Genomic DNA, 224,095 nt, shown 5'->3' on the forward strand with positions numbered 1-224,095 from the left:
AAGATTTTGTTTTCAGTGTTGGGGGGCGCGCTCGGCTTCGCCTCGCGCGTGTCCGTATCTCCTACTTTTGCTACGCGAGTACCAGTGTTGTGCGTAACGATATTTTTTTTCGTTCCGTTATTTCGTTACGTTACAAAATTAGCATTTTTTTCGTTACGTTTTTTCGTTACAGTACTTGTAACGAAAAAAATGCTGTAACGGTATTTTTCGTTACACCGGTACTTGAACTTTTTCGTTACGTTCTTTTCGTTATTTCCGTTACGATTTTTTCGTTACAGAAACGTTTTTTCAACGTAGAATTGATGATATTTTCAAAGAAAAATGCATTTGTAACGAAAAATTGTAACAGAAATGGCTAAAATAACGGAACCAAAAGGTTTAAATACCAGTGTAACGAAAAAAATACCGTTACATTTTTTCGTTACGGATATAATCATGATACAATTACGTTTATTAAAAAGGGAATTTTTGAAAAAGTCAAGCTTGGAAGGTAAAAAATCTCATTTTTTGACTCAACTTGAAAATATTGTAACTAAAAAAATAACAAAAAAGGTAACAGAATTTTTTCGTTTTTCGTTACGTTACATCAAGAAAAATATCGTTATGTTACGTTTCAGTTACACAACATCACATGATCAAAATAACGTTTTCGTTACAGTTCCGTTACCTGTAACGAAAAAAATTTCGTTATTTTCGTTTTTCGTTACAGTTACTGTTACGGGACGCCAACACTGGCGAGTACTCCTCGTGAATCGGGCGCTTCGCGCCCTCGCGGCCCCTCAAGGGCCGCACTCGGAGCAAGAGCTCGCTTCGCTCACTCTGCACTTATTCGGTCGGGCGCTTCGCGCCCTCCCTCAATATTAACATATCAGCATTTAACCTAACCTTAACCTAACCTCTCTTTAATAATTACAAAATCATACCGAATAGGACCATGCTGCTTTCATAATTTTTTTTTTTGCAAAGTGTCGTGTCACACATGAGCAGGGATGCGGAGCGGAACTGAACCGGAACGAACCGGAACGCTAAACCCCTAACTTTTGGGAGAATTTTGGCGGAGCGGAACGGAACCTGGAGCAACTTTCAAAAAATATGCAGGAGCGAAACCGGAACCGAACCGGAATAAAAATTTGGGTTTTTAAAGCTCCGACCTAACAAAATTTTTTGACCTTTAATGAACGATTTTCAAGATTATAGTGTGAACAAAAGGTGTTTTTGCTGAAATTTTACCTCAATAAACTAGAAAATTGTAAAAAGACCAGTGTTGTGCGTAACGATATTTTTTTTCGTTCCGTTATTTCGTTACGTTACAAAATTAGCATTTTTTTCGTTACGTTTTTTCGTTACAGTACTTGTAACGAAAAAAATGCTGTAACGGTATTTTTCGTTACACCGGTACTTGAACTTTTTCGTTACGTTCTTTTCGTTATTTCCGTTACGATTTTTTCGTTACAGAAACGTTTTTTCAACGTAGAATTGATGATATTTTCAAAGAAAAATGCATTTGTAACGAAAAATTGTAACAGAAATGGCTAAAATAACGGAACCAAAAGGTTTAAATACCAGTGTAACGAAAAAAATACCGTTACATTTTTTCGTTACGGATATAATCATGATACAATTACGTTTATTAAAAAGGGAATTTTTGAAAAAGTCAAGCTTGGAAGGTAAAAAATCTCATTTTTTGACTCAACTTGAAAATATTGTAACTAAAAAAATAACAAAAAAGGTAACAGAATTTTTTCGTTTTTCGTTACGTTACATCAAGAAAAATATCGTTATGTTACGTTTCAGTTACACAACATCACATGATCAAAATAACGTTTTCGTTACAGTTCCGTTACCTGTAACGAAAAAAATTTCGTTATTTTCGTTTTTCGTTACAGTTACTGTTACGGGACGCCAACACTGAAAAAGACATGGTAAATGACATGAAAAAGACCATTTATACAACGTACTTTTGGAACAAAGCTGCAATTTTCAGCGATCAAAATTCAAATTTCTCATGTGAGCAGTGAGGTGGACTTTAAATTTCATTCAGTGTTGGTGTACTGTAATGGAAACTGTAACGAAAAACGAAAATAACGAAATTTTTTTCGTTCCAGGTAACGGAACTGTAACAAAAACGTTATTTTGATCATGTGATATTGTGTAACTGAAACGTAACGTAACGATATTTTTCTTGATGTAACGTAACGAAAAACGAAAAAATTCTGTTACCTTTTTTGTTATTTTTTTAGTTACAATATTTTCAAGTTGAGTCAAAAAATGAGATTTTTTACCTTCCAAGCTTGACTTTTTCAAAAATTCCCTTTTTAATAAACGTAATTGACTAATTGTATCATGATTATATCTGTAACAAAAAAATGTAACGGTATTTTTTTCGTTACACTGGTATTTAAACCTTTTGGTTCCATTATTTTAGCTATTTCTGTTACAATTTTTTGTTACAAATGCATTTTTCTTTGAAAATATCATCAATTCTACGTTGAAAAAACGTTTCTGTAACGAAAAAATCGTAATGGAAATAACGAAAATAACGTAACGAAAAAGTTCAAGTACCAGTGTAACGAAAAATACCGTTACAGCATTTTTTTCGTTACAAAGTACTGTAACGAAAAAACGTAACGAAAAAAATGCTAATTTTGTAACGTAACGAAATAACGGAACGAAAAAAAATATCGTTACGCACAACACTGATTTCATTAAAACGCGCCTAATTCAACCATTTTTTTAAAATTTCGGGTATTTCAACATTTTCAACTTCAATTTTTGCTCAGAACATGAAAATTCTGATGTACTTTGAATGCAACCTTCTCTAAAACAAAAAAGAAAAATCGGAGCGGAACGGAACGCTAAACCGGAACGGAACGATATTTTTAATCGGAGCGGAACGATACAGGAAACCGGAACAGAATTATTTTTTATGTCGGAGCTGAACCCTGAACCCGGAACGAAATTCATTCCGCTCCGCATCCCTGCACATGAGGTATCAACGGCATCACCAACGAAATTCACTTTCTTTGCTTGAATTTTTTCTGTCATTTATAATTGTATCATAAATGGTACCTATTATACACGAAGTCAACACCAACTACCAAGTACCTATATCATTCGATTCAAAAAGGAATGTTAACATGCATGTTTATTCAGGAGTAAACCCCGACGAAAAATAATTCCAAGGAATGTTACCATGTTTACATGTTTACTTAGGAGTAAACCCTCATGAAAACTTCAAGGAATGTTAGGATGCATGTTTACTTCGGAGTAAACCCCGACGAATCGATCACTTGATTTCAAGGAATGTTACGATGCATGTTTACTCGAGAGTAAACCCTGATGAAAAGAAATACCTATAATGAAATCAAGGCGAAGATTTACCAAAGGTAAACCTAAAAATGAACTTTCCTTGAAGTACACTTCATTCTCTCCCAGGATAAGGGTAAACCTTGTTTTGGTAAACCAGTGTTCTTACATTCTCTCCAATTCGACTTCTCACACCTGACAGTACTGACAGCGCAGTCTCACTAGTCTCACTCAGTGCTGCCAGCCCAATAACCTCAAAAATCCGTATTTTTCATGAAAAAGGAAATCCGTACATTTCCGTACGCTAAAAAAACCCAAAAATATCATGTTTCTTGATTTTGAACTCGTGCGAAACTGACCTTTTAGACATGAAAAATTGAAATCAGACATAATTGTTTGAAAACCTTTCGTTATGTGTGATTATTTCAAAAGAAGGAAGGTAAAATTACTGCTCGAGCGAAGCGAGAGCGAAAATTTTTTGAAAATATGGTTCCAAAAACCAAAAAAACGTCCATTTTTGCATGTTTTAAAGGGTAAAAATCGAGAAATCCGTACATTTCCGTATTTTTTGGCAAATCCGTACGTTTTTCCGTACATGCAATCCGTACATCTCAAAATTCCGTACAAATCCGGACTTTTCCGTACGTCTGGCAGCACTGGTCTCACTGCAACTATGTAGCACAAACTGACAAACCACGTGCATTGGCAACACCACCTATAGTAAAAGGCCTGGGCGCAGAAAAAGTTCTCGAAGGTGGCAACGTCGCAAGGAGGCTGAGACTTACATGGTGTACTATGGGAAAAGCACCATTTTCTTGTTTTTCGCGAATTTTTCAAAATTTTGAATGGGCACATGGGTGCTTAAGGCATGAAAAATGATCTATTTTTTACGCTCTACAATGTCATCTTTCATTTGAAGCTCTAGCACTCATCAATCAAAAGATATAAAAGCTCAAAGCTCAAAAATCACAAATACCAAACTTTTGAATGAATGTTTCTCAAAATTTTGATCGAGCACATGGGTGTTTGAAACATGAAAAATAATCTACGTTTCACGCTCTACAATTTGGTTTTTTCCCGAAAGCTCTAGCATCAATAGAACAAAAGTTAGAAAAAAGCTCAACTTTGAACTTACACAACTTTTGATCTATTGATGCTAGAGCTTTCGGGAAAAAACCAAATTGTAGAGCGTGAAACGTAGATTATTTTTCATGTTTCAAACACCCATGTGCTCGATCAAAATTTTGAGAAACATTCATTCAAAAGTTCGGTATTTGTGATTTTTGAGCTTTGAGCTTTTATATCTTTTGATTGATGAGTGCTAGAGCTTCAAATGAAAGATGACATTGTAGAGCGTAAAAAATAGATCATTTTTCATGCCTTAAGCACCCATGTGCCCATTCAAAATTTTGAAAAATTCGCGAAAAACAAGAAAACGGTGCTTTTTCCATAAGACACCATGTAAGTCTCAGCCACCTTGCGACGTTGCCCTTTTTGTGCGCCCAGGCCTTTTACTATAGGTGGTGTTGGCATTGGTGATGGTTTGGTTACGAAAACTTGTTTTTCATTTTCGATTTTCCTTTTCTAATATATTCATTTTCCAATTTCCAGGGACGGTTTTAAGGGGGGGTATGGGGGTGTGACATCCCTCCAAAGTTCAGAATCGTCGACAAAAATGGCAATATGGTAAACTGTCGGAAAATAGGAGAAAATTTGAAAAATTTGAAAATGTCTGCAGTGAAAAACAGGAAAGCAGACTTTTCACATCAAAATTACTGCTGTTTTGCTTCTTGAAATTTTTTTTTAGTAGACTTTAGCCCTCGCTTCGCTCGGGTCAATGTGGTTCTCTTCTTCACACTCAAAAATTTAGAAACAAATATTCCAATACCTAATTTGTACATACAATAGGTATTAGACGACATTTCTTACGCGGTTATTGGCCTATGTTGTACCTATTTTTCATCATTATTTTCCACATTTATACACTACTACACTTTTGTACTGTCAATGAAAAATATTGTACTGATGGACTTTGAGGTTTTAATTTATAATACGAAAGCAGTTGAAAAATTAACGAACGGTTAATTTATACTTCGGAAGATGTTGGCGAATTTTGATATTAACTATAATGTCTGTCTGAAGAATATTATACAAAATCATCAATAGGTAGGTAGGTACTAGCAAAGCAACATGAAAAATTTAAAAAAAAATGAAATTAATCAATGAGCTATGAAAAATTTTTGCCGACTTGATTGTTGATTTCTGAAACAACCATTAGCTACACTAAGAAAATTCGTAACGATTTTAATTCACATCTTCTAAATTTATTTATCGATTCTGGATTCTCCATTTTGCAATGACATGATTTAATTCTCCATTAATCGATCGAATTTTGCTACAGTTAGGTTAGGTTAGCAGACAATCGATCGGATTTTGCTGTAGTTAGGTTAGGTTAGACTTCGTGTATTTCCGTTAGGTTAGCCTTCGGGCAATTCCGTTAGGTTAGGTTAGCGTTCGTGCAACTCCGTTAGGTTAGCCTTCGGCTGTATTCGAGTACTTTGAATAGATTCGTTCATATCAACTTTCAGAGCTTCTCTACTTTATTCGATTTAAGAAAAGTTCAAATCTGTGTAAGTGTGTAATGAAGAGATGGGAACAAAAATGAAATTCTGACGAAGAGATAAAATCTGAGGATTTACAATTGTGACCAATGAAACTGAATGAATGAATGAAGTGGCGGATAAATTCGATTTTCAACAACCTTCAGTTCTTCAGTGGTCACTTAAAACATCTTTCACCGAATTTCTTCTCATATTAAAAATGATTTAGTTTCTATTTTTCTCTATTTCCTTCTTCGTAGCGAACATAACTTAAAATTTCCGTAATTTATTTGATGAACAAGAACTCGTAAAATTTCAAAAAGTTGAGATCAGAAAGATCGAATTTTCACATTAAAATTGATGTCGTTTCACTTTTCAAATCACAAGTTTTCCAAAACATTTTCCCTCGCTTCGCTCGGGCTAATTTGGTTCTCTTCTGCAGAGTTATAATTTCAATAAACCTTTGATTGAATTTGAAAAATGTTGAGATCAGAAAATTTGAGAAATGTTGAGATTGGAAAAACCGAATTCTCACATTGATGTTTGTTTACTTTTCAAATCAAAAGTTTTCCAAAACTTTTGTTCTCGCTTCGCTCGGGCCATTCAACATACTGCTTTCCGAAGTAAAAAGAATTACATTTATGTAGTATGAAAACTGAACAGAAAAATTCTAGAAATAGCATGAAAAATGAAAATTTTTATTTTTTCTGAACAGATTCACAACCTTTTCAAAATTTTTTGACGCAGCACGTTCAAATTTCAATTATTGTCGGAAAAATTACAATTTTTTGTCTGCAAAATGACGTGATACACCCCTCCAAATAGTATGACTTCAAACCGTCTCTGCATGATCATGTTAAACGATTTGTTAAATTAAATCGATAAATGAAAATCACAACACAGCAGGAACTAATTTCTTACAATCATTTATTCAGGAAAATATTCCATCAAATAAGAAATTAAAAACGATACTACATGCACATTAATGCTATTGCTCAACATTTTATATTTTTGCTTTTCAGTGATATGAGACGGAAAACTAAATTGTTCAGGGAAAGTCATCAACCGAGCAACTTCCTTCTGTGTAAAATATCTTAAATGTAACAGTTTAAAAAAATCAAGCGTATTATTTTCAGAATTTTCTCTATCACGATAAACGTCATCATTACAAAATTTCAATTGAAATTGAACTAATTCATTCTTAGTCAGTTTTGTCAACAGTGAACCAGTGCCCTTCAAGTAACGAGTATAACCTCCAGTAAAACAGCACGAATTTTCATCTTCAGCGGTGATGATGTCCACAGCGGAGTAATATTTATTAACATTTTTGGAAGTCACTAAAAATGAATCCCATTCGGCACATGTGTTTTTATATTGTAGTATTTCTTCAATCTTCGAGGGAACGTGAGAATTAAGTCTCATTTTCAAATCGTTTTCGTATTCTTTCGGTACATCGAGTATTACATCATTAGGTGCATCTTCGTATGTCTGAAATTAATACGAGTTTCATAACACGAGAGCGTGCGAACATAAACGTTGAAAAATTATTAGTTTGAAATCTGTTCTGTTACCCGAGATGTTCGTTTCGCTAAAAGGTAATATCGCAAACGACTGTTACATATTGCGAACTGGCGAGGATTTAACAAAAATTCTTTGTACGTAAATTTAGCTTTACGAAGCGCAGCTACTAATTTTTTGCGGGTCTCTGATTCCTCAAATCCTTTAACATTTTCTAGTAGTATATAGGTAAGAGAAACCAGATTTGGAAGTAATTCGATGAACTGCAACAAAGAAATATTTCTGTTATCTTCCAAGTCTTTCTGTTTGCCTTGCCTACAAAAAAGAACCAAAGAAAAACACATGAAAACGTGAAAAAAAATATGTAAAATAACTAACACAAGAAATACCGAGTGAATGGTTGACAAGGTGGGCTCATTAAAATCATATTTGGACCCAATTTATTAATTTCAGTGGCACTCAGCGAGCATACGTTCCTATTTACTACCATCGTTTTCGGAAAGTTATGCTGATAAACTTCATTACACGCTGTATTCATTTCAACTGCCATAATAACTTCACTTTGATTACCAATAGTACTTCCTGAAAAAACAAAATCGGTCAATATAATAAATATTTTTTTCATAAGTAAGTATAGCAATTTTATAATATACCTTTGAGCGCATAGTGCATCCCACCTATTCCACTGTATAATTCTAAAACTTTCATGCTTTTTCAATGGTTGATTGATTGTCACCTGAAAAAAATGAAAATGCAATTCAAAAAATAAATTCATTACAAAACTGAACAACAGAGCACTAAACAGCCTTACTTTTATCAATCACGAAAGAGGATCCGTAACGATGATCCAGTTTCAAGTTGACCATAGGAGCAATTGAACTGAGCCAAGTGACCAGTGGATTAATTTTCGAATTCTCAATATTGTTCATGAACTCTGCAGTGCGGCAAGGATGGAGCATGAAACAGGGACTACGAGTAAAAGGATGTTCTTGCTGAGTCAACAAATTCCATTTATTCTGAATAAATTGTTCTTTAAAATTAATATCGATGAATAGTTCTAAATCGTCTAAAGATAATAATTTTCCGGTATCGTAGCAAGCATTGAAATAGAGAACTGGAACGTTGTAGCTGCAACTGTATAATATATTGTACTCAAACATTACTCGATTAGCGAGTTCATTGCAGTTTGAAAATACTATTTTCCTCAGATAAAGTATTTTAGAATCGCGTTCGGCTATGTGATCTATTTTCCAACCATCTGATAATGTTTGAGAGAGCTGTTCGAAATGTGAAGCAAAACTTACAAATTCTTCATAGGTCATAGACATTCCAGTACAATTTTTTCGTGATCTTCGAGTAACAATAACACTTTCACTTACCTTAAAAGAATAGTAAAAAGAATTAATACATTCGAATAGAGCCTCAAACTTACCTCAAACTCAAAATTTTCAAATAATTACACTCAAATCAACCGCGAGACCGCGACCCATGACGGCCATGAGTGAAGTCCGCAGTTGTGATAAAAAAATGAAAACATAAACATGTCTGGTGGGCAAAAATCAAAAATTCGAGGAATCTGGTAAATACTTTTTCATTTACCAGAAATTACGGTAAAAACGAGTAATTACAATTAGATACAATCTGCTTGTTTAGCACGAAAGCCCATAAAGATTGCTTTTTCAAATTTTGAATTTTTTGATAAAAACTTGAAATGCGAAAAATCATGAATTTTTTTCAAAATTACCTAATTTGATGCTTGAAACTTCGAATATTTTTCTTGTATGGATGATTTTTCAACAATTTTGTATTTCTATATATAAGATCTAGTGTTCATTGTGTTTTCCCACATTATAATTTTTCAATGGCTGGAATTATAAAGGTTGCTAGTGACGCAAAATCCAAGTCCGGATCAAATGAAGAAGTGATTTTCAACACATTTCAAACCCTTCGAGATGAACAACGACAAATTGTTACCAAACTTGGAGATATTGACTTAGAAGAAAGTGAACTAAAGTAACCACTTTTATTCAGATTAATGTTTCAAGTAATTAAGAAGGTCTGTAATCAAGTTTCTCAATGTTTCTCTTACAGAGTTGTGATAAATACGCTTGAAAAAGTCGATGGAGATCGAAAATGCTATAGATTAATCGGTGGAATTCTATGCGAAAAAACAGTAAAAGATGTTTTACCCGTCCTTCAGCAGAAACGAGAAGACGTACGTGCATTACATACCTACTCGATAAAACATAATGTTGTTAGCTGTGCATGTATCGGCGAGGAATGAGTTACCTTGTGAATTTTTTTAAAATGTTTCTATTGTCTTTGTTAATAGTTATCAAAATTGCAAGTCAAATTGAAAGAAGACTTGATGAAAAAAGGCTCAGAAATAAACGAATTTAAAGAAAAACACAATATCAGAATACAAGGACACGATGACTCTGCTACACCGGCTGGCGACACAGATGTCTCAAGTAGTACAAAAACTTCAGCAATCGCAAGTAAATCTTGAAAACATGATCCTATAAAGCAACATTATTCTGTATTAATATTTAAAAAAATTAATCATATTACTTTCAAATGTATAATATTACTATTTTCTCTAACTCTTGCTACACGTTGCTATTTACGGTTCTAAGTTTTGTTGTACTTTAATTTTTTATTGAATTAAAAAATAATAACGAACAATAGTTGAACGAATCAAATGCTGCTCAAAAAATTGCTCTGTACATAATTCTTCATTTCGTTTTTTTCAATCTTTTTTCTAATTACATATTTTTTCGATTCGTACAGTTGTTGACATTGTTTGCCTTAGATATAATCTGATGTAAAGATTTTCCACTTTGGTATAATATTCCTTTTTTTCAAATAGCGATAGGGTCTCATGATTCCTTTAGGTACGTGATATTATCATTTTATCTGGTTTGATGTCGATTATACGTACGTACACGTAGATTGACTTATAGAGTAGCAACATATGTAAATTTTTACCGAGCATACGCATTCATGGTGGTCTTTCAGGGAAAAAATCGTGAAGTAGACGTTAAAGGTGGTTTCTGTCAAAATATTTTTCTTTGACGCCGAATGTTATGATAACTGAAAGTACCTACACGTTGGCGCCACTTCCTTACTGGCTGGAGTGTCAGCTTTCCTCGAGTGACATCTGAAATATCTTACATCTGGATCTGGCAAACGATGGGGTGGCGAAATCGTAACATCACCTACCTGAATTTCGATACAAAAATTATGGAAAAATTTTCCTTTTTCAAGTACCCTTAAGAGGAAATACAATCATTGTTACCATCAGCTTAAATTAAAACTACGTACACTCAATTCAGGAATTTATTATCCATGCATCGTGCGTGGGTCATTAGAGCATGGGTTTTCAGTCTTCCTTCAATACATCGAATAGGCAACTTATTATACATTTTTGCTCGAATAATAGTACGCTAGTACCTACCTTTGCACGTTGGAAATGGGTATTTCAAAGGTTACCTACAAAGCGAAGATTGTTTCTCACACGATGGAAAACAAGATTGGTTTTTCGTAGCTGTGAAATGGACTACCGTACTTGAACTTTCTTTCAAAATAAAATTATTCTTCATTCTGTTTTTATTTCCTAAAAAACGAGGGTGGTGTAAAATTGAATTTAACGCGTAACTTTGGTTTTTGTTTTTAAAGGAAGGAGAAAACAAGATAAGTCAGCAGTCCGAGACCACCTTGCGTGAAATATAAAAATTGAAATAGGAAATTTAGGACACGATATGTGAACGATAAAATTAAATTGTTTCGACATGGATAAAACGCGAAATAGAGCAGTACAACCCTCGTGAAAGTTTGAACGTTTCCCAATGATAGCCAAACATTGTATTTTTAAAAACCTTATTCTTGAATCGATGAAATGACCGATTGTGATATTAACTTGAATCATTGTGAAAAGTATCGCAGGTAAAATTATTATACTTACAATTTTTTTCTTGCATCAACAATATTCAACATGTTCTCGTGAATCTGCCACAGTGATAATGAGAAGTTGATTTACTTACTTATACAAAGCGGTGCACTTTGGGATGCACTATTCCTGCGTTCCAGAATCTAAAAAAGTTCTTTTTTACTTCGGAAAAGAAAAGTTATATAGAAAATCGTACTCGTATTATTGAATTTTATCGCAGTTATTTCTCCTGGGGAAATCAAATTTGTTTGCAGATAGAGCTTTGTTTATTGCGATATAACTTTTACGTTATAACCTAAAAGTTAAAAAACTATTACAATGAAGAAAGTGGTTTTTTTCTTAACGAGTTATTTGTTGAGAACTTCGGCCAAATTAGCGAGGAATTTGTTCGATGCAACGAGGTACACACATTTTAATGTTTATTTGATCAAATTTATCGCAGTCGTAGTGATAGCCCACATACATATCTAGATGTTTTTACATCGAAAACCGCGACGAAAACATTTTAAAAACAAAATAAACAGTAAGGCTATAGCTACTTATGTGCATTATAGGCTATGGGTCCTATAAAATTTAGGAAGAGTTTTCTATTGTTCTTTCTTTAAAAATTTCCCTAAAATCATTTCGTGATTTATATGGAATTTGATACTATCAAGTATGGATACAAAGTAGGAAGATACGTACAATACCTACATTTTCATTTGCTGTTGATAAATACATACATATCTATCCATATCCAGCTCAAGAGTCAAGTCTTCAGTTAAAAGTATCCCATAACATGCATTCTTCATTCTTTAATACAATTTAAGTTACTACCACTTTCAAGGTGATGACATCTTTGTTGTAGGTACCCATATGTTGTGAGCACTTTGTTGAAACTATATAAGCAACACAGATGTAATAATGGTGAAAAACCGAACAATATTAAATTATATTAGCGGTAGTTAACGACCATTGAAATAATACTCAATAGAAGGCGGTGGCTTTGAAGAAGTAATTTTTTGGAGTCTCGTTGCATTATTTATTACTGCTGTAAAAATAAATAAAATTGCAGAAGCGCGAAATGAATAACGGTGACAAAGATTTATACCGACCGCATTTATTACCTTTTAGCATTTTGTAATTATTTACAAATTTTAGATACCTAGGTATAGGTGTATTGAGTCATAAAATACTTTAGGTATCTAAGTAGGTATACTTTTATTTATTTTGAGAAACTTCTCATAGTACTTACTTTGAAGATTTTTTAGGAACAGGGAGGTCTTTTCTATCACTCTCAATTATTCATTCAGTACAGTAAATCTCTATGTCTAAATGCCCTTCTTTTTTTTATTTGTTGGAACCACTTTTTCAAAAAATCACCCTAATTTTAGGACACCTGGCTCAGTCTTCTGTCGCCTAGGGCACCCAAAATCATTTATGAGTAAGTGAGTAGCCTACCCGCTAAAAGCAAGCCAAACATCCTCACCAATTTTTGTCAAAATCCAGAATCAAGAATGGATATTTTTTTTTTACTCTGCCGTACCTACTGCTCAGTGCTCATGCCTGTCTCTTTACCTTTTGAATATTATCCTACGATGTAAGAATGAGAATAAATCGAAAAAATGATCGTATATAGTATATACTTACCTATCTATTCGTATTAATTACCATACATTTTTTTAAATGAAAAATATCACGATTTAGAAGAAAAGTTTAAATATTAAAACGTTGGTCTTTTCAAAACATCGGTTTAAATACTTAATCAAAAATTCCTAATTTTAACCACATTTTTCAAGAGTGGGTGCAATGTATTTTTCGGAAAATGTAAAATTTTAACTCCTCTCAGCAGAAACTCACTTCTTGAGACTGAGAGAGCGATATAGAAACAACTTTACATACTTATTTACTCATGAGTATGATGAGTGGGAACAATTTTTCTGATGAAAAAATCACCGATGTGAAACTTGTAAGCATCGGTACCTACTTGATTTTCACTTTTTTACCCACTCTAATAATGTTTATTGAAAACTTACTTTTTGAAATTCAAAAAAACTCGATGGCTGTAAAATGGAAAGACAATTTACTTGGCAATTCTTCAAATTTCGAATCATTTTGCATCCAAGTTGGAAATGTGGCATCCTATTTTTTGATCGTACGTAGGTAAGGTAAGTGTCAAATTAAAAAAAAAAAAAAAAAATGTGACGGAAAAATCATCGTAAAACTTGTATAGGTACTTAATTTTCATTTTTTTACCCCCTCTAATAATGTTGTATTTATTCCTGCTCAAGCTCATAAGTTATAGGTTCATATTAGGCACCTGCTCCTATATGCCTAAATATATGTATGTACCAGAAGCATTCTAAGATGTCAATAAAAGTAGGAACTTCTGTCTATCGCCAATGCACATACATACATTTTACAAACATAGGTATACCTGTACTAAGCCTATAGGTAGGTACATCTTGTTTTCCTCTCATAAACTCAATTTCGCTCCCCGTATATCAGGCTATTTCATAAATCCGCTGAATATGTAACGTAGTCGCTCCGGTAATCGGATACTGCAAAAAGTGTACCCAATGATCGGCATACTTCTAATTTGGAAAATAAAATTTGTTGCATCAGCCACAGCATTGTGAGGAATATTGTAACTGAATCTACAACCTTTTTTTCATCAAATAAAACAAGCATGGATGATCCAGGATATGGGCAAGTCTTTCAAAATTACACTTTTTAATGGCTAGTGATGAAATATGATTTTGCTATGTGATTTCATGAGATTAGAAAATTTGATGCCCGCGCATTTTGAAGTTTTTAATTGGAAGTAAATTCATTTTCTAGCTGGAACTATGTTTTTACCTAATTATCATACCTTTTTCGACATATTTTACACTTGACGTATCATCATTAACACTTCATTTATTATTAATAATCGAAAAATGAAAAGCCGATTACTACCCGATTCGCGCAAATGGCAAAATATTTTGCCAATGCCACTAGGTGTACTAATGGCAAAAAAAAGGCAATATAATGGCAAAGCTCCAACCAATGAGAAGACAGCATTTTAACTTTGCCAATGTGGCAAAAGATTAAATTTTGCCAATAAGATTGCCACTGGTGGCAATCTCATTGGTAAATGTTTTGCCACCGTTTTGCCACTAGTGACAATTTAATTGGCAATTATTTTGCCTCTGTTTTACCACTGCTGGCAATCTCATTGGCAATTATTTTGCCAATGATTTTGCCACTCAGTGGCAATCCTATGGCAATTGATGTAGGTACCTGTAAAGAACACATTTGAAATTTGAAAATCGTTTATTTTAACGGTCAAAGTTGCAGGGAATGATGCAATTAATGTCTGAAGTCGAAAATCAATCTGTACCTAATTATATGTACCTGTATACATTCATTGTAGCATTAGTACCATATGCTTTGTTTTATCTTGTTGTAAGTAGGTACACGCATATTATGTAATTTGGTTTTCAAGTGATTCAGACGTTGTTACAGTATTGTTTTCATTAGACTATCATTATGGAAACTGCATAATCTAAAGACTTGGCTGGTACATGGTGAGCATAAATACACCCAAGTTATGATACCTACCAGATGATGTGATTTCCTCAACGATCACTGTAACATAACGTCTGAATCACTTGCAATCAATTCGCAAAATACATACGTGCATAGGTATAGGAAGTTACAAATACCCACACCAAGATAAAACAAAAGTCATGGTACCTATCCCATGATAGATGTATACAGATGTATGGTACTTACCGATTCATCTTCGACTTCCAGACGACATTTTCACGCATCAATTATAACCAAATTTCTGTACAACGTGTTCACTACTTCACCATCAACTGAAAACTGAACCAAAGTATGAAGTAACCAACGAGGCAGAGTAGAACATGCGCTCGACTCTGCCTAATCTCATCTTATCTTCCCCACTTCTGCGAATAGATTATTTTTTGAAATTTAACGGACAAAGTTTTGTCACTATTGGCAAAATATTGTAAACGTTGGCAAAATTTTGTCAAAACTAGCATAAGCAGAGTGTAATCTGTATTGTAGCAAGTTTTCAAAATTGCCATCACTGGCATTTTCGTCTGGTTTTCATTTCAATTTGAGCTTTACCACTCTTTTGCCAAGAATGGCAAAAAAAAGTGCCAATCAAATTGCCACTGCGCGAATCGGGTAGTACTTGAAACGAAATGCTTGGCCCAATGATCGGAATACTGCCGATTATTGGAGCATTGTTTTCATAATAGAAATTCATTTAATCGGAGTTAATTAAATGTTTTTCCAATGCTGTAAATTTAAAATGATTTGTATTTATGAGATGAAATAGTATACCAGTGATCGGCACAAATTTACTCAACACTTACAATAATAAAGTTGATTAAATTTTTGCCGATGACTGGTACGCCGATTACTGGAACAGTAGTTTACATTGAAATTTGAAAAAAATGAAAAAAAAACTGCCTTCACAAGCCACTTCCAAAGAGTGGATTTTGTACAATAAAAAAAAAGAAGAATCAAAATTTTAAAAGCTCAAGAAATTGAAAATAATAACAGGACAGAATTGAGGCTAAAAAAAAAACACGGAAATAAAAAAAAAGATTAAAAAAAAAGGTGCTAATAAGCTGGAAGCAAAGAAGAAAAAATTAGAGGAAAACCTCAAATCGAAAGAAAATGTTGAACAAACAAAAAAAGCTAAAAAGGACACTCAGCTAATATCCCCCAGAAGTCTCAAAAGTTGCTCAAAAACTTCTTGAACATAAAATTCCCATGTCCGATTACTGGAGCAATTTTGCCGATCATAGGAACATTTTTGTCGATTATAGGTACAAGCACAATTTTTAGAAATGGAAAATAAAAATTCAATTATTCAATAGTTATTATCACAAAAACGTATTGGAATTTTTTTTTAGGAAACAGAAATGGTTACTCTACACAAAAAAAAATTCAAATTGTTAAAATATATTGTTCATTCTACATAATCTGCTGCCAAAGTCTGATTTTTACATTTCAAAGATTGCACTATGCCGATTATTGGGGCGACTACGTTAACAATATTATTAAACTTTTCTCTCTCTTTCTCGTTGTTGTTGCGTATACTTTTTGCTTTTAATCCGCCCATTATTGAATAAATCACGCAACTCGCAACGAATCTCAGTACAAATGTAAACCATATAGGAATATTCCATTTAGTTGTTACCTCATCTTTTATACTTGAATTTCTCCCTTACTTTATATTCTCGGCAAGCATGGATTTTTTCCATCAATGATTATACCTAACCATGCTACCCCCTTTTGATTTCGACCTCACGCCTCTATACCTGCGGTGTTTTTTAGCGGATAATCGGCTTAATCTGTATTAGCCTTCTGATTCAACCTTTTTTGAAGAATTGTTTGTTATAAATTTAATTGGCTTAAGGTATGAGATACATTCATCTCACCTATAGATGTAACATTGTTGAAAACGTCAGGTTTACATATGTATTAAAAATTTCCTAAGTTGAATGCATAAACATATTATGTGATACCTACCAACTTCATTAAAACAATTTTTGCGTTTGAAAAATTGGAATCACGCGTTTGAGGTCCGAATAAAAACATGTGTACTTAATACATATTATCACATGCAAATACTTTTTCTTATATTTATAGGTACATATATTGTCGCAGGAATCAGGGACCAAGTTAACTATACGTATTAGGTAAGTATTCACTAAGAAAATCTCATGTCCGAAAGTGAAAACTTGAGATTTCGTAAATATTCGAATGAAGGCGCCCTCTCCTTACTCTCTAAATCTGTGAAACAGTCAAATTTTACTGTTTCAAGAAGGCAAAATGCCGTCACTGGGATAAACAGTGAAAAAGTGCTGCTAAAATCAGTTCTTTATAATTTTTTTGACTACTGCCCATAGTAGTTTTTGATTGATAGGTATAGATACAGTAAATAATTCATTTTTGACTGATCAGTTCAGTAAATTATATACTGAAAATTCAGTCAAAAACTACTGTTTTTAAGAAGTCAGAATATCGCAGCTAGCTAAGCAGTGAAATTTGACTGTTTCAAATTCGGAGAGTGCAGCACAAGGCACATGAAAATAAAGGTTCATAGGTATAAACGGAATTTACTTAGGTACTTCAAATGGAAAACAAATCAACGAAATGGAATAAACTACAACATTGGATTCGAAAGTATATATAGGCACCGGCACGAAAATAAAATTAATTTAAAATGCATACCTATTATAATTTTTTAAAGGTTTTAGAATACATAGTTTTTTGCCACAATAAAACCATTTTTGGAGGAGAGATGAGTAGGTAGCTTTGAAAATACTTAGTCCTTGAAGTTTTTGAAAGTTATGTACCACTTCAAAAAAGTCTGAAAAATTGTTGTATTTTGATTTTTTGGATAAGGGGAGGGGAGGAGTATTCGACAAAAAATTGTTGGGAGACCTCAAAAATTTGAGGAAAAATTTTGGATTCTTGATTTGAACCATCACTTTTCTACCGGAGTTTTAAAATCTATAATTTACATCGAAAATTCAAACGATAGTTCTTTCGAAATTTTTGTTTCATTTTTAGGTTATTTACACAACATTTGATTGGGTTCAAAATCGTAATTACCTACCTACATATTTTAATAAATTGTGCATCATGTAAAACTCCTCGAAAGCTGAAAAAAAAAAATCAAAAACGATTTTCTTACTTCTAATGCAAGTAAATGTACCTAACTGTGATCAATTAGATATCACAAAAAAAATTCAAAAAAACATTTTTTTTTTAAATTTTAAATGAGAATTTTGACATTTGAAACTTCTTTCGTAGAAAAATGATGGGTTTAGCCAGAATCAACATTTTTCCTGCAGTCTTTTCAAGTCCCCTTCCCATACAAATTTTTATCAAATCCCCTCCAATTTTTTTTCCAAGTCCAAGTCAAAGACGGTCCATCTTATTGGTAACCCACGTGCTCGTATAATAGGGCTCTTCGGCCTTGAGCTAATGTTCTTAAGATTCGTATTATTCTCGAATTCCCGTTTATTTTGGTGTTGTACTCGTATTATGAAAATTCAAATCACAGTAGGGATGGCAATTTGAAATATAAAACTTTTGGCTTCAGCTTTTAGCTTCTAAAAAATATATAAAACTTCAGCGTTAGCTTTAGGCTTTTTAAATTCGGCCGTTGGCCTTTCAAAAATCCTTGGCTTTTAGCTCTCTATACTTAACTTTCAAATTTTCGTATGTTTTTCATGAAAAAAATGAGAGAAGCCTATTGCGATACTTAGGTACCTACTAATCATTTTTTAACAAAAATTTGACTTGAAACAAAAAAATAAAAAAATTGAAATTGAGACCGAACCAGATTAATAATACCAGAAAGCTCAAAGAAAGTTAAAAAGTAAAGCTTTTGGCCAATTTTTAGCTTTTCAATCGCACAGCTTGACAAAGCTTTTGGCTTTCAAAAATCCTTAAAAATCATCAGCTTTCGGCTTTTAGCTTTCGGCTAGGCTTCCATCTCCAGAAAATTGTCGTCCATTACTCTGTTTCTTTGCGGTTTTTTACTTTTCATAGCTAACGTGAGTATAATTATATGTTCCTACCTACCTACCTACCTACTTCATTCTTAATTTTGATTACTAGGTAAGTAAATAAATTTTGGATCTTGTAGACATATCCAGTTAAGTAAGTATACAAACAAAAATCGAAATTTAAAATTCACAAAATCTAGTGTTGTCTTTCAAAATTTGTTGAAAAGGTTTTTGCCATAAATTTTTTTTTACATTTCATGAAAATGAAGACTGCGTTTGGAAAAATGTTGAATATACTTACTTAGGTACTAATTTACGCTGTAAAATACCCCTGGCAAAATGGGGACTCAGAACATCATGCTCCTCAACGAAGCCCCCGCCTCCCCTCAATGGCATCGGTTTTTAATAATGGAAATGCGAAGATAGATAGCATGCAATGACAGTAAGAAAACAGTGTTATAGGTACCTACTCGCAAGTGTTTTTTTCGTATTGACATTGAATGTAATAAATGAAGTTCTTTTCAACCCCAAAGCTTCATGAGCTGGTCCATATAGTCTGTAGGTAGTATACCTATTGATTAATTCCACACAGCTAGGAACCATTCCCTGAAGTCGAAATCCTATTCATCATAGTAAGCACCTATTAGTTAGATTGTTATTCAATCTGAAATAATTTCGGTAATGTCTATACCTATTTTTCTTGGAAAAATCCCTGATTACCAGCCTACTCGTGCGATGTGTATAATGCCTAATTGCCTGAAACGAAATTAGGCAACTCAAGTATATAGGCATGTTTCTCGATACTAAATGAAAATAGTATAGGTACGTAAATGTACCGCAATCTCGGCAACACCCGCCACAATTCAATCAGAAATTTGACGTATACGTGCTTGCTTACCATGCTACACATATTGTACCTACCCACATCGTGAAAAGCTGATTTGAAGAGGGTACGCGTGCCAAACACTACACGCCGAACATGGCAACTCTTCGCTAATTACATGCCATTAAGAATCATTCCAACAGGGTAAACGTTCTGTTTTTCGTCGAGGATGCAAATACTGAGTAAGTATCGGATTCGGATAGTACGCGGATGGTGGAAAGGAAAGGGTCAACATCTATAAACTGAAAGAGGTTACATCAAAACCGTTTTACGTGAAAAAACGGGGCGACACCGTCTCTCTTGCCGTACCAGGCGTATGACGTCACTTGGAAGCAGATCCCGTCTTGGTAAAATGACGATAGAATGATATTTTACGGGTTTTCAATTTTTTGCCAAAACAAAGGGGTTTAGGTAAAATTTTATCAGAACATAATTTAAAGGTGTTGTGATTTACTATAGATTGGTATTAATTTCATCAGATTTTGCGCAGTAATGACGATTTTACAAATATTTTTATTTTTGGATTCATGGATGCGAAGTTTAAAGTGAAATTAGGTATCTACTCAGAATTTCCAGTGAACACATAGATAGGTATTTTAAAAAATCAAAATGTTCAGCGTCTTGTGCTCTTTAATTTAATATGATTTTTTTATTCTTGCAAGACGTTTTCCCCAATGACAAAATCCCAATTTTTTTCATCCCGAACCCATTTACCCGAAAGATACACCCAAAAATTGAAAGAATTTTTTTTTACAAATTGTATATTTTTTAATGTTATAGAGACTTGAAAAAACCATCATTCGAATTCTAAAATTTTTAAAGTCAAAAAATAAACTAAGTACATACTCGTCCTCATATAAAAAAAACTCGTTTTCATGCCTCTTGAATTATACAAATTTTCAGACGCTTTCATCCTCGCTTCGCTCGAGCCTGCTCTCATTTCTTTTTCAAAACTTCTTCAAAAAAACATCATTCCAATTCTAAAATTTAAAAAACCAAAAAATAAACTTCTTGGTTGTATATTAAAATTTTAAAAAAATTTCAATAGCTCTCGCTCTCACTTTGCTTGGGCCAATTTGTTTCTCATCTTAGAAAAAAAATTCATATTTGTGATTTGAGGCCTCCAAAAATCCAAAAAAGACAAAAAAATTTCATAAGTTACCAACTTATATGAATATTGTAACAATTATTGGTAAAATCGATGTTTTCTACCACATCAATCCACAAATTTTCATTCGACTACCATCCCCCTCTCAAATACCTCAAAGAAGCTTCTACTTTAGAAATGGGGCCCAACGTGGTTTAAGATATACAAGAGTAGGCATTCCGGATGTTGGTGTTTGGGTTAGAGGTTCGGGGGTTCGGGTACATGAATTCGGGCTAAACAAAATCGGGATTTTGTCATTCGGGAAAGTGGATTCGGGAAAATGTCTGGTAATCCAAGTTCAAAAGTTCTTGTGCTTACAAGGGAGTTGCCCCAGGTGAGATTCACCGATTTCAACGATTCTTGCATCATTGGATAGAGGACATCGAACATAGCCTAACCCCGAATTTTCAGCTGCTGAAGTTGATCGATATTTCAGCCTTCCAGGGTAATTTTTCGATTTTCATATTGTAATTTTGAAAAAAATCGAAAAATTACCCTGGAAGCCTGAAATATTAACTTCAGCAGCTGAAAATTTCACCGTGGGCTAGTCTTATCATATGTATTGAAATTCCCAAATAACATGGAAGGTTTCGGTATGCGACCTCCGCCGACCATTTTTGCCCAATTTTTCAAAATTTCCATATGAAAATCAAAAAATCACACTGGACGGCTGAAATATCAACTTCAGCAGCTGAAAATTTCATCGTGTGCTAGTCTTATCATATGTATGGAAATGCCCAAACAATATGGACGGTTTTGGTATGCGACCTCCGTCGACTATTTTTGGCCAATTTTTCAAAATTTCTATATGAAAATCAAAAAATCACCCTGGAAGCTTGAAATATCAACTTCAACAGTTGAAAATTTCAACATGGGCTAGTCTCATCATATGTATTGAAATGCCCAAATAATATGGAAGGTTTTGGTATGCGACCATCGCCGACCATTTTGCCCAATTTTCAAAATTGCCATGTGAAAATCGAAAAATCACCCTGGAAGGCTGAAATATCAACTTCAGCAGCTGAAAATTTTGTGGTTGACTATGTTCGATGTCCTCTATCCAATGGTGCAAGAATCATTGAAATCGGTGCATGTCACCATGGGGCACCTCCCTTGTTAGATGTAGGTAAGTAGTTCAAAGTTGTATAACATGCTATACACGCAGGTAGGTATACTTATGGTATTAAATGCCACTTGACTTGAAATTTACTCAAAATTTTTAGTGAGCATGCACATCAGTGAATGTCAACCACTATGTATTTATTGCCCAAAATTCAATGAAATGTACATTAAGATATGCCGCAATCGATACCTAGTAAATTTTAATATCTTTAAATTATGTTCTAATAAAATTTCACCCAAACCCCTTCGTTTTGCCAAAAAAATTGAAAAACGCAAATTCTGTAATATGCAATAAGTGTTGCAGAAATGCAGACATAGCTTAAAGCTTACCCAACTTTCCAGTTTCTTCCAGATGACGTCACATCATCCGATAGATGATTTCAAAAAATAGCTATGTAGAATGTAATGTACCTATCTTCTTTTTGCTGGTGTAACCTCTTTCAGTAAGGCTACTATAAACTTCATTGCCCATCCAAGAAATGGATAAACATGTTATCTTATCATAGTATGCATACAATTATGCATGTATAAAATGCAACTTTTTCGATTGTTCGCGGGTTCGGATGAACTTTCATGTGGTCTCAAATTAAAGACGATGAAATTCCCTATCGATTGGTGTTAAATTTTTATCATTTCGCGTAAAAATGACGATTTTATGAATACTTTTATTTTACTGATTTTTGCATACTACGTACGTCATCTTTAAACTGAAAATACTCGAAATTTTCAGTGGACACATAGGTATTTGAGTACAGCAAAATGTTCGTGATTTTATCCTCTTTAAAATGAGCTATTACCGAAAGCTCTACATGCAACCGTTCAAAAGTTTTCGAAGTTTTAAGTTGCGAAAACAAGCTGCGGATGGTAAGTATTGAACTTTGAACTAACATTATACTCGAAATTTTCAGTGGACACATAGGTATTTTAATACATCAAAATGTTCGTCATTTTATCCTCTTTAAAATGGCTGTTTACCGAAAGCTCTACCTTCAACCGTTCAAAAGTTTTTGAACTTCAAAGTTGCGAAAAGTGGTTACTGGTCAAAACTATAACTTACTGATAACACATGATAACCATAATAACACAATTTGACCACTTTCCGCAACTTTGAAGTTCAAAAACTTTTGAACGGTTGAAGGTAGAGCTTTCGGTAAACAGCCATTTTAAAGAGGATAAAATGACGAACATTTTGATGTATTAAAATACCTATGTGTCCACTGAAAATTTCGAGTAATGTTAGTTCAAAGTTCAATACTTACCATCCGCAGCTTGTTTTCGCAACTTAAAACTTCGAAAACTTTTGAACGGTTGCATGTAGAGCTTTCGGTAATAGCTCATTTTAAAGAGGATAAAATCACGAACATTTTGCTGTACTCAAATACCTATGTGTCCACTGAAAATTTCGAGTATTTTCAGTTTAAAGATGACGTACGTAGTATGCAAAAATCAGTAAAATAAAAGTATTCATAAAATCGTCATTTTTACGCGAAATGATAAAAATTTAACACCAATCGATAGGGAATTTCATCGTCTTTAATGTGAGACCACATGAAAGTTCACCCGAACTCGCGAACAATCAAAAAAATTACATTTTTTATATGGAAAGTTATATGCATACAGAACAGATGCATTCTAATGTTGTTGTGTTCAAGGTTGGATGGAAGATGTCGGCTGTCCTTACCTCTTTCAGTTCATAGACGTTGGGAAAGGGTACGTGGCATCGGCGGCGTAGTTGGCTAGAGCGGTATAGTGGCTTAGTGTTTTGCAGGGACAGTGGGGTGAATATCGTTGTTTATCTATCCCCACTGCTGGCGACGATGCGAATCTCAGTTTACTTGCAGGTTGTGGATATCAGCACCTATGAAATGTATACCCTTACTCTGTAATATCTGGCCCGTGATTGGCGGTAGCCATAGTAACCGAGACGATCAGCCAATCGAGGCGTGTCTCGTTTATGATGATCCGGGTAGCGGTAACAGACGGATATTATAAGCAGTATTGTTTTGTTATGTATCCGACAGTGATCTGTTCTCCTCGTCCGTACCTACCTCGTATTTCGGATATTGCTTTGAAAATCGGCGCTAGTATCGCAAATTTTCGCTCCCTTTTTTCGCAAGAAAATTTATAGCAGCCTAGTTAACATATACGACCAAAGTCTCCAGCTCGGAGTTTTATGTCTTGAGAGGAAATTTTTCACACCTTTTTTTTGGGGCGCTTAGTGATTTTGTATCTCGCGTGTAATGCAGCGTTTTACGATGACTTCGAAATTCGTATCGAATTAAGTTTTCAAGTGCGTCGTGTTGTACATAAAATTTTCGAACCAATGGCTCTGGGCCTAGGGCCAGCGATCAGTTCAATGCCGGTTAAATGTGAATCAGTGATAGTGGACAGTGCATCGCCACCACCGGTTAATGTCAAACAACCCCCTAGAATTGTACCCCCTGTGATGCCTAGTCCGGTTTTCGCGTTACCCACATTGAATTTCACCGTTTCCCAAGTGGCTGCCGTATGCGAAACCCTCGAAGAAAGCGGAGATATCGAAAGATTAGCCAGGTTTTTGTGGTCTTTACCCGTAGCTCATCCAAATATTAGTGAATTAAATAAAAGCGAAGCTGTCTTAAGAGCTAGAGCCATAGTTTCCTTCCATAGTGGACAATTTCGAGAAATGTACAATATTCTGGAGCACAATAAATTTACAAAAGATTCTCACGGTAAATTGCAGGCTATGTGGTTAGAAGCTCATTATCAAGAAGCAGAAAAATTACGCGGAAGACCACTGGGACCAGTTGATAAATACAGGGTTAGAAAGAAATTTCCACTGCCGAGGACCATTTGGGATGGAGAACAAAAAACACACTGTTTTAAAGAACGAACCAGAAGTTTACTTAGAGAGTGGTATTTACAAGATCCTTATCCAAATCCTACAAAGAAAAGAGAACTAGCTCAAGCTACAGGACTTACTCCTACACAAGTTGGAAATTGGTTCAAGAATAGAAGACAACGTGATAGAGCAGCCGCCGCTAAAAACAGGTTGGTAGAAATTTTGAGTTCATCTAGCTTAGAAAAAGTTTACAGACCTTTGCAATGGGCCAGTTCTGTTTCTTCATTCTTGTGCATCACAAATTTAAGTTTTCAACTCATTTTGAAAGTAATTCATACTGAGAAGGTAGGTACCTGCACTATACCTTACAGTGATATGTGAATGTGCTGTATCAATTTGTTTCTTTCTTTTGGCTCCTGAAGTACTCGTAGTTTTATTTAAAGTTCTTCATTTCTTCAGTTTTTCGGATTATTATAACTAGGTAGATATGCATTAAATGTACCTACAACAATGATGTACATACTTACTTACTTGACTACCTTATACCTATTTATTGAAAATATTTGAAAATTGAGTTGAGAAATTGAAAATTTTCAAAATAACTAATCCATCTGTAGATATAAGACTCTTGTTCCACAAGAACCAACCTTTCAACTGTTATCAACCTATAGTTACCTATAGGTAGGTACATTTTCTATACTTATACTTATTTCTTCGAATTACTTTGAATCACCAATCTGCAGAATCTTTTGATGCGAATTACAAATCGCTAATTGTGTCAATTTTTCGAATCGCATTTTTAAAAAAATTACTGCTTTTGTACTTTAGTTTCTTTTTTTTGTGATTGTTTCCGAAGATAGGTAAATTTATTAAATTGTAAATTAACTTAATTGAAATTGAGGTTGGACACGGTATTAAAAACACCATTCTTATTGAACATGAAAAGTTGAAAAATTGAATTGAAAGGGGGGGGGGTGATATCCCTTCAATTTGGCGATTTGTGTCATTTCGAATCATTAAATGCTCGATTTGAATCGTGCCCACTCCTACTAAGCGTCTATATGTATACACTGAAAGAAATGATTTTCGAAACGCTTTATTCAGTCCTGAAATTGATGCAATGGTTACTGCACAGTACAGTAATTTTCGAATTACCTCATTTTGATGTAATGATTACATAGGTTAAATCAGAGAATGCATCAAGTGATGGAATGAGTACATCGCCAGGATGGATTTATTGCATCACTTTTGAAAATTCATTCCTACGTTCTCATTACATTTCTTTGGGGACTCAGTCCTGCAGACATGGTATTCAAAACATCATTTGGTGGGTAATAAGTGCATTGTATAGTAAGCAATGATTACATTCCTTAAACATGACTGAGAACCATGTAATGATTTACTGAATACAGTAAACGATGCACTGAGTACATCGCCATACTGCAATGAAATCATTTTTTTTGAAACAGTGAAAACCCTATAAATACTTCGAGGGCCTGAATCAAATATTCTACTCGCGGCCATGTCGTTAAGTGTAGGTAGTTAGGAACAAAAGGTCCCAGGTTCGAATCCCGGTTAGGTCGGAAAATTTTCGTAGGGAAATAAGTTCTTGAAAAATTCGTTGGAGTGAGAATTACTTATAGATGTGCGGAGAAACGTGAAATTGATAATACCAATCCCCACTTTTTAAATATTGTCGAATAAAAGCGATGGAATGGTTACCGCACTTTCTGTGTAATAGCTACTTCTCTAAATATGTACTGATTAATGCGTTTCATTCCTATACCAAAATTACCGCGTTTTAATGCACTGAGTGCATCGTTTCAATGCAACTATTACTGTTTATTTCTTTCAGTGTAGATCATCTGCTGCTGATCTTCAAATCATAGGTAAGTATAGGTAGGTCACAAGTCAGGTACCTAATAGCAAATCTACAGGTATCAAATTAGGTTGACTGCTGCAGAAAATTCAAAATTCTCTGAAATTGGGTTGGCTATCTACTTTGGTATGAAATTTTCAATTGAAACTGAAAGGAAATTCCTCTGAAAAAGAGAAAAATTCGTAATTTTTGTCGTTACCTCAGAAAAATTGTAGAGAGATTCAGTAGGTACCTACACCTAGGTATTTTTGCACGTTTTATTTTTCAATTTTTGTTCTCTTCAGTTGTCATTTTGGGCATAATTCTACTGGATTTTCCTGATGTAAGAAAATTAGAGGAATAGATAGGTATCTTGTACCTATAGTATATGTAGTTACACCAATATTCATAAGGTATGTAATTGAGTCTGTCAACACTCAATACCCACCTGATCCATTTTTTCAGAAAATATGACACAGAGAGGGAAACGGAAAGCTATCTTACTTACCTACCTCATAAAATGTAGCTCTAGCAGATGGAACTATCATAAAATATCATTCCAAAATATTGTACCTACCTACTTGCATTCACGTGGAAAATTTTTTATTAAGGGCTATAGCTACCTATTCAAAGGAATTTTTAAAGCTGCACAAATTGAAAATTTTTGCCCTTCCCTCTTCGCGTCATACAGCCTCTCATTCTGCTCCCCCGCCCCCATTCAAAAAATGAAATTTTTGTTTTATGCAAAAACATTGCAAGAAAGCTTGTCATTCAGACCAAAACCAAAATCATCAATAATTCATTTGCACCCCCGTTCTATGTTTAGAAGCATATAGGTATAATTTATAGAATCCGAAAATTTATTCTTTCCATGAACTACCTACAATAAACCAAATTGAACTGAGCAATCACATTGTGATATTTGAAAAAAATTAATTAAATTTGAATGGTTACTCATTTCCTTCAATTTTCTCCAAAAGATTAGGCTTGTTTCCAAAGCCAAATTTACACACTCACACGGAGATAAAAAGCCCAATTTGAGAAAAATTTGCTGTAAAATTTCATGAGCTGAAATTTTTTTGATTGTTCATCTGAATTTTTTCATGAGACCCGCGAAGAAAAAATGTACTTAATGCTCCAAAACATACTCAACTTACGTAAAATTGTAATCCCTTTTTTCCACGTCTTTGACACCTCACAAAGAAGAATGTTTATATACCTACATCGCAATAAAATTGTAATAAAATAATGTAAAACAATCTCAGGAATTTTTAATTTTTATTAAATTTTATTTTAAAACTTTAAAAAAAGGTAAAAATTAGGATTTATTGAAAATCTTTGAGAATTGTACAAAAGTTTTATAAGTATTTCTGAATTTTGAAAAATTTCTGCTGTGAATAAAACAATATTTTGTACTAGAAGGAAAAACGCAAAGATTTTGAAAATTAGTTGAAATTTCATTTTGGAATTTGAAGAAGAAATCGAGACGAAATTAGTAAATTCGAAAAAATCAAAATCCCAAAACGAAATAATCACAAAAAAGATCGAAAATTCAAATTTATATCATTTTCCATACAAGTCCAGGAGTCTTCTGAAATGAAAATCTTTTCTGTTGAAAAATTCTAATACCACATACTTACTTACCTACCTATAAGTACGTAGTACGTACTTAGTATAACTCTTTACTTGCATAGAAATATGTATACCATCATTCTACTCAACTTGATTCCAGTTTTGTTAAGCGATGTAGGTAAAAATGTTTCCTTGTGAGCTGTCGAAATTATTGAAAAAAATAATAGATAAGGGGAATGCAGTTGTGTGTTTTAAAGCATTATAAAGTTTTTCTTTGAGGGGTTTATGAAAAAATCAAGATGACTAAGTCTGTAGATTTGGCATCGGAAATGAATGTAGGTATGTTTTGAAGGTAATAAAATGAGTGATCACTCAAACCAATTTTTTTCCCAAATACCTACTCGTACTTACCTATCACAATGCGAATTGTTCTGTTCAACTCCTCTCATCAAAATTCTCGAAATTTATCAGCTGAGCTTTTTCTGTGTTCCATACCTACGTTGAAGGGCTGGAAAAAGTTTTCAAAAATTGAGTGTTGCTAAAAAAAAAAAATGCACTTAAATGGTCATTCAAGAAATCTGACTTTCTTGGAACTGCACAACTTTTTTACAACTGCTCATCAGTTTTTTGGCGCTGCACAATTGTAATGTGTCACACCACAGTGTCCGCATAGAAGAGGGATGCAAATAATTATGTAGATTATTGATTTTGGTCTAAATGGCAAACTTTCTTAATGCCTTCAAAATCATCCTAACTATGAAATTGAACCTCTCCTTACACCAGATGTAGCTAATGTGACGAGCCGTTTAAAAAGAAAAAAATTCTTTGAATTAATTTAGAAATTCAAACAATCAATTCTATACTTTAGATATTTTCTTATTAAGAGTAAAAGCATTAAATGTATGGAGAAAAAATTGTAGATATGTAAGTATAAAACAAAAATTTAATTTTTTGAAAGGGGGGAAGGAGAAAGAGAGACTGTTAAAACGAAGAGGAAAAGGCAAAAATCGTTCAACTCATTGAGAAATCCGTTTAAATGGAAATAGTTCCAAAATTATGAAATTTCGTAGGTAGGTGACTACTTACTTATAGGTAACTGAATTAACAAAGTACCTATATTTATACCTATAAAATACTTGAAAAACTCGCTTTGACGGTTTAAGACAAATTTTCGTAATAGGTGCAGCTCTGCAGCAACTGCATTTTCAACACCCTACTTATGCATTTTTTCTTTTTTTTTTAATCGAATGAAATATGGCTTAAAATAGGTATTAGGTGACCTTATCACAAGTCATGACTTTTGAAATTTTAAAACTGATGTCTCAAAACCCACCTATAGTTTCGCAATGACATGAAAAATCATCTTCTCAAATGCCTTGCGCATTTCAAATCGAATTTTGAAAATCTCACTTAATATGTGTTTTGAAACCAGGTAAACGATGTGTTTGAGCAACGATAAAATTTCCTTGTAAAGGGTAACAGATGTAAGTTTAAAAGACTATAATAATCATATGAGCACAATAAGCCTCAGGCTTGTCGTTTGTAATACGCTTGTTTCAATAACTGGGTGGTTAAAAATCTTTAGTCGTGTGGATTTGTTTTCATTCGTGCTTCACTTTACTTGCATTATGTTTGAAATGGATAGCCTAAATTATATGTACGATTTGCAAATTATATCGAGCATGTGTATTGTTTGAAGAAGAAGTACATACATAAAACACACCTAAATAAGTTTAATTATTTATCTGTAAATATTTAATAACGAAAGATGGACTGATTATTAAGTAATAGGTATCATTCCAATAATCGAGATGGCCTCCCTGTATAACATTTTCAGTTAGGTAAAGACATCCTGATGCCGAAAGTTTTGGATTTGGAATTCTGAGGGGGAAAGACATTATAGGTATCTATTCGCGCGAAACAGTAAAATATTCTCATCATTGTAAAAAAGACAGAACTAAAAAGATAAATTAGGTACGAAAAAATGCAAAATATTGAAATAATACGAACGATTACGAGTAAGCTGTGGTGATCTTTTTGAAACTCCCTGTATACAAATGAGCAAGTAATAAGCGTACGTCATTTAGAAAAGGTATAGAGAAAGGGAGCTTCAGTGGGTAGTTTGCTGGCAGCGTTTTGCGATTTTGTAATTTGATTCTGCGAGCATACAGCGTGCAATGCTGTACAATCGATATTTACATTAGATTTACGCAGTATTTTCTCTCTTTTACTCGTATTATAAAGGAACTATATATACACGCGACGTAAAATCTATACCTCGCTCGATAAAAATCTCCATCGAATATTGCGGCTGTTTCTTCAATAAAATGAGTTCGATAAGATAGCCTGCACGTGGATTCTGTTCTGCTCTAGATTGAGATTTCAAAATTGGTACTGTTGGGTAGGTGATTGTGACAAAGGGGAAGAAAAACTGTATACTTACCTATTTATAACGGTCAGAGGCAGCGAGGTTGATTTTTCTGGCCGGTCACAACATTTTTAATCAGCGAAAAAAAAGTCAACCTAATACTTATACCATTATTATGACGTACTTACTACTTAAGCATAATAGGTAGGTATAGGTAATTAGGCAGGTATACATGTACTTACATGCAGGGGCAGAGTGGTAGAAATTTGTGATTTTTTTCATCCATCTTTTCAACTTCTGAAAAAGAATTCAACATTATCACGCCTTTTTCTTGCCCCTTTCCTATAAAAATGCAAACAATTTCGTTTATTGACATGGACAAAACTTAACGCGTTTTTCATACTTTTTTCGTTCCTCTCAATGGCATAGGTATAAAAAAATGATTACAATATCCCTTTCCCCCGTCAAACGATGATCGGGGTGCCAAATGATTTTAAATATTTTTGTTACACATGGTATCGCGTCTGGTAGAAAACCATGATAGACTGCCTGGCACAGGCAGTAGAGAAATTCGTTGCTATGAGTCATCCGTATTTTCTCAAGTCCATACACAGCTTGTAAGACACAGGAAATTGAAAAAAATTATGATGTTATACCTAGATATCTATAAGTATGTGTATCAAGAGGACGTTCGTCTTAGACCCATTTACGTATGGTTTCTCAATCACTTTTCTAAAAAAAAAAAATAACCTAACCTTTTGTTTAACGTAATAAGTTTATGGGCAGGGAGGTATCTTTATTCCGCCTGTCCTCCTTTTTCTCAGATTATTATCTACCTACTTATACGAATTGGATTCAAAAAACTTGAAACAGAAATGGTGTCTTTATTCTTTTTTTATTTTTTTGTTTTGAGAAAATTACAAATAAATTTTATGTATAAAAAGTAACGATTTCTAAAAGTTACAATTGAAGTTGTCAATGTTTTTTTTGGGGGGGGGAGGGGCTTTGAGATGCACAACTCATCGTTTTCAAAGTTACATTGATCTCAGTGCGTCTGAATGCAATGTATGCGCATGAAGAATAAAGGGATGTCTATATTTAAGCTAGGTATTAGGTACTCGTACCTATACCTTCTTTTAAATTTTTAAACTTAATCATTTCCCTATACCCAGTTAAAAATTGAGGTGGTAAAACAAAACAAGAAATTAATTAAAATCAAGTAGGTACACACAAACATATAGGTAAGTATTTACTTGCTTCTGCGAACTCGCAGCATGACACCCATTTCTCAACTCACTGTAATGTACACATTTCAATCGAACAATGAAGCGAATTTTAAAATTCATACCAATATAATACACTGCGGTGCAAATAGTATAGGTACATAAGTTATAATACCCTTATTTCTGGGCATTATTGGGATGTTACAGTGACCTGTTTTGTCACACTGTATCGCTACATCTCGTTATAAGAGGGGACTGCGTGAAAGATATACGTGGAAGAAACGATGGAACGAAAATAATAGATTCGTACCTAGTCATTTGTCCGTTTGACACCGCGTGGTAATTGAAACATTCTGCAAAAAAATATCCCGCTGTTTCTTTTTTTACCTCAATGACCGACGACGTGGAGAAATTTCACCCATGTTTCCAACACCAGTAGCATGTAAAGCTGCATGTGTGTGCGTTTTAGGTACCTATTGTGAACGTGTGGTATTGATGACAGTAAATAGAATTTTAGCACCTATTTCTTTCTATGCTCTGTTTGAAGTGTGAGCGGTGTGTACTATATCGCACAAAGAGAATATTTTATAGGATAAAGGAGAGACCATTTATTGACTAGGACTTGAGTAAACTCGAGTATTTGTTAATGAACGATGATCCGAGACGCTCGAGTGGATGCGTGCGTTTAAAAAGCTTGCTGAAGAAAATTTGCAATTGAGTCTAGAACTCGACGTTTTCGGCAAGTAAATCCGATTGCATTGCATGACTGGTGGCACACGATTTGTCAATTGTTTACTTTACGCAGAATAAAGCACTCGATCAAACTTTTGTAAGCGCTTGTTGGTTGTACTACTTACCCATTTTATATATACCTAACCTTTTAGTTTACTTACGCTGTACAGTCCTATGTAGTAGGTAGTATCGCGTGAGAAATGAAATAAACGCGTTGTCCGATTTAATTTGGAAAAACGCCTACAGCTTTTGGAATTTCTTGATTAATAGATACATTATAGTTTTATTGTTCAGGTAACGAATGCGATAAAAATTCAATTCCGTCGAAATTTGTTGTACGATATGGACATATTGCAGTAATATTTTACATTTTTTGGCCTTTCGAGAGCTGTTGGGAAGAGAGTCAGTTGGGAAGTAGATATTTCGGATTCCAAATAAGTTTGATGAATATTATCATCTGTATATCTATACCTACTTACCTACACTTCAATGACTGATGAAAATAAGTTTCTTGAACACGTAAACTTGATGTACTTAGGTATGGTGGACGGGTAGAGGTACTTCCTTACTCACTTTATTCGAATCTATCCGAACACTTTTGATACCGAGTCGATTTTAGACGGTTTCAAGCCGTTTTGAAGGCTTCGGCGAATTTTTGGTAATTCTAGTTTTCAATTTTTCTGGATAAAAATATGGCCCCGAACTGGTAGACGTCAATTTTGGAAAAATGGTATATACCTAATCGGTCAAGAGGGTCACTAACATAACAAGCACCAACCGCGAACATTCGCGCTGAAATTAACTGGGATCGATCTAGGGCCTATGGCATTTTTTGAGATACTGGAATTTCCAAAATGCTGCTTGAGCCTTCAAAACAGTTCGAAACCACCGCCAGTTGACTCAGCTCTTCCATCTTAATTTTACGAAATTTAATGAAAATTTCGAGTTCCAACAATCCCTACTGGAGACTCCAGAAAGGCTCAAAACGGCTGGAAACCGTTTCCAATCGACCCGGTGGGTCCTAAATATAAAGTATACATACCAATTGTTTCAGCTTTCTAGGTTAATTTGGTGAAATTTTTATTTTATTCTGTTTTGGGCTCAAATTTGATTTTCAAAATTTCACCAGTCGAAAAATTCACCTTATAGCACCTTGAGTTTTGGTATGGTGATATATCTTTGCATTCTCTTGCTATAATCTCTGTTCGTTCAAAAAATTTTCTGTCTGTTGCAACACCTCCCTTGTAAGCCGATTTTCTTGCTATATTTTCAAAAAAAAATCCTTTGAAAGAGTGACTTCTTATCAAAAAGTCAAAAAAACGACTCAAATTAATTATCTAAGTACCTAACACTTATCATTGTGATAGTTTGTTGAATGTTATCTGCTGTAAGTGAGCATATCTAATAAGTATGCTTTGTTTTTGCTTGATAGGAGGAAGAAGGAATTTAAAATTATTATCGCGAAAATTAACTTCGAGATTAATTAGAGAAGTTCTCTATAGAATTTTTAACGAAAATTTCACTTCTCAAAACTGAAAAATCATGTTGAATCATTTCTAGTCATTCTTAAACACAAATCTAAGTACCTACCTACCTAGGTAGGTGTAATAGTTATAGATACAAAATTTAAATTTAGCACTTTTTTGATGTTTAAAACTAAACTAACCGAAGCTATAGGTGGCCAAAAAATTTTTTTATCATCTATAGGGTGAAAAACGGTGTTTTTAAATTTTATTTCAATTTTTTAATATCGCACCTCGGGAGTAGTTACATCTCAAAAAAGTGAAATTTTACAGGAGAGTGATTTTCTTTCTTTTTAAAACTTGATTCATTATTTTTATCAACTTGTAATTAATTGTGAGGAATGAATAGCACCTCATTTTAAAGATCTAGTATCCTACCTTCATTTAGCATAAGAACACGTTGAAAAATAAAATCTTAAAGAGGAAATATTTCAATGTTGGGAAAACATTTTGAGTTATAACCTTTCATTAAAGTTGATGTGGAGGCGAAAGGAAGCGTCCAAAAAAATTTCATGTCAACAAAGTTGTAGAGAATTAAATTTCCAATCGACGTAACGTCGTTAGTTTTTTTCTAGAGTGCTTAGTTTTTGAGTTTTTCTCAAAAAACTAAAATGTCATTATATGTGCAAATTCATTTTTCTGAAAAGTGATCAATTTAAAAATTTTTTCCATTTGGTACAATCCAATAAAAAATGCACTCCTTGTGACTATTTCTAACTGACAAACATTCAAAACAATCACAACTGTTTGTCAACACTTTGTATGTACGAAATTTGCTCAAAAAAGGTGGAGTTTTTTGAGATGTACCCTTAGGTATGTACATAACTCCAAACAACTTGCAATGTTGTTGGGATTTTGAGTTAGGCCATTTGCGTTTTTTACAAGATCTAGTTAATGTACCCAACTCAAAGTGTTATTTTTGGTTGAGGGGGGTCATATAAACCCCAAAAATGTAAAAACGTCAAAATCATTTTTTTTTGAGATGTAACCTTATTACTCCTGAAGTGCGATATGATGGGTACTAACTGAAATTTGAATAGTGGGCCATTTTTAGCCAAATGATTATTTACCTAATAACTCAGGCGTTCAAAAAACTTACGACTGGATTCAAGTATGCAGCAGGGAAAAGACAATCTTAAAACATTTTTCATGTGCAGTATCACACCAACGATTGCAGCCTGTATTTACATGTGAGTTTGTAAACGTACAGTACACGTGCTCGCCTTCTCTTCTTCAATGAAATTTGTTATGTACCATCTGGCTATAAACAATTTGCACATAGTAGGTACACATAACTTTTACATTATACTTGATCGTTATATTTGGTCGAGTGCTTGAAGCCTACCTACGCAACTTTTGAAAAGAGTATATAGATAAATACGCTGGTATACGCAAGACATTTTCAAACTGTAAAGATTCACTCGATGAAATCTTGGACGAAGTGCGTGGAAATCATTGAAAAGATAAAATGTATCAGAAAATGGAGACGTTTGCCGTTTCGAAAGAACAATTAAAAGCGGATAACCATTCAACGATGATTATGTTTACATGCCCCTCAACCTATAACTTGAAATGGTCTTCGTGTTTTGGAGCACGTCAAACTGTAAATAATAAACGACACGACAAGAAGTTCCCTTGAACTATGCTGGCTGAAGGACCGAGTCTACAGCATTTTAATGGAATTACTTTACAAATCACGAACACTAGATGGGTTTTGTTTATTTACGCCAAATTCTGATATGTACCTGGATTGCGGCGCTCTGAATAAAAGCTATATAGCATTGTGTTTACTCGAGCATTAATAGCGTATACATTTTTTATACGCCGCGATCGCGTATTACGTTTTGACTTTTGGTAACTTCTCAACTTTTACGTAGGTAGGTACTAGGTATAGTTACGTATGGGGTGGCTGATTCGACGACTCGCGTACGCCCTCGCGAAAATTAAAAATTTAATGTTTCGGCAAATAACGTTACGATCGTTTTCTTTTCACTGGTTCGGCGAAATATCAACGAGTAGCAAACACCGAAGGGTGTCGATTGCTGGAATTCAATTTATGTAAATGTTATTCAATTATTAGTTAGAAAACAGACGCTTACAATCGGCGGTAATCGTCGCTTTAAAGCGAGAAAGTCGATCTGCAAGGGAGGTAAACCGTCGAATTATCGTCCTTTGTGTGATAAGGGTTGAAAATTACTTTCTTTGCCGAGTAAAGATTGCCCTTGGAAGACTGCGTAAGGCCGTCGTCGTCACAGTGCGCCGCGCACCCCGCCCTTTAAACATCAAAAGATTACGAAGTGAGAAAAGTTCAGGCGTTTGTGTTGCAAAAAGCGTTCACTTTGAAATAATAAGTTTTAGCTTAATACTGTATGAGCTATTCGGAGTCGCTGGGGAGTCGCAACATAATAATTGAGTATGCTTACGATATATAACATATAGGCGATCGCAGATACCCGGACTCATCTAGGTTTACTGCTGGACAGCGATCCTCGAGCTTAAAGATTGAAATTTGAGCCTGTAGATCAGTTGGTAAGCTATTTAATCTCTACAAATTCCTTCCTCAGACAAAGTGAACTGGTGTATTATTCGGTATATAAAAATTATTTTGCCTCTGGTGTGTTTTTGCCTGCCTAAATATTTGATCAACGGTTTTCTAGCGATGAGCTTTTGAATTTGAATGGAAACAAGCTATTAAAATTTGATTCATTTTTGAACCAAAGGAAGTAGGTACGGACAGACACAAAGTTAGTCTGATAAAGACCATCGCAATTTGCAGGGTTTGAAAAGCGAAATTTGGAAGGATGTGAATCTCTATGTATCCAGTTTGAAATGTCTTTTTTTTCACCTTGAAATGTACCCAACATTCAGAAGAACCTTTTCATGGTGCATGAAGCAGTCGGAACAGAACAAAGATGTACAGAGTGTCCTACTCCTGCCACCTATATAAATGTGTAATTACCACATTTCACCTGTAAGCTAACACAGGCAAACATCCTGAATTCATGTATGGTTATTTGCCTATTGCTAGAAATTGAAGGGGCTTAAATTAAGCTTGCACCACTTAAGAACTCTGATAGGCAGAGCTGGCTTTGCGGTCCCAAATACTATAGGTTCCATCTGGAATTTTTCGTTGGGGGGCTTATCATTGTTCCAGTTGATCAAGAAGCATTTTTAAAAAAACCGAAATATCCTAAAAAAAAAGTAATGATTTTCGCCATTAGATAGGCTACCTTTTTTTTTGAAAATACCAAAAAAAAACGTAAGTAGGTACTTACCTATTTTTTATTTAGTTTAATTACGAATTAGCTTACTGCTAATAAAATTTTTTGAAGAAAAAAGTTTGCACTTTCGTACTATGCAACATTGCAACGTCCAATTGATATTTCAATTTGCTTCTATGTCAATATGTAGAATCATTTCTGTATTTTCTAAAGATCTGCGCATTCAAAAAAAACTAGTCCATTGAAAATCTTTTTGTATACGTAGAAACTCTTTAATAATTTGATACCACTTACAAATAATGAAATATTATTCTTTAGGATTGAAAATAAAAATAATTGAAATTAAATGTGTATTTAAAAAAAAAACTTTACTTCTCCGTATTTGAAAAATCTGATCTTCTTATAATTATAATTTGAAATCTGTACAAAGATAAGTCTTTCCTGTAATACCAAAGCGATATACTTACGTTTGTAACCAAAGTGTAGGCCTAAGTAGGTACTTATTCAACAAAGTACATAATTTCGACTTCAGAATCAAGGGGTATAAAAGAGACAAGCATAGATAATACAGTACATGGAAAAGACAAATGACGAGATTGGAGAATATAAAAGATACATAATAAGCACAACCAAACGTTAACAGGAAAATGCTCACGCGGATATTAAACGACCGCTTTAATAAAGTCGTAATCCGAACGTTAATTGTTAACTTTTTTTTTTTCAATCTGAGAAAACAAGGAACCGGTATCAGCCAACATTTCCTTTCCGTCAAGTAGTTGCTCGTGCTTTAGGACCAAGTTATCAACGAATTCAGAATCTACATCATCTACATGTAATATCTGATTACATAGACTGTTCAATGAATCATGATTCCTATCGAATGCGCCGCCTTTTATACACTACTTTATAGACTATAAATGGAGAAGAGTGCAACTGGAAATTAAAAACCGTTTTAAACTTCTAAAATGAACACTTAATGGTGAATGGTGGTAGGTTAGGAGAGTGTCAGGTGGCAAACGCTGTTAACACCGCGCTAAAGGATGTCAGTCATCGATCACTATATACTTTTCAGTGCTCTAGAATATCTTTACAGGATGTTCCAAAAGCAACCAAAAAAATCATTATGCCATAAAAAAATGATCTGACTAAACTTAATATGTACCTAGACGTATCTACGATATATTACTTACTTAGGTAGGTACTTATAACTTTCAATTTTTTTGTCAATTTGAAGAGTTCACGCTCTCGTTCTTATAGTATATACGTATGATTGGATGCATTTCAACACGCTCTCCATACCCATCCTGTATCGTACCCACCTATACCTATACGTTTTGAAAACAATTGTCAACTTTTATCGATATCATTAAACGACAATTGAAAGTCACGAATTTCAGCCTTATATAGAGTATTCGTAGCAGACACGCCTTTTTTTTTATCCTTTAACAGATCCAATTGACACGCCTATTCTAACCTGTATACCTATAGTTTTTTTAGTCACTTACTCTTTCGAATATAGATATATTCAATGAACGAGTTAAGTGCTTCTTAATAATTTATCTGGTTCTTTAAATCAATGAGTATACCCTTTATGCATTCTACAGCTTCTGAAATTATATCCATTAGTTTCAGTTTACATTTGAGATAAAAAACCCCACACCGCTGCATCCGAATAAGTGATTGCTTAAGAAGAGAACAAAAACTCTTTCCGTCCGTTATTAATAGTAGCTGATTGATGATTTTGTAAAGATGTATAAGTATAAAGATAGATACGTTTGAATGATTTTATTCAATCCGCCGCCGTCATATAAAATAAACCCGTCGCACACTCCATTTAATACAATTTTTTTTTTTTTTTTTTTTTTTTGAATTTAACGCAACGATATGATGTATTATATCTAGGTAGGTTAGGTTAAGCACGCCTCTGTGTTTAGGAATGAAATTATTCTCACCTAACGACGTCGTTGGATAGGTAATTTGGACGATTGTCTGCTGACTCAGTCTTTTCTCAAATGTCGTTCAAAGTTTTCACAAAAGGAAACTCTAATTTCATGATACGTGTGTAATGGTTTGTTACACGAGTGTGTACAGGGTGAAATAGGATGTTGAATAAAGGGCGTATAATTATTTTAAAGAAAGGGTGTAACATAGCTTTTAGCTTTTGATACATGAGTAAGATATACAAGGTAAACGCTTTTAGAGTAAGTATGTACCAATGTTTTCAAACATGAAAGAAATCACCTTGAAGTTTTAGCAAACTGTTTTGTAATTAATCATTTTCGCGATGTTAAATAAGTATACAGCGAACGTGTATAGGTCTGCAGGCTGGAAGTAAAACAATTTCTTTCGAAATACGATATCACACGGTGAGAAATGAAAAGGATGGAGGGAGAATTATCTTACTCCTACATGATAGTACACGCATCTGTAGTAGTAGTGGACACGGTATTATTTATTTATGTTGGATCTCATTTGTAAATTTTCTCAATAGGTAGCCTAGTTAGATACTTGAAGATGCTCATCAAAGGATCAATCGAAAAGAAAAATGTAGGTATGTATTTATGAACTAAAAAATTGAAAATTATGGGCTGTTGACTTCAATTTTCTTATAATCAATTCAGAATTCGTTTCATTTTTTCCAAATTTCAACTATCATAATGAACTTTATCCATCCAATTTTTTTCGATTTTATGTGCTAATTTTTTCAATTAAGTACCTATTCTTCTATCTAAACCTTTAAAAATTTGCAAATTACTGAGGATCAATTTAATTGATGGAGGGGGTCGTCGCTTCCTATCCCCTCCTCATCTGTCGGCATGTCAGAACGAAATCAGCACAAATATAATTTTTCCTCGCTCTGCACGAAAAATCAGCTCATAAATTTTGAATCAATTTGTTTCTTTACTTGAAAAATTTATAATTTCATCAATTCACCAGATTGATTATTATTCAAGGCTCTTCATTTTATCAACCCTTCAAGAGACCAGAGACGGAGGCAAATTCCCTCTTCCGCATTACCACCCCTACTGAAGGTTCGTCTTCTTTTGCTGGCTTCATTTTAAAGCTAGAGCTGAAACTTGTCAATTTTTTTCATCTTCAGAAATCCGAAAGCAAACCTTTTTGAGATTATGGCGGGAAAACATATTTACAAATATACCTATAGAAGAGTTGATTTGTGTCATTGATTTCAGCTTTTTTAAAATTAAATTTCAAGTTGAAATACTTGGTTTGAGCTAAATAACATTAGTTCTCTAATTGGTCTCAAAAAAGTTACAGCCTCAACTTTTTTCATTTAGTTTGCTAAATTTTTTGATTAAATTGAATCAGCTGAGTACTGACTTTAAACTTGAGAAGTCGTGCAGAGAAATTATTCAAGTTGAGCAAGATTTTGCACACATTGTCTGAAAATTCAGTAACTTTTCTTGTACATAAATAATTTAAAAATCTGTAATTGACAGCCTTTATTATAGGATATAAATAACATTACAAAATTAAAACATTGAAAGTGAAGAAAAATTAATTAAGTACATACCTACATAAATAATTAAAACGATAATGAAAACCCTTTCACCTGATGAAATGAACTTATCACAAAAAAATCAAAATTCAAAAGAATTAAAATTTTGATTTTTTTGTGAGAGTTCATTTCATCGAGTGAAAGGGTTTTTTTTTTACTTTTTCAACGAAAAAAAGTGGCATTACTGATTTTTATGATATCACCAAAAAGCCTTTCAAAACCCCTATAACTATTGGAAAAGGTTTCATTTTGGTAGGTACCTATCGCGGTTATCGAGTAATCCACTGCTGAAATGAATGATATTTTAAGTTCACTGAAAACTTTGACACCCCCTAGCAAGCTTTAAAAAAGGGCTATAGAGGGCTGCGATTTGCACCATTGGTCATCTCTTCGGAAGGTCTTTCCACAGGGAAAATTTCAGAAAAATCGCCGACCCCCCCCCCCCCCCCTCCTTACCACTTCTTGGTCGAATTGACGTGAAATGACCCTTGGTTCTGAATAGGTACCTACCTATAATTATTATGTTGCTAACAAGTAATTTGACTTTCTCAGACTTACCTACTTACCTATATTAAAACTACCCTAGAAATCGTTAGGAATGTACACCCTATAGAGAATAATTTTAATCCTTGAGGAGTTATAAGAGGAAGATAGTGTGCCTTAAAAGTTTCACGACACGACTTGAGTTTGATTTAAATGCTCCTAAATTTTTTTAAAATTCATCTTCCTAGCTATAACGAACTACCAACTCCTCACCTAAGTATATAAGTATTCGGCAAAAGCAAACTATAAACTACCTACTGGAAACTTATACCCCAGACGAGATGTATAATAACTCGATGAAATAAACGCACCTAATCTCAATCGGATCGTAATGCGGTATTGTCAAAAATTGTCGGCCCAGCAGCGTTACACAGAAAGAAACCGAGAACCGCATTGCTGAAGTAAACGAAATTGTCGTATTCGATGCCATTGGCGGCGGCGGTTAAGATTGTGGTTCATAACATTCATATCTGGAATCATCTTCATTGACGGAAAATTGGAAAACAACGGAACTGCCCATGTGGAATACTGTGCCCGTCGTCTTCGTGTTTAGGCTAATCTTTATAGATAACATTGCGTGCAGACAAGACGTCGAGCTGCAGACGGTACCTCCACCTATATCCATACCTACCTCAACCTATGGATATGTACCACAGTACGGAACGTATCACATTACAATTTCAACTGGTTTTTCGTGTGTCTCGTGTACCTACCATATAGCCGCCAATATTTCTTTTAATGCTAAATCAACCGTGAGTTTAACAATTTTTTAATTTTAATTCCATCTTTTTTCATATTTGTGATACCGATGATGTATAAACTATATCGGAAGCTCTTTTTTCCCTCCATTTGGAACCTCATGCGAATGAAAAGGTCCTTTTATACATGTACTTTGGTGACGCTATGAGTACCTCGGCCTACTCTAGACTAGACTAAATATACTTACGATAAAGTAAAATGGATTTAGTCTCCTCAACGAAGGCAGTAGACAGACTTTAGGTAGATACCTTATATTTTTTAATCAATGAGTCCTATTGAAGAGTAGAGATGTCTTCGTTCAGATAGTATCTTTCAATTTCATGTAAACTTGAGTATCGAGAACCCATTTTTACCGGAGTCAATCCTGTGATTGGGGGCTTACGTTACGTATAAGTAGGTATCGATTCCTTCGGTCATTTTTTCTTTCTAAAAACCGAAAATCATACAGAATGTATATGAAATTGGCAAGGTCAACGACTATTAGATAGAATACTCATTCAGTCATATCTATTTGTATCAAGATGATAAAGTGGTCAAAACAAAACTCGGTCTTAGCAAAGCAATGAATCTGTATCTGTTGGAAAACAGGTTAGATACTTACATCAAACGAATCCCACTCCACAGATTGTCGGTAACCGCACGGAAAAGTAATTAATATCAAAGCGGTTCATCATCTGTTAATAAATTAGACTTGTGCGATTGAAATTCGATCTTTGAATGGAAATTTTTCCCATTTTATGTAGATATTTATCTGAATAGCGGTAGCGGGCACAATCAAGCTCTCATATCGCTCGATTGTCTTCATAGATAGCTATTAGATCATTTTGTTAAATTCAAATTCAAAGAAATTATACCTATGGTACTTTGGTCTTTGATTCAAATTCTTTTGAAGCGTTAAAATCCCAATGGACGTGTGTCTATGTAAATGCTAATTAATTGGAGAGATTTAAAATTTGCGAAATAATCTTGTCAAATATAGGTATGCCGATCTTATACTTATTTTTTTATTAAGAATTCTTTCTACAGAATTCAGAACAAACTTGATGATCATTATGAATACAGTTGTTGGTATGTTATGGTGCAATATTTTAACCAAGTATATAGGTACTTGACAAGTTCATTCCAATAGACTCGATAATTATTACAAAATATCGAATTCGGATCTATAGATATGCTATTAGGTAGGTACTTACTCAAGGAGAAAAATCTTCAGATTATCTTTTGGAACTTTATGGTTTAACTTGACCATGAATAAACATAGGTGATTGTGTGTACAATATTGTATATCTATACACAGGTACCAAACCAGTACCTATCTGTGTAGATAGTTATGCACTTCATTGAAAACTACAATCATTGAAAACCTGAGAAGAACACTTATGAAATAAGCGCTAGTAGACCACCAATGTACCAAGTGACCGTAATCTTCTAAGGATAGTTCAACTCGAATCTTCACTTAACATTGTCTATGGAGTGGAAACTTTGCCTATGTAAAGGTAGACGCAAATATACTTACTCGTGTTGATTTATTTGTCTACTAGTTTGTTTATTTGTACTATTGCCAGTTTTTGTTTATCCATTTCAATACCCGTTAAAGAAGCTAGAATGCATTCTCAAAAGTAACATTCAAACGTTCCAACTGTAATTGATTGTTATTTTAGTGAACTGTGTTGTTAAGAGTAGTTTATGTTTGAGATTTAAAACATACGAATAACTACACAGTGATTGTGTGTTTCGTTAGTGGTGGCCGATCAATTTGTACCTAGGTAGTAGGTACTCATTTATTTTGAATATATGTACAATGTATTTACAAACGCCATAGGTTGCTACCATCTGTACCCATGCACCTATTTGGAATTTTTTGGGTATCTACTCGTATTTTTTGCATTTTGTATAAATGCAGATTGTTAGATAGACTATAAGTATGGAATGTTCCTTCAATTGAAATCGTATGTTGAAAATTGTGCATAAATTGAAAAGAATTCCAATTTAAGGAAATACTGCTATAAATTTTCAAAACCCAGAGGTTTTCTTGTCGTGAAAAGTGAAAGAGCGTTCGTTAGAGGAATTTTTGACCAAATTCAGCGGAGTCCTTCCTTTTGAGGTGAAAATTACTTACTCGGAAAAATTTTTAGCTTGGAAGGCGTCCCTGGAACGAAAGATTGGGGAAGTACTCGTATTTTGGAACGCAGTGCTGCCAATTTCTTGGTCATCTATCATCTATTTAAAAAAAATTATCTAAGAAAAATGGCCAAAAACTTGTATGTTTTCTGTTTTGGTAATCTAAAACAGATTGGCTATAAGGGCTAAAATGAAAAAAAAAAAATATAGTGTTTTCTCGAAAATGCCCCTTCTTTGAGGACCCATATCTTCCCTACAGGAACATCTCGGAACTAAAAGCTTTTTTGGGTAACTTTCAACTCAAAATAAAGGTCTTCTTTGAATTTGGTCAAAATTTTCCATCATTTTTTTTTTGCGATTCATCCTACTGTTCATAGGTACATAAGTATATGAGTACCTATTTCATTTATATGCTTATCTAAGGAGCTTAATCTTTATTTTTGGAACCTTTTTTTTTGCTTTTGGGAGGGGTTTCAACCCTTCAAACCTGTATTTGGAGTATTACACACAAGCTTGGCGAAGGTTTAGTACCTAGTGAAAGGGAACCCCTGAGACCAATGATGCATCTGCATGGAGTATAGATCAATTCCGAATCCGCGCCAATTCTACTCTCGTTCATCCCCTCTGCTTCCGTTTCACTCGAGCATAATATACTTACGCGAAAGTTCATGAGGTGTAAATAATCATCCTTGCAATGTGTATTGAAGTATACACCTAGGTCTGTTTAATGATATGTACCTATTCGAATTTGGATATAATCATAGGTACCTACACGAAAAACGCAGAATTTAGAACAAATATTAAGACAGTGTCTACTGTCTATCACAGCATTTGAAGGGGCAGCAGCCGTTAAGAAAAAAATCGAGAAAGAAAGAGTATTTTTTGGAACTTGAATTAGGTAGGTACGCATTCCATATTGAAAGCTTTTGCACTCACTAGTTCCCTAATTTTGAATTTTTGCATCAAGAACATATCAACTGTTTTTACTTTTGAATAAGTATATCAAAGGCAAAAAAATTGACCTATTCCTATCAAAAAAAGTAATAGGTAATTCATTTCTCAATAAATAAAATTTTCGAAAACTTCTGCCCTCGCTTTGTTCGGGTCTTTCTGTCTTTCTTTTTTAAAATTGAATTTTCAAAATTCCTATTCATAAAAAATATTTAAACCAATAATAAACTCCTCTTATAAAAAAATATTTTATCCCCTCGAAACACAAATTTTTGGAAGCTTTTTTCTAAAATTTCAAAGCCCTCCTAAAAAAAGTTTCTCGCTTAAAAAACATTGTCTTACACATTGTTTTTCCCCTCTTCAAAATATAAATTTTCGAAAGATTTGGCCCACACACCGATCGAGCCTGTTTATACGAGTACTTTCTTTTTGAGAATTGAAATTTCTAAAAAAAATCATCATTAAAGCTTCCGAAATTTCAAAAAAAAAAAATAGATAAGAATTTTTAAAAGTGGAAAAAGTGAGAACTTTTAAACCTAAAAGATGATATATTTTTTATCGCTAAGGTATTTCACTTCAAAAATTCGCGTATTTCACAAAATCAGTTATTATTCCCTCTCCTCTTCCTACACTCCCTCTCAAAAAAAAATCAACTTGAGAACATTTTAGTCAACTGGAGGCTAGATGAGAAGTTCACGATACTTACAAGGGAGGTGCCCCAGGTGACATGCACCGATTTCAATGACTCTTGCACCATTGGATAGAGGACATCGAACATAGTCTACCACAAAATTTTCAGCTGCTGAAGTTGATATTTCGATTTTTCAGAGCGATTTTTCGATTTTCACGCGCAATTTTGAAAAATTGGCCAAAAATAGTCGGCGCAGGTCGCATACCGAAACCTTCTATATTATTTGGGCATTTTAATACATATGATGAGACTAGCCCATGGTGAAATTTTTAGCTGCTAAAGTTGATATTTCAGGCTGCCAGAGTGATTTTTCGATTTTCTTATAGAAATTTTGAAAAATTGGGTAAAAATAGTCGGCGGAGGTCGCATACCGAAACCTTTCATATTATTTGAGCACTCTAATACATATGACGAGACTAGCCCACGGTGAAATTTTTAGCTGCTGAAGTTGATATTTCAGCATTCCAGGGCGATTTTTCGATTTTTTCAAAATTGCAATGTGAAAATCGAATAATCGCTCTGAAAAATCGAAATATCAACTTCAGCAGCTGAAAATTTTGAGGTAGACTATGTTCGATGTCCTCTATCCAATGGTGCAAGAATCATTGAAATCGGTGCATGTCACCTGCATGGGGCACCTCCCTTGTTAGTTGAGAATTTCTGGTCCTCTACCCCTTCCTACCCTAATAAGGAAGCATTCGCTGCGACTCTGAGTGATAAATAAAATCCAAAAACCGTTCCTAGAAGGAACTATACCTACACCTACTGAATTTTAAATAAACCATGTTTAATCTGCTCATTATTATTTTTCTTGTATACTTAGTACCTACAAATTTTTAAAAAATTCAACAGTAATGACTCATGAACAACTAATTTTAAGATTTTCCATATAAAATAGATATACAATGTGCCTACAAATTTCAGCTATTTTAGGGGGCCAGCTTGGTTTTCAAGGGAGAGGTTTAAAATCGGCATGTGAGTTTATTTTACTCAAAAGGGACTTTTTAGTGATAATAAAACTTTAAATTTTTAAATTTTACAGTTAATTTGTATTTTTTAAAATTGAAAAGGCCCACCCCAGCCCGAATTTTTCGAAAATGGAAAAATTTAAAAGTAGGGAATTATTTTCTTACCAGAGGTCACCGCTTTGGGGCTTGGGAGGGGAAAATCCCAAATTTGAAAATAAGGACCAGTGGACCACCCTGTCCAATCACCTGAGGTTTCTTCAGTGGAGTCAACGCTACTGGTATAAGTTTTTTCCTTAAAATTTTCAAAACCACTATCCTTTCATATGTTAAGATGTCAAGATAGGTATCCCGTCCACTTATAAAAGTCATTGTTTCACGTTCTTGGTTACACCCAAACTGAAGCATGGCAGACGTTTGCTTTTTTTAGGGCATGAACAGGGACACCCTGTGTATAATCGTCGACACGACTGGTAAAAATTCACGACGCATAAGTGACATGAAGTGAACTACATCTGTTGTTCTATCTAAAGCAGTAGATCAGGGCTGTTGAAAAGTTTCAGATACTAGGTACCCTAGACAATGTGATCATGGTATGGCACACTGTATACGCGATACCCCTATTACATGGTGTCTGTTACAGTAAGTTCGTACGATGGGTAACACGATACATGTCTTTTGAATGTGCACAACGTTATGATTAGCGATTATCGTGTTAGTAAGTTTTCATGAGCCAGTAATTAAGATCAAAAAAAGCACGTAATGGCGTAATTGAGTCGGCGATTAACAAAAAAAAAAAAATGAAATTTTGGCTTCGCGCGTGTTAACCGGCGCGGCGCCATTGTTGAGGCGAAGAATAACAACAAATGATAACCAGAGACGGAGCAATAGGCACCCTTGTAACGGTAGCCTACACCATAAGTGGAAGTTATTCGAGAAATGTATATAGTAATAGGCGAAGCAGTATTCAAGTGGCTTTTTAGGCGCCAGCATCAATTCTTTCGTCATTCGCGTACGAGTGTTTTAAAAACGCGGAAAATCGTACCCTTAAAAGATATTTGTATTTGTATAGATTAATGTAAACGTAAGAATCGTGGGAACGGTCTTTAATAGATATTTTTTTTGTTGCCTTTTTTTCTTCTGAAGGGAGGACTAACTCTTTTGACTTTGTATACTCGAAAGCGTATGGATGACGTATTAAATTACTGCGTTTATTAGGTACGATGACGCGGGTCAAAAGTATAATCAATTATACACCCTCGTTGTGTACGCGAATTAGCCCTTTTTCGTTTATCATTTTAAAGGGATTTGGAAAATTTCATTTGACGTAATTGCGTACAAATTGACGATATAAATGGTTAATCGTGTGTCGTTCGTTTTCATGTCATTTTTTTACACAAAAAAATAAGATGTTTACATGCTGCATTTGGCCTTTTATGGATGATACGTAATTTGGAAAATTAATTGTTCTTATTAAGATGAGCATGAGCAATCATAAATAGGTAAGCGGAATGTGTTTCTTTTTTACACATTTTCCTGAACCTACTTACCTATATCTTGTACGTAGTTACCTACCTTGACGTATGGCTTATGAAATCAAACGTGAAAAACACGTTTCTGAATTTATTCTGCTTCATTATTTTGGGAATTAACCCTACTGAAATTTGAATCTAACAAGAGAACCTCTTGAGGTGTCACCCTCCGATTTGAACGGGTCCGCGATTTTTGGAAAGAGCATGGTCTAAAACCACCAAAACTACATTTTCAGCTGCCCAACTTCATTTTTCGATTTTTGGCGAACGTTTTGAAAATTCAAAATTGACTGTTTTTGGCGATTTAAGTATGCGTTAAAAAAAAAGTACATACATGATCAGTAAAAACGATAAAAATGAATCCTAAAACTGATATCAATTCCCTAAATCCAAATTTCACCATTTCCAGCTATTCTGGAGCCTCCAGCACGATTTTTAAATTTCTCCAGAATTTTGAAATAGCTCCAGAAAGCGTGAATATGAAGTTGGGCTGCTAAAAATCGAGTCGTGTGTTATACTGGACACGTTTAACGAGTTTATCCACATTCGAGCCGATTTTAGCAGTGACGTCCAAAGAATGGTTTTTTGACTATAGGTATAGCTTTTTTCTAATAAAATATCCAAAAGATCAAAAATTTGCCGTATGCGAGAAAATTTGTAAAATTTGCGCGAATCGCTGTATTTTGTCCAGAACTACCCCCCCCCCCCCAGGGCGAATTTTGCCATTTCCAGCCATTCTGGAGCCAGCGTTATTTTCAATTTCTCTAGAATTTTGAATTTGCTCCAGAAGGTGTGAATATGATATGAAGTTTGCACTCATTGACTAGATAGACTGCCTGCGGATATGCTAATAGGTACCTTCACATATGCATATAGGTGTATATAAAGGTACGTCTATTGTAGGCATACCTACCTCTGTACCTATTTGTACCTATACTGTACAACTGTGACTCGTCAAATATTATATTGTAACATCTAGAACGTCAAAACTTTATACACAGAAGGTTCATTGCAGCATTTCTATTCTAGTACGATTTTGAAAAGGTAAAAGACATTTAAATATTCTTGTAAAATACCTACTTATACCTATTATTCCAAAAAAGCGGAAATGGAAAATAATAAAAATCATTTTTATAGCGACCGTGATAATATTTGGGAAGTTTAAGTAATACCTATACATATATTATACTATATACCTAGATACAGGCAATTTGGAATAAATTTTCTGAAAATCAAACGTGGCTGAAAAAATGATTGAATTGTAGAGTAGGTTAGGTTATAGGTAAAGTATACGTACCTATACATAACCGATGGTCGTCATATATAATAAATATTCTAACGTTAGGGAAGTAATTTGATATCAGGTTCTTGGAAACAATGTACCGTGCTTTTGAATAAACTGATGAGGGCTTGATATGCCTACCTTTAAGATTTTAGTCTGGTTTACCTTTATAGAAATGTAATCGACACCGTCTTCTGCTAGGGAAAAGGTTTGCGAAAAACCCTGCTGTGTTTACTATCGCTTGAAAGATGCATTGTTCCATTTTGTTTTATTTGTACAGCTGAATACTATATACATGTAGTTGCGATACGGTCTACTGTAAAAACTTAAAATAGAAAAAAAAAAATAATATTGAGCTGAAATATTACTCCTACTACCTGTCTCGGTTTACTAAAATCATTCAGGGTGGTTTGGACTGACCAGAAGGATGGAGGCATTATTAGGTTAGTTTAACTAATTAACTTGTAATCCTAATCATTGTGGAAGAGGTTCGTATAGGGTTCAATACATCGTTAAACCGTTTGTTATTAGATTAAGATTTTTTAAATTTTGTTGAATCTGTGTAAGGACCCGGCTGACATTTGATACAGAGGTATCTTAGTTTTTTAAAGGAGATGCCATACCTAATACTGATAATAGCCTCGAGTAATGACCATCCAAAATGGAAATAGGTATTTCTTTAAGGGCTGGGATCGGAGATCTTTCGTTATTTGCCTGGAGTACTTAATTACTCTTTCGTATCCAACATACCTACTGGAATATTTCCCTCTTTACGAAAAAGAAGGCATTTATTGAACCCATATTAACTGGAAAATTATTTTTAAAATGGATGAACCCATTTTCATGGAGTGGAGGAAAGAGAGAATCTTCTTTTTTTTACGGAGCTTCAGAATATCTCTATTGCCCGGAAACATGCCACACTTTTCAACTTATATAACACGGAAACCACTCCAACCCTTTGCTTTGAATTTTGAAAATTCGTCTGAAAGGAACCTGATGTTGCGTTGAGAGCTCCAAAACGACAAACAATGTTGAAAATGGGTTCGAATCGTCAATTATTATTTTGTAAACGAAATTTCAGTAACTTTTGTGGAATCAGGTTTATTTTATTGAATTTTTCAAATTTCTCTATGGTAGTTCAACTATGCAAAATGGGTTGAAAAAACGAACTGAATCCTCCCCCATTCGACATTTTTTGTAAACCCTCATTTTACGATTGAACTGGAACGTATCGAAATTTTATGTAGCTGTCTAACTAAGTCCAATTATCTAGTCGTTTTAGAGAAACAATTTCGGATTTTTTTGATATGTTCTTTCTAAATATTCAAAAATTTTATTTTTAATTGTTTAAGATAATGATCATTTATTCTGAACCTGTGAAAAATCATCAACAATGAGAAACAACTGATAGCTACCTATCTTGTGATGACATAAAAAAAAATTAGAGAAACTTGGTGAAAAATCAACGAAATTGACTTTCAACAGAATTCTGAGTTTTCCGTATTTTCCAATGTTTTTTACCCACAAGATTAGGGTTACCTATACTCAGTTCTTCTCCTTCTGAGCTCTGAAATCTTTGTGAGCTTTTTTCCAACCTGGACTGAATTGAATTTTGAGTTTTTTTTTGAAAATGAATCTGGAAGTGTAAAATGTGTGATGAGTGGTTGTGTTAATCAGTCGAAAATCATGGAATTGTGATATAATTTTTCAAGAGATGCTGTTGTAGATGATAGATACTGCTTTTATTTCTTGGACACTCTCAAAAATGATACATATCTCGGGGGAAAGTAGCTCATTTTGCTCCTTTCTCTCAACGACTCCGTTATCTAGCTGGTGAAATTACCTACCTACTTCGTTGCGACTTTATTAAGGCTATAATTGAACAAATGAACCACTTGAACTATTCAACTTCGATTTCAATGAAAATTAGATTTTCAGAAAGTAGTGGCGTGTATCCGAGATAAAATCATGGACGATTTTATATTTCATATTTGTGATGGATGGGGGAAAAGGAAATTGAATACCTGCGAACTGTTTGACTACGTATAGTTTCTTAAAATAGGTAAAATTACTGCTCAAGTGAAGCAAAAGCGAGAATTTTTCGAAAAAATTGATCCAAAAAACGAAAAAATGACTATTTTTGTATGATTTTTTTTTACATTTTCAACAGCAATGGGACGGAGGGAGGTTGAACCCGAAACCCCCTTAGATAATGTAGAATGTAAATATGCCACTGTCAGAAAGAGCATGTTTCAAAATCTCTGTGATTGCTGTAGCTGTCTAGATTTTTTTTTTCATTCTTATATGTATTGTTAAAAAATTTCTGAAAATTCAAAAATTGCTATATATTTCTCATTTGAAAATCACAAATGTAGTTATTTTCGCAGTAAAATGAATGAAAATTCGGGTTCCCGTATGTTGATGTTGATATCCCAAAACCAAATTTCATCATTTCTCGACTTTGTCCAAAGCCTCCAAAACCACAATCTTTGGACTTTCTGAGCATACCCTATTCAAAAACCCTCCGTTTCACGAGATGGTGTGAATGACAGGGGACGGGAGGAAGAATCAGACAGACGAATTTCTATGTTCAGTATGAGGGAGAAAATTTGTGAGTAGGCCAGCGTATGCCGTACAGAAAATAATTCCTTGAAATATCAAACATGCTTATATATAGGCTACGTAACTCTCGTGCTTTCAATTTGATAGGTATAGGTATATGAGATCTATTAGAACAGCAACAGTGTGTATTTGACATCAAGAAAAGAACCAGAGTCACAATGTCGTTTCCTGATTTATCATAACAAATTACTACGTTAATGAGAAGTTTCATTAAAACGAGCACATACTCGTATTACAAGTCCACGGTCCCCCATTACGATAGGAAATACGCGATGAGCCTAAGTATAAAAACACAATTAAATTTCGGTTATTGTTTCACCACAACCGCAAGAATTCATCTACCGAAAATAAACGCGACTGCTGCGTGTATACTTAACACACGATGATGACACTCCAAGTACTACCTTACCCATACCTATAGCAATAGGGCAGGTAAATTAGCACAGAGAGCTGATTTCTTCGCGGTAAAAAGTACCTTCTGTGCGGTGTTATTCACTAGCATGTCCAACAAAATACAAACAAATTTTAAAAGCTGTCTGCTGGCAACAGGGTAGCATTATGATAGACATATCCGATCCGCCTACACCGCAAACAAATACGACAAATGGAACAACGATGACGATGTCGACGGCGGTGGAGCGTGCAGGAGGACATTATTTTGTAAAACCAGGCTACTCCTCGATGTAGCGACGACGACATTTACTAGGCGGAATATGTTAGCTGGAATTACAAGAGTGCGAGGCGGAGTGGACCATGTATATTTACTCGGTAGCTGTGAGCTAAATTAAGGTAGAGTTGAGGAGTGTTGAATTGTTATTGGCTTCTATCAGACTGTAACTTTTTTTCATAGCGTCGATTTAGTAGTTTTAACTTGTGTATGCTATAAACGCCCATCTAGCAACAGTCAACAGCTCTCTACTATAGGTACACATTTATAGACGGCGCGCCGCGTTTGTTTGACATTATAATCTTTATAATAATAATGTTGTCATTCTGTTTAATATAACCAGTCATAATTATGATCTGTCTACATTTTTTCCCTTTACTTTGGAATAAAGTCGCGGTCGCGATGATAAAATTATAGCAGCGGGATTTCAAAAGCCTACACGTTTAGAAATTAATTAATCCTGGTGAATTTACTTGGAATTCGATTCACAAAACATGCCTATGATGTGGTAGCTTTAGTGGCCGAATTTTCGCAATTCAATATCAAAAAGCTATTGCGAATGGTTTAGGGGCACTAATAATTGAAGAAGAAGTTGATGGTAGGGAGTATAGGGAGTAAACCATGCGTAGACCAACAGTGCCAAAAACGGCACGGAACAATAAGAAGCTTTAGATATCATTTTTTTTTCATGAATTCCATATTTTGCTTCCTTTTTCGATCATCCTCACTTATTCAAGCATCCTGAAGGCTGAATAATTGCAGAATACCCCACAGCTGAAGCTGAACTGGGTCGTATGAAAACTTTTGCATCAACGGTGTGTTGTCTGCATTGCAATGACTTCAAATGGGAGAATTATTTGAGCATTCGCATAGTGTGGCCTCATTCCAATAGATAGTATTGTATGTGAGACAGCAAAACTCATCACATCGCTAGCCCCATGTCTACCTATAAGAATTATGAATTCAGTGATCAGTTCCCTCATAAGTTATTACCTTCAATGAGAATTCTTACTCAAGTTTTGAAAACTACCTACCTTCTTATTTTAATGTGAGCTTTACCTATACTTTTGGCCTAAACAGCCTTAAAAATACATCTAACCTTGGTGAATTTTTTTGTTTCAGACTGCAACAGCAACAGTTAGCAGCTCAATTAGCACATTCTCGACATCAGCCACATGGCAGCAATAGTAAATTATCAAGTCCTAGAAGAAGTAGCGAAACATCGCATAGTCCAGCACACAGTGACGACGACTCAGATTCTGATATAAGTTTAGGAGGTCCTTCACCAGGTCCACATAGTCTAACTTTAGGACCACCTTCACCAACGCCTAATAGTCTACCACTAGGCCCTCCAACTCCACCATCATCGATGAGTGGGATATTACCACCTTATGCTAATGTTACATCTTCGACGTTACCTTTAGCTCTGCATAGGCCATTCTCATCTCCTAGATTATCATGATATTCAGCAATTCACCCGCTCGTACCAGGCTGGTGAATTGATTCTGTTTGATTATGGTATAATTATATAAATTGTTGATGTTTATTCTGTCATTAATGATAAAGAAAAAAATTAAATGAATACGTCGTTTAAAACGCATTTAGTAGTTCAGTTCACGAAATCGTATTTCTATAAGTGTTTCTCCTTTTTTTGTTGTGCAATTTACGTTGTTGTGATTTATTATTTTATAAGACCGTATGTAAATTTTAGTCTATAGTGTATGTTTCTATTTAATTTAAAATTGCATATATGAATACCCCCATATACCTGTTATATATGCTTTGTGTTAATTTTTCAACATACGCTGTCGTAGTAGTTCCTTCGAAAGACTTCTCGAGTTCCTATATTATCGCACATTACTTTTAATGCTATATGAGTAATCAAAGTCCAGAGCTCGAGCAAATTAAAATTCTTTTCATTCACGAGATACTATATTGGTGCTTGATGTACGCAAATTGTACGGAAGCTAGGGTGTCCTTACTATTGACTACCCTTACTTCATACCCATATTGATAGGTAATAACAAAAATTACAACCTACCTTCTATTCGAGTTTTATAATTTAAAAACATTCTATAGTGATGTTCTGTGGAATAAATTCAAAATTTCGGATAAAGATAGTCTTTCGGTGATACTTTTACTCGAATATTTAACAACAGAATTTTAAGAAATGAGATTTAGGTAGGTACCTACTTATTCATCACGTATAGCCAGGTATCTACTTCAAATAATATTTCACTGTATTTTTTCTAAAATATTTCAAAGGATTATTATTTGCACAATCCAAATAATTTTTTTTTCTTTGACGTTTCAATCATGCATTGAGCAATTTTTCGTTATAGGTACTTTTAAGACTATTTTGTCAGATTTCAATCGATGATTTTGTGCAATATTTAAAATTTGTACACGGCGCATTTAAATTAAGTACAACTTGAAAAGCCTTATGTGGCATTAGTTTGTCGTGACTGAATTATACCAATTTGTACAGTCATGAAAATTCATGTACCTATATAATACTTGCGAAAAGGTTTGTCTTATAGGCCTACAGACTTTTAATTTATACTCGGTGTTATATATTATTATATGTAATATCTAAATGTATTTATTTACTTGATAAATATATAATATTCTTAAAACTAGAGTGTTGAATTGAAAATTTACTTGATTTACGCACCTACATTATATCCTGTTTAGTAAAATTTCAAGTGAATATCGTAGGTGCAAGTACCAGAAATTGAAATTTCATTCCGCAATTTTTCAATTTTTTTACTCCTTTTAAAAATTCTTGAAAAATTATGCGGATCATCTGTGAAAATTGGAGCGAAGAATTAAATTACCTACCCATAGTACCCAATTCGGCATAAGGGTACGCGTCCCCTCGAGGGGTGTTACGTCACGATGGAGATATTGGTGTTGGTGATTGACGAGTTTATAAAATCTTCATTTTTTCATGAAGTTATAATTTTTACCTCCTTATTGTTCAAAGTTTTATTTTCTTACATTTGGATATGTCATACCTATCATTTCACCAGCTTAAAATTTTTTTAGTTACTTGTGTCACTTAGGTACGTTACGTTGTTCAATCTGTGGATTAGGTAGGTACTCTTAATCCTCACATCCCTATAGGTACCTAACTTACCTACCTCTCGATCTGCTTTTCCTCAGAATGTTGCTCGAAATTTCTTTCAAGTTCATACATAATATCCTTGGAGAGCGAAACTCCTAAAAATTAGAAACTGAAAAATGTGAAAAAGATCACTGGGATGGATAATAATTGCGCTTATGACGAGTTCTCTATGAAAAAAATTCTATTTAGAATTGCTGTTCAAATGTAATTTAGGTAGGTATCAGGACACTTTATTTACTTTTTAGATACATCAACCATTAACTCAGCTGCCTAGTTAGTTATATGCTTCGAGGATTAATCCGGGAATTAACCTGAGCTTAGGTAAGAAAAGTAAAACTCGTTTGGAAAAAAAATCAAGTTTTCTCCACTTTTTACGTGTTTTAATTTGTAACTTGCTTGTACTTAATACTTGGGTAGATACTCATTTATTTTATCACTTTTTTTTTTCATTTTTGTAGACACTAGATTTTTTATCAAGGTACATAATTACAACATGTAAGTAAGTAGATGTATTTGATACTGTACAAATTATTTAAATGAGATATACCTATACGTATAGGTGGGTATATGTACAATCGATGAAATATTTTATAACTAAACAGATTAGCTAGACCCTACCTAATTTTAGAATAAGTTTACGATTCTAACAGTTCCATCCCTACATATACAGGCTTGCTACAGCTTATACAGGCCCATTTCTGGAAGTGACATCGACTATCCGAGGCCCGACGCGACGTTCCGAGGCCCGTTAGCGGGTCTCGGAACGTTTTCCTATTAAAAACTATATTTTCATGATGTACACACTTCAGGGATGCTATAGACAAATTTTTGTCTGGGACTCACAAAGTAGGTATCATACCTACAGTATATACAGCTTACCTTACTTCACCCCACACAGAAACTTCATACTCGCGTCATTCCTGTATAAATCACTGCTTGGAGATCGCACCAACGGTTCTAGACCAGGCTTGATAGCCGCTAGCAAGGCGCATGCGCGAACGAATTTACCAGGCACTCTTTAAAATTTTTCTAAGTGTCAAAGACGCGGGCCTCGGATCGTCAGTACGATGTACTGGGTCTCGGATAGTAAGCAAGTTCCATATAGATACATACACTGAACTCTCATTCAACAACAACCTCAACCTCAATGTCTTTACTTAATTCATATTCACAGTAGCATTTTTAAGGATACAAAAATATCAACCAAAGTGTAAGTATTCATATCTACCTACGTGTATAGATTTTTATGTATATAATTATAATCGCACGACAATGCAGCAGACAGGTAAATCATTACATTTTGTATTTCAAATTAAGACGTATTTCTGATTCACTTCATTAAATACCTATACATATTTAATAGAACAACATTCTTCCAGTTTTCACGTATTTTAATAAAGAACCGAAGATTTTTTTCGGTTTCATTTATCGTATCACGAGGCTAAAGAAGTATCATAATCCTTTTTGATAGGTGGACGACGAACGAGTAAAGACAACCAGGGATTTGTTTTTGTAAGTATAAAAAGCACGATGTTGAGTACGCTTTTAACAAGTGTCAGCGAGTTAGAAGGTGCCCCGTCACAGTAGGTAATAGGTATATTCCTGTGTACATGACATTCGGTATTACTAATATGAATGCAAAGATAGTTGGAATACGAGAACATCAGCAGGTAGCTGTTTAAGTTCATATTAAATGATGACGGTACATTAACTACCATACACCGATCTTACTAAGTACCTACCTACTGTATATGCTGCTGAAATGATTAGTCGTGATTAAGTATAGGTGTTTGAAATAACAAACATATAGGCTACGAGAGATTTTGAACAACAATAAACATTCTTTCATTTCATTTCACTTTGACTTTGATTTTTTCTCTTCTTTTCGTGTTTTTGAATGAATCTTTTTAGATAGATAGGTAGGCTTAATTTTTAACGATAAAATCAATAATTTGTAACTCCATCTTAGTTTATCCTCATTATTTTTAAACAAAATGCAAATCACTTATACTTACCTAATACCTATGCACTAGAATAATCAACTGTATACCAACAATTTGAAATCAAAAAAGTCCTCTCTCAAGAAATTTTCAAGACCAGAAAGTTAATCGAATTAATAAAATTATAATAGGTACCTACTACCTACCTAGACCTACATACGTTCGAGGTGGGATTGAACTAGGTATATATAAAAACTGTCGCTGAAACCGTTATCTACATACCTACTTAATTTTCAAAATTCAACAAGAATACAATATTATAAATACGTTTAAGGTTGCTTATTTTCAGATTTTTGAACACGTTTTTAACCCGAAGTGGTTTCTTTTCATTTGAATAGGTACCTTAGGCAGGTAGGTAGGTACTAGGTACTTATATCTAATGTAACATTTTAATCGCGACTCATTTATTTTATGTTTTATTTTTTTAAATTGAAAATTTTATCTAAGGGAAGTTGAAAGAATCAGATCACTTTCATTTGTACAAATATTTTTATATGTACAATACGCCTTCATTAAAACAAATATGCTATTTATTTCACAAATTTTCAAAGTCAGTAAAATAATAATAATCATTAATCAAGATGAAAACGCTATAAAAAAACTTCAGCCCTTGAGCAGTAAATATAAGCTACGATCATGTTCATAAAAATAACGCACACCGCACCAACTTACCACAGATTTCGAAACCCCTTCAAATGCAAGTTAATACGCACGTTTCGACAGCTCACGACGAGAGAATCATCTCCATGTTCATTCTTGAAAGAAAAGAATTCAGAGAGGGTTTCTACATAAATGGCTCGTATTAATTCATAAAAAGTTTTTAATGCAAAATAGTGGACATTCAGTAAAGGAAACGACATATTAAAGCATGCGAATGGTATCTCATCCGCTGTATTATGTACTATTGTTGCAGAGGATGGTATTAATTACTTTACATCTAATCGTCGTAACTTCGTGGGGTGAAATGAAGAGGTTTAAAACTGGAAGCGTAATTCCTATTTAATAAGTTTCTTATTCATATGATTTTGGAAAATTTTTCATTTAAATAAACGATTAGCTTTTTTCATCGCAAAAATTTAAAACACGAATGTCGACGCGATGCGATGAAAAGTTATTAGCGTTAGGGAAACGTCGACAGTGGGAGAAAGAATTTCACTCCGCATACCATAGGTATACATATGATGATTAGAGAAAAAAATTCGTTCAGTTTTACACGGCGAAAAAAGGTCATTTTTATTCTAAGGTAATTTTGATTTTTCTTATACATATTTTCCAAGTCTAAATTATTCTTTCAGAGATTTGTTGAATGTTTTGTTTTACTTCTGTTTTTGTTCTCACCTTTTGTTATGTTCAATAAAAAATTTTATTTATTATTTCAAAATAATAATACAAAATGCTTAAGATAGTATACACGATGAAAATTATTTTCATTTCTTTTAAAATATGTACTAGAAAAATAGCTTTATACGTTCAAATTAAGTACATATGTGTTTTGAAAATTGAAATCGAGCAAGATTTAAAATTGTATAGGTAATTATTTTAATAATTGTAAAAAAAAAAAGCGTTGAAGTGTGTTGACATGATAGGTTGACAAAGATTTCAATTTCTAATTTCTATCAAATTACTACCAAAAACATAGGCTACCCTTTATTGCAAAAAAAAAACCAAACGTATGCATGCATCCATTCGCGATAACATTTCGCAAAAAAAAAAACTTACTTACCTACCAACACGAAAGTTACATTCTAATGTGAAAAAGATATAATAACAATCTGTGAAAATGAGATGTAAAAGCGCAACCGAAACACTAATAAAGTAACAAAAACCGAAAATGAGAAGGAGGTACACAAATTTCGTGTAATACTGCCTCATGTTACAACCACTAATGATGATGAAAGAAGTTTAAATTGAAATGTAAAAGCTACTATGTATTTATCTGCTGTGATGGAAAGCGATTTTCCCGTTCAACGAACATTTTCTTTAGGGAAGGCTTTCCGAATTCAGAGTCAAATTTCAACCCTGTGGACAGATTTACATCCCTTCTAATGATAATATCGGGGAACTTTTACTCCTTTCTTCATTCCAATCTAACATTTCATTAATTCTTTTACTAATGCCAATTTTACATCGGCCGCGTTTAATTTGCATTTAGCTTCGAAGTTAATTCTCAAGATTTCGGAAATAGAATTGCTAAACATTCGTAGTAACTTTTTTCGATCGCCATTCGCAGACGTCAAATAGCAAAAATAGGGTAGTTACCTACTTAGATTTTTTTGTCAACAACCGAAATCGTTTAAACTTTAACGCTGTATGCGGTTACCCGCGACATTCACCATTAAAATCTTCCATGTTTTGTCGTTTGTTTCCTCCCCTTAAATGTTCCAAACGAGGATTAATTCTCACTCTGATAGCTGCAAAATGCTTTTGTTACTATTGTGACAAACCTGAATATTTTAAAGCAAGCTGTTCCGATGTCTTTTTGGTGTATCGTATATGAATATGTACAGTTTTCTCGGGTAAAATGCCCTAATAATTGACTCATCAAAGTGATAGGTAGGTATGGAAAATTTTAGAGTGATTGTGAAAATTGCATTTAAAATTTCCGTGTTTCAGTTTTACTTTTTTTTTTCCCCCCCAGTTGGAACGAATATTTTAATAGAAGAATAGTGGTTTGCCTATTCCAGGTAAGAGGTGTGTAACTTAGCAAATTCCGATCAGGAATCTGCAATGGAAAAATCTCAATAAAGATCTACTTGACTTACTGAGCCTATTTAGGGATAAGTTGCTTATTCTACGTAGAGTCTTTACATTTTGAAAGAAATAGTGGTGCTAATACGGTTACCTATAGGGTTTACCTATCTTCGACGAACTCAAAATTTCGCAAGCATACTTAGTACTCGCTCAATGAAAATTTGAATTTTATAAATTTGTGCCGATGCATATGCATTAACCGTTTGAAGGTTTACTCACTCACAGTTATAATCTGTCATCTGAGAAGATTATATGTAGTAGTCGCGCTGTTAGTGGTTTAACGGATAAGCAGAAATAAATACATTTAAGTCCCTATGAAAAAAAAAAAAAAAAAAAAAAAATAGCTGGGTATTATAAACAAGGATTAACGAAGAAACAGTTGGGTTATTTTTACATTTAGGTTCTGGTATTCCATTCAAACTGAGGAACGATCCGTATGCCACATATGTTATGGAAAATGTTCGCGGCTATTGATCGGGGCGAGAAAGCATCGATCATAATGGGGGTGTCGTTGATAATCCGGATTAGTGGTGGTTGTTGTTGCTTTTACCAGAATGGACTTGTCCATTCCTATCTTCTTAACGTTAATATTAACGTTTTATTAACTGATACTCCTGAACTTGATTAGGGTTCGGATGGAAAGAAGCTTATAGGGATTTGAATGCTGAGTGGTGCGAGAATCTGTACGAGATAGTGATTTGTTAATGGCCCGCAATTCCTACCGTATTTATTTGATAAAATTTGAAGTAGAAAATTTTCAAACTACCTAGGTACCGTAAACTGGGGTAACATTGAAGGATTTTTCAGTATTTTTTATGTTTAGAGGTATGAATGGCGGAGGTAGGGGAAATGTGTGTGGTGCTTTTGATAAAGCTATGTCAGCACTATGTTTTGGCGGTTACAGAAGTTGCCTACCTTTTTCCTGTCAAGCGCAAGAGCCAAAAGAAGTGCCCTTCAAAGTTACCCAGCGTTTGGGGTAACTTTGAAGGCCCCTTGAAATGCGCTTCGCTCAAGGTCAAAAATGATCAAAAACATGAATATTCACTTCTTGGTCACTTTATACGCATCAAGCACTTACGAAATGATCAATATTCACAATTGAATTAATGAAAGAGTGCTCCAAAATGATAATTCGAAATTTTTCTAGTTTTCAGGCGTTTTTCATGCATTTTGGCCAATTTGACCAAATTTTATGATTTTTCAATGATTTAAGAGCTGTTTTTCTAGTTTTCAAATCGTTTTTAACAAGTTTTCAAGCATTTTCATGCATTTTTGGCCAATTTTACTGAAATTTCATGATTTTTGTATAGCCTTCAAAGTTACCCCAGTTTGAATATTATTTTTTTACTCCTCGGGAAAGAAGTTTGGCACATGAACAAATGCGCTAATTCATAGTCGGGAGGTGTACCAACACATCTATAATGTCACTTGACTCGTTATTTGAAAATTCAAAATTCCAGACACCAAGCTTTTCATGTTAATTAAAATTGATAAAAACAGCACTTTTTTTCGCTTGCTTTTTCACTGGTGTTGGAACCACTAGTTGAAAATGATAAAATAGGAAAAATCATCGCCAAAGTGTACTCTATCCATTCCCGGTGTCAGAATTGTTCCATACTTCATAGTTCCACCGCCATGGAGCATAACGTGATGAAAAACCGCATCCTTCAATGTTACCCCGCGATTTCAATGTTACCCCAGTTTACGGTACCTACATTCTTAAATTTGGTTTGACCGGTAGGTACCTACTCGTATTTATAGTTCGTCAAAATAAATGATTTGAATTAATGCTATTGATAGGTATTCTAAGGCAATAGAGAAAAAGATCACGCAATCCTATTAATTTTGTCTATTTCAGTTCAAAGTTAATAAACTTTATATTAATGAACTTATACAAATGAAAACAAATTTTAAAAAACACATGATTTTGCTATAACTATGAGTCTCTTCCAAATTTCATGGCTCGAAAATACTCTTTGGAAGGGGCAAATTATATCCTTCTTCAAATGTAAAATAGAGAAACGTGCAATCAATCAGCATTTTGACGGATCACTTTTAAAGTGTGTTTGTCAAACAATATTAATTTAGGCTAGAAACCGTTTGAAAACGAGCCAAAATTAATAGTAAGCGCGGTAGGCCGCATATAGGTATATTGAACACGAGCGATCTTAAACATTGATGGACATACTTGAGCCACGTTTAAAATAATTATAAAAATGATGGATCTTTGAGATGATGCTATAAGTAAATGATAATTTTTTAGATCTTGGATAGGCTGTGTGAGATAAGTAGGTACCTATCTACATAATTTAAAAATTTTTACTGTTCAACAACCAGGAAGTGTCTACGACCAAGTAGGTAAGTAGGTACTCAAAAGAACCGTCAAAATGAAGGTTCAATTTGTGCACTTGAACCAGACTTGAAAAGCTGCGATAATTCAAGTTCAATTGCATAATTATTGCATTGTTCCGAGAACAATTTAAAATTTTTGGAATAGAACTTTTCAAAAAATTTAGCTACCTAGGTATATGTACGAGTATACTCCATTTTTTTCAATCAAAAAGTAGGTAAATAAAAAATATGTGCATGAAAAAATAATTATACCTGCGAAAATCAAGCATGTAAGTTATCGTATTTTTTGTTAATTGTACTCGACACAATTCCTGATTTTTGCGAAATAAAATTTCACTATACAACAATTCCCATCTTCTTTCATCTTTTGTAACCTGCGGCAACGGCCGTGTAGATAGGTAAACCTTGTATGTATAGCTACTCGTACGACTGAAGCAGATAATAGAGCAGGAGGCCAAGTAGAACATAATTTAATAAAAATCAAAACTTGGAAAATTCGCCATATTAAACAAATATAGGTAGTACCTATAGCTGCTGAACTAAATAGATATCTCGAGTATACACGTTGAAGTTTCCATCCCCGTTTTGTTATTGATCCACCTTCGAAATAGCGGCGCAAAAAGCTTGAAAGCACTGCGACAAAACGAAGCTTATCAATCTTACACCTCAAACAGTAAATAAACCACTGAGGGCGGTCGAAAGCGCAGACACGCCTACTTGAGATATGAGCTTTATTACATTTATATAAACAGATACCATATTCCGTAATTATCGATTTGAAATGATTCAGCAGCATCCGTTTGTTGCGAATAAAATTCAAGTTTTGAGCAGTAAACAGATTGGATACGTTCGTAATGTACCTACCTATTGCACATGGGTAAAAGTTTTCAATTGTTGTAAAAGCAGATAGGTTCGTCGAGATATAGGTAGGTGCTAGGAACATGCAAAGATGCTGCATATAATTTCCTTGAATTGCGTAGATACGATTTGGCCACTTTTGATGAACCCATTTTTAAAAATTTATGTTAGTTTTTTTTCTACTCGTATACAGGGATGTTTAATAAAGCGCGGACAATAATTTTGAGTAGATGAACAAGGAACAAAAAACGTTATTATGATAAGTTGCCTATCTTGTAAAATGAAGGCGCTACGTGCTCCGAAAAACTGGAAATTTACCAATTTTGAAAAATTCATCAAAAATTAGAATACGTTTGAATCATTTAGGTGATGCCCCTAACCAATCTCGAGTGGACGAACAGACAGGTTATTATGAATTGCCTATCTTCAAAATTGAAGGGGCAAACCTGATTCAAAAGTTCCAAATTTCGAGTGCCTCAAGGCTCAAATTTGAATTTTGAAATTGTGCTTGCCCCTTCAATTTTAAAGATAGGCAATTGGTCATAATAACTTTTTTTGTTCGTCCACTCGAGTACTATGGGTTAGGGACATCATTTGAATGATTCAATCAAACATCTTATGATCTTATTTTTGATGAATTTTTCAAAAGTGGTGAATTTTACTTCAAAAATGGGGTAATTTCTTCAATACGCAGACGGTAAGAAAATGTTTGAATCATTCATAGATTCCGGTTTCAGTTCAGGAAAATCAACTTCGGTACCTATCATTTTATTTCTTAATAGCATTTTTTTTTTCAGATTGTTAAGATATGCAACAAAACAAATTTTTCAAGTCCAAGAACTAAGAAGTATTACTAGGTATTATGAAGATTGAAAAAATTAAAAATTGAAAAATTAAAATCAAAACAAAAGTAGGTAAGTTACAAATAATCACCAATTAACACCAATGACCAAACCAAACGGGCATTGATTTTAAAATTTTAAATCAATGCAAACGGCCAACGGGTACCTATTTGGTATTTTACAATACAAAATACAAATACAAGGTGCCCAGAAATATTGTGAACCCCTAAAAAAGTTTTCAGCTAAATGTTTCGGTTGGTCACAGTGAATGATAATAATGATAGCACATGATTGGTTGTTGGACTGGAGAGATAACATTCCACCAATCATATGCATCTATTTCACGTTGCCAACCTATATTTTTAATGAAAAACTTTCTTTGGGGTTCACGATATTTCTGGGCACTCTGTATTGCACCCCATCCGCCTGCGAGCTGATAAAATAAGGTGTAGTATCGTCAAGGTCATCTTCAAGTTGATTGAACCGTCAATCCGTCTGTCTTATCAGTACCCAAGAAAATTAGATCAATCTTCATTCTTTTCCTACAAGTTCGTATTTTTCGTTAGTTTGGTGATTTTGCACCAGGGCCAGGAAAAAGAATTTCACGAACTTGATCTAGTATTGCCCATTGACAATATTTTATTCTAACATCTTTCATTTGAGATGGAATTTTAGATCAGATACATCCGAACCATGTGCTTTTCATCGTGTTATTTTTGCTTTCAAATCGCCGGTCGTGTATCGTTCGTGGTTGTGTTTTTCCATAATTTTTCAATAGTTGATGCACTTGATTGAATTGAAACGTTCTTCGAAATTATCCGTGTAAAGTTTTATCAGTAAGTAATGTTTTCTAGCGGGTACACACTGTTGAATTTGAATATTTCAGACTTGAGGGTTGCATTATACGAAGTAAGTTGATGATCAGCACTTCTCCATCGAATCGAAATGAATAAACATTGAAAAAAATTGTGAATGAATTCAGTTCTAATCAATTTTGTAATTTGTGTTCTTACTTTTTTAGATGACTTCTTGTCAAGTGCTATGTACTGTACTCGTACACTGCAAAGAGGTACATAGATATCTATGCTGTATCGGAGCAAAAACAAAAATGAAGTAGGTATCTAAATCGTAGCAATCAATGGAAATCATAAGTCCATTACCAGGTACTCGATGTATAAGTAGTAAGTATGGATATTTGGTATTCTTAATTCTTATCTGCATAAGTCTTGTACAGTACGTAATCATCATTTCATCTTTCACTATCTTACAGCGCAGCGTATTAGTAGTACCCAAAGGATATGCTTGAAAATGCGATCGAATGTTGGAACGTTCTCCCTTGTTCGCGAGGAAATCGTGAGTAAGTAAGTACAAAGGTATATGTATTGTTGAATAAGAAACTCGATTTGTTGATAGTCTAGAAAAACGATAGCGGACCTTTTGTATTTCGTTCGTTTACAAAATACGAGAGTAAACTTTCAGCTTTGCACTGCGAACGCGAAGAAATGGCAAAAGATACAATCTCGAGTATAAACTGCAACACGGAGACGACTTCACTAAAATAGGGAGATTTGGTACAATTGATTTATAATTCTCGACCTCAGCAGCAACTTGACGGAATGCCAAAGTGTACCCTTTATTATCAAAATGCAACTTGATTATTATACAGTTTTCAAGTGTTTTTATGCGTAGAACCTCTTGAAGTCTCGAAAGCATTGTAGTGCAGAGCAATTGTGTGCGATCAATTATGAGCCATATGTGTCGTTTGGGACTCGAGCTCGGGAGTAGGTCTAGGTACCCATTAAAACTGGAGTACAATGCACACCTATGTCTTCGCTGGTTTATCTATAAGTTATTTAAAAATATTTATCTCGACCGTGTTGTTTATCGTTTCTTTTCATCGATAGTGCGGTATTGTTACCGGGTGTGAAAACCGGGTGCATCCTTTTTATCTGCATTTGATCTTGAATAATCTGTGTGTATATACAGGTATACAAGGTAACAGAAGCGAGAAGAAATAACACGACATCGTTCGTACCGTGTCTCATCCTCATCACTTTCCAAAAGTGTCTTATTGAAGCGATAGCCCGTATAAATCGCATCATCTGCTTCTGGTGATGTGCGTTCGTCTATACTTACTTAAATGAGTGGTTAATATAAATATTTCAAAAGGAAACTTATCCGCTAGTAGCGTTTTCCCTACCTATTTCGAGTGTTTCGCCTACGCAAATTCTACGCTTACCTAGGTATATATTCTACCACTATTCCGATATTAAGGATTATCTGGAATTCGTGTAAAGTGAATTATACGTACTTTGGTGATTCTGAAACTTGAAACGACTCCGTATAAGAAACACCATCGTGCTTATACCACTGTGTTCGATGCTCGCTATTCACCCCTTTTTCAGCGCCTAGATAGTTTGTCGTTCTCTCGTTAAATTCACGCGACATTTAGAAAATAATTCTCGACGAAAAAAAATCGTACCCGATTATTTAAGGCGGAAAATGGTAGAGATTTTTTAAAATGTTAATGATTTGAAAGAAAATTAAGTAAAAACTTTCGCTGTTCTGTTAATAAGAACCGTCATTTTTATCCTAATCTTTTTCTTTTTGTTTTCTTTGCATCCCTTTTCGTTTTTACTTCATTTTCTTTCTTTTTTTTATGAGTTTTCGTTTAAATTCTTTATTTTAACATTTCTCTTTTTTTAAAAGGAAGCCCAAATATTCAGCATTTTAATTAACTGCATTGTCTACGCTGCTAATTATAATATTTTTCAATTTCACTTGCGTAAAGAATTTCAACTTTTTTCTTGTTTTTTCTTTTTGAAAAAAAAAAAAAAAAAAAGTTCCCTAAATGAACATAAAACGAAAGATTAACTCGTTTGCGTACTTTGATTTTCACTTTTTGTGTCATGTACAATAATACAAAATATTTTTAACAGAAAAAAGGTTAAATTTTGTGTTTAATTGTTGGTAATTTTTGACATTACCCTTTCAAATTAATTGTTTCAACTGTACCTGTTAAGTTATCTCGTTGATGTTCAATTAAAATAGAATGTATCTTTTTACACCTAGGTATTCCTGTAATGTACCTCTTCGTGTAGAAATAGCGTTCCGTTTCTTTTGTATTTCGCCGATTGTTCATTAATTGTAAATGGGGTATAAGTGAGTAATTTTCGGTCACCAAGAAACCTATAAGAGGGCTTTTGTTTGATAAATGAACGATGTTAAATTAAAAAACGAACAGCAACACTGAGGTATCTAATCCTAAAAGTGGGTTTTTTATGAATTAAATTGAGGGTGTGAAGGATTTGATTGATGCCTTACAACGCTTCTGTAATTTAATATAACGTCCTGTTCATTAACCGAGTGTGTATCCGAAATGTCTTAATTTTGTGATCAAATGCAGCTGTTATATAAATTATATTCCATATGTTTCGTTCGTAAAACAAATTTTTTCTTCGGAATGAAAAAAATTGTTATACTAGAAGGAGGAAGAAAAAAACGAGGGAATGACTATGTGTAGAGTGTAGACATACTACAAATACTTACTTAATTCTAAAAAAAAAAATACACAACACTTTTTTAATGCGGTAAGAGCACCCTGATGTAGATAAAATAACACACTTTTCAATCCTCTTACTTACAATTCCCGCAGGATCATCTTTTTCCTCTGTAGGATAGAGGGAGGAAATATCTATGCGTTAATACGGCGGCTTACCACTTTACATTTAGGCATCAATACTTATACTCTAAAATGTCTGCTATTAACTGCAAAGAATAAGTACTTGGTTCGAATGCTGAAATGAGCCGCTGTTTATATGTATGGTACCGCTTCCACGTATTCTTTACCATCTGTCGTATTTAATGTGAAGGATTTTCATTTCGCGTGTTGTAAATATATGAATTATTAGCTTTCGTCTGACCACCGGTATAAATTCTGTATGATGGTCATTTCTATCTGCTACGTGTAGGTCTATAGCTTTGGAAGTTGGTACAGAAGTTGTGGAAATAATTCGTGGTCGCGGGTAGCTATAATGTATCTCATTAATGACGATGGCCGAGATATTTAGAGCACTTGGACTGTTTTGTTCTGATGGCTGAAATTTTGACCATAAAAAAAGCCGAACATTACCATATGTGGAATTCATGGAATACTCGTATATTGTAATAAATCGGTTGTGCTCAGACAAATTGTGAATGCAATTTCATATTTTTCAGCACAGGAGATGATCGATTTTGTTTGGAAAATAGGAGGCCTCACGAACAGTGAAGATCGAGAAGCGAAATTTGTGGAGCATGAAATTTTCTATTAGGACAAGAAGAGTGTGATTCATTTTTTCCGATGCTTTGTTTTTGAAATTGTTTCAAATGAACTTGAAAAATTAAACGTGAAATTGACTGTTTATGACCAATTATTTTGTTTTTGTTTTTCCATCATGAAAAATATATTTTTGAAAAAAACTGAAGGAATTACAAAAAAAAAAGAAAAAAAATGAAAGAAGCAAAATTGCAGAGCTTTAACTTCCCATCGTGAGTATTCGTTTTTTTTTCATAGAGAAACTTCGTTTTTGAGATATTTTCAGCAAAAATTTGTGAGCACAACTTGATTCAACCATTTTTTAATCTGAACGATTGCAAAATGATGTTCTCTAAAATTTTTACGCCTAGGTAGAAGAAGAAGATCTTTCCTCCTGTTTCCTACATCGATGTTCTACAGTTTATTTACATACAGGAAGAAAATTGAAAAAAAGAAAGAACATATTGTATTTTTAGATTTTGTGTGAAAGGAAGCGTTTAGATATAATTTTTAAAATATGTACTCATTTTTGTTAGTATGTACCTAAGTATTTGCCGTGATCGAAAAAATGCCTACATTTTCATAAAAACGCATTTTTTCGTGAATATTTTACCTCTAAAATGATTGCTGAATTTGGTAGGTATTAAAAAAATTTTCGTTCGAGATAGTTATTTTGTTTTAAATAATTATGTTTTCCAGTCTTTGCTGTTAGAAAGTTCAACTCCAATTTTTTATGAGGTACCTAGGTAATGCTATTTGAAAAAAAAATTTATTTTGTTTGAAATTTATTTTGGTTTCACTCTTTGACATACCTACATAAAAAATTGACCCACAGAATTTCATTGGGGTGTCTTTTCCTTTCATCTCGAAAATCAAAATTGAATAATTCCTCTATAAATTTGATAGATAATGCGTATTTCTTGCTTATTTTTGATTTCACCCTGAGCCCAAAAGTGCATTCTCAACATTATTAATCTTCACTTCTTTCACATTTTAGGCTCAAATTGTTTTTTCCTATACTTATTTGCTGTATTTTTTTCATTTTGAGTACTTAAGTACGTGTACCTAATTTGAAGTGTTTTTTTTTCTTTTAAGAATTGTTTTCCGATTTGAAATCGTAGGCGCTAATTAAATTATGTTTATTTCTTGTGTTTTAGGAGAATACGAAATCAATACAATATGGTGTGCTTAAATCTATCTTCGTGAGATATTCGTATGTATTATGGTGAAGAAATTTCATCTGAACTGAATAGAACATTTTACGTAAGTTCGACTCATTGATTAAAATTACGTGGTACATACCAGCCTTGGTGTGGTTAAGTAGGCCTAATCTGTATTTGCATGTTGTATATTCCTTTATTTTTGCAAGAATGCTTCAGAAAATGTTGATTTATTAATCAACAAAAAAAAACAATAATTATTCAAGGAACTCTTAAATCAAACTAGCAGAAATGTTTTTTATGTACGACAAAAATAAAATAAAACGAGGTAAGTATGTATAACAACTCAGAGGGGGAGGGAAATCGATTTTGAAAAATTCATTTTTAAAACTAGGTTGAAATATGCAAAAGTTGCTTAAAGTTGCATTAGAGTAACTTGAAGTTATCAGAATTTGAAGAAAGTAATGTGGTTGAGTGAAAATCAAGCCTTAATGTTGCGCAGGTACACAGAATTTTTTAAATGTGTCATACTTTACTTTTAGTTTTAGTAATTCAATTCGTGTTTTAAAATCTACATCACTTCTATTTCTTCCAAAATGTTGATTTTTCCAACTCAAAAATGAGATTTATTGATTTTTGAAAAATACAGTTTTTAACTACATAAATTGTTTTGAATTTTAAATTCCTTTTCTGTATCAAAAATGCCAGATTTTTTAAAATTTTTGCATGAAGTTTATTTCCGTTGACATTTTTCTGAGAAGTCCTCTTCAAAAGATTTGTTGACCAAGTCAGGGGCTAAGTCATCAAAGAAAATTCTCTTCATACATTATTTTAATTTTTACATCCTGAAAATCTCAAGATACGCATTGACCGTTTCTACTTTAGACATTAATATTGATGCTATAAAAATTCCTCAGATACCATAGGTACTAGATATGTTCAATTTGCTTTTGAAATTCGGTTGACGAAAGTCGATACACCTTGTAACAATGGAACTGCTACTCTAGTAGCTGCTTTAGAAAGCAATCCATTAACCCTTATTTACCATATTCACACGATGTTTCCGTATAAAGCTCTATTCTACTTTTCCCCTTTGTTTTTAATGTAAAGTTATTAGGCTTATAACTTCGACTTGAATGTTTGATCAAAAAACAACAACATTCGCGCCTTCAATGTATTCGCCCATGTGCTTGATCGGGGGTATAAAGTTAAACCGCCATTGATGTGGGAAATACTACAGCACTTCGTATTACAGAGGGTCGTTCAGAATTCTTCTAATCCAACAAGCTAAGTGCGTAAGTCACGTCGATAAAGTAATGCTATTTTTTTATAGTGGTATTCGATTTGTGGTAAAATTACACTTGTTCTGCCAAAGTTACATGTGGGTGGGTATGTTTGCTGTTGGGATACGGTTTTGTTTTTTTGTAAGGGCTTTTTTCTCTTTTACACTCTCATCGGGTGAGTTTGATGGGAGTATGTGAACAAACTAAGCAGTGAATTGGTCATTAGGTATCTGTGTTGATTTTTTATCAGTTTTTTCGTGTGGATTATTGTCATCAATTTCTTGCCCTCGTATAGATCTGGAAGCGGGTAGGGAAAATTGCCTCGGAAGGAAAAGGTGGTTTTATTTTGGAATATTGTAATATTCTTTTTTTTGACGGAATAAATCTACTGGAAAATTACCAACAACGCAGGCGTGTAAAACGTTTGAGAAAAATATTGGTACTTTTATGGATAAGTAAGCTTATCATTGGAAAACAATCCAACCGACTTTGTTTAGCAGACGTATAGAAGATTTAATATGATAAATTTAGGGATCGTGTTGGCTAGACGAGGGAATGAGAGGGGCGTAGAAAAAAGAGTAATAATAAAAAGTTACCACGAGTGGTGATTGCCAGCAAGAGAAGCAGCAACGAGATAAAATGGTTAACAAACAATAAATGAACGTTAGCTTTCGTTAGCGAAGAGCGACTCTATATACACGACGAAGTCACGAGAGCGAGCAAGCTTTCGTTTAGGAAGGAGAAGGACCGAAGGGGTGAGGGATTCGTTTATTCGCAAATGGGTAAAACGTTACCGCATGGTATTTTGGTATTTGAAAATTTGCGGAACAAACTCGACGACGCTCATTTTATATTCTAAACATTCACCGTAACGGACCCCATCATGCTCACCCAATTACCTCCACCTCAGTTTCAGACTTTAAATCTGCGGTTTTGGACCCCACACAGCAGTCCGTTTTGAATTAATGTCTTCGTCGTTTCGTTTCCCCAACACGAATGCATTATTTCGGTATTTATTTATGCTATTTAACAACATACATAGTCAGCCATTGTTTTAAAAGTAGCTCGGTACGCCGCATTAATTTTCATCCAGCAAATGGTTTTCGGGTTTAGAATCGAGTTACTATAACCTACCTACGGTATTTCACAACCAAACTATAATTTTTAGTGATTTACTTATGGTACTCGACTCGTGTATTTACTCGAATTTCGCACGTTTGAGTGAAAAAAATTACATGTAATCGTTAAGTAGCGTAGCTCGTGTATATTTTCATCTCAACGTACCCCTACAAATCATCGAGCAGGCAACTTAATATGTTCGATTGAAATATTGATTGCTGATTTAAGTATGCACTAAACTACTCGCCTATGGTAGTATTTTTTTATAAGTAGATACCTACTTCTTGTGATTGGTAAAGACTTTTGCTACCATTTTCTCGCTTCAGTTGGAAATTGTTCTATTTTGATTCGTCCAATGAATGATGGAAATTTCATTTCTTCGTGGGAGAGTAAAAACTGAAATGGGAAAAATGCTTGTTAAGTGTTTTTCGAGTTCATTGACGAAAATGTTTTTCTCTTCAAACGGTTTTCTTTTTTTCTTTTTTATTGTAAATATTTCGAACAAACGATGGTGTAATTTTTGAATGTTTTTCGTAAGTGAGAAAACTCGTCGATGTAGACTTGTTACATTTAAATTATTGAATCGACGTTGTTGAATACATGTATATTATTGTATATAGGTTGCACAATGAGCTCTTATTAATTTAGGTTCCCATATCAATCGAGGTTTTAATGCTGTGCAGAGTACCTATAACAGCATACCTGAATCGTACGTTTCGTGTTTTGGAATTCATTTTTTCCTATCTAAAAAATACAGATTGAGAAAATCGTTTATAGAAAAATTTTAAGAAAAAAAATTAATGATTGACAAGTTTTTGCCCCCCCCCCCCCTCCTGGTCATGAGAGGAAGCATCAAAGGGAAATTGATATTGAGTGGATCAGGAGAAATGAGAACAGGATCGCCAGATTAAAAAGTAAGGTAATTCTAAAATTACTGGTTTTTCATTCGCGAACATGCTCTCAAGTTTTCAACTGGTTAGGAGCAAGTGGAAGCAAAGCAGTAACAAAATACCGTTCAGAAGGATGGGAAAAAGGAGAGAGAAATTTAAAAAAATTATGTTTTTTCTGTGACAGGAATTGAATTTATATTGTCCCGACGACGCTAGGATGAAAACTTCTGCAGAAAAAAAAAACGATTGACATCTTTTCATAAATAGCAGCAGTGTGAGTAAAAATTCCAAGAAAGGTGCGGAAACCGGAAAGTTCTCGAAAGGTTGGAAAATGTATCAATGTGGGGGGGGGGTCTTCTCTTGAAGCTCTCGATGAGAGCTTTTTCAGGGTCCATTATAATCTGAAGTTTCGAGGGGGTTCTGAGTGAGACTTGGCAGTGGTATGGTTTAATAGACGTTGAAAAAATATTCCTACACTGGATAGGTAGGTACTACATATTTATGTAGGTACATTGTACATACAAAAGCATTTCAAAAAAAGCAACAACAACAATTCGAAGGTATACATTTCAAATTGTTGAATGAACAACAAACAGTGTTGCATACTACAAACCAAACGTGCGTATTCATTATTTCCAGTTCAAAACTTCTGAATTGTTCGCTAATTAAAATGAAGACATGATCGATAACATACAGAAGTTTTGAAAATACAGCGGTCGTTCTCTTTAACATAGTCATAATATTGAAACTAACAGCCGCGTGGTTAATATTCTACCAAATCTAATAACTACCGGGTGTTCAAAAAATTTGAAATTAATTATTTTTCAACGGTGTCGTGATTCAGTTTGACCAGTGTGGTCAAAAGTGGAATGAGGAACTTTATTTGAGCTTGATCAAGAAAATTTTGAAAGTACTTTGGGAGGCAGTTTTCTTGATCATGTATTTGGTATGAGACACACTGGTATACTTACTGTCATCTTTTAGTTTCTAGGTCTTATAGTGATTTCTTATTTCTCTCAAACGTCAAAATAATGTGTTTAGTGGTTCGGCTTATAAATTTTAAAATGCTGCCGGACTGGGCTACTGTAGTACAATAGACGATTCATTTTTGCAAAACGATTTTGCGCAGATACAGATAAATTGATGTTCTAGGAAATCCCTTAAATTTTTTATCATTAGCATTTTTCAAAGTTCTGTTCAAATGAGGGAAAGCATATACTCCCTTAAAAACTTCATCTCAACGTGAAAAAAAAATTAAGACGTAATGCGAAATTTTTTCACCATCCTACACAGGTCCAAGCATACAACCGGTTCTAAAAAGAAGTTGTTATTTTAGGCCGAAATGACAGCTGGGAAATATACACTAGCTGCTAGTCGTGATCATTTCTTTAAATGACTCATCATGATACGAGAGGAAGAAGTTAGAGCTCTCTGTCACGACCAATGACGTTGCTACCTTCGTTTTTCCTCTTCTTGGCGTACCCCGGCAACGAAGAGCATTTCCATCGTCTTGGAGCGGATATGAGTCCGCATTATTTTTCATTATATATTATTTATTATCGTAATCGTTATCATTAACAAACACAGTGAAGAGTTAACGAAATACGTCTTTCTTGAAATTAAACAACTACCTTTTGCGTTTTGGTAGGTATTTTGTTTTACCTCTTTTGTGTAATTTTATTCGATGAAGATTTTACGCGATGCGACGATTCAAACCGACTTAGAAGATGGGAGAAATGTCGAAACATTACGATTGTTTTGTAAACTATGTAATACGATTGCTATTAATTTTACATTTTCTCTTTTCAACTCGCTCAAGATGAGAATGATTTTAATTAGTAAAATTTCTAGACACTTTTTGGTCTGGTTTACCTACTTCTTTCACTTATAAATACAATACGAGATAAATTCTGAAGTTTGTTGATACCTAATACCAACCTGATACTAATCCGCATGCTGTAGTAATTTGAGTGTTGAATGCCTCATAAATTGCTCATAAAATCGCATTTTGATAGTCTCCTACTAGATGAAGTAAAGAAGCGAGCGACGTTGCCAGGTAATACGAAGTCAATTTTTTGTTGGGGGGGAGGGCAGAGTAAAGGATAGAAACAGTGACTGAGTGACATTTTGATTTAAATTCTTCATGATAATAGGTAGTTGAATGTGAAAAATCAGTTTTGAGAAGTCTATTTATAACGAACTTTTATTGATTAGAATTTAGATTTTTTGAATTATTAGTACTCGTATATAGAAAAATAACGAGCGAGGAGTGATACCCTTTAATTTGAACGAGACTAAACTATAACAATAGGACATGTTCTAAAGCCCCATAGTCAAAATGCTGGTTACATTTGTTCATTTTTAAATTTTGGACAAATTTTTGAAAATTAAAAACGTTTGAGAAAACTTTTGCGATGATAAATTTTTAATTCTTCCTGTTAATTTTTTTCTAACAAAATGAACTCGATGAATGCAAGTCACTTCATTTCAACCGTTTGGCTCAAAAACGACAATTTTCAAGCCATTTTTTTGGTGCCTTTGAAGGGAATTTTCAAAAATTCTCCAGAGATTCTGCGTTGCTCACTTCGAAGAACCAAGAATGCGAAGTGACTTAGTTTGCTGCTTATTGGAAATCTTCTCGATCGTTTCAAATTTTTACCGCGTAATTCCAGTTGTGTTAATTCAAAAGTAAATTTTTGACCAGCGAGTAAGTAAATTGTTGTAGAAAAGATACAAAAAATAGAATTTTTGAAAACGACCATTAGTCCTTCGTTTTCCTTTTTCCTCCATATTTTTAATATCAGAAAACACTTGAGTATCAATTTTCCGAATTATATTGTTCGTTCATTATTTCAGTGGTATATATCCTATCCATCTAGGCAGGTATGCAATTGTACTAGGTATACCTAGTTGATATTACTCAAGTGTGGAGTCTTTATGGTGTACATAAAATATGAATTTAGCTCGTAAAGGTTTTGTTTATCGAAAAAAAGAGTGAACTACCTATATGAGTAAAAGAAAGGAGTGTTCTGCAGAATCAGATGTGTGCGCTGACCTTTTACTATATTCACTAGTGTCACTTTTGGTATTATGATAAAGCCGTTAAAATCTTTCTCTTTATATTGAATACATAGTCGCATCGTATCGGAACATTTTATGTGTACATATTTCCCGTTACTCATAATACGATTTTCTTTTAAAAATAATCCTTTCATGTGACACTATGGATAAATATCTTAAAAGACAATACACGTTCAGCAGGATAAATAAACAGGATAAAGGAAATATACAGTTAGTTCTTTTAACTTCGGACCTGTACGGTTTAGTGTTAGATACCTGTCTTTAATTTGACACTAATTCTCTTTTTCATCGGTATAGTACTTACTTTACCCATATTATTGATTCATGTTGTAAGGCTTTCGTATGCGTATATATGTAGACTTACTTCTTTTCAAGATTCGAGAAAAAATTCCTGTAATGTTTTAATTGTTGTCTAAATTCATTATAAAATTATATGTAGTAGAGGTACGATACCGCGTGTATGGTATAATTACATCATTACGGGTCTAGGTTTCATAGTAGAGAAAAAACACGCGTGGTGGGCTGAAGCTGAAAGCCACCAGCAATGAGGTATACCATAAGACGTCATGCGTTCCATACTCTTGCTCACACTATTTCGTGAAACAATCATAAATCATCGACGAGTAGGTTCTCCGGTACCTGTAAGATAATCATAATCTAAGGTGTTCCTTACTTCATTAAAACTTTAGTTAGCGCATTAGCGAGTATATTAAACCATTAATAATCGCGGGTTTGGTTTGTGATATTTATTGTTAATAGCTCCACATGCGGCATAATGTATAATAATGACATTTGACACCGGACTTTGTGGTTCGTATCGGGTGACGATACTTTCTTTTCCTCGGATGTTTTGATCTGAGCGATGATGAATAAAAATTACGATAAATTATTACCGATTAATACGAAATTAATTGGTTATACGTATTTATTGGTGGTACGGTGCAGAATGGCGAGATAGACTGTCTTGCGAATTAGTTTCGGAAATTTTAGAATTATTTACGGTTTGTCGTAAATGTCGTATGATTTTTGCTGCGATGATGCTTGTCAATATCTGTGTCGGGGCTTTCATAGGAGATGATTTGTACTGGAATTTAGGTGCTTGTATTGTTGAAGTTGGATTTTTTCAGTTCATTATTGTATAGCCTTTGATCTTCTTCACGATAAGTTTATCTGCTGGTAGGTAATTGGTATGTCCTTATTTCTCAGACTAGAATTAGAATTTTAACTGTAATACGTACGGATTTCTTTAAACAATATCTCATTTACCAAACAGAATGAGGTGGAGGGAGAGTATATGGGAGAAATTTAAAATCAACTTTTAGTTACTTTTTCTAAATTTTGGTTAGGTACTCAAGTTTCTTTAGGTGGGTATTTACTTTTTTTTTAATTGTCAAAAATTCAATGTTTTATAGCCTATCCTGGCTCTAGGTACTTTTTGAATAAAAAAAGTAAAATTGTTGATATTTTGTTATAGGAATTTACTTTTTCAATATTTTCATCAGTAGCATAACTTGACACCCCTTCTGGGTGGGGGGGGGGTTGAAATCAAGATACAAAATATCGTACAAAAAAAGTATATTTTTAATTTTTTCAGGGTTTCAGGGGGGGTTGCTCCACCGTGTTATTTCTTACCAAAAATTTCTAATTGCTATAAATTGTCGCTTGTTTGCAAAACAAATTTTTCACTTTTTCCCCAAAAATTGTCCAAAAGTCTCTCGCTTTGTTTTTGAAAATTACCAAAAAGCCTCGCTTTTTTACTATAATTATCTTGAGTCTCACTTTCTGCCAACATTTTCCAAAACAAAACTCAAAATCAGTTCTTACCAAAAAGTCGCAAATTTTCACTTTTTTGACAAAAATTGCAAAAAGGTATCGTTAGGTATTTTGCCAGTAATTTCCAAAAAGTCGTGCTTTTTACTAAATTTCTGCAAAATTTTGCTTTTTTCTGCTGAAAATTACGAAAAAGGTTCGCTTTTTGGCCACAAATTTCTCAAAAGTTTCATTTTTTTAAATCAGAAATTGTCAAAAAAAACCCTGCGTCTTATTAAAATTGTTGGAATCTTGCTTTTCCATCCTGAAATTGCGAAAAACCGCAATTTTATGTCAAAAGTTGTCAAAAAATTTTGCTTTGTTATTAAAGTTGCGAAATAGTTTCACTTTTCTGACATGACAAAACTTTGGCAACTGTGTTATTTTTTTGCCAGTAAATTATTGCCAAAACGTTTTGCTTCTTACTAAAATATAAACATCTCAGTAGAATTTCTCTGTTATATTTTAATTGGAAGGTTTATTGTTTCGTAATTTTTTTTTACATTTTCAATTGAAATTTTCTGGCTTTTTTGTATTTTTTTTTTTTTTTTGAAATTGAAATGTTTTGCTCATTTTGTACAACTTTTTTGGTTACTTCCCCCCTTTTAGATGATTCTAGAGTTTGCACGTACCTAAGTTTTGATTCGAAAACTGGAGGATCTGAAAATCTACTGAAGGCTCCAGAACGGTTCGAATTGAAAATAGTGTACAAAACAAATTTCAGTTTTTCTAGGTAAATTTGGTAAAATTTTGATTTTCCTCCATTTTTGGCTCAAATTTGAATTTTTAAAAATACATCTGAAATTCTGGCTGATTGTGTATTTTGGGGTAACTCTGTTAATTCCCTTCTATCCGGTCCAAATAGTTTGGTGTCAGTGTCGGTTGGGATACTTTTCTTGTTAGTCTAATTAACACTATAACTTTTTGACTGCTGAATGCGTAGCAAAGGTTAAAATGGTCCACAGCGTCCACAATGAAAGAAGTTTCAGATTGTAAACATTACTTTTTGAGCGACTTTTAGAACGTTACCAAGATGGTAAATTATCTGTTCGAAGAATATTTTCTGTAGTTGCACACGTATTTTTTGTCCATGTTTTGAATTAGTACATTAACCACGACGATGGACAAAAAATCCACTTCACCTCAATCCTTGAATTTCTAGTGACATTTCCAAAAGTTGAGACGAAATATTCAAAATGATGCTTTAAAACATTTCATATAAATCTGAAACACCACTCGTGCGCCAATTATGATGGACATTTGAGCTGTCGAAAAAGCCAGAAGAGCGGATTCCTACCCTTCCTCCTCTGCCCAAATAGTCACCTTAATACTTTCTTCTACATACTTATAGCTCAGAAAGTTTACTTAGGGTTGTAAATTCAATTCGAAAGATTACGATGCTTCAATTGACATTTTCTTTAAAATGAAAGCTCATCATTATGTGAACTTGTATCAGTTGTAGTGTAGATCCTTATCACGTACCTCCCTGAGCTTAGGTACGTACGTATAATGTACATTCACGAATCATATACCATTCCTACATTTTAATTGATCGCTGCACGCGGCTGTCTATAGAACGTCCTTTTATCAACTGTAAACAATCAATACGAGAGAAACTTTTATTATAAAAAACACCCGCCTATGTAGCATGTACGAATAGTTACGTCTGTATCGAAGCACATTATGCAAATGCGTCGACTCGAGTCGAAAAAAAAAATATTTTTTCGAATTCATCGATACAGTTTTTGCGAGAAACCGCAGCGGCAGCCCGGTCACTGGTCAGTGCTCATTGCTCGTACGTGTATACAAAATTCATCATTCGTAATCTGTTTAGTATATTTCGGTTTCATTAGCATAACAATGGTGACCAGTTATCTATTTCGAAAACTCGGCCAGTGATAATAAAACCAACAATAACAATCATATAATAACGCCAAATGATGTTTTCATAACGAATCGTACGCCAGCTAGGTGTATTATGTATACCTACATTGGTTCAGAAATTGAAAATATAAAAAAACAGTTTACCGAAAACGGGTTCAAATGGATTGCAGCTAGTTATCCGCGTTAAATAAACATTTCATTCAACTCGACGTATAATTGGCATCTTTATACGGTTTATTTTTCCTAATAGCTTTATTTATTAATCCTTTGAAACGTTTTGTATTGATTACGAATTTTATACAATCGTTGTACGCGAAAAATAAATAAATTCGGTCTATAATAAATAATAATAAATTATACTCATCTTTTGATAAATCGATATTGATGAATTACAAAACGAAAGCCCACTACAGAAGAAGAGAGGAAAAAGATACAAGTCGAATTTTTCGTATAGATGTTACTTTTTTAAAGCTAGGCCACTGGCCATGCAGCGTTGGAAAACATGCGCGTTTACGACGTATGATTGATAGATTTTAATGAAACATTTATTTGACGATCTTGGTGAAATGGTTATTTTTTATGATAAATCGGACCTCGTCACGTAGATCCGTAAATTTCATCGAGAATAAATTAATGAAAAGAAAATTAAACTGGTGATAAGAGCGCGCCACTATGATACAATGAATGAAAATGCAGTAGCTACTAGCTAGGTATACGGTACAACATCAATGGAGAATTTGACAGTAGCATCCTTAACTTTGGAATACAATAACCAATAGCGGCTTTGTTGGGTGCCTTCATCGGTCGTTTCTTATCGTTAATACATGACTAAGTAAAAAAACGCAGTTTGTATTGTTAAATAAAGAGATTGGTATCAGAAATGTCTTAAGTAAACTTCAAATAATGAGCATATAAGTATACGCAAACCGATTCAATGGAGGTAACGAGGATGTACTGTGATACTCATACCAACCTATAAGTTTTTATCTCATTTACCTATGCGGTTTGTAGTCTTGATGTATTTGTTTTATGTGCATAAAACATGTACATGGAGATTATCGTGTGATATTGAATGTACGCGCTACGCGAGGATGTCCGCTTGAAAAGTGATATGGGTATATGTGGATCACAGTAGAAGGTGTATAGGTTAAAAAAAATAATCTGTGGCATGTGTCTATATAAAATCTACCGACAAGCTATTGTACAGTGACTGTTTTTGTTATCGTTTGTTAAGAAATGAAAATATCCCTTTTGGATCCGGAGATGAACCGAAGCATAAAATTCTGTTGAAGTTTCCTCGTATTCTTAACGCGAATTTCATGCCTGCTTCTTGAAATTGTCAAGTGAGAGAAGTGAATTTGACCTGGAGCAAAGGCGTACGTATTGTAAAAGTGAGGCGAAATGAATAATTTTGGCGAATGAGGAAATGAGCGGATGAGCTATTGAATTACTTCAGTGTATGTAAGTAGGTGAAAATATTCTCACATCACAGTGAAGAGTTCATCTCTCACGAGGGATGAGGGAACGGTCGGAAGTTATTTTCAGACTGACTGATAACGAAACCATGTATACTTACTTCGTAATTAGTGTACGAAAGATGATAGGTACCTACCTATTTAATTTTTCTAAAATGATTGCCAATTGTTTAAGAATTTAGAAGAATGAAAATTTACGGTGCATGTGGCTGCCAATTCAACTTCTGAAGGCAAAAAATAAGTGATAATCTATTTTCAAAATTGAAGAAGCTATATTTATTTAGGATTTTAGGCTCATATTTTAATAACTTTACTGGCTGTAACTTCGTTAATTTTGAAGAATAGGCCATTTTTGATTTTTACAGTAAGTACCTACCTGTACCTGCTATTGCTCTCCATCAAAATTCACGCCAGAATTGATGTTCATAACCAACCAAATTTGTTGAAGATATCTGTAATTCTTTCATTTTTAGATACAAGTCATTTCAGTAGGGAACTTTTTTCTGTGAGTCTGCAAAAGCCATGCCATGGTTCAGTTCATGCTTGAAATTTTCATTTTTGAATGCACCTTCGATTTCCCATTAGGCAATTTAAGAAAACTCGAATATAGGATGGCACACGACACGTTATGTTACCCCTTTAAGTAAAATTTAATGCACTGGACAAAGTTTTGTTCTGATCGGTGATGATTACTTCTTGGCATTTCCTTGTCAGGTGAAATTTCTTCGAAGAAAAATAATTATATTCGTATGTATGTTGAAAAAAATCATCTCAGGTTTCTTCTTAAGGAAAGAATTTTATTGACATTTCAACGAAATAGCCAACATGGGACTGCTTTCTGAATTTTCGTCAGACATTTAAAAACTTGAAGAAATGAACACTTCATGAAATTTTCATTTACGTTATAAAGTAGACTTTTAGGCATAAAATTTGCTTTTTAAATATGTACCTACTTGCAAAAATTAATGAATTGATAAAATTATGTCAAACTTTCAAAAATGTCTTTTTAATATTTTTTCAGATTTTTTTTAAAAATTGGAATTCTTAACATTGAGTTAACTTGAGCGAAAAATATATTCATCTTCGTTTTTTTCATTTTTTGATCGAGGACGTCGAGAAAACAGGCAAAATATAGGCAATTCGACTTGGGCTTCGGTTTCTGAAGGAGCTGAAAAATGATGGACCTCACTGACCTCAGATGAGCTAATTTTAGAGAGTCAAAATGACATTTGCTTCAGGAATATTTTAGCTCTCCATGGAAAACAAGTTACCTATGTCAATTTTTTCATTTACCCCATATTTTCAGGAAGTTTATTGTTAAACTTTTAAGATTACCTTTAAATCCAAATTTTTATTTGTCTCAGTGTCACCTTACCATGTATGTACTTCAAACTCTTTTCTTCATTTTGTCATTTTATTTTGCAATATGACCTTTTTTTTTTTCATTGAAAGTTCAGTTTTTCAATTTCAGTTATGTAAACCAAGTCCATGGTTCTCACAACACATCGAATTTGAAAGGGCTTCAAGTTTTTGTGATTGTCATTCGATCTAGAGAATTTCAAAAGGATAAGAGAACGTTATTTTGTGAAAATGACTTTTTTTAAATTCCAAAAATTGAATTAAAAATCGTGAAAATTTGTACCAAGAATACCAAGATCCAAGTACATTTACCTATATCGCTCTTGATAAGTATCTTCATTCTTCAATATATACCTGGTATACGATTCAAGATCGGTAGTATGAATGTTGCCTGGTTGGATTGAATTGTAATCTAGACGAATAACGAAGAGTACGAGTTAGGCGAGGAAGTAGCATTTTAAAGATATAATTTGTTATACCGTTGATGGACAGCCTTCTTATATTTCAAAGCTGGATGTGATCAGGCCTAATTATATTTTCGGTTCGTTTTGTTCCCTCTGGTCGAATGTATTAAACAGAATAAAAAGTTTAATATTATATACGGAATCACTTTATACCAAGTATGAGATGGAGCTCTAGTGCGTCTAAGTATACGAAGAAGAGATGAAAAAAAAAGGTAGAGGAAAAAGTTCAACAGCACCTGTTGAAGCTGTCAGTTGTAAAATAGTCGAAAAAGCTATGGTATCAATTTGTCGAGTAATTGGATCGTAGGTAGGTACACGGCAGCGAGAAAGATTTAAATTGCTCGTGAATTGAAAAACGTATGGATAAAATTAATGATCGTATTGTGGCCTAGTCGTTGATTTTCGTTTCCACTGATGTCGCAAAATTGTATGAAAAATTAAATACCTACCTACATAGAAACATCCTAATAAAATTTCACTGTCATCATCGGTATTAATTGGGCCAACCTTGGGGCATATCCCAATGGCAAGGGTAAATGTTTAAAGGTGCAAGCAGCGTGTAATTAGCACGCATATGATACAAACAGAATAATGTATCTACACGTATATAAATAGGGCCGGACAATACGGTTTTAAAGCGCTGGGCTCTATTGAAATATAGCTTCTAAAAATTTATCATTCAATTAATATTTCTCTCTTCTTATTATTAATAAAAAGCACGCGCCAAATCTACACCTTTTTCACGGCGGAATAGTCGTACCGCTTGTCACGATCTTAAACTCCATTACCACAAGTCAGTAGCTACTTCTCCTAGTCCTAATCCCATATGGTTTGTAGCACATTTTGTATAAACTGAGCGTACATTGACGTGCGCTCTGTTAATGGAAAGCATTATGTTAGCGCAATACTCTACTCCGTTACTTCAAAGATGGTCTCTGTATTTTAAAAAGATACCAAAACGACGGTCAGTTTGAATTATTATCTCGTTTGGGATTGCTGCAGTGGGTTTCAAATATAGGATCTTACTTAATTTTTCAACATTGGCTATTAAAATTTTGAACTCAGGTATGGTCTGTTTTGACAGCGGAAATATATTAGGCATATACCTATTTGTTGCATGCGCAGATAGGTACTTTTGTGTCTTTCTTTTATGAATGTATTTAGCTGAATTTTTCCTGTTTGTTTGTGTGTATGGGTATTTGTAGGACTTCTGTAAAAAAATTTTTTGAATTTTAAAATTCAGTATTAGTTATTGTTCTTTATTTGAGAATCTAACCCTCTTCATTATTTGAAAATGATGAAATTCATTGACAAGTTTGATTTCATGACTTTATAAATTCAGAATTCACATTTTAAGATACTATTGATACTCTTAGGTTTGTTATAACTCAAAAGAGCTTACTTACAAGGGAACCCTCCCATATTATAATCTCCGATTTGAATGAAACTTATACTAGTGGAAAGAGGACCTCAAAAAACTCCCATCCCCCAATTTCCAGCTGCTGAAGTTGATTTTTCTATTTTTGGCGTTCAGTCAGAAAATATAATTTTTTACTGTTTTTTCTCATGTTTTCTGTGAATACAAAAAATGGCCGTTCCTCCCTACCCCATGAATTTCAGCAGCTGAAATTTTGGCCCAAGGGTCTATGCTTGATACGTACTTAATTGACTTATAGTACCGTCGTCGGCCAGATCTGGAATTATCATCAGCGAAATCGAATTTTCGACGGTATAGAGTGATTTTCAAGCACTTGGGATTCAAAATTCATTTCTGTGGATGGTCTTTAATTGGTACGAGTAAGTAAAAATTTGGCCGATGGCCGATTTTGAACAATTTTTCAATTTCTTTTAAAATCATAATAGAATTGAAATGAGCTTTCAATTTCGATTTTTTTTTTTGTTGAAATTTTGTATTAATTTCTGGATAGTTCATGAGTGACCCAACATTTCGAATTGATTTCCACACAGTAATGGGATGAGTTGCTAATTTTGAATCCATTTCTGAATGGTTTTGATCTAAGTTCTAGACAATTGATTGAGATGAGGATAATTTTTTCATTTTGAAATTGATATCAAGGCCATGTTTGAATTATTTTCCAAGTTTAATCTGATTTCGGGATGTATTGAAATGTATTTCCAATTTAGCAATTTTGATTCTTTTCGATGATTTCAGCATAAATATCATTTTCTATGTTTCCAGTGAAGTAATTTTAAATATATTTTCGAAGGGGTTCAATCGATTTTTTAATACCCAAATTCTGGAATAGATTCAAGATTTTGATTTGAATTGATTTTAAAATAATTTTGCATAATTTCTCTTTTTAAATCAATTTTTAGAGGATGTCGATTTTCCATCAGTAAAGGTATTCATGCTGGAAGTCAAAATTGTAAGTAGGTATGTGACTCCAAAATTTATTTTGAGAAATTCGCGTTGCCGCCTGAATTATAAATGTAGGCTGCCTATTTTCATCAAACTCCAAAATCAAAGATTGTTGATGTTGCCAGATTTTGTATACTTAAATAAACAAGAACTTTCAATTTCTGCCGCATTTCAACAAAAAGTCAACAAAACTGTACTATTATGGGACGAATGATAAAATGTGAAAAGATGGTATTACTCAACCTGATGTTTGAATGTGATGAATGAGCTGGAAATAAGCGAAGTTTGAAAAAATTCCTTTTACATGTTTTGAAGTTTATCTAGCACTAATGTACCTAATTATTAAAATTCAAAATCAGTGAAAAGTTCGAAAAAAATACATATAAGCGATTCTAGGATGATTTTCAGCTTTTTATTGATCATTTCAGGGTGAACTTGTGATTTTCCGAAGAATTGCCATTTTGGTCTGCTTGTGTATTTTGTGAAAATTCAATGTTTCTTGTTTCAAGTACGATTTCAAGACAAGATTTCCCACTAGAAAAACACGAATTTCGTTTTCCTTGATAAAATTTGTTCTATGTGATTTCAGAGACTTGCCTCTATGGTCTCTCTCTCTTCTCTACTTGCAACTATGCCTATGTCAATAGAAAAAAGTTCAAATACTCAGTTAGCCCTTACGACGCTGAAAAGCTGCGATCATGTTTAACGAATACATACGATTCGATGGTCAATAAATGAGGTACATATTTACGATAACCGAATACTTTGTATCTTGTACAGAGTACAGAGATGACCATAGCTTTTTGGAACCACTTTTTCGAAGCTCTGTTATCTTTCACTAATGATCTACTTACTAACCGCCTTTAAAGAAAGACCTCACTATTGTATTGTCTTTTTATAGCACGTTTTTGAATTATTCGGTACGCGAGCGATGGTTATATTATAGGTACTAGTTATTCGTCCGTTTATATTGAATGGTATACCTATAGGTACTATGGTGAGGTACTGGAGAGATATTACGAGAAACAGTGGCGTGTATATCATGTAAAACTTTCGCAGGTGATAACTTAATAAACGAATGAACATAATTAAAGTAGCATTTCAAATACTTAGATGGCAAAAGATTCGAGTTTAATTAATCATCTTATATAGCATCTCGCACGGTACCTACATTGAATGAGAAAACTGTAGAATGGTATCTAACGATGATTTATTAGGAGGAGGATTTGTTTACAAAAATATAAGAAAAGAGGTACGTAGGGCTAGGCAAAAAATACCCGCAATTAGTCGACATTCCACGTGTTTATGGTGCGCGAACATTGATATGAGGAGGTGGATAGCAAAACGCAATAACTCCATTTTTGGTTTTTTTGGGAAATTAGGAAAAATTGTCAGGAGGGGAAGGGTGGGGGGTCGAGTTCCGAAATTGGTGTCAAATGAAAGGGGAAGGTGCCACAAATAAAATTTCCACTCAATTTCAAAATTTCGGTCACCTGGGTAAGCACAGTGAGGAAAAGAAAAAAAAGTTATTGCGTTTTGAACGCAAAATTTTTTTTTGGTGTTTTTCTGCAAAAAAACGTATTTTTTATTTGAAAAAATTGATGTTTAATCGAGAATTTTCGATAATAAACAATTAAAAAACTGGAATGTGAAATTCAAACAATTCCTGTGTGTGATATGGCATTCAGAGAGTGGCAACGAAAGCACCATTTTTTTAAGTAACTCTTACCCAACGATTTTCAGTACCCACCCGATGAAAAAAAACAGTGTTACCACATCTGCGCAACCGAAATGTATAAAAAGTAGTGGAGTTATTGCGTTTTGCAAACAAAATCTCATTTTTCAGTGCATTTAGCTCTAAAATCAGACTTGTTTTCCTCGATTGCACTATGATATTCAACTGATGGACAAAATCTGACACCGGGAATGGATTCACCGTTGAATTTTACATAAGGATAGATATCAAACTCAATTTTCGTAATTTTGGAGTTATTGCGTTTTGCTATCCACCTCCTCATATACAATTCGCGTGTAAATCACTTAACAATTTTAGAAGATTTAGTTTCTTGCTTGATTTAAGATTATTTAATCTTTACGGATCATTTAGAAGGATTAGTGAGGTAAAGTAAAAGAGATAAGGGTGAGTCCGCAATAATTTTGATGCGACACCCTAAAGCACTTGTTGACGGCAAATCTACTTCACACAATATCCACCCTTCACGGGAAATATAATGTAATAACGTCCTTTACCAAGTTTATAAAGTTCTTGTTCACCTTGGCGTTGTACAGCTTTTCCTATTATTATTTCTGATAGATCTTTACAACTGTTCGCCGGCGTTTCGCCAAGTATGTGGTCAGGCCATAGAGTTATTAAACTGCGCTCGGACATGTCTGCTTTTGACAGTTTATTATATTTTCTTCATCGCTTCTTGTATATGTATTTATTCGAATCTGCCCTCGTTGTCGATCTGTACTTATTCTTAAGCGTTGAATTTTCACGTGTTTTTGATCATGTAGGTATAATTTGATCGTTCAACAATCCATATAAGAAAAGAGATTTTCCAATTCGGTGCCTGTGTATTTTTTTTAAAGTGCTCAAATGCAAAATTCCATGTGTAGGCACCATTGTGCTAATAAGTATACGTAATAGCCCGGAGTTTTCGTTCCATACTGCTGATTCTTTTCTCTGCTTCCATTAGATGAAATTTTTAATTATTGCTTTAAAAATCACACTTACTTATGCATTATTAATTACATTGTTTACTTAGTGAAAATGTTAGAGTACTTGTTGAGTGCGTGAAAGATATTTATCAAAATGTGAAGATTCGCCATCATGGTTATGATTTTCCTGTAAGTTCTCATCGCCATCATATAAATACATACAAAACGAAGAATGGACTGAATTAAATATAAAACTTGGTACAACGAGGGCCTATAGTTTTTTTGCTGAGTAACTTATCATTCCATCGAAAACGATTTGGAAAAAACGACGGAAAAAAATAAAAGAAAAGAATTGTTTATATAAAACATTAAAAGTTTTATACAATACGAGTTATTTCAACAATAATGCAGCAATGCTCAGAAGAGTTATCACTTAGAAGAAATCTTTATAGGTAGGTAATAGGTATGTTGTAGTTTTGCTGCCGCTACCTTCTTTTGGCAGCTACAACAATTTCATTTAGCGAGATGAATTCTCGCCAGAGGTAAACATTAACACTTTCCCTTTTCTTCGCCTTCGCCAGCGGTACTACGGGTGTAATATTCTCGTATTACCATACCAGATGTAATTCTGCTCCTGATGTATGTACTATACATAGGAACGTATAGGTACAATCACTCAATCATTATGATTAACCACCAAAGAGCAGTACCGACAACAATACAGATTTTACCATCTGTAGTACTAATAAGAACGGTACGTAAACTCTATATCAGAACATGGATATTTGCTTTGATTGAGCTATCAGTCACTGTTCAGTTAAGTGTGAACATAATATATAGGCCTATCATTAGCGGCTCAACTTGCCTTCTCTGTACGCTCATTACCTCTTCTAATGTTGCTAAGCATTACAACAACAAAATAATTTATTAACACGTTAACAAATTACTTCATTATTTTAAAGTTGGTTTCTACCTTTAATAAGATGTCACGCTGCACATCTTATTACCTATTTCTTTTAGTACTTTTGGTTAGTTACCTACAAAGTTCGTAGAGCACCATGGTCGGTACATCTATAGAAGAACTTTACTTATACTGCCCGTATAGCTGAGGCTAAGGTACCTGCGTACCTATATTGTGTATTATTTTGATTATACAGGGTGATTTCAAGTTTCTATAGTCGTGAAATTGAACATTTACTTAATGGACGTACGGTGTCCGCTTGGATAGGTTTAATTAAAATCATATCTACTCGCTACAGGGTTAAATTTTATGAACAATGCGTTAGATGCGAGAAATTCATAGAACAAGTGTTTTAAATTAATTTTACATGAGAGATTGTGACAAGATAAGTAATTTGATTTCGACCTTTTGTTTTTTCTTGTTCTAATTAATTCAATTTGGTTACTCGAAGACAGATTTTTGAAATGAGAGTTTGATAGAGTGAAGGACTGTCGTAAGTATATAAAATGGTCAGTGTGATTAGCAAAATATAAGAATTTCTATGTTACGACGCCTATTTAATCATAGTGAGGTAGACTTGACCGAAATTTAAGCTTTCTTCATTCGCTTCTTTGCCCTTTACATTCAATTTTCGTCCTCAATTTGATCAAATTCAAAATTTTCAAATAGCAGAGAGTTTCGAAATTCCGAAAATGGAAACGTAAACGAAAATATCTACGACGAGTAGCTAATAGCTACGTGCTTTCAGTGCTTTGAATTGACTTTATACACTTTCAATAGAGCAATTTTTTTTGCATTTTTAGGTTTTTCCCTTCAGTTTAGCCAAATTTTGATCTTATCTCAAAAAATGGACGAGATTTGAATTTTCAAACATTTTTAAAAGTAGATACCTATTTTAACCGTTGAAGATCAAAGTTGGTTTAGTTGACAAAATTTCATAATTTCGGCATTTCTGACATAACATTGAAATTTTCCAGAGGCCTTCTGTCAAATACCGCGAAAAATGAAAAAATTGTTTTTAAAAATATGAAAGTTCACGAAAAAAAGTGATGGATATCCGCATGAAAATATTTACCGACGTTAACAAAAATTCACCTTTTTCCTCCCCCTCCCTCCCACCTATAGAAATGAAAGTCAATATTAGTGCATATACCTACTGCAGTGCATATACCTTACCTTCTTGTTTATTTCACTTGAATCCCACAGCGAAAATTGCTGATTTAGGTACAATGTATCTTCTCTCGAAGTATACTCTCTCTTGTCTACTTCTGACTGTCCCGACAGTTCAGTCGTTCAAATGGTCTTGCAAAAGTTCTACTTTTAGAAGCAGAACTGTTGAATTTGTTTTCAATTTAAAACTACCCATTCAGATGAAAAAATTGAGAAGAGGAAAATTTCTCAATAGTTATTTTTTGAGTGTTCAAGAGATAAGTAGCGAAACATCAATCGTGAATTTTTTAGGAAATTTTAAAATTCGCAGAATAGGTAACCTAAAAATTAATTTTTTTTTCTAATTTAAACTCTCAGAATTAAAAATTTTGTTGTTGTTGTGCTTTTACGAGTAAATGTAATTAAATTATCAAAGAACCTCACTTTTCTGAGGCGAGAAGCCCATATCGCTAAATTCCTTCGCCGCCTGGTAGAATGACGTTTTACCATCGTCAAATGTTTTTTTATTTTACTTTTGAGAATCGAAGAATAAAATACATGGGTACAAAATTCAAAATTTTCACCAAAGCAAAACTATTTTCAAGATCTTAAAAAAATATTCAGTTCTGTTAATATAATATAAATACCTAATAGATATATTTTTTAAATCGAGCACTTTTTTCAAGAGGTGCATATAGCATAGGTTCGACGTACCTATTTGTTTAGTTTTTACTTTCTTAATTTGTGGCTTTTTCAAATTTAGTGTTGAATAAAATTATCATCACATTCATACAGGTACCTGTACCCTACCTTACGAGTACATAAATATCGAAATTCAGCATGGTTTTAAAATTATTATTCGCGATTCCTTACGGTTCTTTTCTCATCTACTTAATGCATTCGTGAAAGCGGCACCTTGCTTAGAAGTCAGAGGTTTATAATGAAAAGTAGTTTGAAAATGAGGTAGGTAGAGGTACCACGTACTACAAATATGATGTATCTCTACTAACTAATATACTCTACTTACTTAGTTTACCTGCTTCGATCAAGGGTGAAGCGATTCCAGCTTCGTAGTTGGAAAATTTGCGATTTTGTATGTCGGAATTCTCAAGATTCCCCCCCTCCCCCATTGTAAAATTGGTTTGCTACGCTCCTGCCTTCGATTAAGCTCTGTATGTATTGTTACTGCGAACAGAGCGGTGTTTGCAATACTTTTGAAGTTCGTTATCTTCTCATTAGTAAATTCACTAATAACCTTTTAGGCACTGCTCAAAATGCTATCGCAATAGACTTATTTATTACAACGAACTATTTCTCGGACCGCGAAGCGTATACGACTACGTATACGTATAACTCATTTTTCCGCATGTATTTAGCTTCGTCATTTCCTGCTGTTTCTGTGTATTATTTAAGGCGTTAATGTCATAACGATAATAATTTTATTTCATCAATTGATACACGATATGTGTGTATTGTGTACTTACCTCTATCAGGGTTTATTAAACAATTGTGGTTGGCTAAGACTAAGATAGGTGCATGGACATGTTCAACGAGGATATCGATATGCATACGAGTAGGCATCTCTATCACTATAGATATTGATATTTTGATATGTGTGAATGATACAGATATTTCCTATAGTAATTTTTCTTGTACCTACATAAATATTTGAGTTGTAATATTAAATTCGAAGTGATGAAGATGATATATGTTAGTGCCTACATAATTGCTCCGAAGGCATATGACTCATGTTTTACGGTATCTACTAAGAATGTATTATGAGTTCCTTTTGTCGAACATTTTAATCACTGTCATTAAACAATGAGAGAACTTTCAATACGTGGGTGGGAAGTATTTTTGGATCAAAGGGGGATTATGTTTCTAATAATTATATCAATAAAGCATAAGAAAATTGAGAAAAATTTTGGGGTGGATTGAGAAAAAAAACTTATCTCGTATTTTGAGGGAAATTGGTGAGCAAGTTTACTTTGAGTGGAAGACTACCTAGAAAAATCTTGAGCTTTGTATTCGTATCTAGAACTCAGCCAGGGGTCCTCGCGATTTTTTTTCATTTTTGAGTAGTATTTACCTCTGCGGTGCTTTGGTTACCTACCCTTCTTCCTCTCTATCCCTAAAATGGCGTGCTTTGGAGCTTACAAACTTTTTTGAGCCCTTCACTTTGAAATTGTATACTTCAACCGTCTACAAACGGTTCTATAAGGGGTAGAAAGCAATACCTCCTACAATGAATAAAAAATATTTTTGAAAATTTGATCAAAATTATTCAAGTTACACTTTTGGATGGGGATGGGATGATAGAAGACATAAATGAGACTACCCAAAAGCGGCTGAACCCCGCGTTTGTTTTTCAAAAATGATCCTACATTGAGAACCTCTGGCTCTCACTCATATAGTCAACCTCCTTACCAATTCTCGTGAAAACCCGGAAAACCTTTTTAAAAAAAAAAAAAAAACAGTCTAATATCTACATACTCGTATGAACAATAGTTGACTGTTACATGTGTATTGGAAATGCTGGCATCTCTGAAAAAATCTCTGGGTCCTCAGTGGATGATGCCAGCAACTGGAGGTTCCTTCAGCTAAGTCAGGCCTTTTGGGTACCTACCTACCTAAGATACGCATACTTAATATAACATTTTCTTTCATATGTTCCCTCACTACTTCAAACACATAGGCCTGACCCTATGAGTCAGGAGAAGTGCAATTGTTCTTACAAGTGTAAAATCAATTTTAAATCTACGTTAGTTATCTCATATCAAATTTTCAGCATACTCGAAATACTTGTTATGATATAGGTAGTATTATACACTTACACGACTATATATTAATTTGACTCAACGTGTACTGTATCATGTATACGTAGAATATAGTTTAAGATTTAATATTCAAATGGTTTTTTTTTCTTACACCTACAAATGAAACAAAGAAATTACACGTAGCGCAGAAAAATTTATGTTCTTAGGTATATAGGGGCACTGTATAGTATACGGAATTAACATATACAATACACTTAAAGTAATAATTCAAAACAAATCAAGATAAAAGGTACAGCTTGTGATGCTATAGTAGCGTAAAAAGGCGTTACATTTGAAGTCGGCGCTGCGTTGCTGATCGCCGTAGCACACACCGCTCTACTTTGGGCGTCTTGAGGAGTCCTGTTCCCAATCGTATCATTGTACGAAGAGGCACTAACACTATGCCTTTATCAGTGAGGATATCTTTTACAACAACTGTTTATTACCATAGATTCCGTTCGAATGCATATCTTCCCTTAGTCCGACTAAATATATCGCCTCAAGGGTGTGCCTTGCGTCCATTTGGCACGCCTCCATCGCACGTAAAGTGAGAGAAATTTATTATAAATTTCGTCCGAGTTGTGTTTTTTTCACTTCATATACTTACGCACCTTTTAGGTTGCACTAAGTGCCTGCCTGTAGTACCTCACCTACTCGTATAGTAGAAAATACGGTTGCCAAAATCATTAGGTTTGCGTCAGGTTTCGTTTCGTTATATGGAACGGATACGGTATCGATTGTATGTATAGGTATATTTGATACTCAAATTTTAAGACTTTATCATCGTTGATGATTATTAAGGTTGAAAATTATATAAAAGTTGAAGAAAAGTGATACCTACTCGATCTATAATCGTATTTTTGTGGCTTTCTAACCTGTTTTCCTACATGAAACAGCAGCCGTTTAGAAGTACCTAATTAAGCACGTAATATTACCTAAACGAGGAAATTATGAAGTATCCATATGGGGATTTGGTTATTGTTACATGGAAACATCGCGTTTGGGTGCACTTTTTTCTAGCGAGGAAATTTGTCTCATTAATTTTTGGATCAGTTTTCGCGAGGGGGATGATAATTGTAATTAGGGGACCTATAAGAGATACCTTTTACCAGCAGTAATATCGAGCTCTTATTGAAATAAGTATACATACTTCGACTTCAAGTATATTCCTTTGGAATTAAGTGAATTCGGAGCGAGGATTAAAATATTATATAATCGGATCATTAGTGGTCTGAGGTTTATGTTTTATGAAAAGAACTTCCTTTCCTTATATGGTTATTCGAGTCGAATCGTTTCGACCGAAGTGAAGGGGCTTAATCATCACTATCATCAGTTTTTTATTCATTTTTTCTTTCGAATTTTGATGCCTTTATTGGTCAAAAGTAACAAGGACCAACAGTTGAGTTCAGAACGAATGACATTTTGTACGTAGTTATTTTTAATGCTAATTTGTAATTTCAAATGAAAGTCAATGTGGGCAATTTTTAAAGATTTTAACTCAATTTTTATAATAATTTGGCTGGATCATTATTATGTTACATAAATCATTTTTTGATTCTGCTGCTGTTATTCTCCTCTTTCCTTCTCTCAAAAACATATATGTTAGTAAAAAGTGTTTTATGTTGAAATTCTCAAAATTGTGAAAATTTATCAAATATTTTTGTTTTTTTCGGAACAAAAATCATCGTGCTCGCGTGTAAATAGTTATATTGCACTATACGAAAATGTATGCTCAAAATAATCTCGATTGAACTTTTGAAAATGTTGCAAAAATTATGATACTTTTGTGAATTTGAAATTCTTTACTTGAAGTTTTAATATTTATGTAGGTACATTAAACATAATTCGAAAATGTGGTACTGGTAGGTATGTAAGGCTATAATTGAGATTAACATCAAAATTTGTCGAGCTTAAATTTTTGGAAGAATTTTTTAATGCAAATGAGTCACTTTGTCAATTTTATGACATTTTAAACGCATTCCTTACAAATACCTAGCAGTGCAACTTATGAATGACATTTTATATCTGCTCCAAATATCAGCAATGAATCGACCCAATAATTATTTGCAGGCGCTGGCATATACTTTAATGGGTACCTAGATCTGCGCTATATGTATATAAATCATGCATTCTAAAATTCAGAACTTACATTATTGCTATTTTATAAACTGCATTTTACACGAAAAAAGGTGCCTATACTTAGATGTAATAAGCGTATAAAACTGGCTTCACTGTGCGGTACATTTAAATATGAAAAAAGGTACAGTAGAAATACGGTTGTAATAATGGATGACCCCATGGTGTATAATTATACGCTATGACACGTAGTTTAAACGCCCACACAGTAATTTAATCCTTCTTCATGATTAAAGTTGTAAAGATAATTAAGAAACTCATATCGTAGTTCGTGGTACTCTGTATGTACATAGATATATTCGCTAAAAATGTATGTAGCTTAAACGGGTGTAATTTTTTTTCAAGCACACGTAGCAAGTTTGCTTGTGTATTAACGACTGGAGTTTGCCCTATCACTCTTCAGTAGCGCAATATCAGCACAGAGTTTTTTAAAATTCAATTTTTTCACGAGAGCCCCCAACATTAAATAAGTTTGAAGCGATGGGTTAAAAGTACTTGAAGCTTAATTTTTTTTAAAATTAATTTAAAAATTTGAATTAAAAAAATCAAATTTGGACCAAAAATGAAAAAAAATCACTAAATTGCCCTACAAAACTGCAATTTATTATATACCCTATTTTCGACCAACCAAATTGATTGGAAACGGTTTCGAACTATTTTGGAGTAAATTTTTGAAATCTGAAGTTATAAAGCTAAATACTGTATTCCTTCATACGTCCTGATTTCCACACACTGAGTCTACTGAAAAGTGGTTTCAAGATTTTCGGGAGCCTCCAATCATTTTGAAAATTTCAATTTTCCAAAAAACGCTTTAAAATCTGCCCAAATCAGCTTTAGTAGGTACGTAATTACTAATTAGGCTACGTATACTCGCGATATTGAAATTGTACAATCAGTAAGTGTAGGTGCAAAAGTGTTCCTCTCTTTATAACGAGACCTCAAAGATTTCATACTTGATGGAAAAAACTGACCGATTTCTGTGGTTTCGTGTTGTTTTTTGGTCCTTTTATCCGGCTCGAAGGACCAAAATAATTTGATAGGTTCTTAAAAATTATATCATGCGAAAAAAAATAACTACATTTAGAAAATTCGATGAAGTTTTGTTAGGTACCGGAAATGAGAGCACATTCAAAATTTTTTTTGGAAAATTTTTTCATGCATTTAATGTAAAATTCCTATAGATACATATTTACAACTTTTTTGTTGAATCAATGGCCCTCAAACTCTCAGTAATTTGGCGTCATCTTTTGTAGTTTATGCTTTTTCTTCAGAGATTACTTATGTGAGTATGCTGAAAAAAGAATAGTTACCTACCTATGATAACTTGTTTTCAGTAGGGTAATATAACGAAATTTGATACTTGAACGGTCATCATATTGGGAAGGTCAATCTACTGAAGAAAATTATGTGCAAAATGATATACGTATGAATGGCATAAGAGATATCAGCAATGATGCGACGCGTGTGGTGTTCAATATGGTGCGGAATTTATTGCAGTCGAATAGTGTACGATCTACGAGTATTTGGCATCCTATTCGTATAACACGTAGATAGCGTATAGAATTCAAGAGCTATCACTACGCTAAAGATTATCTTCATCAACTGTTCTTTTATTGTTCTTTTTTCAACCCTTTAATCAAATATTTACTGTTTCAGCTTGGCTTGATATTTACACATAACGAAATACTGACAGTTTCGCCCCTACATACCTCGAAGCGCCATTCTGACCGTCGAGCCTTCGCTAAATTATAAAGCTCTGTAATTTAATTTCGATTTATTTTTAACCCTTTTTTCGACACTTTTTTCCATCGTCGCTGCTATTATCAAATAAAGTTTACCCGATTCTTAGGCCAGAATTTTTAACCTTTTTTTTTCGCGTAAAAACACAAACAACCCGTTCGTATACGTTAAATAGGTACCCTATTTTTCAATTTAAATGTGCCAAGGTGTACAGATTTTTCGAGCCAGATTTATCGTCGCCTTGTATTTGCGGTTCGGTTCAGTGTGGTGTAATTTCGTTTGTATAGAAGCGTTTTGTATTGGCATGTCTATGTTGCTCGAAAAGCGTCGCGTAATTTAATACCGAAGTGAGAGAACTTTTAAATTTTCGTTTCCTCTAATCGTAACTTATTTGACGAAATAATGTTCGTCGATCGTTGGAGAGAGAGAAGAACAGAAAAAAATCCTAACAATAATCCAATAATTTCAACGGGGACTTTTTTTTTCTTTGCTAATGCGAACACGACGATAGTAAGATTGAAGTAACGTCTACTACCACGCGAATAAGAAGGAAAGAGGTACAATGAAAAAAAAAAGGATGGAGTCGTTGTAAATTAGAAGAAAGCGAATAATTCGAAAAGTAAACGAATAAACGAGAAAGGAGGAATATTTTATGAGAAGTTGTTACTATACAGAGGGTGTCGAACTTATCATTAAAGCTCGGTCGTTTAAACTTGCTTCTTGTCACCATCGTCGTCGCGTTATAAAATAAGGCCACCCGCGTGACGTTTGTACAGTTTACTCGTTTTACACCATGTTTTTAAAATTTTTCCCTTCGTTGGTCGTAACTTTCGTGAATAATTGTTTCAAGATGTTCCAACTCTTTGAATACAATTAAGTACGATACGATTTTTTTTTTTTTTGGTTGTGTTGAATCGTTAAGGAAGTTTTGGGGTATTTTGAATTTTTTTAAAAGATTTTTTTCAATTCGCATAATTATTTAAATTTTATTTTTCGTATTTTTGAACAGATTTATTGGAGGACAAAAATTGAAAGAATATCCAAAAATGGCATCACCAAAAATAAGACATGGTTTTATGTGCTGAATTTAATTTTTAGATTTTTGGCAAATTTTTGAAAATTTGAATGGTTTATTTCTTATGAAAAAAATATAATTTGGTCAAAATGAATTAAAAAACTGAATTTTTTTTTATTTTGATGGAAAATATTTTTCTTGACTAAGAATTGGGTGCTCTTTCCTTTTTTTGAGTGGGGCATCTAAACATTATGTGTACATATGTGCGAGGGAGTTCCAGAAAACGTACACCAGAACTTGACATTCAGGCAATTGTGATTTGTTGCCTAACTCGTGAATTGAAGGAGTTCTTATACCTACTTACGAATCTGAAATAAGTATACCAGTTTTAAGGGAATAGATTCGTCAAAAGGTACAGATAAATGTTCGGATCATTCAATTACTTTGATTACCAACATGGATAGTACCTATACATATTTAAGAGCGCAAACGAAAAAGAATCATCTGACCAAAAGTAACATTTTCCAAGAAAAGTGTTTCAAGTTTTCCGAAACATTTTTTTTTCAAAAAAAAAAATTATTTCATGTTGTTTTTTAAATTATTTTTTTGCATTTTGATTTTTTTCATTTTTTCTCTTTTTCTAATGCATATTTTGAATAATACCTGAATCGTTTCAGGTGAAGTAATTTTGTATGTTTTTTTGTATTTATTGTTTTTCACTATTTTTGAGTGAAAATTTTTTGACATGCTTCACTTAAAACTGAAATATTGCGTTGAAATTTTCGAAATTGGGGTCTATGGGAGGTTCCATTTGATTCTTAAAGAGTTCCTACGGTAATTTGGTGAAGAAAAAAAAATTGATTTTTTGATCTGCTGGTCCTTTTTGTATTCGCACTCAATTATGTAGGTACATAATTATTGATAGAAAAATAAAAAAAAACTCGCATATCCTCAAAACTATGCTAAGCCGAGGAGACGTTCGATGAGAAAAGTTGAAATATACTTGATCCACGAATTTTTAAAAGAGGTAACTTGCCACAGTTGATTCTTTTGCTGAGTGCCTGCTTTCTTGGGCAGAAACTGGCTCAGAATTGGTGAATTTGGCCAGGATTTCACTCTTCAATTTCATGGAGGGGGGGGGTACACGTTCTCATACATTTTTTTCTCAAGTTGGAAATGCTACTTCAGCATTTGAACATGAGGATTGAAATCCTTTGAAGACCAACAAAAAAGGTCCTTTACCGAAGAGGTCGATTTTCGAGATCATAATTAAAAGATGTCACAACATGTTGGAAATTGTGGTTCAAATCGTGTTTTCTTCGTTTTGAACGCAAATTTAGGACTGACAGAAAAAGTTCTATCACAAAATGGCCCATTTTTTAAATTAATGAAGCTACGAGACGTTCAGTTTTTAAAATTTGCAACACTTACAATTGTTCAAGCCTCGTAAAATTTTACCGGATTCTATGCTTTTTTCCTGTGTGAAATATTAGATACTTTTTGTGGAGAAAAATTCATTTTATCATATTATAGTACACAGAACTTACGGTTGGTAGGTTTCAAGAAAAAGTGTAAATTTTGATTTTCTGCCCTATAAGTTTTGGAAAAATCTAAAAATTAAAAGTTTGCCTTATGAAGACGAATATATCTACCGTTTGTGCTGAATCTATAGCTCGTCATTCTGACCCGATGAGTACACATCATATGACTGGGTGCAAAAAACTTCTCCCTAGCGTTTGACACCTTCGTTCAGATAATTTTCGAAAATTTAAGAGAAAACATCTGACTGTCCGCGTTTTGTCACCCTCAAAAAACACAAACATCACAGTAAGCGGATCAAATTGATTGTAGTATGGTAAAACGAAATGAAATGCGTTTCACTTCATTGGGTTTTGACGCAGCCCCTATTTTATGCAAATATAGCATTCGTTGTTGTAGCAATTGCCGGCCTTTTTCAGACAATTCAGTTCAGTCTATTAATCTGATATAACAGGGCAGATATAATACTGACAAGAGTTAAAGAAATGACATTCTATAAACCGTTTACTGTATTATCTTGTTCACGGGATTATTATTATTATTATTATGAGTTTTTTTTTCTTTCTCAACACCATGTACTGTGCGTATATGTTTCATTATATAGCCTGAATCCCTCTGTACTGGTGTTTCATGTTTACTGAGTAAACCTTTTTTTCAGTCTCACTTTCCCAAGTAAGTAGGCAAGGAAAATTGATATTGTGTTTAAAGAGAGTAGGCTAATTTTTCATTCGATCTATTTTTATTCACCGAATCAACGCAATGTTCACAAATTAACTATAAAAAAAAGCTACCTATGCTACTTCTGTCTTTCTTTGCTTTTTTTTTTGTTGAAAATTTCTACGCCGAAAAATCAAAAATACCTATGGGGTATTTTCATAAACATGTCTTATACGTACGCGAATCCTTTGAGCTGAATTTAATCGAGTGTTCATTCCGTAGTATAAATTTTTAAATCATCAACGTGAAAAATCTTTATATACCCTTGCATGCATTTTATACATAAAAGGTAATCTAATTTTGAATTTAACAAACGTCGAGAAGTTTATAAAAGTAAGTAAATATCCTTGAACATTCGCAGGAAGTTATCGTTGTTTGAATACAAAGGGTAAAATGCGCGAAAAAAATACAGACACAGTGGAAAATATCTGCAGAAAATGTAGAAAAATATCTAGTGGGAGGAGTAATAAAGGTCTTTGAGTTTCGAAGAAACGGTAAAAAGAAGTAGAGAGAGGGAGATAAAAGGCATGGATGTGAAAAAGAGAAACGTGGTGTTACGTTAACATCAATTTTATAAGTGATATTTCAAACTGAAACGATATTGAAAAAGTTATCTTTTTGAAGATTTTTCTGCTATATTTCCATTTCACGTTGTTGATCCATCATACGGGCTCGATTTTCTTTGCGCGCATTTTTCCTTTTTCTTTTTCCCCATTTTTTCTTCCTCTTTCTTCGCTTTCAATTTAAGAAAGAGAAAATCTCTCGTGAAATATTGAAAACCGTAAATGTAAGTGTGTGAATTTTCGTTCGATTGATAGGCCTATTAATTTTTATAATCAACTTGACGATGAAATGTCGACACCGGTGTTGGAGATTGCGTGTTTCAGATTAAAGGGGAAATGTCTACCTGGGGAATTATTTTATGGTTAGAATAGATTGCCTTCTACAGAATTTTGTGGATGTGCAGCGTTATATGAATGTGCATAGATGTATAAACATATTTGTCTTTTTCGACTTACGTATCAATGGATTCAATACTTTTTACATTTTAGCTGAAAAGTCGGTATCTATAATTACCTGTTTGAAATTCCAATGAAAATTTTTGAATTGAACGGCATTTCATTTTCGTACCTACCTTTTAATCAAATTTTTTAAAATAACTAAAACGGGCACATTGAATGATTGAGTTAGCCAGACGATTGAAACAAAAGGTCTATGGTCTATCAACTTTCGACATAATTATCGTAGGTATAAATAATGAGGTAGATCAGAAGAAAAATCCTATTCATCCGGTAAAAAGGAACCAGTAAATAATATTATGATATTTTTGAAGAAATGCACTTTTTGTTTGCGATTCTAAATTCATTTTTTCCTACAGATATTTTCTGATTTTTGAAGTTTTTAAACATGCATTTTTAAGTGTTTTGGTTGACTTTTGCTCAGCAACTTGGTGTTCAGTTTTATCATAATAGATATATCCAGAAAGATGGGACGAGGCTTTATGAAAGAATTTCAGATTTAATGGAAAAGTCTTCAAAGTATACCTATTACCTACGTACCCACCTAATGAGGAGAGGGTCCGAATTCGACAATGTTGCAGCTTCATCGTGATTTCGTGTACTTACAGCTCTATCTGTTGCTAGTCTGTTGCACTAATGCCATTTGAAAATCGTCCTCTTATTAGAATACTCGTGTTTGAAATTCCAGATCAAGATTTCGATTTTTCATTATTCGCGAGTTTTGTATTTCAATTTTTGAGTAAAATATCTAATAAATTTGCGAGTGAAGTGAAAATATGGATGGCGATTCACAAAATTTACTCCGGAAATAAAAAAGGAAACATTCAAAATTTTTAAAACCATCTCAATTTTCTATTTTTAAAACCATCTCAATTTTCTATTTCGAGGCAAAACTTTTCATTATTTTCTTTCAATAGGTTTCCATTTGTAGCAGGTCGTTTTTTCCTGCAAGTTCAAATTTTGAGCGAGTTAATTTTACTCTTAATTAAGTTTCTTATTCTATACCTACCTTTAGAAAAAGTCAGAATGCTCTCACCCTACTAAAACTTAACCTTAAACTAATAAAGTGAGAGGTTCGTTTAAAAAGTCATCCATGTTAAAAATTCAAGTTCTACGGAAGGTCAAAATAACACGCGTACTTCAATCAAATTTTGTAGCAAAATTTTTATTTTGTGGCTGTTTGTTGTTCACCAAGATGAGCCAACGTTCAAAAAATGCAAATATTTCGGTTTACTGGAATTTACTCTGTAAAACTTTGACTAGGTAGGGAAGTTTTTATGTGTGAAATTCTATTTAGGTAGGTACCTATATACCTATTTGAATAAATTCAGGGTGTCCACAAGCTGGAAAACCTGGAAAATTCATGGAATTTTGGAATTTACAGCATTTTTTACTCAAAAGTCAGGGAATTTTGTGAAAGGTTACTTCCAACAGATTTCTCCATTTCTCATAATGAAAAAATTTACCTTCGCTTTGCTCATTTTCAGGCAATTTTTTTGCAGGTCGCTTTTGTCAAAAATTGCCAAATTCCCAAAAAGTTTTGCTTTTTTGTAAAAATTGTTGAAATCTTGCATTTTGTCAACTTATGACCCAATTGACAAAAATTTGGATAAAAATGCTAGATAATAGCTAGCTAATCACGCTACAATTGCGCTAGCGCACTAGCGTGATTTTGGGACTCTCTGCTAGCTTTTTTTCGCCAGTGTTTCACGCTAGAAAATCACTAGCAAAAAGCTAGCGTGTTCGTTAAAAGAAAGCGAGCCTCAGCTAGGAAAAAGCTAGCAGAAAGCTAGCGTTTTGTGCAGTTTTCGGATTTTTTTGAGCGATAAAAACGCTAGCAGAACATGTTGCTTCTTTCTCAGCTCGCTATACGCTAGCATTCCACTAAACAAAATAATAATCACCCATTAAAGTCAAAATTTTATTTTCAAAAATTAAAAGAGTGGGGTTAGGTACCTTCAATTTTGAGAATTTCTTCACGTCTGAATTCCCCTTATCACAACGAATTTTTCAAGACCTAATTTACATACGAAAATTTTCCTACCTAATTAACGGGGATTCGAACCAGCAACCCTATGTTCCTAACTACCTACGCTTAACGACATGGCCACGACGGAGATATTTGATTCAGGCCCTCCAAGTATTGATTGGTGTATCACTGTACAAGTTTGTAATGTGGCATTGATTGGATTGCAGTGTGTGAATCAGTGTTTCTCATTGCAAATTTTTTAAAGAAGAATGTTCATTATCAATCATTTATCTATAAATTGAATTTTCAGTTAGGTAGGTAGACCTACCTACTTAAAACCTCAATAAAAAATTGAAAAATATCCATCATAGTCCAGGAAAATTGGACAAAAAAAAGGGTCATTAGGAAACGTGAGGTAGAAAGCTTAAAATTGGTATACCGGTCCATTTTTATGTGCTGAACACGAATCCGATGAGTCCCCGCTCGTCCCTGGTGAGCGTTCTCCCCTATTGTGGATCTAAGCCCCCCAAACCAGTTTTTTGCAATTTTCTCCCCCGCATTGCATTTTAGCGAAAAATATGTGGTTAGATAAAAGAATCTACGTCAAATTTCCGATCTAGTTATATATCAACTTTCCTTCCACCCCCAAGGGGGCCGGAGCTGGAACCATTCAAATGAGAGGGGTTGTCTAAAAAACACAAAAAAACTATCGGCGCATAGGAGGGGTGAAACGGCCCACCGAGAGCGTTCGGGTTGATACTAGCATGGAAAGTGGGTACCATAGAGAAGCTACCGCGTGAAAAATTTTAGATCCACACCACCTCCCCTTTTTGGGAACCCCCCTTTTTTGAAATTTCAATAACACTTTTCTCAGCTCCATTTCAGCCGATTTTGAAAATTTTTCTGGAAGGTATGTATATCCTTGGTAGGTATCTCCACAAAAATTTTCAACCCCATATTTACCACTCAAAATGGCTGTTTTTTTCATTTTTTTATGCCTGTTAACAATCAAGATTGCGAGGTACAATTTTGGAAACACGTTTTTTGGATGTATTCTTGACCCTCAGACATCATATACTATATTCGAAATTTTTTCTTTGGTGCGCCGTGGTGAAAAACTTGGGATAATGTATTGTAGGGGGATGGGGGGTGAAATGGGAATTTTGAGAAAAATGATTATCAATGAGTAGGGTATCGTTTTCATATGATTCAATACCGCTGAGCACGAATATGACCTCAGATTTTCTGCTACACTCACCTACCCCTCTCCAGAGTCCCTCAGCCCCCCTCAATTTTCACGATTTTTGAAATAAAGTTGTATTGATGACATTGGTTTTGTTGCTATGGGAAAATTACATAAGTGCATTGTTATTGTACATAAAATTTCTCGTAGAATGAGCTAGAGCACATGACTCCCCCCGAGGGGGTGGACCCTTGATTTTTTTGCTACACAGAAAACGTTACAAATCTGTATGTGTACTGCACTGTATAGGTATACAGAGCATATGTGGCATAATAATATTCATGATAACTGTAACTTGAGTACGTATGATAAAAAAAGTAAAGAATGTTATGAGGGGGAGCCATGTGCTGTAGCTCATTCTACGAGAAATTTCATGTACAATAACAATGAACTTATGTAATTTTCCCATAGCAATGAAACCAACATCTCAAAATAACTTTATTTCGAAAATCATGAAAATTGAGGTGGGCTGAGGGGCTCTGGAGAGGGGAAGGTGAGTGCAGCAGAAAATCCTAAGTCATATTCGTGCTCAGCGGTATTGAATCATATGAAAACGATACCCCACTCATTGATAATCATTTTTCTCAAAATTCCCATTTCACCCCCCATCCCCCTACAATACATTATTCCAAGTTTTTCACCACGGCGCACCAAAGAAAAAATTTCGAATATAATATATGATGTCTGAGGGTCAAGAATACATCCAAAAAACGTGTTTCCAAAATTGTACCTCGCAATCTTGATTGTTAACAGGCATAAAAAAATGAAAAAAAAACGGCATTTTGAGTGGTAAATATGGGGGGAGGGGGTTGAACCCAACAATGTTTCATTAAAATTTCAAAAATCCAAGGGCAGGGGCATTTTATCTATTTTACTCTGGAATACCCTTTGAAAACAAAGACTATAACCGTAATCATGTGATTGTGACGTCATGCGTCATGAGTAGGAAAGCTAGCAAAAATTCACTCGCAGATCGCTAGAATTACACGAGCAAATCTAAGCATTTTCAAACTAGCTCAAGTGCGCGAGATGATCGCTTGCTTTACGCGAGCATAAAACGAGCAAATCTAACCATTTTTAAAGTAGCTGAAATGTGCTAGATGATCGCTAGCTTTTTGCGAGCATCTGAAACGCTAGCTTACAATCGCTAGTAAACTGCTTGATTTGCGTAAGGAAGGAAATGTTGCTAGCTGGAAATCGCGAGAAATTCGCCAGATAAACGCGAGTCAGCGAGGTAAACGCGAGGTTCCGCTAGCAAAACGCTTACGATTTTGTCAATTGGGGAGTACCTATAACGAGTATCATTAAAAAATCTTGCTTTTTCACAAATTTGCTAAAATGTTTCACTTTTTTGCTAAAAATGGCTAAGAAGCTCTGTCTTTTACTTACTGAAATTACTGTCGAATGTCTCGTTTTTTGTCAAAAATAGCGCAAAGTCTCGCTTTTAGCCTAAATTGTCAAGAATTTGTTTACTTTTCTTTTGCTGAAATTGTCAAAAGTCTCATATTATGTATTGCCAAAAATCGCGAAAATTCTCAACTTTTGGCCCAAAATTGCTAAAAAAAAACAAAAACGTTTTTTTTTTTCAATCTAAAAGTTGCAAAATATTTATAGTTCATCTTTTTTGGTATAAATTGGGAAAAGGACTGTTTGGGCGGTAATTGCCAAAATGTCCTGCTTTTTGCTGAAATTAAACTAGTTTCTATCGAGTTTCATTTTTAAATTTTGATTAAAAACGATAAGTTACGTTTTTTTGGTGATTTTTTCTGCATTAAAATGTAATTGCCCATGTTTTGTCACTTTTTGGGTAGTTTTTTGGTTACTTTTTTGAGCTTTCATAGGTAATTGAAGTCACTTTTTTCGGAAAAAAATGATTACGGCCTGGAATTTTGAAAAATTATTGATTAAATTTTTAAAATTTTGACATTAAGATTGAGCTTAGTGTAATTCATTTTTCAAGGGTCTGGAAAATTGGAGAAATGAAATTGGTCTGAAAAACCTGGAAAAGTTACCCTGATATTGTAAAATTTGTAATGCCTTATGTCTCGTTCATTTGAAAAAATCGTAGTATGCAAAATCCCCTCCACCGTTTTAAAAAAACGACCCATGTTGTTTTCGCAGGCCTTCGCAGACAGAAAGTTCGTAAGTAGATATGATATTACTCAAAGGAAATCATAAAAGTATTATTTTTCATTGAAAACAAATTTCCTAACAATATAACGAGGCGAGGCGTTCTAAAATAGAGATTTTCATCAATTGGTTTACATTTTGAATGAGACTTTTCATTACTACGTGGAAATAACTCACTCCTTCCTCACTACGCATACGTTCGTATAGCAGGCATACGAATATGGTTTTGAATAGCGTGTAAGTTATTATGTTTCATTAATAAGGGCATTTTCGTAATTGTTCCCGCTGTGCCGCACACTCATTAATGTTGCCACATAATAAGGGAAAATTTGTCATTTGTAATATCTAATAATAAAATTGCGTATAACGTCTTTTACTTTTCGGAAGGGATGCCATTGTGCGAGTATAAATTATTATAAAACCGTCGTATAGCTCGTTAATAAAATGGATTCGCTCAGTGACGTATAGCCAATCCCTTTTTTTTGTGTGTGTTTCACATTATAACACAAAATCCGAGTGGTATAGGGTGTTTAAAAACTGGATTCGCGTTTTAAATTTTAAAATGGAGAAATTGATGATATTTTCTGGAAAATTGTTCAATTCTTTATTCGATAAATTTGAATGAAATAGATATGAAATTTTATCTTGGAAAATTGAATGAGATGAATAATTAAAATCTCGTTTTGTTGAGGGATGGCCATGAAACGGAAAAATTGAGTTTTTGAAATTCTTGCCAATTTATGAATCTTTTAGTCAGTTTTAGTGGGTACCTAATTACCTATCTATAATGAAAATGTTATATGTGTACCGATATTTCGAAAGGGCCCATTCGGTCAGTGCCGAGAAGGGTGTAGATTTTATTTTTCAAAAATCAAAATAAACTTCCAGTGTTCTCCGGTGGATCCCAACAGTGTTTGAGTGTGAAGCTGTCCATGAAAGCTTCACGTTCGCGCGCCGTTTAGATCAATTGGAAAACTTTGGAAGATTGTACCGATTTTTGAAAAATAAAATCTACACCCTTCTCGGCACCGACCGAATGGGCCCTTTTGAAATATCGGTACACATATGTTCTCAACGAGTAATATGTATTCTTCTTTGAAAATTGGAGAAATTTTTATATGGATAAAATATCTGCCAGCTACCTTTTTGTACCGGGTCCACTGTTTTCTTTCTGTTTGTTTCAATAAATGCTGATCTTTGAAGTATGTAACACCTAAAAACAAATCATTCATCCTCTCTTACATTTCTGTGTTTTCCTCAACTTGTCTTTCTTCAATTCGATCTATTAGGTATAAAGTGCAATTTATGTATCGAGTTCCAAAGTTTAAAATTTTTTTAAACTGATTTTTTCCATTTTTTTTTGAAAAGATTTAAAAAAAACTGTCGGAATTTTTCTTAATTTTACTTGAAAAGTGTAATTACGAGATTCATTTTCATTGTTGACATTTGAAGCAATATTTCATATTATTTAATGTTATTCTTTATTTTTTTCTGGGACGAAAACAAAAAACAAAAAAAATATGTAGGTATCTTATATTTTGAATATGATTATGAATACCTACTTCCGTACTTGAAAATCCAACGTTTGTTGGTGTACTACAGTGACGTCGTGATATGTGCAACCTCAATATGTGAAAAATCTTAATACTTAAGTAAAACAAGAACCCCCTCCCCTTCAACTTGAACCCTTCCCAAGTGAACCTACGAAGTTGAAATTCTCTATTTCTCGCCTGCGATTCGAACGTATATGCAACACATTAGCGCTTTAGAACAACATTTTCTTAAAACAGTATTTACATGGATTGGTGGTGGACTTGGGCCACTGTTTTTGAGTGGAGATTGATTGGTGTTTTTAATATCAATGCCTACTTGTTATCACGTTTTCTATCATGTTTATTTCCTCGAAAGTCAAATTTTATGTGATGCAATGAGAATTTCCCGATTTTTGGTACCTATTCAATTCATGAAAAAAAAAGTTCTCGCAACTGAGAGCGGTATCCCAACCTGAAACACATTTTTTGGATTGGACAAAGCTGGATGAAAAGAGCATGCAAAAGTCGAATGTATACTTTATTTTTGACACCCCCCCCCCTGATTTGAAACACCTCCCAAAATTTATATCAAAATTGCTATAAAATCTCGAGGAGATTATTTTTTATATCGAAAAAGACTGTTGTGACGAAGAGAGAAGGGGGTCTATGTAAAGGGTCAGTGCATCTCTGTTGCAATTCATCAATTGAAATTAGAATTGCTTTGAACTTTTTTTAAATTCTAATTGAGACAGGTACCAGGTAGGCAGGTACCTGCATGATTTATTATCAATCCTTTGAAAAATTAACTTGTTGTTGTGTAACTTCTGAGCGTTTTTTTATTTTTTTTATTTTTAGTTTTAGACAAATAATTAAACACTCGCGACTTTTATTTGGTCACAATTTTGCGGAAAGATTTAATCAATTATATTTATGCTCCTTTATGTACAATCAATATTTGCGTTCAACTTACATCAAAACAACCATAATACTTAATTTCCTATACTTAACGAAGCTATAACGAAAATCCATAGAGTCCAGAGTCGACAGGTAAAACCACAAATATGTATAGGTAGGTTTATATGTACGTAGAAAATGGGTATACGTATTACTCGTGCGTTATAGCACACCTCGGGCATGTTGAAAATAAGTAATATCATAAATCACCTCACCCATTGCATCGTCATTGCACCCTTTCAATCGATTCGAGCTCATTATAACCGTCACCTGAACCATGTGCACGTTGAAATTGGCAAATCAAAACGCCACTTCTGTTAGAAGTAGGTATTGTGCTGAATATGAAAGGCGTCATTAACTTTTAGCCGCGTATACTACACGACGTAAACTAACGAACACCCTGTAATCTAAGGGAGCTTTTTGAAAAATAGGGAACGGTTCTCCCCATCTGCGTCACGTTTCGAATTGAGATGAAGATGGCTGGCAAAGTTGTTCGTCGCTCCCTTCATCTTTCGCTGTGCGTGTCATTTGTTCACCATCTCCCTTGTAAAGTACCCAGGACCCCACGGATATTGAAAATCTCTCTTGCACCCGCGGGATTTCGGTTATTGTGTAGAATCGTCAGCCATTATTATTAACGGTGCCGGATAAAATTGCAACACGACACGATGGTATTGCTATCAGTAAAACGTATAGTTGATATAAGTGTACGTTGACGTCCCCCTTTTTTCATCGAGAATGAAAAAAGGCAGTGTTGCCTTTTCGAGTATTTAGCTCAATTTTGTTGATTTTTTACGTGTATTCATGAACTCGTTATTCTCAGATGTTTGCATTTTTTTTTCAGAGCATTCCAATTTATTGAAGCTGTTTTTTTGCAGAAAATGAAAATGAAGAAAAAAATTGGTAAGTGAAGTTTCTATTGATTGTTTCCTACTTGGAATGTATGTACCCATTCCTCAACTTGAGAAAATGCACTTTTTACTATCAGTTTCTCATTTGCTTGTTATTATTCATTTCATCAAGCAGTGGCTATTCATTTTACCTGTTGAAAAATTTCAATTTTTGGCGCCTAGTTCTAAGTAAAATATTTATTTGAATTGATACATTCAAATACGGACTATCGGTGTTTTAATTTTTAAATTAGATGTTTTTAAGAAACTCCAACTATTTGTTAGTGATTTAAAAAATCGTATTTGGGCACACTTTAAAACTTTTTTTTTTTTTCAAAATACCACGTTGGCAATGTTAGCTATTGAAGACCTTAACAATACAGTCAAACCCTTCAAAATAAGGAATGAGAGGCGTGGTTTCCTTTATGTTCGAACTACCAGTTCCGCTTCATGTAATTCGTGTTAACAGTTTTGCTACGTAATGGAATTATTACTTTAAGAGGAAGTTCTTCTGCATAAACTACCTTTAAAAAAAGTATATAAAAGTGAAAAATAAAATTACGACGAACTTTCGTAAAATTTACGCAAGTATCTCGTTCAGTTCGTTATTAAATTTCATCGTTCGATCATGGAGAATTCTTTTTGAATTGGAAATTAGCAATTCAGACTGTTTCTGGTCATGTTTGCATGTACTTACTTTACTCGTATGCATTTTCCCTTTTTGGGAAAAGTGCGACTTGTTTGCATTGCATTTTATTCGCGATTGGGAATTCAAACACGTACGAATACGAATAGCGGTAGAATAATGAATATTGTTTTGTAGATGTACTGTATAGTGGTGTAGGTACCTACCTAGTACCTACCCATCTATCTTTATGTATTTTTTTTAGAAGTTTTGTTGTGGTATCGTGCCGTGGCGGTGTTTTCTTAAATGGATGCTGTGAAAAAATAGAAGTTTTTTATAATGGAAAGAAGTAAATCTTTCGGGAGATTCATCGTTCAAGTACTGTTGACATTTTTTTTTGCGTTTTTAAACATTTTATCGAAGGGAGGGGGGACTAACATAAAAGAAAGAACGGTTACTATTGGAAGCAGAAGTACATACAAAGTTTTCTGGGTTTTGTAAATTTCTGAACTTTGAACTTGAAGTTTTACTGAAGTTTTAAAAAATTATGTTGATTTTCAAATCCAAATTTACAGATACAGAAGGAAACAAGAAGCCAAGTCGATAGAAATTCGCTCTGAAATTTCAAATTTTTTGTTTGTTCATCTCAATTTTTTCATAAGATCCGCAAATGAAAAATTGAATGCTATCATTCCCTTTTCATCGACTTCGACAACTGGTAAGTATAAAGAAGCATTTTTACATTTCAACAAAATTGGAATTGAATAGGGTAAAATAACTCTCCGGATGTTTTTATTTCTGATCGAAATTAATTTGTTAATGTAAGTATGAAAACTGATGCATTTTCTATGCAGCATCAGAATTTTTCAACGGAAAAAATTTTAATTTCAGAATGCTTTAGGACTTTTATGGAAAATATATCAATTTGAATTTTCGATTTTATTTGAGTTCTTTTTGGAATTTTGATTTTTTTTCAAATTTAGTCATCTCTCAAATTCATACCTACATTTTTAAGTGAAAAATTTATACCTATTTTTCGTTATTCAGGGAGAAAAAGTGCTACTTTTGCTCCCGCTTCCGATTTTTGGAAGTAAATATACTGGTGTTTTTCTCCCTCATAACAAAAAATACGTATTATTCAATTTTTCCTTCAAAATAATAATGTTGAAGAAATATACCTAATCACTAATCTTTAAAATATTTTCACTTTTTCTCTTTGCACAAAATTTTGTTCTATATTCAAAGAAGTGATTTTTTTTCGAATTCAAATATACAACATTTTTTTGTTAATCCTCAAAAGTTTTCAAAAAGTTCTTATTTTTACTTTTTTTTTTTTTTTAATAAGAAATTCCAAAATAAAATGTGGTTGAAATTGAAAATCTTATGCGTTAAAAATTTCACCTCATTTTATTCTAATATAATTCTGTTGCAATGTAAACATTTTTCCATGTGAGCTGTCGAAAATTTTGAAATAAGGGATTGAAATTTTGTGTTTTGGAGTATTAAATTTTTCTTTTGCGTATCTCATAAAAAAATTAAAAGAAACAATCGAAAAAATTTTCAGCTGATGAAATTTTACAGCTAATTTCTATCATCTTGACTTTTTCTTTCCGTCTACATCTGCATAAATTTGGCTTTGGAAATCAACATAATCTTTTGAAAAAAATTGAGGAAAATCTTCAATTTGTAATCACTGAAATTCTTGAAATTTATCGGTTGAATTTCTCCCAGGTAATAAATGGTTAACGTCTCAATAGTAATTTGGTGATTGAATGTTGAAAAGTTTCTATGTAGGGACCAATATTAGACAGCCCAAAGAGAGAAATTAAACCTTGATGAGAAGTGCAATTATTATTGTGAAAATTGAAAACTCATTTTTTTTTCGATGACTGATCCTTTCTCAAAAAAAAAGAGAAAATTATAACTGATAAGATACTTAAACTAACTAAACATCGAATCCCTTTGAAATGAATTAGGTAGAGGTAGAGGTAGGTACCTGGACGGTAAGTTGCATAAAATTCCATCAGCTGAAAAAGTTTTAAAAATCAAAAATTTCAGAAGAGTAAAATGAAACAAAAAATAGGTTATCTAAAATAATTTGTTTTAAAAATTGTCTTATCGAAACGCGACGACAATAAAATCTGTGCGATGACGTATCTAAGAGTTTTTCACTCTATGAAAAAGCTGTGGCATCAGGTAGAATGTTTGTATTTCAACTTGAAATATTTTTTTATTCTTCAAGTCCGATTCTTAAGGGGGAAAAAAATGAATAACATTTTATTCTGATTCTGAACTTATACGGTAAGTAGGTATTGAAAATCTGATGGAGTGTTCAACTATTAGAAAAACTGAAAAACTGAAGAAAGTCAGGGAAATGTCAGTGAATTTTGTCGATAAACTTACCTATATATACATGGGGCTGATCATTTTGTATAGTAATTAAAATGAATTTTATGCCATTTCTGGTAAAAATTTTCTATTTTGTTTTTTAAAACTTTAAATAAGTTTTAAAATTAGTTGCAATTTTTGTAAAAATTTTTCTAAAATTTGGCCTGAAAAAGAGAAAAACTGAGAAAATTTTTTTCTCAAAAATTTTGGAACGAAGAATTTTTTACTGCTCTCAATTGATAAATTTCAAATTTTTCATCATTCATTTTTCATACATGCAATTAAGAATAATTGTTCTAGAATCCTAAAAAATGGGGGGAAAAATTCCAAGTCATTCAAAATTTTAATGAAGATGTCTGAGAAATTGGGTACACAATTTCTAAATTGAAATTGAAGAATGACTGAAAACTTCACTCGATATGAAGAGAATGAAAATCAGTGAATTGAAAACAACTTTGGTAATTTTGTTAGATAGACCCTGTCTGTTGTTTTCCCATTGAGGAAAATGACCTCGCGACTTGACTGCAATCGAAGCTTCACAACAATGTTGTGATAGTTTTAAAATTCCATCACGAGAACTATGTTTAAAATTGGAAAGGTTAAGCTTAAGCAGCATTTCATTATAAATATTTAGGTATACCTTTACCTACCTACATTTTAAAGTTTCCATTGTGGCTCATATTCCAGCATAATATTACACGTTTTATGTACACATGTAATTTATCAGATAATTTTTCACTGTTGAAATCAAAGTTCAAAAATGGCAGCTTATTTACAAAATATTTATATTTCCCAATATCCGTAGAACGGCTTTGTCGCACTATCAGTAACCATTGGTGGCGTTTGTGGTTCAAGTACACCCGTCAAAAGAATATTCGTCAAGCTTCCCTCAATTCCTATCCCGGTAATGGTGTACATGAGTACACTATAGGGTAAACGCGTACAGAATATTGTAAGCCTATACGCAGCGCCGGAACGAAGTACGTACGTAACTTATCTCAAAATCAAATGAAGCGAAACGAACTAAAAAGTGAATTGGGTAAAGGGACGGTGACGAGAAGTCGAGCGATTTTACAGTCGAAATTACGGGGAGGTGTGTCAAGTACGGACTTTACGTCAATCATATTAAGTTAACTATCGTCGGGGGGTATTGAAACGAATACAACCGAGAATATATATAAGGGTTGCTTTCGTTCTTGGTAATTGTAATGGCGTCGACTTGTTCCGCTACTAATATACCTTCTGTTGCTAACAGATTATAAACGCATTGGAATTGAAGTGGAGTGCCCATTGAACGCGTTTTCATTAATGCGGCCGAATTGTAACTACTATTTTGTGCCTCTTTCGAGGGTCTGCAGCCCTTATACACTTGACTTGTGCACGTTTACTCGCACAAGGGGGTTCTCGAGAAATTTTCATCTTAGCGCCGAACTGTTATCGATAGTAATCTGCGCAAAACAATTCGTGTGTAATTTTAATTTAACATCGAGAAATGAAAAATTTCATCTAGGTATAAATAAAAATATGGCAGGCCTTGGGTACCTTACCTAGTAGGTTAGATGGTCTGTAGTATATAGGTACTAGGCTTGGATGTAATGCTGCCTCGTCATATAATGCGACCGAAGTATTGTTTATTTTGGGGAGTGTCGCCCTTCTGTAATAAGAATGATTCAACGGGGATGAGAACCATTTTGTTTTTATCGAAGTCTACAAAACTCGATACTTACATTCGTTTACCGTGACCTGTAATGAGATGAGCGAATTTTTTTTTTATAAAATTGAACTCATGAAAGAAGTATCTAATACGACTGATGGAGAAAACAACGTCAGATATCTTGAACCAAATTCATTGCCAATTTTTTCCTTTGAAAGATCTTGCTTGCATCATTCAATTCACTCTTTCCTAAAAATGTCATGAAAATGTCCAAATAAAAGCTACGGGAAGACGGAGGAATTTGTAAGTAAACTGCTTCGACTGTGTTTGGAAATCACTGAATGATCGTTTTCACCCTCAAAATTTACGAGAAAACTCATTTTTTATTTTGAAAAAATGTTGTAAGTAATCATATTTCTGCTCAAACAAAATAAGGGCAAACTTTTCCAGAAAATCGTAATTGAAAATTTGAAAAACTAAAATTTAAAAAAATGAAAAATCCTAATTTTGGTGTAAAATTTGTTTCTTGGACTTTGATGTTCTGAAAAAAAAATCCAGAGAGTCATTTCTATGCAAACTGAAGAATAATAACTCCGTAAGTTGAGGTAAAAATTATTTCATGTGCGGCAATAGACAGTCTTCTACTTCGATCTAACTGAAATTTAGCTCTTCAAAAAAACATCACCCATACTTTGAAACCAAATTTTAAGCTACTGTAATACGTTTAACTTCAGTTTTTCAATTTTTGTCGAATTTTTTAAAGTTGCAGAAATAGGACTCTATTTGATATCTTAAGATAAAAATCTGGAAATCGGTTATCTAATGTCCTGCGATTCCTCGAATTAATTCCGATCAGTTTCGAATCGATCTGGAGCCATCAGCGGATCTTCAGATTTTTGACTCACCTCTCAACCGTGCTTAAAATGATCCAGTTACATATCATACTGACTACTGAGGAACTTATAACAAGCTATTGATGTTGATTATAAACCTAGCGTTCAAGGTTGTATAGAGATGGAAGGGCGAAGAGGGGATTGATTTCATTATCGTGCTTCGATTTCTAGGAGACCTCGAAAAATAAAGAATCTGGCTGAATAGTGAATTATCAACGGAAAAAATGTTGAAGTTCTGAAATTAATTCAAACATTTCGATTTTTACTCATTAAAAAAAATCATGACTTGGTTATTGGCTCTGGATGACTCTAAGGCTGCGGACACGACATGAGCGTTGAGCGTTAGCGAGAGCGTTGGCGAAAAATTAAAAAACGTAATCTTAACGTTAGACGGTTTTGACAAGAATATTTCTGAGCGATGACACTCAGCGCTCAGAAATATCAAACAATTTTGATATTTGAGTGACAACAAGAGCGTCAAACGAGTTTTGAAAATTTGAAAACGCTCACGCTGACGCTCAACGCTCATGTCATGTCCGTACCCTTAACACTTCCCCATCAGCATCTGCTGAAGGTTCAAGATTGTCTCGAAAGTGATTGCAGTCAGTTCCGGCGGTCGACTTCAGTATAACGGACCGATCATCTTATTTTTCAGTCAAGTCAAGACTCACTCTTTTTGTAAAAAATTGATGTACCTACCTATCCACTAGCGGAATGAGTCTGTCTACAATGTTCAAAAATTTTGCCAAAAATTGAAAGAATAACTTCAACGGTTTGAAACTGGGCTCTGAGATTGAGTTGAGAGGCTGTAGTTCCTCTTTTTAAAAATGTCATTTCTTAAAATGTTTTTCTTATTTTACTTTCGTTCTCTGCGATCTATGTACGAACTTGTATTCTGTGATTTATGATCCACACTTGTCAGTTTTTTTCTAGTTTTACTCGAATATTCTGATTCCTTTCTCTTTTCTAATTTTTTTGACAACTTGACTACCTATTTAAAACGTATTTTCGCATTACAAAAGGTGTTAGTCTGGTGAAAAAAATGTCAAGAATGTTGTTCCAAAAATCACCAAAAAATATGTTCTTTATTTGGATTTTTAAAAACGCTTATAATTTATCAGGCAATTAATTCAATTTTTTGAAAAAAAAACTTTCCACTTTTGTTTTTATTTTGATTATATTTTCCCATTCTCTCTTCCAAAGTGGACTGAAACTGGGTACTGGGTAGGTATGATTTACTGCCGTACTCAAATTTTTTTGTTGAAAATTCTTGAAATATACATATGTGTACCTACTTTGAGCTATTTGAAACCGTATAATTTGAAATTACATACAATACGAAGACAAGCCATTACTAAGATTCCCATTTCAAACATTATCAAATGCAAATTATCAAGAATGCGTTGTAATAGTTTGAAAAGTCCGCCATGAAATGAGCCGAGTAGTTTTTTTTCACTGTCGTCGTTTTAAACAATGTAGAAAACCCATTGATATTCAAACAAATGGATTCGAGCACAATAGTAGGGGAACACTATGTATATACAGCGGAGTGCATTGTTATGCAGATTAATTTCTGTTACCCTTGTTTAATATTCAAAATAAGTTGCTTCCATTGGTGCTTTTTCAATTTTATATTTTTTCACCAGCGTTATCGTTAAGCCCAGTCCTCCGCCTTCTCTCGTGATCATACATTTAAGCCTATAGCTTTTACCCGAGAAATGGTTGCGAAAATTAAATTGTTAGGCTGCGTTCGTTTACGATAAAAATTCCATCATCAGCATCATTTGGATCGAAGCGTGATAACGTGGAATAATTTCAGGCAGATTTATCGTTCTTGTATATCTTTACTGTATGGGAATTATGTTATATGAAGTAGATGTAGGTCCTTCTTGTGTACATTTTGCGAGGTGTTTTCTGGTAAAGAATATAAAAATGTTTCATATTACCTCGCACACCGAGTCGAATAAACGACCAGTTTATATTATGCAAGGCGAAATGTCAAATTACACCATTGTGCCTACACCTATAGCTAAATAGAAGCGACAAAATTTTGTATAATTGTACAAAACGTTCGAATTAACGATGTTAGGATCGCGAAAAGGGCAGGTTTTAATCTGTGGTTTAGCAGCGTTACCTAAATCCCATTATTCGTTTACTGATATATACCTAGGATAAGGTATCAGATTACGAACCGAATTCGTGCTTATTGACTGGTACAGTTCCTGTTTTTCAAATTACTTGTGACATTCTACGTAATATGTCCTATGTAGGTAGGTAGGCATAATATGATGCTTCGATTGATAAAATTTCTATTTAGGATGTCAACATTTTAGGCATTTTCACACACATCAGCCAGCAGTTAGCGCTCTTGTAACGTGTTGACAGTTGTTTACACCTTTTTCAAACTCTATTAGGATTACATAGCGTGAACGTGTGTTACACGTTATGCTAGATTTATAAAGTGACCGTGCCTCTCTAATAAATCAACAATTGACCATGAAATACGAGCTTCACACGTGGGTCCCTAGCTCGCGTTTGCGTTTTTTTTTTCGCTGCTGAAAATCCATTTCACAAGGCCATACTCGTATCTACATATTTCTTTTTTCTTTACGAATTATCGTCCCATACTTATATAGCGCGTTGCGATACGAAATATACCTACTTATAAACGCATAAATACATTGGTCCAATTAATTCCAAATCATGGTTCAGAAATGAGAAACCATACTCGGCCTTAGGCCTTCGACGAAACCTTTGTTTAGACAACGACAATTCGATTAAATTCGCCGATGCGCGTAATGCACCATTTATTATACACGAGTATCCCTTAACCAAGTTTCCACTTAATGAGATTGTAAACTAAACTATACCGCAAATACAAAGAGTATATTACGTCGTACAAAAGTTGAATTCATAGACCGTGAATAAACTACATTTAGCAGAGATTGTATCGTTTACAGAGAGAGAAGACCCGTATCTCTTTGCATGCGACCAAAAACGCGACAGATGTCGTACGAAACTGCAAGATTTCAAACGTTCTATCGTGCAAAAATTTTCTCCTGTAAATGTACGTAACTCTATAGCTTGAGAGCTCTGTATATATTTTTGTGTTGAATGTGTTGCTCGTCGTTGACTTCGACTGGCGTTTGATCGACTCGTTTCTTTAAGACAATATGGAGGTAAATATAACCACGGAATGCACCATGTTTCACTTTTGAAATCTGATCAATGGGGGTCTGTGTACTGAGAAGGGAGGTGCCCCAGGTGACAAGCACCGATTTCAATGATTCTTGCACCATTGGATAGAGGACATCGAACATAGTCTACCATACAATTTTCAGCTGCTGAAGTTGATATTTCGATTTTTCAGAGCAATTTTTCGATTTTTACATAGCAATTTTGAAAAATTGGCCAAAAATAGTCGGCGGAGGTCGCATACCGAAACCTCTCATATTATTTGGGCATTTCAATACATATGATGAGACTAGCCCATGTAGCCCATAGTGAAATTTTCAGCTGCTGAAGTTGATATTTCAGCATTCCAGGGCGATTTTTCGATTTTTTCAAAATTGCAATGTGAAAATCGAAAAATCACCCTGGAAGGCAGAAATATCAACTTCAGCAGCTGAAAATTTGGGTTAGACTATGTTCGATGTCCTCTATCCAATGATGCAAGAATCGTTGAAATCGGTGCTTGTCACCTGGGGCACCTCCCTTGTGAGTAGGAGAGAGGGGGAGAGAAGAAGAATTCTGTTCTTATTTCTTAGGGTTACATGATGGGAAAAATTGAAATCTTGAAAAAAAAACGAATTAGCAACTTTTCTTTCATAGAGAAAAATTTTTAAAAACATGCTTTGAGGATTACCTACATTTGTATTGAAATGCTTTAATAAAATTATTTTTGAAAAAACCAGAAAAGTCACCAATTTCGCGCTCATTTTTTACTAGGTAGGTACCTAACTTATGAGGAATGTTGTAAAGAATTTCAGTTATACAACTTGAAAAATTAGGGTCATAGGAGCTTGAATTTTCTATAATGTGTTGCTCAAAAAATTTGTATAAGACGACGAAAAATCGAACACGGAGGCATTACTTTAGAAAAATTCATTTCGTGGTCGTATTTCTGCCACAGTCTCGTTTGAGGTCCAATTTTGAAAAAAAAGTATGTATTTTCAGGCCTCAAATATTTTGAAAAAAAAAAACACTTCTTTCAAACGCGCCGAAAATGAGCGGAAAGATGAATGCTCGTTAAAATAAATGTATATGGTCAATAAAATATTTTCAGGATTGTAACTGCCTATTTTTTTTTTTTTTTTTTGAAAAAATGTTGAGACCCTAGAAATACAGCTGGTAGATACACTTTTTCTGAAAATTGAAACTTCTTCAAATTGCAACCACTCAATCACAATTTTTGAAAATTTATATTATATTATTTACACTTTTTTGGGGATTATTTTGGCTTTTAAAAATTCTTTTTTCACTTGTGGATTACGGGAAAAAATCTCGTACAATTCTGAACAAGCTTAGTGGAGACCTTTATTTTGAGTTAAAGTTACTGTTACTGACAATTTTTCAATTAATTTATTGAAATGGTAGTTTGAAAGCGATGAGAGAACAGAAGTTGTGGCACAATTATTCAGACAAAACTCTGGACGATACAGTGAGGTCACATGGCATTCTAGATCTCAAGAGAGTGTGACAATAACAATGTTATCATCAAAAGAGAAATTGTACGCCCTTGTTTTGGGGTAAGTGGCCCTAAGTATCCCAAAAGATAGTATTTGAGATTCCACGTCGACTGACTTAGACCATTAAAGGTATACACAGTAAACGTAAAATATGTACCTACCTAACTGGTTGAGTGGTTGACTATGTTTGAGAAGTACCTATATTGATGATGAATTAAAATTAAGCATATTTTGTAACAAAATTTAGCGATATCACATTTGCAAAAAAAAAAAAAAAAAATGTGAAGTATAATTACATATAAAATAAGTAGTAGGTACTGGTACATCTACATACCTACTTATAGTTACAAGAACTTACTTGTAAGTATTAAATAAACCCTCTGTTTATAACATCCCGTAAAATTTGTAAAACTCTTTCCGTTCTGTGAGGTCGAAAAAGTTTAATAGTGTTATTCACAATTACATCAGTTGATGACGAAAAAAAGGATGTATCTTTATAGTCTTCATATTCCTGCGAGAATTCATCCACTGTGCTGAGCGATCTGTTGTGCTCCTCAATAGCCATCATATAAGGTAGAAACGAGGAGAGTAATAAACACGGCGCCAAAACGTTATGTTTAAATTCTAGCAGAATCTCATCTTTCGATGGAATCGAGTCATTTTTGGGGAATGTATTTTTCATCGAATCGTAATACGCATCGATCAACGCATCCCAATATTCTTCTCTAGTAGTTTGATCGGCATTCATGTATAAAATCAATCCTAAATCTGTGACCGGAGAGCAGTACCTCATGTTACCCAAATCGATGAACTTGACATGAACTGGGACATCTTCCTCGTCGTATTTGAACATCAAATTATTCCGCAGGAAATCTCCATGACACAGCACTGCTGTCGGTTCCGTTCTAGTGGTGAAAATTGTCGCTATAAATTTCTCGACGTCTCCTACAAGTAGACGAATTTCATGTACTTTTTCATTGTAGTATTTTGATTCGGCAGATAAAACGTCCAAAAAATATTCGATAATTGGAGGAAGGAATCCTATGATGACGTTTGTTATAACGTAATGCGTATCTACTAAACCATCTACCAGTGAGTAAAATTCTTTTGAGCGTTGCTGTTTAGCTTGGTAAGAATAAGCGTGAAATTCGCCTATTTTCTTCATCGATAGCATCAAATGTTCAATATCTAAAAATACCTTCGAATTCGTCAAACGGTAATGATTTTCTTGTAAGTTCTCCATTATTATGCATCCTTCCTCCTTCTCGCTGAAGTCCAAGCAACCGCAATAGAATTCGGGGAATAAGTTGGAAATAGAATCATCCATCGTTTTGAAAAACGGTATCACTTTGTTGAAAACGAAAATCTCGTTGGAAAATGTTATCTCAGTAAAAGCAGGTTTTGGAAATGAAGCTGGATAATTTTTTATAACAACCGATCGCGAATACTTCTGGTTTCCATTTCGATATTTATACTTCGAACGACCGATTTGTATATCTGACTGGTAACCTTCGATACTTTTCATGTTATCCAATTCAATTTTCACATCTTGGATTTCGAGGTTAGATTCTAGCCCGAACACGAAATTGAAATTTTTTTGCAGCGGAAAACGAACACACCATTCTGAACCGTTCATTTTGACAGAATGAAGAATTTTGTGACGAGAATATACGTAGTACTTCGCTGTTTTGTGTAGGTAAATAAATGATGAATAATTAATTGACGATAAGATAAAAATGAACAGAAAAATAGCGAAACTATCAAAAGTGAACCTATTTTAAATTCCAATGTTACAACAATTAGGTTGAAATATCTCGATGTGTTCAAAATATGATGTTATTTGTTATATGTTTTAGTAATTCCAAAGTAGATAAAAATTACTTAGTTCAAGTGCCTCTATCTACGTAAGATCATTTTTATTTTTAGATACTTTTTTCATTTAAAAGTGCGATAAAAACACTGTTTTAATTAAATGAGTGGGAATATGCAACAGCGTACTCATGTTGAAAAAAAATGAAGAAAAAAATACCTCTCTCAAAAAATTTATGTGAAATTTTTTTGATCCTATGGCCAACTGTCAAGTATAAATACCTATCTACATATCGTAGAGAGAAAATGAATTCTTGCCAAAAATTGTACAGTAAGCTACCTGTACATATTTTGATTTTTGATAGAAAATTCAATTACTCAGAAATGAATCGAGATTTTATTTTTAAAATTCACACTTAGATGTATTTACTTCATTGAGAAACTGAATAAACGAATGAAAGACTTGTAGAATTTTCAAGTTATACTTACCTACCTACTCGTACTATACTCTAAACATTAACCTTAAAATTTGAATAAATAAAATCACGAGAACTGATCAATAACACAATCACTGGTAAAAGTGCATACTTTTGAGTGAGTACAATCTAGTGGATAATTTGCAATGAAGCTTACTATTATTTACATACAAATTCAGAATACTTTATAAAATTGTGAGATTGTAAGTGTTGGTAGGTAATAGGTATACATTCAATTCACAATTGGTACCTATACATATAACGTTATGCGTAATTATCTACGGTACAATTTTAAACTCTAGATGAAATCGTAGAACTCGACTAACTCTTCATGAGCATCATTTGGCCTATAAAAATAAAACAATAATAAATTAATCATTAGTATTTTGAAGGAACATTTTAAAAGAAAGTCGAAATATCGCATTTATAACGCTTGCACTTTTATGAGAAATATGTACAAAAATTTAAGAAATAAAAATTAAACCTAAGTATATCTAACAAGCGATGTAGGAAGGCATTGGAATTAAATACTCATAAAATGAAATTATGGGCATCCTCATGAAGGTTTGGCCCCCATGTATAAAGTTTTAGATAATAAAGAAGCCGTAGCTACTTTAGGATCATTCTTGATATTTGATAAAACTTCTGATCCGTAATTGAATCCATTCGAAACTGATCCCATCATTTTACCAAAAATACCACCGCTGGATTGAACATCTTTCTTGTTTTTCATCAAAGGTGGATCTGGAAAACATTTTCATTAGAGTCAGATTTCTCTTTGCTTTAAAAAAAAATTCTCTATGATTTACTTAATTGATGGCATTTCTTTTTTTTTTACCTAGTAGAAATTCGAGTAAAGCTTTATTCACTTTTTCGGGATTTTCTTGGTGAGGATAATGACCAGCATTTTCTATAACTTTCAGGTAATATTTCTGTATGAACTCGGTCGATTTAACGACGCTTTCCAAAGGCACCGATTCATCCACTTTGCCCGTTATTAATAAACAACGTACGTCGATTTCTCGTAAACTTTCGCCTTCTAATCTGTAGAACGGAAGGTTTCGGAAATAGTTTATTGCTCCAGTCCAATCCTCTGTAAAATGTTTTAAAATGAATGTAGTGTATGAGATAGCATATACTTTTCACACGTGTAAGAAAATTGGATCAATGCGCTAAAGTACGTAGACAAGACACGTCCCTTTCTACCTCACAAAATGCTTCCTTTATCACGATTCACTTTTACAAATAAAGAGAGCATTTTAAAGCTTCGGTTTTTAAAATAAGTGAAATTAGAATTTTTGAAAACAGGTACCTAATAAACTTCTTGGAACTAAAGTTTGAGCTGCCTCGAGTTGACTACATTATGTTTGGACAATTTTTGAAGAGCAAAGGTCTTCTACGAAACGTATTCAACTTGTATAAACCGTTCTTATATTTTTAGCGAGGTATTCCTTCTCTTCAGAGGGTTCATTTTAAAATAAAATGGTCAAAAAATTAGTTGATTATTCGGAGAAATTCCAGCCAGAGGGTCCTATGAAGCATTTTCAGCGTGCCTCCAGAATTTATGAAAAATGAAAATCAAGAGATCGAATCCGATATTTGAACATTTCCAGATGTTTACATACATATTAGAAGCGAAATATCTTTCAAAAAACAGACTTCAAAATGAGCTAAAGTGATCAATAATATTGTAAGAGGATGTTAAAATGCATTATAACGCGGTTTTTATTAATTTGATCGTCTCGCATGATTATCTTTTCTTAATTTCCAAATTATCAACTTTTCAATGCTTTCACCTATGTTTTGCTCGAGCTGATTTGAATTCCGCTGTTTAAAATTTCAAAAATGTCATAGGACGTAACAATTAATTTAAGAATGAGAAATTTCAAAAACATAACTAGCTCAAAAAAAATATATGTATAAAAAACATAAAACAGTGAATTTGAAAAAAAAGCTCAATGGAAAAATTGAAATTTTGTTCCATAAAATCGCCGTTTTTGACTCCCTGTCTCCTCCCACCATCTTCAAAACATTTTCAAGCGGCCTCTGATTTCGAATGCTGTTTTCATTTATTAATCAAGTTTTGGACTTTCAAGGCTATAGAAGCCACTACCGGAGGGTTCAAAAATGTTGGAATGACCTTTGGCATGGAACGTTTTGCTATAACTAGGTAAAGAGAAAGAGAATAGCCGTCTGCAATGATTTTTAGACTACATCCCTTTTTTCAGGAAAAGATTTACAAATTAGCTGCATAGCCGCATAGGTATTAGATGAGTTTTTTTTCTTTCAAAAAATTGAGGAGAGGAATGAAGAAATTACTTATTCTTTTAGACTTGAATATTTAAAATTCTTGAATTAAATAAGTAGGATGATATTTTTTTCAAATTTGAAACCCAATGACAAAAACATATCAAATCTATGATTTGAATGTTTTCATTCCAAGAGAATTTATTTCTATTTTTGGAAAATTTAAAAAGTGTTGCGTACAAGCTGAACTTTTCTTTGAAAATTTCGTTGCTACATCAGAAAAATTGAGAAAATTTTAATGAGCTTGGAAAATTGGTAGAAGTGGAATATTATTTTTGCCCCTACTTAAGTATTAATTTTTTCTCTGTTCGTTTTTGGTCTAGACTTCGTCAATGAATATTTCAGAACGAAGTTTTGCTCACTGTTCCTAATTGTAAGACATGGAAAGCAGCGAAATATCGAATTTTTTTCTCATTGCCCAGTAAAAAGATGTGAAGTTATAAAATCTCTTCATTGAAGGGAAGGGGGAGGAATACCAATACATTATCAAAATGATGTAAGTACACCTACCCATTTGAACTGAAACATTTTTCTAAATTTTCTTTTGAAAGGAACTGCCAGGGCTTTTCCTGGACCCCCATTTTGATTTTTTTTTCAAAATGAAAAATTTAGATCACTTTTTTTGCTCTTCAAGTACTTAATATTGTTCCATAATTCAAAAATTTCAATGTTGGACAACCTTGACGGGCTTTGTATTTAGATAATTTTGACTTGAAAAAATTCAAAATTTTAAAAGTTACCAAAATTTATTTATTTTTTATTTTTTTCAAATTCTTTCATTTTTTTAGTTTTTATAGCAATTTTTCAATATTTTTGAACTTTCCTTTGGAGGAGACGCAGTCCCCCCGCGCTCCATCACAAAAAAGCCCTGATTCATAGCTATTTATCATTCTGGATAATTTTTCACGTCAGAGGTGGGTTGTAATAGAATGGAAAAAATTTGAATAAAAGGGGATGAGAAATACAAATTGAGACCAATAATTTCGATTTTTGGACAAAAATTTGCACTCGAAGTTCTGTCTTAATCATTAATTTTCATTTCTTCCATCAAATTTAGAATTAAATTTATCTCAAATAAGGAATGAAAATAATGAAGTGTTATTTAGGTTCACGTGTCTAGACCCACATTCATCATGATGGTTTGATAAATCATCTATGTTTAGTTTCTTTTTGCGGTTGCATGCGCGTCAGATGTTTTTCACTTTTACATACAATTTACGTTTGTTATTTATGTACTTACTTACAATACGATCCATTTTTATTGCATTTAGTAGGTATTAAGCGAACGAAGAAATAATTATCAAACGTACCTCTTCGATTGAAAGTATATTTATAAGCTTCGATGTAGCCTTCGTAATTTTTTTTGGACTTTAAATGACCGTAGCACTGGGTTATGATTTCGAGATCATTTTTCAAAGCATCCAATTCGGGTAATATTGGTAACTGGGCTAATTCTATCCAACTGAAAATATTCGCAAAGAAATAAGAGTTCTGGGTATTAAAAGTAGGTATTAAAATTAATTCATTCAAAATGCACATACCTAATTGATTAATATTTTCTCACTATACATTTGCATGAAGAAAGAAGATAGGTGGAATATCATAGAGTTATTAAAGCTTTTATCGATTAGAAATCAAAATTCAAATATGGTGATCAATTTTTTTTACATCGTTTACAATAAATGCGAAATTTAACAATTCAGTTTTTATCATTTTTTGTTCAAATCGGTGTTGCTTTGGAAAGTTTTGTTCTGATTATATTAGGAATTATTAATCCACAATACAACCAGGAACATTTCCCCTCCTAAAAGTACATGTAAATAAATAAATAAAAATAGGTATTGAATTACGTAGGAAACGAGAAGTCTCCATTTATAATAATGAAATGACGCTTTGAACTTTACACATGAGCTTACTTTAGCATTATCTCGGTGTAAAAATCGAAGTGTTCTCTTTGATTAATCATTAAACTGGTCTGATAGGGTTTGACTTTGAAATAAGATAACAGTTTTTAATTATGAGTATAGTGGTAAAAAATTTCATTTTGTTGTATGTTAATTTTGTACATTGGAATAATGTTGACGAATTCGTTCAAACGAATGAATTACGTGCACGCGTGATTTCGAATAATGACGAATAATATGACGAATATTACGAATAAATTTCACTTTCTTACGAAATATTCCAGGTATACTGTATACTGTTATTGAATGCATTACGTACCTACGTTACATTTTCAATTATACTTACTTTTTATTAAAACGACTACCTCTCGGAATATCATCCCAATACACATTCGGGTGTGGACACGATATAGCAACAAATTTGGATACGAGATCCGGATTCAAATGCACAAGATACCAGCCAAAAAGGGCGCCTAAATCGTGGCCAATAATTGAGCATCTCGTAATGCCTAACGATGAAATAAACATAGTGAGCTCTTCGAGCAATAGTTCCAATCTATAACTTCGTCTAGCTAATGGCTTATCCGAATCACCGAAACCTTTCAAATCTATCGCTATAACGCTGAAAAAAAAGCACACTGCGTGATTAAAACAATGTGGAAACGCATGGAATGAGATGATGGGGTAAGTAGGCAGGGGATAGAAATGAAACGTTTAGATACCGAAAATGCTCGGATAATTCTGGGATTTGATTGAACCAGCTCATCCAACAATCGGGAAAACCATGAAGGAGTAATAGGGTTGGTTTATTTTTATCTCCTGCTTCGACGTAATGTAACTTGATGCCTTTTCCCTGATGACATAAATCGACCGGTTTATTATGTAGATATTTTTCCATCGCAGAAATTATACAAACGTAAATACTTATAATATGTAGCATGTAGCAGTTGATATTAGATACATAGCGGTGTCTATCTCAATACGTACCTTTATTTTCATGTAATTGTGCTGGCCTAGTTTCGTATCAACCAAACATAAAGGTGGATTGTCGATGTCGTTCCATTCGAAGCTGGACGATTTCAGCATTTGTAATACGACTCGTTTCGCCATTGTCCACATTCCCCATATGAATGAAAAACAAAATATTTTTAACGACTCGAAATGGGGAATTATTACGATACTGTCGTTGTATTGTACGCTTTTCATGGTAGACATTTTAACGCGTTAACAAATAAATTATAAATACACACAACCGACAACATCACAACGTAATCGCTAACCTACGAAAGAAAGAAAACAGCCGATAACACGCGCTCGTGATCTTTCAAATACGTACAAGATTCGGCATGAATCATGTATGTACGATACTCTCGCAGCTCGAGCTGTTAGAAAGGTAAGCTATAGGTAGATAAGGTAGGTGAAGTTCAACGTAACCTGGATTCGCATCCGTCGATGCACCGCATCTAATTTCACGAAACGCCGTCAGGAGCACTGTGGGAGAATTTTATCTACTTTTTGCTCAAAAAATTGATTGTTTTTAAAGCTACATTGACGTTAAATTTAAAATAAGGCGCTTATAGCTATGGAGTACCCCATGAATTAAGCTGACCAGTCTTTAAGCGTCAAAAAAAAACTACCGAGTAAAGCTATACCTATACCTACCTAGACCTACAACTCATCGACCATCGTATCTGCAGCTGAATGCGACAAACTAATAGGTTAGTTAACAGTTTTTAGCTTGAAAAGTTGATTTCTTAATTTTTTTTAAAAAATAGGTACCTATCAAGAATTATCTCAAAATTCAAGACTTTAGTCAACTAACTACTTACTTTGAAAAGTATCCAAATTTTTTAGTACTTCATAAACAATGATTTTTCATTTTGGAAGAAAATTACTTAGGCACTCAATTTTTATTTTCAAGTTTTTTTTTTTTTTTTTTTTTTTTTTTTACAAAAATTGTTTCTTACTCGCAATTTGACCTTTTTAGAGCCTTCAGCGAGTTTTGAAATTTCTCCCAATCTCACTCAAGGCTCCAGAACGGTCCAAAATTTTAAATTTATGGTTATTAGTGTGCGAGAGTTGAATTGAAAGATTCATTCACATTTGTTCACCTTGTTCAAGAGAAATATACATATTTCATGAGAAAGTTGAAAGAGAGATAAAAATGGCAAAAGGTTACAAAAACTCACAATTTATTGAAAATAACAATACATTTCACTCTCAAATACATAACAGATAAAACAAAAATGGCATCTGGTTGAAATTCAATATGGCTTGTTTCAGTAGTCGCTACTGGGTTGATAGTATTTTGGAACTGTTGACCGAGAATATGGTGTCGATGCTGGTTTATAATATTGCGATGACGGTGCTTTACGAGTATATTGAGGGGTGGGTTTGTAATATTGTTGAGTTGGTTTATTATACGAGTAGTATTGCGGGGTGGCTTTGTAAGCGTCTGTGTCTACTGTTTCTTCGCTGGATTTTTGTTTAGGATTGAATGGATTGGTTTCTGGATCAGCATTCAGTCTATTGAAAATGAAAATGAAAGTGTTTAAAATTCTAAAATGGTTGTAGGTACATTGAAAGTAGCATAAAATTATTGTAATTTTCGAAAAAAGTAGTTGAAATAATTTTCAGAAAATAAAGAAAATGCAGAATTTCATGTACATAAATTTATTTTTTTTCTTCCAAAGCCTGTAAAAGTTTTTAAAAAAATCTCGCGCTCATTTCGCTTACTATTAATGTAGATATGATAACAGTGTTGTACCTTCTTTTTTGAAAAATAGAGCCATATTCTGAAAGAAGTACCTACCTGAGTTTTTTAATTTGTATTCATTCCGCCTCAGAAGTTTACTTGAGCCCCCTCCTCAACGAAATCCGGGGTACGCCCCTGCAGGGACTTTTTGAAATGTTCTACTCAAAAATTTAGAAATTTTTTGAACAGGAGGAACAAGACGAGAATTAGGCTACAAATGTTAATTTTATCAAATTTTGCTCATTTTTCTAAAAAAAATACTTCGGGTGTAATCTAAAAGAAGAAATTATTTCATGTTGAAAAAAAATTAAAATTCAATTACGAGCGATTTTTGTGACGTTTTCATCTTCTTTCCTCTTTCTCCTCTTGTAAAAAAAATCTGTTTATCTGTTTATTCTACGATTTATTTTTTGAAAATTATGAAGTTGGTAATATGTATTCATGAATTTTACCAAAATACGAGTTGTTAATTTTGAATTTTACTTCGTTTTGTCCACAAAAATTATGTCAAGAATTCTTTATTCACTCAACTGAAAAAAAAACCTATGCAATTTAAATAAGTAATACACGTTCAAGAGTGTCATTTTACTCATCATTTTCTCGCAAGACGTTGCTGGAAATTGCACAAAATTGGAGAGGGCAGCGGTGGCGAAGCTGTCGTTTCCTCCCCGGAAAAATGACAAAATAAAACGCACATATACTCGCATAAAAATGGTCATTTTTTTAGTGAATTTTCCGAGTCCAACGCCTGTTTATTTGATAATTCATGATTCAATCTCATGCTCCTTTCTCTACGTTTTTAGAGGGAAAAATAAAAGGACAGCTTGCTCTCGTCGTGTTGATAAAAATAAATAAAACTTCAAACATTTTTGGTAAATTTTTGAAAATTATACCATAAACTCATGTTTGTGTTTTCAAGCAGGGTCGTCAAATGATGCATTTTCCCTTCCATGTATATTTCCTGTATACTTACGTCTCAGTCACGCATTTTTATGAACATGCTACAATATGAAATGTTACGGTCATAAAGATTCATCAGATTATGTATAACTGACCTGTATAAAGATTGCGCTTGACCACAGTCAACATTGTACCAATAATCGCAAGTGAATTCTTGTTGATTGAATAAAGTACCGTTACCGCATAGAAATGAAGCTCCTTGGTGACCTTCGCGTCCATCATGGCACACGTGATAAGCCTAAATAAGTCAGGTTTATTTTGTCAACTTTTCATTTTACATTCCATGTATCAGAAATCAGAATATTATTTTATGTAGATAAGCAAGTAGTATTCGCTATCATACCTCCTTCTGGGTACTACAATAATAATTATGTTATTTGATAGGTAGAATATTTTCACCCTTACTTGACATCCTGTTTCAACATTTGCATACATGCCAGGAGCATGAGGTACTGCTGCACAATTGAAATTTGTCTCTGGCACTGAATGGTAGAGAGGGTAGTCTACTCCTGGTTCACCTGGAATTCCGCTAAAATCCTGTTCATCTTCTTTTGATGCCTGTGCTTCGTACCCTGCGTTTTGGTGACCGTAATATGGGTTCGAGGTTCTCTGTGAATAAGGAAAAATGAAAGATTCGGGTTGAAGTACATTGAAAAAAAAATTGTTCCGCAGTAAAAGAGGGAGGAGGATGAATTGATGGGTATGATATAGGTACTTAATGGCTGATTGTTTCAGATTAAATGGTAGGTAATTTTCGCGACGGATATTTTGAAATTGCAAAAGAAATATTGTATCAATTCATTATGAAATATTTTTCCAAACTTGTTTATCAACTCGTGGTAGGTAAATGTTTATTTTCAAATCCCCAAAAGAATAATTTTTTTGCTCACCAATCACCGTCTCGGCATCTCGTACCTAGGTATCTAAGTAGGTATGTATGTACGTAGAAAAGAAAAAAAGTCGAAGTATTCGTTCTGTCTTCAATAAAAATGTAACATATAACATACGCGAAGGTTTGCACTAATTGGATTATTATACATATATAAATCTTTTGCAGGAACCTTTGCAAACGACCTTGATATGGTACATGATACGACTCCATTTAATAAAGAAAACAAGAAGACAAAATTGCAAAAAAACTTACTTTTTTCAATTTGGCAGCGTCTACTAAAAACACCACACTCAAAATAGGAATAATTACCTGGGTGAGTAAATTTAAAAAATGCATTTTAATTTTAAACTTTTAAATTAACACCGAAGAGTGATTCGCTTCACATCTGCACATTGACTGATAAAATAACATGAATGCGAAATGTGCACCATAAAAATTCACTTTGCTGGTACATATTTGATTTTTAAAGAATAATGTCACGTTAATGTTGGGGTACCTACTATGTAATCGATGGGCGGTAATTGTAACATAACTTTATTATGTATGTTCCATTTAATAAATGTGCATTGAAAATCTAACGGGAGTAAGAGAACGATTCATTCTACATTTTATACGTAGATATCTGCCGCCTCATACTTTCACTCGTATGAATTCATGGACCAAGAGTCTGTTATTTAAAGCGTTCGCTTTGTAAAACAAATTCACATTGTCTTGTATAAACTGTACGTCTGCTTCTGCATGTATTGTCATTATGCATTCGGATGACCTTGAATTTTAAGAACCAATTTGGCCAAAATTTGGTCATTTGCGAACTATAGTATAAGGTCCACTGGGGTTAATTGGGACACCCGACGCGACTTGCATGCCGAAGCACTACCTGGTATAGACTTGCGCTTACCCTCTACTTCATATTTTACCATTTAATTTATGACAATGAAAAGTACTGGGCCACCCTCTTCCCCTTACAGTAGATATTCATTCATGTGCTTCAGAAGTCTGCTAAAAAAAAAAATGAAATCTGACTATCAATATTCAAAAAATTGTCCAAATGATTCGATTGGACAGCTAAAACTTCGGGAAGTGTCTTTTCCAATCAAAAATCGAGTTTCAGACGATTCTAAAAGTTGTTGCAGCCCAATCGAATTTTTGATTGTTTTTAATATAATTTTTGGAAAATTTGGAGCTCAGAAAATATTTTTCAGATGCGCAGACTCGAAGTTGTGCCCAATCTCCAGGAAACTTGACTTGTAAGGTAGAAAAGACAATTTTCAAAGTTTGAGCTATAACGAATCGCTTTAATAGGCCATTTTTACACAATTTTTCTATTTTGTGGGGCCCAAAGAATACTTCATGAGCTCTATGACTTTTTACGCTGTATTATCCTAAAAATTACTATTTTACTGTTTCAAGCACATTTTTTCATCAGACCTCTGTACACCTGTAGAACCCATAGTTTTCTGATTGGGCAGCTGTATAATTTTTGTGGAGGACTACCCTAGGGGTCCTCTAGCTTTTGAAACACTTACCCTGGTGCACCTTACTTATGCAGTTATATACCATACTATTTCGGCACCAATTTATCAGCAGCAATCCCATTAAAATTGCATTCTGTCTTGCACCAATAGGTACTTTAACATTACCAAATCTCAAATTGTATGCAGGTATTAGTAGGTATGTAGCTAAATAATTTATCAATTAAAACTAAGGAGCCGAATAATTACACAATGATTTTTTTGCAAGTTTATCAACCTCACCCGCAGCTACACCTAATATTTATATAGGTTAATGAGTCAATTCTACAGATGACTGATTAACTTCATCGAGATAAATGTGAGTAAAATTCTTCTTTCATACAGACCATTAGACAAGTCCTATGCTCATTCAATTGTAAACACATCTAAAGAACAATTATGCTAATAAGAAAGGAAACCAGCAGTGTACCGAGATAATAACCAATTGTACGTATTACCTGTACTAAAATACTTTCAATTTCGTAATCTTGGTGATTTTAAATTCAAATGCGATTGATTTGAAATATGTACCTTAATTGAAAAATTATTGATAGAAAGTTCAGTAATGTTGATCCAATTTTGAACAAATTTTTTTTTTGAAATAATTCACAAATTATTGGTAGGAAGTTTAGTACCTAATGTTGATTAGGTTTTGAACAAATGTACCTGTATACCAGATACCTAGTCTTATAAGAAATAAGAAACTAGGTATAGATACATATTTTTTCTTATTACATACACAAGTAAGATGCGTCTAGTCCAGCTTTTCATATTTTCATTAATTTTATAATCGTCTATGATTTATTTTTATTACTCCCTGGTGCAGTTAAAGTCTACATAAATTATGGTACATTTTATTACCTACCATAACAAACCCCCAAAAAAGTAAACTGTGATTTGTTGTATTTAAACAAATATATCAATATAGTCAATGGTAATCAAACAATCCAGGTATTTAATACTTCAAACGTAGACACAGAGTACCGATGTTATATAATTAGTGTCTAATCTGGTGGATTTTTTTACATGGAAAGAAACATATACCTAGCCAATGTAATTCGTTTTTACCAAAAAAATGTGCCAAGTGTTTTTATATAGTTCGCCTTACTGCAGAAGTTAATTTGGTCAAGACTCGTGTATTATGCTTTTTATTATGGTTTATAGTTTCAGATATACGTGACATGGTTGTTACGTCTGTGTACTGGTTATTTTTTGCTGTAAGTATACTTAATGTATTTTTTCCCTTTTGTGTGCTTTGCTAATTAATTAATTATTGTGGATTTTGCTGAATCATAATTGAGTATACTCAAAAGTCAGGCTAGTAATGCTACAGTATTGCATCTAATCAATGTCTAAATTTAAGTTCATTTGGGGTTATGCGGATCTGGTGTGTTGCTGGTTTACCGATAATAATAATTTCAACTCATATTTTTGTTAACTTTATGCTCGCTGATTTTTTTAATTTTAAAAGTTCGCATTGATTATCCTTTCTAATTGACTGGATATGGACAATTTTCATAGGTTTCATTTTCAGTGTTGACCATCCAGGCAGTGGATTCTGGGAAAATGACTTACGGTCTAGTTTACCGACCAGCAGGCTTGCATTCGGGAGCTTCTGCAGCATCAGTGTCATCATCAACATCACCCTCCAGTACTGAGAAATCACAACTTGAAGGGAATGAAACTGTGATTTCTACCCGAACAGAGCAGCCTGATATCAACGAGTCATTCATTAGCTCGAGCAAAACAACCCCAAGCAATGTTTCTTTGAATGATGATACTGATAGTGATGGCTCAAAGTACACTGAAAATGATATTCTACCCTGGTTAATGCAGTCTGCCGCCAACCCACCTTATACACCAAAAAGTAAACCAATTGAAGCATCATCTCGTCAATACCAAGTTACAGAAAATGCTGAAGTTGATGGTTAGCTATTTACAATTTTCTGTGTAAGATGCACTTTCAAGTTTTTTCCCCTTACGTGCACTGCCTTAGCAAAATAATGAAGTGTTGTTGTAACTTTTTTTGTCAACATGAACAAAATTTATTTTTTTTGAAAATAAAAATTGAGCTAAAATCATTTTATTTTTATTTTTTTACTTTTGTAATTTTTTTTTGTAGATGTAAGAATGTTATGAGATTACTTACTTCCAAATAAAAATTCTACAATTTTTTATTTGATTTTTTTTTATTTCAAAAGTTTTTTTTGAGAACAGACTTCATTATTTTGAGATTGATCGCACGAGTTTACTAGGCACATGCACGTATTCTTCAGGCACTGAAATAAGACGTGAACTACCAGAACTACCTGATACTCGTAGTTTGATAAATATACTCGTATCATGCTCGTATCTAGGGATCTTGTATGTAGATACACCTCTGAATAAGCTTCAAGCTTGCTCATTATTTTAGTTCTTTGCAGGTAACTAAGAGTAGGCAAGTGTGTTCATATTTCAACTTTTTTTCACCTTTATACAAGTATTTGCTTTCTTCCATGTTGTAAAAAAAGGTCGGGATTTTCCCTATTTTATTACCATCAAGCTATTTTCTTTACAGCAAACACTCGTAAAAAACGGACTCATGGCCATGATCACAATCAAAAGGAAGACGATAGTCATAAGGAAAATAAGAAAGTTGGCGGTAAATCAAATCACCATAAAGAAGAAGGTAAAAAAGGCAAAGAAGGCAAAGAAGCTGGAGAAAAAAAATACACTAAGAAAGGTGGTAAAAAAGGCGGATATGAAGAGAAGAAAAAAGAGGAAGGCGGATCTGGCAAAATGAAGAAAAAGAAGAAAACCGCTGATTACAAAACTGAAAAAAAGCGAAAGAAAGGTTCTTTCAAAAAGGCAAGTTTTAAAAAATATGTTCATTGAGTCTATTCTGGAGGATAATTTTAAGTTATGAAACAGTGGGTGGAAATTTTTCAAATGTGTAGAAATGGGTGATTTAAAAAAGGGTTAAAATTTTCCATCATTAAAAATTGCACACTTTTTGATCATTTTTTGATTATAAAATAACCTGCGTTTGGATACCTGTAGTACCTACTACCTACCTTCATTCTTCTTCATTGCTTAAGTGATTTTGAAAAAACTCCCAGAATATGGCCCTACTTTATAATTCCATGTACCCAAATAATTCAATTTGTTTGTGTTATATTTTTTTTCTTCTCATAGGGCTTTAACGATAAATATCGTTTTGATAAAGAAGATAAAGTGGAGGAATTCTGGCATAGTCATCATGAAAAAGGAGTATTTCGTAAATTTGGGCGTAAAAAATCAAGTGAACAAGAAGAAAAAAAAGGAAGCAAAAAGAAGAAAAAGAAAAAGGTTGACTTTATATGTTTTGGAAATCGATTACAGATTTTACAACTTCATTTCGTACTATGTATTTGTTCATAGGGTAAGAAGAAAACTAAAAAAACGAAGAAACAGGGTAAAAAAGAAAAGAAAGAAGGCCACAAGGAGGATTCTGGTCATAAGTCTGAGAAAGGAAGCAAACATACTTATCACCATGAAACAGAATATGGAAAAAATAAAAAATCAAAATCATCCAAGGAAAAGAAAATCAAGTGACATGTTATTTAAGGATATTTTAAATACGAGTGTTTTAATGTTTGTATTATGTATTACTTACTACTAGATATGGCGCGTTTTATTAACGAAAAATGTAAAGAAAATCAAAATATAGTATTTTTACGATAGCAGGTGGTGTGGTGATGTCGTTAGATATGTAGATAGGCAACTTATCCAACATACACTTCAGACGTTATGTTTGAAAGGGTTCAAATAAGTATTATAAATTTTTCTTGCGTTATAAAATATGTAAATCATCCCATGTTCAGCCTTACTTTCTCACAATTATTTTTTCTCCTAATGAATGGCAAATGAACAAAACTTTAGTACGAAATCTGATTATTTAAGCAGGTGTAACACCTTGATAACTTGTCAGTTTCTCGTCAATAATAAAATAAAATATTTATTAACAGAAATTCAAGAGGGAAACAATGAGAATATAGTGTCTAATATAGCTTGAAATATTTTTCAGTCGTCAAGTCGCGACTTTCAAAGGGTCATGTTTTAAAATGACGAGAAAAAGTTCATATAAAATTGGAATTGTTGATGTTGGTATTTTATGCTTTTAAATACACATATATACCTAATTTGTTTTTTAAAAAAATAATTAAGATACCTGATTATATTTTAATTTTATTGGCAGGCTGTACCTTGGTCATACAGAACAAATGAGAAATGGAAAGGATTTTGCATAGATTTGATTCAAACACTGGCGGAAAGAATGAATTTCGAATATGAATTGGTTTTGTCTCAAGATGCAGATACCATGGGATTAAAAACAATTAATGAAGGAATTCTTCGAGATGTTTTTACTGAGGTATGTAAAGTTGATTTAATAAAGTACCTACTTGGCGCTCATGGTTTTGCCGGAATAAGTATTTGTACTGTTCGGAAGTTTTTCGGGTGAGTGGAGGAAGAAAGAATAATTTGAACAAGAAAAGTACATAATATGAAACAAATTTGAAGTTTCCCTAATTAAATTCCTAATGAATGAAGTGTAATAGTAATTTTTTTTAAGTTGATAAGCATGTATTTCACATTTATTTAAAAACGAGAGATTTTTTTTTTATTGTCGTTATTTAGAATGCTGTCAACTTTTTTAAACAGAATATTTCGCCGCGTGAAGAATTTTTGTTAAAATATCAAGTACATAATGCTTAAAGTAATATTTTATTTTCTGAATTGTTGAAAATTTTTTTTTTCAATCCTCAATTTTTATTACGTCTTGTTGGTATGTATTTATTTTTTTATTTCAAGTCGTCAGAAATTTTGTGTGTTGCATTAAAATGTAGGTACATAGGTAACTACTATGTGTTTCTGCTTTCTGTATTAGAACGAGAAAGACAAACAACGCAAATAGGTATCTATTTTTTTCTCAATTGAAAAGTAAATAAGTATTAAATTTAATTTGGTAGGTGAGATATCATACTGTACCATGTACCATTTGGCTCGAAGTACTCAGATTTAGATGGTAGGTCTAGGTACATTTACCAACTCAGATTATTGTTAAAACATTGTAACTACCTACCTAACGTACATGTACATATATCACTTGCATACATGCTATCATAATCTAATCTAATTGTATAAATATATTTATTTGTGATATGTACTTTCACGTATTATCGAATTTCCGTTTATTCTTATCGTATCTCTACCTATATTAATTTATGTAAAAGCCAGTTACATAGCCAGACAGACAACATTTAATTTAATCCCGTAAAAATGAACGGTTCGGAATGGTGTGTTCGTTTTCCACTGCAGAAAAATTTGAATTTGGTGTTCGGACTCGAATCTGATCTCGAAACCCAAGATGTGAAAATTGAATTGGATAACATGCGATTTACCGAAGGCTACCAGTCGGATATAATGATCGGTCGTTTGGTACACAAAGATGGAAAAGGAACCCAAGAGCACTTGCGATCAGTCGTCATAAAAATTTATCCAGCTGCCTGGGCAAGATCTACTTTCACCGAGGTAACATTTTCCAACGAAATTTTTGTTTTCAACAAAGTGATACCGTTTTTCAAAACGATGGATGATTCTATTTCGAGCCTATTTCCTAAATTTTATCAAAGTTGCTTGGATTTTGGCGAGCAGGAAGAAGGATGCATAATAATGGAGAATTTGCAAGAAAATCATTACCGTTTGACGACATCGAAGGTATTTTTAGATATCGAACATTTAATGTTAGCGATGAAAAAGATAGGCGAATTTCATGCTTATTCTTATCAAGCGAAACAGGAATCTACGAAAGACTTCTATTCGTTGGTAGATTGTCTGGCAGATTCGCATTACATTGTAACAAAAGTCATCAAAGGATTTACACCGCCATTAGTAGAATATATTCTTCACGTGTTATCCTCCGAATCTCAGTACTACAATGAAAAAGCACATGAAATTCGTCAACTTGTGGGGGATGTTGACGAATTCGTCGAGTCAATTTTCAATACCAGAGTAGAACGAACGGCTGTGCTATGCCATGGAGATTTTTTACGGAATAATTTGATGTTCAAATACGACGAAGAGGATATCCCTGTGCATGTCAAGTTTATCGATTTGGGTAACATGAGGTACTGCTCTCCAGCCATAGATTTAGGTTTGATTTTGTACATGAACGCAGAACAGACTACCAGAGATGAATATTGGGATGCGCTGATTGATATGTATTACGATTCGCTGAAAAATGCGTTTCCTTGCAACAACTCGATTCCATCGAAAAACGAAATTCTATTAGAATTCAAGCATAATGTTTTGGCGTCGTGTTTCTTACTCGCTTCGTTTCTTCCTTGGATGCTGGCTGTTGAAGAAACTGGCAATCCGCTTTGTGTATTGGATTTATTTTCTCCGGAATATGAAGAATATAAACATTTGCCTTTACCTTCTTTACCCACAGATGTACATGTAAATATTACTAAAAAACTTTTTCTACCGCATAGAACAGAGAGAGTTTTACAAAACTTTCGTGATATTATTAAAAGAGGGTTCGTTTAGTCTTTCTATGTAGATCTTCCTACTGTGAATCATTTTTGTAATCGATTTTATTATTATTAGACCAAGATTCTGCTGAAATACTTACGTAATATACCTATGTGCTTAATTTAAAGTTTAAATTTTTCTAATACATATAATAAGTGTTGTACTCGTAGTGTTGCTGGCTTTAGTACCTTATGTACCTGACAATATCTCGAAAAGAATTCATAATCACGAAAAATATTCTGAGTCCTGGTGAAGAAAAAATAAATAAATGAAATGTATAGAACATCTCAATCTTCAGATTCTATACAAATGTATGTACTTTCAAAAAACTTTATTTTCCAGTGTGGAGATCTCATTACCTCATACTAGTTGGCATACCTGTGTTCTATTCTGAAATCACTTCTAGTAAGCTTTTAGAGATCAATCATCATAGGTATCCTAATGCGCGATGTAAAATGCAATTTACGTACTATAATGTACCTGTGGTTGCCTATTTCCGATCACAAAGGAGTCTACTACACAAATGTAGAAATGAATGTAGGTATTTCAAAACAATATTTTCAAAGCGAGGGGAGGGCCGATATTTTTTAGATTGAATATATTTATTGTGAGAAAATGCAGAGGAAATTCTACTTATTACAAAATAAAAATAAATTATTCTTTAATAACCTACCTACTTACGGTACCTATACTCTATACTCCTTCAATAAATGTAGTTACAAATTAGGTATTGTTTTAGAAAATTGACATCGCAGTTGCGCCGTTATCAATGACAGCAGCCAAAGCAGAAATAGTTGATTTCGTCACTCCTTATTTTGAAAATTCAGGATTATCGATCGGTAGGTGTACTAGTCGATTAAAATATTTTTCAAGCACTCAACTATGCACGTTTACAAAGTTACCTATTTAAGTGAGTATTTTCAGTGATACGAAGACCTATCAGAAAATCATCATTTTTCAAATTCATGACAGTTTTAAATATGGAAGTATGGCTCAGTATTGTAAATACAATCTTTATAACAGCTTTAGCGATTTGGTTAATACAGAAATACTCGCCGACTTGCAAGAGATTGAGTCTATACGAGGAAAATAGAAGGTAGGTAGGTAGATGGAATGAATGAGTATAATTTTTTGTTCGAATACTCACCAATATCCGCTAATGTATTTCATTTGAAGAGAGTTCACTTTCCGAGAAAGTATTTGGTTCGCAATTACAACATTTACAAATCAGGGAACGGGAGAAATGCCATTTTCACCACCGCATAAATTTCTAATTGCAGCATATTGGATATTTGTATTAGTGATGATGGCTACCTTCACAGCTAATTTGGCCGCTTTTCTCACTGTAGAACGTTTGCAGGTATGCTGTATTTTACGTTAGAATTAATCGAATTAATTTTTAGAATATTAGTAAAAATAACGTATAGTATTTGGAAATTTTATTATACCTATAGGTACTCGTCTAAATAAATTTTGGTTCCTTCCTTCCCCTCCTCCCCCCCAAAAAAAATCACTCGCAATGATTCATCAAAGTATATGGACCGGAAGGTAACCCATGTAATTTTAATTTTAGGCTCCCATCAGCTCATTTTGGGAGCTCACTCACAACACAAGGATCAAATTTACGGTGGTGAAAAACTCTCACGCTCATTCGTACTTCAAAAATATGAAAATTGCCGAAGAAATTTTGTTCAGGTGAACTCAAGAGATCGGTAATCCGTATTAGAGATTTCTCATAATTAAACGAAAAAAAAAACCATGAATTTTAGCGTTTGGAAGGACTTGGCTTTGAAGCAAAGTAAAGAAAACGAGACTCAGTATCGTATATGGGATTATCCAATTAAAGAAGAGTACAGCCACGTGCTGAGGGCCATCGAATTGAATAATCCAGTGCCAAGTGCATCTGTGGGTTTTCAAAAGGCAAGTGGGTACATATACATAGTACATACTCGTAGTAAGCGCCTAACTCTGTGTTATTGGCACCATTTTTGTATTTAAATCACGTATGTAGTAGGTATCTACACGTTATACTTTTACCTACATGTTAGGATGATACACAAAGAAAAAGCGAAATTGATTCCGTTTGACCCTGCGGTATGTACTGTAGGTAGTATTGTGTTATAGCAGATACCTACCTGTAATATTTGTGTACACTTGGGCTTGAGCATAATAAACGTTTTCATAATTTTTGGATCACCTATTACCTAATTATTTTAATAAATTCGGTGTCTTTTTTTTTAGGTTCTTGATAGTGAAAAAGGTGAATTTGCATTGATACATGATGCATCCGAAATACGATATAACGTGTACAACGACTGTCGGCTAATTGAAGTTGGTGATATATTTGGAGAAAGGCCGTTTTCTATTGTTATCAAAAAACAGAGCCATCTCAAAAACGAAATAAAAAATAGGTATTTAAATCTTAAGTACGCTTTAAAATACATACCTATGTAGTTACGTAGTAAGACTTGTCTACTTTGTTTATAAAAGACGAGCATTAAAAAAAATTACGATTCAGAATTTTAGATTTACACGAAGAACGATATTTTGAATGGTTAAGCACTAAATATTGGAACACATCTAAATTATCTGCTTGTTCAAGTAACGACGGCGATACTGAAGCGATTACATTGGATAGTTTAGGTTTGTTTCTGGATTGAAATGTTATTCAGTTTATTTACCTATTAGGTTTTTTTGTACTTACTTAATTGTATACTGCATTTCTGAAATGATAATGTACGTAACATCTTGAATAATTTTTAATTGCGCAGGTGGTGTTTTTGTTATTTTATTCTGTGGCATACTATTATCGCTGATTTCCTTGACTATAGAAATCATACGATTTAAATTCTGGATGAAGAAACATAAAAAGCGAAAATCATCAAGATTTTTATTCTTCACTAATCATCCAAATTAGATGCAGAACCCAAAGTATTCGAAATTCGATTTGTGCATACTATCTTATCTTAAGTAGGTAAGTTTATAGCCATGCTAAATCCTCCAGTTGTACAAAGGAGTAGGTGCTGCCATTCTAAATCAAGTGGGTGTTTTCTTTTTCTAGTTCAGAAACTACGTACCTAGTTTTTTTGTCCAGAGGAACGGTTAATAATTAATATACATACATAATATAAAATATGTACGATGAAATGATACCTCATTTTTCCTTTATCTAAGCACATTTGTAGATAAAAATCACAGAATGTCAGCAATTATTAATCAATTGATGTGATGAAAATATAAAACTTCACTGGCGTTGTAAGTCGATAATTAATTCTTCGTAATATGTAGTGAAGGGCATTTTAGTCAAGTACTCGAGTCATCAATTTTTCATGAATGTCTGATGATAGAGACTATTCCGCATTTCTCGGACTGGAAATATGAAACATAATTTCTTAAATAAAAATGATTTTATTGGAACACTTTTGAATTTTTATTGATGATTTTTCTCAAAAATTAATTGTATGGGAATAAGCGAATGAGTACGAATGCATGCCGAATCTCATTATAACACCGGGAAAACTGGGGGATACGAGGCACAGATTCTTTCTATGTCCAGGGTCAATAATTCAAAATTTTCAGTAGATATTCCGATTAATCACGAATGAGTACCGTTATGATAAATCAAGTTTTTAATAAAAATAAAACGTATTCGACAGAGAATATTATAAAAGAAGAAATCTACTCAATGTAAATAATACTTACTAATAGGAAAATACTTAGTATACGTAATGCAAACAGAGCATCGAATTATAAAAAAAAAGAAATAAAACTAAAGTTATCGAATAACTGCTTTTTATGTTGATAAACATAGTAAAAACAATAAAACACGCATTAAAACAAAATATATTGTAAAACTAAAATAGCTGTAGGTAGCTAATTCATTAAAACAAAATAAAACCGTTTTCTCAAGAATAATTTAATTATGATGCACCATTGTTAACGCCTTGGTCATAACGTCTTGACCAACGTTACTTTTAATCTCACGTTCTTTTTTCTTGAGTAAATCGCATATTTCCTTACAGTGATCATAATCCTCTTGGCTCAGTCCCTTTATGAGTTTTTTAGAAATTAATTTCTTGTACGTGGGTCCGATATTATTGCCTTGATAAGAATACGATGACGATTCATTCAGATCGATTATCATAGCTAACATATTACAAAGCCTGTAATTCTCTTCATACGACATATCCAAGAATACGGTAGAGTCAAATTCTCGCGCATACGGCCACAACGGGTCTTTACCCGATGGATGCTTCGGATTTAAATAGGTTTCCGTCATTTTTACGTAGTTCTTCCAAGAAGATAACGTTCCAGCAGACAACGTACCTACTAGAGCGCCAACTTGGCCACAACCTATCATCCTTCTGAACTGATCGATCAATGTAATAAGTTCCATATTTTTAAAACGTAAGGATGGAATTATTGTCAAATTCAGTAAATCGACGGTAGTATTTGCAGTGTTGTCATCGTGATACACCTGTATAATGGCTCGAAAAAGCGCGTTCTTCTTCGGTTCATCCAAGTCAACTATTTTAATACGTTTCAAGCATTCTTCCCACAATTGAATATTCACTTCGGAAAAATTGAACCCAATTCCTCGATACAGACGGTAGAGTTTTGAAAACAAAACGTTGATGCTATTTGCCACACTGGTCACATTATCGGCGTCAAGACCTAGAATAATGGTGGCCAACCACGGTCCCCAGTAAGAAATACAAACGTTATTAGACGTCTGCTGCAAGTAATGCATAAGACTAAGTTCCGCTTCGTTGAGGGAATTTGGAAATTTGCACCATGTCTCGAACCATCCATTGTAGGTCAGATTTACTTTACGACGGACAGTGGCACCGAATATTTTCTCTGATAAATTCACATTTTCAAATGTCAACTTTTTTTCATACACAAAATGCGCGTCGTCTCCTTCGACAACATAGAACGCCAATTTTAAGACAAGGTCGATAATCTGCGCGTTATCTTCTTTGTTCAGGATTCCGGCGATCATATTTTTAGTAGCTGCGGCAATGGTTTGGGAATTGTGCATCACAACGGGCTCGTTCTCAATTTTTTCCCAAAATGTTTTACTGTTATATTCCGTTTTGAGTGGGCCTTGAACGGTAATCGTTTCTTTTTCGGTGACTGCCAACTTTTCGAATAGTTCCGTGAACGTTTCGTTTGTAATCATGATGGCGATGAATGATTTTCTCGATGACAATTGAACCGGTAATCTGAAACAAGAAGGATTTAATTACTATCATAAAATTAACATTCGCGACGAAGGCCACCCTTTCAGATTCGCTCATCTCTCACATCATTCAATAATAATTTCTGAACCACATGCTGCGGCCGTGTCGGTCAATAGAAAAAACGACTTTTATCAATGAATTTGTCAACATGTCAACATAAGAGGAGTGAAACTGAAAAGGAATCGGCACCCTTCGATGTGAAAATTTTGTAGCATTAAATTCCGAACAATCATCTCAGTGGATATCAATTTGGAGTTCCCAATAAGAGAACTAGACCACTATGAAGTTGATTGATGAATATAGCATTTAAATCACTTACTTGCGACGTTGCGAGTAAAAGTATTCTCGGAGCTTTGAAGATGATTGGGTACTGGATAGATAATTAATTTATTTCAGTTTTAATTATCCGATGACAACGTCAAGACGTACGATCGTTCCTCAGAACTCGAAAAGACTGAAATATCACCAACTTTGGGTTTCCTTCCGTCTGTCTCGTGGAAAACGAAGACACTCAACAATTGGTTTAGGTACTTATCACAATTGATTCTAACGAAACACATTGAATTACAACACAATAATGCACCTTCTTCGTCGTCCTGCAATGCAGTTCGCAGTCATGAGTCAAAACAAACGATAAGATTAAGAAATGGAATAAACCGAAGACAAACAAATAGTTTTCAGTACGTTCGCGTCAGACACGGAGCGGAAAGACCATACCATAGTGGGTGGTGAAGGGAGCCGGGCAGCACATGGTAAAGGGGGGGGGGGTGACAGGATGAGCTGAGCCAGCAGAGGAAATACCACCTAGCGAGGTCCCAGAACCCAGAACCCAGACGGCTTGTCTAGCAATCTAGCATTAGGTAAGTATACCTAATAATTTTTGGAACAAAAACATGTTTTAATCTATGTACCTATTCTAATTTTTGAAGTTTTAAGCACCAACGCGTTTGAAACACAAAAGAAAGGTTTAGAACAAAAAAAACTAAGTAAAAATTTGCCATTTTTATCATCTTTTTTCATAAAATTATTGAAATAATACAAGCAAAACTGACTAAAAAAATATGTTTTAAAATAAAAATGGAAGTTTTGTGAAAAAAAAAAAAAAGAAAGAACATGTTTTAAACCGAGCTTTTGATTCACTAAGCTTTTTTTATTGTTTCGAACTCAATTTTGTTTTTGTTTTTAACGCCGTTTTAATTCGAACTCTGTTTTGGGATCTTCCATTCTCCGACCATGTTCTCACCTACGTAATGGGCGAAGTGACCAAGACCGGAGGCAGGGGTGTTCTACCCTCCTAGGCGTTTTGGAATTTGGCAAAAGTTGATAATTTTGATTTTGAGTGACAAAGTTTGCAAGTTTGCAATTTTGAAGTGTTCAATGACGAACTGAGAATTGACAACTCTGAAATTTATAAATTTGTGTCCAAAATTGCTAAAAAAATCCAATATTTTTCAAACGCAATAATTCAAAAAAAAATCACCCTCATTCCGCTCATGCAATACCTATTTTAATTTTCTTTTAATATTTTGGAATTTCGAAAAACTCCTCAAAATCACCTAATAAGTAATGAATTTTGCTGGCTTCAAAATTTATAGAGTGTGAATGATGGTTTTCCCCCCAGAAATATCAATTGTGAAAAAGAAAAGCAAACAAGTCCGAGCGAAGCGAGGGCAAAAGTTTCTGAAAATTCGTATGGGGGGGGGGGAGGTAAAAAACAATATTTTTTCGTTTCGAGGAGATTATTATTTTGCCTTTGAAATTTTAGAATTTAAGTGATGACTTTTTAAATTTTGAATCAGAAAAGTAAACGAGGCCGAGCGAAGGGGCAGAAGCTTTAAAAAATGTGTATAATTTGAAGCATGAAGATCAAATTTTACGCAATCAGCATTACCTACTTGAGCAACATTTTCAATGATCCAAATTATCCTGAAAAATTTATACCTACTGATTTTTATAGTCAAAAGATGTGTTCTTTTTACACGAATTTTGGCAGATTTTCAAAAATCTGAATTTTAGATGTTCTTAAAAGTTTTTTTCAACACTTTTTAGATTCCATTCATGCACCAACTTTCAAAACCTCAGAAGTTTTATTTTTTCAAGTGAAATCCAAAATCCATTTTCAAAAATATGTAATACCTACCTCGATCAGCAGATTCACGTTGATTCTTGATTGTAAATCTGCAAAAATCCAGATTCTCGAAAATCTGCCAAAATCCGTGTAAAAAGAACACAATTATCTAATAATTCTTTAAATTCGAAAAATTTTCCCCGAATTGTAAAACTGACTTTTCAAACGAAATACTAGTAGCATTAATTTTTGAGAATTTGCCGACTGACGAATTTTTAGTTTTGTCTCGGCTATCTACCCATATTAGCCTAGCTTTTCAGCTCTTCCCGCCCTGTTTATTCTAAATATTGTAAAATTTGCCAGTACTTAGACTTACCCAGCAGCTTGCCCAACCTATGTTGGCCTTCGTCTCATATAATTTTCGTTTTCGTGAAGTTGGTTAGGGTTTGATTTTTTTTTTTGAAAGAAAGTAGGTAGGTGCTTATAATTTATTTAGAATCTGTCCCAACCGGCAAGCGACGGTTTCCACTAAAAATAATATTAATAATAAAAAATACGTAGGTACCTACCTACCGAAATTCTCAGTTGTAGCGCTATTTGGCGGCGATCATCCGGATCATCGTGCGGCGATGTTTAATAATTGAGCAGAGCGAAATTCGATTTTTTGTCGATAAAAGATACCTACCTACCAAATGTTTCCAAATTTTCCAAACTCACATGCGAATTTTTTCAACATTCTTGATTTAGGCAGGCTGGGAATGTTTTCTAAACCCGGCTCACCTTGGTGGATCACTCAGCCAGAATTAGAATAGAAATTCATTTCCGAATTTGTAAATCTTGTTGTAATTTTATCAATTTTAAATCACTTTTTTTTGTGAATGAAAAAATTATTATTTTTGCCATTTATTACACTACACTTTACAATTTACATAAATGGCTCACACACCAGACTTTTTTCCAAACTGAAACTTGGTTTGGCAAATGACTGGTGTTCATTTTTTTCATGTTCAACTTCAACAGACTGTTCAAGTGCGTATTGAAATTTGAAATTTAAAACAGTTTTAGTTTAGCTGAAGTTGAAAATTTGAAATTTCTATCGCTAATACTAATTATTATCGGAACATGAAATGAAACACGGTGGAAAGTGTGGAAACACTTGAATGCAATGAAGTAAAATCAAATCCTGTTCCTTTTGGAGATTGACAAAAAAAAAAAAAAAAAAAAATAGAAACACCATTGTGAGATATTCGGTTGTACGATCTAGTACGATTCGCTTCACGAGTGAATGACTGATAAGAGATTGACCTTTTTTTTTCAAAAGTTCACGTCTTTAGAAATTCAATTTAGTCCTTTTTTTAGGACATATTTTGAAATGAATTTATAATATTTTGAAAGTAAAAACTTCAAGCTTTGGAATGAAGTAAATATTATAATTATTCACCAGATGTTCATAGATGAAAATGTTGAACTGAAATTTGTCAATTTCCATACAAGAGGTGAGTCGCTAAAAAAGCCTGTGTTTTAAAAACGAAGCAAAAATAAGCTATGGGGGCTTCATTTTTGAAAAGTACAGGCTTTTAAGATAATTTTAAGCTATTCGTGAATAAAATTCGTTGAAGACTTTTTTTTTCCGAATGATTTGAAATCTTTGTTTACAATATCTACACTTCATTTCAACGGTTTTCGCATAGTATTTATTGAATAAATTATCATCGAAAATATTTTTAAATGATCACAAATCATTCTACTTTTCCAAAAATCAAGCCCTCGTGGCTCAATTCTCCCTACTTTAGGAAATTTTGAGTTTTTCTTTTCTTCAGAAAGATGACTAGAATTTGCCCATTTCTTTTGTAAGAGGTGACGAGCTAAGAAAGCCTGTATTTCAAAAACGAAGCAGAAATATGCTACGAGGGCTTCATTTTTGAAAAATAGAAGCTTTTACGATTATTTCACGTCACTTGGGATTAAAATCCGTTCAAAATTGTTTGTTTGAGGGGGCAACATAGCAATGAAAATTAATTGTAAACAAAGGTTTCCGATCCATCTTAAATAATAAGTTATGAACGGATTTGAAAACAAATGACTTTCTCCTATACTTTTTTTTAATAATGTTGGTATTTTGTTTTTGTAGAACTGAAACTGAATGGCTGAATTCATTCGAGGTGGTGCTAGTCTTCCACATAGAGATAAGATTAATAATTATATGAATAATGGTTGTGATGATGGATTAGACTCGATATTACCTCTAGAAGAATTTGATCCGTTTGTCAACGAAACCGAAGATGACACTGTTGATAATGGTTCCATTTCAGCACCTCCAGATTACTTGTATGTCGATTAATATGTACAATTAAACGTGTAATCTCTATTGTACTTATGGCTAATGTTGCGTTTCAATTTTTCAGATGGTATCATGGTCGCTTGGATCGTTACTTGGCCGAGGAAAGATTATACCAGGCTAATAAAATTGGCAGTTATTTGACCCGAGAAAGTGACAGAAAACCTGGATCCTATGTATTATCTTATTTAGGAAAGACTGGAATTAATCACTTCAGGTGAATAGTTTTCTTCGGTAGCGATAGGAAAAGTAGTAGAAACGGTAATTAATTATTGATTTATGTTTTGCAGAATTACAGCAGTTTGTGGAGATTTCTATATAGGAGGGAGGCAATTTGATTCTTTATCCGAGCTGATTGCCTACTACACTCATCGATCTGATCTCTTGAAAAGAGAACGTTTAATATACCCTGTCGCACCCCCAGAACCAGTTAATGATAAAAAAAGAATAGTTGCAATTTTACCATACACAAAAATGCCGGATACCGATGAATTAACGTAGGTTTGAATTTTTTCGCTGTATATATCTCATTATACAGTTATACACTGTCAGCATTTGAATTCTGAATCAGGTTTCAAAAAGGTGACATATTTTTCGTTCACAATGATATGGGTGATGGTTGGTTATGGGTCACAGCTCATCGAACTGGCGAACAAGGACTGATATTTCGCGAGCTAGTTCAAGACCTTGATGAAAACATCGATCCCAATACCGTATTCAATTGGTTTCATCCAAATCTTATAAAATCCGATGCTGTTGATTTACTCATTAAAGGTAATTTTAATTTGTATGCCATTTAACCTGAAATACCTCATACAGTATTGAAAATTTTCTGTATGTTGTACAAAGCTGGTCCTGGAAGTTTTCTCGTCAGACCTAGTGATAATTCACCCGGCGATTATTCTCTATTCTTCCACATTAACAATCAGATACAGAGATTTCGAATCGAAAAACGAGGTGTTCGATACCTAATGGGAGGACGTACATTCGAGTGCTTGGATGCTGTAATTAATCGTTACTGTAAAGAACAAATTGTCGAAGGACATACATTAGTGTTACCTGTTTGCAGAGTAAGTGTACAGCCTTAGTTTTTTTTTGTTGTAAATGTGCCATTTCATTCGTATTCAACTACGTATACTATTTTGCAGACAACCTCTGAAACTGATGCACCTGTAAAACCAAAAGAAATCCAACAAGCTGAAAAAATTTATACTACTTTGAGAGAGTGTCGAGAACAAGTTGGTTTGAAAAAAATGAAAGGTATTTTGAGAGTAGTACTGATTTTATGATCATCTTTGAAATTTTCGCTATAATAGGATCATTTTTCAGGAATGAAAATGCAGGGATATCTGTTCAAAAAAAGTGAAAAGAATAAAAAATGGAAATCTTTGTACTTTGTATTGATTTGTTTTGATGGAAACAGTACCGGAGGTGGCAGTGGCACCAGTGGTTCTACCGATACTCATCTTTATTTTTACGATAATCCAAAAGTAAATATTTTCAAAGAGTTTTATCGTAATTTTGAAGACATCTTTGAAAAATCTTGGATATGTCATGTATTCTAGCGAACAAAACCCAAAGGTTTAGTTGATTTAAGTTGTGCATACTTATATCAAGTCGACGATAGTGTATTCGATCGGCCGCATTGCTTCCAATTAGTTGAACGAGCCCTTCCATGTCTGGCTACAATCACGTATTTATCTGCGGGCTCACTGGAGCAGTTTCAAGTACTGATTCCCTTCAATAAAAATATTTCATTTAGGCTTGTGTAATATTTCTGTTCTTATTACAGGAGTGGATCAGTGCATTAAGAACCAGGTGTATCACTCAAATTTCGAGGTCCCCAAAGGCCCAGAATTTAAGAGAACTACGGTGCTTGCAATTGCATATTTTGGATGCTCACAGGTACATTCTGATTTGAAGCAAAAATGACATTTTTCGCATGGATAGCATCAATTTTTCTTTTTTTCTTCAGATTACCATATAAATTAGCTCCAAATCCGTATTTTGTAATATCTTTAAATCAAGTCAAAGTTGCCAAAACCAAAGTTAAAAACAGCGGAGAACCGTTCAATGATGAACAATTTACCATAGAGTAAGAAAAAATTATCTATTCCCTGCAGAAGTTCTGATGATAAATATTTTATAAACGATGTTTTTTCAGTGATGTCCCACCCGATGTCTTGACTTTCACCATAACTTTGTATAATAAAGGAAAACGATCCAAAGACACCGAAGTAGCAGAATTGACGGTGGATTTGAATACTTTAACTAATGGAGACGAGGTAGTTTCGCATTTTTGTTTTTTTTTGTTGTTTTTTTTCGTATAATCTATTAATTTCTTGATTGTTTTAGAGCGAAGATTGGTTCCCGCTATCTGGTATAACACCGATTGGAGAATGGGGCTCTGTTCGTTTGAGAATCCGATATTTGCATGATTTAATCATGCCTATTGAAGAATATTCACCTATGTTACAATTACTTCTTGATCCCGATCTTGAAGCTGTGAAAGCTCTTTCCGATGCCTGCCATTTGGATCGAATGCCTTTAGCCAACGCATTGTTCAGAATATTCAGGTGCTTATTATTTTCTAGTTTTCACCTTTTAATGTACTTATCAAGAACTTCAAAATATTACCTGACGTTATTTTCGTAGATATGAGCAAAAAGAAGCCGATTTATTGAGATCTTTAAACGAAGCAGAAATCGATGAGGAAGACGAAACATCAACGTTATTTCGAGGTGCCTCTCTCACCACCACTATTATGGACCTGTACATGAAATCAGTCTGTACTTCATTTCTACAGGCTGCATTGAAGGATACAATTTCCAAATTATTGGATAGTAAAATATCCTGCGAGGTTCGCTACCGAGAAATTATTGTTTTCTAATTATTGTGTCCGGTTTATGACCTTCTGGTTTACATTTTTTCCAGCTGAATCCGAGTAAAATGGACTCCCCAGATGATGCTTGTGGTAATGCAGAATTTCTTTTGCAAGTGCTCGACGAAGTCACTTTATCAATATTCATGTCCGTTGATGCGTGTCCAAGGTGAGTATAATCACAACTGCTTATGTACATTTTTTGATCGTTTCATGAATCCGGCGTTCATACATTAGAACTTTGAGATACATTTTTGGCTGCTTACAACGATCGGTGATGAATAAATGGCCCCATGAACGACTTGTTCGTACTCGTGTTGTCTCCGGCTTTGTATTCTTAAGATTATTGTGCCCGGCGATCTTGAATCCGAGAAAGTTCAACCTTATATCAGGTATTTGTAAAAAGTTGCTTTTCAAGCTGCGTCGTTGGTAAAATATAATATAATTATTACTGGATTTGTAGATTCACCATCATCAACGGCAGCACGTTCGTTAGTGATGGTGGCGAAATGTTTACAAAACTTGGCAAACCTAATCGAATTCGGTGGCAAAGAGCCCTATATGGAAGTCGTGAATCCTTTCATATTGAAGAACAAAGAACGCATGATTATATTCCTCGATCAATTATCAGTAAGTCAGGTTTTTGTAATTTCATTTCTTATTCAGCGTATCTTACGTTGGCTTAATACATCTCCTAATAGAGTGTTTCAGAGAAACCAGATTCAATTGATGATAAAATCAAAGGCGATTCAGCTCGAGAATTAGCTACATTACATCATATTTGTACGTCTCATTTGAAAGAGCTGCAGACTCTAAGTAAAACTCAGGTATTGTTTTGAACACATATTTTTTTCAATACCTCAATCAATTGTTTTAATTAGCGTCTATTGAATTTTAGGTGTCATTAAAGAAACTGGTAACTGTAACAGACATGCTCAGTAAACATAAGCAAAAATATTTAGAAATTATCAGATAAGAGTTTTCTCAATTATTAGTCTGAAGATATGTATGTGTTCGATTTAAAGGACTGTTGCGAGACAAATTTTATATTTAATGTTTTTTAGATGACGTTGCATCACATTTTTCTAAACAACAAAAATTTACTTTCTTAGGATAGTATTTTGCATGGATTACTATTTAAAGAAGTGATTGTATCATTTTTTATATCCATTAAAAAAAAAATACAAATTAGATGGGTTATTTAAAGTTTCGACATTGATCAATGTAACTAACGAACATAGAAAAAAAACTCATATTGCGTTGGTAATATGCGTAGTGATAAGTTTAATTTGGTAGAAGTTTAGATGTTTCCTATGTTACTATCTAATTATTGTGCTCATTTTATTCGAGTGGCTTTTATTGGGATTGTTGTTTTTTTAAGTCGATTATATTCCAAATTCTAAATGATGACATTGCTTTTAGAATTATTGCATTTAAAATGAACAAACCTGTAGCTTGGCTGTTTTTATACTGTTTTATTTTTATGTTCATATTTTTCTAGTCTTTCATCAACATTTAAATTTGATGTAATTATTGTTTGCAAAAGTGGTATCCGTGTTATTTACTAACGAATTATCTTAATTATTAATAGTGAAATTCAAAAACTTTCATTAACTTTATGATCAAATTTGCTTTAATGGCCTAGTTAACTGCCTAAATTTTTTTTACCGTTCTTTTAAATTACGTGTATAACTGATATAAGTATGACTAACAAATAATCAAATAAATATGGAAACTGAAATTTTGGATTTCATCGTCCTTTTATATGAAACATTACATTTATAAGGTTTTATTTTAACAGTAAATCACAGTAAAATAACGTCAGCATCAAGAAAATAATATGGAAAATGCCATTATCACACAACATGCTGCAACATATGGACTTTTACGTTCGCCGATCCGTGCTAATTTCCAAAATGTCCCAAGTAATCTGTAATCCGACGAAATGAATTAATCGTTTACGTATAATAATTATAGAATGTTTTGTGTTGGTTTTAATTACCCGACTTTATTCCGATCGAGTATACTAGGAACGATTGATCTAACATAAGCGCAAGTGCAAATCAAGAGTAATAAAACACTGAGCAAACTTTGAAAATTGAACAGAGCCGACTGAAACACCAGCAGAACACATTTTAACAGAGAAAGAAACAAAAAACAATAGTATCAATCAAGTGTTTGTGAAAACTTACCATACTGACTGAGGAGCATACGGAACGTACCGATGAAGCAAATGATTTCTGGTTTTAAACTGTTGTTACAGTTTTAATAAATTAATTTACATTCCGAATAAAAATATATAGACATAAAAATGATTTTATTCCATAAAAATTTATATCATCTACGTTCATTATCAGCAAAACATTTTTTTGTATGTGTATTATTTTTTAAAACAAGTGTTGCCAAAAATTAATGTTTAAAAAGTAGTTCACGTGCAAATATTGACAGTGTTACAATACCACCATTTATAAAATTAAAAAATTTTTATTTTTAATTTTTTTTCTGCGAAGGCGAGGTTGGTGAGAAAAACTCAAAAAAGAAAGAAAAAACATCGAATTTGAATTTGAATCACAAATATGTACCTAAGAATGTGAGAAGATGCTGCAAATCTGTAAAATGTAAATACAGTAAATACACCAAACACCAACATCACCAAAAAAAGGAAACCGTTTGGCGTTTTCTTTTTCTTCTGAAATTAATTAGTAATTATGTTTGTCTTTATTGTTATTCAAGAAATGGAAGCAAAATAAATTCCCATATACTATACATACATTCAATATTGATCATTGATAATTAAATAAGATATTTGTGATTTTGTGAAGGGTGAATGTTTTGAAAATTAAAATTAATTTTATAGCTGTTTTTGCTTCATCAATCATCATTCATCATACGCGATAATATAATTTATTATTGCAAAATACGTTTTTCATTTATTTACTCTTACTCGTCATTTTCATTCACATCACAACAAATCGACCAGATTCCCGCTCTTGTTCTGATAACACAGGAGCTCGACTTGAAATTTATTTTATGCGTCAAGTTGGTACTCAGAAATGTATTGATCGGCAACCGGCAAGGCGCAAAAAAGCTGTGTTTGAAAAAGAAAATGAACCAATTTTGAGAAAACTTTATCAAGCAAGACAAGATCATATCACGTACTTTACTCTAGAATGAGATTATAATTTTTGTAAAAATTTGTAATGCAACATTTTTTTCAATATGAGTTAAGTACCTACAATGATTGAATCATTTGCATAGGTACCTACTTAATGAAAATGTGACAAATTGTATTTTTCTCACATTTCAAAAAATAATGTTGCATTGAAACGAAAAAGGCCAAAGGGTACCTACCTGATATGTAGATGTACCTACACAGTTTTTCAGCCAAGCCAGCTTATTGTTATTAAATCAATTCGATATTTAATTAATTTACTTCAAAATGTAGATCTGTTCAACTCTTCCCAGCATCACAAGGTGTTAACTGTTAAACGATTGTCAAAATCTTTTTTAAAGCAGTAGGTACGTAGGCCTTGTTATCTGTAAGTAGGTATTAGCATTCGAGCGTTAATTAGTGCTACGGTCATCAACTCTCAGAGTTATAGAAGTAAACTTTTAATATTTTGTTGTTATTTTTCAAAGTTGAAGAATTATGCTGCTTAATGTAGTAATTAATTTTAAAAATGCTATAAATTTCAATATTTTACTAACGTATTGGATTTTGACATATTATCACATTGCAAGTGCGACTGAATTAAGAATAAGAGAAGATTCTAAATTGTTTGTGAGTTTACTCATTATACGTATTTTACTCTTTTTTGTGACATATTATTTTAAAAAGAGCAGTATTAAATATTCTTTTGTTGATATTTTTGTAATAGGTTCGATTAAACCTTAAAATAAATTCGGTCGAATATTCTAAAATATTCGCTCACGCGATAGGATTTCGAGCTAATTTTGACCTGAGGAAATCAAAAAAACCAAAACAACTGCAGTTTAATAACGATATTAACACACATTTTCATCCAGACCAAATTCGCAAAGTGATAGAACATTTGTTTCACTCGTAAGTTGAATAGCTATTTTAATTTTTTTTTTTTTAATACCTACTTATCTTATTGTCTGTTTAAATGAAATGTGAGAATGATACTCTCAAAGTGGGCATTGTTTTAGTTACGGCTGGAACGGAACGGCGTGTGTGATTCGAACTATGTGTGAAATTTCTCAGATTCCAGTATACTCGTACGATGTGTTAGGCCCATTAATGAAATTAGCATTTTTGTGAGTAGAATAGATGTAAAATTAATTCGAATAAATTATCAACTAGGTATTTTTCTTTATTTATCTTTCGTTCTCTGTTATCAGTGGATCAATGGAATCGCCAGAGATTACGAAGAGTGATTGCCAGGATGCTGTAAATTGTCCTATTTCCATTCTACATTTGCTCACACACGATGGTTTTTAGTTATAAGATGATTCATTCGAAATTTTGATACTCAAGCTTTGAATTTATTACCTACATGAATAATTGTTTATAGTACCTACAGATTGCTTCTTGCAAAGGAGGTGGAGGTAGGTATCCGAACTGGGGGAAAATTTTCAACTGGACAATGCTATAGATCGAAAGACTACCTATATGCAAAAATATACCATCAGCCAAAATTTCAGGTGCTTGAATGCATTAAGTATCTACCTTTGGCGAATTTTTGAAAATCAATGCTATAGACAAAAAACGGTTCCAAACTGGCAAATGTCGATTTTGGGAAAAATGGTATCCAACAGTAACAAGCACGAACGGCGAACATTCGTGTAAAAGTTGATTATTTGGACTGATTGTAGGGCGTTTTTTGGAAAACTGGAATTTCCAAAATGCTGCCGGAGCCTCCAAAACGGTTCGAAACTACCAGTAGTCGACTCAGCACGTTGCAATCAGGGTTTGGTGTGAATTTCATTTTTCCATCTTCGTTTTGTGAAATTTAGTGAAAATTTTGATTTCCAAAAATCAGCTGGATGCTCCAGAAGTGCTGAAGACGACTGAAAACCTGGAAACTGTTTCCAATCGATTTGTCGGGTCTGTATGGGTATATAAGTACCAAATTTCAGCTTTCTAGGTTAATTTTATGAAATTTTGATTTTTTTCACTTTGAGTCCAAAGTTGATTTTCAAATAATATGCACTTCGGCACTTGAAATTTTGGCCGGTGGTAAGTATATATTTTTTGCATGCTCTTTCGATCTAGCTTTGCCCGGTTCAAAAATTTTACTTGCAGTTGAGGAACCTTCTTCGTTAGTATTTTTTCCAAGAGGCAAGTAGGTACCTACCTATGCCAATAGTTTATATAAAATATATTTTACAGATATAAAATGCATCGTGTTTCCATAAGGTTACCTGATAGGTACCCACTTATTGTATGTGAATCTATTAAAAACAACATTAAAACCTACAGCAGTTTTATTTATTAAGAAAAATAACATACGCATTAGGTAGGTACTCTATGATTGCAAAGAACAAAAGATTAAAGAACGCTCGATGAATTTTTCATAAATTGGGTAACCTATTTTTCTCCCAAAAGACATAAGTACCTATTCATCGAGAACAAATGTTTAATACCCATCTATTTGACGAGTTGTTTTTCTCATGGAGCTTACTCAACCTGAAATCTACAAACATTATACTATAATTTATGTAAGTACATAGGTACAAGCACATGCATTCGTAAAGAAAACTCATTTATAAATTTGTACCTACAAAGTTAGTTTGATTTCTTGATAACCTAGATACCTATCGGTAGGTACCGTACGGAATATGGGTATCAACATCGAACAATACTTTAATTATGTGAATCAGCTTTACTTATTTAGTTATTATTTATATTGCTGTGGGATCAGATAGGCACCTTGATTTTTGAAAATTTTAATTAAATTAAATTATATTACAGATATTGTAGATAAAATTCATAGATTAGGTAGGTACGTATTCTTTGGAAAAGCTCAACAAACACGTTTTCACTTTTCAGTAGGTAAGACCACAATGCATATTTTAGGGTATCGATGTAAAAAAGATCCATCATCGTTGGTAGGAATTATGCAATGAATTTTTTTTTTTATGTAAAATGCATAAATATAAGTGAATAAATAAATAATGGAAATAATATTACCTATTCAACCATTCTAGGTTCTAACTTGTATTTACTTTGTAATTCGTAAAATGATTCAGTTTGTTAATAACTTATATATTAACATAACCAAAGTACCAAAACCTGTAACGTCATATGTCATATATGCAAAAACCTCGATAGGTATTATTCAAAAATACCGTTGTCAGTTTTTATTTGCTCTGTAGTTACTTACAACCGTAACATTTCTTACAACTGTCATAATTACCGTTAAATAATACCTCTTTGCTGATAGGATTCCCCGAGTAAATTTTTTCTGCATGATTTGTGCAATGTTTAAATGTACTTTTCATCATTATTTTATTTTTACCAATTTCGTTGTATATAAATTTGTTTTTCTTGTTGAAAAATGGATAATATGTTTGAAAAAGAATGCACGTATTTTGTAAAGTGTTCTTTATCATATCATTGTTGACTATACAAGCAACTTTTTTAACCTATAGTCAAGATATATCTCAGCAGACAAAATCTAATCGGAAAAAACGTTTTTTGATATTTCCAAAAGGCACAGTAATACAGGTAAGAAATTTGACAAATTATGTATACTTTCTCAGTGTCATAGTGAAATGTTGAGCTACAAGTGGCGTAAAAAAATTAGTAAAATTTGAAAATGGTTTTGAAATATTTAAAAAGTTTTTTTAAAAGCTTCAAAATGATTCCTGAGCCATGATACTTACCTACTCGAATTACATAGTTAATATACCTAGGTACTCCTCCTCAACAATAAACTACATACTTGTTTTCAGCTCGTGTATTGTTACTTAATGGCTGCATTAGGAACTGAAAACATGTTCACTGTAGGTGCCACGTTGGGAACCAATTGGGATGTGCCAGTTGACTTGGATAAGTTAATCTTTGACGAAAAAATGAAAACGAAAGCAACTCGAAGAGAAAAACGATCACTCTATCCCAGAATCGAGTACATGTTAAATCAGTGAGTACAAAATAAAATGTTCGTATAATTTCGCACGAGGAAATGCTCAGCGACGGTTTTGATTGTTAAATAAATATCTTAAAGTAATAAATAATTCCAGATTAAATATCGATGGTAAATCTTGCCTTAAAAACTTACTGTGCCGATCTAAAGAACGATTGAGATCACCATCGAATGCACATATTCAAAACTCGTTTATTGAAGAAATTGTGCACTTGGTTTTTTCGTAAGTAGTCGGTTATCACCGTACCACCTACCTACCTACCTACTTATAATGAAAGCCGATAAGTTCTGGTTTTTCTAAGCATGGTTTAGTTTTCTTTTCACTTTTTTTTTTTTTTTCTTAATAGATACCCAGCATTGCCGGAAGGATGGTATGAGCCAGTTGACGAGTACGATTTTATACTAGACGAATGCGAAAATACAAAAAATTACGACAATGACGCATGTGTCATAAGATGAAATCGCACAGCCTTATCATTTTGTGAATTTTAATCTTAAGCAATTGTCCAAGATTTTAATAGGTATATTTTATTTTTTCTCACCGAGCAAGGTTATCCTACAACAGTTCCATTTTAATTGTCATTTAATGCATTGTAAATATTTAACGCTTATTTTTTCATAAGATAAAAATTTAAAAAATCTGTCTAACTGAAGCATTTACCTGAGTGTACCTACTTATTTATCAATGCATGAAACGTCAGTCATACATCAGATTTGAATTCATATTTGACATGAGAGATGCGAAGGGGTAAGTACCTATTTGTGTGTATACGTGTAATCTATTGTGAAGTGAAAGATGGTTGTGTTGATAATTTTAGGTCAAATAGAGTTCGGCTCGGGTTTTGAATCTTGCTCAGTATTCAGTAAAGAAATTGGGAAATTATCTTGAAAAGCATCGATATTAATTTCAACTACTAAATCGCTATCGCAAATTTCCCAACAACTTAGCTATACTATAGTTGTTACTACTCTTAGGTAATTATTATTATTATTATTATTTTTTGAAATTCAGAAGTATCAAGAGAAGTTTAAAACATTAACTGAGCGGAACGAGAGCGAAAATTTTTTGAGGATTGGCGATGGTTTTTAACTTAGGGGTCATTCCACGTCAACTGGACCAAGAAGTGGTAGGTGGGTTCGGCGATTTTTTTGAAATTTTTCCTGTGGAAAGACCTTCCAAAGGGATACCAATGGCGCAAACCGCAGCCCTCTAGCCCATTTTTAACGGCAGCCAGGGGGTGTCAAAGTTTTCAGTGAACCTAAAATATCATCCATTTCAGCAGTGGATTACTCGATAACCGCGATAGGTACCTACCAAAATGGAACTTTTTCCCATAGTTAGGGGTTTTAAAAGGATTTTTGGTGATATCATAAAAATCAGTGTTGCCACTTTTTTTCGTACAAAAAATTAGCTCAAAAAGTTTCAAAACGTAGTTTTCATATCGTTCCGACTTTCAATAATTCTGAAAAAAATATATTACGGACACTGAACAACATATTAAAAAATTGGGATGGTAACTTGTCGCAAAATTGATTTTAAAAAATGTAAAGTTTGCGAAAAAATGTGATTTTTTTATTTAAAACATGAAAAAAAGTTTTGATTGGTAAAGTTGACCCATTTGACCCATATTTTTACGTATTCGTTGAAAAAGTTGAAAAACCCCTTCACTCGATAAAATTAACTTACTTATCACAAAAAAATCAAAATTTGAAAAAATTCAAAAAATAAACAAATTTTATTTATTTTTGCTGTGAGTGTGATTTTCATCAACTTTTTGATGAAATGAGTCAGAAAGAGGTCAAAATAAGACAACTGAATAAATTTAAACTTTTTTTGATGTTTGGAATTGAAAATCGAATTTTTTCAAATTTTGATTTTTTTGTGATGAGTTCATCTTATCGAGTGAAAGGGGGTTTTCAACTTTTTCAACAGATACGTAAAAATAGGGGTCAAATGGGTCAACTGCTTTACCAATCAAAACTTTTTTTCACGTTTTAAATAAAAAAAAATCACATTTTTTTGCAAACTTCAAATTTTTTAAAATCAATTTTGCGACAAGTTACAATCCCAATTTTTTAATATGTTGTTCAGCATGAACAGTTGTCCATAATATATTTTTTTCAGAATTATTGAAAGTCGGAACGATATGAAAACTACGTTTTGAAACTTTTTGAGCTAATTTTTTGTACGAAAAAAAGTGGCAACACTGATTTTTATGATATCACCAAAAATCCTTTCAAAACCCCTAACTATGGGAAAAAGTTCCATTTTGGTAGATATCGCGGTTATCGAGTAATCCACTGCTGAAATGGATGATGTTTTAGGTTCACTGAAAACTTTGACACCCCCTGGCTGCCGTTAAAAATGGGCTAGAGGGCTGCGGTTTGCGCCATTGGTCAATTCATCTTTTTTGTGTTTCTGTTTTGTTTTTTTTTCCTGTTCCTAAATGTACTCAGTAAATAATACTTAATTCGTCTATACCTACTTAAGCACATAACGATCTTGTGTCCATCTTCACAAGCTAACTTCAGAAAACAACAAATAAGTACCTACATAAGTAATTCATCGCACCATTATAATGGTCGATTTACGCAGAATTTTAACCAAAATATGAAAAATTAAACGAGGCAATCGCAGCATAATATGAACATTTGAACGCAAGTCATTATACGAATTAGTTAAGCGAGTAACGCATCGCTCGTAGTCGTTATCCCACAACGATTTCATTCTTAATTAATATTTCTCAAATTACTCTCACGTAGGGAATCATAATCAAACAAGCCATGGAATATATGACTGCTTTTAATCATTGACACGTGAGGTAACGTCTTAATAATGGATAAATTTTATAAAGATTTAAAGAGAGAAACGTTTTTTAGTGCCGATTCTCTCAATGACCTTTGTTAATTCCTTGTTCCTGGATAAGTGTAAAGATTATAGTATAGATTCTCACTAAACACTTTGTAGGTATATTGAAAAAAAACTCAAGGTAAAATGATAAAACCAGTTTTTTTTTTATCGTATTTATTTAATATATTCAATACTTTTGAACAATTTTATTTTAAAAAATTCTAACGTCGCGCACCTGTGATAGGTGAATGAAGAGAAATAGGTATATTATTCCTTTATTTCAACGTTGATAGTGTATGCACATCTGTTTAATATTATGTATGTAGTTTCAACATGTAAAAGAAAATTCATTTTGGAACAAATTAAATTAGGTATTTTTATATGCTGTTAACGTCAGTTGATTATTTTGAGACTTTTTAACCGTATTAAATCATATGTACGTCTTCATAGGTATACATCTACATACGTAGGTACCTAGATATGCACTATAGATAGGTGGCGATATTATACTTATTAGGTACCTACCTAGATAGTACAACTACAAACTACGTGATTTTAAAGAGAGAAAAAATCAGACTTATTCATACATGTAGGTAATAACAGTAACAACAGCAAAATGTGTATATGTACTAGGTAGTAGGTAGAAGTAGGTAATGCATAAGGTAATTAAAGTAATAATATCGCATTACATAATATTGTCAAAGTAAGTAGAAATCCACATGTCATGTTAATGTAGACGCCTAATTATTCAAGTAAGTACTTAGGTACCTATACCTTGTTTGTATTTTCCACTCATTTTTTATTATTATACTTAATAGTGAAAAATAAAAAATTATCCCTCTCGGCTTGGTTGTAAATCAAATAAAATTTTTAGGATGGAAATGGAACAAGAAGAAAATAATTTGTGACATTGATTATTTCGATTAAAGCCTGTTCTATATGCAGAATCGTATTCGAAATGTTCATCCGGTTCAAATTGAGTTACTTTTTGTAGAGGCATTCTGAAAAAAAAAAGGTTAAAATTAAATTGGTTATTAAAAAAACATTCTTTCAATCGAATAATATATCAAAAAAAAAAACAAAAAAAAAACAATAACAACAAATTACAAGGAAGGAAAACACAAATAGTTAACTATTAGATATATTTTTATTATTATTAAGTGAATGCAAGTTAGAATTCAAAATCGATTCTTTGAAATAAGTATCGAACAATAATATAGACAGCATACTAATCATATTTTTAGACACAAGGAGAATGTACAATGTGTATATCTTTGAAATTACGAATGTAGTAATATCTACAGATAAAGAAATTGGCAATTTATGAAAATGAAGATTTTTGAACCAACTTTATGTAAGGATAGCGTAATCTATGCTTTAGATTCAAGATGGTAAGTGGGTTAATTGTATCCGGTACTTCAAAACATATCTAAATTGTACAGACCCTTATATTTTTAGTTTAATTTCAACTCAAGCTACCATTTGAATGGGTGCCGATTACCTATTCCATTTACCTATTTTAGTGACTTTGTAGAATCTCAAAAATACATGTAAAAAAATAATGCTATTACCATGTAAATAATAAAATAATAAAAATATCAATTACACATTGTAAAGATAGGTTCATTGAACGAGTTTTCAATGACGCATTGGCTTTTTTTCGATGTAGTGACGAGGTCATAAGCGATGCCTCTAGCAGCTGTAGCTCTTGTACTTATACTTACTCGTCGTAATAATATTCCAAGCGGACAAATATTATGCTAAAATAGGTACAAATTACATATTTATGTACATTCATTTTTATACCCATAGTAGGTACTTAGACAAGAGGTTTACCTATATACCTACTACTTTTACTCGCTCGTTGTGATTTTTTTTTTGTTTACACGAACAATACCCAACATTAAAATCATATCCAACATAAATAAAGTATGAAAAATTACGTACTTACTTGAAAAGTAATTTAATGATAGCTTCTAGGAAACTGTCATTTTCAGGTAACAACTGCGTAACTTCGCAAAGTGATCTTAATATACAAGCTCGACCATTGTATCCGTATCTAGAAATCATCCAAAAAATTTAAAATAGGTAATTTTGAAATATATAGGTAACAATTCAATTGATAAACAGCCAAGTTATACTTAATTATTGATAAAAACTTCCAATTTTTTGTACAAAGCAGAACGTTTCTTTCTCATTAACACGGGAGGTGAATATCCGTATAAATTCTTATCATAATCTTGTACATTTTCCGGTAAGTCGTACGTCAATGACCAGTTAATAGCTTCGGTAAATATATCGGAATCAGGAGTAAGTAATTTCACAGTGACACAAAGGGCCACCTAGAAAATATACAGTATCGAATGAACATCAATTTTTTGAAAAATAATGCTCCAATATGTAGGCTTACGCATTATAATGAGTATTATAGACCAATATTTGTATGATGTTTTTTTTTTACTCACTGTAAATGTACTTCCTTCGGGAAAGATGGCATAACGCTTTTTGCGCACGTGTTCGTTCCATAATTCGTCACCAGAATGTGTAACATTTTCTGTAGAATAAATCAAGTCATATTTCAAACAAAAGCACGGTAATAAGATTCCTGAAAATAACACGAATATCAATGATGCTAGCATCACAAGTTCAATATCAACTGAGAATGCGTGATTTCGAATGGTAATTCGTTTTTATTTTTCAACTTTTTACCAGGTTTGAGATTTTTTCACACGTGTATGTAAAATGTTCTTATTTGCGTTATTTTTGTAGACTGAACTGAATAAGAGCCCGTATTAGTTTCCTATATTCGATTGAGACAAAAAATATTTAAAAAAAATAATAATCGGCTCAAAGAAAAGTCATGAATAATTTTTTACATACGAGTAGTAAGATCAACACGATGTTAGTTTTTTGGGGAAGAAAATACTGAGATCAAAAACATTTTCAGCTGAAAAAAAAATCAGTTTTTGGTAAAAAGATGCTATGAGGTAAGTTGAGTGAAGACGAATCCTATCAGGTGGAAGATGAATTTGATGAGTGATTGATCTATTTTTTCTATGAATTTTCTTCCTATAGTTATACCTACTCATAGTCCAGTAAAATTAGCATAAAATGGGGTTTCTAGTGAAAATCGAGGTGGCAAGCTGATTTTCGGTTTACTGGTCCATTTTGATGTCCTGAAAACGAATCCGATGAGTCCCCTAATGTCCGGGGTGTGCTTCTCCCCAAATTGTGGATCTTAGCCCCCCAAAATCGGTTTTTGGCCAATGTATCGAAAAATATTGACTATAGCTCAAAAATGGCTGAAGAATACTGTTTTACGTCAAATTTCCGATCTAGTGATATATCAACTGTCCGTCTACCCCCAGGAGTGTGGAACTAGAACCATTCAAATGAAAGGGGTTTTCTAAAAAACACAAAAAAGCTATTAGCCCATAAGAGGGGTGAAATGGCCCCCGAGTGCGTTCGGGTTGATACAAGCATGGAAGGTGGGTACCATCGAGAAACTTCCGCGTGAAAAATTTCAGATCGGCACCACCTCCTCTTTTTGGAGAGGCCCCCCTTTCTGAAATTTCAATATCACTTTTCTCAGCCCCATATCAACCGATTTTGAAAATTTTTCAGTATGTTATGTATATTCAAAGTAGGTATCCCCACAAACATTTTCAACTCCTCCCCACATATTTACTTCTCAAAATGATGTGAAAATGTTTCTTAGGGAGGGTCGGGGGTAAAATGGAAATTTCGGGGGAAATAACTATAAGTACATATTATGAGTAGGATGTCGTTTTCTTATGATTCGATTCCGCTGAGCACGAATATGACGTCAGATTTTTTGCTACACTCATCTAGCCCTTTCCACAGCACATAGCCCCCTCAATTTATACTAATGTTAAAAAACATAAAATGAGTTGAAAAACGCTATTTTGAGGGGTAAATATGAGGGGAGGGGGTTGAAAATTTTTGTGGGGATACCTACTATGAATATACATAACTTTCAAAATCGGTTGAAATGGGGCTGAGAAAAGTGGTATTGAAATTCCAAAAAGGGGAGGTGGTGCCGATCTGAAATTTTTCAAGCGGAAGTTTCTCGATGGTACCCACCTTCCATGCTTGTATCAACCCGAACGCTCTCGGGGGCCATTTCACCCATCTTATGGGCTAATAGCTTTTTTGGGTTTTTTAGAAAACCCCTTTCATTTGAATGGTTCTAGTCCCACACTCCTGGGGGGGGGGTAGAAGGACAGTTGATATATCACTATAGATCAGAAATTTGACGTAAAACAATATTCTTCAACCATTTTTGGGCTATATTAGTCAATATTTTTCGATACATTGGCCAAAAACCGATTTTGGGGGGCTACGATCCACAATTTAGGGAAAAGCACACCCGGGACAGTAGGGGACTCGTCGGATTCGTTTTCAGGACATCAAAATGGACCAGTATACCAAAAATCAGCTTGCCACCTCGATTTTCACTATTCGATGCTAATATCAACAATATACCAAAATTAAATATCACCTTTGAATTGCAACATGTTATATTTTTTGATTCAACTAGGTAGGTACCTACCTCAGAACTCTAAATAAATCTTCTTTCTAGGCTATATTCTCAAGAGCGACTTTTGATGGCTATTGTCTGTAATTCAACGTCTTACTATGTTTTTTGAAAAATTAATTGAATTTATTTTTATCAAATTATATGATATTTTAACACACTTTTTGGAATCATACAGTAGCTCTTTCAGCTTTTGTAATCGAATGGCATTTTTTGAAGAATGAAGTGTCTTTCTTTAGTCTTTGAAGTGTTGAAATTTTTTTTCATGAAGGTAGTGAACTTAAAAATCCCTAACTAATTCATGTTGGTTAACTTATATTTGTGATAAATAATTGTAGGTAGGACCTCACCTGATGAAAAATATTGAAATCTTAAACCCCTTATAGGTGACCTAAGTCAGCTCGAATGTTATTTTTTTATTTTGAAAATTTTATGATGAAAATTTCAATTTCTTTCGGTCTCTGAAAAACTTCTACTTTTGGCATCTATGTACGTAAAAAAGTTCTTCCAAAAATTATAAATGAAATGAGATAAATCCTAAGCACACTTAATTGTTTCTTAGCACCACGTTTCGTCAATTTTTGCCATTTTTCCTAAAAAAAAATAAATTGGCCACAATTTGTCATAAATTTACCATTAGGGAATTCGGCAATTAGTTACAAAACTTGAAAACTTTACATAACGAGTTTAGGAATTTAGACCTATTAGTAGATATCTGAAGAGTGTATCGTGAATTTCCACACATGTCTGCAAAGAAACACGATTAGAAAAATATAGATTCCATAACTCGGTATAAGCACCCTAATAAAAAGGGGTAGGTGTCTTTGAATTACATACAATTCACCAACTTCAAGTCATCAATTCTGTATAGTAAATAAAAGCTTCCTACTGATTCCAAAAAAATCCATTTTAAAATCAAAAGTTACCGTTTCCATTATAGGTATGTATATAATGTACTTATTTTACCATAGTTTTCCTTCCGTCTTGCCGACACACATATACTTACAGATTCACATTTCCTTCTAAGCATGTAGGTATATAAGCTTATTTAATGTTTCCTTTAAAAACATCGAAATACCTCTACGAGTAAAATTTCGCGACAAGAAAATTTTGCGGATGTTTTTTTTTCGTGATTTTAACACATTATTTGCACGCTGTCCATGCCATGTCTTTAAAGAACGACGAACAGCAGCGCGCATTTTAATTTTAATGCGAATCGCACAAGTTCAAGGGAATCTTGTTTTTCAATCATGTACCTTCTTCTTCCCCCTCTCGAAATAGAATTAACCGTAAACTAGATTCCAGTTGGCAGATTTTTATTAGCGCGTGTTTCGCGGATAGTGATACTTAAAAATCTCGACGAGAAAATTGATCACTACGAATTTACGGATTGTTACGATGATTTGACAATTTTAATTGCGATGCCAATGTACTAGTACGCGTATTACAATGGTTATTCGCGTTAAAGTCGCGTGATTAGTTCGATGGATCTAGTTTTTTCGACATTTTTATAATTTGAGAAAAAAAGTGAAAATTTTAACCAGCTGAGACTCGAGTGCTATCGCAAATCCGGCATCGACGCTGAAGAATTTTCTACGTTTTCGTATAATTGATTACTTTTAGTGCATTTTTCTAAATAGCTTATTAAATTTTTATTTTCGAAAATAATTCTCTTATTAGTTAATCACGAGGAATTCGACTAGTTTTGTGTCAAATAGTGAGTACCTAATCATTTTGCTATTGTTGGTGATGGATTATAAGTAGGTAGCTAGGTACCTATTACGACAGTTCAGGAATATTGCGAGTTTTTCTATTCAAAGGTAATACATATTCTCATAGGTATGGATGGATTCCGCGTTTTGATTTTAAAAAACATAAATTACCTACGTCGCGTCGTAATTAAATTCTTGTTACGATTTGCGTCGGCGTATAAAATTATTACCTATTTTTAAAACACATGCGTTTTTCACCGTTGTAATTATATGCAGAACGGAATTTAAACTTGATCAACCATAAATCATTATAGCCTTGATGAGTTCACTCTTCAAAATGATACCTACTCATCTAAACTATTTGAAAAATTGGTATCAGCGAATTAACCAATTTTATGTAATGTATGGACAGATAAATGAATAAACACATTCGAAACTCCAATCTACCTCATTTTCATTGTTGAAAAAACCCACAGATCTCGTCAAAAATAAAATTGATTTTTATGAGATCAATAATTAATTGATGCACACTGCCAACACACCTTCCTACTTAATCTTTTCTTTTTCATGATATTCAGTTTGTTTACTATGGGTTTTCCTTCATTGTTTCTGTTATCAATATAGGTATATGTAGGTATTGTAGGTACACTTACCTATTACCTATGGTTTTTTTTCGCCATCTACACGAAATGAGGAAGTAGAACACTTTTTCTGCATAACAAATTCGAAAAAATAACATCTACCTGCACTCCGTATCAGTTTTTTAAAATAAAAATTTACCTACTGTGAAAACTTAAGAGATACTTAATAATGATTAAAATGTGCGGAATGTGAAATTTTTGCGTGCTGTTGGTGTAACTTATTGAATCAAACAAAAAGGTTATCTTAAATGATGGCCTCTATCTGTAGACACAATTAGATGAACTGTAAACGACTGCAATTCCAGGGGGAAAAAGTAAAATAAATTCAAAGTTTTTCAAAATAGGTATTTGAAATTGAAATTTATCGCGAATTTTGTAAAGTTCAAGTCCCCTGTTGTAGTTCTGATTTCTTGAAACTAACATAAAATGTTTTAAAACGTTTTTTCGCAAAATTATCGACCGTTGAAATTGAAGTAGAAGAAATCAGAAACACTGATAAAATAGAAGTGGCGTTTGATACAATAATGTTGAAATTTTTGTCAACTTTTTTTCTTCAGTTTTGAATAGATATGGTAATGATACTGATTATTTTTGTTCGTTTCAAAAAATTATACTTACAAGGGAAGCCCCCCACATGATAATCTCCGATTTGAATGAAACTTGGACTGTTGGAAAGAGGACCTCAAAAAACACTCATCCCTCAATTTTCAGCTGCTCAAGTTGATTTTTCGATTTTTAGTGAATTTTTGAAGTTTTGTGTACACAGGTAAAGCTGTTCAACTCAGAAACTGGAAAAAACTACAAATATCCATCTCTCCCGCGTATGAACTTCCGGAGCTCAAATTTGGGCCAAAGGTAGTCTTCTAGATACCTGATCAACTCATACCACCATTGGCCGGATCCGGCCTTCCGGTCAGAAAACAGAATTTTTTACTTTATTTCTCTTATTTTCGGTGAATTCAAAAAAATGGCCGTTTCTCCCCACCACATGAACTTGAGCAGCTAAAATGTTGGCCGAAGGGTTTATGCTTGATACCTAATCGATTAATACTACCGTCGGCCGGATCTGGAATTTACATCAGAAATCATATTTTTTGTCCATCTGGTTTTTTATGCCTGTCATTGAAAAAATTGAAACCCCTGTTAAAGCAGATCATCAAATGCACTTGCAGTGCTCAAATTTTGGTCATACGATCTGTGCTAGATACCAAATCGACCCATATGATTTCTGATGTAGATTCCAGATCCGGCCGACGGTAGTATTAATCGATTAGGTATCAAGCATAAACCCTTCGGCCAAAATTTTAGCTGCTCAAGTTCATGTGGTGGGGAGAAACGGCCATTTTTTTGAATTCACCGAAAATAAGAGAAATAAAGTAAAAAATTCTGTTTTCTGACCGGAAGGCCGGATCCGGCCAATGGTGGTATGAGTCGATCAGGTATGTAGAAGACTACCTTTGGCCCAAATTTGAGCTCCGGAAGTTCATACGCGGGAGAGATGGATATTTGTAGTTTTTTCCAGTTTCTGAGTTGAACAGCTTTACCTGTGTACACAAAATTTCAAAAATTCGCCAAAAATTGAAAAATCAACTTGAGCAGCTAAAAATTGGGGGATGGGTGTTTTTTGAGATCCTCTTTCCAACAGTCCAAGTTTCATTCAAAGCGGAGATTGTCATGCAGGGGGCTTCCCTTGTTAGGTGCTAGAAACGACTTTTTAAAAAATTCTTTTTTGTCAATTTTCAAGAGTTAAAAAGTTTGTTCTCTCAAATTTCTTTAGTGGACATTTTTCAGAAAGATCGAATACCTAAGTGCAGGTTATTCAAAATATTTGATCTCAAGATCAGTTTTATTCTGCTGTTCAGTTTTTGATCTTCACAGAGACATAATAAGGCATGAAACAAAGGTGAATTTGGTGGGTTTTTTTCATTTATGGTTCAATTTTAATTTTTAAAAACACATCAAAAATGAAAAAGTGCAATTTAGCACCTGAAATTTTGGCTGGTGACATATTTCCATAAAGGATCTTTTGATCTAGTTTTGTCCGCCGTTCTAAAATTGCTGTGCCAGTTAGGATACCACCTTTATTAGACGTAGACCACATGCTCTTCTCACTATTGAGATGAAAAATTCAGGAAAATTTATGCATACGACTTGTGGGGATAGATCGACTGCAATGAAAAAACTTCGCTATCATTTTATTAAAAGGTAAAAATATTAGGTATACTAAACTTAATGATTTGAGGAAATATTCCAAATCTGCATGAGAACAGAAAAACGCCTTCAGAATACTCATGATCAGTTTTACGTACTTATGAACTTAATTGTAAATGAACCATGAATGATGAACCTCAACTCCTCAATTTATGTGACTGAACTCGAAAATTTTCCTGGATTGTCGATTGAAAAAAGTTGAATACGTTTTACCTAATAACTTATATAATAGCCTGCTTTTTGTTTATGATTCGTGTGCATAAAGTATCGTACGTGTACCTACTAATGGGATTATTCTATTTAGGAAAGTAATAGTCCAAATAAAACATGGTGGTACGGTCTTCTGGACCGGACCCTGATCCGGAAGGAGTGAAAAATTTATTCAAAGAATATAATATGACGCCGGAGATAGTTCGACGCGATGTCGCTCATATTAGACAATGGATGGTCAAGCAGCCTCATTTCCCCCGTATACCAGCATCAAAAGAAGGTTTGTATTAAAATTTTAAATTTATAGTGTCATTTTTTATAAATAAAGGTACCTATTATCTTATAGAACAAATATGCACATCATTTACGTATACTTATATGCTTAGACAGAGTGACGGAGATATAGGTACTCAATTATTTGCATTAAAACTACCTATTTTCACTTCATATAGGTACCATATAGGTAGGTACCCAAGAATACATTTATCCAAGTTTCAATGTTTCATTCTTGTTAATGTTATTGATATATTATTCGTTATTAATTCGAAATAATTCATTACATTTTTCCATATTTTATTCAACATATATTACACACAATATTCACATCGATAATTATATACAAAAGTACAGATAGCGCTAGAATTACGAGTTCGCGCTAGGAATGATAATAATTGATAATCTATTTATCGGAACGCAAATCGTAACAATACGCAATACCACAATCCTCCTCCCTATGGAGAAAATCGAATTGGTTTTCTTTTTTCACGTTTTGACCTACGAGGTCCTAAATTCGGTGAAATTTTAGGAGAATCATTAAGCGAAACATTAGGCGAAACATGCCTCGCATTTGGTGAAACGCTAGGCGAACCATGCCCCACATTTTCTTCGGTTTGAAAATCCCGAACCACGGGCTGATCTTCATTTTCGTTCAATACTTGAAACTCGAAATTCGTTTCGTCTCGACAATTCGGAATCGAAGAACTCGCTTTTCTGATCTGGTTCACATGCCTTTTGTGGACTTGATTGTTAAATCGAATATAATAAATTACATCTCCAGCTTTCTTTTGAATTTTACCAGTAGACCATTTTTGAGAACCGGAGTACAAACGGAAATGCACTAAATCGCCAATATCGAATTTTCGTTTCACATTCGAAGGTAACTTGGTATCGCTCTTTTTGACAGGCAACACTAAAGAAATTCTTGAACGTATTTTTCGCCCAAATAATAATTCGGCAGGTGACTTCCCTGTCACTACATTAGGAGCACGCCGATAAGATAACAATACACGATTTAGGCGTTCCTGAAACGAACCGATTTTATCTGTTTTCAAACCAGATTTGATAATCTGCACAAATCGTTCGGCTTGGCCGTTGCTTATCGGACAATACGGAGCTGATGTTCGATGCTCTATTCCGTTGGTCTTGAAAAATGAAGAAAATTCATCCGACACAAATTGCGGAGCGTTATCTGAGACGCAAACCAAAGGAAAACCAAGACGAGAAAAACATTCGTCTAAGCACTCTAACAGCTTTGAGGCAGACATCGAATTTAACTGGTAAACTTCAACCCATTTCGAAAATGAATCCACGATAATGAGCATTTGCTTGCTCTCGAATTGAGCACAGTCAAAATGAACTCTTTGCCACGGTTCTTCGGTAGGTAACCATGGATGTGGCTTGACTCGATCCGGATCTTTGGCATTTACAGCACATTCAGTACAGGCAGAAATTTCCTTCTGAATATCACTATCGATTCCAGGCCAATATACAAAACATCGAGCTAATTGTCTACATTTGACAATGCCCAAATGGCCAACGTGCAGTTCTTTGAGAATTCGAGAACGGAGGGAGGGAGGAATATAGACACGTTCTCCTCTGAAAATACAACCATCCTGTAACGAATACTCCTGCAACTCTTGCGATTTTCTTCTAATCGGATCGATACCTTGAAGTTGGCGATATAACGACAAAACCGAATCATCGTTTAAAATTTCGTCTGCAATTTCCTTCGCAGTCACAGGTAAGGTTTGAAGTTGAACGCGGTGAATTTGCGTTGGCATATCGATTTGATTAGGATTGCCCTTCGTTACTGGAAACCTTGATGCAAAATCTGCATTCGCATGATACTTCGAATTACGGTATTTAATTTCATAATCGAATCCTTGTAAAAATAACGCATAATGCAGAAGACGTGTTGCACTTAGCGAAGGTTTGCTTGCTGTTGACGCAAAAATTGACTGCAATGGCTGACAATCCGTTTGTAATTCGAACTTTCTACCATAAACGTAGTTAAAAAACTTCTTAACGCCCCAATAAATTCCAAGACTTTCTTTGTCGATTTGACTGTAACGACACTCGGTAGGGGTTAACGAACGCGAAGCAAACGCAATTGGACGTTCGTTGCCATTTCCATCGATATGGCTAAGTACAGCTCCCAAGGCGTAAGGCGATGCATCGGTAGCCAAAATCAGCTTCTTATTTGGGTCAAAATGATGAAGTACTCGTTCCGAAGCAATTTCTTCTTTAATTTTACGAAAGGAATTTTCGCATTCATCAGACCACACGAAACGAGCATTTTTACGTTGAAGTAAGTTGAGAGGATGCATGATATCACTCAAATTTGGCACGAACCTGGCATAATAACCGCATAAGCCAGTAAAAGCTTTCAATTGGTCCGCATTTTCAGGTCTCTTGGCTTTAATTATCGCATCAACCTTTTCAGTAGTTTTGTGCAAACCGTTTTTATCAACACTGTAACCGAGGTAATCCAATTTGTCAGTCAAAAGTACACATTTATCTTTGTGTAAACGGAGATTGTTCTTTCGGCATGCGATAAGGAATTCTTCAATTCTTCGCAAATGTTCTTCTGGTGAAGATGAAGAAATTTTCACGTCATCGTAAAACGCAGCGCATCCCTGGATCAATTTTGTCATATCATCGATAAACGATTGCCACTCCGTCGCAGACATTTGCAAACCTTGAGCCATTCGGTTTACATGGAAAAGACCCTTCGGTGTGTTGACAGTTGCAATTTCTGATGCACTTTTCGAAAACTTTTTGTGCATGTACGCATCACGAATATCGTATTTCGTGAAATAACAACAACCACTGAAACCAACCAACACTTCTTCAATATTCGGTATTGGGTAATTTTTTGGCACAATGTGACGGTTGACTGTAATACTGTAGTCACCGACTAAACGAATCGCACCGTTACTTTTCTTTACCGGAACAATTGGTGTGGCCCATTTTGATGAAGTGGTGGGGGTATAAATTCCATTGGCCACTAGTCGATCAATTTCATCGTTAACCGCTTTCTGTAACGCAAAGGGCACTTGACGAGCTCGACAAAAAACAGGAACAGCGTCTGGTTGCAAATGTATATCCACTTCTGAATTTGGAATACAACCGATTTCTTCAACGAACAAATCTGCAAACCGTTCATGTAACGCTTCGATTTTCCGCAACAATTCGTTTTGGTCGTTCAATTTGGTTTGATAAATTTTTGCAGTTGAATTAACGTGTTCACGAACATCGATATTGAACGGCAGTAACCAATCACGACCAAGAAGCGTAGAATAATCGCCATCCACAATACGAAGTCGAAGATTCAATACACGACTTTTATAACGCACTTTAACAGGTACAATTCCAAAAAGCTCGATAGAACTATGATCGTATGATTCGAATACACGATGCGCACGTTGAATTTTATTTTTCAAACCTAATTTCGTACATTCGGCAAGCGACATAAACGTAAAATCGGAACCACAATCCGCTTCAAATTTGACAGATTTATCATTCACGGCGAGCACAATAAAAATTTTATCAGGTGGTAATTCTGAATCATTATTTTTCGCACTCGAAACCGAAACTGCGGACACTTTTCCGATATCAACAACCGATTCTAACGAATGCTTTGTATTTACAACTTTGACCGATGAATTCTTTTTACGGAAAGCCACTGCTCGAATTTCATCGTGATTTTTTCCGCAAACTGTGGCTAAATGACCAACCTCCTTACAGGAATTACAGGTACTATTTATAAAACGACATTCAGGTGCACGGTGATTTTTTCTTGCACAACGATAGCAAACATCAACTGAATTTTGATCTGGTTTAGCTGACGGTGCAACAGGAACTTTTGATGGAGGTCTTCTCTTTTTCGAAGCAGGAAAATAATTTTTCTTTACTCGTTCGTTTACTTTATTTACATTCGGTTCAGTTTTAACATTAGGCGCAGCTGTATAACTTGAACTTGAATTTTCGCCAACATGAACCTCATTGTAACTTTTATTAGCCAATTCGAAATTGGTAATTATTTCGACAGCTTTTTTGAACGTGAGATTTGGAGTATTAAATAACTGCTTCTGAACTCGACCATCGTATACACCGAATATAATTTGACTTCGAATTTCTTCTTCCATTCGATCACCGAAATTGCAATTCACTGATAATTCGTTCAAAGCAGCATGAAATGTAGCGAATTTTTCGTTTTCTAACTGCTTTCGTTTTCTGAATTTATAACGACATACGTCTTGCAACGGTTTAGGATCGAAATACTCTTCCAATAATTTTATACACTCGTCGAAAGTTAATTCTTTTGGGCGCTTTGGACAAGCAAGCCGCCTCAAAATCGCAAATGTTTCGGATCCAATACTAGCGATGAAAAATTTCACTTTATTATTACCGGTTATACCACAGAAGTCCATGTACGACGTAATTCGTTCGGCATACGACTCAAAATCTTCAGCTTTCGAATCAAAATTTTCAAAAACACTTGCTGAATTAGTCGCCATTTGCACTTATAAAAAATTACGATAACAGGAAAACGAATATACACTGCACGAATGCACAATTGCACTAAAAAGTCATTTCTCGAATACAATGTAACGCTAAAAATAAACGTTGGATACTTTTAATTTCCATAATCCTCGTCGCCACTGATATATTATTCGTTATTAATTCGAAATAATTCATTACATTTTTCCATATTTTATTCAACATATATTACACACAATATTCACATCGATAATTATATACAAAAGTACAGATAGCGCTAGAATTACGAGTTCGCGCTAGGAATGATAATAATTGATAATCTATTTATCGGAACGCAAATCGTAACAATACGCAATACCACAGTTATCATTACGCCGGTTGAACGAGCTATATAAATATAGTCATTCATAATTCGTATGGTACTATTCGCAGTATTTTTAAATTATGTATTTAGTAGGTACACAAAATGCATTATAACATTAAGTTCTTAGCATCCAAGTAATTCTTGAATCGTTAAAATAATTTAAATTCTCAAATAACAATTACAAAACAAGTTCAAGTTCAATTATTTACCTGTTATGTAAATGTATAATAATCAGTCTTACAAATTTCTCACTCATTAAAAAAAACACGCATGATTGTGCGTACCTACCTACACCTAAATACATTTTATATAACTAATGGCATATTTTCAATTGTGGTCTTTATTACCATTATTTTATTTTATTTTTTTCGTAAAAGTACTTCAATTTTAAATATCTACCTATGTATGTACCTGTAATGTTATTCTTATCATGCTATATTTAGGGTCAAAAAATGTGCTCATACCGCACTGTAACGGCACATCTCCAATTTTGTGGAATGAACATTTTAAGTAGGTAATTTTTTTCTTACGAAGAATACAATGTCAAATTTTCTTCAAAAGGATTGAAAAAATGTCATCATTGATCAATTAAAAAATTATTTTCTTTTTTCTGATTTAAATTTCGGTTGGCTTCAAAAGCCTACCTATTTCTCTTATTATAGAACACACATTTTTTTTCGGACCAACTATACCTCAATATAAGAGAATTTTATGCGATTAATTTTGTAAGTATGCACAGAAAGTTCCTTTTCGCGATTGTTGTTTCAGGAATAATTTTCAGAAATACATATTTGAATGTCTTTTCATTTTTTGCAATAGGTACTCAATACGAATTACGATAACAATTATGAAACTTCTTATGAATAAAACTTTCGTGTCACTATAATATTTAATATTTATTTAAAAATTGTTACAACTTTCGACTTTCGGCACATTTTTGAATACCATAAATTTTAAGTGCGACATTAATCGTATTGGATAATTGTGCACACATCTCATATTTAATTGGATAATTTCTAACCATATTTCTGTTAAGGTGTGGTGATGCCGAAAGGTGAAACGCGTATGGGCTGCTTGTAAATTATCAAAAAATGTATCGAGAGTCCAAAGTTGAAACAATTTTAAAAACCGTAATAAGCTACACTCAGGTACAATCATGTCATGAGTACTTCAAAGCTATTTTTTGCGACATGATGAAGTAGAATGTGACCTGTTCTGACAAAATGGACCACAAGTCTGATTTTTCATTTTCAATTTTTTGGCCATTTTGAAAACTAGACATCATACTGAGTCGAATGAGACCAATCTCTGCCTCCTAGCTCATTTTTTCCCACCTTTTTTCATTTCTTGAAGTTTAGTTGAAGGATTGAAAAACAAGATTTTCAGAAAAAAGCATTTAAAGAAGAAAATTGATGAAAACTGATAATGTGATGTTTTCTGAGAAAAGGTACATAATGTTTCAAAAAATGGATTCTGGTACTTGAAAGTGCGTAGAATAACATGGAATAAGTTAAATTTTCGATAAGAACTCGTTTACATTATAAAAACGTAAAAAAATAAGATAAAATGAGAACATTTTTTTTCCAATTTTTACTTTCTTTTGCAAATATATCAAAAACTAAGCCTCCTAGAAAAAAACTAATGACATTAATTATGTCAATTGGAAATTTAATTCTCTACAATTTTCCTCACATAATTTTTCTGTGGAATGCTTTGTTCCGCCTCCAGTGAGCTTTGAAAGTTTCGAGCGCTCAAATTTTTGACTGACACTAACTTCAAAATGCGCTTTCAACACATTTTTCAGTCAAATTGCGTGTTGTGGCTGTGTCACATGACAGTTCACATGTCAAACAACCAAAATCCGCGAAAAAACATTTTTTCAAAATGTTGACTTATTTTTACATTTTTGCCTCTACTGTAAAGAAACGTTTTCCGACTAGTGGTCCCTTTTGTCAGAACAGGTCACAGATGTATTTGAAGAAAAACAATATATTTCCGATAGAAACAACGTAGGAACTATTAGGTGGAGGCAAGGTACTCTTCAAAAAATAAAAAAACGTAGGTAGGCAGCAGCAAATTTTAAATAACACATACTTAGTTAGATAGATGTACCTTAGAGGAAAACCCAACTATGGAGATATTGTCAAAACATGTATTCCTTCTAAATTAATATAGTTTCATAGCTTATTTCATATGCAATAGACTTCAACCAATAGATAGATACCGTTTTTAATCCAACATAGGTAATGTTTTACGTCACAACTGATGATTCGTCAAACAGCTAAACACCATAAGTAAAGTAAAATTTAAGCAGTAATACAGGTAAATTCCATATCACGTTAGATGTCGATGTCAAGGATAAAAAAAACGTTTATTATGTGTTCATAATACCTACATAATTATACAGATGTACGATTTATAAGCACCTATAAAATAACGGTTTATTATAATGTACAGACCTATATGTAGGTATTTGTGGTTTTATTATTTATTTTTTTTTAAATTTTTGTTTGCAGAGGAAATCAATTTTTGGATCGAAGGGTTTCTACGACTAACAAAGAACAATATTGAGAAAACCAAAACCGCAGTTGACTGCTATTTTAAAGGAAAACATATATTTGGTGAAATTTTCTCAATTAAAGATTTCCAGGCTTATTTGTATTCAAATGTATTTGACAACTTGTAAGTATTTACAAAGTATAATGATAGGTATTATTAGGCTGTAAATATGTAGGTAATCACAAATGGCTGTGGTGAAGTTTTGGGTTGATTGGGAATTTCCCGAGAGGAGAGGGCGTATGTGTATAGAGACGGAGAAAGGTTACTAAACCATGAACCTACAATGACATATATTAGGTATGTGTAAAAAAATCCGTAGATTTTTTGCATTCTTCTGTGCAGATTTTTTTTCAAAATTTGCAAACAACTATGAAAAAAACTTACTGGTAGAATTTTTTGTGGGAAACTAGCTAAACGTTAGCGAGAAATTTATAGACTGAATTTTTCACATTTTTATTTTTATTTCATTTTTTCAATTAGGTAGGAAGGAGAAAATTATAAAATTGACAAAATTATTATTTGCTTATTTATTTTATTAAGAATCTACTCTAAAAGTATATTTTTTACTTTCGTATTTTCTCTCTCTTTTTGCAGTAAGTAGGTACTTACTTACTTAATGTTATTCAAACTAAATGAAAAAACTCGACTGAAAAATTGTCTTTATGACTATTAAAATAAATATTGTAGATGGATACTGAGGATGGAGGATTTTTTTCCACTCCCTCCTCCTTAAACACACTTCGAAATCAAAAAAATTTACTTTGTTTTTATAAAACTTATTCTTAAAATAAAAATTCTAATGCTGCAATGCTGTTTTCAAAAACTTGAAAAAAATGCAATTTTTGTGCTTTGAACCTTTTTTTGGAATGTGAAATATGAACTTGAAAAACTGAAATTTCCTCCACATTTTATTAGAATTATGGTTCTATGATTTTTTCCAGAAACCAGTGAAACCACCCAATTTTGAAAAATGCCTATTTACCTACCATTTTATTTGTGCAATTGATCTCTCCAACTTCAACTCGTAATGGTCATTTTTCATTCTTGACTTGAGAATTTTTTTCATGCACATTGCAAATTTTTGTTATTATTGCCCCAGTAGATACCTAGACCTACCTATCGAAATACCTACGTATTCGATAATATTAATTTTGAACAATTATCAACAGGTTCATGATGTTACTACCCAAATTAACTCCCGATGGATTACGTATTTTGCTCTACGGCGTCAGAAGTGAAAACGCAGCACTATTCCAGCCGATGGACTTCTTTAGAAGAATGGGCATGGTTCTAGATATCCAGCAAAAAGCTGGAATAGATTTTACTGGAATTCACGTGGTCATTTACGCTCGTTATGGAACCTTGGGACATTTGGCTCAATTTGATCTCACCATGTTAAAAAAAGTTTTCAAATTAGCCAAAGTAAGTGAACATGGTAAAAAGTTCATCATTCGTTGAACTTTTTCATATTTCTCATTAGAATTATTTTATTTATTTATTTATTTGTGTGGGTATCTCGAAGGTCAAAGTTTCTTCACGAGAAAAGTAAAACTTTGAAAACTTGTTAAGTACTTAATTTCAAAGAATTTAAACTTTCTGTGTCTGACGCATCAATAATTAGGTATGGTTAAACTAACGAATAACTAACGTAGGAGATAGGGGTATGAGTACCTATCTTAAATGTGAGGCATACTATATTTTTAGGGAACTATGGAATAGGAATCCTTTTTATAATTTGGGAGCTTTTTATTTCGTTATCTATAGGTGGAATCCCGTAATTGAGAAAGATGAGCAATAAAAGTCAAATTATTCTACAGAGTTTGCAATTAATTTTGTCGGAAATCGTTTGTATGATAATCTTTGAAAAATTATCTGATTTTCCTAAGATCTCTCAAAGAAGTAAATAGGTAAAGGGCAAAGGGACAGAGACTTTAATATACAGGGTGCCCAGAAATATCGAGTACCTCTAAGAAAGTTTTTCATTTAAAATATAGGTTGGCAACGCAAAATACATAGATGCATATGATTGGTGGAATGTTATCTCTCCAGTCCAACAACCAATCATGTGCTATCATTGTTATCATTTGCTGTGACCAACCAAAGTATTTTAGTAGAAAACTTTTTTAGGGGTACTCGATATTTCTTGGCACCCTGTACATATTGAGTGGGGGTAACCAAGTATTGAAAACATGTTACCTAACAAAAGTCTGTTTTTGTAGGATTGTATAACCAAATATAGATATATTATCTGTACATTTTAGTGATTTGAAAAAATAATGTAGTTCATATTGTTATCAGAAAGCTTACCCCATTCGTTTGAAGCATACGCATATAATCTATCCTCCAACATTCGTTGAAGCTGCTGTGAAAATTATCAAACCATTCTTAACAAAAAAGGTCATGTCTAGAGTAAGTATGAATCTTGACACAAAATTCATGCTGTAATAATTTTTGAAATGTACCTGCCTACTTCAAATGTATTTAACGTAGGAAATATCTCATAAAATTGTTAATCTTCGAATGTGTGTGGATTATTCACATTTCTGCCCTTTTTTTTGCAGTTAAGCGTTCACAAAGATCTCCAATCTTTATGGCAGACGTTACCAAAGGAAGTTTTACCAGCCGATCTTGGAGGCGAATTACAAACATTGCAAGAAATACATGGTCAGTGTACTTTCTAATATTAACATTATAGCACTTATAAAAAGTAGAGAAATATTGCCTACGCTGCTTAGGTAGGTACATGGGAACAGCCACCTAAGATTGTATAGTACCTATGCTTGAAAATCTAATGCTCACCCAATTCAGATGGAACTAATAAAATTAAACTGATATTTGTGGTACAACGATGAATGGCAAACATGTTCAAATCAAATACCTACTAATTATCATTTTGATTCCTATGTCCAAAAAATTTCGACTTCGTGATTTACTGAATTGTCCTTGAAGAAAATAAGAAAAATTTCAAGACAGTAATTAGAAAATCGCTGGCCCATACGTATATATGTATTTATTTAACGTTACCATCTGCTTATGTTTACCTATAAATGTGTTTTAAAAATTGTTTTTTAAATTAATGGTTAGATTGGTAAGTACATATAAGTAAGTAATAGGTAGTTAGGTACCTATGAGTTACCTACAATGAAAAGAAAAATAAATCTAAAAACGACGAAACTTCCAAGTGAAGTTATGAACGTATAGCCAGATAGAATGAAAAATAAGTTTGCCTCCAAGCAACGTAGTACATACATACTTTTATCAAGATTGCAATAGAATTTGCCACGTTGAACGATGGTTTTGCAAGTACTCGTATCATCAAATCAATGAAAGCGATGAAATACGTATTTGCCGAAAGTTTTTTTTAATGGTTTTTCGACTATTCTAAAAAGAAAATAAATACATTTGCTATGTTTTTTTAAATTAAATACCTATACTTTTTAATTTAGATGATAACATTTACTTAAGTACCTAAGCTCATTTCGAAATTTAATTTTCAAGGTGATTATCAAATTACAAAATTAATTCAGTGGGTATCAAAAATTAGTGTATTGTTGGTCGAATCATGCATAAAATTGAAAAAAATTGAAAATTGGATCGATCAGTCATAAAGGAGGAGTCCCAAAAAGGCCACTTTTTGGGCCCCGCACATTTATTGACTCGACTACTCTTAAAATGTTGTAATAAATGTCCCAAATACGAATCCGTGGTTAGTTAACCCAAAATGACCATTTTTTGGGCTCCAGGGGATCCCAAAGTTGTGAATAAAAAAAGAATTTTAGGAACCACTGAGTATTATTTTCAAAAACTTTTCAAGCGTAAAATATCTGTTTGAACCTGATAAACATTATGCGAGGTGATTTTCTTATTTTTGACCCTCAGGGGCAGAAATTGAGGGGGTTTCAATTTTTGGAAAATTTTGGAATCGCCATATCGACCTTACCCCTTTGAACCCCGCTAAAAAGCTTTTTACAGTTCATTAGTATCCGAAAGACCTTCATCCTACCAAATTTTGAGCTCAATAAAATTTTTCCCTGGTACTCAAAAATTCAATTTTCCAATTTTTTGTAATTTCAATATTTTGGGAACCCCTGGAAAACTAGAAACCTGCGATTTGCATCAAACATAACGTTTTGAGGTATATAGGTATTCAATAATTTAGGTGAAAAAGTTGAATTAAGCTCCCTGTCTATTCGTAATTTTGAAACCCTTTTTTAGAGCCCCCCACCTTAGGCACCCCTATTAAAGCGTTTATGCATATTTTTTCAAAAAATTGAAGAATTTATACATGTGAAACGCGCTAGCAAGTGCTCAATAATTTTTCCTGTAACTTTCAAAATTGGGCTTTTTTGGGTCAAATTCTGAGATTTATACTTCGTTGAAAATTGAAATTGTGTAAACGTGATTTTAATGTTTTTTCGAAGAGTTAAATCTCAGAATTTGACCCAAAAAAGCCCAATTTTGAAAGTTACAGGAAAAATTAGATGAAAAATTACTGAGCACTTGCTAGCGTGTTTCAAATGTAAATTCTTCGATTTTTTTGAAAAAATATGCATAAACGCTTTTATTAGGGGTGCCTAAGGTGGGGGGCTCTAAAAAAGTGTTTCAAAATTACGAATAGACAGGGACCTTAATTCAACTTTTTCACCTAAATTATTGAATACCTATATACCTCAAAACGTTACGTTTGATGCAAATCGCAGGTTTCTAGTTTTCCAGGGGTTCCCAAAATATTGAAATTACAAAAAATTGGAAAATTGAATTTTTGAGTACCAGGGGAAAATTTTATTGAGCTCAAAATTTGGTAGGATGAAGGTCTTTCGGATACTAATGAACTGTAAAAAGCTTTTTAGCGGGGTTCAAAGGGGTAAGGTCGATATGGCGATTCCAAAATTTTCCAAAAATTGAAACCCCCTCAATTTCTGCCCCTGAGGGTCAAAAATAAGAAAATCACCTCGCATAATGTTTATCAGGTTCAAACAGATATTTTACGCTTGAAAAGTTTTTGAAAATAATACTCAGTGGTTCCTAAAATTCTTTTTTTATTCACAACTTTGGGAACCCCTGGAGCCCGAAAAATGGTCATTTTGGGTTAACTAACCACAGATTCGTATTTGGGACATTTATTACAACATTTCAAGAGTAGTCGAGTCAATAAATGTGCGGGGCCCAAAAAGTGGCCTTATCGGGACTCCTTTATATTTAGCAAATTGAAAACATAATGATTCAAACATGCAGGCGCGGACTGGCCCTACCGGGATACCGGGAGTTTCCCGGTGGGCCCCTCCAAAAAAATGGGCCCTTCCAAAAAAATGGGCCCTTAGTATAGATGACGGGCCCTTTGGTGAAAAAAAGGCCCTTTCATATTTTGAAATTAGTTTATCTACTTTAAATGTGAGGATCAAAATCACTAGGTACTGTCTATAGCGATTAATTTGTAATTTATATCTAAAACAACGCGGCCCGAACGTGTTGGCACGCGACCTACTGTGGTTTCGTCGATTTAATATTGTCATGTGACGCTGAGGCCTGTGCGTGCTGACGTGGTACTAGGGGTGGTTTCGTGATAAACTCGTGGCAGGTGAGAGTGATCTCGGGCCTTTGGGCCCGCGAGAATAATCTCTGGCCCTGGGCCCCATGAGAGTACCCTCGGGCCTGTACGCTTCGCAAGAGTAATCTCAGGCCCTTGTGCCCTGCGAGAGTAACATCAGTGCTCGGGCCTTTACACCTCGTGAGAGTAATTTCAAGCCCCTGGGCAACGCGAGATTGATCTGGGGTCCTTGGGGCCTGCAACAGTGAGAGGCCCAGAGCGAAAATCTCTATGGGCTCGTTTCAAAAGAAAAATCTTGATGTGCTAATTTGTAAGCAGCAATGGGACAATTCGAATCGCGAGGCTGAATCGGGGGAGCGTCGCGATTCACCGATTTTTTTCTCTTTCAGTAGCATTTTTGTGATACATAAGTATAAAATAAATGTTTTCATCAATTTTTCTGACCTCTGTTCCTCTTGAAAATAGAAAACACTAATTTCCAGCTATACTACAGCCATCAAAGTCGACTGCACGTAGATTTCAAGTTCAAGTCGCTTCGTAGCCTCCAGCGACTTTTTGAAAATTGTTAGAGCCTTCAGCAGATTTTTGAAACATGAAATTGGTGCTGAAGAAATTGTAGATCGGTTATGTCAAAACAGTGATGAATTCAAGGACGAAGCGAAGAGGGGCTAGGGAGGCCCCCCCCCCAGTGTTCCGCGAAAGTTGGGAAAAGTTGGAAAATTGTGAGAAGTACAAGAAAGTTGGGAAAATATAAAAATTCCGACAATAATTATTTTAGTTTTGGAGTTTTCAAATGTTAAAATTTTTTACAATCATCAAAGTTAAAACTTTCCCAACTTTTGAAGCCAACCCAGTTTCTAAATCTATGATTGTCCCAACTAAAATTCACATTTTTTTCAAAAATTTTTGCCCTCGCTTTGCTCGGGCAAAATTGTTGTGCCTTTTTACGTCAACATTACAACTGTTTTGCTTCTTGAAATTACAAATTTTGAAAATCTTTTACCCTCGCTTCGCTCGGGCCAATTTATTTTTTTTCAGGCTTGAAAATTTCAAGAAACTATTGATAAATTTCTTAAAAAGTTGAGATCAGAAAAACAGAATTTTTTCATTAAATTTGATATTGTTCTACTTTTTGAATTACAATTTTTCCAAAGCTTTTAGCCTCGATTCTCTCGACCCAATTTGATTCTCTTCTACCTACTAAGTTACAATTTCAAGAAACGTATGATTGAATTTGAAAAATATTGAGACCAGAAAAACTGGATTTTTTAAATTAAAATTGATGTTCTACTTTTCCATTTCAAGTCACATATTTTCCAAAACTTTTGCCATTGCTTCACTCGGGCCAATTTAGTTCTTTTTTTCACTCTGAAGAATTTTACAAAACCACTGATAAAATTAAAAGAAAGTTGAGATCAGAAAAACCGAATTCTTACATTAAAATTGATGTTATTCTACTTTGCGAACTACAAACTTTTCAAAGCTTTCGGCCTCGCTTCGCTCGGCACAAATTGGTTCTCATCTACAAAGTTACAATATTTTAAAAAATCTATGATTGAATTTTGAAAAATGTTGAGATTAGAAAAACCGAATTCTTTCATTAAAATTGGTGTTATTCTACTTTTTGAATCATACATTTTCCAAAACTTTTGCCCTCGCTTCGCTCGGGCCATTCAAAATACTGCTTTAAAAACTTTTAAGAAAGGTAGAATGGGGTAATTGCAAAATTGTGACCTCATGCAAAAAAACATCAATTTTCTGGTTGTGCCAACTAAGGGGTGTCGAAGCAACAACCTTCACCGACCTATTCACCTGGTCACAACTTGCAGGGTTCAACTTGTCGCTCCGTAGCAAACACTATTGTCAAAGCATGTTGAAACCACTCATAAGTAAAGTGAGAGGTGTTTTTTTAAAAAATGCATGTAAAATATAAAAAACGGTCGATTTATCTGGAATTTTCACGATTAGGGTCATGAAGGATTGGAGTTTAAGGTAGGATATCGCAATTTGAAATTTTGTTTTTATTTTGGCCGTAAATCGCGTTTTTGCAATCACCCCCAAAAAAATCGACTTCGGGTAATTGCAAAAACAATTTTTTTTTAAATTTTTGCACTTACCACAAATATTTTTTTGCCCTAAATAACTTGAAAATGGTTCGAAATTACAAAAAAAATAAACTTCCACGGTCACATGATGAGTTACACGTTAGAGAAATGATTAACAGTTTTACTGAATTTTAAAATTATTGCTCCTTTTTAATGTTTTACTAATATATTTGACGAAAAATGTATTTCTATGACGAGTTTTTTGCATAAAAAACATCAGAAATGATCAATAGTTGATTTTTTGTTCGTTTTAGCGAGTTTAGAAAAAAATAATTTTTCAACATTTTTTCACTCCCCTAAAAATTTGTTTGGGAAGTGGAAAAGTTTTCGATTTTTTTACCGAATCAAGACCACGAATACATCAAAAGTTAGCAAATGACACTTAGAATACACTGAGTGTGTTGAAAATGCAAAAAAATATAAAAATGAAAAAAATATCGCCCACTTTTGCATTTACCCCAACATGGGGTAAATGCAAAAGTCGATTTTCAAATTTTCAAATTGCAATTTTCTCCACGATTTGTGGACCAAATTGTACCAAAATTTTACCATTGATAGAGAACCCCCTGAAGTATAAGTAGTACAAATTTCAGCTTCATCCATGCAATAGTCTTCTCACAGCGCCCTCTCAAAGTATCACTAATCAAAAAGTGCTTTGCAATTACCCCACTCTACCTAATATGAAAATTAAACAGAAAAATTCCAGAAGTACCTACTCATAATATTCAAAGCTTATAAAAAATGCAAATTTTTCATTTCTTTCGGAACAGAACCACTTGCTTTTCAAAATTTTTTAATATCAGAGTGTTCACCACGTTAAAATTTTGATTATAGTTGGCAAAGTTACAATTTTTTGGCTACAAAATGTCGTGATACAATCCCCTCACTACTTGTAACTGAAATACCCTCTTTTTTCATCCAACTTGGGAATTTTCAGTCGAATAAGTTGAGAATTTTCAGTCAAATTAGTTGGGAATCTTAGATCTTTGCCCCCCCCCCCCCAGCAAAACCACTTCGCTACGTCCCTGGATGAATTCGCACGAATTTTAGTATTATAATAATCATAGTACTTACGTTAGTATTGAGTGTTGTTCAAATTATTTTATTATTATTTTTTTTTTTTAAATACCTACAGAACAAACACGTTTTTTGTTGTTATTTTATTATGAAAAGCGCAATTTATCTAGAATCAAATTTTTGACATTTTTTCACCTAATATGTACGTCTACATACGGCCACACAACATTAATTAAAAAAACGGACCCTCAATTCTGGATTGGGCCCCAATTTTCATGATTTCCCGGTAGGCCTTTTTGACCCAGTCCGCGCCTGCAAACATGGAGTTCTTGTTGTTGTCAATTAAATGAATCTTTTGAAATTTCATCAATCAGCCTATCCGTTTGTTGAGTCCTGAAGATTGGAGCAATATAGACTTTACTTGTTCTAATTTTAAATCAAAATTTAAAATATTTTTTACAGAAATGTGGAGAGATCGCATTTTGGATCACTATGACTGGTTCCAGTCAAATCGTAATTTAGTATCAGATGAATCGAAGAGACACCGAAAAGATGGCAAAAATGATAAATATGGCCAGAATGGTACTTTCAGGAAGTTAACATTGGACTGATAAAACTTTTATGGCTAATACAGGTATAGCTTCACTTAAGAGTTTAAGTACATTGAAAATAATCGATAATAATGGATAAATAAATCAATAAAAAATTTTTAATTGCAGGTTCATAAGAAAGTTGTCCAAATTTTGAATCAAAAAAATTAATCAGGTTAGTTCATCAGTTCCAAGCTGTGTACTCTTACATCTGGTTTGTGGGATGATAAGTTGGTATATCGTAAGATCATCTCGTTTAGTGAATAAAACAAAAGATTAACAAAACAGAAAAAAATGTATTATATTAAATCATTGTCAACGCCGCAGATGATAATGAAAATTATAAATTAAACGTTCACATTTATAACGTAGGTACATTTAAGTTATATTTTTAAACATGAGTTAAGCATCATCATAAGCAACGTAATGCGCAAGTTTATTTTTCAATTTTTTAAAATAAAAAAATTTGTAAAATGAGATGAATTTATTGCATGGGCACGTACAAAAATTTAAACATTTGTTTTTAAATCGTTTGTTTATATTATACTTTTTTATTTTTCAAACACACAAATATAAGTTAGGCTAAAAATTGTTATTGTACGTGAACCTATAAAAATAAAAAATAAATGAATTTTTGATAACAAAAAAGGAAAAAAAATGAAAAGCGTTAAGAAATTATTAAGCATATAAAAACTTCGAAGAAATTTTTACGTCAAAAACACCATATACATTATACAGTTTACAAGGTATAAGTAAGTATAATAGTAATATAAAAACGAACAACAATTCAACTATTTATATGTATTATATAGTATGTATAAAAATTGTCTAAAATTACATAACGTTCAACACCTATTCATCAAAATATTCTACCGGTAATCATGAGCGAGAAATAATAAAAATTGTACAACATGTTGTAGAAAAAAAACATACATAGACATACACACCATATAAGCGACGAAAATAATCAAATTAATAATGAATATCTAATCAACTACAATTTAAAAATTGAGCTTGATAAAAAAAAATCGTCTGGAAAACTATAAAAGGTAGTTACAGTTTTCGTCGCTGCCTTTACGACGGTGAATTCATTCTGGCCAATTTCCTTTTAGCGATTTTCGAATATTGTACGTCGATCGGTAGCGTAGTGTCATACAACGACGGTGCTTGTAGAATAATCAAAGTTGTTCCGAGAACGCAAGCTAACGCAAAAATCCATAAAAATAATCTATCCAACACCATGGCGATATATTTCCAATCCTCTATCACCTGAAACAAAAAGAACGTCTTGAATTAAACGCTTCGTCTTGTCTTTTGGGAGTCATTCGAAAAAATAAAAGGTATAAATTCGTCGAAAATCTATATAAAGAGAAGATAACGGCACTTTTAAGAACAAACGAGCCAAGTGTTAATTTCCTGTAAAGTGATGGCTAAGTTGATATTTTATTTGACTGGAATTCTCACAGCGCAGCGTATCGAATTTTATTACAGTCGGTGAATTTTTTTTCGCTTTTATATTAAATTTCAATTTGAAATTGCGCGAAATAAGCGCGTTTTAGAATTGTTGGATGGAAAATTACTAAGCGAGAACTTCATCGAACACTCGATATAAGTTTTCAATTTGCAAAAGTTTGCCTGAAAGTCACTTTTTACCCAACTTCACCTTAATCTGTTTTAAAGTTGAGTTTTACGAGTAAATTCTCAAACATTTAGAACTTTGCGGCAGTGATTGGAAGTAAAGTGGGAGAAAATGCGGAACGGAATGCGTGAATTTATTTTCAAGACGAGTGATAACAGTGGAAGCGATACCATAAGATGAAACGAGACGGTTCCAAATTCATTTTCAGATGTTTATAACGATTCTGTGATACCTTGTATGCATATTTAAGTGAATGGTACCCATCTATCTAACAAAAGGATGCCGCGCAAAGATATTAATTAAAATGAAAAAGTTTGCTGCGATGATTTCTAAAATGCAGCAAATGGAAGGCCTACATAAAATTTTTAAAAAAAATTCCAGTAGTCATTTCAGTTTAAATGCTTCTCGTAATTTTATTCTAATTACTTGATGACTTTTTTTTTTTCAAAAATGCATGGCTCATTGGCTCCTATACTATTGGCATGTATTCAAATGAAGTTTTCTCCCCAAAATTATGTGAATTTAAATTATTTCATCAGTTTCTTCTCAACCAGGTATGCGATGAGTAATTTTTCACTATAACGTCGAAATTGTGTAATGTGCCTTAGAAAGAATATTCCCAGAGCTAAAACTGTCCAATCGCTCATTTTAGGATTTTGGAATTTTTTAAAAACAATTTTGCCACAAAAAATACGCTTTTTCTCAGTTATGTCGAAAGTGATCCAAAAAAGCCAAAAGGTGCAGGTATAGTTAAAAAATAACCCTGAGATTCTACTTGAATTGAGAAAAAAAAACATGGCCCGAAAGTGCATTTTTTTCTCACTACTGTAGGTACTTTTATCCATCAATTTTTCCTTACCTTGGAATAAAATTCCAACGATTGTTCTCAGAAATAAAAATGGTAGTTTTCCGTCATAAATCCGCAATTTATGATTTATTTATCGCAATATCAGTTGATTAGTTTTTGATAGCTTTTGTGCGCAGTTCGATGAAGTAAAAATTGTTCCATTTTCTCGAGAATAATTTCAATTTAACAACCCAACATTGTCAAACTTTACAAACCCAACAAATTATATAAAAGATATCGAAAAACTTGGAAAGAAACCTCCGAGTTTAATTTACTCTGTTTATTTCAAACTTGATTGAATCCTTGTTGTGAAAACTTGAAAAGTACTTCTTTATACATCGTATTGACATTTTGGAAATCTTTTGTTAGTAGGCATTTGATATATTAGTGTATGATGGATGTATGATCGTCAAAGAAATTTTTTTCAACCGACATTCTCGTTTCAAAGTAGGTAAAATGAAATGTTTTTTTTTTTTATCGTACGGGTTTTCTTTTTCTTGTATTTACCTTACACTTTTTTATCCTCGAAAAAAGGCCCATAAATACGTGCTTACTCGGGTTACTATTATACCTACATTTACAGCGCAATTTTTTGTTATTTTTTCTTTACCTTCGACGTTAAATTTAAAACCGGTAAGAACCCATTAGTCAAAATAATGACTCGAATACCTAGAAATGCGTTTAAATAAATAAACTATTCGAATTGGGCACAATAGCCAAATTTGCATGTAAGCAGGCACGCGCATCGTACCAGAAAAACGCATCAATTGTCAAAATAGTTGCCTACCTATCACAAAAAAAGGCATTAAACGATGAATACATACGTACAACGTAATGGAAAAATTGCGCGATCGTTTGTAGTACGCGAGTTTTTTCGTACCACTGCAATCTCATCTCGATAAAAAAAATGTTACATCGAATAAATAATTGAAAAAAAATCAAACGAGAAAATTGTTTCTTATAAGTTGAAAAAGCGTTTCTTTGAACTCAAAGAGCTAAATAAAAAATGAAAAATAACTAGTTCGTATATCACAATGTTTGATAAAAATTACACATGTAACCCATACCCTCAACTACGAGTATTCGGCAATTTAACGATTTTCGCTGTTTTCTATACGGCGATTTGAAATTACTTCAAGTTTCCTGTTTCCGATAAGAACAAAGTGTTTTTATTGTTTTTATTAAAGAATAACAAAGAGCTCTTCGAACCCTTTTTTTTTTCGATTAAATTTTTAACCGGTGTTGTATTCGGCGGCACAGACAGAATTTGTTATCGTGAATCTCGATCGTTTGTAAAATATCAAATTTCATATAATTTCACGGTAAACATTTCGAAACGCGTTTTAAAGAGTCAACAATTTTTTCCTTTCTTTTTTATAAGCTGTAATTTGACCAAAAATAAAACAATATACCTACCTAACGAGAGAGAAAAAAATAACCTAAGAATATACATATATACTGACGATGTATAAGTAAGTTGGATAAACTCACCTCGTCGAAGCGATTTTTATTTTTAACGTGTTGAGCGATGAATTTTGCATCTTCGATAGTCTTTTCAAGGGATCGAACTCTTTCGGCTTCGAAAACAGGACTACCATCCGACAGATTATTCGAAGCTAAAGCGCCATTGCTGTTGTATTCGTCGTCCAGTCCGCAATCAGCGTTAAACTGTGCTTCATCTAAGCTAGGTAAAACTGTACTCGTAGACATGCTCGTGTCATATCGAGGAGCAGGAAGACCAAGAGTTGGTATTGAATAATCAATATTATTATCAGGGAAAGGTTTGGATGTATGATAGGGTGCAAAACTATCTAAATTATTCGGAATTTCAAAAACACCCGTTAGAATTTCTTCCGGCCTGTCTTCGTCATCGTCATTTTCTTTCTTGGGTCTTTCCATTAACAATACTTTAGGCAGTATTTGTATAAACATTTTATGCACCCAGGGTTTCATACGATGGGTAACTGGGGAGCGAAAATTTACATTTAATACGGCTATAGTTACTACTACCGATAAGGTAACCAGGACCATGGTAAATAATAAGTATTTACCGAGTAGTGGTACGGTCAGAGAAGTAGGAGGTATAATTTCAGCTAATAATAAGAAAAATACAGTTAGAGATACGAGCACCGATATACAAAGTGATACTTTTTCTCCGGAGTCGGAAGGTAAATAAAATACTAATACGGAAAGAAATGATAACCCTACGCAGGGAATTATCAAATTAACAGTATAAAATAACGTTTTTCGTCTTAACGTTAAATTGAAGACGATATCTAAATATGGTTCTTCGCAACAACTGTAGTATTTTTCGTGCCTAACCGCCGGCACTTTCATCACATCCCATTCCACTGATAAGTAGAAATCTTGGAGATCCATACCGTAGTCAACAGTGTCGGAGTTTGGGTCTCCGGATAAATGTTGTAAATCAACCTGAAATATGGAAGATAAATTCTAATAACACTCATCGACGTGAATTTAAAGAGTAGTACAACTTAAATTTTAATCATAACTATTAAAGAGCCCCTCCCCCCCACCAAATTAATTTTTTTGGAACTTCTAACTGCGGATGTAGTTGGAATTGTCTACAGGAACAGAAAAACATAAGGAGGTATTTACATTTTCAAAGGGTTTAGTAGAAATGGTCTAAGACAATGGAGAAAGTAGGTAAACATCAGTAGGTGATATTTTCATTTTCAGTGCAAAAATTTATGATAGTTTCTTATGATGAAGCAGTAAAGTAATCATCACAAAAGTATCAACCAGCTTGAATACCTATATTATAAAGCCCCCTTACGTGACCTGTTTCGATCACGCCCGCACACCAGTGTTAATAAAATTGCCTAATCTGTTTGCCGTAAATATGTGTGTATTACGTTTTGATAAATTTGTCTACACGTTCACCGCTAAAATTACCCACGTAGGTATTCGAAATATTCCCTTTCAATTCAAACCAAAACCACGTGAAGGGCGAAGTCCTCTAATTTTGCTGGTGACATGGGGAGGGGTCTTTTTGCGGGATTTTAAAGGGAATAAGTATTACTTAAATTAAGGAATTTAAAATCTGTAATTGAAATTTGCTAAAAGCTGAAATTTGAACTTTCAAGGAAAAAGCTTGTATTTTTATTTCAAGTGAGTATCGAAATGAGGAAATTACAGTTTAAAAATAAATGATTGCAACAAAAACCCTTCTTTTTTCAAGTACTAAAAATGAAGAGTTTTTTTTTTAGGAATCTAACCCCGAGAAAAGTCATTTGAAAGCTGCTCAAAATAAATTAAAAAATTCGAAAATCGTGATCAATTTGCGAAGGAAGGAAGGAAGGAACGTGGGAGGAAGGGAGGGAGGGGGTATAGCATTAGAAAGGAATGGTGTGTGTTTTTAAGACATGATACAACTTTTCGAAAAGGAATTCTTTCCCATGAGCTTGATTCCTTAATACATAGAAATAAGTAGTTAACCTATATGTACCTTATCCTACCTAAGTAACGTAATAATCTTTACTTACTTTGTAACCATCGTAGGTCCAGGAACCAAATTTTAATAAACATGTTTGTTCATCAAATGGAAAATATTCTAAATCTATTTCACAGAATGATTTGTAAATTGCTGGAGGTTTCCATACGACTCTCCCGGTTGAATATACGATTGCTTTTGTCATTATTGTTACTTCGTAGTTTCCATCGGCACTGAAATATTTAAATAGGCAGAATAGCATGCATACTTATTATTCAACCAGGAAAATACCTGATAAGATTTTAAAATAATTTTTAGATTCATTTCCCTTGTTGAAAATTGTTTATTTTAACCGTTAAATAAGATATTTCATTCCCTCAATCAGATAAATGATACATGGTATTTTATTGGTAAGATAAATGTTTTTTTTTTTTTTTTTTTTTTGTTAACGATTGCAATTTTATTAGATTTGTTAGGAGCGACTCACTTATTATATAAAACTATATCCGGAATCCATATGTGTTCAGAAGGTACGTGTAATGAATCCAATCCTCCATAGTCGTCAGGATTCCATTTTAATTTATAATCAGTCCATTCCTACGACATTGTTAAAATAATTTATCATTAGGACGGTGTAGTTGGAATTAAGTATTTTGTTACAACAAAGCAATGTGAATTCGACTTACTTGTTCTACCCAAACGCTGGTGGTCATGACCTGATTTTTCAAATTCTGTAACAAATTAATATCGCGAGGGAAAATTAGATGATAAGGTACTTCTATTTAGGTTCTATTTTTATAAAGTAATAAAGTATGTAGTAGGTACGTGGAATATTCAAGGGTTTCAAATATTATCTTAGCTGAATGATGCATTTGTGATAATTTTTGCTGGGTCAGTATCACCTCTCTCACGATCCTGATTACAAACCAAACTTTAGTAGAATTCTACTTCAGAGATAAAATAAGTATTTTGTTATTTTTTTTAGGACACCTTGTATTCTTGGCTAATGTTTTCTTATTCTGCGAGAGACGTATGAATTTGACTTTTGTTTTTACGATAACTTGGGAGTGTTTACTTCAAAATAAGTGAGGCAGAGATATGTCTATTGGTACATACCTACCTAAAGGTACTTAGGTATTCTTTCGATCGAACTCTTTTAATTTTTCATCAAACATACGACACTATTTATGAAGTTTACTAAGATATGGGTAGATCATAATGAGTACCACCATAATTAAAACAATTCTCAAGATGTACACGCACACTCAACAACTCACATTATGCAGATAATTATTTCAATATTTGAATTGTTGATGATAAAAGATGCTTCAGCGGTAGGTATAGGTAGGTAGGTAGGTACATACTAAAAGCGATACAACGAAAAACGCGAGATAGGTATATGAACATTAAACATCCGTCAGCGCAGCCACATCATCAAAAATGAGTGCAATGTAAGTGATGAAATGAGGAACGTGTAACGAACGATGCCTACTAAAATGAGCGAAGTTTCACTTTTCACCAGCGTACCATCAGCGATAATAATTTTCCTTATATTTGGTATGTAACTATTTGAAATTCCAATGTGGAATATAAAGTTCCGTATAATCAACATAATTTAATAAAACTTTAACCGACGAGCTTACCACACGAAAGTGGAAACATATCCAGATTAACGTATTTTTATCACGTTTTAATGAAGGAGGAAACAATCAAACAGTAACGCCGTACAACACCACGCTCCATCTGTATTGTTCAGTTTCTTTAACGTCGTATACACAACCAACCACTACATTTCAATTGAGCAGAAACTTAATTACAAATGGCAGCGAGAAGTGCGAAGCGAAACACAGTTACTCGAATCTTAAGAAAATGTTTTCATCCAGCTTCAACGTATCGTACCTACTCGTATCTAGGTAAGTGTAGGTGTATTGTACTCGTATCTACCGAACCAAAGGCCCTTTTAAATACACCGTTGGACATTTGCCTTTAACTCGTATTGTGATCTTGTAAATAATTTATTCGCAGGTTCGGACATTTTTTTAGTCGATTTTTTTCTCCATTTGTATCGCCAACGAATTAATTTGTTCGTTGTCACGTTGATTTATTGTTTTGAGTACAGCGTCAATTTGCGAGATTTTTTTTCGCAAAGGGGTCTTGGCAGTATACCTATAAACCTCGTACCTATACGTACTTTTAGTCGTTTTTATCGTCGCGTTTAAATCTGACCAAGTCATTTATCGTCTAGTACCTACGTCATTCATTTTCTTATGTCGAAAATATTATTTGTCGAAAAATTTCATCAAAGATTGAAAACATAGAAAAAGAATTTTGCCGAAAATAATATTTCTGTCAACATTTTTAAAACCTTAAAGATTGAAGATGTTTTTCTAGTTGTAAATAAGCTCAGGCAGCCAGGCATTCGGAAGTCTCGTATAGTATCTGATGTGAAAAATTTCCTTCCATATTTGCCTTATTTTTCAACATCGAACGCGCTTTCTTGAATTTTTAAAACATTGTAAAGAAACCGTGTGTACGGCGAATACACGTTTATGATACTAATGTAGCGTTTTAAGTGGGTTATTCTATAGCAAAGTGTACCAATAGTTTGCAGTGATGAATTGAAAGCATTTCTGCGAGCTCGCTCGAATTACTCTATACTTTTCTTTGCAGGGGGAAAAAAAGAAAGAAGAAATTTCAACCTTATACTTACACGTTCATTTATATAGTAATTTATCGTTCGAAATAAAAATTCGAATTTATCGACGTTGAAAAAAAAAAAAAGAAAACATATCTGAATTTCAGTGTTACACGTAATTCAACACTTCATTAGAAGTAATCGATTCCATTTACTGTTCGAGCGTGTTTTTCTACAGTTTCTAGAAATTATTTTGAATTCTTTCCAATAAAGGGATTTCAAATCGAATGACCCAATGCACGATAACAAAACTTTCGTACCAGAAAAAAAAGAACCAACGCGTGATGGGGTGTACATGCTATTCATTTCGCCATCTCGACGGAATGCCCAATTTTCGCAACTGATGGAAATTCTCATTCTAACTGGTGATAAAGATAATACTTCACCCTGGTTGTATTAATGTTTTTATTAGGTATTTTAACCGCAATAAGTAAGAAAACTAAATAGGTAGGTAATAGGCGTGTATTTATGCGGATGGTGTGTTGTGATAATGCTTTCGTGTAGGTATACCTATACGTACACGTTCTTGAAGATAATAGCCCAAAAAGTTACGTACTATTACTTTTATACAAGCTGCAAACGTGCGTAACATGAAGAAATTTTTATATTTCAATTTTGTATGTAGGTATTTCTACTACAACGAAAGCAATTTTTCTTAAAATACGTATGATTATTATGTTAAACAGCTCGGCATATCTGATATCCCATCTTCAAAACAGATCTGCATTTGAGCACTGTAAATGGGAGGATTGTCCTGCTCCTGGCGCGGAATATATTGCCCTGCATGTGAATTGTTGTAGATACAGCGAAAATAACGGCAGATAATTTTACAACACAACTTGTCAAAAAAATGTGAAAATACAATTATGAAGAATATTTATGGTGCTCCTGATTAAGGTAGTTGAAGAAAGATAACCTGAACATTAATATGTACGCGAGTTAAGTTTGATTTCTGAGTTACTATGCATTATATTATGTATTAAGAAAAAATGTATTAATAGACCTTGATCGAAATCAAAATATATACCTATAATTCGCTAGAGTTTAATCAAAGTACGTAAGTATAAGCTCCGTGTGGCCAGCCCCGACCATGTGGGGGTGGGGGTCGAAAATAGTGCCAATCGTTTGTGCTTCGTTTGTGCACGTTTGTGCACTAATTACTTTCGTTTGTGCTCACCCCCTTCATGGCGTATTTGAAGGGAGCCTTGGTCGGGGCTGGCCACACGGAGCCCGTAAGTATAGGTGTAAGTACATTTTTTTCAAAATGTAGATTTTAAAATCAACCTAAGTTAAATTTTCAATTAAAACGTCAAAAAAACAGGCTTCATTCAATATTTAATCCTTTCTAGCAAAAAATGGCGTAGAATAAGTTGCCTACCCAGTTTGCCGTAAATATGTACAGAGATTATTGGTTTAATCTGTCATCCGTGTTAAGATCGATGGAAATTTCGACCCCCATTATCTTTTCGGTTTTGCATTTTTTTTTTTTTTTTACACAGTTCATCCACACAACAAATTAAAAAAATTTAATCGGGCCTCAATCCCGTGAGGGGAATAGGAGGATATTGTTCAAGTACATATATCAGCTTCGAATGGAGTGTTCGTGTTCAATTTCCACGGCCAATTTACTTTGAACAAATTTCAAAGAATTTCGAGAAGCCAAAACCAGGAATTTTTAAATTAAAAGTTCAACTTTGAAAATTGAATTTGAATTCAGATATTTTTGATTCAAATAATTTTTTAGATTGATTTGACCATTCAATCACTGAATCAATTAGAATTTTTTATTTCATATTTAGCAATTTTTTATCTCGATGTTCTTCAACTCAATCGATTCCATAATGATACTTACTTATTTACTGACTGTTTAGATTTTCTTTAAAGTTTTGAGGATAACAGAATTCAGAATTCGTCTTGAATTTCTTTTTTAGCTGTAGTATTATGAGTGTAATTTCTTTGATATGTAGTACGTGACGTATGAAATTAATCAATGCTTTTTCAAATAATAATTTTATTTTCATATGAATAATGGTGTGCTTTAACATATCCATGATCCTTTTTAAAACATAGCCTCAGCTTTACTCCTTCAAAAAAATTGGGATTGACGTGGATAATGTTTTTTTCGCGGGGGGAGGGGGGTTATTCAAAATTTCCGTCACGCCGACCTGCGTGACGCTGACTTTTAAAAGTCAGACTTTTGAAAACGAAAGAAATTCGATCGACTTCTAGACGTGTTAATTTGTCAACTTTTAAGAGCTTGTAAAAAAATTAGGTACCTAAGATTTTCTGACATTTTTTTTTCATTATTTAATTTTTTGACATGAATATTATGTTTTTTGAGCCAGCTGTCTTTCCCAAATTTGCATGAAGCTAATCCGCATCACGTCACGCTGACATTTTAAAGCTCGAAAAAAAATCAGTTTTTTTCTGACATTATGTTAGACTTCTATGAAAACTTTTGGGGGAAAAATCTGCTCAACTTTCTGATATTATGTCAGATGGCGAGCGCGGGGGGGAGAGGGAAGAATGAATCTCTAAAATTACATGAGGTACCTAAACCTATCAAACAATAGATAGAGAGATATACAGGGTGCGCAGAAATATCGAGTACCTGCTCCAAAGAAATTTTCCAATCATGTGGTATCATTATCATCGTTCATTGTGGCCAACCAAAACATTTGGTAGGAAATTTTTTTGGGGTCTCGATATTTCTGCGCACCCTGTAGATAGGTAGATAGAATAGATAGGCATAAATAAATGTAGACACGGTTGTGACTTTCACAAGTTGGTACATATTTTGCATTTCTACTTTTTTTCTTTTTTTTTTGATCACATACAGTTTACAACGGTTGAAAATTTCAAAATAAATCTACATATTTTTCAATCGACGACAACGACGTCGAAGAGAAAATTAATGAACAAATATTTGCCGATAAAAAAGGCAAAAAAGAATAACCGTTTCGCGAACGACATTGCCAAATCTCCTTAGAATAACAAAAGCACATTTTCTACATTTTCAGTTTGAAAGTTTTCCTTTGGAAAAATATTTTTTACGTAGCATCGTGTTCCGTTGAACATTAAGAATCGGAATAACCCACGTCCGAATTCTATACACTACCTATCGTTTATCGTTATCGACTATCGTATTTCATATTGAAAAGTCTAGTACAGGTGCATTAGTTATAAGTTATAAAGGTACCTACCTAAAGTTAAAGAGACATTTGTTTTGGGAATGAAAAAAAAAATAATTGAGAAGAGTGTAACCTATTGAAATAGTTCTGTCTGTGGAGTCGGTATATACGTAGCAAGCTCTTGCTAAATGAAGGTGGAACTATAGTTAATGTAAATGTGAAAACAAGGCTACGTACGTAGTGAATATCGAGTGGTTCCGACCATTTGCGGTGATTTTGTGTGATAACTTTTCTTAAAACATGTTTTTATGATCACATACACAGTGTTATTTTTAATTTTAGCAAAGTAAAAGTTTTCAGATTTTCGAGCTTGATAGCTCACGTAAAGAGCAAAGCAGGTTAAGATATGAGTTTGATTTTTTCAAAAAAGTTTATGGAAAAGCTTCAAAGCACAACTGTTGAAAAAAAAGCGTGCCCTGGTATGGAATTACTTACTAACATTTTATTCATTTTTTCGTGATTTGAAATGTCAAAAGTGGGTAAAAAATACTTGTAAGTATAAAAAAGTTTGAGAAAAAAAAACTGGTTATTTAAGAGCGCCACTCATTTTTAATGTTCCAGATACAATTTCGGGGTGGGGGTGAATCCAGTGGGGGCAGCTGTCTTCTTTATTGTTTGAGAGTGTGCTGGGTATGAAGTGAACCCCGAAATATTTGTTTCTGAATTTTTTGCTTATTTTTTTTATGTTTGAGTGAATTCAGGACAAGAAAATTTACTACCTATCTATCCATATTAGGTAGGCAACCCTATGTCATTTTTGAATTTCAGCGTTTTTCATTTTTTCAGTAAATTCAAAGAGTTTTATGATAGAAAGTTGAGCATTTAGTATGTTATAATTTCAACTTTTTTACTCATCCTAGTGCAAAAACGAAATCGGTATCTCATTTTGAGGCTAAAGGATCCTCATTTTAAAAATCCTACTCCTCATTTGGCGTCGCTCCCCTATCGTCGGTCTTTTTTCACAGAGGAATAAAAAAATAAAAGAGGTATAAAAGGGATCGAAAGAATAAAAGGAGCGCATTTAAAATGGTGCACGGTTGCCAAAATTTTTACTTGTTTTTTTTTCTTACAATTTCATAATATTTGATCCGGAAAAAAATAAAAGGAAAATACAAAAGTCCAATACTTGCTACTTGATATCCGCACGAAAAAGAAGGCTGATTTAAATATCAATAAAATATTACACGGGAGTATATAAATTTCACTCACCTCGAAAAATGTGAGTGTTTCTTTCCTGTCAAGCACGTTCGGTTTATAGTAGTGTTAAATTACATTCATAGTGACGAGAATAATTCGGGATAATCGTACTCGTGTAACAATTACATTTCGACGTGGATTGGCGATCATCTATTCAGTAAAGAGTCGAAAGGAACCGCAATATGGCCACATTTGAATTAAGAATTCATCAAAGGTTTCTGTTGATAGTTCTACATGTTCTCTTTGTATATAATCTCACATTGTTGAAAATGGATTATCGCGCATTCATCGAATGGTTTCGTATTAATTTTATAAGGTAGAATTTTTCTCAACTACCTGTTCAAATTATTAGATGCGTATGAGAAAAAATTCAAATATCTATTTTCTGTCCACATGGCAGAAGTAGGTAAAGGTATACATCCTTGATCGAAGCAGTATTTAACCTATCTATTTTGTAAAAAAAATTGGTAGGTAGGTAAACTATAACATTATTGCAATCTGGGGTTATTCCTGAGTAAGCCAAATATTAATTTCTCTAAAATGCCCCTTGAAAACAAAAAATTCTCGTAATTTATAATTCATTTTTTTGCTATCAATAACCTCACAGTGGATTTTTTAAATTGATTAATATTTTCATTTTTTTTTTTTTGGTAACAAGCAGGTATGATAAATAGTACATATCATTTCATATCTAGATAATTTTTTTGTTCTGCTGGAGACAATTTTAGTTATTCTACCAAATGCAGCAGGAAATATTATAACTTTGCCATACTGCTGTCAGTGCCTGTCCATTTTTTTTATTTTTACCGAGTGACCAATAAATTTAGCTCCCCTCACTCCCCGTTGGCTACTCTGATGATAGAATAAAAAAACAAACGAGTTACACACTACAGTAACATGTTACTAACCTACATATTTTTGTGTACCAAATTTCAATGAACAGTGCAAGGGGCTCAAATTTTATCGATTAACCGGTATAGTATGTGTATGCATTTTTTATTATATTGAATGTGCAACACATTTCTCTATTTGGCCACTGTTTAGAATTGAGGGTCTGGTTTTAAAAAGTACCAATGTCAGAGCTGAACTTGACATTTTGATAAGAAAAATTATAGCAAATTCAGTAGTAAAAGTTCAGAGCCATGTTTTGACAACAATTGTTATTTGAGTAGTACAAAATGTACCCTAAAAGAAAGTAGGTAGTAGGTACCTACTTGAAAATAGGACGAATTTTGATTTTTTTTTTTTACTTAAGATCCCCTCAATTGATACCTACTTTTCCAAGCCCTTATTTCTCTTCGTATACTCATCTATGTTGAAATGCAAAATCAAGAAATAATATTACCTATTCCTTAGACTAACGCAATTAAAAACAAATCTCAAACATCACTATCTCGAAAAATATTGTCCCGAACCAAGAATACCTGAATGATATTTCTTTGAATTTCAAAATTTCAACAGATACTTCGCCAAATCTACGTACTGTATGTAACATGAATGCCATTTAAAAGTCCTTAACTTGGAAATTTGAGACTAAAGAACTCGTGGGCAGGTAATCAATTGATTTGTTTGAAAACTAATTCCAAATTGACTCTCCCTTATAGTTTAGAAGACAAGAGGGGTTGATAATCTTGTTCAAGTAATTCAAAAAGGGCCTGAAGTCTCATCCTCAATAGATGAAGTATATTTAATGGGAGATGAAAGAAAGATACTTATGTTTTACTGGCATTTCAAGATGACCTGATGACCAGTTGGTTAATGAGAATTTGTTTACATTTTTCCAAAACTCAAGTTGAAAGAAAAAGACTTCGGCTGAGCTGAAATAAGTAGAATTGACCAGTTGTCAAACGTATTGACAAAATCTCAAGGTTTTCAACTTTGTTTTGGAACAAAACGAGTTCAAAAGGAATTTTTATTTATTTGAAGAAGGGATCTATTTTCTTCATGAACAGTTGGAAGAGAACGTCACTCAAAATTCTATCCAAAAATAAATCAGATCTGAAAGCAATAAACTCATTTTTATGAACAGTCTATCCAATCCTGATAGTCCTCTTTTTCAATGATTGTGATTTGAAAATGTCAACACCTTCCTAAATAATGTGAGCAAATGCTTACAAAGAGATGCACTAAATGCGTGGGAAAGTTTTCAGTTTTTCCTATCTATTTTGATGATTTTATCTGCCCACCTGTACTTGATACCCAATACCCTTACCCTTAGTTATCTTCTTCATTACTTTCGTGTCGAGCAACGTGCTGATTCGAAATAAACATCCTTAGATCCTTAACTTGAGTATTTTCATGGCAATGTTTATTCATTTGTGCAGAAATGAATGGGGTGATGTGTAGTTAGCTACTTAAGTACTTTTTTTTTTTGGAAATTTGGAAAAAACCTCATTTCAGATAAGACAGAGCTGACGAAGAAACTCCATCCAATATAATAAATACTTATAGATCATATTGTATTTGGTCGTCTTTTCGGTCGATGTAAAAGCATTAAAGACGAGTGCAACTATGGATTTGAGTAAATAAAAAATCAACTACAAGTAATATCGATAAAATGCAAAAAGCAAATAACGCGAGTGAAAAAAAGTAAACAAAAATCTGGTTATATTTTGGGAAAGCGTTTTGGAAACATTTGGGGAAGAAATATCACGTTAGTCGAGTGGCGTTATCAGGGTCGAATTTCATACAACTGAGTCTAATTTAGCAGAGAATTTCAGCACGGTTCGCACTCTGCGCTTAACTCGTATCAACATTTTGAAACTATGTACATTATAAAAGCGAACCGTACAAAAATTCGGTATATCTTTAAGCAATAATCTAGGTACATACGTACATATGAAAATTTTTCAACGCTATACAGCGAGCAAGCAAGTTGCTGAACGAATTAAACTTATAACACTTCGATATACTTACTACTTCTATAAGCTGAGATAAACGCAGTCCCATTTTCACCGTTAAACGATCAGAATTATTACCGACAGGTCTTATAAGACGATTATAGTTGGTAAGTAAATCATCATATAATCGTCTAGCTTCTGGATTGGCTTCTATTAAAAGACAACCATTAATCAGCTGTAGTAGCCATAGAACAGCCACACCACTAAAATCCATCTTTTGGCATCACTGAAAAATTCACGCCGAATTTAAAAATCTACTAATTTCAAAACGACTGCTGCGAAAATTTGTAGTAACAAAAAAAAACAACACACGCTTATATAATACCACATTGTTATTTACTTACGTCAGAATATCACGAAGAAATTTTGATCTCATGACGGGGTAACCGACCATACACCTATGTAAGGTGCATTAATTTACGACCACTTAATTCGTTACACTTCCACCTCGATTCATCGATTCGAATTCTTTTGAAATTCATCGTAATACCGAATGAATAATAATTTTACGATTTCTAATGACCCCACCCCATCCGTAAAATCCTATCACTACGAATGTTTCTTCGCTACTTATGAGCTTTTACTGCTTCCAGCATCCGAGTTTTCGATTCTGCCCATCCCCTTTCGCCGCACCGATACCGCCGCGGTTGTCGTCTCGCATCCGAGTTATAACGAAATCAAACGAACGCCGAATTTCAGCTGCTAGTTGAGTCGATATTTAATTTTCAAAACTCGCCCCAGTGTCTATTTATTTTGCTATTTTTTCTCTTCTTTTTACTTTTATTTTACTACAAAAGTGCTATTATAGAATTCACGTTTATATCGGCATGGCAGCGGATGAAAAAATGTTCATGCATATTTTGTCTTTTTTGCAATCACGTGTTGGTATTTGCTTCCAAGTACCTAAAACAGTGAATTGTAGGCGCATAAAAATTGCCATATACGTACTGCATGTTGAGAAAAAAAATTATATATATACGATCTTGTTAATAATGTTCATTCGTGGAGCACTAAAAAGAGTATTTATTGCTTCCGTTTGTTCTTTTTTTTCTTCGTGTTTTTATTTGTATACCTACTTTTATTAGGTAGCCTATTTTTCCATTCAATTTTAAAAATTATTTTATGCGCTAGGGTAGTCGAATTCGAGCCCGTATTTTTCAATTTCTTTAAAACATTTTCCACTCGAATTGATACTAATAAAATGAGTCAAAATGCATAGGTCGATATTACCTACCTGCCTATCTGTCTGTTTATTCATACCAAATCATAAAATGGTGAATATTGTGGTAAAAATATTACCTGAGCTCCCATTTTCATTCCAAAAAATCAAGTAAGTATATTACACATATAGAAATTCTTCAAACTTTTAGTGAGGCACTATTTTGTTTTAAGCAGAACTACTGTACGTATATTTTGTACTTCGAATCAGCAAAAAAAAAATTTCAAATAATTATTGCATCGTTTATGGTAAAAACAGGCATGCTTTGCGCGAGTATAATAATTATTTTAATTTATTATACCGAGAAAAAAACCCTTACCGAATTAGACTTGAAAAGTTTAGAGAATTTTCAAAATTACTTGGCTCATAGCACTGCATAATGAAGAAGTATTGCGGATGTGCTTTTTTTTCTCTGTATCTCATTTTCTTTAATTGATTATACGCAGATCTACGTAAAAGGCTGAAATTTTTTGCTTTGCGGTTGACGCAGTTGCGAAAGGTAGGTTTAGACTATTCTGTATAGCGAATTCTAATTCGAGTTGAATAAAAAAACACGCTGCTCGAGTTACGTGGAATAAAATTTTAAAGACGTTTAAAATATGTCTTGGGTTATTTTTCGAGAGAATATAAATTCGAGCACGTAGGTCACAGCTCGAATTGGAGATGAGAATTTTACATACTAAGTATATATTTGAGAAAAGAAACCTCGGTGTATAGCGTCAGCACAATTAAACTATTGATATTTCTATTTTTGTATGTTTATTTCATCCATGATCACTAAATCAGAGCAGAAACTGGGGGGAGGGGGGTGAGAGGCGGTTCGAGGTACATGATACCTATAAAACTACGTACCTCTACCTGTAGTCCTCCTTTCGTAAAAATAAAATCACATTAAAGGCTGTTCACTGAAACAAAATCCTTCTATGAACGTACTATATACTTATACTAATTGATTTATCGTCAATTTTCCGACATCTCAATCACTCAGTAATTAGGTAATTATTTTAATCATTTTTTTTTTTTTACTGGACTTAGAAGGGAGTTGTTGCAACCCAGTCGCATTTTTTTTAGGATTCAGTATCATTTTATTAGTACTTATAATAATAATAAAAAAAAATTTATAAAAACATTAGGTATTAAAAATTCGGGGCACAAAAAAAACTTCTTTTTGAGACACAAGTTCTTCTAAAACTTTGTGCATGAAAGCCCAAAATGGTTGAAAAACGTAACGTTAAAGCTGAGAACTTTCAAGTTGAGATTCTATCATCGTGTTTTGAGGCAAACTTGCTTTCTATTCGTACTTAGTGAGTCTCAAAATGCAATGGCAATTGTATTAGAAGAAATGATGTTTTCCAGAGTAATAACTGGCCGTTTGTTTTTTTTAAAAAAATTTATTCATAAAACTTTTGCATTATTTTGGAAAATTTAAATCCTGCAAGATCCTTTATTTTTCCATTCAAGCAGCTGAGCTTTTTTGTGCGCCACTTAATAGCTCATCATGCAGCATACTCGTACCTTATCAGCTAGTCAGTCATGCTCGAGTGAAAAATTGAGTGAAATTGATGACTTGAGCGGCCCAGAGGTTCTCTTGTGAGCATTTCTGAAAGAAAATTTGTATAAAATAGATTACAGAAAGTTATTTTTTTACAATCTAGATCTACCACTGAATTATTTTTCTCTAAAATCGAATTATCTGCACCATATATTAAAACTGTCTGATTTCCACTTAATTTTAATTAGATCAAAAGGGACCTATAATACACACCCACTATAAAACTTGTGCACCAGTAGATCAACAGTTTGGAGAGGAAGGGGGTAGGTTTCGAAAAAAATGATGAGCTTTTATGTTTCCTATTAAACAACAATATTTTACTTTTAAACTTCAAACATTTATTTAGTTTCGAGAATTCTTTCTCGAATAAGAACGTTTTGTCGATTTCATCATTTGAGGTACCATCTGCTTTAAGCAAATGCCTTTACAAATACTTGTGATTAGGATTAGGTACATTCGTGTTGAAGATGATGGAAAACCCCAAGCCAAAAGCTCTCGCCACTCAATCGAACATTACGTACCATACGTACGTTTGTTTTAACGATGGAATAAAAAATGACCACCGAAATTAAGTAGGTAGGTTATCGTATCCCTAAATTGTTATGGTTGACCCTAAACGCGACGCGGTTTGTTGCTGCGAGCAAATATCGCGCTGGGAATCCATAGCGTGGATGGCGATGGCTGGCGCGGAGATGTGACAGTTTCGAGACACGATGCCGATAACAATTCCGGCCTTTGATAATTTTGCGCGCGGCGCGGCAGCAGTTACAATACCTACGTCGAGAATACGAGTACAGCTACAGCAACGCGAGGAGGGAGGCGAGAGGGGGCCAGGGGTCCGGGAAAAATTTCGAGTGAATTTTCAGATGAGCTAATACCGGCAATAAATCAGCGCGTGTAACGAGTTAATGTATATATAAAAAAGTCATGTTTATTCAACGTGGCAACGTCGCCTTGCCGATAAAATAAAGCTCAGTAAATTCTTCAGGAAACGCATAATCAACGAAACGGACGAAACGTTGCTCTTTTTCTTTTTCTTCTGGAGGAAAATGGAAGATACATTGGAAAAGTGCTAAGAACGATGTTTTAGTAGGTACAGCGCGAGGAGTCTGCAGTGCGCGCGCGTACCAGCCTGCAAAATATTTTCACAAGGGATGGGATAAAGCGCGCTACTATTCCGATAATACAGCCACCGCCACGGTGCTGTTCGCTCGTTAACTTCCGAAAACGATAGCAGTGACGATACCATCTTTTTTTTTTTCTTTTTCACCTTTTTATTTCTCTCTTTTTTTTTGGTAGTAGTTGTAGTCGTAGTAGTATAGTAATATTAGTACTAGTAATGATAGGGAAAAGTCGTTAGTAAAAATGCGTGCCTTTTGTATAAACGTAAATCGACAATAAGTCAAAATGACTTTCGATCGCGATTGTATTTATGATTAAAAACGTGAGTTTGATCAGCACCGAGTGTATCTACGAGTGATAAAAGTAATTTATACAGGTGCTATGTTAAGTGCTCCGAATGCGATCGACGTTAAGTACACTGATGCTGCCTTTTGCATTACAATTATTGGTTACAATATCGGGAGTATTTGGTAATCCTGATGCGAAACGATTGTACGATGATCTGCTCAGCAGCTACAATCGACTCATTAGACCGGTATCCAATAATACAGATACTATCTTGGTGAAACTCGGACTCAGGCTATCTCAGCTCATAGAATTGGTAAGATTATAGTTCATAGCTCTTCTCTTCTTTCAAGTGCTACACATGTTGAGAAATTTACAAACTAGCAATCGAAAAAAAGAGGCGTGTGCCCAAAACCCGACGTCGTTTCGTGTATTGTTCTCGCGGTGCTAATTTCGTTGTACTCGTATGTGATATTGATTTGTAACTGCAACCGTTTTTGATAAATCAAAATTATACCTTTGGTTCGAGTGATGAAGTAATATGAAAATAACGTTCAGATACAACACAAACACAACAATCGATTTTCTATCCGGATGGATTAAGTATATTTTTTAAATGTGATTTTGGAAATTTGTTCGAAAAAACTACCTAATCAATACGAGTAGGTAACTGAGGCTAAAAACATTGTTTTTTTAGTTGATCGTTTCCCTCTCAAGTCCACATTTTGTCATTTTGAAACTTTGATTACTTGCACCATAGGTAGTATGTACAATGTGAGAGAATGTAAGATGTGTTAATAGGTACCTATAGTTTTTAAAATCAAACCAATTCTATTTATCCCATTGCCAAATCGAATACTCAAATGTTTCAAAAAATGCTCTCTCTCGATGCTGAAAAGCAGTACATATATTTTCATTGTGATTCTGAGAGAAGTTGATGAAATTGCATAACTGTATATTTGTAGGGAGTTATTCATAAAACATGCATAGGATTCATTAGAAGGGGATTAGATAAATAAATTAGGCACAATATTTCTCATTAATGATTTTCAATTAACGCATTAGGTAAGTATCAATTTTGCATCTCACGTTTTCATAAATACCCATTGTATATTGTACGTTTGATAAATATGCCTATATTTATACGTACGATTGACGTTTACCTCGAAAAATCAATCCACTCGCTATTTATTCAAATAATATATACCTACGTTGAAGCTATTTCAACGCTGAATACAAACGTAAACGTGAAATACAAATATTGGTTGGATTTTTCAACTTACGCAGATTCAGTAGTGGATTTAAAATTGTTTACATAGCGGGCTATCTGTAAACCGACGTTCTTGCCTATTTTCATTTCTTTCTGAAGTTTGAGAGCGCATGCTAAAGATGAGTTCATGCTATGTGTGTGTGTTCGTTGTGAGCCAAAAGTAAAAATTTTCTTCGATTAATAACGAAACACAGCAGGAAACTCGTATACAGGGAAAAATAACCTGAACGCTTAGGCGTCAGTCAAATTTGATTACTAGGGTTTAAAGTAGGTAGGTACTTACCTATCAATATAAATTTTGCTTTGTGTAGTAATTTTACTCGTCTTGAGATTGATATGTATGGATTTATCAGTTGGATGACGATTGTTCAGCTCTCAGCAACAAACCACGTGTAGAAATCCTTTTTTTAACTGGTCACTGTATCAGGGGCTAGAATGATATAAAATAAAAGCTAAGATGTATTAGAGAGGTTTAATTTTGGATAATCAGCTGAAAGTTTAATTTTTTGTAACTTTTTGATCAGATTTTTTGTAACTTCAATCTCTTAGACGAGTTTGATAATTGTTATTTGAGTTATTTGACTCAAAATAATTGTTTTATATGATCTCTATTTCAATTTGTAGAGCATGCTTTAAAAAAGTAGGTAATTTTCAAAAGTAAAATGTAGAAAAAAATGTACTTTTTCAGTTTTCATTAAGTAAAAAAGATATGAATTCAGAAAAGATTTTTTGAATGATAGGGGATATTGATTGTACATAGTGGACTAGTGGATTTGAAAGTGCATGTTGAGTTCGAATATCACCTTATCTTTTCGAACCTACGTCTTTACCTCTCTCTCGCCCCATTCCTTTACATGTTATCAAAATACTAAAAAATTGAATTTATGATCATTTTGCTTCGAACAAACCATTTTATACTAAAATATGGAAATTGATGAAAAGTTTAAACATACTCGTAGGTCGATTTTTGAAACGAAATACTTTTTGAGGAAGGAGCGGAATTGGAAGAAACCGTTAGAAGGGAAGCGGGAATTATTCCAATTTCCAATTCATTTGTAAAACACTAACGCGAATCAACTCCTTGAAAATTCACGAATACGTGCTCAAATCATATCTCCTCGTGTTTTACACCAGCCGCGCTAAAAATACATACGTATGTTAATAGATTTGCATAACCAGTTCGCCGTAAATACAGTAAAATTCACACCGGTAAAGCCACTGTATTCCACATCAACTTCATCCAGAAATCAGATCCTCTCATACAGCTTAATGTTATTATAAGTTCCCTGGGACGGTTCCATTACCACCTTAGCCAGATGGAAGCAGGGGGCATTTATTCTCCCCCATTCGTAGTTTCTTGTGAAACTTTCAAAATTTGAAAGCTTTTAGGTATGTAGGTATCTACCTCTAAATTGGTCAAATTAAGAGAAAAATCATGTTGCAGAGCTTCCAAGAGAATGGATGTGAGATTGTGAAATTCTAAATCAACAGTTAGGTATATTCTTATTTGAAAACCTGAAAATTTACAAGGTTTTACAATCGTATAGAGAAGTTGGAAGGCACCATTGAGAAATTTGAAAAAATTAGGATTCCCCTGGCGGATATAGTGGTCTTCATTACGCAGTATATACTTACTCGAAATAGGATTAATAATGAACACACTGTAATTTATCGTAAAAAAAAAGACTACAAAATTGATAGGAAACCAAAAACGTTTTATTTGATTATTTTCACAAACATGATTTAACAGATTATCCGACTATTCGAAACCACAAATGTAGCGCAATTAAAACACGTTAAGTGGAAAATTAATTTTCATAATTTCTTTTAATAGGTATAATTAGCAACGGAGAGGCAAGAGCGAAATAAGTACATAATAAGTAAGGCGTAAAATTTCATGTTTCAATAGCATCTATATATGCTCTACCTACCTACTCTAATACGGATAATTATTCATATTGTATAGCACAACCTGAAAGAAATTACGATGTATATATTCTAAAAAATTGAAATTAATCCGTAATTTTCATCTATTCGCGAATGAAGATAATTAAGAAAACTGCTTGTTGAACAAAACAATGAGATCTCATCATTTTCCATTTGTTTATCATACGTAGATAGGTACTTACCAGTACAAGTACTTGAACGCTTCAGTAATCTTACGATTTTTGTTTTTCATTTTTCGTTTTGGTATATATTTTAAAAAGAGATTTAAAAAAGTAATTAGTAGGTATGTAAGTACCTACTGTATGGGTCATTGCGTCTAATTTAGCTGGAAAGGAAAAAAAATACGCAGTTTGTTTAGAGGCTTTTCACGAAGAGTTCTGCAAAATAAGTTGTGAATCTATTGTATAGGTACACTTATTTTTTTACTTACCTATGCTCACGCGTTCGATATTTTGCTCAAGTTTGAAATAAATAGATATTATAGATGGGAAATATGACATTTAGGACTTTAAAATCTTCTAAAAAATTTAAAGAGTTCGATGAAATATTAAAATACAACGCGTTTCATTAATAAAGCTCGACTCGTTATTTCTATGCAGTTATGTATCTAGATGATTTTTTTCTCATTGATTCGGTATTTTTGTTATGTTTCAGAACTTGAAGGACCAAATTTTAACGACTAACGTCTGGCTGGAACATGTAAGTATTACTTGTAGAATTTCAAAACAGTAGAATCTTGGGAAGAATAATTTGTGTCAACTTCGTACGTTCATTTAAAAATGTTACAAAGATCGGCCATTTACATATCATCTGTTTTGATTCTAAATTTTTTTAAATATTTTGTGGCCAAAATTGGTGCTGATTTTATATATGTACTTGAAGCATTCTTTCGGTTTATCTTCGTTTTGAAAATAATGTAGATTGTCTAATTAAATTTCATTTTTACCTCGTGGGATTTTTAGAAATGTTTGTCAGATAACATTAAAATATTTTCACATTTTTGACGTTGAAATTTATTCTGGACCCTTTTGGAAAACGAAAGTCCCGAAGAAACCTTGTTTTCAAATAATGAATAACTTTTATTACCGAAGAAAATTGAATCTCTGGCAATGAATGTTCTAAGGCGGATAAAAATAGGTACACTGAAACGTTGATTTATTGTGATAAAAATCGTGTCCATCTCTATAAAACTTCTTTAATAAAGGAATAAGGTGATTTTTGTTCGGAAAAAAGTCGATCGAGCTTCTTTTTGAGCTAAACTTTGCTTAAGTTAATAAAAAAATTGGTTCCTATATCTATTTATCTACCTACCTACTTACCATTAATATGTATTACATAAGATGTTCCGCAAAATATCTTTCCTCAGAGTTTTTTTTAGAGCAATAAAAGACATATACAGTTCTGTTGCTTTAGTGTTCCATTCATCACGAGAATTTCATTTGCAAATTTTCAAACCACCCTCTTAAATATCAAGATAGACCATAGACATCCCGTCTACCGAATTTGCTTGTTTCTCGTATCTGGTTACCTTCAAATTCGAAGTCTGACAGACATTTTATCAGACACCTTGTATCGTAGGTAGATTTACATTTTCTGTACTCAACCTTAGATGGGTATTTTTATAACATTTCAAATTCTTCATGAATATATGCTACACCCTTTCAAAATCAAACAAAGAAATATCATTATTGTTGTATTTAAAAAACAAACACTCATCGTGAAAAAATAAATATTCGAAACCTCGCTGAAATTGTTATACCTACGATGAAAAGTAATAATCCGTTTTTAAATGAATCCAAAAAAGGCATACATATTCATCTTGATGATAGCTAGAAAATCTTCATTTTAAACATTACGTCACTAAGGACACACTACACGAGCTGTAAACTACACGAAAGAGTTGACTATTTTTTTTCAGCGAATATTTTATTTTCTAGAACTTTTGCTCATTGTAGAGTTTGCGAATACAATTTGAATTAATCCGTAGGAATGGAACGATGATAAATTCACATGGGAGCCGGCTGAATACGGAGGAGTTACAGAACTTTACGTGCCATCTGAACACATTTGGTTGCCCGATATTGTACTGTATAATAAGTAAGTGCCTATGTGATGTTATTTTCACAAAATTCCACCTTGTTGGCTTGTTTCCGCTGAAACTATAAGTAGCCACGTTTGAAGATATAGCTATGTAGTTTGCACGTTTGTGTTTTGAAAACATTATTATTGCAATACCGAAACACAAGAGTAGGTACTTACCTACGTGTAATTAATTTATCTGGTTGGCGTAGCAGCATGAATTTATTAAATGGCTGTTTCGTTTTTAAAAATTAGTAGAATTTTGAATGCAATCAGGTATTTGGCGAGCAACATTATCAGAAGTTCGCGAATCCAGGGGTGGTTTCAACGTTTTATCTCGTGCTCAAATTATTGATCGTTAATGTGGGGGATATATAGGTATTTTGAGAAATGGAAATCTGACATTTTATTTAAATTAATAAAGTAGAAGTAATTTGCATTTGTGCCTAATGTCTACGCTTACACGTCCACAAGAATTTTCATTTCGCGTAGTAGGTATACGCGTACGCTGGTACGTGGTTTGTTTACCTGCATTTTTTATCAACCAAATAAATAGAGGTATATAAATTTAGTCTCTACCTACTAAATTGGCCACTTCTTAAGTTTTAGCAGCCTGCGTTAGATTTAAAATATTTGACTCGCTTGGCCCTTGATTTAATTGAAGGGATTTTTGAATTGTACTTCATTTTTGAAAATTTTGAAGTAATCTAGTGTTTTCATATTCCCCCCCCCTCTTCTTTCATATCCTCAATTTTCAGCCAATTTAATGATCCACTTTTTAGAAATTCAAGTTAAGCAACAAGTGGCAAAAACGACAGGGACTCATACGAAGCCAAAATCCAATTCAAATAGTTAACGTTTCAGTAGGTAATTTGTATCTCACTTTTAAAACATTTTTCCTGTTTTAAAATTTTTTGATTGCAAAAAAAAGGAGCAAAAGGATGGGTTTTATTCAAGAATTACTCGATATAATAATTTACGACGAGGCAAATAAAAGTAGAAATTGCGGTGAAATTATTCAAAATTGAAATACATCGCTTGCAATGACAATATCTCACATCAACCATTAAATAATTATAACCGAACCGATATACTTATTCGCCTATCTAACCCCATTAAATTCATTCTTCTGTGAAAAAATATAAATGACAAAGATGTTGATAAGAGCTGTTCTTTTTTTTGTAAACTTGAAGTTGATGGGTGTACACTTGTTAAATGAAAATCAATAATGGAACTTGATTTTTAGATTTTTCTCGAGATACGATACGCTATGGCCTTCAAAATCGTTTCATCGTCATTTTTTTCTCTTATAAGTAGACTGAAAGTAAAAATTTGCGTAAAATCTTTCGTAATGCTTGAATAGGATAAAGAAAACCGCGATGAATGTATACTCGACTTATTTAATAATTAAAAAAAAATGACGCTTGTTGACAAAATAACGAGGTATCTTTTCCCTCGATAGAATTCTCGTGTTAGGTAGGTACCGTTTTTAATTAAGAAAAACAAAAAAAGAAGTAACCTTAATAATTAAATGATTTTCAGTGCGGATGGTGAATACGTTGTTACCACGATGACAAAAGCTGTCTTACATTACACTGGTAAAGTGTTTTGGACTCCTCCTGCTATTTTTAAATCATCCTGTGAGATAGATGTAAGATATTTTCCTTATGACCAACAAACTTGTTTTATGAAATTCGGTTCCTGGAGTTACGGCGGAGATCAGGTAATTATCATGATTGTTAGGTACCTATATCTAAGAGGGTAGTTAGAAATACCAAGCATGGAATGGTTCTTCTCAGACTTTGAACGTCTCTCTTGTTTTTAACTTTGAAGTTACAAAATTCATGGAAAAAATCAGCTTTGTTGGCTCAAATTTGGTTCCGAGGAGTGGATGACATGTTATTTCAGTGAGCCAAATTAATTCAGCTCTTTCGAGTTGGACGTCGAGTGACTGAGATTCCTTTGTTATAGGTGTCAGCTATTATACTTCAATATCGAGTTTGATTAGGTACTCAACTTTGGGCAGAAGACACCTTAATTGTAGGTCATAATTCTTAAAAACTAAAGTAAATAAATGCCTAAAATTAAAAAAAAAAGAAGGTAATTTTTAAAACTAAAAAAAAAGACCATTCTGTGCAGATAAATGATAATAGCAGATTATAAAATTACAATATGTGCATACTATTACTTTTACCTACCTATATCATGGATGTCTAAAATATAATACCTATTTATTTGCGATTAGATCGATTTACAACACATTAACCAGGAAGCTGGTAAGAATATGGTGCAAATTGGCATTGATTTAAGAGAATACTACCCCAGCGTTGAATGGGATATAATGGGTGTACCGGCTGAAGCTCACATAAAATATTACTCGTGCTGTCCGGAACCATACCCCGGTGAGACAACAAATTACTTTATTACTATAAATAGATACCTGCGTAACCTAATCGATAAATTTAAATAATTTTTAAAAATTATTAAAACCAAACTAATGCAATATTTATTCCCTCGCAGATATCTTTTTCAACATCACGCTTCGTCGTCGAACGTTATTTTACACGGTTAATTTAATCGTTCCAACGGTAGGAATTTCCTATTTATCAGTACTGGTGTTTTATCTGCCGGCGGATTCTGGTGAAAAAATAGCCCTTTGCATTACCATCTTGTTATCTCAAACCATGTTCTTCTTACTTATATCGGAAATTATGCCATCGACTTCACTGGCATTACCGTTGCTGGGAAAATATCTTCTATTCACCATGTTCCTCGTCGGCCTTTGTGTGATAATTACAATTATTATATTAAATATTCATTATCGGAAGCCGAGTACTCACAAAATGGCTCCGTGGATAAGAGAGATATTTATCAGACGACTGCCTAAACTATTATTAATGAGAGTTCCTCAACAATTATTAGTCGATGCGGCGTTTAAGCAAAAATTAAGGGCTGCTCGAAGGTCTAAGATGAATTCAGCCATGATTGCAGCTTCCATACCTTCATCGCCGGATTCGTTGAGAAGACTACAAGCTGGTAGCTGTAATGGACTGCATTCGGCCAGTACCAGGTTAGGAGGTTATTTAGGTTTTTTAGGTGGAAATGGTGTGACGGGTGGACACACGTATAATGGATTACCTTCTATGGCTGGTCTGGATGAAAGCTTAAGCGATGTGGCTGTGAGGAAAAAATATCCATTTGAATTGGAAAAGGCAATTCACAACGTGAAATTCATACAACACCATTTGCAAAGACAGGATGAATTTAATGCCGTAAGTTTATTTGATCGAAATTATCCTACATATATCTATTTTTTTTCTAGTTTAAATAGGTAGGTAGGCACCTACCTAATGAAATAAGAAAGTTCTAAGGGTTTAGCAAAAAGCAAAATACAAAATCATTAGGATGGGAAGGTCTACACATTTATAAATCTTTGAATTTTAAATTGCAATATCTCTTTGAAATACGTATTTACTCGTATTTTAAATTGACTCTGCACCATCCCTCACTTCTTGCCATATGTTCGATGTTTAGTTCTACTAGCAGAAAACCTGTTCAATACCTACCCATAATTTAATATGTACCTATATGTACTTATAAAAAAATTTATCTCGGTCCCTCAGAAACTAATATTCTAATTCTTCTTCTTGCAGGAAGATTTGGACTGGGGATTCGTAGCTATGGTGCTTGATCGTTTATTCTTATGGATATTCTCGATCGCTTCTGTTGTTGGAACAGTAGTAATACTTTGCGAAGCACCTACATTTTGCGGAGAGAGTAGTCCTGCGATGGATGTCGGTTTCGCCCATTCGTTCATTCCACATCAGCAAAATGTAATAAACGCAGCAGAAACGGAAAAATAACTTCCGAATTAATATGAAATCCGTCATCGTAACATTTTAACTTTAATTGTTCGTTAAATATACCGATTTATACTTTTTTCGAATGCTCATTTGATTTATAAGTTTAATTTTTATTTAATTTAAGTTTTCAATTCGTTGCTTTGCCTTTTTTTCGCTAAAAATAAATTAATGATTCTTTATTATTTTTGTGTGATATCTTTTTTTAATTCGGCTTTTGTATTTCATGCGGAGCATACTTAATTTTTGTACGCCGTGGCGCCAGAATTTTTTGTTTTGCGGCTGGTTCGAAGCACTTTCTACCTTATAATACGCATACGCTTTAGTTTTTATAGCAGCAAAAGAAGGAAGGGTGTAGGAACAAGGGATTTGTGTACCTACCTATTATGGATATAATGTGAGCACAGAATGATGGGTAATTCATTCGTGTTATTGCTACTTGGAAATTTTGGAAAATGCATCGAAGAAAAACGACTCATTCTAGAGCTTACCAGTTTCTGGTGTGATTCCTTTTTCCTATAAAATTTTGGTTTTAATACGTACCTACTTACTTTTGAAACATTCTCCACCCAACATTTTCTAAAGCACAATGCAAAAATGAAAAAGAAATTCAATTCATAATTCGATAACAAAATAAAATGAAATGAAAAATTAAATTAATTAAAAAAAGAAAAGGTCTGATTGGATCAATTAATCGCATAAAAAGTCCAATTCCAGGTTTATTCAAATTAGACACCTAGGTATACTTATTTTAACAAACATTTTTATCAAAAAAAAAAAAAAAAAAAAAAATGATTCGAAATTGAAGGTACAAATTACGTTTTTACAAGGGAGGGTAGTAGGTACCTGTATCAAAAAATAAGCAAAATTACTACCTGCTTCATTTGACTTTTCGTTCAACTTACAAAATGAAGGGGCTACGGAACAGATTTTGAAAAGAAAAAAATCACAATTTCAAAAGTGACCAAAAAAATAGTCATTACGCCAAAAACTTTCTGTACACCAAATACTACAATTTAAAACCACTACTTTAATCATTTTTTAAATGGCCATAAACATTTTTTTCAAAATGTGTTCATAACCTTTCGATTTGCAGATTAGGCAAAAAATCATACGAAATGATTTTGCTTATTTTTTAATGTGCTGCCTAGGTCAAAAATTAATTTCAATTTTTTCATTTTTTTAAAAACGTTATATGTATTTCTCCCAGCTGTATCTAAATGTGAAGTATTGCAATTCGCTCATCGGACACCCTGTACAATATACCTACTTACTTACATACATAGGTAATGAAAAATTAAACACAGTGAAATCTGAATAAAATAAACACAGGTGACGTTTGAATGAGGGACGACATTTCGACATACCTACCTAATGTCTTAAAAAATTATAGGTAGATATAATACTGGAAACATTTTCAACTGTGATACTTATTCTAAAATTTCAAACATAAATTTTTAGCACGATCAAGAAAATTTTGAATTTTGTTTTTCTTTTCTACGATTTGAGCGAAAAATCCAGTGGAAATTGAACATTGAATTCTTGAATGTGTCTGTTTACTGCCCTTCAAAAATATTTTTTGGTTTTCGTTTGATTCAACTTGTATCTAAAATAATGAAACTATTTATTCTTGTTTACATCCGTCCATTTTTAAAATTGCCTAAGTCATCGAAATAACATACTCGTAGATTTTGGGGTTGTCGTTTTCCTCGAGTTCACAATAATACGAGTATTTAAAAACTGATTAAATACTTACACATTTTATTCAATTTCATAATATTACTGGAAATCGATTTCAAGAAAATTATCATAAATAGGTGCACAGAGTGATGCTTTTTTACGTCTTTTGCACGCATTCATGTAATAACTGCACATTTACCTCTCAAGAATATTTTCCCGTTATTTTTATGCTCAGAGCTGGGCCTGTATGTACAGCAAATTAGTCATTTATAAGTAAAAATGTGAGATTAGTATACCCATCCCGATTTTCAACCAGGTAGTAAAAGAATTACGAAAAGTATTTAAATATGTATGTGTGTATAAGTAGATACTTAATGTTAATCTATAAAATTCAGTTCATCATCATCGAGTCGTATTACCGCTCGAGGTAAAAAGCAGAAATTCAGTTCAGTACATCCTATTTTTGACCTTTCAAATTGAATATGTTATTGAAACTGAGCCTCTCTGAAACTTCAAATAATGAATTTTAACAGGTTTTCGAAAACCAACGAATTCAAAAATTTGCTACAGCCTTCAGGAAGAATGAATCAAAGAGTAGCTTTTCACCTGAGATAAAATTCTGATACACCCATTGAAATAGCACTTGAAAGTTTGCATGGGGCAGCAGTCCCTAAAATAAACACCCAACATAGACATTTTATTTTTGAGAAGTTCTGTAGGTATTTTTCGTTGAAAAAAAAACTACTATGAAGAGTGGCGGACAGTCGATGTCAAGTCAACTGATGGAGGTTATTTGAGCGATTTTTTTTTGATAAAAAATCGGTGAAAGAAAACTGAACGATTTCACTTTTTAAAAAGTAACTTCATGATCAATCACCTGCTATTCAGAAAATTTCCAATAGGGTTGCGAATTTTTGGTGCTTTTTTCAAGTTTTTCATTTTTGGACTGAGAAGGGAAAAATCCCACGTACCCCCTCCATGTTACATTCTCAAATACTCCAGCGCCACGATAATTTAAATTCTTGTACATATACATAAATAATTTCAAAGACAATACGTACTGCGGCATTGGGCATGATATTCATGAGATGCCTTCAATCCCAATATCTTCTTAAATTAGGTAGGTACATACATAATACGTGGGTACCTAATTCGAAATGCGTTACAATAATCGGTTTGAAATTTCAATTTAAATGTCTATTCGGAAGAATACCTACGTAGATGTTAATAAAACACAGCTTTCGACGCTGTACTCGTAGATATAGGTGTCTACTTGAATTAAGCATTAAAATTACAAATAGGTACTCACTTACCATTGTGGTGATCGTGTTCGTTCTATATCATGCGCGTAACTACCGTCCTGGTTTAATTTTCGTTTAATTATGCGCAGACTGAAGATTTAACGACTTTTTTACTACTTCTGTTTTAAATTAGATATGTGTATGTATTTTATTTACTTTGGAATTATAAACTGAAACGTAATTACCGCGGTAAAAAAAGTTAAATAATAATGGTAAACGTGTGTAATTGTAGCCTGTACCTACCTAGGTACCTATCGCGCCGAGTGACTACTGATAATAAAAGTTACAATTTTTAACCCCTTTTCATGTTGATCTCCTTAGGTACTTTTAATTATGAGAGGCTGATGTTTTCATAGTTCATCTTTTCAAATCTTAGGAAGATAATGTTAACTATAATATACATTGTTTTGCGACCTATTCGTGCTTGATTTCCAATTAAAACCGCTTATGATTCAACTAGGTAATTCCTTAAATAATAGGATCTTTCGAAATGGAATTAAAAGATTGTCAAAATAAAGGCTAATCACATCTCGCATTAATTTCGAAAATTAAATCCTCGCAGAAACAATTTCCTAATTTAATCGCATAAGAATTTATAGCGTTTTTTGTACATCGGTTAGTCTAGCTTATAAGTTACAAAATTTGGTCATTTATCACATATGATGTTGGTAGGCACTTTAACTCATGTTTCAAACCGATGATTATGAAATCTAAGCTCATGTAAACATCCAGATGAATAAAATATTCGGATTCAGATATTTTGATTTCTAAATAAGATATGATAGAAGATCGATAAATTGACTAGGTACGTATTTCCGATTTTGTCAATCAAACTTTGGATCAAATCATTTCCTACACTCAAATTTTATCACAAAAAGATAGGTAAACGTGGTGCATGTCTGCCTGTTTAGATAGGTAACCAATAAATAAATCAAGTATGTAGGTATTTTTAAAAAAATTAAAAACACCGTGAATTATACCTATTAAAATATACACTTATCCGATACAATGCATAAAATAAGTAAGTAGTCTATTCTAACCTAGTGCCAACCTACACACTCGTAAACTTTCAGCATTCTTTTTCCTTTCGCGCATCACAAAATTATTACCGATAAAATATAAACTTAAATTATGAAATACCTATTACTTGCAATTCAAGATCACGTAACCCTTTAACCATGCAGCTGGTACCACTTTTGTCTCGTCATTTCCAATATTTACTGACTTAAGTACCTATATGTAGTGGGTACCTTCTCTTCTTTTTTTCAGTAAATAGCCAAATGATCCTACATAAATATATTTAACTAAGACATACACCTAATAGCTTTTACATTATCGGTTATGAAAAGTTCCTAAATATGTTTTATGTATCTTGCATGTTTATTATGGATATTATTTTGGATTATGTATGCTCATCTTTTCTTTTGTATGTTCTTGCAATTGATAATCATTTTTTTTTTTTTTTTTTTTTTTGTTATGATTTGATATAAATGTTTACCGAACGTTTCCAAAATTTGGCAAATAATGAACAGCTTCGTGTTTTGTTTTATTTTATAATTTGATCTTTATTGTGTACGTTTTGTGGTTGTTATAGCGAAGCTTATTATATTATTATGTTTATCAATAATTGTGTAATTGTTTTAATATCACGTTAGTGTAATAATGTATCTGTATTCAGGACTAAATGATTTTATACAATTTTGTTTTTTTATATACTTAATTATTTTGTTACGTTCAATAAAGAGAACATATGGCGTTATTGAGTATTTTTATTATAATTCTAAAACCGCGTTCTCTAAGTGGAAAATTTAACTGAAACACGCTTGTTTCAAATTAGTTACGAATGTGATGGAAAATTGGAGAATGCAATTTGAAATAATGAGTGCGTATGCGTAGGTATGGTAGGTAGGTACTCTTGTGACCTGCATTATTATGCAAACCTCAAGGTCGATGCATCAGTTATAAAAATAATATAATATTATTATATATACCAACTTACCTTATTGCATTACTTACCTGGGTGAATTATAACTTGTAACAGGTCTGATAATTTGATATGTTTTTTTTTTTACACGCGAGATGAATTTTATGGAATGAATACCTGAGCAGGTAGGTATTTACTAATTACACGTCTATCATGTGTATGTAGCTATGTACTGTATAAAGTGATGAAATTATTTAAAGGAAGCAACTGCGTGCAGTTAGTATCTAAACTTCATCGTATACCTATTCAATTGATTAGAGATTTACTTGTCAGGACATTTGATCTTTTATCCTCATACTAGAACACAGGAAAAACCCGAAAAGTGCATAAAATACACCATCAGATACAAAGGCTGATCCTCATTTCATTTTTAAAAAATTTTTAAAAAATGAAAATTTCATCAAATTATGGTAGAGAATTGAAATTTGGTTTATAACTTAATTTTTGACTTCTTGAATCGACTAGTTCAAATTTAAACCAGTAGAGATTGGTTTTGAAGATTTGTGCCCAAATCGATTGAAACGACCACGAAGACTGTTATGTACTTAATTCGATTCTAGAGGATCTGAATTTCATTTTGACTGTTTTTATGAACGCTTTATTTTTTCAAAACTCGAAAATATAAAATTTGCTGGAGGCTCTACATAAGTTCAAAATCTTGATCAACTGATTCAAGAAATCAAAGATAGTGCGAGGATAAAATTTGAAGTTTCTAATACGATTCGCTCAAATTTTGATTTTTTTTTCATGGAAAATACGTGTTTAAAAATACAAAATTTTGCCAAAAATTGAAAAATGAAAGTCCAAATTTGAAGTTGGTGAAATGTTGTATTTTTGTTATGTTCTTTCGATTTTTGAAATCCAGTTCAAAAATTTCCATGCTGATTGAGAATGAGAATGTACCTATCCTATGAATCTAAAAAAGCACGTTACAGGTTTGATGAGACACCTTGTATGTGTTTCAAATCTTGATTCAATGATTTCCCTCACGGAAAAATACTACTAGTATTTGCAAAAACTACTAGTATACTTGTAATTCACTAGTAGTATTTCA

The 224,095-nt window shown here is 33.4% G+C and overlaps 16 protein-coding genes and 2 long non-coding RNA genes across 22 annotated transcripts; 10 read left to right on the forward strand and 8 right to left on the reverse strand.

Annotated features, from left to right (window-relative positions):
- Window positions 1-6,813: 6,813 nt before the first annotated feature.
- Mt2 (methyltransferase 2) lies at window positions 6,814-8,936 on the reverse strand. Of its 4 annotated transcripts, none has more exons than XM_065355640.1 (6): window positions 8,857-8,936; window positions 8,236-8,358; window positions 8,078-8,160; window positions 7,814-8,006; window positions 7,478-7,739; window positions 6,814-7,394 (listed from the first exon to the last, which is right to left on the reverse strand). In XM_065355640.1, exons 3-6 carry the CDS (start codon window positions 8,130-8,132, stop codon window positions 6,834-6,836), a joined length of 1,071 nt encoding a protein of 356 aa, XP_065211712.1. In that variant the 5' UTR covers window positions 8,133-8,160; window positions 8,236-8,358; window positions 8,857-8,936; the 3' UTR covers window positions 6,814-6,833. The 4 variants fall into 4 exon arrangements, with proteins under 4 accessions (XP_065211712.1, XP_065211710.1, XP_065211711.1 ...); XM_065355638.1 differs by having other exon boundaries at window positions 8,236-8,393; XM_065355639.1 differs by having other exon boundaries at window positions 8,236-8,393; window positions 8,804-8,936.
- Window positions 8,937-9,123: 187 nt separating this feature from the next.
- Window positions 9,124-10,211, forward strand: Pfdn2 (prefoldin 2). Its single transcript, XM_065355641.1, has 3 exons — window positions 9,124-9,437; window positions 9,516-9,639; window positions 9,757-10,211. The coding sequence occupies exons 1-3, from the start codon at window positions 9,286-9,288 to the stop codon at window positions 9,931-9,933; spliced, it is 453 nt and encodes a 150-aa protein (XP_065211713.1). The 5' UTR covers window positions 9,124-9,285; the 3' UTR covers window positions 9,934-10,211.
- A 13,850-nt stretch (window positions 10,212-24,061) lies between these two features.
- On the forward strand, window positions 24,062-55,657 carry LOC135841285 (homeobox protein SIX6-like). Its single transcript, XM_065358172.1, has 2 exons — window positions 24,062-25,078; window positions 54,139-55,657. The coding sequence occupies exons 1-2, from the start codon at window positions 24,372-24,374 to the stop codon at window positions 54,476-54,478; spliced, it is 1,047 nt and encodes a 348-aa protein (XP_065214244.1). The 5' UTR covers window positions 24,062-24,371; the 3' UTR covers window positions 54,479-55,657.
- Window positions 55,658-65,470: 9,813 nt separating this feature from the next.
- Window positions 65,471-132,269, forward strand: LOC135841750 (uncharacterized). Its single transcript, XR_010557991.1, has 6 exons — window positions 65,471-65,855; window positions 65,968-66,127; window positions 66,217-66,307; window positions 70,401-70,506; window positions 110,573-110,631; window positions 132,135-132,269. It is a non-coding gene; the product is annotated as an uncharacterized LOC135841750 (long non-coding RNA).
- On the reverse strand, window positions 118,969-122,689 carry LOC135841742 (uncharacterized). Its single transcript, XM_065358887.1, has one exon. The coding sequence runs from the start codon at window positions 122,500-122,502 to the stop codon at window positions 121,234-121,236; it is 1,269 nt and encodes a 422-aa protein (XP_065214959.1). The 5' UTR covers window positions 122,503-122,689; the 3' UTR covers window positions 118,969-121,233.
- LOC135841745 (epoxide hydrolase 3-like) lies at window positions 123,054-128,752 on the reverse strand. Of its 2 annotated transcripts, XM_065358891.1 has the most exons (7): window positions 128,350-128,752; window positions 128,085-128,215; window positions 127,709-127,984; window positions 126,769-126,920; window positions 123,990-124,244; window positions 123,765-123,895; window positions 123,054-123,498 (listed from the first exon to the last, which is right to left on the reverse strand). In XM_065358891.1, the coding sequence occupies exons 1-7, from the start codon at window positions 128,575-128,577 to the stop codon at window positions 123,490-123,492; spliced, it is 1,182 nt and encodes a 393-aa protein (XP_065214963.1). In that variant the 5' UTR covers window positions 128,578-128,752; the 3' UTR covers window positions 123,054-123,489. The 2 variants fall into 2 exon arrangements, with proteins under 2 accessions (XP_065214963.1, XP_065214962.1); XM_065358890.1 differs by having other exon boundaries at window positions 123,054-123,895.
- Window positions 129,583-132,540, reverse strand: LOC135841748 (uncharacterized). Its single transcript, XM_065358893.1, has 4 exons — window positions 132,222-132,540; window positions 131,483-131,686; window positions 131,173-131,315; window positions 129,583-129,888 (listed from the first exon to the last, which is right to left on the reverse strand). Exons 1-4 carry the CDS (start codon window positions 132,303-132,305, stop codon window positions 129,642-129,644), a joined length of 678 nt encoding a protein of 225 aa, XP_065214965.1. The 5' UTR covers window positions 132,306-132,540; the 3' UTR covers window positions 129,583-129,641.
- A 1,894-nt stretch (window positions 132,541-134,434) lies between these two features.
- Window positions 134,435-137,709, forward strand: LOC135841747 (high mobility group nucleosome-binding domain-containing protein 5-like). Its single transcript, XM_065358892.1, has 4 exons — window positions 134,435-135,407; window positions 136,038-136,327; window positions 136,655-136,807; window positions 136,880-137,709. The coding sequence occupies exons 1-4, from the start codon at window positions 135,047-135,049 to the stop codon at window positions 137,051-137,053; spliced, it is 978 nt and encodes a 325-aa protein (XP_065214964.1). The 5' UTR covers window positions 134,435-135,046; the 3' UTR covers window positions 137,054-137,709.
- A 29-nt stretch (window positions 137,710-137,738) lies between these two features.
- Window positions 137,739-143,645, forward strand: Ir8a (Ionotropic receptor 8a). Its single transcript, XM_065358895.1, has 9 exons — window positions 137,739-137,870; window positions 140,772-140,871; window positions 140,957-141,128; window positions 141,209-141,392; window positions 141,606-141,727; window positions 141,802-141,952; window positions 142,274-142,443; window positions 142,551-142,675; window positions 142,804-143,645. The coding sequence occupies exons 1-9, from the start codon at window positions 137,775-137,777 to the stop codon at window positions 142,947-142,949; spliced, it is 1,266 nt and encodes a 421-aa protein (XP_065214967.1). The 5' UTR covers window positions 137,739-137,774; the 3' UTR covers window positions 142,950-143,645.
- LOC135841743 (uncharacterized) lies at window positions 138,684-140,195 on the forward strand. The gene has a single exon (XM_065358888.1). The coding sequence runs from the start codon at window positions 138,779-138,781 to the stop codon at window positions 140,045-140,047; it is 1,269 nt and encodes a 422-aa protein (XP_065214960.1). The 5' UTR covers window positions 138,684-138,778; the 3' UTR covers window positions 140,048-140,195.
- LOC135841744 (uncharacterized) lies at window positions 143,639-145,991 on the reverse strand. Its single transcript, XM_065358889.1, has 2 exons — window positions 145,595-145,991; window positions 143,639-145,257 (listed from the first exon to the last, which is right to left on the reverse strand). Exon 2 carries the CDS (start codon window positions 145,212-145,214, stop codon window positions 143,949-143,951), a length of 1,266 nt encoding a protein of 421 aa, XP_065214961.1. The 5' UTR covers window positions 145,215-145,257; window positions 145,595-145,991; the 3' UTR covers window positions 143,639-143,948.
- A 2,635-nt stretch (window positions 145,992-148,626) lies between these two features.
- LOC135839108 (ras GTPase-activating protein 1-like) lies at window positions 148,627-154,560 on the forward strand. The gene is made up of 19 exons (XM_065354982.1): window positions 148,627-148,839; window positions 149,475-149,671; window positions 149,749-149,898; window positions 149,972-150,178; window positions 150,253-150,455; window positions 150,531-150,751; window positions 150,830-150,941; window positions 151,011-151,171; window positions 151,247-151,408; window positions 151,474-151,586; window positions 151,657-151,776; window positions 151,846-151,966; window positions 152,037-152,257; window positions 152,337-152,541; window positions 152,616-152,731; window positions 152,800-152,954; window positions 153,026-153,192; window positions 153,264-153,389; window positions 153,461-154,560. Exons 2-19 carry the CDS (start codon window positions 149,487-149,489, stop codon window positions 153,536-153,538), a joined length of 2,823 nt encoding a protein of 940 aa, XP_065211054.1. The 5' UTR covers window positions 148,627-148,839; window positions 149,475-149,486; the 3' UTR covers window positions 153,539-154,560.
- ksh (transmembrane protein 167A-like protein ksh) lies at window positions 154,304-154,897 on the reverse strand. The gene is made up of 3 exons (XM_065354983.1): window positions 154,755-154,897; window positions 154,565-154,674; window positions 154,304-154,492 (listed from the first exon to the last, which is right to left on the reverse strand). The coding sequence occupies exons 1-3, from the start codon at window positions 154,755-154,757 to the stop codon at window positions 154,390-154,392; spliced, it is 216 nt and encodes a 71-aa protein (XP_065211055.1). The 5' UTR covers window positions 154,758-154,897; the 3' UTR covers window positions 154,304-154,389.
- A 4,013-nt stretch (window positions 154,898-158,910) lies between these two features.
- Window positions 158,911-160,331, forward strand: LOC135840707 (uncharacterized). The gene is made up of 4 exons (XM_065357357.1): window positions 158,911-159,253; window positions 159,481-159,668; window positions 159,769-159,894; window positions 160,019-160,331. The coding sequence occupies exons 1-4, from the start codon at window positions 159,107-159,109 to the stop codon at window positions 160,128-160,130; spliced, it is 573 nt and encodes a 190-aa protein (XP_065213429.1). The 5' UTR covers window positions 158,911-159,106; the 3' UTR covers window positions 160,131-160,331.
- A 2,335-nt stretch (window positions 160,332-162,666) lies between these two features.
- Window positions 162,667-168,327, reverse strand: LOC135841544 (uncharacterized). The gene is made up of 5 exons (XR_010557938.1): window positions 168,087-168,327; window positions 164,988-165,127; window positions 164,664-164,864; window positions 164,474-164,581; window positions 162,667-163,523 (listed from the first exon to the last, which is right to left on the reverse strand). It is a non-coding gene; the product is annotated as an uncharacterized LOC135841544 (long non-coding RNA).
- A 59-nt stretch (window positions 168,328-168,386) lies between these two features.
- Window positions 168,387-189,296, forward strand: LOC135841541 (alpha-tocopherol transfer protein-like). Its single transcript, XM_065358551.1, has 8 exons — window positions 168,387-168,797; window positions 171,949-172,134; window positions 179,517-179,682; window positions 180,729-180,981; window positions 181,858-181,968; window positions 182,121-182,223; window positions 188,692-188,863; window positions 188,949-189,296. Exons 2-7 carry the CDS (start codon window positions 171,972-171,974, stop codon window positions 188,838-188,840), a joined length of 945 nt encoding a protein of 314 aa, XP_065214623.1. The 5' UTR covers window positions 168,387-168,797; window positions 171,949-171,971; the 3' UTR covers window positions 188,841-188,863; window positions 188,949-189,296.
- On the reverse strand, window positions 189,096-205,337 carry LOC135841539 (acetylcholine receptor subunit alpha-like 1). Its single transcript, XM_065358549.1, has 7 exons — window positions 205,087-205,337; window positions 204,759-204,968; window positions 195,446-195,490; window positions 195,247-195,356; window positions 194,812-194,992; window positions 192,797-193,738; window positions 189,096-190,088 (listed from the first exon to the last, which is right to left on the reverse strand). The coding sequence occupies exons 2-7, from the start codon at window positions 204,954-204,956 to the stop codon at window positions 189,894-189,896; spliced, it is 1,671 nt and encodes a 556-aa protein (XP_065214621.1). The 5' UTR covers window positions 204,957-204,968; window positions 205,087-205,337; the 3' UTR covers window positions 189,096-189,893.
- A 3,338-nt stretch (window positions 205,338-208,675) lies between these two features.
- Window positions 208,676-222,816, forward strand: nAChRalpha2 (nicotinic acetylcholine receptor alpha2). The gene is made up of 7 exons (XM_065358550.1): window positions 208,676-209,236; window positions 212,792-212,836; window positions 214,125-214,234; window positions 215,759-215,939; window positions 216,462-216,618; window positions 216,737-217,488; window positions 217,870-222,816. Exons 1-7 carry the CDS (start codon window positions 209,033-209,035, stop codon window positions 218,077-218,079), a joined length of 1,659 nt encoding a protein of 552 aa, XP_065214622.1. The 5' UTR covers window positions 208,676-209,032; the 3' UTR covers window positions 218,080-222,816.
- Window positions 222,817-224,095: the final 1,279 nt, after the last annotated feature.

The sequence above is a fragment of the Planococcus citri genome, chromosome 3 (assembly GCF_950023065.1).
Source record: "Planococcus citri chromosome 3, ihPlaCitr1.1, whole genome shotgun sequence".
NCBI lineage: Eukaryota > Metazoa > Arthropoda > Insecta > Hemiptera > Pseudococcidae > Planococcus > Planococcus citri.

What these genes read in the sequence shown, in the direction of transcription:
- Mt2 (XM_065355640.1), bottom strand. Translation starts at nt 8,132, where the DNA reads ATGAAAGTTTTAGAATTATACAGTGGAATAGGTGGGATGCACTATGCG. An exon ending in GATGCACTATGCGCTCAAAG is followed by an intron (nt 8,007 to 8,077) that starts GTATATTATAAA and finishes TTGTTTTTTCAG; the next exon opens with GAAGTACTATTGGTAATCAA. An exon ending in CCTTGTCAACCATTCACTCG is followed by an intron (nt 7,740 to 7,813) that starts GTATTTCTTGTG and finishes TCTTTTTTGTAG; the next exon opens with GCAAGGCAAACAGAAAGACT.
- Pfdn2 (XM_065355641.1), top strand. Translation starts at nt 9,286, where the DNA reads ATGGCTGGAATTATAAAGGTTGCTAGTGACGCAAAATCCAAGTCCGGA. An exon ending in TTAGAAGAAAGTGAACTAAA is followed by an intron (nt 9,438 to 9,515) that starts GTAACCACTTTT and finishes TTTCTCTTACAG; the next exon opens with AGTTGTGATAAATACGCTTG. An exon ending in TTCAGCAGAAACGAGAAGAC is followed by an intron (nt 9,640 to 9,756) that starts GTACGTGCATTA and finishes CTTTGTTAATAG; the next exon opens with TTATCAAAATTGCAAGTCAA.
- LOC135841285 (XM_065358172.1), top strand. Translation starts at nt 24,372, where the DNA reads ATGGCTCTGGGCCTAGGGCCAGCGATCAGTTCAATGCCGGTTAAATGT. An exon ending in GCAGCCGCCGCTAAAAACAG is followed by an intron (nt 25,079 to 54,138) that starts GTTGGTAGAAAT and finishes TTTTTGTTTCAG; the next exon opens with ACTGCAACAGCAACAGTTAG.
- LOC135841742 (XM_065358887.1), bottom strand. Translation starts at nt 122,502, where the DNA reads ATGAACGGTTCAGAATGGTGTGTTCGTTTTCCGCTGCAAAAAAATTTC.
- LOC135841745 (XM_065358890.1), bottom strand. Translation starts at nt 128,577, where the DNA reads ATGTCTACCATGAAAAGCGTACAATACAACGACAGTATCGTAATAATT. An exon ending in GAATTATCCGAGCATTTTCG is followed by an intron (nt 127,985 to 128,084) that starts GTATCTAAACGT and finishes CTTTTTTTTCAG; the next exon opens with CGTTATAGCGATAGATTTGA. An exon ending in ATATACTTTCAATCGAAGAG is followed by an intron (nt 124,245 to 126,768) that starts GTACGTTTGATA and finishes AACATTTTACAG; the next exon opens with AGGATTGGACTGGAGCAATA.
- LOC135841748 (XM_065358893.1), bottom strand. Translation starts at nt 132,305, where the DNA reads ATGCATTTTTTAAATTTACTCACCCAGGTAATTATTCCTATTTTGAGT. An exon ending in ACGCTGCCAAATTGAAAAAA is followed by an intron (nt 131,687 to 132,221) that starts GTAAGTTTTTTT and finishes CCTTATTCACAG; the next exon opens with AGAACCTCGAACCCATATTA. An exon ending in CAAGCGCAATCTTTATACAG is followed by an intron (nt 129,889 to 131,172) that starts GTCAGTTATACA and finishes CATTTTCAATAG; the next exon opens with ACTGAATGCTGATCCAGAAA.
- LOC135841747 (XM_065358892.1), top strand. Translation starts at nt 135,047, where the DNA reads ATGACTTACGGTCTAGTTTACCGACCAGCAGGCTTGCATTCGGGAGCT. An exon ending in AGAAAATGCTGAAGTTGATG is followed by an intron (nt 135,408 to 136,037) that starts GTTAGCTATTTA and finishes TTTTCTTTACAG; the next exon opens with CAAACACTCGTAAAAAACGG. An exon ending in AAAAGAAGAAAAAGAAAAAG is followed by an intron (nt 136,808 to 136,879) that starts GTTGACTTTATA and finishes ATTTGTTCATAG; the next exon opens with GGTAAGAAGAAAACTAAAAA.
- Ir8a (XM_065358895.1), top strand. Translation starts at nt 137,775, where the DNA reads ATGAATTTCGAATATGAATTGGTTTTGTCTCAAGATGCAGATACCATG. An exon ending in TCACTGTAGAACGTTTGCAG is followed by an intron (nt 141,393 to 141,605) that starts GTATGCTGTATT and finishes TTTTAATTTTAG; the next exon opens with GCTCCCATCAGCTCATTTTG. An exon ending in GATTACATTGGATAGTTTAG is followed by an intron (nt 142,676 to 142,803) that starts GTTTGTTTCTGG and finishes TTAATTGCGCAG; the next exon opens with GTGGTGTTTTTGTTATTTTA.
- LOC135841743 (XM_065358888.1), top strand. Translation starts at nt 138,779, where the DNA reads ATGAACGGTTCGGAATGGTGTGTTCGTTTTCCACTGCAGAAAAATTTG.
- LOC135841744 (XM_065358889.1), bottom strand. Translation starts at nt 145,214, where the DNA reads ATGATTACAAACGAAACGTTCACGGAACTATTCGAAAAGTTGGCAGTC.
- LOC135839108 (XM_065354982.1), top strand. Translation starts at nt 149,487, where the DNA reads ATGGCTGAATTCATTCGAGGTGGTGCTAGTCTTCCACATAGAGATAAG. An exon ending in TCCGTTGATGCGTGTCCAAG is followed by an intron (nt 152,732 to 152,799) that starts GTGAGTATAATC and finishes TTCATACATTAG; the next exon opens with AACTTTGAGATACATTTTTG. An exon ending in AAAGTTCAACCTTATATCAG is followed by an intron (nt 152,955 to 153,025) that starts GTATTTGTAAAA and finishes CTGGATTTGTAG; the next exon opens with ATTCACCATCATCAACGGCA.
- ksh (XM_065354983.1), bottom strand. An exon ending in CTCGATCGGAATAAAGTCGG is followed by an intron (nt 154,493 to 154,564) that starts GTAATTAAAACC and finishes GTCGGATTACAG; the next exon opens with ATTACTTGGGACATTTTGGA.
- LOC135840707 (XM_065357357.1), top strand. Translation starts at nt 159,107, where the DNA reads ATGCACGTATTTTGTAAAGTGTTCTTTATCATATCATTGTTGACTATA. An exon ending in CAAAAGGCACAGTAATACAG is followed by an intron (nt 159,254 to 159,480) that starts GTAAGAAATTTG and finishes ACTTGTTTTCAG; the next exon opens with CTCGTGTATTGTTACTTAAT. An exon ending in ATTGTGCACTTGGTTTTTTC is followed by an intron (nt 159,895 to 160,018) that starts GTAAGTAGTCGG and finishes TTTTCTTAATAG; the next exon opens with ATACCCAGCATTGCCGGAAG.
- LOC135841541 (XM_065358551.1), top strand. Translation starts at nt 171,972, where the DNA reads ATGGTGGTACGGTCTTCTGGACCGGACCCTGATCCGGAAGGAGTGAAA. An exon ending in TCAAATGTATTTGACAACTT is followed by an intron (nt 179,683 to 180,728) that starts GTAAGTATTTAC and finishes AATTATCAACAG; the next exon opens with GTTCATGATGTTACTACCCA. An exon ending in CAAAAAAGGTCATGTCTAGA is followed by an intron (nt 181,969 to 182,120) that starts GTAAGTATGAAT and finishes TTTTTTTTGCAG; the next exon opens with TTAAGCGTTCACAAAGATCT.
- LOC135841539 (XM_065358549.1), bottom strand. Translation starts at nt 204,956, where the DNA reads ATGGATTTTAGTGGTGTGGCTGTTCTATGGCTACTACAGCTGATTAAT. An exon ending in TATCTCAGCTTATAGAAGTA is followed by an intron (nt 195,491 to 204,758) that starts GTAAGTATATCG and finishes AATTTGTTACAG; the next exon opens with AATTTGAAAAATCAGGTCAT. An exon ending in GGACCTACGATGGTTACAAA is followed by an intron (nt 193,739 to 194,811) that starts GTAAGTAAAGAT and finishes TCCATATTTCAG; the next exon opens with GTTGATTTACAACATTTATC.
- nAChRalpha2 (XM_065358550.1), top strand. Translation starts at nt 209,033, where the DNA reads ATGCGATCGACGTTAAGTACACTGATGCTGCCTTTTGCATTACAATTA. An exon ending in TATCTCAGCTCATAGAATTG is followed by an intron (nt 209,237 to 212,791) that starts GTAAGATTATAG and finishes GTTATGTTTCAG; the next exon opens with AACTTGAAGGACCAAATTTT. An exon ending in CTAACGTCTGGCTGGAACAT is followed by an intron (nt 212,837 to 214,124) that starts GTAAGTATTACT and finishes ATTAATCCGTAG; the next exon opens with GAATGGAACGATGATAAATT.